The 288358-nt window shown below is 45.6% G+C and overlaps 6 protein-coding genes and 2 long non-coding RNA genes across 16 annotated transcripts in view; 5 read left to right on the forward strand and 3 right to left on the reverse strand.

The window, feature by feature from the left end:
- Positions 1–15626, forward strand: part of LOC114605910 (inverted formin-2-like) — a 21777-nt gene extending 6151 nt beyond the window's left edge. Inside the window, exons 6-13 of one of the 3 annotated variants that reach the window (XM_077923459.1) lie at positions 508–608; positions 2946–3016; positions 5241–5348; positions 6526–6596; positions 7788–7908; positions 11323–11487; positions 12984–13083; positions 15148–15284. In XM_077923459.1, the coding sequence (XP_077779585.1) occupies positions 508–608; positions 2946–3016; positions 5241–5348; positions 6526–6596; positions 7788–7908; positions 11323–11487; positions 12984–13079 (733 nt within the window). In that variant the 3' untranslated portion in view covers positions 13080–13083; positions 15148–15284. Of the gene's footprint in view, positions 1–507; positions 609–2945; positions 3017–5240; positions 5349–6525; positions 6597–7787; positions 7909–11322; positions 11488–12983; positions 13084–15147 lie in introns of all 3 variants that reach the window. The other 2 variants (XM_077923451.1, XM_077923445.1) reach the window with 2 other exon arrangements.
- A 4819-nt stretch (positions 15627–20445) lies between these two features.
- Positions 20446–47513, forward strand: ADSS1 (adenylosuccinate synthase 1). Its single transcript, XM_028747836.2, has 13 exons — positions 20446–20729; positions 29347–29449; positions 30401–30463; positions 31270–31320; positions 32361–32427; positions 35928–36035; positions 36410–36491; positions 37488–37614; positions 38820–38974; positions 40538–40662; positions 41586–41683; positions 42324–42473; positions 43439–47513. Exons 1-13 carry the CDS (start codon positions 20529–20531, stop codon positions 43489–43491), a joined length of 1383 nt encoding a protein of 460 aa, XP_028603669.1. The 5' UTR covers positions 20446–20528; the 3' UTR covers positions 43492–47513.
- On the reverse strand, positions 37515–38050 carry LOC144326707 (uncharacterized). The gene is made up of 2 exons (XR_013391690.1): positions 38004–38050; positions 37515–37838 (listed from the first exon to the last, which is right to left on the reverse strand). It is a non-coding gene; the product is annotated as an uncharacterized LOC144326707 (long non-coding RNA).
- LOC114606160 (uncharacterized) lies at positions 47035–49617 on the reverse strand. Its single transcript, XR_003708791.2, has 2 exons — positions 49516–49617; positions 47035–48445 (listed from the first exon to the last, which is right to left on the reverse strand). It is a non-coding gene; the product is annotated as an uncharacterized LOC114606160 (long non-coding RNA).
- SIVA1 (SIVA1 apoptosis inducing factor) lies at positions 49600–56591 on the forward strand. The gene is made up of 4 exons (XM_028747942.2): positions 49600–49854; positions 54425–54616; positions 55086–55242; positions 56353–56591. The coding sequence occupies exons 1-4, from the start codon at positions 49737–49739 to the stop codon at positions 56408–56410; spliced, it is 525 nt and encodes a 174-aa protein (XP_028603775.2). The 5' UTR covers positions 49600–49736; the 3' UTR covers positions 56411–56591.
- A 1521-nt stretch (positions 56592–58112) lies between these two features.
- AKT1 (AKT serine/threonine kinase 1) lies at positions 58113–182002 on the reverse strand. 2 transcript variants are annotated; one of them, XM_077923461.1, is made up of 14 exons: positions 181692–182002; positions 160959–161121; positions 95771–95899; positions 89539–89650; positions 86858–87005; positions 85832–85963; positions 85623–85688; positions 80963–81031; positions 79694–79819; positions 74918–75046; positions 66574–66788; positions 64603–64690; positions 62103–62205; positions 58113–60255 (listed from the first exon to the last, which is right to left on the reverse strand). In XM_077923461.1, exons 2-14 carry the CDS (start codon positions 161002–161004, stop codon positions 60176–60178), a joined length of 1443 nt encoding a protein of 480 aa, XP_077779587.1. In that variant the 5' UTR covers positions 161005–161121; positions 181692–182002; the 3' UTR covers positions 58113–60175. The 2 variants fall into 2 exon arrangements, with proteins under 2 accessions (XP_077779587.1, XP_028603555.1); XM_028747722.2 differs by having other exon boundaries at positions 181688–182002.
- Positions 182003–215815: 33813 nt separating this feature from the next.
- ZBTB42 (zinc finger and BTB domain containing 42) lies at positions 215816–225067 on the forward strand. Of its 2 annotated transcripts, none has more exons than XM_028748298.2 (2): positions 215816–216324; positions 218086–225067. In XM_028748298.2, the coding sequence occupies exon 2, from the start codon at positions 218100–218102 to the stop codon at positions 219537–219539; it is 1440 nt and encodes a 479-aa protein (XP_028604131.2). In that variant the 5' UTR covers positions 215816–216324; positions 218086–218099; the 3' UTR covers positions 219540–225067. The 2 variants fall into 2 exon arrangements, with proteins under 2 accessions (XP_028604131.2, XP_028604043.2); XM_028748210.2 differs by lacking the exon at positions 215816–216324 and adding an exon at positions 216905–217425.
- A 42387-nt stretch (positions 225068–267454) lies between these two features.
- The window catches only part of CEP170B (centrosomal protein 170B), an 87324-nt gene continuing 66420 nt past the window's right edge, over positions 267455–288358 (forward strand). For 2 of the 5 annotated variants that reach the window (XM_028748755.2, XM_028748991.2), the window contains exons 1-4: positions 267456–267733; positions 274055–274191; positions 281341–281430; positions 286734–286812. In XM_028748755.2, coding sequence (XP_028604588.2) covers positions 274087–274191; positions 281341–281430; positions 286734–286812 — 274 coding nt within the window. In that variant the 5' untranslated portion in view covers positions 267456–267733; positions 274055–274086. Of the gene's footprint in view, positions 267734–267849; positions 268082–274054; positions 274192–281340; positions 281431–286733; positions 286813–288358 lie in introns of those variants that run through there. The other 3 variants (XM_077923481.1, XM_028748829.2, XM_077923478.1) reach the window with 3 other exon arrangements.

A 288358-nucleotide genomic window follows, 5' to 3' on the forward strand; every position in this document is an offset into this window, starting at 1 on the left:
AGACAAATCTTATTTACTCCTTTTCACCAGCTTATCCGTGGATGCTAGACAGGGTCAAAGTCTGTTGTCTCCTGGAAATACAGCTAGAACAAAGGTGCATGTATGGTTCGTGCTAAATAAGGAATGCTCTGGCTTCTAGAGAAAGCACACATAGGTTAGAAATTACATTTTCAGCTGCTAAGGGTAAGAAAGTTCTGAAATGTGCTGGTCTTCAGAGATTGGGTGAAGCTGCAATGGAGGTTGGGGTAGTAATGCCAGTGGAAGAAGCAGAGTTTCAGAAAGGTCTTTTGGAGACGGTGGAGAACAAAATCAAATTGGGGAGCATTACTGAGATGGAAAAGTGACACACTGTTATGTTAATATTTTTGTGAACTATTCCATACTTTGAGCTGAATGTTCTAACGAGATCCTAGTGTGGTTTTTAATTGCCTCGTCCATGGCTCCATTTACTAGGTCTGATGATGATTATTATTTTTAAGTAAAAAAAATACTGATTTCTCTTCCTAGTTACAACTTGAGGATTGAAGGCATGCTGATATGTACGGAGACCAACATTATGCTGGATCTGCTTTGGCCCAAAGCAAAATTGGTCAGAGCAGCTGCTGAGAGTAAGTGGACTGCAAAATTTAGGAACAAATGAAAAAGATTCACACCATTGGTCTGTCTAATTTAGTATTGTTGTCATTGACTGGCAGCACCTTGTTGGTTATTTTGCAGACTAGTTGCGCTGCAGAAGGTGTGCTGGGGAGGCCACACATTCAAGAAACGCAAAACTAACTTTTGCTAACAAAAACAAAAACTCCTTTTACACTAAATTACAATAAATCAATGGGACACAGGTGGCGCTGTGGGTTAAACCACAGAGCCTAGGACTTGCCAATCAGAAGGTCGGCGGTTCAAATCCCAGCGATGGGGTCAGCTCCCGTTGCTCGGTCCTGGCTCCTGTCAACCTAGCAGTCTGAAAGCACGTCAAAATGCAAGTAGATAAATAGATACTGCTCCGGTGGGATGGTAAACGGCGTTTCCGTGCGCTGCTCTGGTTCGCCAGAAGCGGCTTAGTCATGCTGGCCACATGACCCAGAAGCTGTACGCAGGCTCCCTCGGCCAATAAAGCGAGATGAGCGCCACAACCCCAGAGTCTGTCACAACTGGACCTAATGGTCAGGGGTCCCTTTACCTTACAATATATCAATAAGCATGACCCATCCACCAGGGTACTGAGAGAGCTACATGCTGCTCTTTATATACCATACCCAACAGCTTAATTACCACAACTTAACAGCAACTTAAAAAGCAGAGACATCACCTTGCCAACAAAGGTCCGTATAGTTAAAGCTATGGTTTTCCCAGTAGTGATGTATGGAAGTGAGAGCTGGACCATAAAGAAGGCTGATCGCTGAAGAATTGATGCTTTTAAATTATGGTGCTGGAGGAGACTCTTGAGAGTCCCATGGACTGCAAGAAGATCAAACCTATCCATTCTTAAGGAAATCAGCCCTGAGTGCTCACCGGAAGGACAGATCCTGAAGCTGAGACTCCAATACTTTGGCCACCTCATGAGAAGAGAAGACTCCCTGGAAAAGACCCTAATGTTGGGAAAGATGGAGGGCACAAAGAGAAGGGGACAACAGAAGACAAGATGGTTGGATAGTGTTCTCGAAGCTACCAGCATGAGTTTGACCAAACTGCGGGAGGCAGTGGAAGACAGGAGTGCCTGGCGTGCTCTGGTCCATGGGGTCATGAAGAGTCGGACACAACTAAACGACTAAACAACAACAACAACAGCAGCACCTTCTATACTGCTTCACAGCTGTAAAACTAGGTCACGTTATTTGCTCTGGCCTTTAAAGAAATACACATCTTGTGGAACAATAATGAACCTTCAGATTTAAAGAGACCATTCAACACACCTTCCATCCACATGATCTGTAAATTCCCTTTAAAAACCACAGTCCCAAGCTTCCAATTTTATTTTGAGTTTTGCATCTAGTACCAAATGCTGCTCTTGCCCAGACTAAGGGTGGAATGGCAGCATGAGAACATAAGAAGAGCTGTGCTGGATCAGACCAAAGACCCATCTAATTCAGCATCCTCTTCTCATAGTGGCCAACAAGATGCTCTCAAAAGCCCACAAACAGGAGCACAGCAGGACCCTCAGCCTGCTTGTGATTCCCAGCATACTGCCTTCAGCAATGGAGGTAGAACTTAGCCATTGTGACCAGTAACCATTGAAGATCCAGATTAAATAAATTAATTTGCTCAAGTCACCCAAACAGGTGAAAATAATGCTAGCCGAAAACTCTAATGTCTTTTTGGAGATGTTTTGGTTTTTATTTGCATTTTTTTAAAGGACTCACACACTTCATAGTTCTGTGTAGCTTTATATTTTATCAGTGACTTAATTGGATACCCCCGGTTACTCATCATTTAAAGACAACTAACAATTCAGTTCTAAACCACTGAGCCTAGGGCTTGCCGATCAGAAGGTCAGCGGTTCAAATCCCCGCGATGGGGTGAGCTCCCGTTGCTCGGTCCCTGCTCCTGCCAACCTAGCAGTTCGAAAGCATGCCAAAGTGCAAGTAGATAAATAGGTACCACTGTGGCAGGAAGGTAAACGGTGTTTCCATGCTCTGCTCTGGTTCACCAGAAGTGGTTTAGTCATGCTGGCCACATGACCCAGAAGCTGTACGCCGGCTCCCTCGGCCAGTAAAGTGAGATGAGCGCCACAACCCCAGAGTCGTCCGCGACTGGACTTAACGGTCGGGGTCTCTTTACCTTTAACAATTCAATACAAGAGTACTTGAACTGCCCACTGAATTCAGTTTTCAATTGCAACCTAAATATTATTTTCTTCCTGAATTTAAATGCAAGATATGGAGCAGCAGGGCTGTTTTTTGTGTGCAAACTCCAAGTAAAAACGACATTTGCATTCTTCTCTTTTTCAGCGCTTCTTACAAACCGACGTCTGCCATTGTTCTGCCAGTTGATTCTGAAAGTTGGAAACTTCTTAAATTATGTAAGAAGGTGGGGAGAGTGGGGCAATACCGACCTGTCTCACCTTTTTATCTCTTCTTTCCTAACCCTTTCCTCCAGGGAACTTTAGACTGGTGTAAATGGTCCCCTTCTGTCCCTGGTTAATCTTTGCAACAACCCTGCAAAGTAGGTTAGGCTGAGACAGGGGTGGGGAACCTGTTTCACCCCGAGGGGCCACATTGCCTTCTAGGCGACCCTTGGGGGAGCCCTATGCCGGCAGTGGGTGGGGCCGGGGCAAAAGTGGGTGGAGCAATCAACGTAAACTTTTGCCTTTGTACGGTAGGCTAGTTTATACACACACCTGCTTAACCCCTTTCTATTGTCCATCCAGACAGGGAAGAAAGAGGCATTAGGGGAATTCAAGGATGCATTCTGGCCAGGCAAAAACGCCTGGGCCACTGAAAGTTGTAGGCTGGCAAAATATTGCTCAAAAAATGATAGGCTAATATGTCTAGATTAAAAGGTGAAGTACTGGATGGAAGAAAAATGAGTAAGGAAAGATAATAAGAATATATAGATGATTTGAGAAGATTGTAGAATGCAAAGATTATTGTAAATTGTATAATGTGAAGCAAATCAAGTGGGGGCAGAGGGAAGTGGGAGGAAGGAGAAAAGAATAATATGATGGATTGAGGAAATGTAAATGTATGGGGGAGAAATGGTGTTGGCTTTGGTACATCTGTATTGTAATGTAATAGGTGAAAACCAATAATACATAAATAAATGTCAGTAAAAGGGAGGAATCAATGGGGGGGGGGGAGAAATTTGTAGCTTGGAGTGGGTTCCATGGGCCACATAGAGAGGCTTGGAGGACTGCATTTTGTACACCCACCGCACCTCAGGCCTGATGTTCCCTGTCCCTGGGGTAAAAGGTGCTGATAGTGCCAAGGTCACCCAGGAAGTTTCATGGCTGAACAGGCATACCTTTTGTTGCTGTTCATGTACTAGACTCCTCAGCAACTATTATTATTATTATTATTATTATTATTATTATTATTATTATTATTAATTTATTTGTATACCGTCCTATACCCGCAGGTCTCAGGGCGGTTCATGGCATAAAATGGCCATTAAAAACCACAAAATACAGTCATACCTCGGGTTACAGATGCTTCAGGTTGCGCATTTTCGGGTTGCGCACCACACCGAACCCAAAAGTACCAGAACGGGTTACTTCCAGGTTTCGGCACTCACGCATGCGCAGAACCACTAAATCGCGCTATGCGCAGAAGCGGCGCTGTGAGTTACGAACGTGCCTCCCGCATGAATCACATTCACAACCCGAGTGTCCACTGTACATAATACAAACGAAGACAACCCAATAACCCCCTCTCCCCAACACATTTTAAAAGCGCATTGGATTCAATCAGCCAAAGGCCTGGTTGAAGAGGAATGTTTTTTTGCCCAGCGCCTTAATGGTGTATAATGAAGGTGCCAGACGAACTTCCCTGGGGAGAGCATTCCACAGATGGGGAGCCACTGCGGAAAGGGCCCGTTCTTGTGTTGCCACCCTCCGGACACAAAGAAGGGCCTCAGAAGGTGATCTCAGGGTCCAGGTAGGTTCATATGATAAGAGGCAGTCCTTGAGGTACAGTGGTACCTCAAGTTACATACGCTTCAGGTTACAGACTCTGCAAACCCAGAAATAGTACCTTGGGTTAAGAACTTTGCTTGAGGATGAGAACAGAAGAGTAAAGTGGTGCTTCAGGTTAAGAACAGTTTCAGGTTAAGAACGGACCTCTGGAACGAATTGAGTTCTTAACCCGAGGTACTACTGTATTGCAGTCCTGAGCTGTTTAATTAGCGTTGGAGATTAGTCCAAGGTGACCCAGTAAGCTTTGTGCATGGCTGGGTCTTCATTTTTGCTGTTGCTCAAGTACGATGAGATTCCTCACTGATATTTAATGGATTCTTTAGGGATCCTTTGTGGCTCTCCAGGTGCTTTTGGATCCTGTAATCCCTGAATACTGGTTAGGCCAGCCCAGGGCTGATGGGAACTGGAGTGGTCTGGTTCTCCGTACCATAATCTGTATTATTGGGCCCTTTCATCCCTTCGTCTTGCATGCTTGGTTTAGTGGCTTCTCAAGATATCTAAATGTCTGTGTGTCTATTACAGTTGCCATCCAGCTGTGATGACAAAGGGGCATGCTGGGTGTGCCTTTCTCTTGGAAGTGTGTGGTTGGCTCATATCACATCTGATCTTTCAGGGGCGTCACAGTGGGAATGCTGGAGGCTTCAGAATCAGCACGTTGCTGAAACTAACAGAGACAAGAGCAAATAAAAACAGCATTACTCTGCTCCATCACATCCTACAGGTACGGGTGCATTTCCTTCTTCTTTCTTGCACTTGACTTTGATTCTGAGACTACATTAGGAGCAGTATTGTTTTAAGACAAGACAAAACTTGAACCCCCTTATGAGAACTGATTGCACTTTTTAAAACATCAATTTTATGATTATAAATCTGCTGCTGACTTTCCTTGCTCTGCTCACCAACCTGGCCAGACCCTCCCTTTACACCTGAACCTCCCTCACCTGCTCCACTGAATTGAAATTTCAGCCTTCACGACATAGGAAAATGGCCAAGTAAACAGCTATTTTTGTGGAGGAGATATTAACTGATATGCATGAAATTTCAGATATAGCTATATAATCCCTAGTGTCGCAAGATAAGACCTTTGGAGCAGGCATTTTCAAAAAATAAGTATTTTATGAACCGCCCTACTGAACACCCAACGAAGAAAAAAGAAGAAAACTCCCTGGAAGCTGTTTGGTTTCTGAAAATTGTTCGAAAAACTGGATCAGTTACTGCTGGGTTTTCAGCATTCGGGACCAAAACGTACGATGCTTTCGGGAACCGAGGTTTGACTATACACACATTTTAATAAACAAATTCCCCTAATGAAGAAGGTCCCAGGTCCACACTCTAATATCTCCAGGTAGAGATAACACTTCCTCAAATACTGGAGAGCAGGCCATGACGATGTTGGGCTATGAACCCAATGGCCTGACTCAATATAAGGCTGCTTCCTGTTTTCTAGGGACGCGGGTGGCGCTGTGGGTTAAACCACAGAGCCTAGGACTTGTCGATCAGAAGGTCGGCAGTTCGAATCCCCGCGACGGGGTGAGCTCCCGTTGCTACCCCTGCTCCTGCCAACCTAGCAGTTCAAAAGCACGTCAAAGTGCAAGTAGATAAATAGGTACCGCTCCGTCGGGAAGGTAAACGGCGTTTCCATGTGCTGCTCTGGTTCGCCAGAAGCGGCTTAGTCATGCTGGCCACATGACCCGGAAGCTGTACACCGGCTCCCTTGGCCAATAAAGCGAGATGAGCGCCACAACCCCAGAGTCGATCATGACTGGACCTAATGGTCAGGGGTCCTTTTACCCTTTACTACCTGTTTTCTAGCACTTCTAATAATTGGTTGGTGCTTTCTACAGATGCAAATACATGATTATTACTTTTTTCCTGCTTTTTGTTTTGTTTTGTTCTAGGAGGTTGAAAAAAAACACAGAGACCTTTTACAGCTTCCCCATGACCTGGAGTGCGTTTCAAAGGCAGCTGGGTAAACTCTCCTCCCTTCTAACATTTGAAATAAAAAGGTTAATGTGTGTTTGTTAAAGCAGAATTAGAATACAGTCGTACCTCGGGTTACAGACGCTTCAGGTTGCGTGATTTCGGGTTGCGCACCGCGCAGAATCTGGAAGTACCGGAACGGGTTACTGCCAGGTTTTGGAGCTTGCACATGCACAGACGCAACGCTGCAGGTTGCGAGCACTGCAGGTTACGAACGTGTTTCCCGCATGGATCACGTTCGCAACCCGAGTGTCCACCGTATGAGCAAGTAGAGGATTCTGTGACATGGGGGCCGGGGGGTGGGGACACACAGAACTGGGCGAAGACACTGCCTTCCCCTCTTCTTCCTGTTACCCCAACACAATGTCTAACCAGTTGTGCAGTGGCAAAGTCAGAAGTTCAGGGTCCCTTCGTGATAGTCACAGCTCTGCCCCTCACAGCCGCACCCCTTCTAAGATTGCACAATAATATTATACAGTTGTGTAATAATAATAATAATAATAATAATAATAATAATAATATTAATGGATGCACTGCAACCATTAATGCAGGTGTTGCCTTTCAGACAGATCTGCTGTTTTCTGTGCACGTACATGAGCAAATGACTTGGAGTGCTCTGATTTCATCTGTGTTTTCCATGAAGCTCTGCTGTACGTTGCAGAACTTGCACACCGTTCCCTTGAAACGGAAGCCCCTTGTGCAGGCATAGGCAAACTCGGCCCTCCAGATGTTTGGGGACTACAATTCCCATCATCCCTGACCACTGGTTCTGTTAGCTAGGGATGATGGGAGTTGTAGTCCCAAAACATCTGGAGGGCGAGTTTGCCTATGCCTGCCCTTGTGTTTTCAGCATTCCTAAATGCTTAGCTTTGGAGCACCCTGTGGATGAAAAGCTCCCCTTTCGTGCTGGATGGGGTAGCTGTAGGGCACTGGGGACAAGGACTCTGCAGGGACCCTGCCGAAGAAATGTGATTCCTGTATCCACATTCCACTCAGGTAGAGGACCATTGATAAGGCTCCTTCCTTTGTCTTGCATGCATGATCTCTCTCACCACAAAGACTCTCCTTCTGTGTTTCCCGTTGAGAGATATGTGGGGGTGCTGAGGAAGGGAAGCTTCCACAATGGGTTTGCCTATAGATGCTGCTTGTCGGTTGTTGTTTTTTACTAAACCTCTTCCAGAATCAATGTAAAAGAGATGCAAGTGGAAGTGGAAGGCCTTCTAAAGAAATTGTTGGAAATCGAGCAAAAGATATTTTCATCCAAGGATGATGTGAAAGTCCAGTTTGGGAAATCTATTAAAGTAAGTTACGTGGATTTACTAATGGTACTCAAGCTTCCTTGAAACTAAGAATGTTTCTTAGTTGTGTCTGCTAAATGGGTTTCACAGCTCCTTGCTCTCTTTAAGAGTCATGGGTCACATCCACACATAAATGGGAACTGTAAAACACATAAATGGGAACTGTAGCTTACCCCTCATGGAGCTACAATTCCCAGCACCCTTAAACTACAGTTCCAAGGATTGTTTAAGGGAAGTTTAAATGTGAACATGCAATGTGGATGTGTGACCATGGTTTCCCACAAAGAATCCTGGGAATTGTAGTTTGTTACAGGTCTCCTAAGCCAGTGATGGCCAAACTTGGCCCTCCAGCTGTTTTGGGACTACAATTCCCATCATCCCTGATTACTGGTCCTGTTAGCTAGGGATGATGGGAGTTGTAGTCCCAAAACAGCTGGAGGGCCAAGTTTGGCCGTCACTGTCCTAAGCTCTCTGCACCATTGACAAACTACAGATCCCAGGGTTCTGTGGGGGAAGGCATGACTGATACAACTACTTTAAATGTATGGTGTGAATGTGAATCAGATCAATAGTCCATATAGCTCAGTATTGTACCCTCTCTCCATGACCCTCTGAAGGTCCCAGGGATCAATCCTGAGATCTTTTTGCATACAAGCCATGGAGCTATGGAGCTATGGGGACGCGGATGGCGCTGTGGGTTAAACCACAGAGTCTAGGACTTGCCGATCAGAAGGTTGGCGGTTCGAATCCCCGCAATGGGGTGAGCTCCCATTGCTCGGTCCCTACTCCTGCCAACCTAGAAGTTCGAAAGCACGTCAAAGTGCAAGTAGATAAATAGGTACCGCTCTGGCGGGAAGGTAAATGGCGTTTCCGTGCGCTGCTCTGGTTTGCCAGAAGCAGCTTAGTCATGCTGGCCACATGACCCGGAAGCTGTATGCCGGCTCCCTCAGCCAATAAAGCGAGATGAGCGCCACAACCCCAGTGATGGACCTAATGGTCAGGGGTCCCTTTAACTTTACCTTTACCATGGAGCTATGACCCCTCTGAAATGAAAGAAAATGGAGTGGCCCCTAACATGGCTCTGCATGCATGTGCTGGAGCACCTGTGGCTTTTCTTAGAATCATAGAACTGGAGAGTTGGAAGGGCCCTTGAGGATCAACTAGTACCACTCCCTGCAATGCAGGAATATGCAGCTGCCCCATACAGGGATCGAACCTGCAACCTTGGCGTTAACAGCACCCCTCTCTAACCAGCTGAGCTATCCAGTGGTGCAACGTGTGGAATAACGTTTAGGAGAGACCACTGGTGTGTGATTGTGCAGGGCGAGACTAGCCGTTTGTTTCTAATTTGTCACCCTACATTTATTTATATATTATCTTTCTTCCATCGTGGAACTGGCAGCATACATGTGGTTCTCAAGCAGTGGCTCATCCTGACACTGTCCAGACCCCGGGTGCCTTGGTTTTTGCAAAGTGGGGCCTCGTGCACCTGGGATGCAAACCATGCTGCTCCCCTCCACCCCATTAAGAGACGAGATGAATGCACTTTATCTTCTGGCTGAAAAGAACAAATAGACTTGCCTGGTTAATTTAGGCAGCCTGTCAAGCAAAATTCTGAAAGCAAGGCCCCTTGCTGCCAAGAGATTGTGTGCACGAGAGAGTGAGAGATTGACAAGATGTTTGCCCGCATTGTGCCTTAAAGCCAGTTGGTTCTGTCTGCAGTAGAGTCTTCTTCTCCTTCAGTTGATGGGTTTGCCATTTTGCACAAGCATATTCTGGACAGTCTTGGGAGAAAAGCAATGACAAACCTAGACAGCATCTTAAAAAGCAGAGACATCACCTTGCCAACAAAGGTCCGTATAGTTAAAGTCATGGTTTTCCCAGTAGTGATATATGGAAGTGAGAGCTGGACCATAAAGAAGGCTGATCGCTGAAGAATTGATGCTTTTGAATTATGGTGCTGGAGGAGACTCTTGAGGAGTGATCATGGACTGCAAGAAGATCAAACCTCTCCATTCTTAAGGAAATCAGCCCTGAATGCTCACTGGAAGGACAGATCCTGAAGCTGAGGCTCCAATACTTTGGCCACCTCATGAGAAGAGAAGACTCCCTGGAAAAACCCCTGATGTTGGGAAAGATGGAGGGCACAAGGAGAAGGGGACGACAGAGGACGAGGTGGTTGGATAGTGTTCTCGAAGCTATGAACATGAGTTTGACCAAACTGCCGGAGGCAGTGGAAGACAGGAGTGCCTGGCGTGCTCTGGTCCATGGGGTCACGAAGAGTCGGACACAACTAAACGACTAAACAACAACAACATTCTGGGCAGTACTGCAAATAGCAGGAGTCTGGCTAGCTGGAGAAAGATTCCTCGCAATAATGCATTGTGAACTGAATGGTGCGAAAGAGGAGATCCATCCAAAATAAAAAGTGCTTCCTTGAGGAAGAAGTTGGGATCCCAGGCAACAACTGAGAAAAGAAGCTTGTTTTCTCCTGCTCTGAAGGGTAGGGCTTGAACTGGTGGCTTCAAGTTACAAGAAAGGAGATTCCGACTAAACATCAGAAAGATCTTTATGACAGTAAGATCTGTTTGGCAGTGGAACGGACTCCCTTGGAAGGTTGTGGACTCTTTTTCCTTGGAGGTTTTTAAGCAGAGGTTGGGTGGCCATCTGTCATTGATGCTTTAGCTGAGATTCCTGTATTGCAGGGGGTTGACTAGATGACCCTTGGTTCTATGATTCTACGATTTACTAGACTAAAAGATGATTGGCTAGAAAGGGGTTTATTCTATTTATTTCAGAAAGTTGCTCACAAGCTGCTAGAGAGCTCTTTTGGACTATTTTCACAACCCCCCCCCCTTGATTCTGTTTTGTTTTTTAAAAAATGTATACCTTACCTTACAATTACTATTATTTTTTGTGGCTGCTTATGATAATATTAGTAAGTAATGGCGGCGCTGTGGGTTAAACCACAGAGCCTAGGGCTTGCTGATCAGAAGGTTGGCGGTTCGAATCCCCGCGATGGGGTGAGCTCCCATTGCTCGGTCCCAGCTCCTGCCCACCTAGCAGTTCGAAAGCATGTCAAAGTGCAAGTAGATAAATAGGTACTGCTCTGGCGGGAAGGTAAACGGCGTTTCCGTGTGCTGCTCTGGTTCTCCAGAAGCGGCTTAGTCATGCTGGCCACATGACCCGGAAGCTGTACGCCAGCTCCTTCAGCCAATAAAACGAGATGAGCGCCGCAACCCCAGAGTCGGTCATGACTGGACCTAATGGTCAGGGGTCCCTTTACCTTTAATGGTTAAGCAAAGCATTAAGACCAACAAAATACAGACTGTAAAAAACAGTCAAACAAACCCGCACCAGGTGCAATGTTATTTTGAACAATGTTTTCTAACATGCGCAAATTGTGTTTGCAAGTAGGATAGCATAAATGCTTCCAAGGAACTGGGTGAGGAAATGAATGCCCTTGTGGAAAAGAAAGCTGAGCTTGCTGATTATCTCTGTGAAGATCGAAACACACACTCATTAGATGATCTTTTTAACACTATGAAAACCTTCAGGGATCTCTTCATCAAAGCTCTCAAGGTTTGCAATAATAAACAAGGTTTGGTAATGACAAGTGGGACCTGCAACAAAATTTTGCTATGTGGAATGTTCCCATTTAGGGTTCCTGCCGGCCATGCTCTTTCTCAATATATTCCATTCCCACACCACCCGGTTTTAATTTCCTCTACCCCAGCAGCCAGCAATTTGGGGGGGGGGGGTGCACTCCGCATATATTGTTCTCATTGGGCTGTATATTGTGATTTCCCCCTCTTATCTCCCTGCCCCTGCGATCATTTTTCTATTGCTGCAAAACTTGGGGTTCCCCTGAACTTACTGGTTCTTCCCTCATGTTTGTGGGTGGATCTGTTTTGGCTACATAAATAATGGCACTCACAGCCTGAAAATCAGAAATAAGGGGAATGTATTAAAGCTACCAATTAATGGCAGAAATGCGTGAAACTACCATTGTGGGAATAAAAAATTATTGGACTTCACAAAACTGCATACTGGTAGAAGGAACCACCAGCTACTCCTTAGTCTTTGCTAGAACTGAATATAATCCTCAGATCTCTAGCTTGTATGCTTCTTGTGGGCATTTTGATATCAGGGAATTACGTGTACATACAGCAGTGTGTTTGATTTTCACACACTTGTGCATGCACAGAGGCACCAGTGCAAGCCCTCTCCCCTAGACTTGCTGATAGCAAGCCACTTCTGAAATTCAAAAGAGGGAGCTGCGAGAATAAGTTTCAGTGTTTTGTGAGGGGTTTTTGTTTGGAAGGAGGGCATAAATAACCCTGTTGAGAGAGTCTTTGCATCTACCCAGAACTCTGCTTTGTAGCCTTTGTCTGGTATGAGCAGCTAAAGTAGATAACATGGTTATAATAAAGCACACGCTACTTCTCTAGGCATGGGTTAAGATGCATGGAGCATGCAGCAAGCTGCCTTGACTCTTTTTAATAACAAATGAACAGGGAGCTGTACAATTGCTGCTGAATTTAGCAACTGGTTGTATGTTGTAATTACCGTATTTTTCCGTGTATAAGAATAGTTTTTTTTTTACCAAAAAAAGTAGTTTAAAATTGGGGCTCGTCTTATAGACGGGTAGTGCTGAGACGTGTTTTCTTAATTTGGAGACCCCCAAAATAAGGGGTGTCTTATACATGGGGGCGTCTTATACACAGAAAAATACGGTGTATCCCTGCACATTTTGTGGCTGTGAATCCCATACATTAATTCGTAGTTTCATGAAGCAGTATTTTCCTCCTTGCATGTCCTGAGCCCACCGCCAGTCAAATTAATTCAAATTGCATGCTGTTGACTGCCCTGGTCTCATACTACTTTTGCATGGTTTCCGCCCCAGTGCACAGTGACTTACTGTGGTGGTTTGTAAATTAATTCAAGGAATGTGTTGTTCTTTTGTTTAAAAAGTGGGCTGCAATTTTCAAACTAGGTGGGTTTATTATCCATGTGGATTTTTTTTTTCTTCCGTCAGGCTTCTATTGAATTTTATATTTTTGTGTGTTGGAATGTAGGAAAATCAGGACAGAAGGGAACAAGGGGTAAAGGCAGAAAAGAGGAAGAATTTGCTTGAAGAAGGAGAAGCAGCTAAGCGTCGGAAGCATTGTTAAAGAGGTATAACCTTTGGAAATAAGTTTTCCTCTGTTCCCCCACTTTTCATCACAACCAGTTTGTGTATTCCGTTTTAAATTTTGATTTTGTAACACTGGGTCCATGTACAAGTTTACCTAGATGCAGGGTCTAAACCACTGAGCCTCTTGAGTTTGCCGATCGGAAGGTTGGCAGTTCAAATCTGCTCAATGAGGTGAGCTCCTGTTGCTCTGTCCCAGCTCCTGCCAACCTAGCAGTTCGAAAGCACGCTAGTGCAAGTAGAAAAATAGGTACCACTGTGGCAGGAAGATGTCCCATTGTGCCAGAAGCGATTTAGTCATGCTGGCCACATGACCCGGAAAGCTGTCTGTGGACAAATGCCGGTTCCCTCAGCCTGGAAAGCGAGATGAGCGCCATACCCCATAGTCGCCTTTGACCAAACTTTACCTTTTTACCTACCTAGATGCCTTCTTGATTTTAACAGCTAACGGCAGTTATTAATTTATTTATTTACAGCGCCTTAAGTGTGTGACGCTGTGGCCTAAAATGCCCATCATTTCCCTTTTTATAGCAAATGTAGGACTTGGGGGGGGGGGGGAGAGAAATGGGGAGAGGCTGATCACAAAGGAGGAAGTTGAAAACAAATAAACCTAAAAATGGTTCCATGTTCCACATTGGGACTAGTGGTGGTTGGGTCCCGGGTTCCAAAAAGACTGAAGGTTTGGTAGATGCTGAACTTATGTTAAGATGGTTAAAGTAAAGGTAAAGGGACCTCCGACCATTAGGTCCAGTCGTGGCCGACTCTGGGGTTGCTGCGCTCATCTCATTTTATTGGCTGAGGGAGCCGGTGTACAGCTTCTGGGTCATGTGGCTAGCATGACTAAGCCGCTTCTTGCGAACCAGAGCAGTGCACGGAAACGTCATTTACCTTCCCGCGGGAGCGGTACCTATTTATCTACTTGCACTTTGACATGCTTTCGAACTGCTAGGTTGGCAGGAGCAGGGACTGAACAACAGGAGCTCACCCCGTTGCGGGGATTCGAACCGCCGACCTTCTGTGGTTTAACCCACAGCGCCACCCGCGTCCCTCAGTTAAGACGGGTTTATTTTCCTTTATTGTCTCAATTTGGCCTCCTTTTTTTAGTGAACATTGCCATATTAGGAGAAGTAGCTTGTTGAGCGGGGTGGGGTGGGGCAGGCAAGGGGATTGTGATGGAAGATGGGCCCTCCAAAGACCAGCTCCTGATGAGGAGCTCCCTGATGAGGAGCTCCCTGTACAGCCTTCATAACCCCATAGATCCCTTAGGAACCCTGACAGAGCCCCCACACTGGGTGACAACAGCAGATACCAGTTCCGACAGCTGCCACTGTCACCTGCAGAAATCCCCCCATCAGCATGACAGCTTGTTCCTGTTCACTTGATGTTTTGCTTACTGCTTCTTGATTAGGGGCTGTGGTTAAAGACACCTGAGTGAGCAGCATTGGGAAAGGAGCACTTTGGAACTTTCTGCAGTAACTTGGAGACTTCACCAAGACGTTTTAGGGCTCCTTCACTTTTCATATTTACAATCCTAATCTAGAGGTCGGGAACCTTTGGGGCCAGATCTTGATTTCTCCCTCACCACCCCAGTGGACCAACTTTGAGAGATGGGCAGGACTCTTCATCTGTCAGTGCATCCTGACATCATGATGATGCCAGGTGACTGATAAGCGAGCAGTCCTACCCACATGTCAGAGTTGACTGGCAGGGTGGGGTAGGCTGGTAAAACATGCTGAATAGTAAAGAAGTGCCCAGCAGGATTGAACCCTCTGCCTGCCAGCTAATGAACAGAAGATTTAGTCCTGCTGGCTGCAGGGGTCTGGTTAGGCAGTGTATTGTCTGCAGGGAACATGCTGGCAAAGCAACACCCAGCAGGACTGAACCCTCTGCTGATGTACATAGACTCGGGCTATTAGTCATTCTGCTTTTTAATTCAAAGGTGCTGGTATGTACTGGCATGATTTCACTGCATACAAATATGAGGCATGTTCTCTCTCTCTCTCTCTCTCTCTCTCTCTCTCTCTCTCTCTCTCTCTCTCTCTGCATAGCTTGAAAACGAGCAGCAACAAAGGAAGCTGGCATCTTTGATGCTTTGTCCAGGAAAGGCTTTCAGTTGTGAGAAAAACCATCAGTTCCTGGAAACTTTATGCAGGAGCTGTCTTAAAAGAAAGAAAGAAAGAAAGAAAGAAAGAAAGAAAGAAAGAAAGAAAGAAAGAAAGAAAGAATCCTGCTCTTTTTGGGGGGGGGGCTTGTACCTCAGTTTACTTTCTTAACTGGAAATAATAATACTTCATGTCCAAGCAGTTATTTCCCCCTCCCCAAATTATCAAGTGAGAAAATTGAATTATTATTATTTTATATAAAAAAGAGGAACTTGATAGTGGATGCTTGTTTAGATTTCTGTGCTTTACTTATTAACATATTTATTAATTTATTATTTCCATTGTGTCAGTTTTGGTAAGAACAATGCCTTTATTAATTACTAAGCTGAACAACATATGGAAGAAAATTAAAAGCTATAATATGACTCCTTGTGGAAATTTTGATGTAAATTACCTGTCTATTGCACATAAAAGGAGGAAAAGGAATGGAGTTAGGTAACAGAGTACAGAAATCCCACTTCTTATTGAAATTTCTTGAATTGCATGGGCACTGATTTAAACTGGTACAAAGCTTTCCCTGTTAGGGAAAAATGCAGGATATAAATGTGCAACAACAATTCAAATTGGCCTATTTAAAGTTACTGTAGGAAAATGTGTTGGTGCCCCCCCCCCATTTTTTATTGTAACTCTCTGCCCACCCCAAAACATTTTTTTTAAAGTTCCTGCTTAGTGTTTAAAACATAATATTGGGTACTCTTTAATTATAGGACTGGAGCACATATCTATTTGTTTTTTATTCAAACTTTATATAAAGTACAACTTTCACCCCTGCAGCACCCACGACTGGGGACACTGAATGTTGCACTATTCTGGCATTGGTTTGAGGCCAGCGGTATAATATTAAGATGCAGTCAATTTTATTTAAATAACTGAAAAGCCATAAATGAAATAACGTAATGGTTTGGGGCAAAGCAAATATTTGAGAGCCAGCATGCTGGGCTTGGAGTGGGTGGCCAAAAGGGTTCAAATCACTGCTCGGGCATAAGGCTGACCTTGAGCTGGTCATACTTTTGGGTTAACTGCTTCCGTGACAGGTTTGTTGCACATCAGATAAAATGGGACAACGCCTGTGTGCATTCTGAGTGCCTTGCTGGTTGCACAATATGTCATCTGTCCCTCCACCCCACAATGGCTCTATTTCTAAAGGAAAGGGATAGCAGTGTTGTGGCAAATGTCACCACCTCCGCTTCGGGGGGGGGGGGGAAATGTCAGCCAGCCACTCATTTCCCTATAAAGCATTCCTGCTCCTCCAGAGAGGGGAACATGCTCTGCTTAAGTAGCATGCCTGCCAGCTGCCTGCTGCTAAGTGAACTTCGCCTGCCTAGCCTTTTGCTTGTTATTCCTTCTATGCTGTCATCCCTGTGCTCTGTGGAGTGGGAAGGCAGAAATGGTCGTGAATTTGACGTGAAGATTTGCCTAATTCTTTCCAGTTTTTTTGCCTTGAAACTGTAGAGTGAGCATGGGGAATCTGGGCCCTCTTAGGTGGGTGCCGCTGAGTGGTTGTGCATCTGCTTTCCAAGGTACCAAGGTTCAGTCCCCAGGAGATCCAGGTAGGTCTAGGAGAGCCTGTCTGGAGCTGCCAATCAGTGTAGACAGTATTAAGCTAGGTGGACCAGTGGTCTGATTCTGTGTAAGGAAGCTTTCTGTGTTCTGTGGACTACAATACCCATCGTCCCTGACCAGCCTCGGACAGCATGGCCAATGGTGGGAATTGGTCAACAACAGCTGGAGGGCCACTGGATCTGATGCAGATGAAAGGACTTGCAAATTGTTGTTTCTTTAAAATCAAAAGCAACTTGTATACCTCAATGCAGGACTGTATATGCATTTATTTAAATATATATATAAAAGTGAAAAAATTATTTGCTTTCTTTCCTTAAACTCCTCTGTCTCACTACAGTTTTATGGTAAAGAAGGTATTCACAAAAGTACCCCCTCACCACTAAACCAAGTGATCTAATGCCATTAAATATGTTCATACCTGAAAGGATTGTTCCACAATTGTGATGGAAGGTCTAAAAATACTTAAAAACGAACTTATTTAAAAAGTAGAAGGATACTTGGGAGAAAATGGCATGTAGTTCTCTGGATTTTGGAAATGAATTATTGGCAAGAAACGATTGTTTGACATTTTGCCACATTGATGGACAAAGCAACTAGAAAAAAATTGTAGATATACGATATACTATTCCTTCCTTCCTTCCTTCCTTCCTTCCTTCCTTCCTTCCTTCCTTCCTTCCTTCATAAATTTTTCTGCTGTCTTCCCTCCCAAAGGAGCCCAGGGCGGCAAACAGCAAAGTGGTAAACCAATACAATTGATGTGTTTATTTTAAAACAGCTACATACCATCATATGTAACAATTTCAAGGTTACCAAGCACATTATCTTTCAGCCATTAAGTACCTGGGTAAATGAATATTTCTAAGTTGCTCCTGAATTATTATTTTTTTGGGGGGGAGGGTCCCTTTAAGTCTGGCACCAGCCCTACATGCCTGTACCATAAGATTAACCTTCTCTCAGTTGCCATTTACCTCTGTCATGCTTTGTCTCCCTCAACCTTCTCAAAATTGTCCATACCACAGACCATCTCTTGCATCTCTGGGTGTAAATGGGGTAGTTGAGGGAGTAGAGCTCTGGAACTTTTCTCAGGACAGAAGTGATGCAGTAGCATGTTCCACAGTTCCAGGCTAATTGATGGACCCTCCTTGTTTTGGCCAGTGAGGTGATAATGAGGCCTTCAAGTTTGGGGAAATTAGCATAAAGGAAGTCAGAGAATGAGGAAAATAAATCAAGCAGAGGCTGGATCCTTCTTTCCTTCCTAGACGGGAGTCCCTAAACTTTATAAACGGTAATGCTTCTTTGCAAGACTGCAATTTCCAATGAAAAGATAAAAGGTTGCATTTCGGTTGACTGCTGAGCAGTGGTTGGACTCTTGCAGTCAGAAATAAACACCACTGAATTCAGTAGACGCGGGTGGCGCTGTGGGTTAAAGCCTCAGCGCCTAGGACTTGCCGATCGAAAGGTCGGCGGTTCGAATCCCCGCGGCGGGGTGCGCTCCTGTCGCTCGGTCCCAGCGCCTGCCAACCTAGCAGTTCGAAAGCACCCCCGGGTGCAAGTAGATAAATAGGGACCGCTTACTAGCGGGAAGGTAAATGGCGTTCCGTGTGCGGCTCTGGCTCGCCAGATGCAGCTTGTCACGCTGGCCACGTGACCCGGAAGTGTCTGCGGACAGCGCTGGCCCCCGGCCTCTTGAGTGAGATGGGCGCACAACCCTAGAGTCTGTCAAGACTGGCCCGTATGGGCAGGGGTACCTTTACCTTTTAATTCAGTAGAGCTTACTCCGAGGGAACTGTGCATAGGAATGCAATCAAGCTGATGTTAATAAATTGGGTTTTATACAATACACCTTTGCTCTTTGGGGTACATGGCACAAAAATGCTGCTGGACTCTCCTTAGACACGTGGCTATGAAGGGCAAACCATGGTAGCTCCTGCCATTTATATGTCACCAGGGCAATCTAGTTTTCCTGCGATGCAGGCCAGTGTAGCTCTCTTCATATTGAGGCAGGGCAGGCCCAGAGATGAGGTGACCGCCTCAAGCCCTGGAAGCCCCAAAGGCAGCACCAGTGCTGCCCACCCCACCACCTCTCCAGCTGTACTGGTTTCCAGTGCTTTGAGGGTGCTGCCACGCCATGCAGGTAAAAGAGGTGAGGTGACAGGTTGCTGTTTCGAGCTGCACAGCACCTGGGTCAGAGAGTGTGTGCATGTGCACACATGTGACACTAACAAACTGGCTTCCCTTAGGCCACTTCCACACCACACATTCAAAGCAGACGACTTTCCCCAGAGAATCCTGGGAGCCAGTGTGGCGTAATGGTTAGTGTTGGATAATGACCAGTGCTATTTTTGTAGAAAATGAGGAACCAGGAACTTCTCCTTTGCTGTGTTAGAATGGCAATGGCGCCCACCTGAAAAAAAAAAAGCCCCGACTGTGACCTGGGAGACCAGGGTTCGAACCCCGACAACTCACTGGGTGACCCTGATCCGGTCACTGCCTTGTGGCCTAAGCTACCTCACAGGGTGGTTGTGAGGATGAAGTGGGGAGGAGAACCATGTGCCACCACTTTGAGCTCCTTGGAAGATAAAGGTGGTATTTAAATGAAACAAACAAACAAACAAACAGTCATTTAATCCTCACAGAACTGTGACTCCCAGCACCCTTAATAACCTACAGTTCACATCTGGGATTATTTTGGAGAATCCATGGTGTGTGGTTGTGTCCCATTGGCCTGAGGTAAAATTCAAGCCAGGACTGTCTTGACTTCAGTGTGTTATATGAACTTTCATACACAGAAATTTCTTTAAAAGTTTTCATCTGGGTTTATTTAACATTTGCAAGATACGTCTACATTCTTCAGGGGAGCGAACTCATAGGTAACAAAATGCTTGGTTTTAATAGTTCTTTCAAATGCGTAATGTGTTTAATTCCACATTTTGGTTTTTTGGTAGATTCATAAATATATAATATTTGCATTAACTGTTATTTGATAGGCATTCTATGCCCTTTTAAAGTACATGTGTGTGGGGTTTTGGGTTGTTGTTGTTTTTATTTTTATTATGTATTTTGTGGTTTTATATTCTGATTTTATTTTGTGAACCACCCCGGAGCCTGCAGGTATAGGGCAGTATATAAATTCTAATTCTTTAATAATAACAACAATAAACACCTTTCTATTTAAAAGTAAATAAATAATATTGATTTCAGTGTGCTATATTAACTTTCATACGCATATTTTTATTCCTTTTTATTTTTTAAGTTTTCGTCTTGGTTTATTTAACATTGGCACGATAGGGTTACATTCTTAAGGGGAGCGAACTCTTAGCTGACGGAATGCTCGGTTTGAATGGTTATTTCAAATGCGTAATTAATTTTATTTCGAAATTTGTTTTTTTGGGTGGGGGGTAACGGCTTCTAAAATCCCGCCGCCTGCTTCGTCTGAGGCGAACCGCCCTTTCCCCTCAGGAACGCTTCGCGCGCCCTTTGGCGACGCCCGTAGGCCCGCCCCCAACTGCTTCGCCCGCCCCACCTCCGGCTCGTAGATACCCAACCCCGCTCCTCCCCTTGTCTAACGTCAGTGCTCCGGCCGCCGCGATTGGCCGAGTGCCGGCACAAAAAGGCGAAGAGCGGGCGAACGGGCATTCGAGTTGGGCTCGTGCGAGCAGAAGGAATTTCTCTCAGGCCGCCGACAGAGCCGTCCAGCCAGCGTCATGTCGGGCACCCGGGCGGCGACGGCCGCGTCCAATGACCGCGCCCCTCACCCAGCCGGCGCCGGTGGCCTGAAGCGGCTGCGGAGCGAGCCGGGCGGCAACCGGGTGACGGTGGTGCTGGGCTCGCAGTGGGGGGACGAAGGCAAAGGCAAGGTGGTGGACCTGCTGGCCACGGAGGCCGACGTCGTCTGCAGGTGCCAGGTGGGTGGTGGCACTTCAGCCATGAAAGACTCGCTGCCGCTTTTTCTGTTGCTCTTGCATTTGTGACCTTTCTATCCTGTCCCGCTTATAAGTGGCTTATATGGTGGCGATGGTAGTTGCCGCCGTTTCAAATCCTTCCATTCTCCCTTTCAAGACTCTAGCCTTTCCCCGGGGTTTCCACCCTCTCTTTATCCCCACAGCAACCCTGCGGTGTAGGCTAGGCTGAGAGAAGCACGACTGGCCCAAGGTCACGGCCACTGACTGAGTTTCATGGCTGCGTTGAGATTTTAACCTGGGTCATATTCCTGCTCTCATTTCCTCTTCCTTTCCACTTATTTACAGTTACTAATATTATTAGCTGCTGTAACTCTCCAGTGGTTTGACCTTACCCCAGATGGTGCATTCTTCCATTGTCTCTTGAGACAGATGGATGCCAACAAAGAATTATTATTATTATTATTATTTTATTTTGGAGTTGGTTAGAGCGTGGTGATGTTCACGCCGAGGTTGCAGGTTTGTTCCCTGCATGGGGACAGCTGTCTATTCCTGCCTTGCAGGTGGTTGGAGGAGATGATCCTCAGGGTCCCTGCCAACTCTACAGTTCTATGATTTTGGTGCATTAACCCTTATTGTTCCCCCTCCTCTCCCCCCCCCCCCCACCATATTTCTCCTTCTTCACTTTCTTCCCACCCACCTTACTTTGCGTCCTCCCTGGCTGCTACAGCACAGAGGAGGGTGGCTTGCTGCAGACTGAATGCCGCTTGGGAAGAGGAAAGTAAGCCTGCACGCCTTGAGCTACAAATAGAAATAGCTGACCCTTGGCGATAAATGACATAAGATCCCGAGATCTAGACAAGCATGGTCTCAGTGCCAGAACCTGTGTGTCTGGACAGTAGTGAATCTGCTGGGGGCGGGTATTTGCAGCAGGTGTCAGGTGACGGCCTTCTGCAAGGGAAGGTTGCTGAAGGTGACTAGTGCAGCCCAACACTCACACATAGTATGCTATCCGTGCATTATCATGGGCCAAGCTAAATGTGACGAAGGTAGCAGTGTTTCTTTATTCTGCTTGCCTTCTCCAGTCACATATTAAGACTCTAAATGAGCCGGGCGAGGGTGGCAGCGGTAGTATAGATTTAGGATTGGGGAGATAGGGGTTCATAGCCATTATGCCAATTGGAGTAGTCACATTTTCTGTCTAGCCTACTTCACAGAGTGGTTGTGATGATAAAATGAGCTGTGTGTGTGTGTGCACTTGAGGAATGGTGAAATAAACCAGATATATGAAAGTTGTGTATTGTCCAGTTCTTTCCACTATCGGTCTTGTTGTGGGGTTTGTGAAAATGTCACTCTGGGACTTGGGAACATCTTTCAATTGCAGTTAGTAATCATCTAGTGGCTTCTCTCTGAACAGGAGCCTCATCCAGCCAGGTTCGAGGTGTTATCGTTGGCATATAAAACCCTTAACGGCTAGGAGCCAGTTTACTTGCGGGATCGCCTTACCCCATGTATGCACTCTTGACTGCTTTGGTCTGTGGAACTGTCACTGTTACAGGCACCACAAAATACATGTCTTGCAGTTGTAAGAAATCAATCTAATAAAATGTAGGCAGTGCCTGCACTTCAGAACTCACTGCCTGTTGACATCAGGTGCCTTTGCTGGACTCTTTTCAAGGTCTGCTCAAAACCTTTTTGTTGAAGGAAACCTATCCAGGTACGTCGCTGTTGAAATGTTTTACTTCCTTTTACTACTAATTTTATTTATTTTTAAATGCTTTGAATCATTTTGAAGTGGAATTTATTTATAATTTTAATATTTCATGTGAACCACTAAGAAGTTCTATAAATTTTGTTAAATGCAAATAAATCTGTATTTATTTATGGGTCCTCTCCATGGCACTAAAGAAATTATTCTGAGAAAATCATGTTGCTATCAGTTAATTGTTTTCTGCCTGGGCATACTTTCTAACTAACCAGAGCACTTCATCAGTTTATTTAAAATATCTGTCTAGTGCTTTTCATAACATATCACAAGGTGGTTCACAAAAACCATGAAGTACAAATAAAAGATAAGATCATCAACGTAACTGGTCAGGGAAAAGGCCTCAGAGAATAGATGGCTCTTTAGCAGGCATTGAAATGGCAGTCTTCCTTTCTTTTGGAGAGGAGGTTGTTCCACCACAATGGTAACATCTGCAAGTTGTGCCATGACCTGGGAAGGCTCAGTAGAAGAACTTAGTGATTGGGCAGGTCTGTATGGATAAGACATTCTGTTAGGTAACCTAAGAACAGGGTAGTTGGGTCAGACTACTTGCCCACCAAGTCTAGCACAGTGGCTGGACCTATGGGAAGCCCCACAAGCAGAAATTAGTGGAACAGCACTCTTCCCACTTGTGATTCCCAACAACTTTTATTCAAAGGCATATTTTCTTCCAACAGTGGAGCTAGTATATAGCTTTCATGGCTACTAACCATTGACAGCCTTATGCTCCATTAATTTATCTACCCCACTTTTAAAGCTGGTTTTGCCAACTATTTCATCTTGTGGCAGTGGATTTCTCTGAGCGCTGTGTTAAGAAATACTTCCTTCTGTCTGTCTAAAACCTTCCAACATTCAGGTTCATTGAATTCTAATAGTATGAGAAAGGGAGAAAAACATACCTGCTTTCTCCTCGCCACAAGTTATTTTATACACTTCTGTCATAACTGTCCTGTTCACCTCTTTTCTGAACTAAAAAGTTCCAAATGTTGTAACCTTTCTTATGGGGAAGTTGTTCCACTCCTGATAATTTTGGTTGCCTTTTTGCAGCATTGTGTGGCTACAGTAACCTTTATGACATGTGGCGACAGTTCAGACTCTGTATTACAGTATATAGGATTTATTTATTTTTTGTTTCAGTGTGCATCACTTTGCACTTGTTTACAGTGAATTGCAGTTGACATTTTAGTGCCCATTCACCTAGCTTTGGGAGATCCTATTGGAGGTGGTCCCAAGTTGTTTAGGTTTAGGGCTTTGTAGGTTAGTACCGAAACCTTAAACCTGGCCAAGAAGCTGATTGACAGCTAATGCCTTGCTTTTAAGAGCAGTGTTACAGGTTCGTGGTAAGAACCTTGGCACCTAGTGTTCACCACATCCTGTATCAGCTGGACCAAGAACAGTGCCATATAGAACACATCTGCAGTAGTTCACTCTTAAGTTTATCAACACATGTGTCACTGTGTCCAGAAAGTGTTGCAGCTGTCATACCACCTGAAGCTCTTAAAGGTGCTTCCAGCCACACAGCTGCTTGTGTCTTCAGCGACAAAGATGTATCAAGGAGCACCCCTAAACTACATGTCATCTGCTCCAGGGGAAGTGCAACTCTTCCCAAATTGCACAGCTCCTGGAATGGTGGACTGTCTAGCCACAAGACCTCCAACTTATCAAGATTCAGCCTCAGTATGTTGGGCATCATTCTGTAGCATCCAGACACTTATCTAGAATTTGCATGGCCACACCTGTTGCAAATGCAACTGAGAAATAATGCTGGGTATGAATACTTATTATACCGTGCTTGAAATCCCTTAGTGTCTACTCTCAGTGGCTTCATATTAAGGCTGGAGGGAAGCTGATACCATAGCAAGAACTCTCAGGTTATCTCTTTACATTTTTTAAAAGCTCAGGTTCTGCTTGCATGCTTCCTATAAACATCTGGTTGATCACTGTGAGAACAGGATGGGTCACTGGCCTGATCCAGCTTGCTCTTATGATCTCACTTTTAAATCTTATGATAGTTTTTCCATAGTAAAACTGTTAGTAATGATGTGGAATTTTTAAATAGTTTGTTTTCCGTCAGTGAATTTAAATTTCTCTGTGTTTTTCATAGTTCTCCCCCCCCCACTTTATTTTTACACATTTTTCAAATTACATAAAACATAATACAGTACATCCATTCATCATCTTATAGTAAGTAAACACTTCCCAACTTATCTTTCATTGGCATCCTAGTCTATATTCTTTAGTTTGCTACATCTCCTTACATTTTTATCCTGTCCCTTTCTCCATCCTTTCTAATCCCTTGTCTAGTCAACTACTGATCATAAGCTTATCCCACTCGCCAGTTAACCCTGATACCTCCTTTTAAAAAATATTCTCCCAAATATTCCCACTCCTTGTTTTCTTTTCATTGTTCTCAATTTGTTTAGAGCTTTTTTCAGTACAGTCAATGCTTTTATTGGGTCATCATCTGTTTAGCATACAGTATTAAATCCTCAGGAAGTTAAGGTACATTCTTAAACATTTCATCTCGAAAGAGGAAGTAGAAAATATATCTTCAGGATTCATGGAGGTTCTTTAAAACCACAATAGTAGAGGCTCAGATAGAATCTATACCACAGATTATGAAATTCAAGCGGATGCCAGCTGCTTTATGAGCAAAATCAAGGAAATAATGAAAGGCAAGAATACTTCCTTTAAAAAGAGAAAGTCTTGCCCAACTGAGAACAGAAGGAGCACAAACTGGGCTAAACAAGCAAAGCAACTGAACAATGTGTCCATTAACATGCATCTTGAATTCTTTTAAGCTGAACAATTAAAATTTCTTTGAATAAGAGGCACTTGGACAGTTAGATGGAAGGGCAAGGGAGAGAGAAGATGAATATATTATTGGTCTTCCCTGTGGAAGATGTTGAACACATCCTCATGTCAGAATGAGGTGTTGGGGTGGGGTGGGAAGGTAACTGAAGAATGAAGTCAAAGAGAAATGTTAAGAAATAAAAAATGAGAGGTCTCACTAATACACCCAAGCATTTTAACAGCACAGTTCTGAGTTGAGAAATATGTCCGAGTTCAGTAAATCTAAGTTCACTGGTGCTTACTCTCAAACAGGTTTGTGTCAGTTCGCCTCTCAAGAGTACTCAAATGTGAGTTGATAATTTTAACAAAAATCTTCATCTTGCCACATAAATACCTCTTTAACTACAGGTTTGAAAGGTAGTCAGCATTTAAAAACAAAAATACAAAACAGGATTAAGAGCAGAGCCAGATTTCTGGCTTTTAATACCACAGAGTTATCTATGAAAATGAAAGCTAGTATGCTGTCATACATTTTCTCAAGTGATGGGGAAAGCTTTAAATTAAGAATGAGGGCAAGTGTCTATACTTTATGTAGTGTTAAACAAAATCTGAACTCCCAAGTCTTATGGGTTAAATTATTTATATAGCCCAACACTGGTGTTTTACTGGGGTGATCTGATACATTTTGGTGCCAGAAAATCTAAGTAGCACCACCCATGGTGGTAAAAAAAATCTCTCTTTCTCTCTCTCTTTGGCGATCCCTCATAGCTGAGTAAGATTGTCTTCCATAAACACAGTTTCAACAATGAGTCTGTAAGTGACTGTGGAGGCCAATTCTGGACCCACACGTCCTTCCACAGTGGGGACCTTGGTTCCCAGGCAGGAGTTGATCACGGTGTGGATTTGCCAAGCATGCCTTCCTCTTAGCTCATTTCTCCCTTTTGTCCTGAGAGCGTCTTCAAAACACATGGCACCTTTGGTAAAGGCTGTTCTCCAAATGGAGCACCTGCAAGCCTGTGTTTCCTAGTTCTCAGTGTTTATACAACGCACTTTTTTTAAAAAAGATTTGTCTTGAGAGTCTTTGAACCTCTTTTGTTGACCACCAGCATTACACTTACCATTTTTAAGTTCGGAGTAGAGTAGTTGCTTTGGAAGACTATAATCAGGCATCCGCACAACATGACCAGTCCAACGAAGTTGATGTTGAAGAATCATTGCTTCAACACTGGTGATCTTTGCTTCATCCAGTACACTGATACTAATTCGCCTGTCTACTGTATGCTTGTGAAACATGGACCACTTACAAACACCATCTCCAACTTCTTGAAAGATTCCATCAACGGTGGTAAAAAATAATAAGCCAGTGGTGGGGTAGCTGTGCTCTCCTGGCTGCAGGTCAGTCACTGCTGCTCACTGGGAATTAGATGGGGAGAAATGTCATGTCCCCTTGCTCTTCTTCTTGCATCAGCTGGTAAGCAGCAGTGATGTGACTGATCGGAGGCCAGGTGAGTGTTTCTGTCCCACTGCACTGTTCCTAAGTGAAATAAGCTAAAGCCACAATCATGCATTTACCTGGACATAACCTTTTGTGAACACAGTGAGGCTGCCTTCTGAGTATGCGTGCATCCCCTTTGATACAAATAACAACCTTTATTGACATCCTTTTAATGATATCCCAATATCATTAAATGGTGGAACGGTCTCCCTCAGGAGGCTGTGGACTCTCCTTCCTTGGAAGATTTTAAGCAGAGTTGGATGACCGTCATGGATGCTTTAGCTGAGATTCCTGCATTGCGGCGGGGCGGGGCGGGGGGGGGGGGGGTTGGACCAGTCTGATTCTATGAATATCTGCCACTTTAAAACTGGCCCTTTCATTACCCAGAGTGAGGCAGCCTGTCTAGTAACATAAGCAAAGAAAAACAAAGCAAAAATCCAATGAGTCCTGAGGAAGCTTGCTTCTGACAGCATGAAAGTCAGAGAAAATAAAATGAGTAGTGAGGGGAGATGCAGATATGTAGAATCATAGAAGGGACCCTGAGGATCATCTAGTCCAACCCCCTGCAATGCAGGAATATGCAGCTGGCCCTTAATGGGGATTGAGCCTGCAACCTTGGTGTTATCAGCATCATGCTCTAACCAAGTGGAATATGATAGTTTCATGATTGGTTTTGTTTCAGTCTCTTTCTTAGGTTTTGAATGTGGGTATCTTAATTTATTTTTACATCTCAAAAGACTAGAATGGTTGTTCGTTAATACATTTCAGAGGCAACCTTGTTTATGCTTCTTTGTTTATGATATCTATCTCCTGGGCATCTGTTTGCATCTGAAGAAAGAGCCTCACTTATGGGAGTCCTTACATCTGTGGAGGATTTAAAACTACATGGTGACATTGCTATTTTAAACTTGGGCTTCTCCTTTGGGTACTGATAAAATCGCTCCAGGATCACCCGTATTATATGAGAAGGTCAAGTTTAAAGTTACCAAAGCTCTGTAAGAAAACAAGGCTGGCTTTCAGTGCCCACATCAAAATCTTAGGTTTATTATCCTGGGTAACAATCAAGTCAGTAACTGAAAATTAAGTTCAGATGATACTTGTTTAATCTTCTTTGTTGTTTGAATTTATGATACTTGCAGGCAAGTTAATAGCAAAGCTCACTTCCTTGTATAACTTGCCTGGGTGAGTGGGGTGTTAATACTGTATTTCTATATTTTGATGAAAGGGAACAGAGGCAATTTTACTGTCTAATGCCTTTTAATCTAGACTTTTAATCACTGCAGTCTTTTTTTATAATTGTAGACACAGAAAATATTAAGGCATCTTATGAAATTTGTCTACATAATCATAAAAAGACCTCTTGGGCTACTTGTGTACAAAGCACATGCTGCACAGCTCAGTAAATATGTTTTGCTCTTTTCCCTCTTAAAAGTCACATTTATTCCCACATCACCTTGATGATTGTGTGCATACGCATTGCAAGTGTTTCTAATTTGAAATGGAGAAGGCACCTTTAATTAGAATTAAGGTGTCTTGTGAAAAGGCTAACAGCTGTAAGAGAAGAGTAGGAAAAACAAACTTCGCATAGTTTTTTTGTATAGTTACTGAGTAAGAGTAAATAAATAAGAGAGATTCAGTAATAACAGCTGGACTCACTTCTACAGTAAGTGCATTCCAGATCCTAATGGTGTCAAAATGCAAAATGTCCATGGATATATTTCAGAGAGGAGAATCTTACAAGAAACTATATTTTGGTTACATTAATGTAATTTTGTTTTGCTTGGTAAGTAAAGTGTATGTAAAGTTGTGTGTGTGTGTGTATAGCACATTACCTGACATTTACAGAAGGTAAAATAAATATTCTTTGGTTTTCTAAAAGCAAGATTACGTAGACTTATCAATCTAAATGTTGCCCGGTAGTCACAAAAATAGCAGATTTGAATTTCTCACACCCAAGCATATATTTTTAGGACCCCCTCAATGAAGAAATTCGCGAAAATTAAGTTTCAATTAGCAGCTACAGCTGAAAGATTTCAAGGAGCAGAGGAGCCAAAAGTTAGTGTTCTTGCAGTAGAGTTGATGAAGCCATGTAGTCCAGTTTTTCTCTGATGGAATGGTTGATGTGGATAACAATTGTAGGAGGAGCCTGGCAGAGCTGGTCTTAACAACGCAGCAGATGGAAAAGCTCTGCAGTCTGTTTTATGTGACCTACCTTAGTACAGTAAAAGGCAACAAACGAATATTGAATTACAGTAAATCAGTTACAGAGTAATCCTAAGTGGTGGAAGTAAAGTGACTTGGGGGGCAGTGGTGCTGTTTTTCTTCTTTTTTTGTCTTAGCAGATCTCCATCATGTGACACCCTCCTCCCCACCCCCTCTGAAGCAGATGAACAGTGAATAACAATAGCAGTTCAAATCCTTAATATAATTAGGCTGAAATTCAGTTAATTATGAATGCGATTAAGAAACATGAACACATATTTTCAGTCCAAATCAATAGCATTCTTTGCTTATAGCAAAAACAGGTTAACATTATTTAAGTAATCATTTTTTTGTATTTGTTTTGGCAGGGTGGAAATAATGCAGGCCATACTGTGGTTGTTGATGGGAAGGAATATGATTTTCACCTCTTCCCTAGTGGTATAATTAATCCCAAGGCAATTTCTCTAATTGGTAAGTATAAATGTCTTGTTTGGAGACTTGAGATTCAAGTTGGGGAAATTCAGCTATAAATGGATTCTTTATTGCGTGAGCAATAACATTGTTTCCACTACTGCGGCTTGAATCAGGTTAAGTTTAAACAGTAAGACAAGATTAAACACTCAGCTTTTTCTTCCCTCCTTTGATATCACAGGTGACCTATTGACTGTCACTAGTATGGAAAATAAGAAATTTCCAGAAGATTCAAAGAGAAGCAATTGCATAGCGGGTTTTTTGGTCAGGGTGGGGGGTGGGGAGTGTTATTCGGAACAAAAGGAACAGCTGTTCCCATCCCTCCACATTTCTAATCCTCCTGTATCTTCAGCATGATTGCCATTGCTCCTGGAATTTAATTAGCAGCTTTATAAAAAGTAATAGGAATTCACGTATCAAAGCAGCTGCTTAGAGCTGAGTCTATAGAAGATCTACTAAGTTTGGACTTGTATGCTTGTTTGAATGGTCCATTCAGTAGCATTCCAAGTTAATGCATTGAATGGATACAGATCAGGCATAGGCAAACTCGGCCCTCCAGATGTTTTGGGACTACAACTCCCATCATCCCTAGCTAACAGGACCAGTGGTCAGGGATGACGGGAGTTGTAGTCCCAAAACATCTGGAGGGCCGAGTCTGCCTATGCCTGGATACAGATCTTCTGTTTTTATATGTGTTAAGCCACCCAGAGTGGCTGAGGCAACCCAGCCAGATGGGCAGAGTATTGTGGTGGTGGTGGTGATGATGATGACTGATTGATTGATTACTTCAGTTAATGGAGTTGGGAAAGCGTTTTTGACCCAGTCCATTGTCAGTTGGTCTGACTTAAGCATTAGGACAACTGCTAGTACCCTAATGCTTTGTGCATTACTTTGAAAGATGACTGTTTAATGGTTTGCTGTCACGATTACACATTTCTATGTCTTTTTTAGGGAATGGGGTAGTCATACATTTGCCAGGCTTATTTGAAGAAGCTGAAAAAAATGAGAAAAAAGGTTTGTATGTAATGTTTTGATTTTCTTTAAAAGCAGTGTATTTTTCTCATTGCAGGTAATTTCACATTTACCAGGGAAATTTACAGGTCATGGTTAAATAATAGTATGCCTAAGCCTACATGCATTCAAATAATAAGATGCTTTAGGCATACTATTATTTAAACATGACACCCAAATCACAAGTGAATAAACAAACTGTATGAAAGTTGCTGGAATGTTCACCTGGCAAGGAGCTCCTAAAATTTGTTCCACACATTGCCTGCCGCAGCAATATCCAGAGGAGGCTCCTCTTAATGTACCATATCCTCATTTGTAAATCACAATTGAGTAAATATGCTGTCACAAAATTGAGTTCCTTGAATGCAAGGAGGAGTAATTAATGTTTCAAACAAACAAACACAAAACTGCTTCCTTTCTTTGCATTTTACAACTCCTACTATGGAAGGAGGTAAAACTCACTCCTGGAAGCCAGAGCATGGCTGTATTTTTGCGCTATAGTTAGCTGAATATAGCTGTGGAGGGAGCTGTGTGTAAAAACAAACAACAACAACCCAACAATCTTGGGGGCTCCTTACTATGTGAACTTTGCCCTCTTAACAAAAACCACTCCATAAGGAGCACATATTGATTTTGTTTTGGTTTTGCTCACAATACATTACATGTGTATTTGCTGCATTTGATGTGTCTGCGTTTCTTTTCTTTAAATAAATAATTTTAAACTGATGGGACAACTGAATAAACTCGTATCTCAGTGTTGTAGCCTCTTGGGAGCAGAAACCTAACTGGCACCACATTTCTTCTGACAGGTTTAAGAGACTGGGAGAAAAGACTCATCATATCAGACAGGGCACACATTGGTAAGTGGCAGTCTGGTAGAGAAAGTCTTTATATACAAACAAATTATAGGCACTTTGCATTTCTAGGATCTTTGTTGGCCATCCAAACCCATTATTTGCACTGAGGAGAGGTTGTGTTTCATAACATAGATGGCGAGTAATCTCTATTTGAATATGCTCAGTGCAATAATTAAGAGTTAAAAAAAAACCCACCTCCCCCTGCTTAATATGTACGGGGTTGGATCAAAACTTCCCATGAGTTGAGTTCATTGACTGGAGGTGGGGAGGTGATTCTTGCCAATTACTCCTTGCTCCTGAAGCTCCCTGAAAACCTGTTACGGGTTTTTGAAGTAGGGGGGAAGCCCGAGAATAGCTGCAGGGGGGAGATGGGCTCTGCAAAATTTGCCTTCTCCTTCCCTTCCTCCAGCAGGCACCTCTATTGAACTAGTCCCTTATGTGAATGCCAATATTGTGATTAAGTTCATTATTCAACAAAATTAATACTAATAAATATATATATGTATATATTTAGCATAAGTTACTAACTGCTGGATATCAGTAGTACTATGTATTGAGAACAACATCCTTTTATATGCATCAATTTCTTGTTAATAACTTTCAGTATTAAAATGCCAAGTGTGGTGCAAAAGCCTATTAATTTTAATAGAACTAGGAGGGAGCATTTACCTGTACCTTCCAGTAGTAGAAATTATTTTTTATTAAGATACATTTAAAAGTTGCTGGCAGTTTAGTATTTAGCATTTAATGCTGCTGTTTCTGGAAAATAAACCCCAGATATCGTCCAAAATATAAATAGCTTACAATGTTAACAAGGTAACAAAACAAATGTAGACACAGAGACAGTTGGAGCAGGCACTCCATAAACATCACGGATCCAATGTCTGGATCCAATCCAGTTGCTTGACTCTCAGAAATGATGTTACTGAGAATCACAAAGGCTTATTTAACTTGGTCTCTTTGCTACTCAAATAATGTGTGTGTGATACTTGAAAGCCAAACTGTTTTTTTGTCTCCTTTGATTCTTCTCCTGTGCTGTACAGTGTTTGATTTTCACCAGGCAGTGGATGGACTTCAAGAAGTGCAGCGGCAAGCGCAAGAAGGGAAAAAGTAATTATGCATCTTGGTATACCTGAATTCTGCTACATAGATATGGCTTAAGTCTGTAAGAATAGGGTGCCCTGTATTTGATCTCCTCAGCATATTAATTAATAAATAAAAATGATAAATATTGACTTCCAAGAGAGCTCTGCATGACCAAACTCTGGATTTACAGGGACCACAGGCAATATGACAGCACCCTTTGAATTCCTGGATGGAGTAATAATTATGCTGTGGGATGTTGAAGAGAATAATAGGGGCCCAGACATAATGGAAGCTCCTGCTCAGAAAAGTCTTATCCAGCAAACTTTTAGTTTTAATTGCCCTTAAATAATTACCAAAATATCAAGGGTATAGTATATGTGGTGCTGATCTCACAAGAAGTCTGGTTGTTTCTGCTCTAGGCTACTTCAGTGCTGCCAAGGCAGTGGTCTTTCACAATCATCTGGAAGCAGAATTAAAACAGTAGTTCCACATGACAATATTGTGCTTTATTCCCCATAAAAATCCCACAAAGCCTGTTGCTCAGTATGTTTTAATTGAAAGTAAGTCTTGCTCAACAGTGATTCCACTTACTCACTCCTAGCCCTTTAATTGTTTTCACATCAGCCATGGTATTTCTGAATTGAACTTTCAGTTCTTGGTACCTACTGGCATATAATTGTGGTTTAAAAAACCCCAACAATTTATCTGGCTTAACAGAATAAATAAGTCAAAGATCAGTTCAGGAAATCGTAGAATCATAGTTGGGAAAGACTTCAAAGGCCATCTGCCATTGCATGAAATCCTCATCAATGATAGGTGCCCCAAAAGATTGGGGATATTGCCAAAAAACACTGGAACGAGGCATTTTGACATCAGTGTCATCTAGAGTCTATAAAAGAAGAACAAATTATTTCTGTTCTGGAGAAAATAGCTGGTTTGTTAGCAATGCTCATGAGCTCGGTTAGGCTGAGGATGGTGGCTGTCCCTGGGTCAATATCCACTCTTCTCATTAGCTCTTCCACCTCCATGCAAGATGTTCTGCTACAAGTCCTGCATCTTAGAACATGGTGGCTCTTCCTTCGTAACACTACACAGAAATGGCAACATGTTGCTTCCTAGTTATGAGAAATTTGGGCACTATTGATATCCTGTACAACTTGGACATTAAAAAGACATTAAGTTGTCCAGAGGCAGATATAATGGTGTTGGAATACCAGTCTGATTCTCTATGTAAGCTATATATTAGAGGTAACAAAATTGATGTATGGCAGTCTCTCCTTCTGCACTGCTCCTTTGTTCAAGAGGTTTCCCTTAATAATGAAGTTGACTAGACATAGCTGTCAAGCGTCCCTTATTTGGCGGGACAGTCCCTTATATCAGGGCCATGTCCCGCTGCTGTCCCTTATTGATGATGCCCCTTAAATAAGCTACTGAAGGTGATGGGGCCCTTTCTACGTCCAGCTGTGCTTTGTCAACAACAAATTGTTGCTGTTTTTTGTGTGTTGAATATATGCTATATGGTCATTTATGGACCTAATAGGTATCTAAAGCCATTTGCACGCAACAAAATATGTATTCAATCAAAGTAATTGTTGATCCCTTATTTTGGCTGCTGATCCCTTATTTTCGAGGCCGCTGGTCCCTTATTTTCAAATCTGTAAGTTGACAGCTATGTGACTAGACCAAAATATATTTGCAATCTGGTCTAGTCAAATTCATCGCTCTTTGATTGATTGGTTTAGGGCTTGGAGAAGCAACTGCAATTGGGAAAAAGAGCAGCTGGGATTTCCCCCTCTCCTCCATTATATTTGTAGAGTTACTGAAGCTACTGCTAATCCTGGATCAGATAAGGTGTAGCAATATGTGGGAATCTGCCCTCATGGTTCTATGGAAATAATGTTGCGTACACACCCTGAGACTTGATAAAAAATGCAGCAAGTAGTCCAGCTCATAGCTAGTCTCAACCCACCCAGGCAGGCCACAGAAGGAGATGCATTCTTTTCTGTAGTTGGAATCTGATCCAACAGTGTTCCCTAGGCATATCTCCTTCATGAAGCTTTGCAGCAGTTTATCTTCCAGATAGGTTGTATGTATGCCAGAATCCCACAGTGTCTGAACAGCATGTGGTAGGGAAAATTCAGCTTCAAGTAAAAGTGAATTCCTCATTATTAGGAGCAAAACCCGTCTTCCACTCATGATGGATGGCAAAGGTTTCCAGTATTTTACCAGGCTATGCTTGCAGTCATGCTTCTCTTCCTCCCAGCCCACCCCTGTCATGCCCCCGTAATGGCTGTTATAGTAGATAGGTCAGTGAGCTGGAAAGTGATACCTTGTCGACCTATTTAGAACAGCTCTGAAAGATTTGGCAGTGCAGTAATGAAAACAAGCAAACCTACTGGAGCGTAGGAAGTTGGCATATACAGTTCGGCATGAAAAGTCAGTTTTATGTACCCTGCTTTCTGGTCCTGTGCATTGTTTGTTGTGCAGTGGTGTAAACTTTGTTAATAATGCCCTTGCTGAAAGAAATCACACTTAACAGTATGTAACTGAAGCACAGACTCAAAGAAGGGTGACTGACCCCTAGTGGATGTGAAGTCCAGAGAAGGAAGATTGGGAGCAGATTGGAAATTAACTGTGAATTAACTGGGTTCCCCCACAGCACCACAAATCTGGTTAGCAAGTATGTGACGGAATAGCAACATAGAACTGAGGTCAGGGAACTTATTTATATCTTACCCATTATGCTTATCGTTTATATTTCTGTGCCACCTTTTGTCAAAAGGGCTCCAGAATAAGAGTGCCCTGTAAGAGAAAACAAGACAGGGTGATAGATAGAAAGGGCAGGGCTGCCATTTGGGTAATTTGAAAGCAGTGCCACTGCTCCCACCACTGTTTCATCCACGTAGTCAGGCTTCAGGAGTGCTTGGTCTCAGTTCAGTGTGCCATTGGCCTTCAACTAGTGAGTCAGGCGCTAACTTAAGAAGTGTGGGGTTGCATCTGTGGTACCGCCACTATTTTCTTCATTTGAAATGGAGAAACAAGCAAGAGAGTGTGATCAGACACAAAGGACAGCATTCATTTATCTTTAGTAATTGTAAAGAAGGTTGTATTTTTGTGTGTGTGCATGGCCAGCTTCTTTGGGAAAAATACTGTATTTTTCTGTGTATAAGACTACGTTTCCCCCTAAAAAAATAAGGTCAAAAATTAGGGGGCATCTTATACATGGATACATCTCCCCCCATTTTCTTAAATCTGAGTCTTATACATGGGGGCGTCTTATAGACAGAAAAATACAGTAACTCTTAATGACTATTAAAAATACAGGAGCCCCAGGAGCCAAAAGAACAGGAAGAAACGGGTAAATAAATGGAGGAGAGAGAAGGGTCTTTTTTAATGGTTTTGGTCGTCAAGCAGAAAGTATACTTTTAACCAATTTCTATTCTAATGCATTCTAAAAATGTATGTGTCTCCGTAAGACTTCTTAGTTCAAGACTTGATACCACTCATTTGTCTTCTTTCACTAGTATTGGCACAACAAAGAAAGGGATTGGACCAACCTATTCTTCCAAAGCGGCAAGGACAGGACTTCGGATATGTGATCTTCTTTCAGACTTTGATGAATTTTCTTCAAGGTATCCTACTGAAGCACACAGCAAGAAGTGGGCGGGGATTTTTGCTTAACGTGAAATCTTTTTCTTACTGCTTCTATACCCCTTAAACACAGGTAGGGGGGAATTGGGAAGCTATAAGGAATAATGGTATAAATATTGTCATTTGCGATTTCAGACAAACTGGTGCCTCGACAAGAGGTATATACCAGGTCTCTAGTTGGCTTTAACAGGGTACTGCTCAGTCCATCTTCACAGGTTGAAAATGCGTCTCCTGTATCTTTTTTAGAGAATCCTTTTGTTTTGTGGCATTCTTTGTGACCTATAGCCAAAGGTCGTTATATAATAAGACCCAACTTTAAAAATATGTGTACTAGTAAATTGTTGATATTTTACAGATTTAAGAATCTTGCTCACCAGTACAAGTCGATGTTTCCTTCTTTAGAAGTTGACACAGAAGGACAACTAAAAAAACTAAAGGTAAACTAGTAATACTTTAGTGTTTAAGACAATAAAGCAAGGTTATATAACTAAATTATATAACTGATTTTTATTTTCTATAAATAACAAAGACTATGAAATAGAAAAGAGTTTGAAATGGAAAGGGAAATTTGAAACTGATAGAGCATAGCATATGTGGAATGCAGTATATTGCTTTCCATGGATCTCAGAGTATTTAAATATTTTACCTATAAAAGATAGTACACTATAATGTAGAACAGTGATTGAAATCTTTCACTGTTAAAATACCCAGGACCAGCTTGCTTGTTGTACAATACCTGTGGTCACAATTCACTAGGAACCTTTCCTGCGCAACCCCACAATATGAATGGGAGTTGCGCAAAAACACTTTGGAGAGACTGTGAGCGGACACTTCCTAGACATTATGGTTTGGCTGATAGTTTGGTTTGGGGCCATTTGCCTCTGTAGCGATGTATGTGGCCTGAATTGTCCTGCCTATACTTGGGCTTGGGGATACTTGGCAGACGGCTTAACAGTGAATGAGAATTGTGGGCGTTCATGAGTCCAAGGAGCTTTCTGCATATGTGCCAATTAGGGTTTTAAGGCATAGTAGAAAGGAATATTCATCTGCTTGATGGATATGTGGGATTATGTCTGGCATGTTTAAATTTCAGAAGATGAAAGTACACTTGAGTTTCACCAGATATAATGTTGACAGTATGAGTTCCATTGAAAATGATTTGTGAACGCAGAAGACCACTTTCCATACTTGGGTTTTATCCCTTCTGTCTATATAGCAGTTTGGGTATTACCCTGAAAATGTGTGACTGTCCTGGGTAAAGTGAAACGTACAGGAAACTACCCTGATTTTATTCTTTATAGATCTCTCCACCTAGTTAACAGTTTAGAAATGGTTACTTTCCGGTTTGGCTTTTGGTATGCTTTTATTCTTGACTTGCAGCCAATCTTCTAGAAACGTTTGATTTAACCTTGTGTATGTTTTGGATCTTGCAGGGCTATGCTGAAAAAATAAGACCAATGGTCCGAGATGGTGTTTATTTTATGTATGAAGCGCTGCATGGCTCTCCAAAGAAAATTCTTGTAGAGGGTGCCAACGCAGCACTGCTCGACATTGATTTCGGTACGTCTCCCTGTACAACATAATACTTTTCCGCCTCCGTAAGATCTCCTGTGTGTGCAGAGGTAGGAAAGGTTATATATCTATTTCTCTGGTAAGGTATACACCTGGTGAGACAAAACTTTATATACCTTCACTGAAATCTGGCTGGCCAGTGTGGGAAACAAGATGCTTAACCGGATAGGCAGAGCTCTTCTTCCATACGCACGCCTGCTTATTTGTGACACCTGCACAGTGGCGTAGCGTGGGTTGTCAGCACCCGGGGCAAGGCAAGTAATTTGCGCCCCCTAACCCGTGGATTTGCGCCCCCTAACCTGTGGATTTGCCCTAACCCCAGATGTTGCGCCCGGTGTGGCCGCCCCCCCTGCACCCCCCACGCTACGCCACTGCACCTGCATGAATCTTCAGGCATATTAGAAGATGTCTGAGATGTGAAATACCGTATTGTTCGCTCTATAAGACGCACCAGACCACAAGACGCACCTAGTTTTTGGAGGAGGAAAACAAGAAAAAAATATCCTAATCTCAGAAGCCAGAACAGCAAGAGGGATCACTGCGCAGTGAAAGCAGCAATCCCTCTTGCTATTCTGGCTTCTGGGATAGCTGTGCAGCCTGCATTCGCTTCATAAGACACACATACATTTCTCCTTACTTTTTAGGAGGGAAAAAGTGAGTCTTATAGAGCAAAAAAATACGGTAATTTTTGTGTTGGCTTGAGAGGAGTGCACCAAGTCAGAACTTACTAAAATTTGAGCGAGTTAGGATACTTTACACTGCTAAAGGTACAGCTAGCTGTTCTTATCAGTCAACTAAACCACCTGTTCAGCCTCTCCCATTCTGTAACAGGGTATAGTGCAAGGGCAAGGGGAACCTGTGTCTCTCCAAATGTGTTAAGAATCTACCTTTCATCACTCCTTGCCAGCCTGGGCATTGGTCCAGAATGTTTGGAGTTGTAGTCCAACAGCATCTGGAGGGCCACAGGTTCTCCATCCCTGGTGTATGTCCTTTTCTGCCAGCGTATATATGTGGAATTTTGCTCGTGCTTCATCTTCTGTGCTGTGCATTCCTTCATCTTTCTTGATATCACCAGGGGTCCCTTATCCCCATATTTTAAAGCACCTTGAAGTAGCTAACAATGTACATGAGAAGCCATCTTGAAATAGAATAAGCAAAAGTCATTTGTTTTTCATCTTTCTTTCACTTGGCAGGCACATATCCCTTTGTGACGTCCTCCAACTGCACTGTGGGCGGTGTGTGCACCGGGCTTGGTATTCCTCCCCAGTATATTGGAGAAGTGTACGGTGTAGTGAAGGCCTACACAACAAGAGTGGGAATTGGAGCCTTTCCCACTGAACAGATAAATGTAGGTTTAGTGTTACCAAAGGCAAAGACATAAGGTCAGTGGGATAAAATGTCGTAACAGATGATGGTCTCCTGCTAATGCACACATGTCTAGACTATGCCAAGGGGCCGTATTTTATCTTGAGGCCGCAGTAGATTCAACACAAATCTCAAGCTTCGTTCCAAAGTAAGAAATGCGCCTATGTGATAACTTTACTCTTCTGGCTGCTTTAATTTTCTTATATATACTGCTTATGTACTCTCATAATTCTGCTGTTTTAGGTATCCCTGTTGCCAGGGTCATCCTTGATCTGAATCTAAAGTGATCTGTCAGTATCCTTGCAGAATCAGTATTTCTTTCAATTTGAATTTTTTGTTTTGTAGGATGTGTCTGCTTCTGCAGCTACTAGTTGGTGGATGCAATAGCGCTGGTGGGGGGGGAGAGCCCCCTCCCCCCAAAAAACCATATTTGGAGCCAACTGTATCAAAGGCAACTGATTAAAATGAGCTGCTAAAAACAGAATCATTACACAGTGGTACCTTGGTTCTTGAACTTAATTCGTTCTGGAAGTCTGTTCGAATCCTGAAACGTTCAAAAACCAAGGCGTGGCTTCTGATTCGCGCAGGCACCCAGGAAACAATAGCTGACAACCACATTGGACGTTTGGCTTCCGAAAAACATTCGAAAACTGTAACACTTCCGGGTTTTTGGCGTTTGGGAGCCAATTTGTTCATCAACTAAGCCAGTTGAGAACCAAGGTTCCACTGTATAAGCTCAGATACTCTCAAACTGGTGATTTGGTAGATGGTGAACAAGGGTTGACCTCTTTCCCATTCCTCTGCTCTTACATGCAGTGTTCCTCTGTTTCCTGTGATGTGCAAACTGGCAGAAACTGTACTTTCAAAAGCGTTTCTGACTCTGGTTTGGAGGGCAAATGCTAACTAAGGTTTGCCAAACTGAATGTTGGGGTAAACTCTGGTTACTGCAGAAGAGGATGCTCTTTTCTGATCCTCCAACTTTCATTTGGAGGCAAGGATTATCTGAATTGAGCATCCTTTATCCTATGACCTGCTCAAAGAATTTCTGTTAATGGTGTGGAAGACATATAATAAAAATAAATAAGAATAAGTGATTGATGAAAGAATATTTTTGAGGATCAGTTCCTTGTGTACTTCTGGCACTCAGAAAATAATTTTACATATCAATTCTTAATGTTGGCTTTCAATGCTGTATGTAGTGTTTCTCCATCTTTTCTGTTCACATTCTTGTGAAACCCTGGTAGGCAAACATGCAGTGATGTCCATCAGATTTCTCCTTCCTGGACCAAAATTCAGGCGCATCAGACAGTCCAACATCCTAATTTGTTCAGTTAAGCAGAAGTGCTTTTTCTGAGTTGGCGATAAAATACACAATTTATAATTCAGATTAAAAATGTGTAATTAGTATGGAAATTAGAATTCTACTTCTGGTTTTTAGTACATCACACACCTGTTGAGTTTTAAATAAAACAAATATGTTACATTGATCGCCTGATGCTTAGGATTAATGTTGCAGAAATCTCACCTAAATATTTGTCTCTGGCAGGAAATGGGAGATCTCTTACAGTCCCGAGGCCATGAATGGGGAGTGACCACAGGCAGAAAAAGGCGCTGTGGCTGGCTTGACCTTGTCATATTGAGATACGCCCATATGATCAACGGATTCACTGCGTAAGCATCACAGATTTTGAGCTACACTTGGAACTCATAACTTTTTATCCCGTGGAGTACAAATATGTAGGTAACATTAAAATAAGATTAGCTTAGCAAAGTGTTATGTTTTGTGCATTGATAAGAGCCAATTGTTCCAGGTGTCATAAGGATAATACTGTATCCGTCTATATGGAATTGCTGACAGGACTGCAATATACACTGCTCACAATGTTTAGGAGGAGTGAAGCAGTCGATAAGAGCCAGGCAAAAGGAAACCGTGTTCATGGCCAGGTCCTTTGTGGCTTGAACATGGAGTTGCTTGGCAGTTTGGCAAGATTAAGGGAGGGGATACAACACTCCGCACTGCACAGTTTAGCTAAGCTGGAACAGCGATTAGCATTAACCAAGGTTCATAGGCTGCTGACCTAACCGAAAAACATGGTGATGAGAATGCTTGCTTGAGAGAGGAGGGTTTTGAAGCAAGAGGGCATGCAGTTCCATGGTCTGCCCCTAACCCCTTAGCCCCAGGGTCAAGTTGCATTTGCATTGGCCCAATGAACATGTCCTAGAAGTGGTTTCCTAGTCCTCTCTTGAGGTTCCAAATTTGGGTTGGTTCCAGCAGATCAATAAGAAATTTAAAAAATCACCCCCACACTGCATTCAGGTTTTTAAAATGCATTTGATACTTACGAATCGTACCTAATCTTTAAAATACATGCATGTAACGCTTGACTTCATATTCTGCAAAGTTTCTGAACATGTTTATTAATGTACCTATAATATGCCTATTTATTATTTATTCCGTGATTACTCTTGTGTTCATATTTATTCATTCAGTTTTGCCGAATGAATTCAGATGAAGACAGATGGAGGGGATTAAAGAAGGTGTTGAGTGAGGATTTGTTTTACATGTAATTTTACCCCATGTTTCTTTTGGGCAGCCTGGCATTAACAAAACTGGATATTCTGGATGTATTTGATGAAATCAAAATTGGTGTAGCTTACAAGCTGGGTGGCAAAAGAATTCCATATTTTCCAGGTATGTATCGATGGCTTAAATAGTTTCTTAATATCAGGCTTCCTTACCTTCCTCCTTTTAACTGCTACATTACAAGTGTATGCACACAGCTCTGCTGGTAGAGCATGAGATTCTTAATCTCAGGGTTGTGGGTTTGAGCCCCACCTTGGGCAAAAAGATTCCTGCATTGCAGGGGGTTGGACTAGATGACCCTTGTGGTCCCTCCCAACTCTACAAATCTACGATTAGTGTTGTTGCTTGTGTCAACAGGTCTCTAGAGTTTACTTCATATTTGTTTTTTAAAGTGCCAGAATTTGGTAAGCAGAACCAAATGCCCTCTCCATTATTCCCTATGTACATAGGAAGTTGTCCTTATATAAAGACAGACCATTGGTCCATCTAGCTCAGCACAATTGACACTGACTGGCAGTTGCTCTCCAGGGTTTCATGTTGGAGTCTTTCCCAGCCCTCCTTAGAGACTTCAGAAATTGAACCTAGGAATCTTTTTGTTTGCAAAGCACATGCTGTACCTCTGAGCTGCCATACATGTGTCATGCAATCTAGTTTAAATTTAGCCAGTTACACTTTGAATTTTGTTCATGCCAGTTGATTGCAACCATTGAGCTCATAGAAACATCCTCACTTTGTCTCATTTTTGAAGCTAACCAGGAAATACTGCAGAAAGTGGAGGTGGAGTATGAAACGATGCCAGGGTGGAAAACCGACACAACAAGTGCCAGAAAATGGGAGGAACTTCCACCTAAGGCACAAAATTACATTCGGTTTGTGGAGAACCACGTTGGGGTGGCAGGTACATATCGTTTTGGCACTCTTCCTAGGAGGCATTCCATATGTCCACCAAACCATGCAAAATTATTTCCAGTTGGGCAGAAAAGTTGTTCTAGCTCTGGGGGGATTTGACTAGATCAGCAGTTCCCAAGCACTGTTTGCAGTACTCTAGAAAAACCTTGTAGTGATTGACCCCTCTCCTATGCTTCCCTATCCAATGTTTAGAGCCATCCATGCTGAAGTCCTGCATTGGACTGTGCCCCCCAATCCAAAAGGCACCTGACCCACAACATGTAAAAAGTAAATAAATCCCTGTGCCAGCTTCAAATGTTTACAGGATCTGAACTGGCAGTCACTGACCAGGAACAATATATATTCAAGGCACAGGGGATACCTCCATGAAGATGTCAACCCATTGTCCAACTGTGAAAAATGTGAATTCCATGTTAGGAGTCATTAGGAAGAAGACTGAAAACAAAACTACCAATATCGTAATGCTGTTGTGCAAATCTGTGGTATTGCCGCCTTTGAAATATTGTGTGTTGTTCTGGTACTCTCTCCTCAAGAAGGATATTGTAGAATTGGAGGGGGGGGGGGAGTTCAGAAAGGTAAACCAAAATAATCAACGGGAGGGAGCAACCCCATTTGAGGAAAGGTTACAGCATTTGGGGCTTTTTAGTTTAGAAAAGTGAGTAAGCAGGTAGCTGAGATGTATAACATTTGCATGGTGGGGGGGAAGTGGGCAGGGAGAAGCTTTTTGTGTGCCTTTTAAAAAATGAAGCAGGTCTGTATAACTTCAGAGGCAAAACACAAGAATAGATTGTTAAATGTTAAAATGTCTATTTGCTACTACACTGCAGTTCGGAGTTCATTTGCTCTTGAAGACTCTGGTCTACACATTAGGATTACATCATAAAATAGATTCCATTATGTTGTTTACTCCCCAAGTAATTGTTCTAATATTTTTTTTATTTCTCTCCTCTTCAGTGAAATGGGTTGGAGTTGGAAAATCAAGGGAATCAATGATCCAGCTCTTTTAAACACACAAAGAACATATGTGCCAAGAAGCAGTTTATTGTACATCTGTTCCTTTCTGTACCCAAACTGAGATGAAGATGCTGTTCTTCCTAGACTATGATTAGACATGCCTTGTACTTGTCATATTCTCAAGTAAATGTATCCAAAAATTAGGAACACAGAATAAGAACAGAAATTTTGGGGAGGGGAATCTTAAGGTCACATTTAAAAAGTGCCAAACCTGCACTGAATTATTTCTTCAACTTGCTACCAGTAGTGAAGTTTATTCCAGATTGCAGAAGGTGTAAGGAGGAAGTTCCAATTCCTATGTCAGGAAGCAATAATATGGCAGTGTTCAATGTATGTGGCATTTAAAATTGTGCTGGTTATGGAGCACTGCACTTGTGTAAAAGCCAGCACAATTCAGTAATTCTCTTTCAAGCCCAGCAGTCCAAATAAAAGCTCTTCAGATATAAAGGGAGAAGAGATGCAAAAGAAGTTATGTCATGGGAGGGAGGAAGGCAATAGCTTAAGTCCTTTTTTTTTTGGCAGTGGGTCAAACTGAAAATAGCCGACAGACCTAAGTGATAAAGAGCTTCCATTGAAATATTTCCCAATAGGCACTCCACATGAAGTCTTTCAGAGATGGTGCTCTCTTGTGCCATTGTGCAGTACAAAGGACAAAGAAACCACAGCAAAGTAAGAAAATGCCCTGGGAAGCCAATCTTTGCAACATCCTGAAGTGCGTCACTACATGGACCGGGTGTGGCTTCACTACATCCTTCATTACAGCCAAGGAGATCCCTGGTCTTGGACCCTATGTTGCCAAGCCATAGTGTGGATTCCCTTCCACTAACATTACTTGCCACTCCGCTGCTTGATCACCAACAGAATAAATAGATCAATGAAGGCTGTCTATCTATCGTCATCTACTAACCCTCATGGCAGTGTTCTGTCTCCACATCTGAATACCAGTTCTGGAGTGGAGAGTGTCTGTTGTACTTGGGTCCTGCTTGTGTGATTCCTGTAGGGACCTGGTTGGCTACTGTAAGAACAGGATGGGTCACTTGCTTCAGCCAGGGGGCTCTTCTTATGTTCTTAAAACAAGTTAACTAGAGCGGCTCCTCATCAGCCTTTCAAATAACGAGTACAGAATGGTAGTGCTTTTTTCTATGGAGCTGTGCTGTTATGGACTGTGGAGCAATTCTTTTAAATATAATGAATGTCTCCAATCCCAGCAAAATAAGCAGTGTATGAAGGAGGAATCCTTTTGGTTCATGCAGAATAGCAGTGTGGTTTTTTGATTTATTCTGTGTAGTTATCCATGTGAAGAAGAGGGCCTAGGGCTTGGATCTGTTGCTGCTTGCCTCCATTTTTTAAAAAAAAAATGATTAATTGTGCCATTGCAACCACATGTTCCCCATGAATATGAGTGTGTTGTGGGGCAATGAAGTGCCAAGCTAGAATGACATAATGGTGAATGTTGATCTGGATGCACTTTTAAGGTCACTGCTTCCAGTAGCAAAGGTTGCGTCAGCCTCTGTCCATCCATCCGTACCACGGAGGATGCTTGCCTTACAAGGTTGTTTGAAGGATTAAAACTAGATATTGCCTGTGAAGTGCCTTGAACCCTAGAAAGGGCTATACAAATCCTAAATATTGTGATTCTGACCTTATTGAGGCCAGAAGGTCTACCATTACGCAATGAACAAGTTTTAAAAGAAAGCAGCCAAGGTGTGTTGCAACTGGGTGCTCCTGTGTCGTTTTTATTGTGGGGGATTGTGGCCCCTGCCCCTTGCAATACCATTGCCTTGGACAGCTTGGAAATGGAGGTTATAGTTTAGTTATTCATAACTAATAGAAACTCAGGAACAGAGAGCACTGCATTGACTCTCACTGCCTTCTGTTTATTAGTTAATGGTTACAATTCAACACTGAACTTAAGCACGCCTAAGCCCAGTGAAAACCAATGAGCTTTGGTGGGTTGGACTGTCACCAATGCCTTTCCTGGGATCCAGAGTAGTGTGTGTGCTTGCACAAAGGTGTCTCTTAATTTTTCCTTTTGGTGGCATCCTCTCACGGAGGCTGCTGCCAGGAGAGCTGAAAAACCTTGTGGACAATCTTTTACAACTCTGGATCCTAGTCCTTATCTCTGCCTTAGTTTTGCCAGTTGTAACATGGCAGGTAATACTTGCTTACCTACCTCATGTCGACAAAGTAGGCTCTAGCCCGCACTCAGTGATACACTTTAAGTCTTTAAGGTGCCAAGGGGTTCTTTGTGTTTGCTGCAACAGACTGCTCTGGAATAATTTTTGTATGTTTTTATGAGAATCACGGTGGGCCTCACCCTTTTGAGAAGTCTAACTTTCTGATTCACAGATTATGTTGACTTCACTTTGAGACTTAAATGTTTTGTTAAATAATTTGTAAAAGCGCTTTTAATTGGCAGGAGGACCACTGCCAAGTCAGTTTTCGTTGCTGTCACAAATAGCCCAAGAATTCTTCCCTCAAGCCATGGTGCCTTGGCGTATATGCATTTGGACAAAGTCCACCAAAGTGGCCTTTTGCCTTGCAGTTATCAAGCTTTGCTCTATAATCACTTAGGAGTGACTGGCTTACTGCACCTTGTGGCTTGCTTCCTGCTTTGTAATTTGAAATGGCATTGTTGTCCATTATCTTTGCCCATTTGACATATTTTTTTACGCTACTAACAAGATGCATACAGAATTGTAAGAGGAGGAGGGGTCCTTGTAGGCCATCTTGTCCAATCTCCTGATTGCAATAGACTATCCAGAGCTAGTGCATCCTCAATAGATGATATTTGTTACAGTGGTACCTCGCAAGACGAATGCCTCGCAAGACAAAAAACTCGCTAGACGAAAGGGTTTTTTGTTTTTTGAGCTGCTTTGCAAGACGATTTTCCCTATGGGCTTGCTTCGCAAGACGGAAACGTCTTGCAAGTTTGTTTCCTTTTTCTTAACACCGTTAATGCAGTTGCGACTTGACTTCGAGGAGCAACTCATAGAACGCGGTGTGGTAGCCTTTTTTGAGGTTTTTAATCACTTTGGTGATTTTTGAAGCTTTTCCAAAACTTTCCCGACACCGTGCTTCGCAAGACGAAAAAAATCGCAAGACGACAAAACTTGCGGAACGAATTAATTTCGTCTTGTGAGGCACCACTGTATATGGAAAGCCGGCTGCAGAAGAAAGCTGCTGCATTCTTGCAATATAGGATGCTTAACCTCTTTCCAAAGTCTGTGTCAGTTGAGCAGCCTAACCTGGGGCAACATGAACCACAGCCTACTGGGAAGTGTTCCCATGCAACATCCAGTGAAATTAATGTGAGCTGTGCAAGAACTTTGCTTTGATAAATCACATTCACTTCAGTGGAGCTGGCATCGAAGAACTCACTAGCACATCATGCCCAATGACATCAGGCTTTTTAGTTTGCACTAAATCACAGTTGACCTTTTGTTCTGTAGCCTTATTCTGTTTTAACTAATCTATGAAGAATGTTATTAAGTTATTTTAATTGCAATCTGTTCTCAGTAAGTAATAGCACTGAATAAAATTCAATTTATTTTTATTTATTAGGGAATCATGTTACAGGCCACAGTGATTCAAACCAGGATAAGAAATGTGTTTCTGTACAATGCATGCTACTCTCTTGACGGTATCCTGTTAAATATTATATTGAACATTCACTTGAAATTTGTTTATAATTAGTTTCACAGGTTACATTTAATATTCATAACCTGAAGCAAATTGGTATGGTTGAATTAATAGGGTTGAGGACAGCGTGGCAAGACAGTGAAAATGTCTTAATTGTGCATCACAGCAAGGACTACAGTAAAAAGGTCAGGTTCCATGCATAACACTTTTATGATGCTCTATATCACACTTGCTGAAAGTAGCTGGGTGCACACAATTCAACAGATGCACTAGAAGTGTTCTCTTGATTTATTTTTGTATATGGTCAATAGGGCTGTACACTTTTATCTTACAGCTCTTTCCTTTGCTTTATAAAGCCTTACAAGAGTAAGAATTTGGTCTCTTGAGTCTTCTTTTGCATTCACAGAAAATCTTGATCAATATTCCACTGCTGTTCATGAGAATCTGTAGCAAATTAGCTAATGGTATGTCCAGGGGGCAGTTCTGGTTTTTACATCGACTTGGTTTGTGCGTGTGGTAGAAGAAAGAGGTCAGTGAAACTCTTTTAACCTGGTCCCAAAAGCTCAGCTGAAACCTCTTTGGGGAAAGGGTTCTACAGCTGGGGCAAATCCACAGCAAAGGCCCTTAATCTCTGAAGGAGCTCTTAATGACTGGGCAGGTCCATATTTTTTTACTCAAGTTTCTTAGATCCTGGCCTTCCTCCCATCTTGAGTTCAGGGTAGCTAGTAACCAATAAACAATCATGCAAAACAACAAATAATATAAATCACAATATTGTAACAGTAACAACTAAGCAGCATAAAATATCAGTAAAACCACACCTGAAAATAGTTTACCCCAGTATTCAAATGCCTCGCCAGTATAAAATATATGTGCTACAGCCTGTAATGTGGAGCAGATCGTCCTTGATCTAATCTACTACCTACTGTGTTTTAAAGAAAAAACAGTATCCTGAATTGTACCTTAAACAGATGGGAAATCTTTTAACAGTGGTTAACATTGGTAAAATGTATGTTCCATGTTGCTGGTTTCATTAAATAATCTTAGCGCCAGCCTTTTAGAACCCAAGGGCACATTTGGAAAACTAAGAATGTCATGGGGACCACCTCAAACTGTCTGCCATCAGGTTAGTAGTGATTGGCGTTTGTGGTAGACAGCCAAAAGAAGACAGCAGAGGAAGAGGATCTAGGAAGACAAAAAATAATGGGAAGGCAGAGCAGTGCAATCCTCCTACAGTCATTAGAGCAGCATATCCGGGGCTTCAGTCCTCAGCTCTCCCAAGTTCCTGCCAGGGTAATTCTGCTCCTGCAAAAATAAAGCCATTGAACTCCAGAAACTTCAGGAGCAGCAGGATGCCAGAGAATGTGAAGTGGCTGCCACCTGGCACACCTCCACCGCCCATCATAGGGAATGCTTTGCAGGTGAAGACCAACAACCTGACTCAATACCTGGTTATGCTGTGCTACCTACACCGCTCAAGCTCACCTGTCAGTACCCTTTCCAAGAGGAAGGCAAAGCACCAGCCTCAAGTCCCGTCCCACCCCTGGTTTCCTAAGAAATATGCCACTGGGCCCATGTGTTCCTTGCTGAGTTCCCCAAGATATAAGAAAAAAGCCCAACAAAATTTGTAAAATAAATGAAGATTGGGAGGGGCAAGGTGCTCCCCAGAACTGGCAGAGATTCCAGATTTAGCTACTGTGCCTTGCACCAGTTGGCGTTTCTGTATAGTTTTCAAAGGCGTACAATTTACTGGCCAGTTACCCCTGCCCTGGTATGCATGTTCAAGAAGGGGTTGCAAATGGAACATCAATCTAGGTTCTTAATTTGAAAGAAAGGAAGGGCAGTTAGAAACCACTCTGTGCCCGTGTGAGCTCATGAGCACGCAAAGAGATAAGTGCAGGGGAAGATGGTTTAAGAAAGGAGGAAGCCGCGTTTGGGAATAGTTACTTTCTTGCTGCAACATTTTGAAGAGCAAGCTCCTTGGGTGAGGTTCTCAGCTGTGCGCAGCTGCGCCCTTTAATTAACTGAACATCTCACGAAATCAGCAACGCAACAAGCCAAGCCCAAAGAAATAGAAATTTTTATTTTTTTATTTTATTTTTCATTTTATTAATGAAATAGAAATTTTTATTTCATAAGCATTTATTCAGCGTTTGATTGTAAGAAAAGCCAGAAAACAGTTTACAAATATATATATATATATATATATATATATATATATATATATATATGGCAACAGTACGACTTACCTACCCGGAAGAGCCTCGGCACCACCCCCTAGCGATGACATCAGGGCTACGGTTCCTGTGGTAGGAGGGCCCCTGCTTAGAGCCCCGCCCACACACCGTCAGAAATCCCGCCACTGCCCCGCCTACCTGTGCTTTCAACGCCGCTCTGCGTCCTTCCTTATTGGCTGACACGCCCCGTGACGTTAAAGTAGGCGGGGTGCGCGGCGGCGAGATCCGAAAGAAGTTTGTGTTGCGTTGCCGACGCCGCTATTTTCCCGCGCGGGAGGGCCCAGCCAGCTACATAAAAAGCAAGGCGTCGTCTTTTGGTTCCGCTGGTCTCCCTCGGCGCGTGGCGTGAGGGGAAGGGGATGCCGAAGCGCTCCTGCCCGTTCGGGGACTCTTCCCCGGTGCAGCTGAAGACCCGCGTGAGGCTGAGGGAGCTGAGCCAGGGCGTCCAGGGCGAGCGCTACCGGCGCGAGGTCTTCGGTGAGGAGGCGGCGGTTGGGCGCGAGGGAGGGTCTCGGAGCCGTGTTCTCGCGAGGACGAAAGTTTGGTCAAGGGCGCCGTTGCTTGACCAGTGTTTCACTCTCGCGAGAACTGAGTTTATTCTCTCGCGAGAACTGGACGCTTCAGCGGGGTGGGGGAAGGAGCAGAATGGAGCAAAGCCCCTTTTATTCTGGAAGGGGGAGATTCCTCCGTCTCCACATCTCCCAGCCTTTGCTAAGCACACAGCTCAAGCCTGCCTGGTGTTTGTTTCCTCTGAAGGGAAAACACTCTGCACATGCCCAGGGGCAGTGGATCTTTCCTGGAGGGCGTTGTTTGAAGAGATTTCCTCCCTCTCCTCCGCACCTCTCAGCCTTTCCCTGCTAAGCGCACAGCCTAACTAAGCATGCCTGGTCTTTATTTCTGCACATGTCCAGTGGGTTCTCCCTTGAAGCAGAGACCCCCCCCTCGCCCTGCCTCCCAGCATTTCTAAGCATAGAGGTGCTTGACCTCGAACCTGCCTGCTTTTTTCTTATGAAAGGAGAGCACTCTGCACGCGCCCAGGAATTAGTGGTAATAATAATAATAATAGTAATAATAATTTTTATTTATACCCCACCCTCTCCAGCCAAGGCCGGGCTCAGGACGGCTAACAATCAATAATAAAAACAAGTTGAATGAATACAACTTAAAAACAAGATTAAAATACAACATTAAAACAATTAAAATGCAGCCTCATCACAGGAGGAGAAAGGAAAAAGGGAGGGAGGGAATCAAATTGGCTCCAAGCCAAAGGCCAGGCGGAACAACTCTGTCTTACAGGCCCTGCGGTAAGAAATCAGATCCTGCAGGGCCCTGGTCTCATGAGGCAGAGCGTTCCACCAGGCCAGTGTTGAGAAGGCCCTGGCTCTGGTTGAGGCTAATCTAACTTCCTTAGGGCCCAGGACCTCTAGGGTGTTGCTATTTATGGACCTTAAGGTCCTCCATGGGGCATACCAGGAGAGGTGGTCCCATAGGTACAAGGGTCCTAGGCCGTGAAGGGCTTTAAAGGTCAAAACCAGCACCTTGAACCTGACCCTGTACTCCACCGGGAGCCAGTGCAGCTTGAAAAGCACTGGGTGAATATGCTCCCATGGCAGAGACCCCGTGAGGAGCCTCGCTGCAGCATTCTGCACCCACTGGAGTTTCTGGGACAGCTTCAAGGGCAGCCCCGCGTAGAGCGAATTACAGTAGTCAAGCCTGGAGGTGACTGTCGCATGGATCACTGTGGGCGGGTCGGGGTGGGAAAGGTAAGGGACCAACTGCTTGATGCGGCAACTGGTACAGTTCAGCGATTTTTACACTCCAGACTTCTCTTAACTGCCTTCGACTCTTTAGGACAGGAATGGGCATTGTGTGATGAAACACATGGCAGACCAGCTCTGTTGTGTTTTGGGAGGGAGATTCTTGATTCTGCTACCTTACTGCTCTGGACTTCTACCCCAAAATCCTCCCTTGGGGGCACTAGCGCTTAGGCAATGCTATTGTGCTGCTTGCATTGCATCTTCTGTGGATGCTGAATCAGGTTCTGAAAACAGGGCCTTTTTACAAGAGGGAAATAGGATTAAAGTACTACTGAGCAAAGGGGCAGAGATATATTTTCTCTCTCTTTAACCTGTCAAGGAAACACAAGCGGTTGCTGGGCAGGCTGTGACAGCCTAGTTCCCCTTGCTTTGGAAACCACATGCAAATTGAAAGGGATAGAAATAAACATTGCCGTAAAGCTGTGGTTGCCGCTCCACTTTGAAGTTAGGCTTGAAAGAAGCACTCTATTTTAACCAATAGAAGAAGTTGTGTACTTGATTGCAACTGTGTGTGTGTGTGTGTGTGTGTGTGTGTGTGTGTGTGGTGCCCAAGGTCCCCCCAAAGTTGGTGACTCCTGCTGCAGAGTCACTCTGCATTGCACTTTCTAACTTTAATCCTGGTCATATTCTGCAGTGTGATCTCTCCTGGTAGATTCTGCAATGTGATTTTAAGATTTCCAGCTCCTTGCTAATTAATTTGGTTTGATCTCCATTGTACCTCGCTTTCTTTTTATTTGCATGTTTATTCATGCGTCTTTATCTACATCGCACATTGGTGTGCTTTTGTGTGTGAAACCACACAGCTTTGCTTTTGTGCACATGAATGCATGGCCACTCATCTGGTGGAAGGTGCATATACCCTCCTGCCCTCCCTGTACACAAATATTCTGTCTCTCCCCCTCATTTTCACCCTACGCCGCATTTCCTATGCCCTAATTTTGCCACAGTGTTCTTTGTGCCACAACTAACACAGCTGCAGGGATCTGTGGAACATAAAAACCTTTAAATGTCAAACCTGGTATATCTATTACACATTTAAATCTTAAGAATGCAATGCATGTTGGGAAATCTGGTTCTTATTACTGTATAAGCTGTTGCTTGGACATAAAAAAACCCCTTGACTTTAAGTAACAACTGGTGGTCGTAAGAGTTTGTGGTATAATAAGTTGATAAAATACAAAGTGCAGATGAGTTGCATATGTTTGTTTTTGTTCCTGTGTGAGAGGAATCTGGGGTCATTGCTTTATCCTGTGAGTAATGAGCAGTGACTGAAATGTGGACTGGTGTTCTCATAATGGGGGATTGAATTCTGATGGGCATACAGTATTGGGAAAGTAGGGTCTGTTACCTGGGTTGTTGCCATCTGGGCAAGTTGTGAGCTACTTCACATTCTCGGAACCTAGCAAGGGATCTGTAGGTAGCATAAAGAAGCAGCCTTCCTTTCCTCCTCTGATGTGATCATAGAATTTTAAAGTTAGAAGGGACCACAAGGGTCATTTAGTCCTACCCCCTGGAATGCAGGACGCTTTTGCCCCATGTTGGGCTTGAACTTACGACCCTGAAAGTGCTCCAATTGGAGAACAGACTTTGCCAAATAATAATAATAGTAATAATATTTTTTATTTATACCCCGGCCAGAGCCGTGCTCAGGGCGGCTAGCACCAATAAAATTTCAGTAAAAACATAATAAGAAAAAAGAAAAAGAACAAATTAAAATACAGGTTAAAATGCAATTCAAAATGCAGCCTCATTTTAAAAGTCAAAAATCATAAAGGGGAGGGAAACATACGGGTCAGACTGAGTCCAAACCAAAGGCCAGGCGGAACAGCTCTGTCTTGCAGGCCCTGCGGAAAGATGTCAAGTCCCCCAGGGCCCTAGTCTCTTGTGACACAGCGTTCCACCAAGTCGGGGCCAGCACTGAAAAGGCCCTGGCCCTAGTTAAGGCCAACCTAACTGTAATGGGTATGAGTTACTCGTGCGTAAACTGCCGCCTCTCTAGGCTAAATTGCCTTGTTAAACTGTTCTGACTGCACAGCCCATCTCCGCGTGGCTACCTCAGTCGCTAGCAGAATCTGTCAGTGGGCGTTTCTTAAACCTCTTCCAGCATAAAAGCTGTTTGACTCCCAATCTCCTCCTCCTCTCACTGCGCGGGAGTCTTCTGCGCAGGGAGGGCGTGGGTAGTGGAGGACCTGTGCTCTCCTCACTGATGTCCAGTGAAGAGTCCTGGAGCTCTCTCTCCGCTTCCCCCATCTGCCCCCCTTTATCCCTGGTGTTGCGCTGATTTCCTTCCCCCTCTACCGAGCTGCTTCTCCCCCTGGTGCTGGGTCCTTCGCCAGCATCATCTGGGAGCCTCCCCTTCGCCTCTTGCTCTGATGTCAGTTCCCTGACACTAACCATCTTGTGACTTGGGCCCTCCAAAATGTTGTCATTTGTGGACCTTAAGGTCCTCCATGGGGCATACCAGGAGAGGCGGTCCCGTAGGTGAGTGGGTCCTAGGCCGCATAGACCTTTAAAGGTCAAAACCAAAGGTGTCATGGGCTTTGAAGACACTTAAACTCAGGACGAAAGGGAGAAATGTGCTGAGAGGAAGGCCTGCTTGGCAAACCCTCACCATGATCAATTCCCGCCCGGAAACCTATGTCCCCACTGTGGAAGAATGTGTGGATCCAGAACTGGCCTCCACGGTCACTTACGGACTCACTGCTAAAACCCTGCTTTGGAAGACAATCTTACTTGGCTGCGAGTGGCCGCCAAAGAAGAAGAATGCAGGACACTTTTGCCTAATGTTGAGCTCAAACCTACTACCCTGAGATCAAGAGTCTCAATGCTCTCCAAACAGAACTAAAAACTGTTGCTGAACTGCTTTGGGGGAGGGGATGGAAATGTTTAAGAAATTTGGGAGAAGATCCTTACTGCTGGTAGTTATTACTTGCTTGGATTGTCATCACTCATGACTGTGATATCTAAGAACATGCCAGGTTCTGGATTCAGTCCTTGGTGTCTGGGCAACTCCCAGAAACTTTGCTGAACTAGATGGGCTCCTCTGACTCTGCAAGGCAGCTTTGTTCTTTGCTTTCCTCTGAAAGGGAAGCCCATTTCTGGGTAGGAGAGCATGTCATAATTTGATACAGCAGACTTCTTTCTTTCTTGGGGAAGATAATATTCAGTGGAATGGGAAACCAGATCGAGATAGTTTTCCGTTACCATTCCCACCTTGTCCTTTTTTGCAGAGAAAACGAAACAGCTGCTCTTCAGGGGTGCCCAGGCATACATGGAGAACACATGGAACGGCAGCACAGTAGCAGCACAGTCTCCAGAGCTGCACGCAGGCAGACCAGAAGCTTGCTCTCGGCTTAGTTGCAGCGGACAAATGTTAATTGGGCAGGATGGGAAACTTCTACAGCCCTGTGCAAGAGAAACAGGTAAGTAAATTTAGCCGGCTGTCAAGTACCTGTGCAGTGGATTCTTTTTCCTGTTCGCTTTTCTTCTATTGGGTTGCAGTGTTAAGTTTGGTGTAACTGTGATATGCATGTATAGAGCAATTGACTTGCTCCAGTTGGGCTTCTCTGAAGGGAGGAACTGTAAGCCTTGATATTTGTGTGGTGTAGGGAGCAAACAGAGGCTCACAGGGCATATTCAGGGGGCATTTCTGTGAAGAACAGCAGGCACAATTCCTCCCTTCAGAGCAGCTCGATAGGATTCCATATGTATCATCTAGTTTAGATTTCGGCATCGCAGAACCTTGGACTTGATGATCCTCAGGGTCCCTTACAGCTTTACAATTCTATGTAGATGGCTTGAAGGTTGCGATCTGCTTTCTGAAATGGGTGCTTTTTCTGACACTTGATGCTGAAAACTAGTCTAACATACAATCTGTACATTTCTACACAGCTCTGCCAGAATGCGTTTCCACGGCCTGCTCCTCGTGCGTAAGAACAGTTGACGTCAAAGAAACCTGCTCTCAGTGCGATCGGCACATATGCCAGAATTGCAGCAAACTCTGCAGCGGTTGCCATGTAGTTGCTTGCTCCTTGTGTTCTGTTACAGAGTAAGTGTCCGTGCAGACTAGGCATGAGTTAAAACTTCCTTCAGTTGGTTTGGGACACTCCGCATGCTGAATGTAGCAAACTGGTTAGTAATAGCATTCCCTGCAAAATTGGTTTGGAGTGGGACATATGCCAAAAGCTGCAAGGAAGCATTGGCCCATTGTGTCATAAATGCAGTGGCCTTTGAACCTGGGATTGTAGTTTGAACCTAGGTAATTAAGAAAATTGAGGAGAGGGAAAGGTAGTCTAGCTTAGCAGAACTCCCTTCAAATATTGGCATCTGAAATTTTCTCATGCCCTGGAGCGGGGCTGGATGACCACTTCCAACCACCAGTATGCCAAGTCCTCAGCCCTTGCAGGCTATTTTAACAGTGTGGCAAATCAAACTTGCGAGCAAAGGCACAGGCCATTGCAAGCACTGACAACCAGTTGATTAGCACTGTGTGCAAAACCCACTTCTGCCAGGCAGCAAGCCTTTACCTGGCCCACAGGTAAAGGGCAGGCGATGGGCTTGGCTTTGGCACCAACAGCCTTGTGAGCAAAATAGGGAGGTTTCCCAGCCTGGGCTGCTTTGGGAGGAAAAGAATATACATAAATAAGCTCCCCTGCAGCCAACATGAAATTGAACCATGAGTAAGCATGAATGAGCTTGATTGATTTCCCCCCCTCCAAATACCCACACACTATCTGTTCCTGCTGTTGCTGATCTCCCTGGAACTAAGCAGGGGAGGAGTGAAGCAGGCTTATGATGATCCTATGAGTATCCACATACTTTGCTTAGTCATGCCTAGCCATTGTATGGCTTAGCATTGCATGAGAACTGTGCCATTGTTTTAATTTGTTGCAGGAGTTCACGGTTACACCTGCCCACCTACATCTCTTAAAGCAGTTTCCCACCATAGCTAAATACATCCTGTGTGTACAGGTTATTCTGGTGTGGGCCTCGATTTAATCCAGCAAGGTGATTCTTTGATTTTTCAGCTTCTTCCACAGCTTAATTTATTCAGCCTCACGACTTCCTTGCATGTGGTAGAGGTGGAGCCGGTGTTCTCTTCCTAAACTGTACAGAACCCAAAGGTGCACTGAATTGCCTGTTACCTTCTTTCTTCTAGGTCCAATGACATTGGCGAGCGAATACTTTGCAATGGCTGCTCCATGTTTGAGGACTAAAATGCTTGAAATGACATTACTACGTTTTAAGGACATAATTATCTCCAGGAACTTGTTTGTTTAAACAGCCGGACAATTCCCGCCCCACCCTCTGTCTTGCCACTGTGACATTGGGGTGCCGCTTTATAAATAGTGTATATTTCTATAACTGTAATTTTAATAGAATAAACTTTTTATATTATCTCTTGTGGAGGGTGCACTTGGCTAGCCTGGCTGGCATCTGTTCTGATGAGGCAGAAGAGTTTTATTCAATTCCTTAGAAAAGCAACGTAATAGAAGGCTGAAACTCGAGGGAGAGCTCATTCTTCAGATGCTAAGTCTGGTTCGATCCGTGGCTTCTTTAGATAGGGCTGAAACAAATGGACAACTGTTGCCAGACAGCGTAGACAAAAGTGAACTACAGGGGCCAGTAATCTGACTGAATAAAGCATCTTCCCATGGCCCGAAACTTTGATGTGGTCAGAATTTGATTCAAACTATTCACTGTAAAAAGCTCCTTTTTCAGTGGCTTGGATCATTTAAGCATCTTGTGTTTGCAGCATCCAATACTACTGCTAAACAGACTGTCCAGATTCTGTTTGTCTCCCCAGTTCTTAAGTAACACTTTGTTAGCAGTAAAAAAATGAGCCATCTAAATGTTTTAGATATATTTTTATAAACCCACTCATATGACTTATTTTAACTCTCTTCCTTCCAAGTAAGATTGTTTGGGTATGCATGAAAAGCTGAAACAACCCTGCTCACATAACCTTCAAAGAGACTCAACCACAAACTTGTAGACTCTCCTGATACTACACTAAGTGGTCACGAGTCATATCATAAATGATGCCAAGTGGTTGTTCATGACACCGGTTGCATTAAATAGGGAACAGGTAAGTAGGAAAGTTTAGGTACTCTGAACTTCTAAAGATCAGTTTCACATTGGACACCCATCAGGAAAAAGTCGAGACAGAAAATGCTAAGGGAGAGCAAGTTATAGCAGGCTGCATCATTTTGGGATTGGTTAATTATCAGAGAAGCTTTATTTCAAGCTAGAGCGGCCACATTTATGTCCAAGTAGTAAAAATCCACTTTTGTAAAGCAGGTTTTGGATCTGAAAGCTTGCCGTGTTGTGTGTGTGTTTAAAAAACCCCATATGCTGCTCTCAGCCAGATTTTATTGCACAAGTGAACCCTTTGTAGCAGCTTTTTCTTTGGAGAGACTTTTTTCTCAAGCTTCGGCCCCCTTTCCCCTGACCAGCTTTCCCCCTTCCCACCCTCCTCCTTTCACACTCACTCGCTTGAGCTCAGCAGCATGGCTTCTTGCGCATCTCTGTACGAAGACTGATGAGTCTCCTGGTCGTGGGGTCTTTGTGACAAAAGACCTGCTGCTAATGAGATGCTCCTTAAACACTTCCCATTTTGTATTTGCTGGAAGCGAAGTTCTCATTATGGTCGAGCTCTCGCCTCTCCCCCCGACTTTGATGGCAGGTATATATATTTTATGTATAATGTAAAATCAAACACACACCTCGGTCTGCTCCTTTTTCTACTGTAGCTCCTTGGCAACAGCTTGTGTGCCCCCACCTTCTTATAGCAGGCTGATGATTCAGCCTTTAGCAAGGCTCTCCCAAATCCATTGCACAGCAGTCAGGGAGAAAAAGGTGCATCCAGTTTTGCTCTTTCAAAAGTCTGCATCGTTCCACCAAAGGCAAGGCCCGAGCTAACTTGTTAAAGCACATTTTATTGAAGTATTTTGAGGGAAACTTTCATATCATAAGTAAAAATACTAGAGTTGAATGTTGTAAAAAACAAACCAAAAAAAAAAAAAAAAAAAACCACACACAAAATGATGGGATTTCATGTAGAGGGAAAACAGGGTACATTCCCTTTCAAATTAAAAAAAAAAAGGTGTTAAGGAACTGCAGTATATTCAATCAACTTTTTTGCACAGATAAGAGAACAGAAACAAAAGCATATCTAAAAAGAACATAAAGCCACAACTGAATAAACTCGTTCGCGGCACAAGCGAGCGTTCAGAAATCCTGGCCCGTGTCAAAAGGCAAAGAGACAATTTAGTTACAAACGTCCGGCAGATTCAAAATGAGGCGGCTTCTGTGAAAATGCAAAACAAAGTGATAATAAAGGGCAGGGCATGGGGGAAGAAAGAGCTCGCTTTTCGAACATGTGGAAGTTTCATCCAATTTTTCTTTTTTTATACCCATCTGCAACTGCAAAAGGCAGAAGAGCTTCCTCCTCACCAGGGATGGGGAACTTGCAGGCGCATGGATGTTGTTGGATCGCAATGCTCATCGGCCCCTGAGAGCGAGCACAGCAGTGCTCCAAAGGGCCACACATTCCCCACCCCTTGATCCAAGTGCTGGTGTCGCCACTGAGCTTTCCTCCCCACCCCCGTAAAAATAATCATTAAAAATGTACACTGAAGTGAGTGACGGAACACATGGATGTAGTAATATCAACGTGCATTTCACGTTCCCATTTTTAGAACTGCCTTTTATAAATATACGAACAAAGCTATGGCTTCGGTGCCTGAAATTTGACTTGTCAACTCGTTTGGCAAGATGTTTCGTCGCTTAAGAATATTGTGCGGTTGCTGTCGGTACCCCCCCCTTTTTTTCCTTTTGTCATTTAATATACAGGCATGCCTGCCCACGCCTCTCTCTGCTGGTCAATTCTGCAACTAAGAAGTGTTTGGGTTTTGGGTTTTTTCCCCAGCTGAAGTTGGTAAAACTGGCTCGTTTCTCCAAGGCACAACTAATAGGAAACTGGGATGAGAATATAGTCTGGGAAGATGAGTGCAGAAAGACCCTTGTACAACTTCTGCTGGTTTCAAAGTGGCCCATGGCAAGAGAAAATGCCCGTGGATATCTGCTGGTATTCAGCAAGATTAAACCTAGATAAATACACTCCGATGGAATAATTAAAACTCACTGCCTTTAGTAGACTACCTCCCAGTGCGCTGCAAAATGTAAAGTTCCATACAGCTCCATTTGATATGTAACTGTGTACTGTCTTTTAAGAAGGCGTGGTAGCATAACTATCGGTTCTGATTTTACCTCATTGAGGCTGTTAGTGCCATTCCTATCATTAGTATCTTAACTTTGCTGACATTTTTTTTGTTTCGTTTCTGTCCAAACAGCGGCTGAACCTATTGTTATCGCCAGAGTTTGTTCCGGCTATTTTTGCATTGTTGCTTGTATTGCACTACCTAAATCTGTCTCTCATCCTAAATATATCTAATTATTCAGAGTGCAGGTTCACTACTTACATAATGAAATGGTATGCAATAAATTAAAAAAAAGGAGGTTTTCTCAAATGGTCACTGCTGCTGCTGCTGCTAGGTTGAAAACCTTAAACTTCTTCTTTTTTTAACTTTTTAATAAAGTTTTCCACAAAAAAACCCCCAAAACCAAATAATAATGGAAAATCTGAAACTGCTAGAAAGAAAACAGTTTTGGTGCATATTCTTAAAAACCAAAAAAGGTCGTTTTTCAGAAGAAAAAGCCTTTTTCTTACATTTTTAATTGCGCTCTATGAGTGGATCCTTTGTCTTCCTTCCTCAAAATTGCTTCAGAGATTCCGATTCAAAAATGCACCAGGATTGTTTTAAATACACAACCTGTGAGGCTTCCTACAAATTCAACTAAACTGTAGTACAAACATAGTTTGCAAATCATGTATCGTAGAGAGATCTCTAGTGTCCGTCGAAATTATAAGGTCCCCAAAATGCAGTCTGATTGGTTCCTGTGAATGGATAAATGAAACACTAAGCCGTTCCGCTGGCCGAGTAAGAGAACTGAGGGAAGTGTGGTCGTCGCTCGCTATCGACGTAATCCATATTGTCATCTGGAAGCAGAAAGAAAGCATTCTGTTAATCTGTTGAGATACCAATGCGTGCAGTGCTTTATGAGCAAGGCTTTAAAGACTTCAGGCTTGTCGGGTCTACTTTGTTTTGGTTACCCAAGACCTACTAACCAGAGCTAGATGCAAAAAGATATGTTGTGTTACAATTAAAGAACAGGGTGCCTCTGAGCATATTCTGAGCTGGGAATCATTAAACTAAGCTGAGCTCCCCAGTCCTTTCACACAGGAGTTAGCTCCGGGTTAGAGGCTTTATGCAGAAAAGTCCCAGGTCCAATCTGTGCCATCCCCAGGAGACACCCCTTGCCTGAAACCTGAGAGAGATGCTGTCATTCAGTGTACACAACACTGAGGAAGATGGACCAATGTTTTGACTTGGTCCAAGGCTGCTTCCTATGTTCCTAACCTTTCTTTACCTTAGCAGCCTAAAAGAGTTGCAAAAAGGAGTTTTGTGGTTGCAATTGTTAGGATTCAGAAACACTTGTCCATCTACTTCAAACCTCCCAGTGATCTCCAAGTAGCTCTTGTTCTATCTTTTGTCCACTCCTAGTTTCCTGGGTAACTTCAGAACGCACACACTGTGGCTCCCTGTCTCAAGAAGCTAAGTCTACACAGGTTGTCTAACCAACGAAGTGGGAAGAGAGAGGCAAGTATAATGGAAGGAATGGGGAACTGGTGACCCTCGCAGGGCACTTCCATCATCCATGGCTCTTGGCCATGCTGGCTGGAGCAGATGGGAGTTGGGAACAGGCAGGTGAAGCCAAACGAAGGTTAAAGAAGGAAGCCTGCAGAACAACTTTCAACCAGCCCAGCATTCCTGTTTGGACTTCGTAAAATCAGAGGTTCAAACATGAGCTGGTTGAAAAACCTTTATTTTTGTAGGGGATTTCCATGCAATATCCTTCCTGAATCAGGAACAGGTTTGCATGGGATCCTGCTCAGCTAAGGAGGTGGGGGTTAAATCATGGCAGACTTGGTTGGGGAAAGGTGTGCATAATTTAGCATCCTCCTCCTCTCCTCCAGTTGCCATCTGAACCACTCTCAACCACTGGGCTGACGTTGAGACCTCATGGACCCCCTGGTGGGCTGAAATTGGCCTACAAGCCAGAGGTTCCCAACCCTCGGATCTGCAGTGCTTTCGATAAAACTACAGATAACCAGATTTACCGTATTTTTCGTTCTATAGGACGCACTTTCCCCCCTCCAAAAATTAAGGGGAAATGTGTGTGCGTCCTATAGAGCGAATGCAGGCTGCGCCGCTAAGCCCAAAGCCAGAACAGGGAGACGGAGCACTGCGGAGACCTCCGTCTCGCTGTTCTAGCTTGGGGATTTCTGCGCGCACAGCCTCTCCAGGGCAGCGGGGTGCCTTCACCCCGCTGTCCTGCAGAAGCTAGCAAGGCTGTTCCCAGGCCAGAACAGCGAGATGGAGGGCTCCGTCTCGCTGTTCTAGCTTGGGGATGGCTGTGCGCACAGCCTCTCCAGGGCAGCGGGCGCTGCGCTCCAAAGGCTTCAGGGATCTTTGAGGCTGGCGGTGGGGGAAAGCAGCGCTTCCCCCCACCACCAGCCCCACAAGCCTGGGTGAATGTACCTTGAACGCACCTTGTTTTAGAGGGGGAGAACAAGAAAAAAAATTCACCCCCTGTTCTCCCCCTCCTGTGGTCCGGTGCGTCCTATGGTTCGGTGCGTCCAATGGAGCGAAAAATACGGTAAGTCTTTTCTTTCTGGGAGATACTGGCTGAATCCCTGTCAGTGCAGGCAATCCTTTCATTAAGACAAAACTGGTGATATAGAGTGATGTAAGTCTTTATAATGACAACCGCAGCAGTTTTTACCTTGATCAGGAGGGGTGATAGTGATCATCTGTGCTGTGAATTCTTCATCAAAGTAGCGCGTGTCCGTTTCAGATGTCACCTGTGGTTTAAATGGTGGTATGAGCTGGAAGAAAGGAAGAGAAACAAAGGCATCAAAATTTACCACCCTACCATCGGCGGGTGGGTGTGTGGGTGGTTTCGCTCCTTTAAAAATGGCTAACTGCTGATTTCACTTAGCATAATGTCGTTCTGGCACCTGATCTGGCTTTTCACCCACTTTCTAAATGATTGCCTGGTGTACTGGACTTGAGAGAATGGGTGGGTCGTTTAGAGCTCAAGACCCCACAGAGCAGACAAATTGACCTTAAAGTGTGATGCTGACCCATTTAAATACAAAAAAAATTCCTTCCAGTAGCACCTTAAAGACCCAACTAAGTTAGTTCTTGGTATGAGCTTTTGTGTGCATGCACACTTCTTCAGATACACTGAAACAGAAGTTGCCAGATCCTTCTATATAGTATATCCTGTCTATATAGAAGGATCTGGCAACTTCTGTTTCAGTGTATCTGAAGAAGTGTGCATGCACACGAAAGCTCATACCAAGAACTAACTTAGTTGGTCTTTAAGGTGCTACTGGAAGGAATTTTTTTTGTTTTGACTATGGCAGACCAACACGGCTACCTATCTGTAACTGGATCCATTTAAATACGTCTGTGTTGTTTTAACTTTTTTGTTTTGTTTTAATTCACAATCCGAAGCGATGGGAAACAAGGTTACGATGCGCACAATTTAGGGTCAAAAAGCCAAGTGATTATACTGTCAGTTTTAGAAAACAGTGGAACTAGTTTATACATAACCACCTGCTCACATAACACTGCTGTGTCCCAGCGCAGGCCACACGGGTCCATTTATGACATAATGCTAAGCCAAAAGTAGCCAATGTGATGCCTTCCAGACTACAACTCCCATCATCCCTGACCACTGGCCATGTTGGCAGGGGCTGATGGGACTTGGAGTCAAACAACATTGTTTCTCACCAGTGGTAGTCCCGCCTACGGCTAGTGGGGGCTGGCAGGGATGGAGAACCTGCGGCCCTCCAACACTGCTGGACTGCAACCCCCATCCTCTCTTGAGCACTAGCCATGCTGGCTGGGGCTGATGGGAGTTTCAGTTCAGCGACGTCCGGAGGGCCACTGGTCAGCCACTCCAGGATCGAAACAGTATTGGCATCAGATGGGGAAAAAGAGAAGAAGCCTATGCAGAAGAAGATAAAGTTGAACCACCACTATTATGTGTTAAGAAAAGGTCAATAAGAAGGGGGGTTTCTTGGGGGGGGGGGAGGGAATTCTGCCATTATAATTCTGTTGATTGTGCATGCCTGCATGGAATAAGAGTACTTTCCGTACTCATAAAAATGCTGGACCACTTCCCAACGCAACCTGAGAGCCAGCAAGGCTTGATCTGAATTCATAATGACGAGGCATCAACCAGGAAGCAGAAAACAAGACAGCTGAAATTTTGGTTCCACGGTGCGTCGCAGGTTACCTACACGGGAGACTATTGGCGCCCAGGAAGTTGAGCAAAGGCCTTTCCAAAGTGCAAGCAATGGAGACACCCCCATATCTGCTTACACAATGCAGCTGAACTCCTAGGAGTTCTTGCGTGAACGTGGAGTCGGGGGTGGCGGCAGCGGAGAGAACAGTCCGTTGCAAAACTATTCTGGTCTGCTAGAATGGTCTGCTGCGAAAAATATTAAGGCTTCAACCTGAAGCATGCTATGTAAAGATGCACAAAGATTTAACTACAGCACAGCAGTGCGAAAACTCCTGCAGCGTAGCGACCAGGGGAAATGGTAGATAGACTTAAGCTATTAAAGTGTTTAAATTCCATGTGAAACATTCAAAAAATGCAACGAGCCAGTTTTTTAAAAAGAGATGCATAGCAGAAATGGAGGTAAATGATGGCATGTCTGGCACTAACCGAACCTGTCTCAACCCATCCATTTTTCTCTGCAAGAAGCTTGGAGACAAGGGGAGCAGGATAAGCTCTGGGAAGTTTTATGGGCTCTGAACAGGGACAGGAGGAAGATGCTGACACACAGGGGGCAAAGGCAACTGTAAACCATCTTTCCCATCTGATTGCACAAGGCCTTTTTAATTAACCTGAATGGCATGATACTTGGAAACGTCCATGCTGACAGCAACGTTCAGTGAAATGTTAATCAAGGAACCATCCTCAAGGCCGCTGAATCCAACAGCCGTCACTACGTGAGCCAAAAAAGCCCATTTGTGAGCCAAAAAAAGAGCCCATTTTGATCAGCTAACGGACAGCCACACCAGCTATAAACTTGTGTGGGTGTTGAACACTAGAGGGTGGCAGAGAGCCACACTAGCAAAGCCATGGGTAAGGGGGGGGGGGACCGTCCTGCAGTTCGCAATCCCTGGTTTACTGGTTTGCATTACTGCCTCCAGCTGTGAAGCACCAACAAATCACATCTTCCAACATGCAAAACTCTGAATACCTTTTTTTCATACACATCTTGCCATACGATGCCAGCAAAAAATTTGTGTTGCATAATCTCCTTGGCGTCATCCTGTCCACCGCCTAACCTGTGGGGAGAAAAATACCAGCGCCACTTTAGCACGGTGCAAACGTTTTGTGTTTATACGGGGTTTTATAATGGTTACTCATTTGGCCTTTGCGAAAATGACTCATTGCTAAGTGACGATGCAGAAGTGTGTGGACGGGGATGGTGCCTCTACCAAGTAGGCCCTGCGCAACCTTGCATGCTGATCGCGCCACTTATTTATTTAATAAAATTTATATACCACCTCTGAATAACCCTGTAGTAAACCTCTAATGAAAAAGCCTGTAATAAAAACTTCTAAACAGTTTAAACAATGTTATTAAAATTATCGGTTAAAAGCAATTCAAATGCATTTAAAAAGAATTAAAATGAACAGCGAGAAAAGGATAAAACACATCAATAACTAAATGCCTGGACAGGCTTGCCTAAACAAAAAATAATCTTAAGCATGCATTTCACATAAAAACATTCAACAGTTTTGAAACCAGGTCAAATAATCATCCTGAACTGCAGTGTAGTCTCCAGAGTGGAGATTTTTTTGTGGGTGGGTGGGTGGGTGGGGGAAAAGGAAGAAACGCTTTGTAATCTTTACTTGTTCTGTGATGTTCCATTTCCCCACATTCGGACACTGGGATGACACAGAGGCCGTTTCACTGCTCATTTTAGAGGATGCTCTAGGCACAAAGGGGAACTCTGACTTAAACAAGCCAGAAAATAACAGCACTAGAACCGACTCACACCAGGAGAGCACAGGAGAACAAAGAGCACAATGGCCCATCCAGTACGGCTGGGCGGTATCTGGTTTTCAGCATCACGACATATCAACAGCTAAACAGTGTGATCCACCCTGAAGTCTGAAATAAGGATGGAGCTATGAAGGGGCATCGGCTGGCTTCACGGTTTTCCCCGCACTGTGATTTTTGCCGGCGCCTGCTCTTGTGATTCGCTGCCCCCTGCATGAGGCCGGGGAGAGCTGGGCTGGCGGAGTTAACAGGGGCTACAGGAATCGAGAGAGGCATCGGCTGGCTTCACAGTTTTCCCCACACTGTGATTTTTGCATAGCACACACACCATGTGATTCGCAATACATCGCCATGTCAGAAATTACGATGCCGATATCACGATATGGACTTCAAACCAGTTTGGGATGATACCGTATTTTTTGCTCTATAAGACCCACCTAGTTTTTGGAGGAGGAAAACAAGAAAAACAATATTCTGAATCCCAGAAGCCGGAACAGCAAGAGGGATCTGGCTTGTGGGATAACCTCTTGCTGTCCTGGCTTATGTGATAGCCGCGCGCAGCCTCTCCCGGGCAGGGGGATGAAGGCTCCCCCAAGAGCCGCGCTCCCTTTAAAGAGCGTGTGGAGCGTGTGTGCGGCTCTTGGGGGCTTTCCCCTCTTTAAAGGGAGCGCTGAGCAGAGCCTCCCGTCTGCATTCACTCCATAAGACGCACACACATTTCCCCTTACTTTTTAGGAGGGGAAAGGTGCGTCTAATAGAGCAAAAAATATGGTATATTGACATATCGCCCAGCCCTACTAACTAGTTCAGCATTCTGTTCTCGCAGTGGCCAGCCAGTTGCCCATGGCAAATCCACAAGCAGGACTTGACTCTTCCTACCTGAGATTCCTAGCCACTGTCTTTCAAAGGTGTGCAAGGCTAGTAGCCATTAGATAGCCCTCTCCCCCTCTAATTTGTACCATCCTTTTCAAAAGCCATCCAAGTTGCCGGTTATCCTTGCCTCCTGTGGGGGGCAGTTTAACAATGGACTGTGTGTGTCCATCTTACTTTAACTACGCCTTCTGGGAAGAAGCACTTCCTTTGACCTGCCCTGAATCTGCCTCCGGGAATACGAGGTTTAGGAGCCGCCTGCATCGGAAGACCAGCAATGCCAAAGCCTCACCTTTGCTTCGGATCCTTCTTCAGCAAGCCCGACAGAAGCGACTTTGCTTCGGGCGATAACGTGCGTGGGAACCGGATCTCTTCGCTGAGAATGAGCTCGAAGAGCTTCTCGTGGTCCTGGTTGTAGAAAGGGAGCCGGCCGCACATCATTTCGTACATGACGACCCCTAAGCCCCACCAATCCACCGCACGGCCGTAGTCGTTGTCCTCCAGCACCTGCAAGAAGGCCAGAGCTTTATGTCAATGGCAAGTCTAACTCATCCATGGGTCAGATAAGCAGAAGGAAGGAATTCCTGTCCTGTAACAGCCTGCTGGCCTTTTGTTTCCTGCACAGCATCCATTCAGGCCAGGGATGAGGAACCTTCTCCCCACCTCCCATGGGGTCTTAGTAAGACACAAGCTTAACCTGAGCCCACAGGGTGAGGCAGCAGCAAAAAAGGGCTAGTGCTATTCTAGCATCAACAGAAGTCTAGTGTCCAGATCAAGGGAAGCAATAGTACCATTCTATTCTACCTTGGTCAGGTACCACACTTGGAATACTGTGTCCAATTCTGGGCACCACAATTTAAGAAGGATGTTGACAAGCAGAGGAGGGCAACCAAGATGACCGAGGGTCTGGAAACCAAGCCTTACAAGGATTGTTTGGGCATGTTTAGCATGGAAAAAGAGGAGACATGATAGCCATCTTCAAATATCTAAAGGGCTGTCACATGGAAGATAGAGCAGGCTTGTTTTTTCCTGCTCTGGAGGGTAGGATCCAAACCAATGGTTTCCAATGACAAGAAAGGAGATTCTGACTAAACATCAGGAAGAACTTTCTGATGGGGAAGAGCTGTTTGACAGTGGAAAGGTCTCCCTTGGGAGGTGGTGGACTCTCCTTCCTTGGAGGTTTTTAAGCAGAGGTTGGATGGCTATCTGTCATGGATGCTTTAGCTGAGATTCCTGCATTGCAGGAAGGTTGGACTAGATGACCCTTGGGACCCCTTCCAACTCTACAATTCTATGAGCTTCCATCATCCCTGATCTCTGGACATGCTGCCTGGGAGTAATGGGAGTTTGAGGCCAACAGCATCTAGAAGGGCATAACAGAAACCTGGTACCCAAGGCAGTCCATATGTTTACACATATGCAAAAAGAGGTTATTCTAATGGGACAAGAAATGGATGAAAGGATTTATCATGATGGGCAATGAAGCCAGTATTTAAAATATGGGTAGATGCACAGGAATACGTACAGAAATGCAGATTGTTTTGCATCAGATGAAGGGATTTACTATTGCCATCATACAAAAGAATTACTGAAGTACTTCAAAGCTTTGACAAATTCCTTCGTCACAATGGCACTTGAGAGCATTTTAACCCAACTGGCCAGAGATGTGAAAGCTCTCCAAAACTCCTCCAGACTTTTAACTATTCTGTTGACAGTTGTCCCCCCCCCCCTTCTCTCTCACACACACAACTGGGAACTCTTAACGGGTTTGTTTGTTTTTAAATGCAGGCTAAGAACTTTGTTAGAATTTGTCTTGCAAATTCCACCCATCTGAAACATAAAACAGAAATCTTATGAGGTTTCAACACTGGGGGTCAAATATAGTTACAATACCCAGCATAAAAAAATAATCTCACAACAGAGTTAGGAAAAGTACCCCTCTCCCCTACCCCACACAAAGAAAACAAACAAACAGAAGAGATCAATTGTTATGAAGAACAGTTTAAAAACTTTGCGTGTTTAGCTGGGGGAGGAATTACAGGGGCTGGGATGAGTGCATTGGGGTGTGCAATGAAACAACAGAGGGTGCAAACTCACAACATGCTCCCAACCCCCTAAGAACGACTGCCTTATTGTTATTACCGATATGCACTGTGCAATAAATTACGCAGCAGGACTGCTGTAGAGGTTTTTACAGTTCTAACACGCTTGCTGTTAAGGCAGTTCTTGTTCCTCTGTTTAAAAGGCTGGCCAAAAACAACCGCAATTTGGCCTCCCTCACCCAGAAGCGACTCTGCTGTGAGCCTTTCCACCGGGCTGCATCTCAAAAGAGAGACAGTGAGGATCACTCCATCGCCTCAGAGGAGGCTCAGCGCCACTTGGTTCGCCCTCCTCATACCTGGACATTTTAACCATCATGTAATATTGTGGAATACCTCTTTCTTTTAAACCACCTTGAGAGCACTGGCAGAAAGTGATTTATGAATGTAAAAAGCAAGTACAAATAGTCAGGAAGACGGATGGAATCAGTCATCTAGTCCAACCGCCCCACAACACGGGAATTACAAATAATGCAATATAAAAATAAAGGAAGCCTATCTTTTCAATGCCCTCTTCCTACTGGCGGTACAGTGGTACCTCTGGTTACGTACTTAATTTGTTCCGGAGGTCCGTTCTTAACCTGAAACTGTTCTTAACCTGAGGTACCACTTTAGCTAATGGGGCCTCCTGCTACCGCCACGCCGCCAGAGCACGATTTCTGTTCTCATCCTGAAGCAAAGTTCTTAACCCGAGGTACTATTTCTGGGTTAGCGGAGTCTGTAACCTGAAGCGTATATAACCCGAAGTGTATGTAACCCGAGGTACCACTGTAGTAGAATAGAGCCATTTTAAAATGTCTGGGGTGAGGAACCTTCGGTCCTCCAGATGTTGCTGAACTACAACTCCCACCAGCCGCAGCCGGCGGCCAGTAACAATGGGAGTTGTAGTTCAGCAATTTCTGGAGGGCGTCAGGTTCTCCTTCCCTGGGTTAAAGAGTGTCGGACCAGGACCTGTGAATTCAAATCTCGACTCGGCCATAATGCTCACTGGGTGAGACCCTGGATTGGCCACTGCCTCTCAGCTGGAGCCTACCTCTCAGGGTTGTTGTGGAGATAAAATGGGAAGGACCAACCACGCTGAGCTCCTAGGAGGAAAAGTCGGACAGGTGTGCAATAAACAAACCGACACACAGAACTACTTAAAAGCAAGAGGGTTAGAAGCCTTAAACCTCTGCAGCAATCCAAATTAGGGTTTATGGAACTAGGCTTACAACTCGGAAAGGCAAGCTGGTCATGCCTAAGGCATACTGAAGTGCCTTCCATAAGCACAGAGATTGTGGAGAGAGCTGAACGATGATGCAGAGAGAGAGAGAGAAAGAAAACCGAACATTAGAGAGTTTGCTCTTCTCCCTGCTTGCCCATCGCTCTAGACTCGCAGGCATGTCCCAAGTCCATTTCGGGGGTCTAATGTGGCCTGCTGGACGGTTCATCTTGGCCCCTGTGGCAGTTTATTTCCTGGGGTTAAATCCTTAAAAAAAAAATCTCAGCAACCGTGAGGGGAAAAGTCCCCTCCAAAAGCTCAACAATTTCAATCCTTAAAAAAAGCTCAGCAACTTTGAGGTAAACTCATTAAAAAAACCTCAATCCTAAAAAAAGTCTCAACAGCTTTGGTCGGCCCTCACGCACGTTCACTTCATCAAATCTGGCCCTCTTTGGAAAAAGTGTGGACACCCCTGTGAGTCTAGAGCCTGCTAACTGTTCAGTACTCTGCTCTGAGGGGGGGTGGGGGTAGGACACTGGAAGCTGGAAGTCGGCCTGCAGCGAAAAGCCAGAGGCTGCCAGGTATTGGATTACCCCACGCAGGTCTATTTCCAGCCTGTCTCTTGCCGTATGATTCGCACCAAGCGACAGCTGGCTCTGCAGCTGCCCCCATATATGTAGAAGACCAACACAGCTGCCTCGTCTGCCAGGATTCCAGGAGCCAGCCTCATCATCCTTTATGAGCAACCGGGACAAGGGCGGGGGCACGGGGGAGAGGCGCTTTGGGGAGGCTTCGCACGCGGGACTGTGTGACAATGCAGAGGTGCCCTTTCCTGACAGCACTTTCTGTTCCCACTTCTCAAGGCCCCCTTGGAGCAGCTGCAAACAAGAGCAGAGACTTTGCTATTGCGGGAGATTCAGAGAATCGTAAAGCTGGAAGGGACCACGAGGGTCATCTAGTCCAGCCCCGCACAAAGCAGGAATCTTTTCCCCAATGTGGGACTCGAACCCACAACCCTGAGATTAAGAGTCTCATTGCCTACCAACTGAGCTGTGCAGCGAGAGGAGAGGAGAGGAGAGGGAGGCTGCTCTCTTTTGGTGAGGCCCAAGAAGAGCTCTTGCAAGGCCTATGCCCAGGGTTCCCGAGATGCTGCCATTGCAGCAGGGACAAAAAGAATAATTGCACTGAGACCTCCCCTCCCATTGCTGTCAGGTTAAAAAGGTAAAGGGATTCCTGACCATTAGGTCCAGCCGACTCTGGGGTTGCGGCGTTCATCTCGCTTTATTGGCCAAGAGAGCCGGCGTACAGCTTCCAGGTCATGTGGCCAGCATGACTAAGCCGCTTCTGGTGAACCAGAGCAGTGTACGGAAATGCCGTTTACGTTCCCGCTGGAGCAGTACCTATTTATCTACTTGCACTTTGATGTGCTTTCGAACTGCTAGGTTGGCAGGAGCAGGGACCGAGCAATGGGAGCTCACCCCATCGTGGGGATTCGAACCACCGACCTTCTGATCGGCAAGTCCTAGGCTCTGTGGTTTAACCCACAGCGCCACCTGCGTCCCTGCTGTCGAGTTAGTGGGAAAGAAAAGAGAGGTTTGGAAGTGCATCTAGACCCTGCTGCACTCCCAGTGGCGTCCTCAGAAGTGTGTCAGGGCCACTACTGGACTCAGAAAGGAGAGGAAAAGCAATCAAGTTGTTGTTTTTAAAAAACAAGTGACGACAAAAATGGGCCCTCCAAGCTGCTATAATTGCAAAGAGACTTTGAGGTTGGAAGGACAAATGCCCATCTTTTGCTACTCAGTGGGTCTGAAGCTCTCACAACCCCTTTCTATGTTTGAATGCACAACTTGTAGTCATCAATCACATTTGTACTTGGGAAATATGGATCACCTACTTTAATATATACATTTAATGTTACAACTGCATTCTATTCTATTGCTAATGCGCGCTAACAATGCTGCTGTTTTCTTTTTGGCGCGTCTGCAAAATGAAGTTTTGAAATGCACAAAGTAGATTTCGTTGCCTTTATTTTTTACTTGTGCCCAAATTATACCGGCTAGGATATTTTACGGCAGCTTCTTCAGTTAGGAGGGTCAGAGTCTCTCTGGTAAAGCTGGTTTACTCGTAGAGCATTACAGTAGCCGGGTACAGGGAGAGAGCTATTGTCCTGCGTTCTGAAGAGAATCTGCAGGACCTCCAGGGTGGGGAAGGAATAAAAGACACCCCTAGAACTAAAGCCAGTGTGGTGTAGTGGTTAGAGGACCTGGGAAACCAGGGTTCAAGTCCCAGCCATGAAGTTCACAGGGGGAACTTGGGTCAGTCACTCACTCTCAGCCTAAGCTACCTCACAGAGCTGTTGTGAAGATACAAGGAGGAGGAGGAGAATTATATATACAACTTTAATGTTGTATTTTAATCTTGTTTTTAAGTTGTATTTTAATTAATTGTTTTTATACCTCGTGTTAGCCACCCTGAGCCCGGTCTTGGCTGGGGAGGGCGGGGTATAAATAAATTATTATTATTATTATTATTATTATTATTATTATTATTATTATTATTATTATTGGCCACCCTGAGCTCCTTGGAGGAAAGGTGATATATAAATGCAATAAATAACAACAACAACAGGAGGAGGAGGAGAAGGAAAGTTTCTGATCACAGAGATCACGCCATATAAAAATGCTATTCTACACATGTTTAAAAATTTGATGTTGAACCAAAGGTGAGATGTTAGGAAGCTCTGCAAACGCCATCTTGGTAGTCAAGAGAACCCTACAATTAGATGGTAGTTGTTGCAGCAGTGGCCTCTCATATGTCTACATTAATTTGCTTTGATGTAAGGAAATTGGCTTGAGTTGATGTTATACCCTTATCTGTGGGCTTTGGGTGCTGGGCTCTAAGCCCAGAAAAGGGAGCTATTTGTTAAGACTTGGGTATCTGCCACCTATGCCCTCATCTGGGCAGGTGAAGAGATGGGAAGTCTCAAGACAAATGGACGTGTGCTGCTTTGCGTATACAGGACAAGCCATCTCCTTGCTGTGGTCTCCGTCCCTGATCTGTAAAGGCTGGGAGACCAGGCAGGCTGCTTTGCTGCAAGTTTAATAAAGAGCTAGAACTGGCCCTTCTGATGTTTTTAACATCCTTCTTTGGTATCCCTGCGGTTCAGAACGTCTGTATTTGGAGTGCATCTGCAGCAGCACCACTGGGCGCTTCCATCTGCCCCTGCTGCAACAAAACATGTCTCCCCCCTAAAGGTAAAGGTACCCCTGCCCATACGGGCCAGTCTTGACAGACTCTAGGGTTGTGCGCCCATCTCACTCAAGAGGCCGGGGGCCAGCGCTGTCCGCAGACACTTCCGGGTCACGTGGCCAGCGTGACATCGCTGCTCTGGCGAGCCAGCGCAGCACACGGAAACGCCGTTTACCTTCCCGCTAGTAAGCGGTCCCTATTTATCTACTTGCACCCGGGGGTGCGTTCGAACTGCTAGGTTGGCAGGCGCTGGGACCGAGCAACGGGAGCGCACCCCGCCGCGGGGATTCGAACCGCCGACCTTTCGATCGGCAAGCCCTAGGCGCTGAGGCTTTTACCCACAGCGCCACCCGCGTCTCCCCCCTATCGGCCTCTAAATCCACAGCAGGCATTGCAACCATCCAACAGTTTGACTTCACCTGCAGAGGTGCACTCCTTTAATGTCTCCTGAGACCAGGGCTTTTTCCCCCAGCCGGAACTCACTGAAACTGAGTTCTGGCACCTCTGAATCATTGTGGGGCCATTCCCCGGAAGCCCTCATCTGCCCCACTGAAATGTGTCTCTCCCATAGCGGTCCCTGCAGCCACAGATGGCACTGCAACCCCACAATGGTATGAATTCCCCCCCCCCCCCAAGGCTCACTCCTCCATTGTCTCCAGAGACAGATGGATGCCACCACCATCAAAAACAACACCTTTATATTCATATTTAAGGAATTATTTTCCAGCCACGATTTATAATAGTAGGTGGGGGTGAGCAGAAGGCCAGAGGATAAAAAAGGTCATTTCACTTAAAATAAGTGGCTAGTCAGGTTGGGAGCCAACAGCTCTGAACAGCTGCAGGGGTGGAATTTACAAGAGAAGGCACAACAGCTGTAAACACCTCGGCGACCGACGCACCAGGCACATCAAAGCCGGCCGCTGCCATCTATGTCCCAAATTCCAGCGTGACCCTAAAACAACTATGCAGCAACTGTACAAACAGGCTCCGAGGCCGGGCTCCGATTACAAACAGATGACCGGGATGCCAGCAGCGCTGCTCCTTTTCTCTTTTAAGAAAGGGCGAGCGGCTTCACGGATGCAGGGAACTCGCTCACGCACGGACGCTCAAATGCTAAACCGCCCCGCTGGGTGGCAAAAAGGACCGCGCAGAACCGAACGAACATGCACACACTGCAAACCAGAGGACAAAGACTGTCCGAGATGGAAAGCAATAACCATCCTTAGCACTCTCAGCATAGCTCAAGTCACTTCCTGTACATCTCAGTCATTGTCTCAACATCCCCACGTTGTGATTCTGCCCTCATTGCAGGTTAAGAGAACCACTGATGTGGTCAGGGTGTTGGGTTATGGCAGGGGTAGGCAACCTAAGGCCCAGGGGCTGGATCCGGCCCAATCGCCTTCTCAATCCGGCCCGCGGACCGTCCGGGAATCAGCGTGTTTTTACACAAGTAGAATGTGTCCTTTTATTTAAAATGCATCTCTGGGTTATTTGTGGGGTATAGGAATTCGTTCATCTCTTTTTCCCCAAAATGTAGTCCGGCCCACGGCTGAAAAAGGTTGCTGACCCCTGAGTTATGGGGAACACACTGTGGGGAACAGTTTTGGCTTCGCAGGTCAGATCCTTATCAGGATCATTATGACACCCCATGATTGACAGGTGAGTGGCCTGCTAAAATTGGGGGGCGGGTGTGCTTCAGCAAGTGGTTCGCTAGCATTGGCCAACAGTCTCTTCTATTATTATTATTATTATTATTATTATTATTATTATTATTATTAACATTGCTATACAGCCCTTCATCCAAAGATCACAGGGCAGTTTACAATACAAAAACACATATCATAATAGCAAGCAAAAACAATACCCCCGCCCCTGTTTAAAAGGCCGCAGATTGTTTAATTAGCCAAAGACCTGGGGGAAGAGGAATTTTTTTAGCCTGTTGCCCCAAGATAGGCACCAGGAGAGCTTCCCTGGGAAGAGCATCCCATAAACGAGGAGCCCCCCCACAATGCCTTATGAACTGCTCTGTTTTCTGTTACAGGAAGCATTGCTTGTGATGATACAATCAAAGGCTGCATGAAGAGTACCTCTGGCGCAAGGTATTCCGGGGTGCCACAGAAAGTCTTCATCGTTGCTCCATCTTTGATCCCTTCTTTGCAGAGCCCAAAGTCTGTTATTTTTATGTGCCCGTCTTTATCCAGCATCAAGTTTTCCAACTTAAATGAAAAATCAAATTTAAAGAGAGAGAGAGAGGAACAAGTCAATCATTTGGATAGTCAGTGCAGAATCTTTTTTTTTTTTTTAACAAAATTGCCCATTTTAAAAAAAAGAAGTTTCTCCCTTCTCACTGCCTTCCCATTGTTGTTTATTTATTTGAAGCATGATCACCCTGCTCTTCAGCTGAAAAGGCTTCCAAAATGGCTTACACAACAAGATAGCTCCTGCCCTGAGGATTACAATCAAAAAGACACAACACAAAAGGAAAAAGGGATGGGGAGGGAGAAAGAAAACAAGCGGACCTGGGCATCTGTTATGGCTCCCTTTGAACTGAGCTGAATAGGCTTTTGAGCTATTCATAATAATAGTAATAATAAGGATTTCTGAAGTTATTTTTGAGTGTTCAGTGTGGTGCACAACACATTATTGAGAAAATCCATGTAATAGCCTTGTCAGGTAGCCTGTAAAATTCCTCATTACTGTTGACAGCTGGGAGCCCACGGCAGAGAGAATAGTGGAGGCATGGGGAAGGTCAGCTGAAGCCCGTGGGTGAGCCAGTCTGGACCAGGAGGCTCCCTAGCTTACACTTTTAGGGACAAACTTGACAGGCAAAGGGAATCCTTCAGGAGAAGACCTCTCCTCTCTCTGAATCTCTGCAAAAAGCAGACACAGAGTTACCCAGCTTAGTTTAGGACTAAAACAGAGAGAGGGGAAGGACTAATGTTTTGGCCCTACATCCTTTTCTCAACATAGATCGGTCTCCAAAACTGCTCTTTGCCCCATTGGAAAAATATACCGTATTCTGCGCCCCATAGGACGCACCGGCCCATAAGGCGCACCTAGTTTTTTGGGGGGGAAATAAAGAAAAAAAAATTATTTCCCCCCCAGGCGAGGGGCTGGGGCGGGGGAAGCCCGAGCTTCCCCCGACCCCAGAACAGGCTGCTCTGCCCAGCTCGCCGGGGCTTCGGGATAAGAGGCAGCTCTGCGCAAGCCGGGGGAGGGCTCCCGCGGCTTGCGCAGAGCTACCCGAAGCCCCGGCGCGACTGCAGAGCGCGCCGGGGCTTTGGGATAAGAGGTGGCTCTGCGGAAGGTACGGGAGCCCTTCCGCGGCTTGCGCGGAGCTACCCGAAGCCCCGGCACGACTGCTCAGCGCGCTGGGGCTTCGGGATAAGAGGCAGCTCTGCGCAAGCCAGGGGAGCCCTCCCGCAGCTTGCGCAGAGCTACCCGAAGCCCCGGCGCGACTGTCCAGTGCGCCAGGGCTTCCGGATAAGAGGCGGCTCTGCACAAGCCGGGGGAGGGCTCCCACGGCTTGCGCAGTGTTTCCTGAAGCCTGGAGAGCGAGAGGGGTCGGTGCGCACCAACCCCTCTCGCTCTCCAGTCTTCAGCGAAAGCCTGCATTCACCCCATAGGACGCACACACATTTCCCCTTCATTTTTGGAGTGGGAAAAGTGCGTCCTATAGGGCGAAAAATACGGTATATGACATACCATATTTTTCGCCCTATAAGATGCACCAGACCATAAAACGCACCTAGTTTTTGGAGGAGGAAAACAAGAAAAAAAATATTCTGAATCCCAAGAGCCAGAACAGCAAGAGGGATCGCTGCTTTCGCTGCGCAGCGATCCCTCTTGCTGTTCTGGCTTCTGGGATAGCTGCGCAGTCTGCATTCGTGCCATAAGACGCACACACATTTCCCCTTAGTTTTTAAGAGGGGAAAAGTGCATCTCATAGAGGGGGAAATATGGCACTTGTTTTCTCTGATGGGGAGAACGCCAGTGATCAGGAGGGAAAAGGGATTATCCACAGGAAAACAGTACGGGAGAGGCAAGAGTCACACCCAGACACCCAGATCAGGCCACAGGCTCATCTAGTCCACAGTGGCCAACCAGAAGCCCCAAGACAAAGCCCTAAAGGGCGGGTGGATCCTGGGCCTGGAACCTTCTGCATGCAGAATAGATGTCCTGCAACTGAGCTATGGATGCTTCTACCTGCTTCTTGATCATTCTGCCTGCAGGACAGGAGCTGGGGGTTTTCTGTATGCAAAGCAACGAGCTTCACCACTGAGCTCTGTCTGCTCCTGTGCAGCCGGCAGAGAGACCGTGTTGTGCGTTAAACCAAGGGAACTGCCACAGGGGTTGCTTGCACACCTCCATCCTCCTTGGCAGTCCCAGCACCTGAGAGTGGTTAGATGGCAGGGGTGCGGAGAAGGAAAAGTGGGGAGAACAGCAACAGAAGCAGAGCGGCGGGTGGGCCTGCCTCCTCTTCAGCGCTTATTTCCAAAGTGGGCAAAAGGTATCCATGGCAGCCACCAATGGCAATGCATGAATAACTCAGGTGCTGTCTGTCTTCCAGGAAAAAAATTTGCACAGCGTTACCAGGTGGGAAACAAACACACACACACACACACACACACACACACAGAAAAGGAAGGCAGCTGGGAGGGTGGGGAAGAGGAGAGAGGGACCCTTTTAATTCATTTATTTAAGTAGGCTCTATACACACACACACACACACACACACACATACACACACACACTCATGCCCCGAATTAGCACATGTTATTCAGGACTGTAAGGGACACGGGTGGCACTGTGGGTTAAACCACAGAGCCTAGGACTTGCCGATCAGAAGGTTGGCAGTTCGAATCCCCGCGACGGGGTGAGCTCCCGTTGCTCGGTCCCTGCTCCTGCCAACCTAGCAGTTTGAAAGCACGTCAAAGTACAAGTAGATAAATAGGTACCACTCCGGCGGGAAGGTAAACGGCGTTTCCGTGCGCTGCTCTGGTTTGCCAGAAACGGCTTAGTCATGCTAGCCACATGACCCGGAAGCTGTAGGCCGGCTCCCTCGGCCAATAAAGCGAGATGAGCACCGCAACCCCAGAGTCAGTCATGACTGGACCTAATGGTCAAGGGTCCTTTATTCAGGACTGTCAAGAGCAGCGGTGCTTCGGTTAAGTACTTTTTAAAATCCAACCTGAACCTTCCAATGTTTGCCCAGTGCAATTAAGTGCCCCGATTCAGCACAAGCATGAATGACTATCAACCATTTTGCCACGCAGCCCTGTTTGTCCATCTAGCTCAGAACTGCCTACTCTGCCTGGCAGTGGCTTCCCAGGGTCTCAGGCAAAGGAGCTCTCCATCATCACTTACTACCTGATGTTTTAAAGTGGAAATGCCAGGGGCTGAACTTGCTGCCTTCTGCATGCCAAGCAGGTGGTTGGCCACTGATTTATGACCCATCCCCACCTCTAATCCACGTGTCTGTTTTAACACGCTGCAGAGCACCTGATAAAAAAATAAGGGCCGCAAGCTTTTAAGCACGGGAGTGTGGAGCAAGCTACCAGGGGCTCATCCAGGAGCTTTAAGAGCACACCAGTTGATTTTATTCTGAGCCCAACTTTGAAACTGGTGTGTTACTGTAATACAAAGTGAAAAGGAAAAAAACATTGCCTTCTGCTACTGAATATATTTTTAAAAATTATTAAGCTATTACAACACCTTTCCTTCAAATGCAAGGAAAGGCGCCTCTATTTAAATATCACTGATCTTTAAATCAGTTAAAGAGAGAGCCAGGTAAAAAGAAATTATATAAGAAATATGTAACTGTGCAGTATAAAGTAATGGATAGATAAAGTACAGTGAGATTAATTGGAAGTCAGTTTTAAATTTCTTCTCTATAAGTTTTATAATTGTGTTCAGTATCAGGAGCATATATGATGATAATTATATTAATCCTCTTGTATCTTATAGTGTGGTGGTTTGTTTGATTTTTCTGTTATTTGCTTGACTGTATGTTTGTTTACTTGTATGTATGTCTGTTTTCTCATAAATGTATTTATTTTAAATTAATAAAGATATATTTAAAGAGAGAGAGAGAGGCCGGCGATTAAACAACTAAAAAATCTTTAACTGGTGAATTGCCTGAATGAAAACCAACAGGATTCCAAAGCGTCTCAGCCACCTAGCCTCTTCCTGTTTGCTACAGTGGGTGACTCTGCCCATGCAGAGAATTAACAGGGCTGCTGCTCATTTGCATATGTTAATTTGAGAAGCTATAAATTTTAAAAGCTGCTGCTTAACTAGAGGCAAGGTGAAGAAAAGAAGAAAACAAGTATATCCCCAACATCTGGAGGGATGAGGGAAGAGAGCAATCAACCCCCTCGCACACTGGATTGGATTTTACCACTGAATTGTGTTGCTGGGTGGGTTTTTACTGCTGAGCTGTTGCACCTGCCTGTTCTGATTCTGTTTAATGCCACCACCAAGTGCTATCTAGAAAATGTGTCTTTTCCCCCCAGCAGGGACTCAGTTCTGCCACCTCTCCAGTAGGCTCCAATGCCATTCTAAGAAAACAAGAGAGGCATTCACGGTGAGTTCCTGCACCTCTTTTTCTAGAAAAATGGCGCTGAATATGAGGCTGGGGGACCTCACGCCCATGAGGGCCGAATGCTGCCTTCGATTTTTGTGTCCGGATTTTCACTTCCTGAAATATGAAACCCCTAAGCAAGAGAAAGTTCAAAACGGATATACCCCGTCAATACTCCAAATGAGATTTACCACCACGAATCTGCTCCAGAAACGCCCTTTTCTTGAGATAAACAAGAAAAAGGCTGGCCTCCCAAACTCACCAGCTTCCGCTCACCTACCTTTAAATCTCTATAAACCACGTTCTTCTCCGAGTGCAGGTAGTCTAGAGCAGATACAATCTCAGCCCCATAGAACCGGGCCCGGTCTTCAGAAAAGACACGCTCTCTCGATAGATGGAAGAACAGCTGGGAGGGAAAAGCACTTGTTAGCCTAAATTGGCACACCACAGCATTTACTGGAGACCTGTAATTAGGGAGGGACCACGGCTCAGTGCCGGAGCACGTGGTTTGGATGCAGGTTCAATCCCGGACATTAGGAAGGTCTGGCAGCAGATAAGGTGGAAAGGAAATACTGGACTAGGCAGGCAAATAGTCTCACTGGTATTCCTCCGGATCAACAAATTTGGCCCACCAGGCCATTTTGATTTAGACTGAGAGGGCCATCTGTAGCCACTTCGGCAAGCCAGGAAAGCTTTGGTCTCTATGCTGCTTTCATAGCACCGGGGAGCAAGGAAGAGACCCAATGGGAACCAACAGCTACTTCCCCACCCCATTCAGAGGTCAATAGGACTTTCTTCCTGGCACGGACTACAACCTTTGTGATTCTTGAGCTGCATACCCCTTACCTCACCTGAAGTCACTTAATACAGAGTCAGGCTATCAGTCCACCTAACCAGCATTGTCCATCATCTAGGGCAGCCTTTCTCAACCTGTGGGTCCCCAGATGTTGAACTACAACTCCCATCACCCCTAGCTAGCAAGGCCAGAGCTCAGGGATGATGGGAGTTGTAGTCCAACAACATCTGGGGACCCACAGGTTGAGAACCGCTGATCTAGGGGATTAGCAGTCCTCCTGCACCTCATGTCTTTCCCTGCCCCACGGCCTGAGATACATGAAATTATTAATACTAGGGCTGGTTCTGAGAACTTCTACATGCCAACCATGCCCTCTACCACTGAGATATGCCATGTCCTTCAGCTGCTCTTAGAAGGTTGCTGTGATGAACTTTGAAGATTCTCAACGCACCAAATGTCAGACTCAAGGCCAAAGGTGTCTCTCCAAAGATGTCCACAACCCTCACCAAATTTACTTCGCACCCACTTTCAGCGCTTCCCCCTGGCTGAAGTTCATCACTGTAATGCTATAATGTCTGGATGGAGAGGTTTGTGTGAGTGCAGAACCCAGGGGCTCGTGTGCGGCTGAAACACAGCCCAGTGAAGTCATATCTATTCATCGTCTTCCTTTCCCCTCTAAACCCAGCCGCCACTGGAATGTGGCCCCCAGAAGGCACACCATTAACATTCGACCGAGGTGAACGCGATCCTTACCTCCCCTCCGTTAGCGTACTCCATAACAAAGCACAAGCGGTCATGCGTCTGGAAGGAATACTTCAAAGCCTACAAAAAGCGAATCACATCTGAGCAAAATGTGGTTTTATTTCACATGCAGTTCTTGAACCGCTTCCAAACTGACGTAGCAGAGCAAGTTACTAGCACAGTTTTTTTTTAGCTGCTATCGTTTCCACACTATGGTTGGGGTATTAAGGTGAAGCCAAGACCAATCTTTTATCACAGTGGTTTTAAAACACTCTGTCCCACCCACATTGACTTGTACTGTTTTAATCTGCTGTCAAATTGTCTTGGACACCACGTGATTTAAAGACAGCATCTACAATCTTTGAGACAGACAGACACACTGACACACACACACACACTTTGCAACCTAGAATCTGCCTTCTGAGGATAATCCACACCCTGCTTCCATCAGTGGGAGGTGTGATATGGATAGTACCGCAAGATGGGGCATTCTTGGTGGTGGCCCCACATTTATGGAACTCCATGCCCACCAGCTGAAATCAGGCCATGTTTAGGTGAACTCCTAAAACCTATTTGCCATTTAACAAAGTGTGTGCGCTGTTCCAGACTTGGCTGTGTTACAAGGGTTGGACTAGATGACTTCCCACTCTGCAATTCTGTGATTCTATGTATTTATATCGCCTTACGTTGTAAGCTGCTCTGCGCTTCCTTGTGAGAGGGAGGGAAACAAATGCGATAAAATAATAAAAGCCATGAAATAATCTTGGGACATCTCATCTCATCCCCTACCCTTACTCCTAACTCAAGCTTCAAAAAGATATTGGGTTTCATCTACAGAGGAATACTGACACCCAATTCCTGATCCAGAAGCCGGACGGAAAGGGGGCAAAGCCTGAGATGTAGCTGGCTGCATCTGCTACAGGAGAGGTGGGGAAATGGATCTGGATAGAAGAGCAGAGCCTGGGTAGGCCACGTTTCTGGGGAACTAAACCTAGCAGGCTTGTAGCCACTGCCTAATGGTTGATGGGCAGCAACACCAAGCCTCCCTTCCCAATCCACAATTGGGAGGACTTGTAGAACACAAGTCATCGTGCTAGCAGCCATGGACAGTCTTATCCTCCATTCATTTATCCAATCCTCTTTCGAAACTGTACAAGATGGCGGCCATTGCAAACATCTTGTGGGAGTTCTGCAGTTCCGCGCTATGCGCCGTGTGAACAACTGCTTTCTTTCGCCTGTCCTGAATCTTCCAAGGTTCAGATTTGTTGGGTTTCACCTCCAGAGAGCAGGAGTTAGAAATTAATGAATGTTAGAAGGATGCTGGAATGAAGCTACATGGTTTTAGCAGAAATGTTATAAAGAACTAAGTAAAAATAGATTGTCAATGGGCCAAAGTGTAAAATTTAAGGTCACAATGTGTTAAGATATATTATAGAACAAAAATTGAGAAAGATAAAAGGATTTGCTGAAATAGCTAATTGAACTAGAATACAAAAAAGGGAGGTGTGAGGAGGTCGATGAAACAAGTAAATGAAAGGTAAAGATACGGAAATATTGGATGTGTTTTTAAGTGTTTTTGTTTTTCTTATTGTTTTGCTGTATTGTTTTCTGTTTTTCTTTTTATTTTTGATGTATTGTAATTTTTTATTGTCTTTCTTTTTTTGTGTGTGTGTGTAACTATTAAACTTCTAATAAATATCATTTAAAAAAAACAAAAAAACAGAGAGCAGGAGTTAGGACCCAGGATGAGCTGAGAGATGTACCAGCCGCAACCCACAGTGAGGAAGATGGGTATTTTCAGCCTAAACAGCCAGGACAGAGATTTCCAATCTGAATGCCCATTGGCTTAGGAGGCTCAGAGGGGTGTTGGACCATGTGAATTTGCCCCCTACCTTAGGGATATTTAAAACTGATGCAGAGCCATGACTTAAGGCTGTTTTGAATCTGAACGGCCTGCAACTTAAGGGGATGAAGGACCCAGATTAAGCCGAGAGACAAAGTGCGTACAGTTCAGCCTGAGAAACAGGGGTCTTTCCATGGACAACCCTATGATGTGTGGTGGCACTTGGTCAATGCAGGAGATCCTCTGCGGCTCACTGTGAAATTTGCTGCTCTCATCCAGAAATTATCATCATTATCCAGCTCTTTGCTGCAGTTCCATGGATGGCAGCTGCCCAGCTGAGGCATTCCATCCACATAAATCCGCTCTCAAGTCACTAACTTGGAAGGTGAAAGAGGGACTGGGGAAGGGGAATCTCTCTCCCCCTCGTTCGTCCTCCCCCCCCCCACTCCACTCACAAGGGCTGGTGCCCTTCCCTCACGTCACACGCATTCCTACATCATGAGAACCGCCAGCTTGGTTTGACGTACAGTCCATTTTGTTTTGCTTGGGCTGCAGCCCAGAAGTTACAGCTGGGGTTTCAGAGCCAGAGAGGGAGTCACTGCTTTGGCTTTAGATAAAAATAAACATCTCCATAAATAATAACAGGTTTTACAGGCACCATTTTTTTGGGATACGTAACAAGACTTAAATATATCTATCATCTATCTCTCTATCTCTCATTTATCTATATCATCTATCTATCTATCTATCTATCTATCTATCTATCTATCTATCATCTATCTATCATCTATCTATATCTATCTGTCTGTCTATCTATCTATCTATATCTATCTATCTATCATCTATCTATCTATCATCATCATCTATCTATCTCTCTATCATCTATCTATCTATCATTATCTATCTATCATCTATCATCTATCTATCTATCTATCTATCTATCATCTATCTATCATCTATCTATCTATCTATCTCTATCTATCTATCAATCATCTATCTATCTATCTATCTATCTATCTATCTATCTATCTATCTATCTATCTATCTATCTATCTTCTATCTATCTATCATCTATGTATGTATGTATGTATGTATGTATGTATCATCTATCATCTATCTATCTATCTATCTATCTATCATCTATCTATCTATCTATCTATCTATCTATCTATCTATCTATCATCTATCTATCTATCTATCTATCTATCTATCATCTATCTCTCTCTCTCTCTCTCTCTCTCTATCTATCTATCTATCTATCTATATCATCTATCTATCTATCTATCTATCTATCTATCTATCTATCTATCTATCATCTATCTATCTATCTATCTATCATCTATCTATCTATCTATCATCTATCTATCTATCATCTATCTATCTATCTATCATCATCATCTATGTATCTCTGGTCCTGAGATCTGCTAGTTCAGGGGCTGTCAGTTTGTGGTGGGTCACATGTGGATCTTAGCGCATTTCATGTGACACTTGCCTTAACTTCATGCATGTGGCAAGGAGGAGGAACATCAAGGGGCAAGGGGGTGGTGGAGAGAGAGAGAGAGAGAGAGAGAGAGAGAGAGAGAGAGAGAGAGAGACGGAGAGAAAGGGTTTTGCTAAGTAGGTAAGTGGTGCCCTGTTGGATCAGGCCAGCATCCTGGTCTTACACTGGCCAACCAGACGCTTGTGGGAAGTAGGGATGGGCAATATCTGGTTTTCAACACTGCGATATATCACCAGCTAAACATCACAATATACTGATAAATCACAATGTCTGAAATAAGGATGGAGTGATGTTGAGCCACTGGCTAGCTTCACATTGTGATTTCTGCATCTCACAAACACACACACACACAAACACACACACACACACACACACACACACACTGATTTACAATAAAGGAGCAATAAAATGAGAATTAAAAATCATGCAGCGTCTAGCACAGTGCACCATAACAGGCTGTCACAGCAGGCAGAAAAAAACATTAAGGCAAAATCTCAATTTTCAAGTGGTCAATGGGGGGGGGGGGTTGAGTTTAGAAGCCGCTGTTCTACCATGTGCATGTGAAGTACAACAGGCAGACACACACTCTTAAAAATAAACAAGAGTGGTCAAAGTGCTGGTTGGCTGTAACCAACAGGACCGCCATGGCCATCTTTGGAAGATCCTATCTTGGCTTCATAAACTGAGATATAAACATGTTTTTCGGCCAGGCATGCAACCCATTCAGTGCCGCCATGAAGGGAGGCACGAGCAAGCCAGGAAATCCTACTTTAGCTCTACTTCCCCGTTTTGTACAAACTGGGAAACTACAGTAAACGAGTCTGAAACAAGCCGGAATATTTAGCTGCAATCTGAAGTCGACAATATCCTGACTTATTCTGAAGCAGTCATCCATCGTTTCCCAGTTCAGATGAAACGGGAAACTGTGGTTAATGTAAGGCTTCATGATTCACCTGTTCTTGCTATAAAGGGAGGAACAAAGGGGCTGAATGGTGGGGGGGGGGGGGCGCAAGATAATAACTCGAGATTCCTATGCCAAGATTTGGTTGCCTGAATGAGGCCTGTGTGTTTAAGAGGAGGCATCTTCCCCTTCACATTTGGGCGTTTAGTAGAGGGAAATATCCATGCAGCTGTGCTATGCGCAAAGCAGCTCTGAATCCCATTACAATCAATGGGGAAATGGCTGGCATGCCATCAAGTACTTAAATCTACCATTCTCTGATTTGGAAAAACATATGGCTCCAAGGTTCCTATTAATTAAAACGACCAAGGCACGCACGCACACCCATCTCACAGATTATGGGCTGCCCCTAAGAGAGAACACATACCGTTAAGAAAGGATGTCTAGAGTTCTGCAAAACACGGTTTTCTGTCAGCGTATGAGCCACTTCATCCTGAAGAAGAACCCAGTACGTCGTGAGTGAACAACAGCTATTGGACTGATATTACTTTGATGAATATATAGATGAAACCTGTTACTGTTAGCACTCCCCCCAAATCCTACAAAATTAAACATTTTTAAAAACAAAGCGCTTACCTTTGCGACAATGACTTCCTTCTTCAGAATTTTCATGGCGTAATATCGTCCAGTTGCTTTTTCTTTTACCAGGATCACCTTTCCAAAGGTACCTTTACCCAGAAGCTTAAGATACTCAAATTCAGTCATAGTCTGTTGAAGACACGTTTCAAAGGTGGTTAAGAGGCTTACAGGCCAACGTCCCGAAATAGTTGAACAAAGCAAAATGAATGACAACATTGAGGAATCCTTTATTTATATATGTATATGTGTGTATACAGGCAACTCCCCGTTTACGCTCATTTGAGCCGCTCGCAACCAGGCATGTGCGCACTGCCGCAAACCTAGATGTGGCACTTGAAGGGGCAAAAACGGCCCCCAAGAGTGTGAGAATGACAAAAATGGCATGAAAAAAGCGTCTGACAATCCCATGTGCCTTTGCTAGTGCAATCCCAGGAGAGCTGAAGGTTTTTTAAAGGGTTTATCAAGGGTTTCCCAGAGGTTTAGAAGGTGCTTGCAGGTTTTCCCAATAGTGCTCCCAATATAACCCTCATTTAAATGGGGAGTTGCCTGTATGTTTGTGTGGAGACTTAAAGGAGAGTCTTTGCCAACCACCATCGAGAAGACACAGATAAAGAATGGCCCTCTCACGAAACAGTGGGATCAGCTTGAGAAAGAACTCAATTCAGCGCTGCCCCGTTGAAAGCTGTGTGTGGCGCTGTCTCTGAAGATTGTTCACACACACACACACACACACACACACACACGTATTCCAGGCCCAATTCAAAGTGCTGGTTTTGACCTATAAAAATCCCTAAACAGCTCAGGACTGCAATACCTCAAGGACTACGTTCCCATATGAACTGATCTGCGCCCCCTCCACAAGAGAACGGGCCTTTTCTTCAGTTGTTCCCTGACCACTAGGCCATGCTAGCCAGGGATGATGAGAGCTGGGAGTCCAGCAACATTTGGCTACCTCTGGCTCTGTAGCAACACAGGCCATAGGGATGCTTGGGCGAGAAAACCCACCTCAACCCCAATACTTACTACTTTGTGTTTTGGCTTTGTCATAGAAATTTCCATTTCTTCGGCGCCTGAATTATCGCTGGGCGAACCGGATCGAAAATCCATTATTTCCTCCTCTTGTTTCTTAAGGCTGTCTGCTACGGTTTGGATGGCTTTTGTCCATTCATCCCTAAACAAACAAGCCGTCACAATTCAGATTCCCGCCCACCACAAGCATATCCCATCACTGCTTAAAAAGCTGCTAAAACACAGGTGGGCTCCAGGTATTTTGGAAAAGAATGCTGGCATAAACACAAACTCATGAAGCCGCAGTTCGGCAACATCTGGGGGGCCAAAGGTTCCCACACCTGGCTTAGATCTACACTGGGGCAACCCAGTTCTCCCTAGTTGGCTTGTGGGGCAGTTTTCATGCCCCATTCCTGACATGATGTCAGGAATGAGGCAGGTAAGGATGGAACTTAAAGCTCCTGGCTATTCCTTTATTTTTTACATTTATATAGCATCTTTTTTCTTCCAAGGATCTCAAAGTGGTATACATGGTTCTCCCAATTCCAATTTCATCCTCACAAGAACCCTGTGAGGTAGAGGTTGTTAGGCTATTGATGTTCGGTTTCACCTAAACAGATGTGTGCAGCTGTTGCATGTCACATGTCTGTTTACATTCCAGCACAGCTTGCTGGGAACTTCCGTTTGTGTATAGCTTTTGCTTATGCTTCTTCTCTTGGACATGAAAGAGAGCAGACATGTTTTCTTTGTCCTGATCTATGCCGAATAAACTGCTTGTAAATATGCTTTACATATGCCTCTGTCCGGCCTTCCGTCGCGAAGAGTTTGTTATCTCTGCTGGCTTGCGTGCTCAGCTTCTGAAAGGCTTCTGAATCTCTGAGTCGCACTTTTGATGCAGAACCGAGGACTGGAGTTCGACTGGCTGCCAGCCGGTGGGCTGGAGCCAGCTGGGGGTCTGCCAATTGCCGCCGTTCCCTTGGACGCATCGCAACAGAGGTTAGGTGAAGAGATGGTGACTGGCCCAGGGTCACCCACTGAGTTTCGCAGCTGAGTGGGGATTTGAACCCTGCTCTCCCAAGTCATTATGCCACGCAGGCTCTCCCACCCACCTGTCAGACAATGGGTGGTGAAGCACCCCTCACTCAAGGCTTTGAAATAACTTATGGTGCTTAAGTTAAAAACAGAAAGTATAAGGGATAATAAAAAACTAAAAAGGAGACAGTTTACCAAAAATTGAAAAGAGAACCGTGTTGAGGATGAAGGAAGTCAATTGGAAGAAAAGAAGAGTTGAAATATGGTGTGTATATATATTTCGTGGTCAAGTTGTTTTGTATAAGTTTCCGTACGTTGTTATGTTTTATTTGTATCTTTTTGTTTTTTTGTTCGTTTGTGTTTTTTTGATGGGACATTATTATTTTTTTGTTTAGTTTGAGAAGCGTGTATGTGTTGTAAAATAAACTAGAAATGAAATGAAATGAAAGGCATATCGCTCTCCTCTCTGCATTTCTCCTTCCAACCTCTGCAGAGGTACAGATGGGAAGAATTTGAAGAAGTGCTCCCACCTGCCCATTACCTGATAGAATCAGAGAACTGCAGAATTAGAAGGGGCCCCTGTGGGTTATCTAGTCCAGTGTTCCCCAACCTTGGGCCTCCAGCTGTTTTTGGACTACAACTCCCATCATCCCTCGCTAGCAAGACCAGTGGTCAAGGATGATGGGAATTGTAGTCCAAAAACAGCTGGAGGCCCAAGGTTGGGGAACACTGATCTAGTCTAACCCCCCTCCCACCAATGCAGGGAATATCACCTATGGCTCCCTGTTTGTGGCATGCTCTCTCCAGGAAGGCTCAGCTGGTGCCTCCATTCTATACCTTTAGGTGCCAGGTGAAATGTTCCTCTTTAGCCAGGCCTTTGGCTCGTGAACGTCTGATGCCCTTTTAAATGTGTTGTGGAAGAGGGGGTTATTGGTTTGCTTCTGTTCTTAATTTTAGCATGGATCCTGTGCTTTTTATATTGAGGTGTTAACGTTGTGAACCGCTCTGATATCTACGAGTATAGGGCGGTATAAAAATTTAATACAGTGGTACCTCGGGTTCAGACGTTTCAGGTTACAGACTCTGCTAACCCCGAAATATTACCTCAGGTTAAGAACTTTACTTCAGGATGTGAACAGAAATCGCACGCCAGCAGTGCGGCGGAAGCGGGAGGCCCCATTAGCTAAAGTGGTACCTCATTTTAAGAACAGTTTCAGGTTAAGAATGGACCTCCAGAACGAATTAAGTTCTTAACCCGAGGTACCACTGGATATAGTAATAATAATAAATAACTCAAGTGCCCACAACAGGTGGCCACCCAACCTCTGTTTAAAAACCTACAAGGAAGGAGAGTCCACCACCTTCTGAGGGAGCCAAACAGATGGGCCTGGAGGGGAGAGCATTTCTGGACTCCCTCCCCAGTTCATCTCCAAGTTTGTGTGCATGTGTGTACACACCCACCCACCCCCCAATCAGTCCCTTCTGCAAGAACCTCTAATCCGCCCCCACCCAAGTGGGAAATGAGACTCTTAAAACCCACAGCACCAGAGCTCGTCATAAACAAAGCAAAGCTCCGGAGAAGAAGGCGCGCTCTTAATAACGCTGAACGTTTACATCTGCTTTTTTGCAAGTTGCCTTTGTATTTAAGTCTGAACGAGACATACCGCTCCTCCGGAGTCTCCACATGAAACGTTCTTTCAATTACTGTAGTCCACTGCAGGCACCGGATGATGAATGTGTTTGGTTTGGGTCTCTCTGTCTTCATCAACTGGCACTCTAGCACAGATCGAGGGAGGGAAGTCATGGTACGTAAGCAGGTTTAAATAATCATTTGTCTTTATTCTTATCTAACAAACTGTTGCGATTAATCAGGCGTGGAAATCTCTGCAAGTAGCTCTTCGGGAGAGGGGCAGCCGCCGGCTGAGAAGAGCAAACAGAACAGGCGGGTGGATGGGATGCCTTCAAGATGCTGCACTTTTAACAGTGCAGAATACGGCCGCTGGAAATTCTGCCCGGACAAAGATTAAGGTCGGCCGGCGTCGTGCGTTTTCCGCAATCCGCAGGACAGAAGTTTAGCACGGCGCGGAGGAAGTGCCCCAGATTTCTGCGAAGATTTGGCGCCTGTACGCGTGACATGCTTTAACCTCAACACACACAAACACACACCCCGCCACCACAAAAAAAAGAATTCTGTGCTCACAAAACTGAAATTCTGCACCAAGAAAAACTGGATTCTGCGACTTGTATAAAATGAGCTGGCACAATTTATCCTGGGTCCACCCACCAGGAGGCAGGGATACAAAAAGTTACCGTTATTCACTAAATAACAATAATTTTATTATTTATACCCTGCACATCTGGCTGGGTTTCCCCAGCCCCTCTGGGAGGCTTCCAGCACATATAAAAACATAATAAAACATCGACCCTTAAAAATGTCTACCTCCAATGGACACTTTTTTCAAAGCCACCCATCCGGCGTCTGACGTTTCGGCCAGGCACTGCCCAGGCACTTTCTAACATACCCTTGGCATGTGGCCTTTGGAAGGCTGCCCAGCCGAGAATGTGGCCCTTGAGTTGACCCCCCCCATTGATCTATACTGTCTTTTGTGCCATTCCTTTTTCTTGCACCCCGCTTTGTGAGAGAGCGGCCCCCAAAAGCAGGTTTTAAAACATTTCTGAAGTTCCCTACCCTCTCTCTTGTAGTGTGCAGTGATTTTTTTTTTAAAGTGTGAGATCTCCAAGTTGTGCATTGTGCCTATGTCACTGGCAGCCAACAAGAGATTTGTTGTTGTTTTAAAAAAACTAAACAATTCCCCCACCCCTTTCATTTTAATACCACACGCTGAATTGACTTTTGCTCCAGCAAAGCACTCTTGCTTACACAGTATTGCTTGAAACCTCAGAGTACTCATGAAGATATGAACACAAATCCGCTATCAAGAGAATATAACTCACTCAACTTGCAAACCACTAGGATATGTGCCATGCAGCGCACATGCTGGCCAAGGGTGGTTCTATTAGTGCGGCAACTTAAAGAGCACGCCTGCTTTTAAAACTAAAAGCTTTTAATTTGCACACTTACAGCTAGATTAAATATTTATTGCCATTGGCTGAGTTTTCTCCACAACCCACCCCACCCTTTCATCCTCCTTTAAATGCTGCATTTTGGACCGTATAGTTTATGCCTCATTTGCTGCTGAAATTGTGAAGCTTCTCAACGAGTACTTTTTTTTAATGGCAAGATCATCTAGTTTTTCATTCACGGCACACCAAGGTTACACGGCGTCCTACTAAAGGGAGTGCAATTAGGTTTTAAAAGTGCATTAAATGAGTAATGAAGAATGAAAGGCGCGCTTTAGTGAGATCAGCACACAAATGCCCTAATTCTGCTAAATCTGGGAGTGTTAAAAACTGGAAATGCAGGAAGAGCCAGAGGCGCTGTCATCACCTGTGCTTTTTTCCAGTGTGTCAGAACCAGCACCTCTTAGGTGGGCGCCATTATAAGAGAATAAGGGAGGTGTTCCTAGTGAGTTCTGGCACCTCTTTTCCTAGAAAAATAGCATTGCATTTAACTGAACTGCACCAGAACCAGGGGCACCAGCATCTCTTCAGGGCTGCCCTGAGTTGTCCAGCGACTTACTGTAACCTTGTGGTGAGTTCCGGCACTTACCGTATTTTTTGCTCTATAAGACTCACTTTTTCCCTCCTAAAAAGTAAGGGGAAATGTGTGTGCATCTTATGGAGCAAATGCAGGCTGCGCAGCTATCCCAGAAGCCAGAACAGCAAGAGGGATCGCTGCTTTCGCTGCGCAGCGATCCCTCTTGATGTTCTGGCTTCTGGGATTCATAATTTTTTTTTTCTTGTTTTCCTCCTCCAAAAACTAGGTGCGTCTTATGGTCTGGTGCGTCTTATAGAGCAAAAAATACGGTGTTTTTCTTGGGGAAAAGCACTGGTCATCACAAGTCTGCAGTCGTGGGTGTCACCTCACCCACTCAACAGGGGCGCATACAAATCTCCTTCCAGGGTTTTCTTGACTCTGGGCCAGTGGTTTTCAACCAGAGTGCCGTGCCACCCTGGGGTGCCTTGAATGATGGTCAGGGGTGCCACGGGCAACACTGGCCTTTGTCCCTCTTTCCTTCCCTCCCTCCTCTGATGTCCTCTCACGTCTCTGCCTCCCAAAGGCTTGCACAGCTGTTTGTTGCAGCAGCCCTGGCTACAAGCTCTGCAGGCGAATGGTGCCTCTGGGAGGCAGCTCTCTTTGGGGCGGGGGCAGCTCAGAGACCAGGGGTGGCAGCAGCAGCTGCCCGGAGGACTCTCAAGGAGAGGGGAAAGGAGGGGAGGCTAAGGGAACACGCCACAAGGGTGTGTTTGAAAAGGGGTGAGAGGTTGCCTGCTCTGCAGGCAAGGGGTGGCATAACTGGGCATCCCTTGCGTTTGTTTTCTTCCTTGGCTTGATGGAGAAACAAGGCGGCCATTTTCCCAGGTGCAAAGACAGATGGCACCTGCTAGGGCAGCGTTCGGCAACTCTGGTTTGGACTACAACTCCCATCAGCCACAGGCAGAACAGCTATAGTCCAAAATATCCGAAGAGCACCAGAGCTAGCAAAGGCAACTGTGGAGACAAGACACTAGGCACTCCCACCCCCTGCTATTTGGCATTTGGGGGGGGGTGAAGACACAAAAGCCAAGATTAATCAGCCACTGCCGATCCCAGCTTGGACTAAAACATGCCTTGGCAAAAGTGTGGAGAGCAAGACAGGAGGAGGAAAATGCGGCAGCAGTCGAAATTATTCTGACCTCAAGTATGACACCCTATTATTGCTTTTCGATACAAGGAAAGGAATGAGGCCATTTAGAATCGACACGTTTCCTCTAAATCAGCGCTGCCCCGTTGATATTTGCTAAGCTTGCTGATCCAGCAGTCCTTAAAAGCACACAGCAAGATGAATAATAGAGATTTGTCAGTTAATAACCACTATAATTCAAGTATGTCACGCAGAAATGTTTTGTTTAGTGAACAATATGCTGTCTAATTACCCTGCTCAATCATTACAGAACGCATCAAGAAGGGGAGAAAGCTTCGTTTGAAAACTTGCACGGTACTTTAAAAGAAAAAAAAAAAGGGGGGGGGGGAATTATGCCACTTCGTTGTGCTTCCTGAACTACAGCCTCACCCCACCCAATTAAACAGCAATGGCAGTAAGGAAACTTGCAATGCATTGGGGATTCCGAAGGATGGCTGTGTTGTTTCTGGAAGTGTGAATTAAGGCCTGCGTTAAGACACCAAATGAACCTTCTCCTGGGCTACACATCCAGTTGGCCACAGTGAGAACAGGCTGCTGGATTAGATGGGCCCTTGGCCTGATCCAGCAGGGCTCTTTCCAATGTTCCTGGGACGATGCTACATCGGGCATTCTGAGACATGGTGTGATTTTATTTTTAAATAGCTAGCAGCTTTCCAGCTGCAGTTTCCAGGTAAGCCTACAGCTTGGCACACCAGGACAAGAAGGGGAAGGTTTCAATGCACCAACTACCTGAACCCCAACAGCCGCTAAGGATGGCGTATACTGATACCAGGATGTTCCCAACAAGCTCTTTGCAATGCAGTTGTGTTATGTTTCCAAGCGCAATTCAAAGTGTTGGTGCTGACCTTTAAAGCCCCAAACAGCCTCGGCCCTGTATACCTGAAAGAGCATCTCCACCCCCATCGTTCAGCCCGGACACTGAGGTCCAGTGTTGAGGGCCTTCTGGCGGTTCCCTCCCTGCGAGAAGTGAGGTTGCAGGGAGCCAGGCAGAGGGCCTTCTTGGTAGTGGCACCCGCCCTGTGGAATGCTCTCCCATCAGATGTCAAGGAAATAAACAACTATCTGCCTTTTAGAAGACATTTGAAAACAGCCCTGTATAGGATAGTTTTTAAAGCTTGGTGTTTTATTATGTTTTTCCTATTTGCTGGAATCCGCACAGAGTGGCTGAGGCACCCCAGTCATAAGGGCAGCATATACATAATTAATTATGATGACGGTGATGTTTTTTCAGTACATTTAGTACACACTTACGCCACTTTTCTTAAGGGACCAGTTTGGTCCCTAATTGCCTATTCTGAAAAAACAACCCTAGAAACCAAAAACAAAAAACCCCCAACCCAACCCCAACCCCACCCCTATTGCTACCTGCCATTTCCCCATGGAAAAGAGTTAAATGTTAAAACCATGACTTGTTTGTGTTGGTTGGATCTCTGAAGGGTAGGTTGGACGGTGCAAAGTGTTGCTGATGTGAACAGACAACTGGGCATTCATATGCAAATTGTTGTTGTGAAGGTAACAGGCACCAGGCATTATACAAGCGACTTCCTAGAATGTCAAAATATTTACTCTGCCTCCAAACACTTAAAATGAAAGGGAGAGGGAGAGGGAGAGAGAGAGAAACTTTTCATGCAGTGGAGGTGTCAAACTGGCTCCCCCTTTGATGACACTGAGATCAGCGAGAAAGGATCCTTCAATCTCCGATTTGTCACTAGAGGGTTTTCTAAGGCAACTGGAGGAGATGCAAGAGTGATGCAGAGAAGGCAGTTGGGATACCAGGCTGCTTTCAGAAGCACAAAATAATGGGCAAAATCCCAGGACTACCAGCCACGCTGCTTTATTAATTACATTTCCTTCTGGGTGCTCCAGAGAAGCGGTCACGGAGCAATGGATCCAAACTACAAGAAAGAAGATTCCACCTAAACATTAGGAAGAACTTCCTGACAGTAAGAGCTGTTCGACAGTGGAATTTGCTGCCAAGGAGTGTGGTGGAGTCTCCTTCTTTGGAGGTCTTTAAGCAGAGGCTTGACAACCATATGTCAGGAGTGCTCTGATGGTGTTTCCTGCTTGGCAGGGGGTTGGACTCGATGGCCCTTGTGGTCTATTCCAACTCTATGATTCTATGGGTTCAGGTGCAGTTTGGGTTGCCCTGATGGATGGCCTGTATCAAGAGCAGGACAGTGACTTCATATGGATCTTAAACAGCACTGGGGACAAGATGGCACCCTTTTCTAGTAGTCTGTTTGGTTTCTATGCTGAGCACACAGCGGTCCATTTCTCCACCACCGGCCAGTTCATACACATGCATGAAATACCTGGTCACCTATAGCTACCAGAAAAGCCCTATAGGCGACCAGGAATTCCATGTAGGAGGCTGAAATAAAAGGCAAGTTTTGTTGCAGCGAAACAAAGAGATTGATAGTCATATGATTCCTGGTCCTACGATCAATGAGTGGCCTTGTGGATTTTTTAATCAGATTTTATTTTTCAACAGGTCGTCTGGAAGGAGTTTTTGTTATGTCTCTCTTGACTTTTTGGTTTGTCAGCTGGAAAGAAGCCCTTGCTCACTGGTGTACATGTTGTTGTTTTTTTTTTAAAAAAAGAAATTAAAAATAATAATTCATAAAATTTATACACCACTTGATTGTGAAACAACAACAATCCTCAAAGCAGCAACGGAGAGATGACACAGTCCCATTTTGTGGGGTGACAAATACAGTGGTACCTTGGAAGTCAAACAGAATCCATTCCGGAAGTCCATTTGACTTCCAAAAAGTTCGGAAACCAGCACAGCTTCTGATTGGCTGCAGCAAGCTCCTGCAGCCAATCGGAAGCTGTGTCAGACGTTCCAAAGAACATTTGCAAACTGGAACACTCACTTCCGAGTTTGCGGCGTTTGGGAGCCAAGACGTTCCGACTCACAAGGCATTCGGGATCCAAGGTACGACTGTATAACTAAATAAAATAAATATGCCCATGGTACCAAGTCTGCTACAAACCCCACAGACCATCGAATCAGATAAATTACGCTTCAAATAAGTTTTAGTAAGCAAGCAAGAAACAGTAAAAGGATGGTTGTTGAGAAAATACTCACGAGCCACAGAAAAGTTATTTAAGGGGGATTCTCTCTGGTCCACATCTTGCGGCCGCTCCTTGTAGCCGATGAACGTTCCATCATTTTTCAACAGGAAATACCTTGGCCTCCATGTTTTAATGTACTCCCCTGCAAAGGTTGATGTGAAGAAAAACAAAACAGTGCCTGGTAAATGTGGATAATTGTATTCGTTCCAACCTTTTCTATGCCACTTGGCACCACAGTTTTTAAGCAGTGCATAAGGATGAGGTTGCAATGGAGACTTATAAGATAAAACTGGCTAAAATGAACAGTGGAAATCAGATAATCTAATTTAAAATGCCCAATGAAATAAATCAATACTGCGCAGAAACCAAAAGGCTTGCTGCAGGTGAACAGCGTGGTCTGCACCTACCAAAGTTCAATTCTGAGTAGACCTGTGAAATGAAACCAAGTTAGCCACAAGCAGAAATTTCAAATAGTCCACCCTACACAGGGACTAACAGTGGATGCAAACCAGCTGCCCTGTGTTGAAAAGCAGAATACAAATCTACTAAGAAAGGAAAACCAGCACCACCAACTCGACGGTGAACCCAGACTACGCCACGTAACTTAATAGTTAAATTATCCTTTAGTTCACTTATCCTGTTGTTTTGGAGCAAGTGCTATATTAAGGTTACCAGATTTTTTCCAATGAATCCAGGGACACTTTTCAACTTCAGTAGGAATGATAGAATTTTGTATGGGGACCGATTTGTAAATCCAGGGACTGTCCCTGGGAAATGGGGACATCTGGTAACCATATGCTATATTCCCAAATGCAGCAGGGAATTGCAGCGAAGGTGAAACATGTCCCCCAAGCTTACCTAGCACACTGAGTGACTGCTCATGCCAACAGGAAACCTGCAGTTGTGTGCAATGACACAGTGTGACCCATAGGGGGCCTCCCTCCACACAGTCACAGAGCGTTTTGCTAGAAAGCATTTTTGATGCATTACTGTATTTTAATATTTTGTTGGAAGCCGCCCAGAGTGGCTGGGGAAGCCCAGCCAGATGGGAGGGGTATAAATAAATTATTATTATTATTATTATTATTATTATTATTATTATTATTATTATTAAGGCAGGTACAGAACAAGGAAGAATCCTGCGGCACATTAAAAGGCCAACCCATTTTTATAATGGGATAAGCTTTCATTAACTTCTTCTGCAAGTTGCAAATGCACCTGCAGTTAGCTTTTCTTCTGCAGCTGCATAACTTGATGCCTGTTTCGTTTCTTATATTAACAATTATGGGATTGGGGAGATGGAGGACTTGTAAAGCAGCGAGAAAAACCAAAGATTTGTTGACAACTCCCCAAGTTTTCGGAATGCAGACCCGTTTCAACATCCCCCTCCCCTTAATATATATATTTTTAACTACTTCAGAGTAATAAATAAATAAGAATAAAAATGACTTTGGGAATCACAAATCACAGCAATCACAACTTGTCCTAAAACTGTTCAGAGCTTCTAGAGATTCACTTTCCAAGCAGAGAGGAAAGCTTTGTGCGCATTTCCCCCCACTCAGCATCACAGCCCATAATAATAAATGCAGTAAGTCACCTATTTGATCCCCTAATTGCGACGCCTGACTTGAAAGAGATGGCGTTCTCCCCACGGTCCTCTCATAACACCGAAAAGTAATCTTTACTCTCAGTGTTCTTGATCACAGGCCATGTTTATTTCCCAAAACTCAGATCTCTATTTAAAGCGGCTTATTTTTTAAAAAAGTACTACTGCTACAACTACCGTGAGTTATTGCAAAAAAAAACCACCTGTAAGCAGTGAGGCGCCGGACAAAGAGAAAAGAAATAAAACAGCTGCTATGTTTAAAGGTGTTTTTTTAATGCAATTTCAACAAAAATAGAAAGAAACGATGTTTACTTTGTGCATTTAAAAATGAAAGTATTTAACCACCTTGGAGTCCAGACAACTGGACTAGAAACTAGATTCCACGAGAAATTCTAACCATACACCAATTGTTGCTGGAATCTGTCTGTCTCGAGAGACAATGGAGCGCGCCTCTTGGGGGCGGGGCGGTTTAATAATAATAATAATAATAATAATTTATTATTTATACCCCGCCCATCTGGCTGGGTTTCCCCAGCCACTCTGGGCGGCTTCCAACAAAACACTAAACCACAATAACCTATTAAACATTAAAAGCTTCCCTAAAGTCAAACTGCTGCATAAAGTCAAACTGGTGCAAGCCCAGGCAGTATGTGTGTATGGAGGGTCCTGGGCTGCCCAGCCAACAAGACCCCCCTCTCGACCTCGCTGATGTGGTCCAAAGGAAAGCAGGGCAATACGTTTGGCGCCAGCTTGGCTGCAGGAGCTGCCGGAAGGAGACGTACAAGACACCATCCAACCGTCTTAGGAACTTCACTCTGGATTTGTGTAGGTTTTAGCCTTTTCTTCTCCCAAATATATCCTGCCAGGCAGCAGAGTTTTAGGACCAGGGTTTTCCTTCTCCTAGGCGGGCAACCTTCCCAGGTTGATGAGCCCAATCTGCCCCTCACTTCCCTCTACAGCATGTGCAGAAACCGCCTTCTTGACCGTTGGACCCACTATTGGTCTCGTCCGTTCAATCCCCTGGAGCCTGTCTTTGCACACAGAGGAAGTCCCTAACTCACCAAGAGTTTGAGTCACATTAGCCACCCTCACTTGGCTTAGTTGGTCAGTTGAAGACGACCCCAGGGTGTGGCCTCTGTCACACACCGATAACTTCTAGGAGCCACAAGTGAGAGCTGAGTGCAGAGTGGGGACAGGGCCATCTTAAGAATATCTGGCGCCATGGTGCAAAGCTCCCTCCGGCACCCCCACCCCTTTCCCATAATTTTTTAGGGAGCACGGCACTGCCGGTGGGGCTGGAGGAGGCGGGCAGCGGCTGGAGGGCAGCTCCTCTGGCGGGGAAGAGGCGGAAGCTGGACGTGGCGCCTCCCGGCTCAGGTGGCCGCCTCGTGCCGCAGTGGCCATGTCAGACAGAGGCTCTGGGTGCGGCGTTGCTTCGGCACAGCATGGTGGAGGCGGGTGAGGGCAGCGAGCTGATGCCGGAAGGTGCCGCATCCAGTCTCTGCCTCTTCCCTGGCGCCCTCCATAACTTGGCACCCCGGCACCCCGTGCCACTAGCCTCTATGGGTAAGACGCCCCTGGGTGGGGACCAAAGGTGGACAAACTACAGTTGTACTTCTGGATGCGAACAGGATCCGTTCCAGAGCCCTGTTCACATCTTGAGTAGAATGAAACCTGCGACGGCGCATCTGCATGTGCGTGGGTCGCACTTCGCCGTTTCTGTGCATGCGCGTGACATCATCTTGAGCATCTGCGCATGCGCGAGTGGCGAAACCCAAAAGTAACTTGTTCCGTTACTTATGGGTCGCTGCGCAGCGTAACCTGAAAACGCTCAACCTGAAGCATATTTAACCCGAGGTATGGTGGCGCCTTTTAATGAGGGTAAAAGAGGTGAGCGCAAAATATGGTCTGAAGCTCAACATCAAAAAAACGAAGATCATGGCCACTGGTCCCATCACCTCCTGGCAAATAGAAGGGGAAGAAATGGAGGCAGTGAGAGATTTTATTTTCTTGGGCTCCATGATCACTGCAGATGGTGACAGCAGTCACGAAATTAAAAGACGCCTGCTCCTTGGGAGAAAGGCGATGGCAAATCTAGACAACATCTTAAAAAGTAGAGACATCACCTTACCAACAAAGGTCCGTATAGTTAAAGCCATGGTTTTCCCAGTAGTGATGTATGGAAGTGAGAGCTGGACCATAAAGAAGGCTGATCGCCGAAGAATTGATGCTTTTGAATTATGGTGCTGGAGGAGACTCTTGAGAGTCCCATGGACTGCAAGAAGATCAAACGCATCCATTCTTAAGGAAATCAGACCTGAGTGCTCACTAGAAGGACAGATCGTGAAGTTGAGGCTCCAATACTTTGGCCACCTCATGAGAAGAGAAGACTCCCTAGAAAAGACCCTGATGTTGGGAAAGATGGAGGGCACAAGGAGAAGGGGACGACAGAGGATGAGATGGTTGGATAGTGTTCTCGAAGCTACAAACATGAGCCTGACCAAACTGCGGGAGGCGGTGGAAGACAGGAGTGCCTGGCGTGCTCTGGTCCATGGGGTCACGAAGAGTCGGACACGACTAAACGACTAAACAACAACAATGGTGGCGCTGTGGGTTAAACCACAGAGCCTAGGACTTGCCAATCAGAAGGTTGGTGGTTCGAATCCCCGCGACGGGGTGAGTTCCCGTTGCTCGGTCCATGCTCCTGCCAACCTAGCAGTTCGAAAGCACATCAAAGTGCAAGTAGATAGATAGGTACCGCTCTGGCGGGAAGGTAAACGGCGTTTTTGTGCGCTGCTCTGGTTCGCCAGAATCGGCTTAGTCATGCTGGCCACATGACCCGGAAGCTGTACACCGGCTCCCTCAGCCAATAAAGCGAGATGAGCGCCGCAAGCCCAGAGTCAGCCACGACTGGACCTAATGGTCAGGGGTCCCTTTACCTTTACTATGACTGTACTCCAAAAGGAGCATGATGTGCCCCCCACCAGAGGTACTACCCCTCCCATAACACCCCATATAATCCCCAAACCAGGGGTGGCCAACTTCCAGGAGACTGCGATCTACTCACAGAGTTAAAAACTGGAAGTGATCTACCCCCCTTTTATTGGGGTTCAGGTCAAAGTTGTTGAGCTTCTTTTTGAGAGAGGGGCAGTGCTCAATTTTATTGGGATCTGCCTCACAGCAGAAACTCCCGTATTCTGTTCCAGAGATCAGGAGAAAACGGCAGGGAGGGGCGATGGGCCTGGACCGGGCACTCTTAGGCAAAAGCAAAGGAAAAGGAGCGCACGATCGACCTGTTGGACATCCCTGCCCTATACCAATAGTGAACTCACATTCCAAGTACAGTGGTGCCTCGCAAGACGAAATTAATTCGTTCCGCAAGTCTCTTCGTCTTGCGAGTTTTTCGTCTTGCAATGCACGGTTTCCCATAGGAATGCATTGAAAATCAATTAATGCGTTCCTAGGGAAACCGCCTTCAGACCAGGTCCGGGGACAATCTGTCCCCGGACCTCTTCTGAAGGCTGGGGGGGGGGGACAAGGGCTTTTCTTCCCACCCCCAGCATTTTAAAAAACCCCGGGACAGCGGAGGACTTCTCCGCTGTCCGGGGCGATTTAAAAGCCCCTGGGAAGGCAGGCAGGGGGGACAAAGACTTTTGCCCCCCGCCAGCCTTCAGAGGAGGTCCTGGACCTCTTCTGAAGGCGGGCGGGGGGCGAAAGTCTTTGCTCCCCCCCGCCTGCCTTCGAAAGCCCTCTGGGACAGGCAGGCAGGGGGGAGCAAAGACTTTCGCCCCCCGCCCGCCTTCAGAAGGTGTTCCCTCCCCGCCGCCCGGCTTCGGAGCATCGTCCCGAAGCCGGGCGGGGGGGGCAGGAGTTCCCGCCCCGCCGCCCGGCTTCGGAGCATCGTCCCAAAGCCGGGCGGGGGGGGGCAGGTGTTCCCGCCCCGTCGCCCGGCTTCGGAGCATCGTCCCGAAGCCGGGCGGGGGGGGCAGGAGTTCCCGCCCCGCCGCCCGGCTTCGGAGCATCGTCCCGAAGCCGGGCGGGGGGGGGGCAGGTGTTCCCGCCCCGCCGCCCGGCTTCGGAGCATCGTCCCGAAGCCGGGCGGGGGGGGGGGGCAGGAGTTCCCGCCCCGCCGCCCGGCTTCGGAGCATCGTCCTGAAGTCGGGCGGGGGGGCAGGAGTTCCCGCCCCGCCGCCCGGCTTCGGAGCATCGTCCCGAAGCCGGGCGGGGGGGGGCAGGAGTTCCCGCCCCGCCGCCCGGCTTTGGAGCATCGTCCTGAAGTCGGGCGGGGGGGCAGGAGTTCCCGCCCCGCCGCCCGGCTTCGGAGCATCGTCCCGAAGCCGGGCGGGGGGGGGGGCAGGAGTTCCCGCCCCGCCGCCCAGCTTCGGAGCATCGTCCCGAAGCCGGGCGGCGGGGGCAGGTGTTCCCTCCCCGGCGGCGGCGGGAGGTGTTCCCGCCCCGCCGCCAGGCTTCGGAGGAGGTCCGAGGACAGTGGGGAAGACGCGCTGCGCTTCCCCGCTGTCCCTGATATTTCCCTATGGGCTGTCGTCTTGCGAAGCAAGCCCATAGGGAAATTCGTCTTGCGAAGCGCCTCCAAAACGGAAAACCCTTTCGTCTAGCGGGTTTTCCGTCTTGCGAGGCGTTCGTCTTGCAAGGTACCACTGTATATGTCCCTAATGGGGCCACCCTCACACAAGGGGCTGGGGGTGGTATCAGGTCTGGGGAAAACCTCAAAGTGCAGAAACTGATAGCGTGGAGAGTCTAAAAAGACCACATGTGGTGGGGTTGCAAAAAAATAAATAAAGAGCCTTTGGGAACTTATATACACTGAATTTTTAAAAACTGTTCAAAATGACGTTGAATAAAAAACTTGAAGCCTTCCTATTAGGCATAATGGCACCAGACATCCCAAGGGAGAAAAGAAGGATGTTTTTGTATGTAACAACGGCAGCAAGGATACTGATTGCCAGGGGATGAAAAGGAGATAGAACTCCATCAAAAAGAGGAATGGCAAGTAAAAATGCTTGAATACTTGGAACTAGCATATAGGATGGAAAAGATCAGAGATTATTCAACCCAAAAGTTCAAAAGGGAATGGGAAATCTATAGACAATATAAAAACTTTAGAATGCTTTGAATAACTCTCAGAACTGATTAAGGTATAATGAAGTCAGATAAGATTTAATAAGGATAAAGTTTACTGAAAAATAGAGGCAAGTAATTAAGAAAACAAAGAACTCATATCAAGGAAGTTGGAAGTTGATGGAACATTTTTGTGAATTTGTGACATATTGTTCTATTTTTTTTTTGTTTGTAAGAGATGTATTGTGCTTTTGTCTCATTTTTCTTTTCTCAAGCTTTTGTTGTGTGTGTAAGTGTTGATTTAAACCAATAAAGATTAATTAAAAAACAACAACAGCTCAGTGAGAACTGAGCATGCTCAGTGGTTGCAGAAAGCTCAGTGACTGTTTCGGGGAAATGAAACGTTTGGGGAAGAAGGGGTAATGGAACGGAGTATCCTGGGAAAAGGCAGAGCTCGCTAGCTGGAATCCTGAACAACGAACATTCCACATTGCCAACCTTTTGTTGCAAGTCCCACTAGTGTACCCTGAACCACAAGAATATAGGAATGAAAACAATGATCTCTGAACTGAAGGTGAGCAGCACCTGGAGAGCTTTTTCGTGCCTGTATTCCTCACCTGCCAACCTAGCAGTTCAAAAGCACGTCAAAGTGCAAGTAGATAAATAGGTACCACTCCGGCGGGAAGGTAAACGGCGTTTCCGTGCGCTGCTCTGGTTCGCCAGAAGCGGCTTAGTCATGCTGGCCACATGACCCGGAAGCTGTACGCCGGCTCCCTCGGCCACTAAAGCGAGATAAGCGCCGCAACCCCAGAGCCGGTCACGACTGGACCTAATGGTCAGGGGTCCCTTTACCTTTACCTATTCCTCACCCGGTAGAAAATTATTTATGCAAAGTGATGCAGCACATATCTTTTCTAGGTTGACCCAACTAGTGGGGCTCTTAGTGCTTGACCAGATAATCAATAACAGCAATAGTGCTGAACTGGGTTTGGAAGTGGGAGGAGGAACTACGGATTTTCTCCCCCTTACTACCTTCGCCAACAGGCGACCAGGACTTCGAGCAAGTATGCAACTGGCTTATGCACAATAGATATGGCCATAACAATAGCTGCAAACTCCCCTCGAAGCGGCGCCTGGTATGAACGCAGCAAACTAAAATCCAGAAATACCTGGCTTTTGCAATCTGCAATTTTGCACAGAATGTTCCCATCGAAACTAACAAGAGATTCTTTTTTTAAAAACTGTTCCCATATATCAGTAAGGTTTTAGACCTTTTACACATGGTGCTAACTACCAAAAAAAGATCTCATTTAAAAAAATGTTAAAACAGCTCCGTTTTTCTTCTTGACCGGCTTGCAATTTAACTTTCGAATTCTACCATCATTTGCCTGGAGTGCATTTTAAAACCCTGCCTTCAGAAGAAGAAAAAAGAAAAGGGGGGAAAAACCACAGCAGATGTCCTACATATTATTTTTCTGCTATTGTCATTTTTCATAGTGACAAGTGGAGGTTTTTTTTTTCCCCATTTACATTTTGCAGTGCAAGTGTTTTAAAACAATGGTTTATTTCACTAATTGGCCTGCTGTTTTCTCAAACTAACAGTCGGCTTTAAACAACACACCAACCTGACCTTCCAGGGCCTGGCTAACACACTATACTAAGCACCCTTTTTAAAAGAACGTGGTTTTAATAAGGGTAGTGCACTGCTTTTTGTAGAAGGAAGGTCCTTCCACGTCCCAGAATCAGCCCCTGGCTATGTGCTCCCCAAAGGTGTTATTTACTGTAAACAGCAGAAGCAGAAAGAACAGTTGAGGAAGCAGATGTTGAGCAGGAAGCCGCTGAAGGGAAGAAAGAGGTAAATCCACTCTCCCCATGAACCGGGCTCCAGGTCTGGATTATACTTTTTTTCCTTGAAGAAGATAGTGACTATGATTTTTCTTAATGTAATGTGCAGTTTGCCTCCTCCCCGCCACATTTCAGAGCATCACTGTTGCTCCGTAAAGCAATGCTCCTCAAACCTGGGTTGCAGCTGTGGTTGGACTACAACAGGCTTCCTCAAAATCGGCCCTCCAGATGTTTTTGAGACTACAATTCCCATCATCCCTGACCACTGGTCCTGCTAGCTAGGGATCATGGGAGTTGTAGGCCAAAACATCTGGAGGGCCGAGTTTGAGGAAGCCTGAACTACAACTTCCATCATCCCTAGCTAGCAGGACCAGTGGTCAGGGATGATGGGAACTGTAGTCCAACAACAACTACGGACCCAAGTTTGAGAAACGCTGCCTTAAATCAGGCATAGGCAAACTCGGCCCTCCAGATGTTTTGGGACTACAACTCCCATCATCCCTAGCTAACAGGACCAGTGGTCAGGGGTGATGGGAATTGTAGTCCCAAAACATCTGGAGGGCTGAGTTTGCCTATGCCTGCCTTAAATTATCTGATGGTGGAGCACAGGAGATCTTGCAAGACCTTGACAGAAGCTGCCGCTTCTCTGGCACTGGCAGGACGCTGCCTCTTGGTGTTCTGCCGCCTGAAGCAGCTGCCTCAGACTGCCTCATGGTCTGGCTGGCTCAGATGCTCAGGTCCCGCTTGCAGGTTTCCCATTGTTGCATCTGATTGGCCGCTGTGAGAATGGGATGGTGGACTTAAGACGGCCCCTGGCCTGATCCAGACCAAAGAAGCCAAGAAGAAGCAAAGCAAAACAAACCCCCCCCCAGAATTCTACAAATATTCAAAATATTAGGAACAGAATGAAGAAAACACACAAAATAGCAAACTTTGCATGCATATATATATATTATTCATTATCTTTATTTAACTTATTAAAAAGTAATTACTAGGACAGGAATTGGGGTTCATTTTCTGTACTCCTAGTATAAAACTTAGGACATTTTTAAGAAGTAAAGTCTGAGATCAGTTGTCATTTTTAGAATGCTTTCAGAATGTCCATTATTAGCTGTTGTTATTTTTGCTTAAGGCAATAAATAAATAAATAAATAAATAAATAAATAAATAAATAAATAAATATTTCAGCCAAAATATATCATCCACGTGCAATGCCAGCTGAACCATCATTTTGCCTCTCATTCCGTATTTTCTGACACTAACCGCACAGGAACAAATGAGCAGCAACCATGTATTCATCCATGGGCAAACGCTTCACACATGGATGAAACCAAGTGACAGCAACTTTGCTTTCTCGGGAGTTAAGTTGCCAGGGACTCTTCCGAGCCATTGGAAAGTCCCCCAAAGTTTACTTCCACACCCAAAACCTTTTCGATTCCTCTCTTGCCAACTCTGGGCGAGGTGGGTCCTTTCAGAGGGAACACCTTGGGAGAAAGAAGATATTTAGGTGCTTTCTGAAGAGCAACTTGTAAAGGAAGTAGAGCGACTCTTCTTACAGAGCGTCCTTTTCCCAAGAGTCCGTTCCCTTTCGCACTGGAAACAGGAAAGGGGAACACGCATGGAGAAAGGACATAAGAGCCTTGCTGGCTCAGGCCAGTGGGCCATCTAGATACAGAATTGTAGACTTGGAAGGGACCCCACGGGTCATCTAGTCCAACCCCCTGCAGTGCAGGAATAACTAGCCCAGCATCCTGTTTTCACAGTGACCAACTAGATCACAAGTGGGACCCAAGAACAAGCAAACTCTCTTCTCCTGTGGTTTCCAGCACCTGGCATCCAGAGGCATTTACTGGTACTGCCTCTGACACTGGAGGCTGAACATGGCCGTCCTGTTCCAGTAACTGTTGATAAGCTTTGTCCTCCATGAATTTGCCCATTTAAAGCCATCTAAATCGGTGGCCATCATTGCCTCCTGGGGAAGTGAGTTCCACAAATTAACCATGCACTGTGTGAAGAAGTGCTTTCTATTATCTTCTGAACGTCCAGGCGTTGCTGGATATCCACAAGTCCTGGCGTTAAAAGAACAGTGTTAGAAATTAGCCAGGTGTGTTTTGCGACTGGCATGGGTCCAACGGCGACCACGTGGAGATCTCTGGGTGCCAAGGTTGGTGACTAACATCTCCATCTGGCTGGCCACTCCTGCTTCTTAAGCAGGTAAGCATTAGAGATTATTTATTGCATTTATATTTCACCCTTTTCTTCAAGGAGGACTGTACAAGGAGTACTATTCTGGAGGTCCGTTCTTAACCTGAAACTGTTCTTAACCTGAGGTACCACTTTAGCTAATGGGGCCTCCCGCTGCTGCTGCACCACCGTCGCACGATTTCTGTTCTCATCCTGAGGTAAAGTTCTTAATCTGAGGTACTATTTCTGGGTTAGTGGAATCTGTAACCCGAAGAGTCTGTAACCTGAGGTATCACTGTACATGGTTTATCTCCCTCCTCAGTGAATCCCTACAATGGCCCTGTGCGGTAGGTTAAGGGGCTGCGACTGTCCCAAGGTCCCCCAGTGAGTTTCATGACTGAGTGGGGATTTGAACCCTGATCTCCCAGGTCCCAGGCAGACACGCTAACCACTACACCACACTGGCTTCCTAGATCACTTCTGCTATGGGGCAGCTCTATACATTAAGTGAGTAAATAAATAGGGGGAAAGTAGAATGTCACTTCGAGAAGGATCTGAAATATTTTCTGTGAAGCTTGAATTTGTTTAATTCTGGATTGCATTTTTAATGCCTTGTAAACCGCTTTGAGTTTTTTCTTTAAAAGACAGAGGTACAAAAATGAAAATAATAATAATAATAATTCCACCAATAATAAAAAGCACCGGCAGACCATAATCTAGGCTTAAGGCACCATTTGGCAATGAGCTTATATTTCTAGCACTGCTAGAGAAGAACTTTCCTCTATTCCCTTTCTGCATGCCCTATGTAATTTTATAAACTTCTGTCATGTCACTGTTCGCTTGCCTTCTCTCTATCTGCAACAAAACCCACAGAAGACATATAAATCCCGGGGAGGGGGGGATCAATCCCACGACACAGCCCAGGTGAGGTCTATCCTTTACTATCTTCCTTTAAAAACCAATAACAAAAAAGATGCTACAAAAAAATTAAAAAGAGGGGGAGCAACGTGTGTGGAACAGCTATCCATTAAAGGTATCCACACACAAATTCGAAAACGATGCCCTGTACTAAGCAGACAGAACTTCCAAAGCGCTTCTCTCCTCCCTTATGCCTTGCCCACTCCAGCTGTTCTATCCTCTTCCAAGAAATGTCTCCCTTGAGAACGTGGACCCTGCCCTGGACACTCCCCTACAGATGGTGCTCCTCCGTCCCCCCCCCCCACTTCCCACAGACCTCCCCTCCCTCTGTTGGAGCCGCCTGCCACCGATTCTCCCACCTGCCGAAAGGCTGTTTTGCTCCTCATCAGCGCTGACCCTCCTTCTCCCTGATCAACGCACGGAACCAGCTGGCTTCCCTAGGCTCACTCGGGTATCACAACATTAGTTTTGCTTCTGATTTTTTTTAAAAAAAGGAATAGCCACTGCAAGCGTTTCTCTTCCCCGTGTCTTTGGGGGAAAGGAGTGAACGGAGAACCAAAAATTGGGGGGGGGGGGCGGCGGCTGTAAACAAAAGAAGATACACCACATTTAGTTCTGGTTGCTTTTTATTTTTCTTAGTAAGTCCATCTTGCTGGTAAGAATACGAGAGACAGAAATCTCAAGATGTGCCAACACTCCTGTTTCAGTTCACTCCCACCACCAGTTTGGGAAGTGTTAGTCACAATCCAGATCTATTCTGGATCTATTCTGTCATTTCTGTCCTATAAAATATTGCTTTTTGATGCATCCTTCCCCAAACCAGGTTTGATCCGAATTGAGAAGAACACAGCTGCATTTTAAGCTCGCAGTGTGTGTATGTGGGGTCTTCAGGGAAGCAACATAATGATTCGCTGCATCTCAAGTGTTGTTGTTTTTAACTCCACACACCTCTCTCCCTCCCTCCCTCCCCCCCCCTCTCTCTCTCACACACACACACACATCCCAATGACAACCATGTTTGGCCAAGCCAGCTTCTGCTGGGAAAAGGGTGTCTTGGAAGGAAACGAAACAGAAGGTTGGGATGGGCAAATAGCAAATTTGGGCAGGGTAGGAAAGAATGAAGATAGAGGGGTGGTTCTTGCAAGGGGCAGGTGCTGCAAGGGGCATTTCCAAAAGTGCAATACAAAACATTTTCCTGTTAGTTTGCTGCAGCAAAAGCAACACAGTCTTATGGCAGCTTTTTTTTAAAAAAACACCACAAAGTTATTAAGGCATAAGGCACAGCAGCTTAATACCATAATAAAGCTGTTTGTTTTGAGTCTCACAAATTCTACACAGAGGTAAGTTCCACTGTATTCAATGGGGCTTGCTTCCAAGTAAGGGTGTTTAGAACTGCAGGGGAACAGATTGCAAACTTGTGTCTCTCTCAAGTAGATCCTAAGCAGTCCATGACTTTCACAGAACCCTAATTCAGAGGTTCCTCAAGTCCATAGACCACCAGTCTTCATTCAGGTGCCCTACGGCATGTCCACATTAAACATCCACTTTGATTGTAAACTGCATTTTAATTTGTACCTTAATGTACAGTACAGGCGGAAACCATTTTGCATGGGGGCTCCATTGCTGCAAATTTGTAATAACAAAATGCAAACTGTAATAACAAAATGCAAAATGCAAAAACAAAAAAGTACAAAGTAAGAGGTGGGGGGAAGCAATAATAATACAGCTAAAAATCATACAGCACCTAGCACAGTGTATGACAATTGCTAGCAAAAATCAAGCAGTCCACTAAGGCAATGAGCAATTTCCAAGTGGTCTGTGGGGGAAAGTTTGGGAACCACCGCCCTAGGCTTCTCCATCTGCTTGTGCTCTCCAGAGAAATAACCAGCCTTCCCAAACTTGATGCCTTCCAAATGCTTTGCACTACAAATCCCATCTGTCCCTGCCAGGACAATGGCTTGCGGCGCTTTTTTCTACCAACCCCTTTGGAGCGCAAGTTGGACGTGTAAAAGCTTCATCAAAATATCCAATGAAACCAACAGCCACACAATTCAGAGGGGCGAAATTCAAATCGAGATCGGAAATTATGACGGGAGCACAACTCAGTGGCGGAGTAACGAGTGCTGCATGTAAAAGGTCCCAGGTTCGAGTCCTGACATCTCTAACTAAAGTAGATCAGGTAGCCGGGGATACGGAACCACATTCTCCCTGAGCGTTTGTGGACAGCTGCTGCCAGTCAAGAGTAGGTAATTCTGAGCTAGGTGAACAAACAGGTGTACAGGATACAGGACAGCCTCTCTATCTTTCTAGATCTGTAGAATCATGAGCATCTTAACGCAATGAATATTCAAGACCTATTTATATCGCAGCATCACTTTTAAAGGGTTTTGAATGGGTGAACAGGAGCCTAACTTTGCCATCCTCATATACTAGCAATCTATGGGACATATCCTATTGAACAGAACTGCACGTGCAAGGACTTCCGTACATGCAATGGAACTTCTCCCTCTCCTCTCCCCACCGCAGCCTCCCCAAATCTGCTCTGGAGAGTTGGGGGGAACGGCTAGAGCAGATTTAGGGGTGTGCAAGAATAGGAAAGGGAGAAGTTCCACTGCACAAGCAGATATCTATGCGTTAGTTCAGGGGTCAGCAAACTTTTTCAGCACTGTCCACTGTCCCTCAGACCTTGGGGGGGATGAACGAATTCCTATGCCCCACAAATAACCCAGAGATGCATTTTAAATAAAAGCACACATTCTACCCAATGAAAAAACATGCTGATTCCCGGACCATCTACAGGCCGGATTTAGAAGGCGATTGGGCTGGATCCTATGTACCACAGGATAGTAAAAGGTAAAGGGACCCCTGACCATTAGGTCCAGTCGTGGCCGACTCTGGGGTTGCGGCACTCATCTTGCTTTATTGGCCGAGGGAGCCAGCGTACAGCTTCTGGGTCATGTGGCCAGCATGACTAAGCCGCTTCTGGCAAACCAGAGCAGCGCACGGAAACGCCGTTTACCTTCCTGCTGGAGCGGTACCTATTTCTCTACTTGCACTTTGACGTGCTTTCGAACTGCTAGGTTGGCAGGAGACCACAGGATAGACATACTGGTAAACTGCCAGAGCAAAGCTTGTAAGTACACTCCAAAATATCAAACTGGGCACCCAAAACCCTCCATAGGTAAAGCATTGGTGGTCTTCTTTAAATTAAACCTAAGTTATTTGCTTTATATTGCACTGTTCGGCTATGGAACTCAAGGCGGCACAGGAAGTCTTAAGTAAAGGTAAAACCTTGGTCAGATCATGCCCTGCTCAGCTGTGTCAATATCACAGGTCTTCGTGCACAAGTCTGTTCTGCACCCTTTCTGCATCAGTCTGTGAATTACGATTATTATTTAAATATCTCTACAAAATGTAGTATTTACATGTGTGGTGGGTTTTTGTTTGTTTTTTTACTTACCTCAACAGACATTTTCAACTCAACGCACACATTTCCAAATACAGATTATCCCCCCCCCCCCCACACAGAAGTGCATCATTAACTACTGTTTGGGCAGAGCGCTGTATTGGAAAATTTGGAGCAATGCAAAATGCAAAGGGAAACTGTGTCCTTGCCTGTCTAAAACTCCAGGTGGAGTGTATCAGGTTAGTTCCCTTAAAAATACAAAGCAAATGAAACTCATCCCTTCCTCCTACAGCTCCGTATCCCTTCAGATCATGCATGCCCAGAGACCCACCAATAATCTGTTTGGAGGGATGTGGAAAGACTTAGCGGCTAGAACTTTTTGGCTCTTTAAAAAAGCAAGACTGACTATTTAAAGCAGGAAAATCTCTGTACTAGAAAATAAATAGGCTACCAATAATAGGGGGGAACTGCTGCTTTTTGCTCATGCTCACTCCAGAAAGCACCTTCAACCAATGCTTATATTAGTGTGCTATACAGCCAAATCAGCAGTGCCTGCCATTGTACTTACAGAAGTTGATCAGTTTAGCCAACCTTGCAAAACAGAGTGCTTCCATCCAGTCAGCAGTGGTAGATAAAGATATATCATAGAATCATAGTATATTAGAGTTGGAATGGGCCACGAGGGTCATCAAGTCCAACCCTCTGCAATGCAGGAATGTTTTGCCCAACGTAGGGCTTGTATTTGTGTGTGCGTGTGTGTAACACATACGCATACGCACGCACACACATACCACACACAAAGGCAGCATAAAGGACTAACCCTGCTATCACTGTGCCCAGCCACAACACATCAAACTCTAATTTTATATTGCACTGACTTGCATCATCTTTTAAATCGATGTAGAAATTCCCTATAATATTCTCTACCCACACCTCCACAATCAGCTGGATGAACAACAGGCAAGGCTGCTTGGGAAATCTGGCCAAAAAAAAGGGGGGGGAGAGAAGAACAGCCCCATGCACATGACAAGATGGGGCAGCCGCCCAACCCCAACCCTAAGTTCTGACTCTACTTCTGCTTAAACCACATTACATAAGAGCCTCGGGCACAGGAGATTTAGAGAGCCGGTTGCAGACAGCAGAGAAAGGGCCAGGCAGTATTGAACAAAGACTGGAAGCATCCATGAGGTTTGAGACGAAAGGGAGGACCGAGAGCTGCGCTTCCAGTTACTGGGGTGCAGCGCAGGAGAATGGGGGTGGGAGAAGAGGGGAACGAACGGAATGGGAGAGTGGAGGGATTCATAATAAGGAAGGCCTCGTGCTTATATTTTATTTGCTTCCCTGTTGCCTTGCCTTCATGAGTGGTAGAAGCTTGCACACCAGGATTGGTAATAACACGCGAATGTGCATCCAGAATGCACATAGGCTATGATGAGCGTCAAACTGGCCACTCAAGGAAGGGCCCACAGCTCCAGCATCAAAAACACAAAAGCAAGGATGGTGTTCAGTTTTGGCAGTGTGGGAAGGACCAGGGCTGGACCACTGAGCAAACACGAAATGCAAACATAGCCATTAAGTTCCTCTTCTAGTTGTAAACAGGATCAGAGGGAGAAAGGGAAGTGGGAAACCCTCTTTAATAACTATCACGTTCACAAGAGAAAAAAAAGTTTTAAATTTGAATGTTAAGCAATCCACTTCTGCATTGTTGTGTAACCGTGCTGCTACGCTTCATGTTTTTTTGATGCAATCCATCATAAAGGAAGACTTATTGAAATCAATATTGCAATGTTACTTCCACAGCAGAAGCTGAAATTTAGCTCACGCCCTGGCAGGACAAAACAAACACAAAAAGTTTCTGAAGTCAAGGCCACAGCACAAAAGTCTTTCTTTCACGTGTTGCACTGAACACAGGTACAAGTCGTCTCTACACACACCCAAGTGTTTGTGTGAATGTTTATATACTTGCTGATTTGTACAGATCAGCTAATGTGCATTCAGACTGTACAGCTGTCAAATGTTATGTGTGAACAACTGTACAAATCTACAGCTCAACTCTTTGCGTACACAAGATTGTACACTTGCTGAGTGGAAATGTGTGAAGACACCTACAGTGTACTGTATCACACTCTATAAAATAACTGCCCAACCCACACCTGTGATGAAAGACTAGACAAATGTGAGAGTATCCCTTTCACAGAGGAAAGGATCTGCAATAGGTAGCCAGAACGGGTGGCGCTGTGGGTTAGGCTAGGGTTAGCCTAGGACTTGCCGATCAGAAGGTCGGTGGTTCGAAACCCCATGACGGGGTGAGCTCCCGTTGCTCGGTCCCTGCTCCTGCCAACCTAGCAGTTCGAAAGCACGTCAAAGTGCAAGTAGATAAATAGGTACCGCTCTGGCAGGAAGCTAAACGCCGTTTCCGTGTGCTGCTCTGGTTCGCCAGAAGCGGCTTAGTCATGCTGGCCACATGACCTGGAAGCTGTCTGCGCACAAATGCTGGCTCCCTCAGCCAATAAAGTGAGATGAGCACCACAACCCTAGAGTCGTCCACGACTGGACCTAATGGGCAGGGGTCTCTTTACCTTTAGCCAGAAATATACCTATGATTGTTTGAAATGTGCCACCTGAGTTTTCTATCTCAAGGCCGTATTTCTCCCTAGAACACATTGTACCACACTTTAAATAACAGAATCATAGAATTGTAGAGTTGGAAGGGATCCCAAGAGTCATCTAATCCAAACCCCTGCAATGTATGAATCTCAACCAAAGCATCCATGACAGATGGCCATCCAACCTCTGCTTAAGAACCTCCAAGGAAGGAGAGTCCACCACTTCCTGAGAGAGACCATTCCACTGTGGAGCAGCTCTTACCGTCAGAACGTTCTTCCTGATGTTTAGTCAGAATCTCCTTTCTTGTAACTTGAAGGCATTGGTTTTGAGTCCTACCCTCCAGAGCAGGAGAAAACAAGCTTGCTCCATCTTCCATGTGACAACCCTTGAGATATTTGAAGATGGCTATCATATCTCCTCCAAGTCTCCTCTTTTCCAGGTTAAACGTGCCCAACCAATCCTCATAAGGCTTAGTTTCCAGACCCTTGATCATCTTGGTTGCTTGTCAATATTTTCCAGGCTAAACATACCCACCTCCCTCAACCGTTCCTCGTAAGTCTTGGTTGCCCTCCTCTGCACATGTTCCAGCTTGCCAATATCCTTCTTGAATTGTGGTGCATGATTCAAAGACCCTGCATCTTCCCTTGGCAAAGCCTTCTCCTCTTTGCAAATTTATCCTATGGATCTGAGACAGAATGCCTAGAAGAGTTCGTTTCCAATATAATACTGGTATTACATACCCAGCTTGTATGTATGATAGGTGGGATTGATGAAAAGCTTTATGCCTGAGAACCTTAAGGACCATCTTCTTCCATATAAGAATGTACGAACCACTTGTTGGGACCAATCCAAAAGCTCATTTCGGCCAGCATCCTTGTCTCACAGTAGCCATCAGGGGAATGCCCACAAGCATGACCTGAGTGCAACATCACTTTCCCCGCTTGTGATCCCCACAACTGGTACTCAGATGCATACTTCCTCAAGCAGTGGAGGCAGAACACAGCCATTGTCGCTAGTGGTCACCGATAATCTTTCCCTCCATAAATTTGTGAAGCATGGCAGGCACCCATAAATAGGACTTTTTCTGGAGAGGCCCCCACTTACCCACCCTGTGGAACAGCCTCCCAACTGAGATCCATCAGCTCCCCACTTTTTAAAGAATTTAGATACTTGGATCTTAAAAATAAAAAAGAGCTTGTGTCGTAAGTCTTGATTTCCTGACTTTCTGGTTTGTTTAAATGCTGTTTCTGTTTTCACTGCTGTTCCCAGAAACTGGGAGAAGGGGCTGTGATGCTTAGCTTTTAAATACTGTGGGACAGCTCCTGTTTTCCTAGTCTCCCTCAGTTCCTTTTTGGGAAAATAAGGTGGGAATTGGATACAGTTCTCGAAATATATGAAGAAATGGCTTTTTGTGGAAAGCATAGGAGTTTGGAGGGTCCAATCCTGTGAATCAACTTCAGGAGACTCTTGCCTTAAGCAGGAACAGCTCATAAAGCAGAAATTGTGTAAAGTGAAAACACACTGGGTGCAATGGCAAATGGGATTGCCAAACCTGCCCCCCCCCGACACCACCCTGCTTTCTGCTCCCCTTATTTTTTATTTTTTCCAAGTACATTGGATGTGAATAAGTTAAATGTGCGTAAATTGCAAGTTACCTGTACTCCAGCATTGCTGACAGGTGGTTGCCCAGCCTGTTTCCACGCCTCAGTGAAGAAGACCCCACCATCTCCCAAGGCAAACAGTTCCACTTTCAAACAGTACTTAAAGTATTAAGAATCTCCTCCTAATGCTTAGGCTGAAATCTGCTTCCCTGCAATTTCCAGCTGCGCCCACGAGAGCAGCAGAAAATGTCTGTTCCGTATCTGAAGACCCCACTCCCTTTTCCTTTGTTGCTCTTCTCAGCAAAGTGCCTTACAGCGACTTACAATGTAAAAACAAAAAACCAACACCAAGAATAAGAACAAATAATAATAATACTAAACAGAGCAAGCCTGCCATCCCTAGGCCCACTTCCCTGGGAGAAGTCCCAGGCACTGCCCATAGCTGGAAGGGGTAGAATTTGGCTTTTCGTTTGCTTCCTCTTCTTTTAAAATGAGCGCTGAGGTTCTGGGAATGCTGGAACACGCACTGACCTGGCTCTTATGAGCTAGAACTCATATGGGGTTTTTTCCAATTTCTATTAAGATGTATGCTGAGATGGGTCAGGGTGCTGAAATCTGGGTGTCCCTTGCAAAATTGGCAATGCGACTCCTGAACCACAGAACTTCACCTACTGGGCTCCTCCCAACACTTTTATTACATCTTCCCTTAACCTCCTCTACTCCAAGCTAAATATACCCAACTGCTTCAACCGTTCTTCAGAGGGTTTGGTTTCCTTGCTGGTCCATTCTCCCTTCCTCCTTCATCTAATCTTCTTCCTCATCAGTTCTCGCCTTTGTATGCCAGCAAATGTCTTTATTTCCTGCCCCCCTCCCCAAATGTGCATCAGTTGCACCTATGGGCGCTGCTGCTTTAATGCACGTCACCAAAAGAGGCAACAACACAAACCAGAACCAGGTCATTTTGGCCGCAGCTGCACTGCAGGATAACTCAGTTCCATTTGATGCAGCACTGCGCCTGCTATAAGCCTGTACTCAGAGACACGACGGCGTTGCAGCAAAAGACATACATAAGCCTTCGCACTCTGCTTGCTGTTTTCGATACAAGCAGTCTCACTACTGAAGGGGGGGAGGGGAGAGACCGCAACATTACTTTTAAAGCCAACATTCTAATTGCACAAGTAATTTATCTTTTATTATATATTACTACTTTTTTTTTTAATCTCGTCTTTTTTCCAGGAAGTTCAAGAAGGGGTACCCGTTTCTCCTGTTCCCACCCAACCCGTTATAGCATCCAAACAAACTTGTGAGCGTGGTGTCTGCACCCCATGAACCACAATCCCATTTTTCATTTTTAAACCTCCTAGCATTAGAGATACCTGAGATATGAGACAAAATGTGCAGACACCATTGCTCCCACTAGTCAGAAACTAGCCTGCTCCTTGCTTTCAGTGTCTTCCTTTGCTGCCCCCCCCCCCAAAAAAAACCTGGGGAAAAGTTCTGCAGATGCCCATGTTTGTGCTGTGAGATAGTGACTTGTCCAAGGCCAACTCACGAGAGCGCCATGGTTGAGTGAGGATTTGGGTCCCAGTCCAACACTCTAACCACAACGCCACACTGGCCTTGCATGTGCCATCTCTGGATTGTGGCCACTGCATTGCAGCTGCTCCTGTGATTGTGGCAGTTTCAGGTCTGCCCACCCTCCATCCCTTCTGATAATCTCACAAGATGACGTCCCTTTTACAACGTTTATGAGTTGCTTTGTCATCTGAAGTGGAGTCTCAACATGGTACTTCTGACCTCTTTGAGAAATGGCTCAAAGCTGAGCTTGCATTATTAAACAAAAACACAACTCAGTGATGGAGGACACATATTTTTGGATGGAGAAGATTCCAGGTTTGACCCCTGGAATCTCTAGGAATATAAAAGGATCACAGAGCAAGCGATGCGGAAGACCCGCGGCTAAGATCCTGGAGAGCTGTCAGCTAGAGCAAACCAGGGTTGGGGGAACCTGTGAGAGTGCAGGTGCGGTGAACTCCAGTTCCAATCAGCTCCAAGCTTTCTGTGGAGAAAGGCCCTGCTCTCTCGTGTACCAAGAGATCACATGTACGAACTTCCTGAATCCACAAGCGCATGATAGGTTCTGTCTGGGAGGAAGACTGAGAAAACCCCGGTTTGAATTACCACCACTTCCCCCTGCCTACATCTTCCCAATTCCGGGAAAGGTGTCAAACTGGCCATTTAGCAAGCGTGGCCTGCATTCTGACTTTCTGGAGAAGTTCCAGCGAAGGACCAGTCACAATAGTTACGTTCTATGTCCACTATCACAGATGGACGCTGATGTCCAGCTTTCAGGCTACCGACAAGCATTTCATGGATCTATTCTTGGCTCATTTTCAGAATTAAAACACTAACAACCATGTAAAGGAAATTAACCGCCCACCCCCACCCCCAAAAAAACCCTACAAATGAGATGAGTGATAATTTTTAGGTTGTAAAATGCTTGTTTGAAATCTACTCCGCTTCCAACTTGCCTGCTTTTAAACAGAAGATTTAAAATCTCCACCGACAGCAGCAGTTGCCCCAAAGCAATTTTCACACCCCTGTTTCCATGAATGCACACCCATGCAAAGCACAAAAAAAGAGATTTAGCTTCCACTCTTTCTCCTACCCCATATGCACACAGCACATTAAAATTCACTGTACATGCTTACTGCCAGACTTGCTATGCCAAAAAGAGAATGTGCTACCCCCGTCAAATAAGCGTATACATGCACTTAAATATTTCAGAACAGGAAACTCTTTCTGTTTCATGAAAAGTTAATTCTGCAGAGAATTGGACAATAAAATCCAGGGCTGTGTTGTGTTCCCTTCCACCCAACTTTACACCACAGTGTATTAACCAAATTGGGGAGCTGTCTACAACTGATGGAGTGCTGAACATCAGAAACAGCTGCCACTCCCTGGGAAGTAAGTAGAGAATAATGAACAGCGAAGCACCAGCAGAACAAAAGGAAATCCATCTTTATTTACCAACTGCTGCAAAGCTTGTTGCTGCATCAAGCCGATTTCAAAGCCAAAACCGCGCCCTCCAATTCGCAGCAGAGCACATTTGAGCAAGAGTCACTTAACAACGATTTTACCATTATCTTGGATATAGGGTCCTTTTTTCTTTTCTTTTTTACTCTGCAGAAATATAGAGCAACCAATCAAATCACCAATTATTCCATTACTTCCATTACTGCACTGGTTTGACCCAGCACACTTCAGCAGAGCAGGTGGAAAATCAGTGGTGAAGAGCATTTGTTGTTGTTGTTGTTGCTGCTGCTGCTGCTGCTGCTGTTTTGCCTGTTACAATTTTAATACTGGCTGCCCTTGGTTAAAGGCATTTCTTCATTCCCAGCCTTGCCTTTTGGGTATCCTGGACAGAATATTTCGTTCTGTAATTGTTTGACTCCCACACGATCGAGATTTAGGCTAGAATTCAATATACACAGTTACCTGGCAGGAAATGCCACTGAACTCAACAGGATTTAACAGTTTGCGCTGTTCCACCTTATTCATCTCATTACAAGTGACATTTAAAAGTTCAGCTAATGTAAAGACCTATACACAAAGCTCACAAGGTTATGCTTTAAACATTTCCCTTATTAAATAAAAAACATCAACAATGTCCTTTGAGGTTTCAAATCGTCTAATGCAGTGGGACCTCAGTTTACGAACTTAATCCGTTCCGGAAGTCCGTTCTTAAACCGAAACCGTTCTTAAACTGAGGCATGCTTTCCCTAATGAGGCCTCCCGCTGCCGGTGCCCTTCCACCGTTTGGCTTCCATCCTTAGACCGAGGTAAAGGTCGCTAACCAGAACACTACTTCCGGTTTTGCAGAGTTCGTATACCAAATAGTTCGTAAACAGGGCTGTTCTTAAACCGAGGTACCACTAGATGTCCTGCATAGTTCACTAGGTTAGTCTACCAATCTTCTTTTATCTTCTTTGGCGGTGGCTTCTTCCTTCTATAGGGATGGGCTGGTCTTGGCCTGGCGTCCACTCTCAGCTGCAGGAACAAAGTCTTTCTCCCAGTACATCCATTAAGTCCTGCACCTTTCAAAATGATAGCTTCTATTTTTTGTTTTTACAAAAGTCATTTTCAACATTCTCTTCAAATCTTTATACAGTGGACGCTCGGGTTGCGAACGTGATCTGTGCAGGATGCACATTCGCAACCTGCAGCGTCGCGTCTGCGCACGCGTGGGATGCGATTCAGCGCTTCTGCGCATGCACAACCGCCAAAACCCGGAAGTAACCTGTTCCGGTACATCCGGGTTTTGGCGGTCCACAACCTGAAAAAACGCAACCTGAATCATCTGTAACCCAAGGTATGACTGTATGTTGCCTCCCAGGCCTTCTTAATAATTTTACATTGCCACCACATATGGTAACCTCTCATACTTTTTGCCCTCCCTTTCTGTTTCTTCTCTATCACAGTCAAGGCCTCCCAAATCGTTTCACACAGGGTACAATTTTTATCTGTCAAAGCCTCCCAGATCAATTCACATGTAGTGCCACTTTTACCATGAACCACCTTTACTTTCCCATGCATTTTCCTCACGCCTCCCACCTCTACCTTTCCCTCCTCAGTGTTTTGTATGTTCATCACTCTGAGTTATGCCACAGCCTCTGAAAGTAAATTAGTATTTTCCCAAATTTGGGAGGCTGCCTTATCAACATTTTCCTTTATCCCGGACAATTCTCTTTTAAATTCTGACAGAAAATCGCATAGTTTATCTTTTATATTCCTTTGATTTACAGCCTTGCTGGTTTGTTTCAACAGTGGGGTTTTTTTCTTCTACCATTTCTAATTTAAATTGGAAGAGCATGAGCTTTCACCAGGGAAGACCCCAGTTCAAACGTCAGTTCATCCAAGACGTTAATCAAATAGTCTTAAGCAAGCAACCCATCACCTCTCTTTAATACAAGCATGACAATACTGGTCTACCTTACAGGGCTGCTTTTAAGAATCACTTAGGGAACATCTGCAAAGCGCTTTCAGCACTTATGAAGATTGCTACATGAATGCTAAGTACAAATGCAGAGCTGAAAAACTGCTCTTTGCGGTGCCTGCTCTATGTATGCTCCCTCTCACAATACTATTAGCAAACTACTCCTTTGCTCACAGAGATACCGTATTTTTTGCTCTCTAAGACTCACTTTTTCCCTCCTAAAAAGTAAGGGGGAATGTGTGTGCGTCTTATGGAGCGAATGCAGGCTGCGCAGCTATCCCAGAAGCCAGAACAGCAAGAGGGATTGCTGCTTTCACTGCGCAGCGATCCCTCTTGCTGTTCTGGCTTCTGAGATTCAAAATATATTTATTTTCTTGTTTTCCTCCTCCAAAAATTAGGTGCGTCTTGTGGTCTGGTGCGTCTTATAGAGCGAAAAATACGGTATCTCTTAATGATAGTCTAATAGTTGACTTTGGTTGCAAAATCACTGCTTTTTCCCCCTTCTCCATTCCCCACCACCATCTAGGATCTGTGGGCTGATAATTATTTAAGCTTCTTAGCACCCCACACATATGTTTCTGCTACAGGCTAGCATAAAGTTGCATATATATATCTGAATCTGGACCCCATCTTTGCTATACACACGTCAACAGCGTGCTACATTCTGAGCCAATCCTCGGCTTATCGAAGCTGCACGTTGGGGATCTCCCAAAGAGGACTTCTCAGTCACTTTGTTCCTCCCTGGTCCTTTTCACTGCCATGACATGACAAAGGTCTGGCTTTGCATGTCATCCAAACCATCACCCGAGGTTAGGAACAAACCTTGGTTATGCACATAACAAGTGAGGAGAGAGCTTAACCACGAGCCCCACTTTGGACAGCGCACTACGCCAAACCCTGGTTTAGCTTGACGCAGCAGTGGAAAAGCACCAAAGAGTGCCAAAGTAGCTATGAACTCTTCTCCAAGAGCCATAGGCAGTCCTGTCTTACAATGTTGTGCAAACAAGGCAAACAGGTCTTGCTCATTTTGAGCTGTACAGTGGTACCTCGGGTTACATACACTTCAGGTTACAGACTCCGCTAACCCAGAAATAGTACCTCAGGTTAAGAACTTTGCTTCAGGATGAGAACAGAAATCGTGTGGCGGCGGCATTAGCTAAAGTGGTGCTTCAGGTTAAGAACAATTTCAGGTTAAGAACGGACCTCCGGAACGAATTAAGTACTTAACCCGAGGTACCACTGTACAGGAGTATCTGGAAGGAAAGGGAGAAATTTGCAGCACTATTTTGCTCAGGCAGCTGGAAACAGGGAGGGGGACGGGGGCGGGTGTGGGCTGGGGGGGGGAGGGAACGAGCAAAGCACTAAATATGCTAATGCTACTCCAAATATGCTGCCGGAAAAATGAAGAGTCCTGGGCTCACCTATTCACAGAGGCAGACACACACACAAAAAGTGACAGTTGTATGATTCCACCTCCCCCTTTCCTCCTCCTCCCCCCACTCACAACCCCCTTTTCGGGCCTGTTCACCCCCTCTGGATTCTCGCTGAGACTTTGCCTCCAGCGGACAGCTGCGGATGCCTGGGCTGTGCTCTGCATTTCAATGAGCCCACCGAGACTGCTGTGGAGGGCGCTCCCCAATAGAGGAGGTCAGGCTGGAGTCAGCAGACTGTCTGCACCCGGAGCCGGTCCTTCCCCAGGCTTAGACGGCCTCTTTTGCCTTTCTGGGAACCAAAAACAGGAGCCTGCTGTAATAACTTGGGGGGGCAAGGCCAAATTTATACATGTGTTTGTGTCTCTGTGTGTGTTGCTTTCCTTTCGTTTTATTTGATGCATTTTCCCATAATGCTGGAGAAGGGCTAGAGACGAACCACCCTGACCGCGTGCGCCTTAACTCCCCCCCCCCCCCCGATTCCAGCCCGCACAGCAATGATTGACAGGAACGGCAACAGGTTAAGAAGAATGGCCCTCCAACCTCACGGGCGGCACCGACTCTTCTTCTGAACCGACTGCTGTTTCTCACGGCCCGTGGAAAGCTAACAATATAGACGGCACCTGCTTCATTATCATATCTTCAGGGAATTTGCAGGCGGGGGCGAAGGGGGGTGTTAGGGGTAGGGGGTGATTAAAAGCAGGCTCCTGTTCAGAGCAACGTTGTTTATAAAGGGGGCAGATGGGGGCGGGCTTTTTACACTGTACTCAGAAGCAAGCTCATGAAGAAGAAGAGGAAGAAGAAGAGGAGGAGGACAAAACCCATCTGGCTTCAGCACACATCTGCATCTAAGAAGATGGTAATTACTCTGGCTGGGTCGGGCAAAAGAAAAGGAATGAATGAAAGATCCGTCTACTCCAGCATTCCGGTTTTCAATTGTTGACGCTAGGCATGGTCCGATTTGTCCCTTTCGCTTCTCTCAGTCTCTCATTTTTCCAGTCTTGAATTCGGTTCTCCACTTATACTGCAGCAATATTTCTTCGTGAAAATTCATTTGCGTTTAAGTGTGAATTTACGCATGCAGTTCTGACCAATGCACAAATTTTTGCAAGCAACTTCCCCAAACATAATGTATTTTTCTACACTACATTCAGTTTCTTCCCATTTTAGAAAGAGAAGGGGGGGTATAACCATTGATTGGAGTATGGAATCACAAAATTCAGAGGTGTGCAAATTTCAAAGGGTAGCTGTGTTTTGGTTCTCAAATTGTTTTGAAAAGTGTGGATTAAGTAGTTTCACCTTTAAATGTGATCTTAATCAAATTTCATCCTCATTCTTAGTTGCCACTTGGATGTTTCCACAAAAGGAAAAGGTCCCCTCTACTGTTGTTGGACCCAGCAGGTGGTATTCAGATATACTCTCTCTGAAAATGGAATCTCCATTTTAACTGACAAGGACAGCAAACCCAAATCCTCTGTGGATTTGTAGCCATCCAAATTAAGAGATCCTTGCTATACAAATCAAGAACGACCTAAATTCATCTTATGTCACCACTAACCAAACAGAAGCTTAACAGTCAAACAAGACAACAGCAAGAAAAAGTCAGAGATTTCAGTGGGAGTTTAAAATTATGGATTAAGTTTTGAACAATTAACAAGGGATGGATCTAATTTAATTAGCCTTTGGTTAATTAAACAAACTGTGGCCTTTTAAACTGGGGGGGGGGGGTATTGTTTTAGTTGGTTATCACATTGCGTATTTTTTTTTTCTATTTATACTGTAAACCACTCTGTGATCCTTGGATGAAGGGCGGTATAGAAATTTAATATTGTGAATTGTGGTGTTGGAGGAGACTCTTGAGAGTCCCATGGACTGCAAGAAGATCAAACCTATCCATTCTGAAGGAAATCAGCCCAGAGTGCTCACTGGAAGGACAGATCGTGAAGCTGAGGCTCCAATACTTTGGCCACCTTATGAGAAGAGAAGACTCCCTGGAAAAGACCCTGATGTAGGGAAAGATTGAGGACACAAGGAGAAGGGACGACAGAGGACGAGATGGTTGGACAGTGTTCTCAAAGCTACCAGCATGAGTTTCACCAAACTGCGGGAGGCAGTGGAAGACAGGAGTGCCTGGCGTGCTTTGGTCCATGGGGTCACAAAGAGTCGGACACGACTAAACGACTAAAGAACAACAACGAGGTAGTACTCAAGGGAGAGTGGCCAGGTGGTAGCCAAATTACTCCCACTCAGAGTAGACCTATTGAAACCAATAGACAAGTATTTTGTTTATATGCCACTATTCACACACAAAAATACCCAAGTGATTTATAGCAAATGCACGCAAAAATCACACAATAAAAGCAACCTTTTATTCCGGCTTGTTCTTATAACTATTGCATCTTGTTGTTATAATTATTGCATTTAAACTGGTGGTCCATGGCTGTAATAAAATGATTGATGGGTTGGCATTAAAATCAGAAATCAGCTAAGTATTACAGAAGGATGGCTGCATAGGTAATAGCAAAGTTTTCAGCAGGCATTGAAAAGTTGAAGCAGGGGCACCCATTGAATTCCAAACGGCTGGGCCAACAGCACTAAAGGCCCAGTTTCTTGCTGTTGCCCAAACAGGCCTCGCCAACAGTTTTAACGCCACTCATTTCATAGTGTTTTTGACTTTGAGCCTGGCTCTGTTGGATTCCGCCCTGTGCCTTTGGCAGACTGTGACTAAGCGACATCCTTCACCTCAGTTATCACCCCCAAACAATCCTTCCTGACGGGTGGAGGCAAAAACCATTTGGCCACTGTACCAAGGGCAACCCTGATGACTGGCGTTCCCTCGCCATGTCAGAAGGAAACAACTTGTCTTTCCCAACCACAAGTTAAGCACAGGCATGGGCTCTGTCCCCCAATAAAAGTGGTTTGCCTTGCAGAGTTTATGCCAGCAATTGGCAGCTGCCCTGTTGCCCCTCACGTTTGTGGTGGGGCGGTGGCAGGCTTGCCTGCGGCTATATCATCTTGCCCAGGCATGGGCAAACTCGGACCTCCAGATGTTTTGGGACTACAACTCCCATCACCCCTAGCTTACAGGACCAGTGGTCAGGGATGGTGGGAATTGTAGTCCCAAACATCTGCTCTTGCTTGAAGCACCACTGAAAGGAACCGTAAGCATCTACAGGAATATTTTTCGGGGTAGGGGAAAGTTGAGGGGAAGGTAAAAAACACTGAAAGGGGCGAGTGAGCTGGTTTCTGACCCAAAAATTAAAACGTAAGAATAGGGCCTGTACATTTTGCTGTGTTTTTACGGTTCTGCAAGGGCTAGAGAGGTGGGGTTTTAAAATAAAATAAAACAGAAGCTGTGGAGGATAGAGTTGATCAAGGGAAAGCAATTTATTGATCGATCGATTGTATTTATATCCTGTATTTTCCTCCAATGTGCTCAAGGGGGCATAAGTGGTTCTTCCCCCTCCTCATTTAATCCCCACAACCACCCTGTGAGGTAGGTTAGGCTGAGAGGCAGCGAGTGGTTTAAGGCCACCCAGGGAGCTTCAAGGCTGAGTGGGGATTTGAACCCTGGTCTCCCAGGTCCTAGTTCAAAGCTCTAACTGCTACCTCACACTAGCTCCCCCCCCTTTAAAAGCACCTGTGGAAGAAACACCACTCAGGTGATCTACTAATTACTGATCCAAAGTCATCTTTTGAAATCGGGCCAGCGCCTTCTGGGGCCAGAAATCAGCAGACTTGCCATTTCGTTATTTCAAAACACATGTGCGTACTGCATCACCCATAAGCATGGCATCTTAAGGAGTTGCACAGGCAGCATAAGGCAGATCTCTGTCCCCAAGCCTAAGAATGCAGATCTAAAATAGGCAGTGGTGAAGCAACAGAAAGGAAGGAACAGACAGATAAGCGAGCGGGGAGCGAGCGGGGAGGCGTGAAGGCAAGCAAATGCCCTTACGTGTTCTTAGAAGTTTCGTTACAGTTGGGAATGAGAATTAAGACAATAAACAGAATGCCAAACGCTCTGTGTGTGCGTGTGGTGCAATTGCTTTTGAAGGTGGCCTATCTTCTATAACAAAACAAAACAAATACTAGACTGCCATATATATTATGCGCTGCAGCATTATGAGCCAGCATTGATAGGCTTGTGAATGGCTCACCACTTGGTCATTTCTGGGGAGTAAGAATCGCTTCCTGGCAAGCAGGGTGAGAGTTGGTTCTTTATAACTTTGTTTAGTCCAGCCTTGCAAATAAGCCCATGGAAGTTACTAGCCTGCTGAGGGCTGGCAGAGAACGCAGTGATAGGTGGTCCCCCTCCTGAAGCAGCACACTGTCAGGCCGGGCGATATATTGAAATATTGTCCAAAATGGGTTTGAAGTCCATATCGTGATCTCGGTTTCAGGACTCTTGACCTGGCATTGTATCGCGAATCATGGTGTGTGTGTGTTATGCGAAAGTCACAATGTGGGAAAAACTGTGAAGCCAGCCAGATATACAGTAGTACCTCAGTTTAAGAACAGCCCTGTTTACGAACTATTCAGTTTACAAACTCCACAAAACCGGGTGTAGTGTCCCAGTTTGCGAGCTTTACCTCGGTCTAAGAACGGAATCCGAACGGTGGAAGGGCACCGGCAGCAGGAGGCCTCATTAGGGAATGCACGCCTTGGTTTAGGAACGGTTTCGGTTTAAGAACGGACTTCCAGAACAGATTAAGTTCGTAAACTGAGGTACCACTGAATCAGTATCCTGTACCATTTAGCTGGTGATACATCATGATGTTGAAAATCAGATATTGCCCAGCTCTAGCACACTGCTCCTTTCCTCTGGTGCGTATTCAGGGAGGAAACTGTGTGTGATCTAATGCCCTGTCCAGAACAAACAAGTAAAGTGAACAATCCAGTAGCTGCGGCAATTTCTGAGCAGGAAGAGTGGGACTGGGACATGAACCAAGGGTCTTTGGATCGATCCCTGCGCAAGAAAGGCCAACAGTTCATCTAGGCACTGCCATTTTTAAAACATGCCATTCTACATTTTTTTGTCTGTTGGTTTTGGTTCCATTGGATCTTATGTCGACAGTCTCCCTGGACACCCTTTGGGGAGGAAGGGTGGGGTATAAATTGTGATTCCCCACAAGTGTGTGTGTGTGTGTGTGTGTGTGTTTTCAGGAGGAGAGGGAAGAAACGCCGCCCAAAGCTGTGCCAATTCTTGCCATTCAATCCAGAGTCACCTTGTCTTAATAGAGTCTAATCACGCTGTTTCAAAAGCAAATAAAACAGATCTGAGGGCATGTACACGGGTTGCTGTGTCGTGTTGCTGTTTTCTGCAGTGCTTTGGTTTAGAAGGTCAAACAAACAACAACCGCTGCCATATTGCTTACAGCAATCAATTCTCACCAATGCGAGATATTCCCAAAGGGAGTGAAAGGGAATTAAATCAGCATATAGAACTCCTGACGTTTCCCTTTGGCAGAGCTTACTCAGACTAGTCCTTAACCTACAGCTGCCTCTGGTGGGAAAAAATGCAAATGAAGAAGCCTCATTAAGCACTAAGATCTTTACAAGTTGTTCTTCCCTTTTCCTTTTTTTTTACAGGATAGCTGTAGCTCTTAAAAACACCAACAAGTTTTCTCCTTTTTAAAAAGTAAGCCTGGGTGTCAGTTTCGCCTCTTAATAACATTGTGGCTGGAAGAATCACAAAAGACTACTATAATAACACAAACACACACAAGGAATCACCGCACAACCTGAGCCCCTGGGACCGACTCTACAAGTCTGTGCATAAATTAAAGTTTCCAAAAAACAACAAAACTTATCTCTTTCCTATCTAGTTTTTTTAATGGGTGGAATGCCGCTGAATGTGCGTTGTCTTTTAAGGTTATGCATTATTTTTTTGTTGCTGCTTTTACATGAAAATCACACGCGGAAGCGAGACCCTCTTTTTTCTCTCTGCACCCACGCACACAAATGCATCACGCAGGGTTTTGCACTAAATTTAGATGCGTGTCTTTAACCTTTGGTGGACCTGCATCCAAAATAGGCAGTCAGTGTAAGTAAATGTACTCCTACCCATGATTTTTTGCACATATTTATTAAGACATATGTAAGCACCCTCTTACAAACAAAGTGTTTCATCTTCTGTCCTTTTTTCCTTCTCGACAGACAGGGATGCCTGCTAATCTCTTTCTTGTCTCCTAGGGACTTATAATGCTATTCCTGCAGTTCTACCTGCCACCATATCTTCTTTAGAAAAAGGTGGTTGAACATATTCTTTTTCGGCAGCTTCCACGGCATACAATAATGTGGAATCTATGCAATTAGATGCGTGGTCAATCGTTGTTCAAATCTATCTCTACTGCGACTGTTGATTTTCATGAATGCACATCAAGAATGCAAAAAGCTTTCTTAGGCTGAGCCAATCCATTGGTGTGCCTAAGCTCAGTACTGTCTACACTGGCTGGCAGCAGCTCACCAGGAGTTCAGCAAGGGAACATTCTTGGATGCTGGGGAGCGAAACCTAGGAGCTTCTGCAATGCTTTGGCACTTCCAATCAGCGGGTGCTGAAAGTGGGGAGAAGGGAGCAGAAGCCATCTGTATTATTTTGCAAATATTCCTATCATTTTGATAAGACTCCACAGGTGTCTCTCCAAGGCAGTTTCAGTTTTGTTTTGTTTTTTAAGGAAAGTGGGGTGCCAAAAACTATTGGCGCTGCTTGCAATAAGTAACAGTACAGTGGTACCTCGGGTTACATACGCTTCAGGTTACATACGCTTCAGGTTACAGACTCCGCTAACCCAGAAATAGTGCTTCAGGTTAAGAACTTTGCTTCAGGGTTAAAACAGAAATCGTGCTCCAGTGGTGCAGCAGCAGGAGGAGGAGGCCCCATTAGCCAAAGTGGTGCTTCAGGTTAAGAACAGTTTCAGGTTAAGTATGGACCTCTGGAACGAATTAAGTACTGTAATTCCAAAAAGGGGTGCAAGAGAAGCTCACACGGCTATGACAACAAAAGAGGAAAAACTATCGTCTCCTTTGCCTGAACTACGTAGCATAGCTCAACCTTCGCCAACTTGGCACCTTACAGGGGTTTCAGGCTACAATGGAGGGACAAGGAAACACAGAATCATAGAATTGCAGAGTTGGACGGGATCACGAGGGTCCCTGTATTGCAGGTATCTTTCACCCTTGAACTCATGACCCTGAGATTTAAGAGGGCTCAGTTCTTCGGACACAAAACATTCCCTTCTTATTGCTCTGGGTCCATTTTCTCCCCATCTTTCTCTCCCCCCCCCCCACCTCCCGCTGCTGCAGATGCTCAAGGTTTTGATGCTGGCGCTGCATGGGTCAAGCTGACAGAGGCCACCCTGAATAATTCTGCTGGTGCCAGCGACTTCGAGGGAGGAAGGTAACACGCAACGAGAAAGAGTAAAATTTGCTTCTGCTGCTTCCCCAGCTGCAATCGGCTGCACCAGAATTCTTGCTTCCACTGCTGGAAAAAAACAAACAGGGGGCAGCTGTAAAGAGAAAACCAACCCCCACCCTCGCAGACAAATGGCTATTTCTGCTGCTCCCCTTGCAGGGATGATGCCTCAGCAGCAGCCGTTGCTATGAGTGGAAGCTGGGAATATGTTGTCTGGCCCTCCTAAGTCATCCACTTCCAATAACATGAAAGTCTAACCCTCTAGATTGGGGGTTGAGAAGTCTTTTTCCTATTTGAAGTCCACATCCTTTTCTTGGGGGCCACGTGCCAATGCTGGGGAAGGGCCAGAGGCGAAAGCGAGCAAATAATGCAAATTTTACCTAGGCTAGCTTCTACAAACACTAAAGCAGCCTCAAGAACGTAAGGGCACAAGAAGAGCCTGCGGGATCAGGCCAATGACCCATTGAGGCCAGCATCCTGCTCTCACGGTAGCCACCCAGGTGCCTGCGGGAAACACGCAAGCAACACGAGCACTCTTCTCTCCTGTAAAGGGACCCCTGACCATTAGGTCCAGTCGTGGCCGACTCTGGGGTTGCGGCACTCATCTCGCTTTATTGGCCGAGGGAGCCGGCGTACAGCTTCCGGGTCATGTGGCCATCATGACTAAGCCACTTCTGGCGAACCAGAGCAGCGCACAGAAACGCCGTTTACCTTCCCGCTGGAGCGGTACCTATTTATCTACTTGCACTTGAAGCTTTCAAACTGCTAGGTTGGCAGGAGCAGGGACCAAGCAATGGGAACTCACTCCGTCATGGGGATTCGAACCACTGACCTTCTGATCGGCAAGCCCAAGAGGTTCTGTGGTTTAACCCACAGCGCCACCCACATCCCTTCTTCTCTCCTGTGCTTTCCAGCAATTGGCACTCAGAAGCGCTGCTGCTTCCGATGATGGAGACAGACCACAGCCATCATGGCTGGTAGCCACTGCTAGACTCCCCCCCCCCCCAGGAATTTGTCCACCGAGCTGGTGGCCAGCGCAAGGAATTTTGGCTTTGCAACAGAAATCCCCCCCCCCCCCCGCCTGCACATACCCTGCACGCTTCCCCAATGTTCTCCAGAGGTCATGAACACCCCCCAAACAGAATTAAAGGACGCATGAGGAGAGGAGTTGGAGAAGTCCACTGCACACCCATACATCATTGCACTGGCAGAATGAGTGCACCAAGTACTGACCGTTGTCTTTACTGTGTTAGGAGACTTTGATCAGCAATGTGGGAGGGAAGCAAAGGAGCCCCAAAGGTTCATTTCACGCAAGCATGCAGTGTCGTACCTGAATTTATCCCTAAATGTTCCCGCAGCACAGGACCCCAGCCAATTGCAGCTCCCTAATAGATTTATGCACGCAGTACACAAGTTCCTGCAAACACAAGCTTATCCACACTTGACATTTCCCAGTGTGGGCTTAAGACATCTTAGGTGCACACCTAAAGGAGAGTGATCTGTAAAGCAGCTCTTAATTAGATTATAAACAGGCTACGCTGGTAAGCTTTCAACCAGCACAAAACTACACTGAGTCGGGAGGTGGGGAGAGAGTATTTGAAGAATGGAAGAAAATCTCCCACTGGAAGATTACCCCCAGAAACGTGGTAATGCTGGCATAATTTGAATCTCAAAAGGTTCCTTATAACAGGCACAGAACAGGGCAGAAGAAATACAAAAAAGCAGCCAGTTAATATACTAGCAAAGCTGGTGTTTACATCTGAAGGCAGGCAGGCCACAGGGCCCATCGGAAACGAGCTGGACACTATTGTCAAGGATTTAGACAGCTTGGTGTCACATAGTTTTGAGAATAAAATTTCCAAACTCATGCAAGGTGAATCATGCCAATCTACCTCTAGGCCAGGGATGGGGAAAACTGTGGCCCTCCATATGTTGTTAGACTACAACTCCCATCATCCTTGACCAGTGGCCATGCCAGTTGGCACCGAGGTGAGCTGGGAAGGCAACAACTCCAAAGAACGCAGGTTTCCCACCCTGGGACTAAGCCGAGACAAGGGCCACATCTGCACAAAACATTTTAAGCACGCTTGTGCCCAAAGGAACCTCGGAAGTGCAGTTTGTTATGGGTGCAGAGTTGCTAGGAGACCCTTACTTGTCTCACCGAGCTACACCTATCGGAGTTCTTTGTCGACCAATCTCTCCTCCCAAGGAGGCTCTAGCAATTGTAGCTCTGGGATCGTCCACACTTTTGCGTGTCCTGTGTTTTCTAAGCACAGATCCGACGAGCTTTTCGTTTGTCTCCTGCCTCCCGAGTGGTTTTCCCTTTGGTCCGCCACATTCCCTCTGAAAATCTACTGCTTACTCAATCGGAGCAGATGTCAACCTGAAGAAAACCGGATTAAAGTTAGTTCCGATTCAGGGGTAAATACCAGCTTTCCCAGGGCAAAAGGGCAAAAACAAGCGGAAGCACCGACAAGCCCTCTGCGAGACCTCCTAAGCAGCATTCAAAATTTGCAAGGCCCTAGGCACACCAGACCCCTGACCATTAGGTCCAGTCGCAGACGACTCTGGGGTTGCGATGCTCATCTCACTTTATTGGCCAAGGGAGCCGGCGTACAGCTTCCAGGTCATGTGGCCAGCATGACTAAGCTGGTGAACCAAAGCAGCGCACGGAAACGCCGTTTACCTTCCCGCCGGAGCGGTCCCTGTTTATCTACTTGCACTTTGATGTGCTTTTGAACTGCTAGGTTGGCAGGAGCAGGGACCGAGCAACGGGAGCTCACCCTGTTGCGGGGATTCGAACCGCGACTTTCTGATCGGCAAGTCCTAGGCTCTGTGGTTTAACCCACAGCGCCACCCATGTCCCATTTAAGTGTTATAGTGATGCTTTAAATGCATGGGGCAGACGTGGCCAAGGACCATGAGCAACTGCAGTCGATGGAGGTCACTTTTCCGACCAAATTGGAACCCAAATCACTGCCGTTTGCCCACAAAGGAGGATGAGAACAGGACAGCCTTCTGCTTTTTCCTGGCAAATATTACAATATTGGGACAATAAACCTGGGTGAGGAAAAGAGGAAGAGAGGAAGAGAGAGAGAGAAGGTTATGATCCATTTGAATGAAGGTTTGGCAATAAAAGAACAGCCAAAAAGAATGTGTGTGTGTGTGCTGTACTGCGACAAGAGTTTTTTGATGGCTCGTTTAAAAAACAGACAGGAGACACACAAATAAGCAAATAAAAAAACCTAGCAAACAACCATTGCTCCAATCCCTCCTTCTTCCTTATGGGAAGTTTAATACACATTATCACGGAGCTACCAGTGTTAAGAAAATTGCTGGGTGAACACTTGTGCTAAACCCGGCAGAATGGCTCCGCGCCAACCGTAATGCCAAACTTCCACAGTTGCGAAATGAGCTGTTTTTACACAGCAAAGTAACCACGCAGCAGGCCTGTGGAGTCTGAAGACAGCTGACAGAGATGACTGTGGCTGTCCCCCTGTCGAACAGACATCCATCCAAATATCAACATCTGCTGCACCACAATTTACTTTCTACACAACATTTAGCAAAACAGCGCCTCTCGACTGCAGCGTCGTTAAGAGGGAAGGAACAACAAATAAATCGCTAAGATGCGGGTCCCATCAGACAACCGCAAAATTAAAGAGTAGCTCTTCTTGTGTGAGCTGAGCTTTGGTTCCAGATTTATTTGACTTCTGAAGTCATGAGCAAAGGAATCTATTTTATTATTAAAAAGGGAAGAGACCTGAAGTGTTTGGGGTTGTGTTTTTTTGGGGGGGGGGTTGAGAGAGAGCAAAGCAGGAAGGAGAAACCGAACGCACAAGCCAGATTCCTCTCCACCATGACAAACATAATCCATCATTACAGTGAAAATTACAGTTTGGAAGAGAACAGGGTTGATGCAATAGGCAGCAAAAGCAGATGTCGCCGAGGCGCCCCAGCCGGCCCCAGCACCAAAACGATGAAAAAAAGATTACATTATGCCTTGAAGCATTTTTATTTTGGGAGGTGGGGTGGGGAGAGAGAGACAATAGCATTTAAATGTCTATCCTTCTTCTAAAGCAATCCAAATGTTCGTGCAGTAAGAAATCAGTATCTTAAGGCCAGAGAGAACTCTGAGCTTGTGCACATCCTCCGCACCTGCTCCAAGACATGCGCTCCTGTGTGCATTAGAGTCAGTTGTGTGTATATCCTTAGCATCAACGCCAAGCAGCCGCATTTTACTTTTTGAACGCATGGACTGGCAGAAGCAAATCAGGCATCCTTCCAGCACCTGAAGAGGAAAATCCAGCAAGGGGGTGTGCATGCATGTCCCTTCTTCTCCCCCATCCCCACCAAAAACAGAGATGTGGTGTGGGTCCACAAAAATTGTGGTGCACAGAAATATTGGGGGTTTGCAATTCTAACTTCAGATACACCCGAAATTAAAACCAAACAAGCAGTTCTGTGCAGGCTGATAAATCAACTTGGTCGCCCTGTGATGCCGGGACCCCATTTTTATCAGTATGTCATACCACTGGGACAATTAAGGGCATTGAAAAGTAAACTGGTTTGGGTGAAGACGGTGTGAGTGGACGTTCAGGCAAGTCCTTCTGTTCCCATCAATCCTCCACAGGCAGCCCTAGAACATGTCAGGGGGAAAGTTGACGCTGCCTCTGAATATTGTCTTTCCACATCCAGAATCCATTCCTTTGCATTTCTCTAGATTTATTTATTACTTTTTTTTTTTAATACAGTGGTGCCTCGCAAGACAAAAAGAATCCGTTCTGCGATTCTTTTCTTCTAGCGGTTTTTTCGTCTTGTGAAGCAACCCCATTGGCGGCTAAGCGGATTAGCGCTATTAGCGATTTAGCGCTATTAGCAGCTTAGCAGCTAAGCTGTTAAAAGGCTATTAACAGCTTAGCCGCTTTGAAAAAGGGGGGGGGGAGTGGGGGGGGAAATGGCGAGACTCGCAAGACGTTTTCATCTTGCGAAGCAAGCCCATAGGGAACTTCGTCTTGCGAAGCGCCTCCGCGACGGAAAACCCTTTCGTCTTGCGAGGCATTTGTCTTGCGGGGCACCACTGTACCCAATATCAGAACTTCCTGGCTTGCAGCAAGTCACATCTAAACTAGGAAACTATTGTTGGCAGGGCAAGCCAAAGTCACAGTCTATCTGCTGGTTTGGGTGTAGTAGCAAATTACGGTTTGCTGAAAACCAGGAAACAATGGTTCAGCATTCCATGTGAACCCAGCATCTCTCGTACTGTGCCCAAAGAAAAAACTGAACAATATTATTGAGGAAGACTCTAAAGGAGTCAAGAGAAGAAAGAGAAAGGAGCAGTTGATTTTGATACTCAAACCATCTTGGAAAATTATCTTCAAGTAATTTAGGGGGGGGGGGAATCAGGTTAGAAAACACATACGTTATGGGAGCTCGGACGATCATTTCTTGGTTTAGTTAGCTAAGATATGAATGAGCATTTAGGGCATATGCTCATCAGCTTTTGCTTCTCACTTTGCCCAAACAACAAACAACCCAGGAAGCCCTTTATTAGCTAGAGTTTCCCAGGGAACTATGGTTAACAGTTTCAGAACAAGCAAGAGTATTAACTCCACTTCAAGCCACAACTTCTTAACTTGCTCCGAAGGCGTTAACCAAAGTTTCTTGGTATGAATAAAAACAAGAAAACTGGTTAGTGGAAGACTTCCTGGTTTCCTAGCATGCTTGAGCAAAGGGGTTGCATATACCGTCAAAAGGCGCGCTCATAACTTGATTTAGTAAGACTTGACTTGGGGCTGCTCTCAGCCCCAGAGCCTATTTTCCCATAATATCTTGGGATATTACTACATGCAGGGAAGTTTGTTCTGATTTATCTGCTGCTGCAAATGGGATTATGAACCACACATTTCTGGTTTTAATGCATTTTGGTGATTCACCAAGGAAGGAGAGTCCACAACCTCCCCAGGGAGTCAGTTCCACAGTCACAAAGCTCTTAAAAAAAGGTAAAGGGACCCCTGACCATTAGGTCCAGTCGTGACCAACTCTGGGGTTGCGGTGCTCATCTCGCTTTATTGGCCGAGGGAGCCGGCGTTTGTCCGCAGACAGCTTCCAGGTCATGTGGCCAGCATGACTAAGCCGCTTCTAGTGAACCAGAGCAGCGCACGGAAACGCCGTTTACCTTTCTGCCGGAGCGGTACCTATTTATCTACTTGCACATGACGTGCTTTTGAACTGCTAGGTTGGCAGGAGCAGGGACCGAACAACAGGAGCTCACCCCGTCGCGGGGATTCGAACCACCGACCTTCTGATCGGCAACTCCTAGGCTCTGTGGTTTAACCCACAGCGCCACCCACAAAGCTCTTAAACTATCAGAAAGTTCTTCCTGGTATTTAATTTCAGGAAACTTGAAGGTCTTTCTTCTACAACCACCACACTGCTCTCTCACCAACTCCCAATCCAAATACAACCGTTTGAAATGAAATTGTTCATCCCTGTGCCGATGGGCTCAAAAACACTTACAGACTAACAGAGTTCTTCCCAAACTTTTGCTGCCCAGCCGTGGGCTGCTTGAAACTCACTGACGGTCATGGTGGACCACATGATGATTTATTTATTTATCTATTTATTTAGCCTTTTGCACTGTGCTGTGGTAGGTGCTGTGTATCTTTTAATCGCATTTCAATAGCTTCTTTTATTTCTCATATATGGTATTTCAACTCTATTTTAATTGCTTTTTTATTTATTATATATTGTACAGCCATTCAATTGTATTTGTATATGGAGTTCAATTTGTAATACAACTGTCCAGCATTCAGCTTACTTATAGATACACATGCATGCAAGTAGATTCCATCATAAGAATAAAAGCACTTTTTAAAAAATAATTTTAAAAAGCTTCTTTCAAGACATCGCCAGACTGCATCTCATGGCAGGAGGCAGGGGTCAGCATCCTGGGAAGAACAACAAACCCCCTCACCTGCCACTGTAAAGACTCCTCTCGCCAGACAAGAGTTTGAGCCAGGAGATCAGTAGAAGCTGTGTAGATACGGTCTACTTGGGTCTCATTCCAATCAGGAAGGGTGAGATCTTCTAGGAAAGGAAGACTCTCAAACCAGTGAAAAGAGGTGTGGTGAAACCCCAAGGTCTGTTATATTATTTGGAAATAGCTCAGGAGTGGGATTGTTAAGAGGCTGGGTACCTGACAAAAAGTGTCCCTTGCTCATGAAGCAAAGCTGTGAAGGAAACTGTGCTGTGTCAAAAGTATTTTAACTGTGACACCTATCATTAACTAAGTAAAGGAATTGAGAGCGAAGTGACAAAAACTGAGCTAAGCATTTTGCCACCTATTGTAGAAACCTGAACATCAACTTGAAGGGTAACGACCAATTTCCCCTTTCCTGCTGGGCTGCAGCTCCTGGAAAGTTGGCCCAGGAGGGAATGAAGACCATGGAACTAAAATTTTTGGAGAGCCCTGGTTTAGACAACTGCTGCTTATACAGTGGTACCTCGGGTTACAATCACCTTGGGTTACAAACGCTTCAGGTTACAAACTCTGCTAACCCGGAAGTAGTACCTCGGGTTGAGAACTTTACCTCAGGATGAGAACAAAAATCACACAGCGGCAGCGGGAGGCCCCATTAGCTAAAGTGGTACCTCAGGTTAAGAACAGTTTCAGGTTAAGAACGGACCTCCAGAACAAATTAAGTTCGTACCCAGAGGTACCACTGTACAGTGAATGAATGCAGAAGAGTGCAGCATCAAAGCAGAAAGCACAGCTACGTTGTGCATAGCTTACAAAGGACAGAGCCTTCTTTGCGATGGCTCCCTATCAGTAGGATTCTCTCCCCAGACGGTCATTTAGACACCAGCTGGAAACATTTATTTAGCAAAGCTTTTTGAGCTTTTAAATATAGCGTGGGGGGGCGTTGTTGACGATCTTATATAGCACGGGTGTCAAACACAAGGGCCGCGGGCCGAATCCGGCCCGCCAGACCTCGTCATGTGGCCCGTGTACATTTGAATATCTACTTATATTCTAGTTCCGGGCAAGCGGCTTCTCTGAAAGACAGGAACCGGCCGCAGCCCCGGGTTTTTATTCCCCTCCCTTCCTTTTGCTGCGGAGAGGAAGCGAGAACTGCAACGAGCCCTGGAGCTGGGAAGAGGGCACGTGGGTGGCTGAGTTGGAGGGTGAAGATTTGGGTTGGGCAAGAAGGATCAAGGGTCGGGAGCGAAAGCGCAAGTCAGGGCTCCCTCGCCACCCCCACCCCCCTCTTAGGACATCCGAGCAGACCCCGCAGCGCAGGCAGCCGTGAATGGGGTGGGGGAAGGCAGGCGAGAAAGACCACCGATCCGGGCCAGCTGTGCCCAAAGAGGGTCGGCGATCCAGCTGCGCCGCAGCCCGCCCGCCCCCCCTCCAACGCAAAGATCAGCCACACAAGCTCGCCAGCCGAGCTGCAGGACGCGGGTCTGACCGAGTCCCCGGCGCAGCCGCCGAAGCTAGCAAATACACGGGAGCGGCAGGGTGAGAAGAAGCCGGGCTCCGGTTAGGCTACGCCAAAAATGCTGTAGGTGTGAGGCTGCGCAGCACGCTTTTTATACGGCGCGCTGTATCCCTCCGCCGGAGCAGCGCCTTCTTTTTCCCTCTCCCTCCCGGGACTGGGGCATGTGGCAGCAGAGTGACTGCAGCAGGCAGCCCTGCCCCCTCCCCTCCCCACACCCGCCCCCTCCCCACTGCCAGCCCAGCTTGCAGGCGGCGAGGAGGAGGAGGAGAGGGGTCGCTGAGCGCGTGCTCCATCTCCCTCCAAGGTAACGGCGGGCAGCAGCCGGCGCATTGGCTTCGGAGCGCCTGCCAGGGGTTGCAGCAGATGCTGCTCATGGCTTAGGCGGCTTCCGTGTTCCTGCTTTGGTCCGAGAGGCCGAGCCGTTCCGCAGCAGGCCGGGAGAAGGGCAGGCTGTGTGTCTGCTGCTTCCCTCAGAAGCCCCGAGGTGCAGAAGCCTGGCAATAAAAACAAGAGCGAAGAGGGGCCTGGCGAGGATGCGTTTGGGGCCGGCCCTACTGTTAGGCAGAGTGAGGAGGAGAGATCTTGAGGCGACTGGTTTGGGGGTGGGGGGAGGGCAAGAAGAGGAAGCAAATTCTTGCCTAGTTCACTTATTGTTTCTGGAGTTTTGCTCCCAGGGAGAAGGAGAGGAACCTGTGGGAATTCGCAATATCCGCAATAGCCAGCCGTGTACATTTGAATATCTACTTGCCATTATTCTGACTATGTTTCTGCTTTTCAGAGCTAGTTATTAATTAAAAAGGTAAAGGTACCCCTGCCCGTTTGGGCCAGTCTTGCCAGACTCTAGGGTTGTGTGCTCATCTCACTCTATAGGCCGGGAGCCAGTGCTGTCCGCAGACACTTCCGGGTCACGTGGCCAGCGTGACAAGCTGCATCTGGCGAGCCAGCGCAGCACATGGAACGCCGTTTACCTTCCCGCTGGTAAGCGGTCCCTATTTATCTACTTGCACCCGGGGGTGCTTTCGAACTGCTAGGTTGGCAGGCGCTGGGACCGAACGACGGGAGCGCACCCCGCCGCGGGGATTCGAACCGCCGACCATGCGATCGGCAAGTCCTAGGCGCTGAGGTTTTACCCACAGCGCCACCCGCGTCCCTTAGTTATTACTTACATTATTACAAAAAACAGTAATAATTGAATGCAGTGACAATAATTTATGATAATAAAGAGTGGACACATAGTCCTACAGATACAACCGGCCCTTTGAGGGTGACCAAACTGCTGATGCGGCCCCCGATGAATTTGAGTTTGACACCCCTGTTATATAGTTTCTTTCTTATTAGCTCTGATTATTATTATTATTATTATTATTATTATTATTATTATTATTATTATTAGTGGTGACAAGAATGTGATAATCCTTATACTGATTTAAACAAACTGCGGTAAACTGCTTTGAGGACGAACCAGTCTGGAAGGCAGGATTTAAAGGTGCTAAGATTAAAACAAAACGACAGGCAGGGAAAGAATTACAGCGGTCAAAAGCGACAAGCTGCTCCGCTTCTTGCAGATGTTCGGCACAAAGGCAGCTGCTACCGGTGGAGCAAGTTGGAGCAGACTGCCCTTGCCCGTACCCGGAGAAACTACGGAACTTAGTTTCTGCATTTGTTCTTCAGCAAAGCTCCCCACCCAAGTTTCACAGGCCGACGCTTGCTCTGCTCTTCCAATGACAGCGGCAGCTCGCTTTCTGAAGGGTGCAGGAAGTCCAAAGGATTTACCCTGCAGGGCAAAGACCAACAACAGTATGTTTATGTCCAAACTAGCTGCGTCATGTGAATGGCCGGTTTCGTTTTAGACATGAATGTTTGCCTTGTCCGTTGGCTGGGTACTTTCTGTTTTTTTTAAAAAGAAAAGAAAAAGAAAAATAAGCTATTCTACTCTCGTGTGCTTTTAATGCTGGAAAAAGTTATAACAGAGGAAGGAACTGTTCCAGAAGCCAGAAAACCTACAGAATTCTTACCATAACTTTGGCACAGCACACTTTTCTAGTGTCACAAAAGACCATTATACTGCAGGGTTACTTCATTTCCCTGCTCCCAGTAAAAGGAGCACTTTTCCTTTCTCTTCCCACACCCCCCATCCCAAAGCCAGTAAGTTCTGCATTTAATTATTAAGTTAGAATGGGGGTGGGGGGAGAGAGAGAGAGAATGTGGAAGACCCACTTCTCACTGAGCAATAATGCTCATTTGCTTGCCAGTGGCAGGCTGCTATCTAAACAACTTTTAAAAAGTGGAACTGAATTATAAGACATTACTAGAAGCGGGAATACACAGAGGAACTATACCAGAAAGAAATGGATGCCTCGTACACCCCAGGTAGTATGGTTGCTGACCTTGAGCCAGACATCCTGGAAAGTGAAGTCAAATGGGCCTTAGAAAGCACTGCAAATAACAAGGCCAGTGGAAGTGATGGTATTCCAGCTGAACTATTTAAAATTTTAAAAGATGATGCTGTTAAGGTGCTACACTCAATATGCCAGCAAATTTGGAAAACTCAGCAGTGGCCAGAAGATTGGAGAAGATCAGTCTACATCCCAATCCCAAAGAAGGGCAGTGCCAAAGAATGCTCCAACTACCGCACAATTGCACTCATTTCACACGCTAGCAAGGTTATGCTTAAAATTCTACAAGGAAGGCTCAAGCAGTATGTGGATCGAGAACTCCCAGAAGTGCAAGCTGGATTTAGAAGAGGCAGAGGAACCAGAGACCAAATTGCAAACATGCGCTGGATTATGGAGAAAGCTAGAGAGTTCCAGAAAGACATCTACTTCTGCTTCATTGACTATGCAAAAGCCTTTGACTGTGTCGACCACAGCAAACTATGGCAAGTTCTTAAAGAAATGGGAGTGCCTGATCACCTCATCTGTCTCCTGAGAAATCTCTATGTGGGACAAGAAGCTACAGTTAGAACTGGATATGGAACAACTGATTGGTTCAAAATTGGGAAAGGAGTACGACAAGGCTGTATTTTGTCTCCCTGCTTATTTAATTTATATGCAGAATACATCATGCGAAAGGCTGGGCTGGATGAATCCCAAGCTGGAATTAAGATTGCCGGAAGAAATATCAACAACCTCAGATATGCAGATGACACAACCTTGATGGCAGAAAGTGAGGAGGAATTAAAGAACCTTTTAATGAGGGTGAAAGAGGAGAGCGCAAAATATGGTCTGAAGCTCAATATCAAAAAAACGAAGATCATGGCCACTGGTCCCATCACCTCCTGGCAAATAGAAGGGGAAGAAATGGAGGCAGTGAGAGATTTTACTTTCTTGGGCTCCATGATCACTGCAGATGGTGACAGCAGCCACGAAATTAAAAGACGCCTGCTTCTTGGGAGAAGGGCAATGACAGGCCTAGACAGCATCTTGAGAAGTAGAGATGTCACCTTGCCAACAAAGGTCCGTATAGTTAAAGCCATGGTCTTCCCAGTAGTGATGTATGGAAGTGAGAGCTGGACCATAAAGAAGGCTGATCGCCGAAGAATTGATGCTTTTGAATTATGGTGCTGGAGAAGACTCTTGAGAGTCCCATGGACGGCAAGAAGATCAAATGCATCCATTCTTAAGGAAATCAGACCTGAGTGCTCACTGGAAGGACAGATCGTGAAGCTGAGGCTCCAGTACTTTGGCCACCTCATGAGAAGAGAAGACTCCCTGGAGAAGACACTGATGCTGGGAAAGATGGAGGGCACAAGGAGAAGGGGGCGACAGAGGACGAGATGGTTGGATAGTGTTTTCGAGGTTACCAGCATGAGTTTGACCAAACTGCGGGAGGTAGTGGAGGACAGAGGTGCCTGGCGTGCTCTGGTCCATGGGGTCACGAAGAGTCGGACACGACTAAACGACTAAACAACAACAACAGAAGCGGGATCCTGGTTGAGGTTTATTTGCAGATAAAAGTGGCAATACTTGCTTCATTCCAAGAATCTGGAAAATATGAATACAACAGCAATTACAGAGCTAACTCCTAGGCTCTGGCAATTCAGCTTAGGAACGTTTTGTAGAATTCAGCTCTAAAACTGTATCGGGCCTAGATCCTTATTTGATGTTATTGTGTCACTGAACAGCCTCTTGACCTAGTGCAAGGTGATCCCCCGGTAAAGTCCCCAAATCTCCTTTGGAGGGAAACCCAGAACAGATTTAGGGATCTGTGGAAGGAGGAGGAGGTTTCATCTTGCAAGAAAAAAAGCATTGCACCAACAGATCCTTAGCACGACCAATGTTTTAGATCACTGGTTGTGCTTCATCCAATTAAAAAATCTACATTTACTGTTTCCTTCTCCACTTTAGCTCATATTTGGATATTTTTTCATAAAAGCTTTTTATCTTGGGGTGGGCTTAAGAGGGTCTGCAGCTGGGCCAAAGAGATAGAGTGGGGGTGCTACTGGTCTACTGACCACCCTTGTTGCCCAGCATGGCCCACTCTCAAGAGAGCAAAGGAACCTGACATGTTCCTGAATGCTCTGGAGGAATTTTCTAGTTACATAGTTCTCCTCATTTTGCCCTCACAACAACCCTGTGAGGTAGGTTAGGTTGACAGGCCGCGAATGGCCCAAGGTCACCCAGTGAGCTTCATCGCCAAGCGGGGATTTTCAAACAAGATGAAAACACACCTGTTGTTTAAAACATGGAAATCTGGTCAGCAAGAATGTTCAGTATTTTTGTTTTCCAATGCATTTCTCATCAATGCATTTCTGGCACAAGCAAATTTTTATTCTGAAAATGTCGCCCAGAGAAACGGCTGCTCTAACCACAGTTGACATGATTGCTCCTGAATGTCCTCTTGAATTCTGACTATGGAGCAAGTCAGATGAAGACTAGAAGTAGTTCAAATCTCACGCAGAAGCCAACTGACCACGGGTTAGCACATATATTTGTGCCTAAGATAGTTTACCCACCTGCAGCTATTTTCCACTGCAATACTCAGGAAAATAATACACTGACTTATACAGAGTCAGACCAATGGGCCTTCAAGCTCAGTACAGTGGTACCTCAGGTTACATACGCTTCAGTTTACAGACTCCGCTAACCCAGAAATAGTGCTTCAGGTTAAGAACTTTGCTTCAGGTTGAGAACAGAAATCGTGCTCCGGCGGCGCGGCAGCAGCAGGAGGCCCCATTAGCTAAGTGGTGCTTCAGGTTAAGAACAGTTTCAGGTTAAGTACGGACCTCCGGAACGAATTCAGTACTTAACCTGAGGTACCACTGTATTGTCTATGGTTATTAGCAACACCACCTCTCCAGAATTTCAGAAAGAGGACAAGTCCCATCCCCAAAACAAGCAGGGAATATGGAAATGTAGAAAGCTACTTTTATACAGAGTCCGATGACTGTTTAGACAGGGGCCATTCCCATCTCTACTGGTGACGCTGGAGATTGAACCATGGACCTTCAAACCCATGCAAATGCTCTTTGTTGCTCAGCTACAAAACACAAAAAAGTGTTGGAAGTGTTCTATGGTGCATGCATGGCAACAGCTAGGAGCAACAGGCAGAGCCAATTCCCCTAGGTGAACCTCAGGGGGTCCCCCCGGGGCATGCCACAGAAGCATCAGCAAAAGCACTGGGAAGGTGGAGTGGGTGGGGGCACTCTTTGGGCTCCATATGCCAAGGGGACTAGCTACCAATGGTGTAGGAGGTGGGAAACCAGGGTCTGAGTGCACACTTAGCCAAGATGCTTGCTGGGCCACATTGGACTAGTGAGACTAACCCACCTCACAAGGTAGTTGTGATGATAAAATGAGGAACCTAAAGGCCCCCCAAAAAGAGTTGTGGTCTGTCCTGCGATCTCTTTCTAATCTGAGAGAGAACTAACTGTGCATCTTCCCTGTACAGTAGATAAGAACTTTGTAGAACTAAGGACTAAGGGCTGCTGCTGAAGGATTTTCACGTTCCTTGCTGGCTAGGAAAAGCATGAGCCAAGACCTGTATCTGACTGTACAATGATGTTTTTAGTCAGGAAAAGAGAAAGGTCATGGTTATCCTGCTTTAAAAAAAGCAAAGAATAGAAAGCTGTACATTTGTCCCCCAATTCAGCGCTCACCAGTACCCAAACAATGATACCATATAATCTCAAAAACTGTCCCGTTGCCTCTGGGTTAGCAGCAGCCAGAACTGAAAATCTGTACTGCAGGCCCTACTGAACCAGTATCCCTAGGGTCTACTCCAATACATGGCCTTGTTTAGATATTTGTTTTCTCTTTTTATTTATTTAAAAACTGCATCTCTGCATTTATCAGAATTTTTTCTGCAGTGTCTGTGCATAAAAACCTCTTAGTATTTTCGTTTCTGATTTTGTTCAGTTGGTTATAGTCCCTTTTTTTTGCTTTTGTTACATTTTTGATTAGTTATGTTTGATATGCAACTTAGGAAAATGATAAAAAGTATTTTTAAAGAAATAGCAAATGAACCAGATTAAGCCACCCACTGAGTTGCAGATATGAGGCAATCCTTGTGAAAACTGGAGAAGCCCAGAGTTAGCTACAAGTGATTTGAACTTTGCCTAGTCAAAATAAGAAATACAGTGGTGAAGAAGAAGAAGAAGAGTTTGGATTTGATACCCCGCCTTTCACTCCCCTTCAGGAGTCTCAAAGCAGCTAACAATCTCCTTTCCCTTCCTCCCCCACAACAAACACTCTGTGAGGTGAGTGGGGCTGAGAGACTTCAAAGAAGTGTGACTGGCCCAAGGTCACCCAGCAGCTGCATGTGGAGGAGCGGAGACGCAAACCCGGTTCCCCAGATTACGAGACTACCGCTCTTAACCACTACACCACACTGGCTCTCTCTTAATTCGTTCCGCGAGTTTTTTCGTCTTGCGATTTTTTCGTCTTGCGAAGCACGGTTTCGGAAAAGTTTTGGAAAAGCTTAAAAAATCACCAAAGTCTTCAAAAACCTCAAAAAAAGGCTACCACACCGCGTGCTATGAGTTGCTCCTCGAAGTCAAGTCGCAACTGTATTAACGGTGTTAAGAAAAAGGAAAGAAACTTGCAAGACGTTTTCGTTTTGCGAAGCAAGTCCATAGGGAAAATCGTCTTGCGAAGCAACTCAAAAAACAAAAAACCCTTTCGTCTTGCGAGTTTTACGTCTTGCGAGGCATTCGTCTTGCGAGGTACCGCTGTAGTATCTTCACCTTTACAGGCTGCTAGTGATAAAATACCTGAAATGCAGAAATCCTCCTGAACGTAGGTCTTGCTTGGTCTCTGTCAGCACTAGCAGTGGTTCAGATCCAGATGGCAACAAGGATTTAGCAGAAAAACCAGACACAAAGACATTGTGCATTGGTGACAAGGGCCCAAAATGCACATACGATATAATCTTATCTGAAGTTTGGTTTCGTTCACGCTAGTCCAGAAGATCGAGCTAAAACACCCCAATGTGTACTTTGTTGAGAAGTGCTGGCTAAGGTTAGAAGGAAACCCTCAAAGCTGATACAACACCAGAAAACCAAGCGCAGTGAACCCAAAACAAAACCAACTAAATTTTCCCAGCAGACATGACCTAATGAAATGGCAGCAAGTGATCACTTGTGAAAATGGCTCCAATAAATTTTGCAGTACTGAAAGGATATTTGGAGGTAGCTACAGCAAAGGGACGCAGGTGGCGCTGTGGGTTAAACCACAGAGCCTAGGACTTGCCGATCAGAAGATTGGTGGTTCGAATCCCCGCGTCGGGGTGAGCTCCTGTTGCTCCGTCCCTGCTCCTGCCAACCTAGCAGTTCAAAAGCACATCAAAGTGCAAGTAGATAAATAGGTACCGCTCCGGCGGAAAGGTAAACGGCGTTTCCGTGCGCTGCTCTGGTTCGCCAGAAGCGGCTTAGTCATGCTGGCCACATGACCCGGAAGCTGTATGCCGGCTCCCTCGGCCAATAAAGCGAGATGAGCGCCGCAATCCCAGAGTCGGCCACAACTGGACCTAATGGTCAGGGGACCCTTTACCTTTTACTACTTACAGGAAGAGTGAAGAAGCCACACACTACAGCCAAAGAGCTTATTTTGCCATCTGCTGCAGTCACTGTTGAAAACAAGTGAGAATCCTGCACTGCAGGGAGTTAGACAAAATGACCCTTGGGATCCCTTCCAATTCTACTATTCTATGATTCTAAGTCTTAGGAGAGCACACGGTGAGCGAGATGCATGTCGTTCCTCTTTTGAATAACGCCAGCAGTCATCGAATTTCCGCAATGCCAGATACAGTCAAGCTCGGGTTACAGACACTTCAGGTTGCGTTTTTTTGGGTTGCGGACTGCCGAAACCCAGAAGTACCGGAAAGGGTTACTTCCGGGTTTCGGCGGTCACGCATGTACAGAAGCGCTAAATCACGCTTTGCGCATGCGCAGAAGCGCCGAATCGCAACCCGTGAGTGCGCAGATGTGGGTTGTGAACGCTGTGGGTTGTGAACGTGCATTCCGCACGGATCACGTTCCCAACCCGAGCATCCACTGTACTGTGAATGAACAGTTAATCAATATATGTTGAAACCTACTTTGCAATAGTGTTGAGATGACTCAGCTGATGTTGCAAATTGCCCAACACTTATGATTTAGGTACGCTTTGTTAATCCCGTCAATGCGGTTATTGAGGAAGCAAGTTTCAGAGGTGCCAACACAAACCACGGAAGAAAAATTCTCGATTGTTAGGAGACGTTTGCGACTGAAAGTGGTTTGGACTGGTTTAAGTGTGTTGGTGACACCACAGATGGAGTGGCAGCAATGGCAAGTCAACATTTACGGTTAGTACGGCGAGTTTTAAATGTAGATCCCGATGCTGTATCTTATCACTGCTTCATAAATTGCGAAGCATCGGCAGCCAAAGAGCTAGGTGCAGTACTTCATGCAGGACATAAAAAGGTGTTGGCAAGTATAAACTTTATCAAAGCCAGTTCGCTTCAATGCACTTTTATGTGACGTCTTATGTTCAGAGATGGGTTCCGAATGTGTATACTTATTGCTTCACACAGAGGTTTGCTGGCTGTCAGGGGGGTCAGAGACTCGTTCCAAGTCATTTGGTCAACACCAGTATACCTTGCCGACACGTTTGGTTAAGCTGAATCAGTTTATGAGGTAAGGATGAAAACCTCTTTACTCGTGTAGCAGAAGTTGGGAGTTTTCATGATTAAAATGGAGCTCTGGGCAGTTTGGGTTTGAAAGGGAACAACAGACAACTTTCCCATGCGTGACAGAACTTCATGTTTCACGGGAAGATAAACCGTATGAGATTAAAAGCTAGCATTAAGCAAACAAGCATTAGGCAAACAACCATCAGCCACTTGGGATTTACTACATGGGAAATTTGCCTACTGGTTTCTGAGCAAGTGCAAGCAAAACCCAATTGCAACTGATGTCATGAAGTTGTCTTTGTCTGCAAAAAAAAAGAAGGAACTCATTGAATTGCCGTGCGGTAAGACCTGCAAAGATAAATTTTTGGAAATGCGGTTACCAAATTTTAGCGGCTACCACTGAGTATCAGAAGCTTGCTGATGGAGCAGTATCTGTGCTGCTGAGGTTTGGTAGTACTGTACATAACTTTACAAAACAGGTTTTCCAGCATTGACTGCTACAAAGACAAAATATAACAGCAGCAGCAGCAGCAGCAGCAGCAGCAGCAGCAGCAGCAGCAGGAAGAAGAAGAAGAAGAAGAAGAAGAAGAAGAAGAAGAAGAAGAAGAAGAAGAACAACAACAACAACAACAACAACAGAGTGCATCTGACAACAATCTGCACTAAGGTACTCGTTGGCAAAATACAATCTCAGCCATTCAACTGACACTTGTCAAAATAGATTTTATCAATAATAAAGAGGTTTAAAATGTTAACAGCTCATTATATTTAACACTGCCTAAACGCATGTTTTTAGAATAAACCTGTAACTTATTTATTTATTGCATTTATATCAAACCTTTTCCTCCAAGGAGCTCAAGGTTGTTATATACATGGCTCTCCCCCTCCTCATTTAATCTCCACAACAACACAATTTATGAAGGAACATCCTGCATTCAGGTGGTTGCTGTTCTCACATTTTGAGAAACGGAACTGTGAATAATTTTGTAAGCGCATATTAACAGGGGCGCTAAGAAAGTTTTTGCTTTGGAGGCTCAAGTAACGGTTATAAAATAGGGCCAACTAGATGTGAAAACGCACCAAAACACAGCTGCCGAAGACCTAAGGTCCACAATTCACGCGGCAATAATCTGATGAGTCATCATAATAAGCAAATTTGGATTTGTAGATTGCCAGACCAAAAAGGTTGAGTAGCAGCACTTGCCTAGAGCACCTTCACTAACCTGGTGCCCTCTGGATGTTTTGAACTACAACTCCCAGCATCCCCAGTTCAAAACATCTGGAGAGAACCAGGTTGACAAAGACTACTCTGGAGTTTCTTCCAGAACTAATCTGTAATCCTGTCTTAAAGGAAGAGGTAAGACTACATAGAATCACATACAGTGGTACCTCAGGTTAAGTACTTAATTCGTTCCAGAGGTCCGTTCTTAACCTGAAACTGTTCTTAACCTGAAGCACCACTTTAGCTAATGGGGCCTCCTGCTGCCACTGTGCCTTTCCTGGGCACTGTCCTGGGGGTTTTATTGACTCCCAAGAGCCATATTCGGACCCCCATATTTATTGAGCCCCAAGAACAAATCCTGTCGGGGAGGTGCATGAAGGAAGGGAAATAGGGGGGAGCCCAGTTGCGCAGGCAGAAGCCCTTGCGCAGGGCTTCCACTGACAGAATTAGTTAGGTGAATCCCTCCCCAAGCATGTTTTCCCTATTAAATCTGCATTTCACTAGCTTAGCTCCCCATTACCTGCCTGCCTACCTAGTGATGTATGGAAGTGAGAGCTGGACCATACAGAAGGCTGATCATCGAAGAATTGATGCTTTTGAATTATGGTGTTGGAGGAGACTCTTGAGAGTCCCATGGACTGCAAGAAGATCAAACCTCTCCATTCTGAAGGAAATCAGCCCTGAGTGCTCACTGGAAGGACAGATCGTGAAGCTGAGACTCCAATACTTTGGCCACCTCATGAGAAGAGAAGACTCCCTGGAAAAGACCCTGATGTTGGGAAAGATGGAGGGCACAAGGAGAAGGGGACGACAGAGGACGAGATGGCTGGACAGTGTTCTCGAAGCTACAAACATGAGTTTGACCAAACTGCGGGAGGCAGTGGAAGACAGGAGTGCCTGGCGTGCTCTGGTCCATGGGGTCACGAAGAGTCGGACACGACTAAACAACAACAACCTGCCTGCCACTTTCTGACAGGGACTGTATCCTTTACCTTAAAAAGAAAACCCACGACAGTTTCACAGCATTTATATTCTGCCCATCCACCATGGAGTGTAGAGTTGAGTCCCAGTTGATCTGCCACCCAGATGCTAACATGACCCTGGCCTGCTTAGTTTCAGTAGGGCGGCTGCACTGTGTATCTTCAGAACATATTCTAGGGCCTTTTGACCACTGCTTCGCTCTCAAGCACAGGAAATGTTGCTGCTGCTGCTGCTGCTGCTGCTACCAACCAAATGTATACAGCTAAACTCATCCTTTGGTTTCCAAAACATGCTGGCCGCTCTTTATTTTCCTAGCGCAGTGATGGCCAAACTTGGCCCTCCAGCTGCTTTGGGACTACAGTTCCCATCATCCCTGACCACTGGTCCTGTTAGCTAGGGATGATGGGAGTTGCAGTCCCAAAACATATGGAGGGCCAAGTTTGGCCATCACTGCCCTAGTGACTGCCACTACCCAAACGTTTACCATTAAATACATTCTGCAAAAAACAAAACCCATTAGCATGTTAAAAAAACAACAAATTGGTAGCGCAACTACTACCATACTTGTAGTATAATTGTATAACAATCCTGTTTTCAGATTATGCAATGCATAGATACAAAGGAGTCCTATCACACAACGTGAGGTAGAAAGTTTACCACCAACTGCGAATAAAATATTAGGCAATACTAGCAATTTCAAAGTTGTACTTAATGTTTCTCAGGTAATCGTCCCTAGCATTGTCTTTAAATGTTCACAAGCATTCTAATAAAATTGTCTACGCAATTTAACATTTAAACCTTATTAAGCGTGCCTTCATTCCCCTGCCCCCCCCAAAAAATTCATATGCTTTGTGCCATATTGGTGCAAATAAAAGCAAATATAAATTAACATGGTGTGCTTTATTTTTAGCTTTGTTTACCAAATAAAAGTAAAAAAAACATGCTAAATTAGTTCACTCTCTAAGGCAGCAGAAAATTTTCCAATGCAAACAGAAAACCTTCCAATGCAAATTAGACTAATTTGCACAAGAAAATATTCCAGTCCCATTTTGTTTGTTTGTTTGTTTTAAAAAAACAAACCTCACTTGACTACACAGGCAAACAGAACTAGGCAATTCATTCCTTCTCTTCACAACCCCTGCCCCTTCCAGCTAAGGGCATGTGAGCAGGAAAGGGCTACCATGTTCATGTCTTGTCTGCAAGCTTTCTGCAAGTATCTGCTTGGCCACTAGAAACAGGATGCAGGGCTAGAAAGGCCTTGTGGTCCTGTCTTGCCATCAAGAGGTTTCTCCTTGCATTCAACCAAGATCTACCCCTCCTGAAGCTTAAGCCCATCAGATGTAGTCCTGCCCTCTGGAACAGCAAAGAAGACGTCTTTATCCTCTTCTATGTGAAAGTTCACTAGGTAGTCTCTGTGTTGCCATGCCCAATATGTCTAGTTCCTTAGGAAGCTGTCAGACCGTTGAACAATCTAGTTCCGTTTTGTCTACACTGATTGGCCAGTGGCTCTCCAGGACTTCAGACAGAGGTCTCTCCCAGCCCACTGAGCTACAGCTCTTCCAGTCTGTTAACTATTCACACAAAGCTCTTGACATTTGCTGCATTAAGTGAAGTGCAGTGTGCTAAGAGGAAGGCACACTTGGCAAATCCACACCGTGATCAACTCCTGCCCGGCAGCCAATGTCCCCACTGTGGAAGGACGTGTGGATCCAGAATTGGCCTCCACAGTCACTTACAGACTCAATGTTAAAACTGTGTTTATGGAATACAATTTTACTCGGCTACGAGTGATCGCCAAAGAAGATTACCTTAGTGCATAACCCTACCAATCAGCAAAGGTTTGATCAGTGTTGGAAACTCAGATATTATATAAGCTGGGCGCCAAATGGCTCCTTAAACCAAGGTTGCAGTCGCCAAAACAGAACGTCTAGTTGTCATTTTGGGGCAGGACAACTCTTAAGTCCTAATTTAAGACTGAGTGTGATTGGTTCTCAGTTAACCATCTGGCTAGTTCAGATGCCAACCTTGAGCTAGGTTAAGAGCTTTGAGAACTTAAAGAAGAAAAGTCACTTGATCCAGGGACAGTCCACATACTTATTGGCCTATTCCAACCGCTTTTTTCTTAATGGTGAAACAAGACCGTTCATAACATTAAGAATATTCTTCACAACTGTGAGCAGGGCAGTGGGGTGGGGGAAATTGAAGACAAGTGACAACAATTAACTATAATGTTGCTTACCGCTCTTGTTCAGGCTGCACAGGAAAAGCATTTTGGTACCTGAAATTCATTCCGATTGTGCAGATAAAATATAACTGATAGAAATCTACAGGATGTGGTATTAGGGTGTGAAAACAGTCCTGATCCAATGATCCCCAGACATGCACCTCCAGATGGTGGAGATGTCCTGGCACCCAGGAATCTTCACTTGGTCACAAGTGGCCAATAACCAGGCGCAAAATGCGCCTGGCTAATTTCGAACACTGAGTGAAGTGTAGTGCATTATGTTAGTGCATAACCCCACCAATCAGGTTAGGATAGGATGCGCTGGTAGATCTCTGGGTGGCTTGCATTCGATCAGCAAGGGTTTCTGACTCCAAAGCAAAATAACTCGCCCCTCTGAAAATTTGTTTATTACAATTACTCATCTACTGCCAGTCACGCAAGCGTCCCCAGATGGTGTACAATAACAAGATACACCAAACAAATAAAAAATACAGGACGATTAAAATCAGAGGACATCCAGCAGTCATAAGGACAAAGGAACATAGGAAGAGCCCTGCTGGATCAGACCAAAGGCCCACCTATTCCAGCATCCTGTTCTCACAGGGGCCCATTAGATGCCTATGGGAAGCCTGTAAGGAAGGGGACTTGAAACCATAAACCATTCTTAAAGACAAAAGCTAAGCTGGAACAGGCTTCTGTGAGAAAGGACAGCGAGCTGAATTCTCTTCTGACACTGAAAACAAAACCTTAGGATCAGAATGCATTCGGAGGCAACCTGTTCTTTACTTCTAACTCTGTGGCTTTTGTACCTGGGGTTGGTGAAACTTGGCGTTCCAGAAAAAGGCAGAGAAAACCCAACATATCTGAAGTGTACCCATCCCTGCCCTTAGTGCCTCAACATTGACTCCAAACCCTTTTGTCTCAGAATTGAGGTAGACTGTGTCTATTGATGGCTGTCCTTCATCTCCCTCTGCGTCCAGTATTAAATGTTACCCTCAGCATCAGATATTTCGTGACTTAACTTGCTCATTTAAGCCTTAACCTATCTGACTGTCTTCTTCTTCTTCTTCTTCTAAACTATTACTTAAATGCATTTGCAAAACACAAATGTTTACGTTGTGTGTGTTTTACATATGCTTTATTCACATGACTGTTTAGGAATAGTACTGTGCCTTTAAATGGTGGTCTTCATGATGTAGAGTCAGCTGTTTTTGAACTACAATTTCCATCATCCCTAGCCACTGGTCCTGCTAGCTAGGGATGATGGGAGTTGTAGTCCAAAAAACAGCAGGAAACCCAAGTTTGGGAAACCCTGATGTAGAGGGTGTATACATTCTTTGGCCCATGAGATGACACAGTACCAGCCAACTGGAGTTGGAAGGAATTACGGCAAAACAGATAAAAGAGAAAGATCCATTGGCTCAGGTCATAAGACAAGGATAGGGAACCAGATGTTGTTGGGAATCTAACTCCCAACATGCCTCAGCCTGCATGGCCAACAGTCAAGAGGTTATGGGATTTGCAGTTGAGGGCCAGAGGTTCCCCATCCCTGGTGCAGATATTACTGGCACCATATGATACTGCGGTCCTCCAGATGTTGTACAACTCTCACCACCCTGATCACTGGTTATGCTGAGTGGGGAGGGTGGGAGTTAAGAGTCTGGCAACATCTGGAGGGCCAATGGTTACCCACCCCTTCCATTAGGAGTATTCATAAAGACAGGTGTGTCCTTGCCAACATCGACTACCTCCAATGGTTAAGCAGAAGTTTTTGACAAGTTACCCTTCAGTACAAAACTTGATGCACCAAGCCAAGCCATGACCAGAGCATTCTGTGATCTGGCCCTCAGTTGATATCTCCCAGCATCCTGCCCACCACCAAAAGGTCGATTTGACGGTTGAAACAGAAGAGCAACAAAGCCACAAGATCAAAGTCTTCTACTGCATATAGCGCAACTCTTCTTCCACCCACACTGACAGGTTCTCTGCCCCACATACTGACTGAAGAATGACCTCCCCACCACCCCAAGCGTCCCACCCACCCGTGAGAGTCAGTGTTGCTACAAGGAGATCTTGGGGTGATTAAGTCAGCTTATCATGGTTCCCTTGCATTTCCCAAAAACCTGTTGCATTTCATTATATAATTCCCTACGTGAGCTGTTAATTCCAGGTCGTTGTTTTGTTAAAAGACGGCATGGGCATTTTCACTTAAACTCAACTTTGATGTCTCAGTGCCAGACTAGCACATGGTCGCCAATGGGCACATTTCTGGACCAATGGGCACATTTTGAATTTTGAAAGTGTTCTGGAAGTGCCGGTCATAAAAATAGCTGCTATGAGGCTGGGAGGGCAGGGGCAATAACACAAAATGACTGCCATTGGAAGTGTGTCATAACACAACATGAGACGTACAGCTACCCCATCAACCTTATGCTTACCACGGTAAGTCAACTATGTCCTGCTGGTTCTGCTTGTGGAGATCACACAATATTGATTTTGCACACTCTCACACACAAACATGTGGAGAGATGCTGTTGCTAATAGCAACAAGGAGAATTATTCAGCATCAGGATTAGACCCAGATTCTAACCACCACTCTAATGAAGGCCCAGCCACTATCACTCCGTCTTGCCTAGCCTACCTTGCAGGGGTGTTGTCAGAACAAAAATGGCCAGAGGGACCACATTCACCAGCTTGAGTTCCTTGGAGGAAAGGTGGGATATGATCTAATGAATGATGCTTTTGTTTTTGTTTTGTTTTGTCTTCTTACTATCACACAGTATAAAAATCTTATGAAATAAATAATGCATTCAGCCTCCCGTTACCACCTTTATAAACTTGTCCTCAAAAATGTTCTGCACCTAACATTCCCGACCATCAAGCATTTGCCTAATTTTTTACTGAACTATGTTTTGATTTGCAGAGAGTTTACATTCGAAGAGTGTGCCTTGTTCGTTAATTAAATTGTTTGTAGCCCACCTTTCAATACAGTGGTACCTCGGGTTACATACGCTTCAGGTTACAGACTCCGCTAACCCAGAAATAGCACCTCAGGTTAAGAACTTTGCTTCAGGATGAGAACAGAAATCATGCTCCAGTGGCGCAGCGGCAGCAGAAGGCCCCATTAGCTAAAGTGGTGCTTCAGGTTAAGAACAGTTTCAGGTTAAGAACAGACCTCCGGAACGAATTAAGTACTTAACCCGAGGTACCACTGTAAATGCTTCCAATGTGCTTTTTAAAATGCTTAAAACAAAAACCCAACTCTAATATGGAGTGAAGACTGTTGGTCGATCTAGTTCTGTACTGTTTACAGCGACTGCATTAGCTCTCCAGATTTTCATCCCTACTTGGCAATGCTGGGGACTGAACCAGCAGCTTCTGCCCACATAGCACCAGGGGCAACAGAAAAGGGAAGCCAAGAACTTATCCAGGGAAGATGTTCCAACATTTTGGTGCCATCTGAAAATATGACATTGGGATACACAGGACTGAAAAATCAAACGCAGCACCTCCAACCATCACCACACCTCCCTCTTACCGCAGGTAATATTTTAGGTAATATGCACACAGGGACACAGAGAAATGTTTTCCCCGCAACTTGTGGTCATGACAAGGAAGAGCTATTGCCCAATTGCAGAGCAGGCCCTTTGCACACAGAAGCTCACAGGCTTAATCCCTGGAGAGCGTCTGCCAGTCAGTGTAGGTAAATACTGAGCTAGATGGAGCAATGGTCTGGCCCTGTACAAGACAACATCCTAGGCTCCTGGCAATGCTGACCGTCCCTTCCCCTTGTCACAGCTTCTGCTATGCGCTCTGCATTCCCCAAGAGAAACAGAGGAAGTTATTGGTAATAGCTGCTGCTGTATTTGCAGATGACTAAACCCCGGGCTATTGCAATTAGGGTCACAGGGCTACTCAACACCCATTGAAAGCTGAAGAGTTCATTCATGAGATCTGCAAGCTTCTGGCTTGAGGTCAGGGAGATGACTGGTCTTTCCACAAACGAAACATCTGCTGTCCTGGAAGTAGCACTTCCTTTAAGTGACTGACTCATGCCTCTGCCAGGAACTACCAAGACAGACATAGAGGAAGGAGTCTCATTTCATTTCTCCATTTAGTGCAGGGGAAAAGCACATGGGAGGCCACAGTGGAAACCTCTTAATACGGCTGTGCTCCGAAATATAATTCTGCAATGTGCTTAGAGGTACACAGCCACTGCATTCCTGAACTCAGATATGAAATTCACATGGCCGATCAATCTTCTGGCAGATGGGGGCAAGCCAAGTTGTCCGATGAGTTTTCAACTTACTAACTTGAATAGACGGACCAATGGGTAGGAGCAGCCCCTTCTCATGAAAGCTTAGAAAATAAAAAAGTTAGATTTTACAGCACAAACAAATATCCTTCCAGCGTACCATCCTAGATTTTTGAAGTACATTAGATTTTGAAGGTTACATACGCTTCAGGTTACATACGCCGCTAACCCAGAAATAGTGCTCCGGCGGCACGGCGGCAGCAGGAGACCCCATTAGCTAAAGTGGTGCTTCAGGTTAAGAACAGTTTCAGGTTAAGTACGGACCTCAGGAACGAATTAAGTACTTAACCTGAGGTACCACTGTAACTTGCACAACAATGAGAACTAGAGACTTGATGAGGCTCCAGAGAGGAGATTGGGAAACATAGTTTGGTCCTGAAGCTTGTATGCCTTTGAGCCACATACTAAAAAGCATTTTTTTAAAAAAGTGAGTTCTGCATGCTAGGCCATTAAGTACCAACACTCATGTGGGGAACATTTCGCCCTCCAAATGTTACTGAACCAGAACACAGGTTGTACAATGACAATACAGTGGTACCTCGGGTTACATATGCTTTAGGTTACATACGCTTCAGGTTACAGACTCCGCTAACCCAGAAATAGTGCTTCAGGTTAAGAACTTTGCTTCAGGATGAGAACAGAAATTGTGTTCCGGCAGCGCAGCAGCAGCAGGAGGCCCCATTAGCTAAAGTGGTGCTTCAGGTTAAGAACAGTTTCAGGTTAAGTATGGACCTCCGGAACGAATTAGGTACTTAACCTGAGATACCACTGTAAAGATATTATTATTAACTGCCATCAATCCATGTTGGCAAAGCCAATGGCCAGGGATTATGGGAATTGTAGTTCTGCAACATCTGGAGGCCTCAAGGTTCCCCACATCTGCCCTATATACAAAAAGCTTAAGTGCCTCCCATTCACAAGAGTTCCAAAGAATTTTGCAACCTGAATTGTAAACCTTAGCAGCTCTCTAAATATAACTGTAACTGGATGAAGAACTCAATTAAAACAGCAAATACGCTATACTGTTCAGATGATTGCATCTTAAAAAATGAAACACAAGTGGCTCAGTTCACTGGTTTGTTTTCCTTTCAAAGGGAGATAATTTTAACAAACATGCAAAGCTGCAGCCAAGTAAGTTCTACCCATTAATTCTAATGGAACCGAGTTAGCCTTGTCCATTCATTTCAAGCGGTCTACTCTAAGCATGACTAACACTGAATACAACCCACAGTTCATAATCTGTATTTTCTTTCTGTAAGCTTTCCTTGTTGTAATTATAGCCTGAGCATGTTTCACAAGCTCAAAATATCAGACACTGGTTTTGGAAACATCCTGTGGTCGGTGCACTTGAAAACCTTGATGCTCTTTTCAAAAGCCAGCCAAGTTCTTGTTTTTGTTTCTTTGCACTCCAAGTATATTTTTACACAGCCATTGTTGTGAACGGAAAGCCGCTATTAAAAAGGCGCACTCAGAAACACAGCCAAAAAACAAAACAAAAGGTAAACACAGGCCACAACTCCTGGCGGTGTGAGCACAAAATTTAAAAACCGTATTGCAAGACAAGTTGTTGCTGAAACCAGGAACAAGAGTTAAGGGAGCATGTGCCGTCTCTGAGGCATAGTTTGGGGAAAAGCAGAAGAGCATAATACTGAGAGTGCGCTAGATCAGGACCTGGGAAAACTGGGTTCAAATCCCACCTTAAAGTTCATTAATTCTCAGAATAAGAGCTCACCACGGGGGTTGATAGCCTATCTATGACTTAATGCTGGGTTTTCCATAAACATGCGGTGTTAGAAACTCAGATATGTAAGCTAGGTGCCAAACAGCACCTTAAACGTGAGTTACGGTGACCACAACGGAATGCCTATTCACCAGAGGGTTAGACTAGATGACTGCTGGGGTCCTTTTTCCAACGCTACAATTCTACGATTCCATGATCTCAACTACACTGCTTGACTGTAGCTTGCTCCTACAACAATTCAGTATGCAAGGAGAAACACAGTGGAAATGGAAATGGTATTAACTACGGACTAAGGCAGAGGTTTTTAAACTGTGGCCACCAACCTGGTGCCCAGAAATCTCCACGTAGCCGCAGGTGGACCTGCGCCAGTAGCAAAACGTGCCTGGGGAATTTCGAACACTGGGTGTTCTGTGGGCAAGAGGTGGGCCGCTTTCTGAGACTGACGATGCTCCATAGAGCTAGTCAACCCCGCTATCTGAGGCCAACCAAGGCTCCTTGACACCCAAAACCGGATTAAAGCACATGTCAACATTCTACATGTCTGGATGGGCTTGCCTAAAACAAAAATGTTTTAGCAGGCACCATAAAGTGCACAGGGGGTGGTGTCTGCCTGATTTCAATAGGCATGGATCTCCAAAACATAGGCTTTACCACACTAAAAGATTGATTTCCTACAAGTTTGGAATGAGTATTATGTGGCTTCTGTTTACAGTGCCGGTTCTGCAGATCAAAGTGGTCACTCTTCCCCATGCTACTCATTTGTAAGTCTCTGACTACTGCTTGCTCTGTGTCTTGGGGCCATCCAAACTGTTCCCCTTCTGAACTTTCTTGTTCACCAATGGTTTCACATTAGACAACGGACAGGGAGCTAGTGGATTCTGATGGGACTACAATTCCCATCATCTGTGACCATTGGCCATGCTGGCTACGACTGATGGGATTTGTAGTCTAGCAACATATGGAGGGCCTCAGGTTCTCCACTCCTACTCTAGGAGTCAATTATCAAATTACAATTAACACCCCTAGTGTTTGTTCTCCCGGATCAAAAAGGCCAGGCTGAGACTTTAAAAAAACAAAAAACGGCACTAAGAGAGAAATATAGACACGAGGCACAAACCTCCTGTTATTCATCTGCGGTTGCCAGTACTTATAAATGTGCCTGAGTTACTGAAGGAAAAGTAATAAAGCTTCTCCAACATGTAAGAGGAAACTTTCCCTTTTCTTTCATTCCAGCTGCTTTTAGCTACCTAAAGGTGTCATTCATATGAACGACTTCAGCAATAAACAATTCAGGCTAATAAAGACTGACTTTTTGTTGGGTTTACTGGGTTAGTAGAATGTAGTTTGGCAATTTGATTTAATAGATTTTAGATAAAAACTTAAAAGATTTCACTCGTTTACTGATTCAAGACCCTACACATTCTGTAAAGTGTCTTGGGTATCATGTGATGGGAGGCGCAGGTTAAGAATTAACATTTTCATAAGAGATAAAATCGCTCACTTCCCTTAATCATCAGCACAAATTGTATCAGGAGTCAACCAATCGACAAAACTCATTTACAAACCTGAATTTTTAAAGCGTTTTCTCCTGTTAGAACATTCCTCATCAACTCAACAAAACTGTCTATTTTTCTTTCATCATCACAGGTATTATTTTGTACAAAAACCTACTAATCTGGGCTTTGGAGTGACCAAGACCCCCCCAACTGCACCTGCAAATGTTTGCAAGCATCCTGTGTTTTTCCTATAGCTTGTGGTCATTCTTAATCAAGGACCTTTACATGACTGCTTCTTCTCCCAGGAAGAACTTTGCAAAATGTGCTGCTGAAATGTGCCCTCAACACTTCCAGCACTAGATATGAGCTTCCTTCAAAAGAATCAACTAAGTCCTCATATTGGGTTATCGGCTGCAGCACGGAAGTACGGTATTTTTTGCTCTATAAGACTCACTTTTTCCCTCCTAAAAAGTAAGGGGAAATGTGTGTGCGTCTTATGGCGCGAATGCAGGCTGCGCAGCTATCCCAGAAGCCAGAACAGCAAGTGGGATTGCTGCTTTCACTGTGCAGCGATCCCTCGTGCTGTTCTGGCTTCTGAGATTCAGAATATTTTTTCCCTTGTTTTCTCCTCCCAAAACTAGGTGCGTCTTGTGGTCTGGTGCGTCTTATAGAGCGAAAAATACGGGTATGTATGTAACAGAGAAAAGCATTCGGAACCAGCGAGACCAGAGGTTTACCGAGGACTGGAATAAATTTACAGAGTATATTAAAAATTTATGTGAAGGTCAATTAACGTTTGTAGGTTTTCAAGAAGCTCTGTGATAACAATGGAAGGAAATATTGTTTTATAATAATTGCTAAGATTAATTTGGTTAAAAAACAACAAAAAACAACAACAATACAGATGCAAGAAATGTGAATAACTGTGAAAACATGAAAATTTCCAGATAGACTGAAGGAAGTCTGAAAGTGGAAAGATTAGAATTGGATGGAATGTTTTTCTTTTATTGTTATATTTGAAAACTTTATAAATAAAAATTATTAAAACAAAAAGAGAAAAGCATCTCTCCCGGAGCACCGTCTGTCAGATACGTTTACCAATGTTCCCCCACAATGCTTTGTGCCAAAGCATGTTACAACGCATGAACGATTAGAGCCGTTCAAAGGAAGGTGCTATTCAAACTCACAAATGCACAGCCTAAAATTCTGGGTGTGATGCATTTCACATATGTCAGTTTTCTATTAAAAAAAACAACAACAACAACCTGTAGCCATTACATACAGAACCAGAAACATCCTCCCTTGACACAAACATTTGGAAGCCTCGAAGGTAGGGCTGCCATATGTTTGGAATTCCCCGGACATAGCCGGAATACTGCAGTCGCAAGCAGAGTCCGGGCAGAAATCGCCAAAATCTCCGGGAAAATACGGATGCATGACAACCCATGTCAGAAGTCTAGAGCTCAATGAATGTTTATAAAAATAGCTCAAAAAGCTGCATTTTTTTTGCGCTTTTGCAGAAAAAGCCCAACAACTTTGTCCCCCCCAAAAGCTGCTAAATAACTTTTGTTGTCTGTTCCCCTTTTCTACTGTCTATTTCAGATTTTAACTTTTTGAAATATGGCAGCCCTACTCTATGGCCCCATCCACATTGTACATTTAAAGCAATATCATACCCCTTTAAACAGCCCCAAAGGATATTGGGAACCGCAGTTGGTTAAGGGAGTTACTAGGGGAGTGCTCACACAGCTACAATTCTCAGAGTGGTTTAACAATCGATCCTTCTTCCCAGGGAACTCTGGGAAATGGGTTCCCCATACAACTCACAGCACCCATAACAAACAGTACAACCAGAATTCTCTGGGGGGAGCCATGACTGTTTTAAATGCATAGTGGGGCCTACACTGGGTGGCTCAGATAGACCATGTTTCTCCCGATTTTATTAATTTACCGTATTTTTCGCTTTATAAGACACACTTTCCCCCTCCTAAAAAATAAGGGGGGATGTGTGTGCGTCTTATGGAGCAAATGCAGGCTGCGCAGCTATCCCAGAAGTCAGAAAAGCAAGAGGGATAGCTGCGCAACGCTCCCTCTCGCTGTTCTAGCTTCTGGCTTAGCCCCTCAGTCCCTTTAAAGAGCTGTGCGGAGTGTGTGCAGCTCTTGGGGGCTTTTCCCTCCTCAAGGAAAACCCTGCAAGCACAGCACACATGCTCCACGCAGCTCGTGAAAGGGAGCGCTGAGCAGAGCCTGGGATGCATACAGGCTCTGCTCAGCGCTCCCTTTAAATAATATTTTTTTCTTGCATTCCCCCTCTAAAAACTAGGTGCGTCTTATGGTCAGGTGCATCTTATGGGGTGAAAAATACAGTATTTCTTACACTGATGTCTCACTTTCCTATCATCACACACCTCAACCAAAGAACCCAAGGCAACTTACTTGCAACTTGCATAAGTTATAACACATCCAGGCACTGATCCCGAACTACTCGGCTTCAGCAAAGGTGGAGAAGGGGAGGAGGGACAGTACTTACCTCGTTTGTGGAGCCAGCCCTCTTTCACTATTGCAACTTCATTCATAATGGCAAATTCCCCCTCGACCTAGCGATGGAAGCCAGACAAGACGCTTGCCCACAGCGGTGCACAGAAATCGAGCTCTTTCTCCCCGTCTTCCTCTTTCCCCTTCCTCAGCTATTCCTGAAAGACAAGGTGGGGGGTGGGTGAAAAACAAGGCAACGTCGATTAACCCAAACAGGTTATAAAAGATGCAAAGACCATTATAAATACAGAGCCCGGACCAAATCTCTTTTGGTTAAACAAACACAAACACACACACACACACACACACACACACACGATGCAATGGAAAATACACACGAAGAAGAACCGCCCCAATGCAAACAGGGGAAGCTGACATAATTGTTTGAGGATTCCTGCGTGTTCAAGCGGTCAGGCAAAATACAGAAGCAGCCTCGATACGAGCACTGACCGTATCAGCCAGAGAGAGGAGAGACCTCTGGAATTAAGACCTTGTACTGGAAAAAGCCATGGTTTTCCCAGTAGTGATGTATGGAAGTGAGAGCTGGATCATAAAGAAGGCTGATTGCCGAAGAATGGATGCTTTTGAATTCTGGTGCTGGAGGAGACTCTTGAGAGTCCCATGGACTGCAAGAAGATCAAACCTATCCATTCTGAAGGAAATCAGCCCTGAGTGCTCACTGGAAGGACAGATCCTGAAGCTGAGGCTCCAATACTTTGGCCACCTCATGAGAAGAGAAGACTCCCTGGAAAAGAGCCTGATGTTGGGAAAGATGGAGGGCACAAGGAGAAGGGGACGACAGAGGGCGAGATGGTTGGACAGTGTTCTCGAAGCTACAAACATGAGTCTGACCAAACTGCGGGAGGCAGTGGAAGACAGAAGTGCCTGGCGTGCTCTGGTCCATGGGGTCACGAAGAGTCGGACACGACTAAACGACTAAACAATGACAACAACTGGAAAAGTGCATATTTCCCTAGGAACGAATTTTAACATTGGCCCAGCATTTAAACTTTGCCAAAGCAAACGAGAAATGGGCAGTAATGCTTGCTCAAGGCTAGACTCCTCACTCACCCAACAGGGCCATCAACCATCAACTGCCCTGCTGTGTTTTAAATCACAGAACCTTAAGAGTTGGAAGGGACCCAGGGGTCATCTAGTCCAACCCCCTGCAATGCAGGAATCTCAACTACTGGCGGGTGCCAACGAAGTGCCCTTTAGGCAGCACACTGTAGACCCATAGATTACAGAGTGGGGCAAATCAGGCAGAAGGGCGCTTGCCTAACCTTGCACCCACCAATTCTAGTCTTTCACAAAGCAAGGATTTGCAGGAAGAAGCATTCAGTCCTGACGCATTCCTCTCCCCTCCCCACCCTCATGGGTGAAACCACAGAGCCTAGGACTTGCCGATCAGAAGGTCGGCGGTTTGAATCCCCGCGACGGGGTGAGCTCCCTTTGCTCGGTCCCTGCTCCTGACAACCTAGCAGTTCGAAAGCACATCAAAGTGCAAGTAGATAAATAGGTACCACTCCGGCGGGAAGGTAAACGGCATTTCTGTGTGCTGCTCTGGTTCGCCAGAAGCGGCTTAGTCATGCTGGCCACATGACCCAGAAGCTGTACGCCGGCTCCCTCAGCCAATAAAGCGAGATGAGTGCTGCAACCCCAGAGTCGGTGACGACTGGACCTAATGATCAGGGGTCCCTTTACCTTTACTAAGTGGTTATCAACCAAATTTCTAAGTGGGTTAGGTAAAAATTAGAAAAACCCTCAGTGGATAAAATATTAAATTAGTCATAATAGCATATTAAATTTGTGCGAAGTATGCAAGCATATAGGAATCATTGCACATTCAAACAGGTTGCAGAGTCCCAGCTTTCCTAGTGTATTTTTAACGATGTGCAGTGCACGTTTGTACACAAATCTGGGTGTTCTTCAAAGTCTCCACTGTCCGCATCTTCCTCCCCACTCCGGCCCGTTCCCAGTGTCTGTGCTGTTTCATCTCTCCAGATCTGTTCCTCAATTCCATCCCAGGGTTAAAAAAGACAAATCATTTGACTTTGGAATCTCATTGGTGTGTGTGTGTGTGTGTGTGTGTGTGTGTGTGTGTTGCACTTGCCAATGTGCCGAAAGTAAACATATGCCAGTTTAATCTTCATGTTTCTGGGCTCTATTGGTACAGAGTCCAAGCAGTCCTGCTGTGCTTAAACATATGCTATCTAATGTGGCAAGTGACTCATTTGCTTGGTTTTTGTGTGGCTTTGAAAGGCAGGTGAGGGTTCTGGGTTTTGTTTTGTTTCTTAAGCCGATTTCTGAAAACAATTTTTTCGTGACCGTTGACAGCTTTGCAGCACCTAATGGATAAGATCACAAGCTGACAGTGGATGCTGAAACTTGAGTGGCATTGTTTTACCTCCCTATTTCCAAGTACAGAAAGAATAAAGTTGCATCGTAGTCATATTGGGACTGGGCCACTTCCCAGTAGATTACTGAAAGGGACCTGGCAGCTGAAACGCGTCAGGGAGATGGATTCTAACCTACCGTTTTTGCCAACAGGGTAGACGTGTTGTGTTTTCTTTTTTTGGGGGGGGGGGGTAAAAGGTAAAGGGACCCCTGACCATTAGGTCCAGTCGTGACTGACTCGGGTTGTGGCGCTCATCTCGCTTTACTGGCCAAGGGAGCCGGCGTACCTATTTTTCTACTTGCACTCTGACGTGCTTTCGAACTGCTAGGTTGGCAGGAGCAGGGACCGAGCAACGGGAGCTCACCCCATCGCAGGGATTCGAACCACCGACCTTCTGAGCGGCAAGTCCTAGGCTCTGTGGCTTAACCCACAGTGCCACTTGCGTCCCTGACTGATAACCACTTAGAAAGATGATAAAGCAGTATAAAGTTTGTGTGTGTGTAGGCGTGCACGCACACACACACACAGCATCTCCCTTGCAAGCAGAAGATCCAGAGTCCAACTCTGGCATCTCCAGGGAGAACCTGGATGGTGGTCTGTCTTAAATTCTGAAGAGCTGCTGCCAATTGGTGTGGACAGTACTAAGCTGGGACAGACCAAAGGTCTGACTCAATGTTAAGGTAGTTTCCTACGTTCCTATAAATAGTTGAAATAAATAATAAAAATAATAATTTTTTTCTACTGTGATTCATGGGGAAGGGCAGGAAGCTCTGGTAGCTCCCAAAACACCACACCCTGACCACCAGAGTCCCTGCTCAGCTGTTTCCCACCCCACTCTTTTTGGTTTCTGAGATTCCACTAAGAACTGTCCCCATAATTTTAAGTCTAAGTACAAAGTCTTAAAGCAGGCAAAGCCACATCCATCTCCTCTGATTTGCGAGAAAATCATTAATGTACTGAGAGAGTTGTTCTCTAAAACTGCTTAAGGCTATGCTCTTCTCCCATATATAAAAATGTGTGACATTTTAGTGTATTTTTGGTCTTTGTTGGAAGCCGCCCAGAGTGGCTGGGGAAACCCAGCCAGATGGGCGGGGTACAAATAATACATTATTATTACTATTATTATTATTATTATTATTATTATTATTATTATTAACCTTTACATTCACTGTTGTCCAACCCAGAAGCATTATGGGCACTAAATCCATCCTAGCTAGGATTGTCCTCAACATCTAACAGAGCCTTGCCAGTGGTGGCACCCTTATTCCCATACTGCTGATGGAGAGCAGAGGAAAAGGGGAGCTGGTTTGCCCTGGACAGAGATAGGGAACGTGTGGCACTCTGGATACTACAACTTCCCTAAGCCCCAGTCTGCATGGTCAGTGGTCAACTGCCAGAGATGATGGGAGCTGGACTTCAGCAACATCTGGAGGGCCACAGCTGACCATCGCTAGCCTACAGTCACTGATAAATTCAGAAGATTCAAACCCAGAGAGGTTGGATTCAGCCTTGTCAATTTAGGCTGGTATCCAATCAGTTCAATTATACCTTGGCTGAACATTTTCTGAAACAGAAACTTTTCGAGTGGTGCTTTATTTTTCCACTGCCAATTTCCCCATTTCGTAAGTTCATTGGTGACAATGCACGGATGCCACCCGCAAAGAAATATTAAGAGAGTTTGGCGGTTTCAAAAATTTTAAGTTTTGTTTAAGCTAAGTAAGATAGACATGCTAAATTACATCATTGTCTCGGATTCTGAGAGAATCCGAGACCAGGGAGAAGAGTCGGTGGAAGAAGACTGGAAAAAGTTTAAAGACTATCTACAGAAATATTGTAAAATTAATGAATGTTAGAAAAATGTTGGAATGAAGTTATATGGCTTTAGTAGAAATGTTATAAGGAATTAGGTATAAAATTAATAGAGCATTAAAGGAAAAAATAAGGTCAGAATGTGTTAAGATAATTATAGGATAGAAAACAGTGGAAGATGGAAAGGAATTGTTGAAACGATTAATAGAAGTGGAATACAAAAAGGGAGGTGTGAGGAGGTCGTTGAAATAAGTGAATGAAAGATAAGATATTGAAATTGTTTGATGTTGATTTGATGTTGTTTGATGTTGTTTGATGTGTTCTTTGTTTTGTTTTGTTAGTTTAATGTGTTAAGTGTTATGTAGTGGTTTGGTACTGTATTGTTTTTTCTTTTCTTTTTGTAGTGTTTAAATTGTTGGAAAAGTAATAAATATTATTTTTTTAAAAAAACACTAAATTACATCATTGTACGCCACCAGAAAGCTTTCCAATACACACAAAATAACTGTTTCTGCAGCAAACAGCTCTAATTCATACAGGAAAATTTCCCAAATCAAAATTTCCTAGGAAATCCCCATCACTGCTTAACAACCAGAAATGTGAAGAATCTTGTGTCTATGCATGCAGCCCCTTCCCCTTCCCTCAAGTGTGCTGCAATTAAACTAGAAAATTTACAATCAACCAGAGTTTCCCATTGTGTTAGAACTGAGAAACTGTGGTTACCAGATTCAGAAGCAAGAAGGATTTTTAACCAAATTTAAACACTGGTTTAAGATGTTCTGGGAAACTAGTTAAGACTTCCCGACTTTTTGCAGCACTCCAAAAAAGGGAAGGAGGAAATGGGTTGGAGGCAGATGAAGCACAGGACAGATGAAGCACCATGCCAAGGTACGATAATCAGAAACGGCCATAGTCTATAAAAGGTACTGGATTTTGCAGATGGTACTGGACTGGTTGCTTTCATTTTCTGCTGCAGGCTATTACAAACTGCTTGTTGTTATTACAGTGATACCTCTAGTTGCAGACTTAATCCGTTTTGGGGTGTCATTTTGCACCCCGAAAAGTCTGCAACTAGAGCACCTCTTCTGCACATGTGCATGGCGCGATCGGGCACTTCTGCGCGCGCGCAGATCACTTCCACGCACACTTCCAGGTCTGCCACATTCATAAGTTGAAAGTCCGTAACAAGAGCGGAACGCAACATGAGGTATGACTGTACTGGTGTTTTTAATGATTGGTTCCAATTTGTACGCAACATTTATGATTAAAAGTGAGTACAGTTTAGAGCACAGCCAGAACAGAGAAAGAGCATCCTTTCCCCATAGTTACTAAGTCAAGATGACGATTCAAAACAAAACAAAGCACACATAACATCACCTTAGCAACTCCCAATTCCTGGCTCCAGCTGTAGCTAATTTTCCTATAAGGAAAGTTGGCACAAGTGAATGCAAATGTATGCAAATTGATTGAGGAAGAAAAACAAAGTCTGTTAGGAAGGCAGAAAATGCACGCACACCCCTACAGAGAATTTCAAACTGCTTTTCACTCTTTCCAAGCTTATTCTAAGTATCATTCCCCCCCAATTTTTTTCATTGCACTGGTTCACCCACATGGCGATGTGTTCACCGTCTGAAGACCGCAACAACAGGTCCTATTTGCAAAAACAAGCAGTGACGTCCACCCAAGCTATATCAACCAAATCCACTCAGCTACAAGTGAATTCAAGTGATGCATTCAAACACTAGGGCTGGTAGCCATAGGCAAAAAGGAATTCCATGCAGGCCACTTAGCAAGCAAAACTCTTCATCCCGAGCCACTGAGGCTATCTGACCAAGATGGATTCAGGCACCCCAAAACCTGTTCTTTCAGAGGGAGACCAACGCCATCCAGAACAAGCAACTGGCCAATCTCCCAGGTGCAGGCATCCCAAACCCATAGTGCCTCCCCCTTTCGAAGGTTCAAGCTCAAGTTTATTGGTCCTCATCTAGCCCAACACTGTGCCCTAGTCTAGTAAAAACCCACAGCATTTTCGTGCCAGTCACAGTCCTTCCTGCAAAGCTAGAACCAGCAACCCGTCTCTCTTGTGCACGTGGCCATTCAAGCTACTCAGACCAAGGATGGGGAAACCTGGGGCCATAGCTGTCAACTTACAGATTTGAAAATAAGGGGCCAGCACCCTCGAAAATAAGGGATCAGCAGCCAAAATAAGGGATTTTCCAAGCACAGGTATGTTCGACTTCTGAGCCCCTCTGAGCCAAAGGCAGAAAGCCCAGCCAGCAGCCAAACAAAGCCTTAAGCGGTGGTTCCCACAGCGCAGCAACCTGGCAAAGGGAATGCAGCAAGGGAAACCACCGTCCCCTCTCCGCTGGGAAGCGCTGAGCAAAGGCGAGTCCCCAGGCAATGCAGCTGATTTGAATGGCACAAGGCATGCAAGCCCCACCCCCCAGTCGTTCTTAAGACTCCTTATTGGGTGAGCAACGCAGCCAAGCACCACAGTTGGAGCCTCCCTCCTCCCTGGCCGGCAGGGAAGGAGGGAGAGGAGCTGCTTCCTTTGAAACTCGAGAAATTTAAGGGACATCGTCAATAACGGACAGCAGCAGGACATGGCGCTGGGATAAGGGACTTTCCCACCAAATAAGGGACAGTTGACAGCTATGCCTGGGGCCTTACAGATGTTGCTGAACTACAGTCCATGCTGATAGGAAGGTGGAGTCCAGCAACATCAGGAGGGTGCCAGGTTGGAGGAAGCTGTCCCTAGTCCCTTTTATGGTCACCATCACATCCCAAAGGCCTGCGGGGCCAGAGCAAAGGCCTGCAAACCAAGTCCAACATCCTGTCCTCACACTGGCCAACCGGACTAAACACACCAGCAGGGTCAGCTCAGACACAAATGGCAGAGGTGTGGGGTACAAAAAGTTCCAGGGCTTTTATTTGGTGGGGGGTGATTGCCCCCCCAAATGTCATTAGCTAATTAGTAACTGTGAACCTATTGCCAATGCAGTATTAGGAAATCATTGCCGTTTCAAAGCTTTTGGCTTTACTAAATATAAGCTAAATAAACATGCTAAAATAGATTTCTTGCAAGGGCAGTAATCCACCTTTATAGACCCACCTTCAACCAAAACATACCTTTATTTTCTCGTGTATAAGACACCCACGTGTGTAAGACAACCTCTATTTTTTTGAAGCCAAAATTAAGAAAATAATATTTTTGCTGAGCTTTTTCGGGGGGGGGGGAGATATCCCTTGAGTTGTTGCGCTTTTTGGGGGGAGGTCGCCACCGCAATTGCTCACTCACCCCCCTCTGCATTCACTATCCATTTTTAAGACGACCCCCAATTTCTACCTACATTTTAAAAGCAAAAAACATGGAAAAATACGGTTACTTTGGGGGATCCACTTCTCTCTTCTTCTTTTTTTATCCCATATTTGTACACTGGTAGTGCTGCTGTTGCGACCCACCTCAAATCCTAACCCACCAGCCAAAGGCCAATCAAGGACACCAGAAGAATTTACAATGAAAGTTACTCTGATATGCGTGGGAAATCTTTCCTCCAGGAAATGTTTCAATTCAACATTTTCTGAGAAGCCCACATCACAGGGTTGGACCGTCACAGTGGTTGAGAGGCGGCGAGATTTGGAAAGCAAAAAGAGATAGAAAGCAGGAATGAGATGATAATAACCACCTGTTTCGAAGAAGCCAGGGCAAAGAGAAACCATCTCTTGAGTTCCACCTGACGTGTGAGTCCATGTCACGGCTGCAATTCGGAAGTGGGTGATCTGCTCAGAGAGGTGATTTAGTAGGACGGCTCTCTCCCACCAAGGGACCCTGAGACTCAGTCAAAGACGAGGCGGCCAATGAGGTATCCCTTGAGCCAAGACTGACTCTCATCCTGGGTTCTCCAAGAACCCTCGCAATGAAGCTACCCAAAAAAATCAAGGAAAATATTTACTTTGAGATAACATTGGCTTGTGTCTCCCGCCAAGATTCTGACTGTTCCCAAGAGAAAACAATGTGGTTTGAAAAGCAAGGAGGCAGGAAGTGTAAGCGGTCTAGCTAGGCTACAGAGCAGGCATAGGCAAACTCGGCCCTCCAGATGTTTTGGGACTACAACTCCCATCATCCCTAGCTAACAGGACCAGTGGTCAGGGCTGATGGGAATTGTAGTCTCAAAACATCTGGAGTTTGCCTATGCCTGCTACAGAGGAAACCTTGGTCCCACATCGTATCCATGGGGCTTGATGAACAAGGGACATGGGGTATTCCAGAGAGTCAAATAATAACCAAATGCCTGAACCAACTGGTGCCCAATTATAGGAAGTGGGCTTTCTGATGGGCTTTAGCTGTAATTCCAAAAGGTGACCTCGTTAAGGGCAGGGCTGGGCAGAAGAGACATTGAATGTTAGTTCACAGGCCGAGTCGTTACAAGTTTCAAGACTAGCTTCATAAAGCATTCAGTGGGCCTTGGGCCATTCAGAACTTACAGCCTGAGATGTCCTCTGTGCAGGGGGGGGGGGGAGGAAGGCGTTTCACAGGAATTGAAGATTCAGCCTTAGTCCAATTACTGGCAGAAGGTGACTGCCTTCTTGTTACAGCCCAGTTAGTCAATGCTAAACAAGGACATCTACTTGCATTAGGTTGTAGCACAGCTTCCAAGAATTAATTAGGCTGCACTCGCAGGATCCATCATTGCAGGGAAATCCCCCTATGCAACAGGTAGTATGGAAGGGCTACAGTGGTACCTAGGGTTACATACGCTTCAGGTTACAGACTCCGCTAACCCAGAAATAGTGCTTCAGGTTAAGAACTTTGCTTCAGGATGAGAACAGAAATTGTGCTCCGGCGGCGCGGCGGCAGTAGGAGGCCCCATTAGCTAAAGTGGTGCTTCAGGTTAAGAACAGTTTCAGGTTAAGTACGGACCTCCGGAACGAATTAAGTACTTAACCTGAGGTACCACTGTATTTGGCAAGAGCTTCCCAATGGGATAAAGCGAAATTAAGCTCACAGTCTGCAGAGTCCCATTTGCACCAGGATTTTTGGTGGCAAATGGTTAACTAGAATCTTACTTCATTGACTTCTATGGGACAGATTCTCTGGATGCCGAGTTCTGTGGCCACTGTCGAGTTTTACGCTACTGCAGGATTCACGCAGCCTAACCCAACCTTAAGGCTGCAATCTTGTACACACAACAAGTTTAACTGGGTGCAGCAGGTCTCAGTTCAGAGTACCACTGCTAATCTGTTTGCACCAGAAATCACAGTTCTAGGCTAGAAGGAGAAAACACATTTCTAAGAACCCCTGCTCCCAATAAAATAGTTTACGAGGGTCAAAGCAGTTCACAGTTGAGAATGAGCAGCTTCAGGGCAACAATGCTGGGGAATCAAAGCAGCGTGCCAGCCAAGAGCTATTCCTTATCCTGAAAAGACCACATAAAAGGACAGTATGTTAATGCAAAATCTAAGCCTGGCCTTGCAGCGCACGGTGCATTTCCCACACTGCTTGGGAAAAAAGTTCTCACCCCTACAGTCATTTATGTAGAAAGAAAGGCGAGCGCTCTTGCCGGACGAATGGAGGGGCAAATTATAAAAATAAAATGAACAAATAAAACCGGGCTGGAGAGTGACCTCACTTGGGAGCAGTTCCTAGAGTTACAGTGAATAGGGGTCACCCGAGGTGGCTGTGGCCTGCTCGTCTAGCCACTGGCCACGTGACTGAGCTGCGCCAAAGATATAGAAGTAAATCAAAATCAGAACGCGCAGATATAGAACTCCTCCTAGTTTACTCAGCACCAAAAAAATGCAACCACTGCCTCCCCTAGTCTCGCAGCTCAATAAAGAACAGTCAAGAAACTAAGCGGTGCTTATGCCTCACTGCAGTTTATACTGTGCTAATTTATTCATGCGCTGACCAAAGCATTCAAGCTGCGAATACACCACGGAGTGTTATTTTGAAGAGACAATCCGGGACTGCAGAATCTCAGTCTAACCATTTCAATGCAGAGAGAGAGTTTGCTTTACCACCACCAATCTGTTTACTCAAGCAGGGGTGCAGCTGGTTGCATTTCTGACACCAAAAGGTAGCAGTTTTTGTTTTTAAAGCTCTTTTTTGGGGGGTTCTCTCCAATATGCTGATATGCTCAGCAGCACACTTTCCCCACCTTTAGCAGAAATGCATGGCAGAGACACGGGAGGTGTAACAGGAAGAGAAAGGCCAGAAAATGCACTTGGCAAACTGCATCTGTAGGTGGAATTGTTCTTACGCAGTGGTCAGCAACCTAAGGCCCATGGGCCACAAGCGAACTGAGCCACCCACTTGCCAAGTCCCCGCACGCTGCGCTAAACCAGCGCAGCGCGGGGACTCTCTTCCGCGGCACCAGGAATCGCGTCTGTGCAGACACAGACGCCGGAAATTGCGTGTGCAAGATCCGGCCCACAGAGGGCTCTCCGCTGGAGTGAACTGGCCCAGGCGAGGTAAACCTTGTTGACCCCTGTTCTTACAGTTTTGTTCAATTTTGTCACCTTTTATTTTTGACACCCTGGTCTCCTTTGGGACAAAGCGCAGGATGCAAATTTAATAAACACACACACAACGCATTTTGAAAGGGTATGCGGAGCCCTCGCTATGTACATGCCAGGAATATTCATATACTGTATTGTGTGAATGCGAGAGTGAGCGCAACCAGGGGATGAGTTGGGAGGAGACTTGACTTTCACTGCTCAGCTTAGCAAATAATTAATAATATAATAATACTCCACCCATCTGACTAGGTTGCCCCAGCCACCCGAGGTTTCCAGGGTAGAACATTATGGAAGAAAAGGAAGCCCTTTCCTCTCCCCTCCTCAGCACTGTGGAATTTGGTTCCACGGCTGAGTAGGTATTAATCAACAGGCGCAGTAGCTCCTGTTCATGCATCATATATGAGCCTCAAGGGGCCTGCTTTCGAGAAAAAAACCACGCTTAATTGAAACCACCGGATTGTTCCTAGGCTCATTCCAGCTATCAAAATCCCATCAATTAAAACGTGGCAATTAATGTAATTTCCTAGCTGCCTAGCCACCACTGCCAAAATAAAGCCCACAGCCACCGCACTCTACACCTATGCCACTCTTGCTTCTGGTCTGGCAACGGATGAGGCCAGCTCCTGCTTACCCTATGGCCAGGTTTGGCTTTGGGGCCTCCAGTTGCTAATCAAGGACGGTAACCCAGCTCCCCCTTCTCATCAGCACAAGGGTTTTCGCTTGCACAACAGAACATGCTCCCTCTCCTTGCCTTGCACCCTCTCAAAATCTGCTCCAGAGAATTGGGAGAACCCCCACCCCAAGAACAGATTTGGGGGGGGGGGTTCACTGTGCAAGCAGAAAACCACATGCTGACAACACAAGAAAGTTAGCACTACACTGGATTCCACCCTTTGCGATCTGGGAAGACTTCAATAATTGAATTTGGGGAGGGGGGACATTAATGAAGCCCATTCCCTGAACTTCATTACTGTTTTATTTTATTTTATTATTATTATTATTGGTTTTCACATATTACATTACAATACCGATGTACCAAAGCCAACACCATTTCCTCCTCATCCCCCCATACATTTAATATGCCTAGATTAAAAGGTGAAGTACTGGATGGAAGAAAAATTAGTAAGGAAAGATAATACGAATATATACCGTGGTACCTCGCAAGACAAATGCCTTGCAAGACAAAAAACTCACTAGACGAAAGGGTTTTTTGTTTTTTGAGCTGCTTCGCAAGACGATTTTCCCTATGGGCTTGCTTCGCAAAACGGAAACGTCTTGCAAGTTTGTTTCCTTTTTCTTAACACCGTTAATACAGTTGCGACTTGACTTCGAGGAGCAACTCATAGAACGCGGTGCGGTAGCCTTTTTTGAGGTTTTTAAAGACTTTGGTATTTTTGAAGCTTTTCCAAAACTTTCCCGACACCGTGCTTCGCAAGATGAAAAAAATCGCAAGACGACAAAACTCGCAGAACGAATTAATTTCGTCTTGCGAGGCACCACTGTAGATGATTTGAGAAGATTGTAGAATGCAAAGATTATTGTATAATGTGGAGGAAATCAAGTGGGGGCAGAGGGAAGTGGGAGGAAGGAGAAAAGAATAATATGATGGACTGAACGTCACTACTGTTGTCTTTATTTCCCAAATTGTGCAGACTTCTAAGAACGGTGGCTATACGACAGATCACAAAGGTAGAGGGAGAGTGGATCCTGTGTTCACCTGCAATCTGAGCACTGGAAGACGTCGGATGCTTTCAAGGAGAAATCAAGCTCCCCAGATAGATCAAGAAGGAAGTTTGCATGTGGATTTGACACGAGTTCAGAATAGAAGACTCAGGTATGCATCAAAAGCTCCTGTTCGCCTCCTCTCCTCTCCCTGCAGCCCCATGTGCACTCTCAAGGCTGAGGGACCCTCCAGAGCAGATATGGGGGAGGGAAGGGGCGCAGAGCAAGGAGAGGATGTCCCATGGCACAAGCAAAGCTCTGCTGATCTGGACGCAACTCTATGAAATGGAGCTGTTTCCGAAAGCCAGAGATACTTTGCAGGGTTAGGAGGTGCCTGTATTGTGCAAGCCTGCCAGGCCAGCAAAAGCCAGACTCCCTTGCATATTTTTTGCTGCTGCTGCTACTACTACTTAAGAGCCAATTCACAAGACCTGGTTTAGATACCACGTTGGACCAAACAAAGAAAGTCTCATCCATATGGGGCACCACACTTGCTAGCATGATCAATCAGATGGGGAACTGCCTCAGCTCAGAGGTACAGCGTTTGCTTTGCTTGCAAAAGGTCCTGGGTTGTGTAATCCGCAGCATTTCCAGGTAAAGCTGAAACCCTGGAGAGCGTCCGCCATTCAGCACAGACAGTTCTGAGGCAGATGGACCAAGGGCCTGACTCTGCGTTCAAGGCAGCTTCCTGTGTTCTTCCTTTAATGTTAACAAACTCGGGGATGGGCAGCCAAGGACGATGCTACATGCACAGGCTTCTACACCCTGGCTGAAACAACCAGGACACTTATTTATTTGTATTTATCCAGCAATATTTATAAACTGGTTAATTAAAGAGCTCGCAAAAAATCGGGCGTAATAGGATGGAGAAAGCAAGCTAAAATCCATTAAGCGACTAAAAACCAAACCATCATCAATGAGACACAGATACAAAATCAATACACCTCTAAAAATGAATCCAGGTAATTCAATAAATGGTGAATAAGGGGCCCAAGAAGAGAAAGGCCACAGTTAGGGCTGGGAGTGTTGAAACCCTGGAAAGCCTCTGCCAAACAGTGCAGACAATACAACTAGAGGGACCTAATGGTTTGACTCAGTGTACGTCAGCTTCCTATCAGTGTTAGAAATTCCCCAGGCTCCAGGTGTGTCTTGCGACTGGCATGGGTCCAATTGCGGCCATGTGGAGATATCTGGATGCCAGGTTGATGACTGACATCTCCACCTGGCTGGCCCCTCCAGCTTTCTTAAGCAGATAAGCGGAAGAGCTAATTTATTGCATTTATATCCCACCTTTTTCTCCCAGGGAGTCCATGGTTTAGCTGCCTCCCTACGACGACCCTGTGAGGTAGGTTAAGAGACTACGACTGGCCCAAGGTTACCCACTGAACGTCATGACTGAGTGGGGATTTGAACCCTGATCTCCCATGTCTTAGTCCGACACTCTAACCACTATACCATATGGGTTTCCTAGAGCACTTCTGCTATGGGGTAGCTATATAAATTAAGTAAGTAAATAAATAGGGGGAAAGCAAAATGTCCCTTAGAGAAGGATCTGAAATATTTTCTGTGAAGCTCGAATTTGTTTTATTCTGCATTGCTTTACAGTGGTACCTCGCAAGACGAATGCCTCGCAAGACAAAAAACTCGCTAGACAAAAGGGTTTTTTGTTTTTTGAGCTGCTTCGCAAGACGATTTTCCCTATGGGCTTGCTTCGCAAGACGGAAACGTCTTGCAAGTTTGTTTCCTTTTTCTTAACACCGTTAATACAGTTGCGACTTGACTTCGAGGAGCAACTCATAGAACGCGGTGTGTTAGCCTTTTTTGAGGTTTTTAAAGACTTTGGTGATTTTTGAAGCTTTTCCAAAACTTTCCCGACACCGTGCTTCGCAAGACGAAAAAAATCGCAAGACGACAAAACTCGCGGAACGAATTAATTTCGTCTTGCGAGGCACCACTGTATTTGATGTTTTAATACGTTGCAAACCGCTTTGAGATTTGTTCTTTAAAATATAAAGCAGTACAGAAATGAAATGCATAATAATAAATTTCACTGGAAAATAAAAAAGGCGCCCAGACAATCCGTTGTGATGACAGCAATCTAGGTTTAATGCACCATTGGCGATTAGTTTGTATATCCAAGTTTCTAACACTGCTTCCTATGTTCCTAGTAAAATATGATGATTAGTAAGAATGTAGAAGGATTCTGGACTTGCCATCAGGATTTATTCTGAACGCTTTTGCTGGTAAGGAAAAATCTCCCCGCATATAGAAAAGTAGCACATCAGGAAGGAAGTTTGAGCACTGGTCTCTCCCCTATATGCTAGATTACCACAAGCAGGGGGCTTTTTTATATGCAATGTGTTTGTATTTACAGACAGGATGGCCCTCTATGCCTGTTGTTTGATAGAACAGCCTCCGCTGTATAAACAGCCTTTCTGCTGCCTGCATAGGTTGAGTCTTGCAGAACAAGCCTTCACACGGCCCCAGATAGCCAAGCATGAAGAAAAGGTTACAGACCAACAATGAACAGTAAAGACAGCAACAGACAAGTCAGAAGAGCAGAGATGGTGCAAGGGTACAGCCAGAATGGCCTAGGAATAAGAAGAGGGACTTGGATGCGAAAAACTGTTCTGACAATAATAAAGGGAGAACGGGTCCCAGACACAGAAGGCAAAATAGGCAGCGCATGCACCCATGGGCAAGAATATTCTGTTGACTTCGCTGGTGCTATCTTGTGCCGTCAGGATTCCCCCTGCATCCACAGCATGCGCATGCAAAGCACTGAGCATAGCAAGTGCTGCTCTAGCACATCACAAATCACGGCACCATGCCAGCACTGCAGTGGCCCAGTGGAGGTGTCGCAGATACACACCAGGGCAGATTTTCAGAAAACCGCTGTTGTAGGTCTGCTCTCTCAAAAACACACACATTTGAGCGGTGGAAGTTAAGCCTAAAGGAGCTTCCGGGAAGTTGTGTTGAGTGGGACCACTGGCCTGCCTAGCTCAATACTGTCTACACGGACTGGCAGCAGCTCTCCTGGGTTTCAGGTGGAAGGAGCCTTTCCCAGCCCCCTGCCTGGAGTCGCGGGGGACTGAGACTGGGATCTTGTGCATGCACAGAAGGTAGAGAGAGACTCACATCTGGTGCTCCAGGCTAGGGCTGGAAGATTTTTCCAGCCTGAGGGCCACCTTCTGCTTCTGGGCAAGCTTTTGGGGGCCACATGCCAGTGCTGGGCTGGTCCAAGGGCAAAGGTGGATGGAGTAAAATGTGAATTTTGCAAATGTGCATTTTCTGCACATACCTCTCTCTACCCTCCACCCAGGCAAGCAAAGAGGCACTGTGAGAATTTAAGGGTGCATTCCAGCCAGACCAAAAACACACAGAATGCAAACCAGAGTCCAGTGAGGGTGTGTGGCTTAGGGACAAGAAAGGATATTCCGGCTACACATCAGGAAGACCTTTCTGGTGGTAAGAGCTGTTCGACAGTGGAACGGTCTCCCTCGGGAGGTGGTGGACTCTCCTTCCTCAGAAGTTTTGAAGCAGAGGTTAGATGGCCATCTGTCCTGGATGCTTTAGCTGAGATTGCTGCACAGTGGGGGGGGGGGGGGGTTTGACTACGTAACACTTGGAGTCCCTTCCAACTCTATGATTTTCTTAAAGTTCCAAGGGCCAGGTAGAAAGGCTTGGAGGGCTATATTTGGTGGCCAGGCCTGAAGCTTCCCCTGAAGCTCTAAGTTGTGGGGCTTTATTTTTTTGAAAAAGACACGTGATGCTGGAATAGCAAAGAGGTGTTTTTGCTCAATTTTCCAGCTGGAAGGAGGGGGAAATAACTTTCCCAAACTCTGCAAAACTTCTTGTATAGATGAGTTGCAGTAATACAAACATAGGAATTCCAGTACACGTAGTGAGGCCATTCAGAGCCCAATAACAGCTACTCCCACCAGCTGTAGCTCTTAAAACAGTGATGGCCAAACTTGGCCCTCCAGCTGTTTTTTGGGACTACAATTCCCATCATCCCTGACCACTGGTCCTGTTAGCTAGGGATGATGGGAGTTGTAGTCCCAAAACAGCGGGAGGGCCAAGTTTGGCCATCACTGTTTTAAGAGGTCCCAGGCAAAAGTCTTGATCTGTGCTAGCAGGTAATTTTTTAACTGAAGGTGCAAGGGATTTAACTTGGCATCTTCTACAGAGCAAGCATATGCTTTACCACCAAGTTGTGGTGCCTTTCCTAAGAACTGAGCACTTCCTGTGGGCATTGAGTCTTCCCTAAATCTCCTCCATGTGTTGGGGAAGACTTGTTGCTCACCTAATGCGAAATCCCCACACGGTCTTCCTTGACCATTCTCCTTCACCGAGGAGGGTAGGCTAGCCTATGTGTACATGGGGCTTTTGAGTCACACGGGCGGCATGCAGAACTATTTAATTAAAATCATATGCTTTTTATTTACTCGGGCAGGATGAAAGACAAATCTTTTTAATCCCAAAATTACTCCTAGAGAAAGTAATTAGTCCTAGTAAAACCATACTCTCCCTAGCCTGAGAAGAAAACGTAGAGGGCTGGGTTCGCACTTTTAATTTTGTGAACTCATGTTAAGTATGCAACTTTTAAAGAACAAGGCAGGTTGCAAACGGCACATTACATTGCTGGCTCTCCCCAGCATGTTTTGTAGCTTCCGCGCATATGGCTGTGAAGTTTGGGGCTCTTAAAGCGTCCCGTTCACAAGCGACGGTGCCATGCTTCTATTTTACCACTTAAAACTCTGGTTTTTCCTCGCACACCAGCTGAATATGTATGCTATAAAATAAACCAACACTTAAAGAGATTTAGCTGCCACAACCTGGGTAAGTGAGGTGGCTCATTCAGCGGGGAGGTTTTTTGCACATTCCCAAACAAATAAAGGGAGAAAGCTTAATCATGCCAGGTAAACCATCTGCGTGTGAGACAGCAATGTGGTACAATGGATAACGCACTGGACTTGGACTATGGGAAAACTCAGGATCAAGCCCCTGCTCACTTTGGGACCTTGAGCCAATTACACGGTTTCTTCCTGCCCAAAATCGCATCTAGATAGATCAGACAGACTTGACCTCCTTAGAGTTAATATGCCTTTGCCCCCACCTTACACCTAACTCCTTATACAGTGGTATAATTCGTTCTGGAGGTCCGTTCTTAACCTGAAACTGTACTTAAGCTGAAGCACCACTTTAGCTAATGGGGCCTCCGCTGCCACCGCGTCACGATTTCTGTTCTCATCCTGAAGCAAAGTTCTTAACTCGAGGTACTATTTCTGGGTTAAGGGACGCGGGTGGCGCTGTGGGTAAAACCTCAGTGCCTAGGATTTGCCGATCGTATGGTCGGCAGTTCGAATCCCCACGGCGGGGTGAGCTACCGTCGTTCAGTCCCAGCTCCTGCCCACCTAGCAGTTCGAAAGCACTCTTAAGTGCAAGTAGATAAATAGGTACCGCTTTATAGAGGGAAGGTAAACGGCGTTTCCGTGTGCTGCGCTGGTGCTGGCTCGCCAGCTGCAGCTTCGTCACGCTGGTCACGTGACCCGGAAGTGTCTTCGGACGGCGCCAGCTCACAGCCTCTAGAGCGAGATGAGCACGCAACCCTAGAGTCGGACATGACTGGCCTGTACGGGCAGGGGTACCTTTACCTTTACCTATTTCTGGGTTAGCGGAGTCTGTAACCTGAAGCGTATGTAACCTGAAGCATATGTAACCCGGGGTACCACTGTATTGCCACTGCAGCAATTCACCTACTCCAAAAGCAGTAATTCCTGGCACAAAGGTTTTTATACATTCAAAGGCCCGAGATAATTAAATGAAACTATTGTGGGTTTGAAGATGGAAGTTAAACAGCTACATTCTACTGGCAACACAGCCTATTGAGCACATTTACCTGTAAACAAATGCAATGGCGATAATTAACCTGGCCAGCCCTTTAAAAAAAAAAAGAAGAAGGGAAAAGATCCTGACTTTTAAATACTACATGATTACACAAACACGCAGAATGCAATAAGGGATCCATCCTTTTGTTTTCTCATGCCAGAGAAAAGACAAAGGGGGGGACTACATAAACGTATTAACAATGCTACCCTAGACAAAACGACCTAAAAGTGTTAACAGTGCTACCCTACCCTCAGTGGGAAGTGGGTCCCATCGAGTTCTGAAGGGCTTACTCTCCTAAGTAAGTGGGTAAAGGATTCCCACTTACAAAAAGTCTAGGAACAATCATAGTCTGTTCACACAGCAAGGTTTTTCTCCAGATAAGTAGAGGCCTGTCCCTGGCCTTTCTTTGGAGTATGCATTTGCATGGGAAAATGTAACTTTATTACTTATTTTTTTCATTCAGCCCTTCCTCCAAGAAACTTGGGGCAGAACTGACAGTCCATCACACCAACGCATTAGGCAGGTATTATCAGGCCACAAGCCTCAAAGCCGGCAAGCAGGACCTGAATACAACTAACGCTCTCCCTTTCCTGCAGTTTCCAGCAACTGGTACTCAAGAGGCATTGATCTCTGCCTAATTCTCCTTGAAAAGCCATCCAGGTCAGTGGGCATCCCTGCCTCTTTGGGGAGCAATTTCCAATTTATCCTCATTAACAACACTGCGAAGGAGGTTAGCTTGAGAGAGGCACCCAGCATTGCTGTCCCATGCCAAGTGAGAATTTGAACCCGTGTCTCTCTGCTGCTACTCCAACACCACTCTATCCCACAACACTTCAGGTTTTCTCATGTCCAACAGGCAGCTCCATGGAAATGGAGCAGTATTCCCTGCTACGACTGTTGCGCTTCAGCCACATTCATGAGGGACCGCCAAGTCTGCGCATTACGTTTGTGCGCACAAAGTAGTACCTAGAAGCTGTCAGGACTGCCTGAGTGGACAGAAGAACACAAGACTATGAACAAGCTCTAGAAACAAAACCACAGATCTTACACAGAGTTACACCCAAGTGGATTGTGTGAAACTCACTTAGGCCTATTAGTACCTTGGGTATAACGTGCCCAGGGCAGATATTATGAAGCTTTTAGATATTGCAGAAGAATAGTAAACAAAACCTATATAGCATCTGCTGCAAGCAATCCAGCTTAAGCGAAACTCCATTTAGAACAAGTTAGCCAAAAATCTAAAGTCCTTCATACTTTTTGTTTTGTTTTAAGAGAGAAAACCAGCTATTTTCATTACCTCCAAAAGCTAATTAGGAGGCTACAGTGGTCCAAAGACCTGGGGGTCTGCAACCGAATTGCGCACCTCACGAGGAGCCACAGCCAAGTGGGGGTGCGGGTGGGATTCTTCTGTCAAGCGCCCCCCCCAAGTGATTCGCTCTTTTGACTCATTGGCTCGTTCCTTTTTTTAGGTGTACAGTAAAAATAAAGTAATGTGTGAATCAGCCCTGCCTGTCTCACATCAAAGATTCAGTTGGCGAATGAGAAGGTGGGGGTGGCAAAGGCCTGGTTTTTATGGTACTGGGTTTGTGAGGATGTGGGGGGGGGGGTGTTATAAGAAATATGAAATAATCCAACGCCTGGAAAGCGTATACATTGTTGGTGGGTAGGGCAGGAGACCCAGTTATCTCAGAAGTGGAAGGAGGAGGGACATGAAAACCTCCTTCCTCCTCCAACAGCTGCGGGCAGCAATGGAGAAGCCTGAGGTAAACAAACACCGCATAGAGGAAAGAAGGGGGGGGCGGGTTAGAGAGAGTAAAGCAAATGGAGGGTGCAAACCCAGGACCCACAAGACCCCTCACCCACCTGACACCCCGCAACGCAGCGGTCCCAAAAGGAAAAAAGAAGGTTGGGAAAGGTGCAAGTTTTTTTCCCCCCAGCGCGCACCCCACCCCAAAGGCGCGCACAAAGAGCCCCTTCCCCTCCTCTCCCACCCCTCTCGCTTTTGGGGAGCAGGCGTTTCCAAAGCCCGGGCGCATCTGCAGGCAGGAGCAAAAGGGAGCCGCCGCCGCCGCCACTGCAATGCACAAAAAAAGGATATTTCAAGATATTATTTGAGGAAACAGCACACACATCTCATCTAAGGCCTGCAAAGGAGGGTCACTTTTGCAGCGGGAGGTTTGCAAGCAAACAAGCCGCCTCGGAGAAAGGGCGAGAGCGCCGCGCCGCTCGGAACAGGCGCTCCAGACAATGCACCAAAAAAAAAGGGGGCGCCCCCCCCCAAAAAAAACCCCACGCGCGCGCGCACCCAAGCCAAAGGGGGCTGAGCAAGGCCCCACGGCTGCTCCCTCCCCATCCGAGGCCCGGGGACGCCGGCGGCCACTTACATGCCTGGGAGGGTGCAAGCGGAGCGGCTGGCTGGAGCCGAGGCCTAGGCGGGCTGCTGCTGCGGCTGCCGGGCGCCGCCGCCGCCGCCTCCTTGCTGGTCTCGCAGGGAATCAGCCCATTGAGCTCCCGCCTGCGAGGGCTATGAATGGGGAGGCGGCCGGCGGCTCCTGGTCTCTCCTGCGGGGCTTCCTCGGAGCAGCGCGGCTGCCCGGGCGTCGCGAGCTCGACGCGTTGCCGTTGCGGCCGCCGCCGCCGCCGCCGCTGCTGCTTCTGCTGCTTCTGCTGCTGCTCCCAGTTCCTCCAGCCTCCCTTCCTTTCCCCTCTTTGAGTCACTCGCGCGCACACTCACACTCACACGCTCACGCGCACAAACACACACACGCCGGCTCTCGCCCGCGGGGTCCTACTGCCCGGCATGCTCCACTCCCAGTTTCCATGCAATGTTTTTTTCTTTTCTTCCCAGGACGCTGGAAAGACACCCGCGCGTTGCATGCATGCGCTTCCTCGGGCAATTCAGCGCACGCGACACAACAGCGCGCGCACCCGCTCAGCGCTCTCTCAACCCACCCACCCCCAACATGCACACGCGACACACGCATGCACTTAGCACACTGCCGCATCCAGCACACGCTGAACACTTCACACGTGCCTCCAAACTCAGACGCTTGCTCAGCAAAACCAGCTCTCAAAACGTGCACTCTCTCGCGCGCAACACTCCCAAAGCACACGCGTGCACCTATTCAGCACACTGACACATTCAACACACACACATGCGCTTACTCAGCATTCTCATGCACTCAAAACAGGCGCAGCGCTCGCATACTCAAAATACATAGGCTTTACTCAGCAGCTTCACACACAGCACACTCAAGACATACACATGCGCTTGTTCTGAGCTCTCACATGCACAGAGCACTCGATGCACTCGCATGCATTTACTCAGAGCACACACACACACAATCCTCCTTCATTCAAAAGGAAATTGAGGGGAGAAGAGTCTGGACTTCATCTTAAGAGGCGCCCAGCACTTGGTTAGAGATGTAAAGTGTTGCTGGCCTCACTGGGGACACTGAGCACAGCTGTAAATTGTAATTCTACATACATGTTAAATGGGCTGCGGCTAAGAAAGACCCCCGCACAGTCATACTGGACTTGAAAAAAGTAAAGTTCCCCAAAATGAGCAGGGCTGGTGAAAAGGAAGCTGAAAGATGGGAAAGTCAAGGGCAGCAGGATGAGGGAACTGGACCAAGTTTGACAGATGGGAGGGGCTGCCCGCCTGTCAATCATTTCATGTCAACAATGATGTCAGCTGACCCTTTTCGCCCAGCAGTGTGAAATCGGGAGATGATCAGTATTTGCATAACCCAGTACATGGGACTTCTCAGGCGAAACACCATTAGGCCCAGCTAGGTCTTTACCTGCTGCATATACTGTATGAGGTCCGGTGTAGTAGTAGTAGTAATAATAATTTATTTATACTCTGCCCATCTGGCTGGGTTTCCCCAGTCGCTCTGGGCAGCTTACAACATATAGAAAAACAATAAAAACATCAATCCTTAAAAACGTTCCTAAACAGGGCTGCCTTCAGATGTCTTCTAAAAGTCAAATAGTTGTTTTTTCCACAAGGAGGGCACCACTACCAAGAAGACCCTCTGCCTGGTTCCCTGTAATTCTGCTTCTCACAGTGAGGGAACCAGCAGAAGACCCTCGGCACTGGACCTCAGTGTCTGGGCTGAACGATGAGGGTGGAGCCGCTCCTTCAGGTATACTGGGGTGAGGCCTTTAGGGCTTTAAAGGTCAGCACCAACACTTTGAATTGTGCTCGGAAACGTACTGGGAGCCAATGTAGGTCTTTCAAGACCGGTGTTATATGGTCCCGGCAGCCACTCCCAGTCACCAGTCTAGTTGCCGCATTCTGGATTAGTTGTAGTTTCCAAGTCCATAGAGTACATTGCAGTAGTCCAAGCAGGAGATAACTAGGGCATGCACCACTCTGGCAAGACAGTCTGCTGGCAGGTAGGGTCTCAGCCTGCGTACAAGATGGAGCTGGTAAACAGCTGCCCTGAACATAGAATTGACCTGCATCTCCATGGACAGCTGTAAGTCAAGAATGATTCCCAGGCTGTGCGCCTGCTCTAGGTGGGCACAGTTTGACTTGACTGAAACAGCCATTTGGCCTAATTAGGCCCACCAGCCAGAGCTTCCCCTTACTGATCAAAATGGTCAAATCTTTCTTAAATGCTTGGGGAAGCTGTTCAAAATTACACTAACAGAAGCCCAGTGAGAATGTATAGTACTACAGGCCAGGGAAGTTACTGCCAAGAGGATGCTGGCGTGGTTAACAAGTAGAGCCAAGGAAGTTTATCTCAGAATGGTTTTCTTCAGAAAACAGAAGTCTTGCCCATACAAGGAGAACCAAAAGAAACACACACCTTTGCAAAAGAAATGAGGCAAATAGAAAGGTTTCAGGAAGCACACTACAAAAAACAAGAAGACCACCAGCAACAACAGATTGAAATATATTAGAAATTGACTAGGGAGGTGACTAGATGTTTGGATGACAGGGGGGGGGGTATTGGTTTGCTTTTGCTTTCTTGTGTATTTTGTGTTCTGATTTTGTATTTTTATGTTGTGAACTACCCTGCGATCTGCGGATGAAGGGCGCTATACAAATTCAATAAATAATAATAATAATGATAACGAGCCAAAAGAGAAATAGGAGACTGAAGAAAAGCTGATCAGGGAAAGATCCGTGTGCCTAAACTGATTTTCCCAGGAAAGGAATTTGAGGAACTGAGGCAAATAGTGGTGACAAGGCACAAAGTTCTAGTCCTTAGTGACAAATTAAAAATGAACAACTCACAGGGTCTGGATGGCACCTACCAAGAGCTTTTAAAGAACTCAGATATTAAATTGAACTTCTTCTAACAAAACCATGTACTGTAATGCGACCTTACGCTCGGCGTCCATACCTGAGGACCAGCAAGTGGCCAAGGAAACACCAGTTTTTAAAAACATTGAGAGGGAGGGAAAAGCAGCCCTGTTTAGGGAAGCTTTTAATGTTTGATGTATTACGGTATTTTAATATTTTGTTGGAAGCCACCCAGAGTGGCTGGGGAAGCCCAGCCAAATGGGCGGGGTATAAATAAATTATTATTATTATTATTATTATTATTATTATTATTATTATTATTATTATTATTATTGAAATTGCAGATTGGTTAGCTTTATGTCTTTCCTGGGAAACCTGGTAGAAATAATTATTCAAATTAGAATTGTCAACCATTTAAAAGAACAACTGTTGCTGAAGCATAGCCAACATGGCTTCTGCAATAGTAAGTCTGGTCTAACCTACTGTTTTAGAGTTCTTTTAGAGTACCAATGAGCATAGGAATGGGGGTGATGCTGTAGAGGATTATAGCATTATGCAGAATGTACATAAGCTGAAATCTGTATGGAGAGAAGGAGCTGGTGTCAACGGCATATTGGTGACACCTCACTGCATATCTCCAAATGATCTCCCCCACTGGCTTCATATAGATCAGTGGTTCTCAAAACTTTTTTCCCTGGGCCACACTTTCCGAAATTTTCTCATGCTATGCTGTACAGATTATTGATAAGAAATAAATTGGAAAACAAAAAGAAGCAATTCCTAGCAGTGCTTGATTTATAACACAGAACACATCTACCTTATAATATGATCATGGGACATTCAGGAAGTGTACAACAATGCATCTTCATAAGCACATTAATCATTCCCAAAATATAAACGAGCCTCTTATATGTATCTTAAGTATGTCTACAAAATCAATGAGAGGTATGAGCTTGCCTTTGCCAGGGAATTGCATTTATATTAGGCTGAATTTGAGACAAACCCTCATCTCCTCATCAACACAACGAAGCCTTTATCTTTTCCGATCTTTTATGTTTGTCAGAGTTGAAAATCCCTGTTCCGTATCTATCCATATTCTGCAAAAAACAACAACAAAACTTTAATACTCTACTATACCACACTGAAATGTTCAAATGTTTCATTGCCCATGAACCTTCCTGCCACGCTTGCCGTCCTCTCCTGCCACACCTGTGTGGAGCGCCAAACCCTTTAAGAACCACTGAACAGATGTTAACAAGCATGGGCAACAAGGTGAGACCATGGGGCACCCCACAGCACAAACACTGTGGGGAAAAGCAGAACTCCCCAAATGCTACTCTATGCAAACGGTCTTGAGTGTTGCCATCTCCCACTTTGCAAAGCCACACTAGGAGGTAGATGGTATCCAAAGCCCTCAAGACATGTAGGAGAATCTAGAGTCATACTCCCTCTCTCTTGGTGTAGGTGATCGACCAGGATGACAAAGGTTGCTTCAGTGCTGAACTTAGGCCTATCGCCCAATTGAAACCGGTCTAGATAATTAATTTCTTCCAAGCATGACCGAAGCTGTCCAAGCCACCACACTCTTCACTACTTTAGGCAAAAAGTGATATTTGCCACTGGGCTGCAGTTGTCATTAGGGATGGGTAACTCTGTCAATTCCTATTTCTTTCAGTTCCTCGTTTTTCCAATCGGAAGTTGAGTTCTCCACATCGACGTGTGGCTATTTCCCCCATGAAAGTTTACAGACATTTTAATGTTAGTTGTCATTTATCTCAGGCAACCTCTCAAGGTCCTGGCCACCTCCTAGACTATAGAATATTTCCCCACAATGCTGGGGGGAGGGAGTGAATCTTCTCCATTGCTTCTCTGTGAAAATATTCCTTGTTGCTAATGTTCAAGGATGCAGTGCCCCAGTTTTCCTTCCTTCCTTCCCTCCTTCCTTCCTTCTTTGTATTCCTTTTTATAGTTTTGTAGCTGCCTCGCTGCTGTTTCCTTCATTACTTTATTGCTGCAGTATTGTCTTGTTGCTGGGCCCTTTCTAGACCCTGTCATGAAATGTTTATTTATTTGATTTATTGTCCCCAAGGAGCTCAAGGTGGCATACATAGTTCTCCTCCTCACAACAACAGGTCTTTAAGCTGAGGCTTGACAACCATATGTCAGGAGTGCTCTGATGGTTTTTCCTGCTTGGCAGGGGGTTGGACTCGATGGCCCTTGTGGTCTATTCCAACTCTATGATTCTATGATTCTATGAACAACAACCCTATGAGGTAGGATAGGCTGAGAGTTAGTGACTAGCCCAAGGTCAGCCAGTGAGATTTATGGCTGAGTGTGGATTTGAACCCTGGTCTCCCAGGTCCTAGTCTGACACTTTAATCCCTACACCACACTGATGTATATTTCCCCACAGTAGTACGGTTATACCAAGCCCAGATGATCCCTAGATGCACAACTGCTGTTCCTTGCGTAATGAACAGCAGAGGACAGACAAGCAACTTTTGTTTTCTTTCCTCGTATGGCTCCAATGATTTAAAAAGCCGAGCAAACAGCAGAAATTTATCAAATGGCACTTTTCTCTTGACTTGCATTGGCAAAACGCTGACAAAAGCATCACCTGATGAAAAGTACAGTAGTCCTACTAGCAAAAAATGTCTGGTAATTCTAGGTAACTTGCCTGTAGCAGAAGGAGACAATATATTCTGCTCCTTTCTAAAAGGTCAGGCTAAAATGTGTACACCTGTGTAGGGCAGAGGGAGCACACATTGCTCAAAGAACAGAAGCAAACAAAAAATGTTATGCGAAAGATTAATAACAATCTTATTGGCGTTTGCCATTCGTTCACCAAGTGTGCGGTTCAGTGTATCTCTATTCAGAAGCGAGCACCACTGAGTTCATTGGGTGTTATTAAAAACACAAAGCAGTATTCAGCTAAATAATTGAACAAGCAGAACGGCTTTCACTTGCACAATGGGACTTTCCCTTCCTTCCCCCCACCCTTGCATTCCACAGTGTCCCCAGATCTGCTCCAGAGTTGGGGGGACCCCTTGAACAGATTTAGGGGACTGCAGGGGAAAGAGATGAGGAGGGAAAGTCCCTTTGTGCAAGCAGAAGCCATTATGTTTGTGCAAGTTACCGCTTAGTGCTACTTGGAATGCAAGCGATAAGAAGCATTTGAGATGACCTGCTGACTGAGCATTCATCCTGATTTGTTTGCAGGGATATTATATGATGGTGGTTAATTAAGGAGTGTTTGTCATGAGTCCCATGGAGGTGTCCTGGAGGAGATGATCAGACGCTCGGGGAAGGGATGGAAGGAGTTGCTCAGAGAGTTGGAGCTGGAGGACTCTAAGAAGGGCCCTAGGCAGGGTGTGGGAGGTGGAATCAGTACCCCTAAAAGTGTCTGATTCCAAGGAGGGAACAAGCGGCCTGTAGGGGATGGAGATCTGGATCCAGGAAAGGAACCAAGACGGTTTTCAGAAGAGTGCCTCACTCCTACGACATCGGACACTCCTTACGTCAACAAGGAACCTCCCTATTCCAAGGAGGTGACTGAGAATAAGTCAGATGCTTAGCAGATTTCGACTCCACCGCAGTCTCTTTAAAAAAAAAACGATTTAAAAAAATATAAACATACAACAAAAACATTTCAAAATCCATGTTTTAACCTGCTTACCGTGGTCTCATATATAATTTTTTTCCATTTTTAAAAAAAGTTTTAAAGTTCTTGTCTTCTTGATTTCTGAGTTTCCCAGTTAGTTTTGCCATTTTGGCATAGTTCATTAACTTGGTTTGCTATTCTTTGGTCAGGGTTGTCTCTTCCTTTCATCTCTGGGCTAATAGTATCCATGTGACTGTTGTCGCATACATATAAACAATATTTTCTGGTCCTTTGGTATCTCGGTACCTATAATTCCTAATAAGGAAGCTTCTGGTTTTTTAACAAAAGTTATTTTAAACATTTTTTTCATTTCATTATATATCATCTCCCCCCCCCCTTTTTTTTTGTTATTTACACATCCACCACATATGATAAAAGGTACCTTCTTTTTCTTTACATTTCCAGCAAGTATTTGTGCTCGTTCTGTACATTTTTGCTAACTTCACAGGAGTCAAATACCACCGGTGCGATTCCACCTCTGTCTCCAAAGACACGGTGACCCCAGCAGGAACAAATCTCACAGAGCCAACTCGCTTGAAGGAGTGCCCGTTTTGCTTGCCCAGGCCTGAGACTCCAGCCACTTGCTGCACAAATACCTGTGCCAACCCCGCTCTTCAAAAATAAGGTGTATGGAGTCTGATACTTCTTGGATTGACAACTCAAGTTACACTTAGTCATGCATCCAAACTTCTTGTGTACCTGCTGAATTTTGTAACCCATAGTTTGCTCTATGTACTAGTCTGATTTGAGCATTAAAGACTTTAGCAGAACTAGAGCTGGAAGTTTGAGTTCTTCAGCAGGCAGTGAGGGCCAGAACAGGACTCATCCTGTTTTGTTTGTGGGGAAGTTAGATGACGTTGCCTCAAAACAAATGTTGTCCTACACTTTCTGGCGCGTTCCCTCCTGACTTTCCTCTCCGATCTTTTGGAGAAGTGGGCTTGCTGCAGAAGACCTTCCAATCAACTTTAATTGTGCAATCACCTGTTTGTGATTGAATCCCACCCAAAATAGCTACAAGCTGGGAGTGCCCCTAGACCTGTGTCCTGCTCTCAACAGCAGCCAACCAAATGTTTATGGGAAGCCTGCGAGCAGGACCTGAGTAAAACATTGCTCTCCCCACCTGAGATCCTCAGGTAAGTACACCCTAAGGGTCAAACTGGACATGATGCACTTTTGTTTTTTTGGTTATTTAAATAACAGCTAAGGGAAAACCTAATTAGCCAGAGGAATCTGGCAGGGATATAAAGCTTAACTCTTTATCTCCCTGCCATGGTCCTGACTAAAAATGCCCACTTGGAATTTGCTATTTACAGTTCTGAGGAAGTTACCATTAGAGAAGGCCTTCAAAGCTCAAAGCAACTTTGGGCACGAATCAAAGCACACGTGAGGGATCATGGCTGAGTCAAGCGTCCTTACACTCTTCTCTCTTAATAATCTTTTGGATGTCCAAAGCTGTACCCTGGCATCTGTTGGAGGTTCATGTCTGTGGAGATAATAACTGCCTTTATGGTGTGTTCGCTCCCTTTCATCATTGAAAGATTTATTTCCCTGCATTTTTTTAAAAAAACACCCCTTGATTTGTTTGCCAGAGAAGGATCTGAAGCCTGCACCTGCGTTCAAGGTCAGCTGCATTTGGCAGGGCCTTCTCTGCCGCAACAAGCTCAGCCCAGGAGAAAAGTTCAGTGCACTTTGCCCTATTAAAATAAGCTTTCCCTGTATGCAGCCCAACGTCTCCAGTCCAAAGCTCTGTATGACTTCCAGCCTGTTGGCAGAGGTCGGCTCCACTCCTCATTTAAGCTGGCTTTACGCAGCGGGATTAGCCTTTAACGCACACTTTTAAGTAAATACAGGTAACTGGTCAGCCGAAAGATGAAAGACTATATGACAGAGGTGGCAAACTCCCAGATCGAGTAGGCGGCTTAACCCACCAGTGTCCCCCAAGATATCCCCCCCCCCATGCCCCTCCACGTCACTGTAAATGAAGGAGCAAACTGCAGCATGTTCCTTGCCCTCCACTAAAGTAAAAGCTTAGCTGCTGCCTTTGGTCAAAGCACAAGCCCTTGCTAAGTAATACAAGGTTTCTTTAACTCTCCCCTGACTCATCTTTCACTCCCAACATTTTTACTACATGCACAAATGCAGACCTTATACATTCCTCTTGGAAATAATAACCGTGTGGTTCTGGGAATGTAGCGGCTGTCATCAAACTGCAGAGTCAGGGCGGGGGGGGGGGGGAGAGACTTGCGGGGTGGGGAGATACCAAAGATCTTAGATCACTGTGCTGAGTCACTGCTTAGCTAAAACTTTCAAATTTCTCCAGTGATTGTGCAAAATGGCCAGTCACTACAGCTCTGCAATAATAGAAAACGCTGAAGTTTTCTTTCTTTGTTTAAAAACAACAATTTTTGCAGGCAGGCACGCACACATGCCCAATCCCCCCTCCCCTTCTTTCTCTTTTGTGTGGGATTCCAACTGCATCTCTTCCATCATTGCGGAATCATTTCACTGAATTAGCCTCCCTGAATTATGGGATGCCTGGGAATTCCCCACCCCCACCCCACTTCATACATTGCCTTGGAAAGCTCATCAACATTCTGGTCCTGCTCTTCCAAGTGCTGAGAAAGGCAGATTTCACAACACCACAACTCCCCAGCAAGGCTATATCTAACTGTCAGTAACTAATGGAAGCAGCCCACTCTAAAGGCTTGCAGAGAAAATGGCAGGCATTGGAGTTGCCTAGATTTTGAAACACAAAGCACAGAATAACTACTGAAATTCAACAGGTCAATCCTTCCCTGCCATGCTGGTTAAAGCTGCACAGCTTGGGGTTTCTGCATGTCCAGCAGCTGTCAAAAGCAATGGAGTGTAGTCGGATATTATTTTTCTTCACAGAGAAGAATTTTGGGATTAAGATGGGTGGATGCAGAATCAGGCGGGGCTCTGGCATTTTTTTAAGTAGTTGTTGTTTAGTCGTTTAGTCGTGTCCGACTCTTCGTGACCCCATGGACCAGACCACGCCAGGCACTCCTGTCTTCCACTGCCTCCCGCAGTTTGGTCAAACTCATGCTGGTAGCTTCGAGAACACTATCCAACCATCTCGTCCTCTGTCGTCCCCTTCTCCTTGTGCCCTCCATCTTTCCCAACATCAGGCTCTTTTCCAGGGAGTCTTCTCTTCTCATGAGGTGGCCAAAGTATTGGAGCCTCAGCTTCAGGATCTGTCCTTCCAGTGAGAATTCAGAGCTGATTTCCTTTAGAATGGATAGGTTTGATCTTCTTGTAGTCCATGGGACTCTCAAGAGTCTCCTCCAACACCATAATTCAAAAGCATCAATTCTTCGAATAGTTGTGCGGAAGGGGAAATTTTGCATTCATTAAAAAGCCAAAGGCGATCACAGGCAGACCTTACAATTGCCTCTATTTTCCAGGGACATCCCTGATTTAGAGAACCTATCCTGGTTTCTGATTTGATCCCAGAATGTCCCGCTTTTCCTTAGGATGTCCCTATTTTCATTGGAGAAATGATGGAGGGTATGGAGTTATCCGACCCCCCAAGCTGCCTGAAGGCAATCCTGTATAGGGAAGTGTTGTTGTTGTTTTTTATGTTTAATGTTTTCTTATGTTTTTTATATATGTTGGAAGCTGCCCAGAGTGGCTGGGGCAACCCAGTAAGATGCGTGGGGGATAAATAGGTGGTCTGAATTATCAATGACTGACCAGGAAAAGAAATATTGGTGCTGAGGTGAATAGCTCAGTGAAGATGTTACCTCAGCCTGTGGAAGCTGTGAAGAAAAAAAAAGAGGCAGATTGCATGTTAGGAATCATTAGGATACGGGACTGCTAGCCTCATAAATTCACATCTATGGTGTGTGGCCAAACATGAGAGTACTGTGTTTAGTTGCTTTATCTTTACCCCACACCTCAAAAGAGATATTGTTAGACCTGGAAAAGAGAAACTAAAATGAACATGGGGATGAAATAACTCCCTTATGTAAAATTAGGAATGTTTCAGTAACTTGCTTTAGAGAAAGCGGAGGGACATGATAGAGGCATATAAAATTTTGCATGCTACGAAGAAAGTCGACAGAGATAAGATGTGTTCTTCTTGTCATACTAGAACTCACGGTCATGTGAGAAAGCTAAATGTTCAGGACAGGCAGAAGGAAGTATTTCTCCACAAAGTGTGTGTAGTTAAACTATGAGATTCACTGCCGCAATATGCAGTCATGGCCCCTGAGGAAAAACCAACATTTTATGAGGTAAACTTTAAGTAAGAACACTGTTGTCAGGTAAACAGTGTTTAGTATGTAAATATAGCAAACTGTGGAAAGCAGGAAATCCTTGTCTTTTACTCTTGCCTAGAGCCAGAGAAGAGATACATGGCATATGAGTTCTGCTGGCATTCTGCCACACGACTGTCTAAACTCCCCCAGTTGCTCACAGTTGCTTAGTAGTTGATGGTGAGGCACATATGAGATTTGAGCTTTTATGTTCAGGGCATACAAAATGGTTGGTTTATTCCAGGGGTCTGCAACCTTTAAGACAAAAAGAGCCACTTGGACCCGTTTCCGAAGAAAAAAACACCTGGGAGCCGCAAAACCATTGCGACATTTAAAGCATGCGCGCCGCTGCCCTCCGATCTGACAGCGGGTGGGAAGGTGACGTCAGGACAGTGCGTGACTAACGCACGCACCGCCCCCATGCGACGTCACAGCCAGTACAGCGCCCGCCACAGTGGGGAGTGTCGGGGCGCACAATGTGCCTCCTCCCCTCGCTAGTATCCGCCCCGGAGCCGCGGCAAAGGTGTAAAAGAGCCACATGCGGCTCCGGAGCCGCGGGTGCAGACCCCTGGTTTATTCAGTGGTCATTTAGTAGACGTTACATTGAAACCTACTGGTCCATAATAATTACTAGTCTCCCTCAGTGCTATTTTTTTTCTAGAAAAAGAGGTTTGGGAGAAAACAACTCCCACGTTCTCTTACAATGGCAATGGCGCCCACCTGAGAGGTTCCGGCAAGTTCCGGTTGGGGAAGAAAAAAAACCCCTGGTCTGCCTCACGATTAATTTTAAATATAAATTTTAAGACCATCGCATCTGGCAAATATTTCCCTGTTGTCATGGGCAGATCCATCTGTGGTGAGGTTTGGATTGACTAGGACTGATTCCCTACCCCCACCCCGTACTGCAGGGGTAATACTAATACTAATAATACTAATAATACTAATAATACTAATAATACTAATAATAATACTAATACTAATAATAATAATAATAATAATAATAATTTATTTATGCCCCGCCCTCTCCAGCCAAGACCAGGCTCAGGGCGGCTAACAACCAATAATAAAAACAAGTTGATTAAAATACAATTTAAAAGATTAAGATACAATATTAAAACAATTAGGGAGCAATCTCATCATAGGAGGACCGATTAGATCAGTTGTTGTCCCCCCCACCCCGCCGAGGCTGATGGATTCTGAGGGATTTCCAAACACTCTGGGGGATTTTCCAGTTGGCGTGGCTGGTGCTCCTGTTGAAGCTCTAGCTCAGGGGTCGGCAAGGTTTACTAGCCATGGACCCGATCACTCCCACACAGATCGTCTGTGGGCCAGACTGGCGCAGCGCGACGCCGGAAATTGCCTCTGTGCATGTCCGTGGCGCCAAAAATCGCTTCTGCGCATGCCCAGATGCCAAAAATCACGCCTGCGGAGAAGCGATTTTCGGCGTCCGGACATGCACAGATGTCATTTCTGGTATCTGCACGTGTGCAGATGCGATTTCCGGCACCGCTCGGCAAGTCACTGCGCCGTGCTGCGCCGATTTAGCACAGTGCGCGGGGGACCCGCTGAGTGGGCACCTCGGTTCAGGGGCAGCTCATGAGCCAGTAAAACGGTCTTTGTGGGCCACATCTGGCCCACGGGCCGCACGTTGCCAACCCCTGATCTAGCTTCATTGTGGAACAGTGAGATGGAAAGGCCTATTGACGGGATCTCTCACAAGTGCTCTCTTATGGTCGCAGGGAATCTGGGAGGCTCTAAGGAGCTCTTGGGCAACAAAGCAAGCTGGCACATGCCCCCCATGCAGTTTAGCTACGATGTCAGCTAAGATAAGGAATCATGATGAGAAACTGGTGAGGGAAGAGCATACCCTCCAATATTTATCCAATGAAAATAGGGACATCCTATTCCATAATGAATTTTTTTTTTACTATTTATACCCCACACATCTTACTGGATTGCCCCAGCCACTCTGGGCAGCTTTCAATATATATAAAAACATAATAAAACATTAAACTTTTAACTTCCCTACACAGGATTGTCTTCAGGAGGCTCAAGGGGTTGGATAACTCCATACCCTCCAACATTTCTCCAATGACAATAGGGGCATCCTAAGGAAAAAGTGGGGACACCCCAGGATCAAATCAGAAACCGGGACGACTTCTTAAAATCAGGGACGTCCCTGGAAAATAGGGACACTTGGAGGAGCTGGAAGGGTGGAAGTACTTTGGATAATATTTAAAGAGGAACAACAACCAGCTAAATTTTCAAGTAGGGATGGATAACATGAGAAGCAGTAAATAACACTTAGGATATTGTGTAGAATCAAAATGGGTGGTATAAACGGATATGCAGCATAACAAGGATCAAGTAGAAAGCCATGGAGGGTTAGGCGGGGAAGTCTGGAGAAATGTGACAAACTAAGAGAATTTAAAGTTGTATGTATTAAAATTTGGGAAATGCATATATATATCTATATATATAGATACATCCCAGTGGTGATGTATGGAAGTGAGAGCTGGAGCATAAAGAAGGCTGATCACCGAAGAATTTATGCTTTTGAATTCTGGTGCTGGAGGAGACTCTTGAGAGTCCCATGGACTGCAAGAAGATCAAACCTCTCCATTCTTAAGGAAATCAGCCCAGAGTGCTCACTGGAAGGACAGATAGTGAAGCTGAGGCTCCAATACTTGGGCCACCTCATGAGAAGAGAAGGCTCCCTGGAAAAGACCCTGATGTTGGGAAAGATGGAGGGCACAAGGAGAAGGGGACGACAGAGGACGAGATGGTTGGACAGTGTTCTCGAAGCTACGAACATGAGTTTGACCAAACTGCGGGAGGCAGTGGAAGACAGGAGGGCCTGGCGTGCTCTGGTCCATGGGGTCACGAAGAGTCGGACACGACTAAATGACTAAACAACAACAACATCTATCTATCTAATCTATCTATCATAAAAGTGTAACGTACTTCAGAGTAATCCAGCATAGGCTTGTACTGCCAATCACCTTTAGCATGCAATGTTTTGTATTTTTATGGGTTGTTTCCTTTCAGTTTTTAGCAATTCACTGTCATGAAGTGTTGCTGCCTGTTCAGGATGGAAACAGTTAAAAATACTACATTAATAACGATATATTAACTATAAATAAAGGGTTACAACTTCCCCCTAGCCCTCCCCTTTTATTACTGACAGATGTTTTGACTCGATTCTGGCGGAGCTGGAACTGCATCCATCAGATGTTTCGCCAGATGTTTGTATGGAGTCTGAAAACATAAACGAAGCTACTCTGAATGCGGTCAGACCTTCTCGAACCATGGGTGATCGTAGCAAAGGTCTATTCCTTCCTCGTTGCTGATGAGCCAGAGAGCGTTTTAAATCACTGCGTTATACCCCTGGCTGCGAACACTATTTTCAGAACAAAAAATGGCAACTGGAGCCACTCGGTTCACAGCAGAGGCCGTGGAATGACCCCATGGCGGTTACAGGATGGATGGAGAGCTATATTCCCACAGGCAGTCACAGGACTCTGTCCATCTGGCAATTGCACTCGCTGGAATATTGCCCTGGTTCTGCAACAAGGTCACAACTTGTGTCTGTTTCTGACATTAATTTTAACGTCAGATAAATCATTCAGTGACCCGAAGATATCTCCCTGGGGGTGACCAGATGAGAACACCTCTAGTACTTATATTGAGGAAAGCAGCTGGGCGAAAACATCTGGGCAGGTACATCTTGCCACACAGAGCTGAAAAAAAGAAGCACCTAGATAATAAAAAAGTTTTCAGAAGAAGAAGAAGAAGAAGAAGAAGCATCTATAAAAATTTGTCCTACTATTACAGGTACCACTGCCCCTGCCTTGTACACTTCCAACACTTACCATCGGAAGGTGGGATCTCATTCTTTGATGGTACGTTTCCTCCAACTGCTAGGCAAAACTACCCAATATGGCTTTGTTCTTTCTTTCTTTCTTTGTCAATTTATTTTTTTACTGAATTTGTGATTTTATACAGATTGCAGAAATAACTAATAGAACAATGCAAAGAAAATTTGCAACAGTCACAACTGGGGAACAATTAACAAATTAAAATAAATGTGAAACTTGCTGAGTCAACGTCCGTACACTTTGTTATGAGTTTTAGAGAGGAGGAAGCAGGCTGTGTGCAAGATCCTTCTATATAAGGCAGGCTAGCTTCCCGTGTTGAGGTGATCGCATGGGTGATGGGCCATTAAGAGAGCAAAGGAAAGGGGGCTCTGTGCCAGATGACAAATGGGTAGGGCTCCTCCTTCAACTCAGAAATGGTTAGAAGGACTAAGCCTAAGTTGAGAGTTGAGTTGCAGTGATATGGCCTTAGAAGCAAAGCAGGAAGCTGGAGAGTCAGAGCAAAGTTTGAGAACACTGTTCGATTTCTGCGGCTATGGGAGAAACAAGATGTGAACCCCTCCATTGTAGGCTCAGGTTGTATATATGTGTGAATAAACCGTATACTATAAAGACACCACAATCTCCACTGTGCATCATTCCCAAAGGAAACACGAACCCCGAGTAAACTCCCGGAAACACTTCTGTCGACTCCCCTCTCCCAGTGCACCACCAAAAATTTAAGATCCAGCTGTGTTCATATAAAAACTGCTCTCTCCCACTGTGGTTTCCAGGAACCTGTACAGTGGTACCTCGGGTTAAGAACGTAATTCGTTTCGGAGGTCCGTTCTTAACCTGAAACTGTTCTTAACCTGAAGCACCACTTTAGCTAATGGGGCCTCTTGCTGCCGCCGCGCCACCGCCGCCCAATTTCTGTTCTCATCCTGAATCAAAGGTCTTAACCCAAGGTACTATTTCTGGGTTAGCGGAGTCTGTAACCTGAAGCGTATGTAACCTGAAGCGTATGTAACCCTAGGTACCACTGTATTCAGAAGTATTCCTGCCTCTGTAGAAGTGTTCCTAGGGTCCCCACACCCAAGGAGCTATATCAGCAGTGGTGCCCCCACAGCTGAAAAAAACCACTTTACCGCAATAGCCACATTATAAATTACCGTATTTTTCGCTCTATAAGACGCACCAGACCATAAAACGCACCTAGTTTTTGGAGGAGGAAAATAAGGGGGGGGAAATTCTGAATCCCAGAAGCCAGAACAGCAAGAGGGATCACTGTGCAGTGAAAGCAGTGATCCCTCTTGCTGTTCCTGGCTTCTGGGATAGCTGCACAGCCTGCATTCTCTCCATAACACACACACACATTTCCCCTTACTTTTTAGGAGAGAAAAAGTGAGTCTTATAGAGCAAAAAATACAGTACTACATTTTATGCCACCCAAGTACTCGAGGTGTCTGGAGAAAAGGGCAAGGTGAATAGGAAGGGTGAAAAAAATTGCATGCCTTTGTGCCATGGGGTGAGAAGGACGGGAATCTTCTCCTGCCTTGGATCTCACTGTGACAGTGGCAGCACATCCCCCCACCCCAAACACATATATGTCACACGCTTCACAGCCTGATAGATTATTTCTGCACCTCTCCTAGGCCTGCACCCCCAATGGAAGCTCATTTTGCCAACCCCTTTGTACCGTCTAATAAAATTCGTTTATTGTGCATAGCAAATCTTAACAGTTTGGTCCTGTGCATGTCCACTTTGTAGTAATTTCCTTTGAATTCGGTGGGGTTTACTTCTAGATTATTATCACACTTGCCTGGGTGTCAGTCCCTCTGACCTCAGTGGAATTTACCTCAGATTAGGCCTGAAGTGAGCCTGGTCTGTGAATGGTCTGTTTTGAAGCGTTCTTATTTCTTGAAGGTAAGCTCCTTTGATTGTCATGAAAACCAAACCCTGAAAAGAGATTGCTGATTTGTTCAGCCCTTGGCAATGTATTCCAGTTTTTGCCTGTGATGGTCAAAGTACAAAAATGGTCCATGTCGTCTGCAGAGATCAGCCTTCTGCTGAGCTATCTTTTCTATATCGTCTGAAATAATTGCTTTTGAAGCCTTCTGAATAATTACAGTCCAAAGGCGTCCCTTCTGGTTGGTCTTCGCTCTCCTTGGTTTTGTTTCTTTACAATGCCATGGGAAAGGTTAATGGGTCTCCGATGTTTCCCATCTCCTTGAGTCCTGTTTTAAACTACAGCATTAATTTCTAGCTCATCAGCCATCCTCTGGTCGATTTAGCAAGACACTTGGACTCTTTGTCTTTAACCCTAATAAAGAAGATTGAAAATAAGGTCAAATGGTCTCCAACTGCTTGACTTTAGGGTTCGGTTCTCAGAGCTCATTATCTTCATTTAACTTAATTTCAGGAATGTCTTGCATGGCATCTGTCATTTAGGAAGTCAAACGGCATGCTTCAGCAATGTAATATCCAGCAGTTTTACACTCACCTAATGAACTCTACTCAGCCAATTATGCCATTCTAACCTTTATTTGCCTTTCTCTTAATTAATCCATCATATTTGTTTAAAGGCCTCTTCCCTTCATATTTTTTCAAATAATATTATTATAAGCAAGCCAACCCCTCTTCAGACAAAAGCTTTTCCAAACATTGCGGCCGTCCTTTGAGTGGAATTTTAGGAGGATATTTGTACACTCAGGGTTTCGAAAACCAGAAAGGGGATTTCCTGGGATACTCAGTGGGCTTGAAACTTCAAATGCAAATTTTGGTGAAAGACCAGTTAATCATAATTTTCCAGGTTGTTGATACGACTTTTGTTTTTCATATTTGCCCAATAGCTAGAAGATACATTTAGGTATTTGAAGGCACAAGCCTATATTCAATATCCACTGGATGAGGGACTCTAGAGAGCCAGCATGGTGTAGTGGTTAAGAGGACTCGTAATCTGGTGAACCGGGTTCGCTTCCCCGCTCCTCCACAAGCAGCTGCTGGGTGACCTTGGGCTAGTCACACTTCTCTGAAGTCTCTCAGCCTCACTCACCTCACAGAGTGTTTGTTGTGGGGGAGGAAAGGAAAGGAGAACACAAAATGAGAGCCAGCGTGGTGTAGTGGTTAAGAGTGGTAGACTCGTAATCTGGTGAACCGGGTTCGCTTCCCCACTCCTCCACAAGCAGCTGCTGGGTGACCTTGGGCTAGTCACACTTCTCTGAAGTCTCTCAGCCCCACTCACCTCACAGAGTGTTTGTTGTGGGGGAGGAAGGGAAAGGAGATTGTTAGCTGCTTTGAGACTCCTTCGGGTAGTGATAAAGCAGGATATCAAATCCAAATCCAAACTCTTCTAGGAAGTGGAGGAAGTCCTGCATTAATTCACAGAAATTTATACATGAATTATACAGGTCATATTATAATGGCCATTGATCAACAACAACAGCTACTACTACAGCAAACTTTGCAATTTTAAGCTGATTGTTTTTCATGGCTGTATAAAACTGTCACCTCAAAAGGTACAACGAAGGAAGAGTGGCTTTCGAAAGTAATGGACTACACGGAAATGGCAAAGCTGACAGCGAAATTAAGAGATAAAAATGATGGACTTTTCATAGAATAATAGAAGCCTGTTGTGGGTTTTTTTAAACAAAAATACTATAGCCAAATGATAAAATAACTGTAATAGATAAACTTTTTTGTAATAGATAAAGATACAATGCAGTAGAAAAGGTTTGAGTAAAAACACTATGAAAGTGGAGGTGAGAAGTCAGTTTATGAAACAATGTAATTATTTGATATTAAGATTATTGTAAACATGTTTGGAAAATGTAATAAACAATTTATGCTATAAAAAGGTGCAATATCTCTGGTGGAAATTATCATTCAAAAATGATCATAAAATTTCAATTTGATGCCATTAACCTGTTCCCAGCTTTCTCAAACCTAGCAGTCGTTTTCCATACCTGTCCAGGATTAAAAGGCATGGAGTCAGTGCAGATTTGAGCAGCAGAACATCTCATCTGACATCTACTCTCTCCCTCTCTATTTGGTGGTTTCTAAATATTATCATAAATTAAATAAATGAAGCATTGTAGAACAGTTCCACATTTTCCGGGAAGGAAGCCACATTAGGTCTGTCTTACGATTTCCAAAACAACCTAAATTAGGGAATTAAGCTTGGTTTAATTATCATCCCTTCTCTTTTGAGATCCTAAAATGGTCATGTGGGGTTGGAGGCAAAGAATCCCTAACAGGATTCTCTGCATCCTCACAAAACCACAATTTCCTGAGATTCTTTTGGGAGAAATCATGAATGCTAAATTCACGGCTTTTTTCAGCCAGAACTCACCAGAACTCAGTTCTGGCACCTTATAATGAATTGATTTTAGAATGCTGTATTATTTTACTGTTGTTAGCCGCTCTGAGCCCGGCTTCGGCTGGGGCGGGCGGGATATAAATAAAATTTTACTATTATAATAATAAATTATTAGGTAAATCTTAGGTGGGTGCAATTAGGAGGCATTCATGGCAAGTTCTGGCACCTCTTTTTCTAGACAAATAGCACTAGCTAAACTGTTGTAAGACTATTATAAGTGTTTAGTGCAGACACAACCTTAGCATTAGTGATCATTTCTGTGAAAACCTCCGCACTTCTCACACACACAGACTTTGTTGCTCCCTCTGTTAAGTTGTGGGTGAACATATCAGACGACACAGCGATTCTTCAAGCAGCTCTTGTTTATTCACAGGCCAGAACAGAACTGAACTGAAGGGTTCAGCCAGCCTGCTTATATAGAGCTCCACTACAACGCAACAGTAACAACTTTCTGTAACTATCCATTCACTGAACGTCACTTTCAATTCCTTATTTGCAGCCCTGTTCAGGGAAGTTTTTAACGTGTGATATTTTAGTGTATTTTTGGTTTCTATGGAAGCCGCCCAGAGTGGCTGGGGAGGCCCAGCCAGATGGGTGGGGTATAAATAATAAATTATTATGATTATTATGATGATGATTATTATTATTATGATTATTATTATATGTGGACCTAAGAGAAAACTATCTACAGTATCCCCCTGCTGGCCCAGGGTGAGAACTTCAGTACATAACACCCTCCATCATTCACACCTTGGCATGTGCAACTGGTTCTTGCATCCTTCGAAGGAGACCTGTGGAGAAAAACACTTTTGCCCAGCTCTGTTTTAAAACTGCCTTCTTGATGGCTTCCTCCTTTTGTTAATTTCCATTATTGGTGCTCAGTTCTCCTCACAGCTGCCTCCTGTGCCCTTTTCATGAAGTGTCCTGCCAATTTTTTTGGGGGGGAAAACTAAGTAGTTTTAAAATATTTGCCAGCATAGCTCTTTTGGATAACACCAGTGGAAGGACAAGCAGGAAGGTGGGGACATAATCACTGATTTTTTTTTCTTCCCGTGTATAAAAGTGAAAACCCCACTTTCTCCTGAGCTTAGCTCAGTCAGGGAAATGATGGCCCAGTGCTAACCCTAGGCTAGTCGCCAAAACAACTCGTAGGAGTTTGCCATGGTAATTGTTTTCTTAGGAAAAGAGACTTCCCTCTGCTGACAGAGAAAATACATTTCCCTCCTGGCCCAAACAGTTATTTATTAATAGTCTTCATGAATTGCCTTTCTGCTCATGAGGCAATATAAAAACAACTGCAATTTTAAAATAAAAATATAAAAATAAAACACCAACTGTGTCCAAACTTGACGGAAAAAGGTTGTTCCGTGATCTCAGGAACCTTCAAGGAAAATTTGGTTAAGTGGTGTCCAAATGCATTGCAAACAATTTGTATATACTGTTTGACTATAGGGCTGTCATATGCCCAGAATTTCCCTGACATATTCGAAATTTGTCCGTCGAAAATGGAGTCTGGGTGGAATTTTCTAAAATCCATTAAAATGTCCGGGAAAATCTGGGTGTATGGCTGCCCATATCAGAAGTGTTGTTGCTTTTTTGACGAATTTCCTAAAAAATAGAATTAAAAGTTCATTTTGGGGGGAGATTTTGCAAGAAAAAGCTCAACAACTTTGCCCCCCCTCCAAAACTTTTGTGTCCAGATTTTCACTTTTTGAAATATGGCAATCCTATTTAACTATAAGAAGAAAACCTCTATGTGGTTTACAAAATATATAACAGATACAGGTAGGGACCGTGTCTTCTTTCACATCATTCATATATATATATATGTTACTCTGTTCCAGTAACAAGAAGCCGAAAGCACCAGCCTGAAGATGACGAGTGAGACCTCGTCGAAACGTCGCCTAGACACCCCAACTTTTACACGGGAAGACACCCGAGGACACCAAAACCTGCATATATATATATATATATATATCACACATTTGTATTTATTATTTTGTATTTTATAATCAAGTTATTTGTTACGGTAATATAAATGTTGTAAGCTGTATTGAATCTTGGGAGAAAGGAGGGATATACATCAATTTAAGAAGAAGAAGAAGAAGAAGAAGAAGAAGAAGAAGAAGAAGAAGAAGAAGAAGAAGAAGAAGGATGATGATGATGATGTAGTAAGATCAACTACATCCACAAGTTGTCCATGAAAGACAAAATTGTGAATTAGTAACTGATGCCACCTTCTCAATTATGGCATGATTCCTCAACAGGCTCCTCTGGGCAATCTCAAAGAGGATTCAGTCTAAGTTATGCTCTGAATCAGCATATCCGGTCCCCTAAAACATTTGCTTCTGTACTGCAGCCTTGTTCACGCTGATCTCCCCAAGAAGCTGTTGGACTCTAACTCCCATCAGCCCCTGCCAATATGGCTAATGGCCAGGGATTATGGAAGGTATAGTCCAACAACTTCTGGAGGATGCCAGGTTGGGCAAGACAGATGCAATGGACTCATAGAACTGACCCTCCAAGCATCCCTATTTTCTAGGGACATCCCTGATTTAGAGAAGCCGTCCCGGTTTCTGATTTGATCCTGGGATGACCCACTTTCCCTTAAAGGTAAAGGTAAAAGTATCCCTAACCGTTAGGTCCAGTCGCGGACGACTCTGTGGTTGCAACACTCATCTCGCTTTACTGGTTGAGGGAGCCAGCGTACAGTTTCCGGGTCATGTGGCCAGCATGACAAAGCCACTTCTTGCAAACTAGAGCAATGCACGGAAACGCTGTTTACATTCCCGCCAGAGGAATGTATTTATCTACTTTTACTTTGACGTGCTTTCGAACTGCTAGGTTGGCAGGAGCAGGGACCGAGCAATGGGAGCTCACCCCATCGCGAGGATTCGAACCGCCGACCTTCTGATCGGCAAGCCCTAGGCTCTGTGGTTTAGACCACAGCGCCACCTGTGTCCCCACTTTTCCTTAGGATGTCTCTATTTTCATTGGAGAAATGTTGGAGGGTATGGAGTTATCTGACCCCTGAGCCATCTGAAGGCAATCCTGTATAGGAGAGGTTTTTTTTTAAAAAAAATGCCTAATGTTTCATTATGTTTTATTATATTTTGGAAGCTGGGGCAACCCAGAAAGATATGTGGGGCATAAATAGTAAAATTATCATTATGGAATGGGACGTCCCCATTTTCACCAGATAAATGTTGGAGGGGGTGATAGAACTGGGGGAACCTTGGGGAAATCTTGCTTTGTTTTGTTTTGAAAAGCGTTTATACTAACTTTATTGTCAGCTACTTTGCAGAGGCTGTTTGCCTCGAAAAGTAAATAGCCAAATAAACAAACAACAGTTAAAGTCACAGTGACATTGCAGGTCATTTCTATCCGGGCCAGTCATTTGACTACCTTGCCCTCTGCTTTGTCTTCATGCCAGGAAAAACTTCCCCCGATAAATAACTGCAGCTGCTGTTTGAAAACCACAGAAACAGGGTGTTTTTTTTAAAAAAACACAAATGAAAGGAATAACAAGCAGGAGACCTCTAATTGGTTCCTTGGTGTCATTTTTGACCTTGGAAAATCTGACACCTGCCCTTGTAACTACTGTTTACGTCTCTGTTGTAGCCGGTGCTTTTTAATCTTTGAAACCCAAATGACTAAATAACGAAAACAGAGGTCTCATTTTCCAACCTGGGGTGGGCAGGAGGAAGACGCAACACCCAATGAAAGCACAGCATAGAATAAATCAATAAGCAAAGAAAAAGAATAACAAGGAAGAAAGTTTCTTTCTTGGCAGGTGGTTCCCAAGTGAAAAAAGTTATAAGGAGCCCTGCTTTCGTTTCCAGAACTTTGAATGCAGTGCCTGGATGGGTTTACCTGAACAGGAAGGGAGCATACATGCAGAAAGTCCCAGGTTCAGTTCCTGGCAGCTGCAGTTAAAAGGATCAGGGAGATTTGAGACATTTATATTAATACAGTGGTACCTCGGGTTAAGTACTTAATTCATTCCGGAGGTCCGTTTTTAACCTGAAACTGTTCTTAACCTGAAGCACCAATTTAGCTAATGGGGCCTCCTGCCGCCGCCGCCGCACCGCAGGAGCACAATTTCTGTTCTCATCCTGAAGCAAAGTTCTTAACCTGAAGCACTATTTCTGGGTTAGCAGAGTGTGTAACCTGAAGTGAATGTAACCTGAAGCGTATGTAACCCGAAGTACCACTGTAGTTATATTTCCGAAGACTGGATATTATATATTTGAACTTTTCAATCTTGGGTGTAGGGGTGGGACCATTCAAAGGTTTCCAAAGGAACAGAGAACCCAAAAACATTTTATGCTACACGGTAGGACTTTATACCCTACAATTCTGCACCTTATCCGTGCCAGTGTATGAAATTTGGTTGTCTTAATGGTTCCTTCTGAGGAAAGTCTATTATACTGTACAGCCTTTATATTGTGATGTAACTCTTGTGTTCTTTACTTGAAATGTTTTGTTTGATGGTTCAATTCTTTTGTTGCAATCTAAATACTAAAAAATAAGTTTGTTCAAGGTAGGTGTTGGGGGAAATGTCTGCCTGAGACCCTAGAGAACTTCTGCCAGTCAGAGTAGACATTATTGGCACAGATGGACAGATAGTCTGTGGGTTCATGGCAGCTTCCTATACTGAAGGTCCGTAGCTCAGTGGGTAGAGCACATGCTCTGAAGGTCCCATGATCCAGCCTTGGCCATCACTTTAAAAATCAAATCAAAGATGATAGGAGGTGTTTCTGTGGAGAGCTGCTGTCAGATATGACTGGAGAGGCACAGTAATCAACAACAACAACAACAACAACAACAACAATTTATTATTTATACCCCGCCCATCTGGCTGGGTTTACCCAGCCACTCTGGGTGGCTTCCAACAAAGTATTAAAATACAGTGGTCTGTTAAAGCTTCCCTAAACAGGGTTTAGGTGACAGCAGTCACGAAATTAAAAGACGCCTGCTCCTTGGGAGAAAGGCGATGGCAAATCTAGACAACATCTTAAAAAGTAGAGACATCACCTTACCAACAATGGTCCGTATAGTTAAAGCCATGGTTTTCCCAGTAGTGATGTATGGAAGTGAGAGCTGGACCATAAAGAAGGCTGATCGCAGAAGAATTGATGCTTTTGAATTATGGTGCTGGAGAAGACTCTTGAGAGTCCCATGGACTGCAAGAAGATCAAATGCATCCATTCTTAAGGAAATCAGACCTGAGTGCTCACTGGAAGGACAGATCGTGAAGTTGAGGCTCCAATACTTTGGCCACCTCATGAGAAGAGAAGACTCCCTGGAAAAGACCCTGATGTTAGGAAAGATGGAGGGCACAAGGAGAAGGGGACGACAGAGGATGAGATGGTTGGATAGTGTTCTCGAAGCTACAAACATGAGCCTGACCAAACTGCGGGAGGCGGTGGAAGACAGGAGTGCCTGGCATGCTCTGGTCCATGGGGTCACGAAGAGTCGGACACGACTAAACGACTAAACAACAACAAACAGGGTTGCCTTCAGATGTCTTCTAAAAGTCTGGTAGTTGTTTATCTCTTTGACATCTGGTGGGAGGGCATTCCACAGGATGGGTGCCACTACCGAGAAGGCCCTCTGCCTGGTTCCCTGTAACTTGGCTTCTTGCAGTGAGGGAACCACCAGAAGGCCCTCGGCGCTGGACCTCAGTGTCTGGGAAGAACAATGGGGATGGAGACGCTCCTTCAGATATACTGGACTGAGGCTGTTTAGGGCTTTAAAGGTCAGCACCAACACTTTGAATTGTGCTCGGAAATGTACTGGGAGCCAATGTACATCTTTCAAGACCGGTGTTATGTGGTCTCGGCGGCCGCTCCCAGTCACCAGTCTAGCTGCCACATTCTGGATTAGTTGTAGTTTCCAGGTCACCTTCAAAGGTAGCCCACATAGAGCACATTGCAGTCATCCAAGCGAGAGATAACTAAAGCATGCACCACTCTGGCGAGACAGTCCGTGGGCAGGTAGGGTCTCAGCCTGAGTACCAGATGGAGCTGGCAAACAGCTGCTCTGGACACAGAATTGACCTGTGCCTCCATGGACAGCTGTGAGTCCAAAATGACTCCCAGGCTGCACACCTGGTCCTTCAGGGGCACAGTTACCCCATTCAGGACCAGGGAATCCTCCACACCTGCCCGCCTCCTGTCCCCCCAAAACAGTACTTCTGTCTTGTCAGGATTCAACCTCAATTTGTTAGCCGCCATCCATCCTCCAACTGCCTCCAGGCACTCACACAGGACCTTCACTGGTTCTGATTTGAAAGAGAGGTACTGTAGAGCTGGGTATCTTCTGCATATTGATGAACACCCAGCCCAAATCCCCTGATGATCTCTCTGCACTAAGGGCTTGATGCAGTGGAAGGCCACTTCCTATGCTCCTGTACTGTGAAGACGAAAACAGGAATTGGTAGATATCATTGTGTAAGTTGCACCACCATTAACCCCCCCCCCACTACATTTACTGATCCTTAGCAGGTTTTAACTCCGGGAAGCATTTAAAAAAATGGGATTTTGCCCTTGCAGTTTAAATGTCACAGTACATTTGACTCTGCTGCCTTATGTATAATAGATCCAGGCTGAGCCTACGAGAGGGTTTTCAAAGGGCAGTGCGGTCTCAGCATCCGCACCAGGCGACTTCAAAGCATGCACCTCTCAAAAGATCATGTCATTCTCCAACGGCAAAACACTTACTGACAGCTGAACTGCTTTGCGTACACCTTCACATATTCCATCCAGCCTGATTCTTAAAGAACGCCTCCCGGGAATTGTTAACTTGGTGCATTATGCAATTCTTTTAAATATAGCAACACCGGTTTAAGAGCTTGTCTTTCAACAGAATGCGCTCCTCGTGTCTGTTTTTATTACATAGCTGATCCGCACATGTTATGGCTGTATAACGTAAAGAGGCCTTTGATTGCAATGTGTCTGGCTTGAGATGGCAAGCGTTACTGGAAGCTTCAGCCGCTGCAGAATGTGGCCGCCTGCTTGGTAGCAGCTACTGCTGCGTTGTGGCTAATAGCACAATCTTATTGTTATGTACCACCCCAATATATCTGACCAAACTGCGGGGGGCAGTGGAAGACAGGAGTGCCTGGTGTGCTCTGGTCCATGGGGTCACGAAGAGTCAGACATGACTAAACAACAACCCCAATATATGCATGGTAAAGGGACTACAGGGGTTCCTGGAGCTTATCCAGAGTTTGGTTTCCGTGGAATGAAGGTCAGAGAGGACCATGGTGTCTTCAGGATATATGGTTTTGTTTGCACATATATACAACCTGAGCAAAGGGATGCGGGTGGCACTGTGGGTTAAACCACAGAGCCTAGGACTTGCCGATCAGAAGGTCGGCGGTTCGAATCCCCACGACGGGGTGAGTTCCTGTTGTTCAGTCCCAGCTCCTGCCAACCTAGCAGTTCGAAAGCACAAAGTGCAAGTAGATAAATAGGTACCGCTCCAGCGGGAAGGTAAATGGCGTTTCCGTGTGCTGCTCTGGTTCGCCAGAAGTGGCTTAGTCATGCTGGCCACATGACCCGGAAGCTGTCTGAGGACAAACGCCGGCTCCCTCGGCCGATAAAGCGAGATGAGCGCCCAGAGTCGGTCATGACTGGACCTAATGGTCAGGGGTCCCTTTACCTTTACAACCTGAGCATAAGATGTAGACACTCACAGCATTCACACCCTGACAGATATTGCTTCTCCTTCAGCCATGGTTTTGGATCCAGCACAGGGCAAGCATGCCTGTCTCCAGCTTCCAGGCTGCTTTCAGCTCAGCTCTCACATACTACCCTGGCTATTGTTCTCCTACCAAGAGGCTTGGGGGAGCCCCAGTGGTTGCAGACGTAAAAACAACAACAATACAGTACAGGGGATCCTTAGGTAGGAACAGCCCAATGAGATCTGAACTTGCAAAGCTATACAGTGGTACCTTGGTTCTCAAAGGCCTTGGTACTCAAAACAACTTGGAACCCAAACACTGCAAACCTGGAAGTATGTATTCCAGTTTGCGAACTTTTTTTGGAAGCCGAACATGCTCCATTTTGAGTGTTACGCTTTCAATTTGAGTGCCACACTTCCGTTTTGAGTGTTATGCTGAGGTCTGTCTGTTTTTGCTATTTATTTTGAGTTTTTGTGGCTCTTTTTGTTTTGTTTTTGTGGCTTTGTGGAGCCCGGTTCAGCTACTGATTGATTGATTGATTGATTGATTGATTGTGACTGCAGTACATTGTTTATTGCTTTCATTTTATGGATCAATGGTCTCGTTAGATAGTAAAATTCATGTGAAACTGATGTTTTAGGGGTGTTTTTTTTTAAAAGCCTGGAACAGATTAATGCATTTTGCATTACTTTCTATGGGAAAGCGTGCCTTGGTTTTGGAACGCTTTGGTTTTGGAATGGAGTTCCGGAACAGATTAAGTTTGAGAACAAAGGTACCACTGTATGGGGGGGAGGGGAGAATGGAATCCTGAGTGGCTGCAGTCCATGCTGCAACTTTTTACTGCAGATATCCCTTGCCAACAGTAAAGACCTAAGCAGCCCTGGGTCCTGTAGATGTCCACTCTGCCATTGTCTGCTTCATGAAATAGCGCTGGGAGAGCAGCCTGCACAGGGTCCCAGCCAGGGCTGGTGTTGGGGTTCGGTTTCACTGAGCATCTGCTGCCAAGCCCCGCAACCCCCAAAAGCTGCTCCCGCCTGCTCCCCTCCCCAAGTGAGCAAGCTGCAAAAACAGCAAGGGGGGAGCAGCAGCCTCTGCTTTGCCTTGCCCTTCCCCTCTCGACAGTGGAGCAGACCAGGACCCAGAGGAACAGGACAGTTGTATGAGCAGCAGCAACAGAAACAAGGTGGGGCTACTCAGAGAGGACTCTGCAAAAGAAGTATTTTGCAGTATTTTTTTGCTCCTTGGTTGAATGGTGCCCTAAGATTGCTTTGCCCTGCCGTGCATCACTTCTTTACATTTAATTGCATTTCTCATTTGGCTGGCCATTCACTTGGTTTGGAGATATCCCTTTTGGAGCTCTTCAAAATCTCTACATTTGTGCTCTGAGGCTATTGGCCGGGAATGCAATTACCATAATAAATAAAAATGAGGGAAGGAGGCAACCCTGTTTAGTTCCTCGATATAACGTGAGATGCGTGGAAATTTAGATTTTTTCTTATGTTGGATGTAGAAGGGGAATAACGGTAAAGGACCCTTGGACAAAGGCGACTATGGGGTTGTGGTGCTCATCTCACACTCAGGCCAAGGGAGCTGGTGTTTATCCACAGACAGCTTTCCGGGTCAAGTGGCCAGCATGACTAAACCGCTTCTGGCACAATGGAACACTATGACGGAAACCACAGCACACGAAAACGCCATTTACCTTCCCGCCGCAGTGGTACCTATTTATCTACTTGCACTGGTGTGCTTTCGAACTGCTATGTAGGCAGGAGCTGGGACAGAGCAACAGGAGCTCTTCCTGTCGTGCAGATTCGAACCGCCAACCTTCTGATCGGCAAGCCCAAGAGGCTCAGTGGTTTAGACCACAGCACCACCCACATCCCTTAGAACGGGAATACGTAGCTCTCAAGGCGTTTATAAATTTAGGGTCAAATTCGCAAAGTGAATGAGTTTTAGTAAAAACTGCCAACTGGCATAATCAAAAGCCTTAAATAAAACTGGAGAAAGTTAGGGAAGACCTTGTCACTCTGCTGCATTTCTGTGTAACACAGCGGTGTGTGTATTACAACAGTGTAATGCGTTCTTGTTTACTTCCACTTTTGCTTTCTATTTATACACACCCATGAAGCGGTTCCACAGAAGGGCGGAGCGGGTCCCCAGGCAACAACATGTTTATGTATTTAGTACTAATTAACATGGTTGCAATGCATTAAGGAAGACAACTGTTTTCTTTTAAGTAATATCTGTGGTTTGACCAGTAAATTATGTGCAGTGTAGCAATTTCTTGCTTAGTTCCACTTCAGTTTTCTCTTTATATATTCATGTAGTTATACAGAAATGAATGGAATAGAGCCTCAAAAACATGTTTATGGATTTCAGATTCTGGAAGTTATCGATATTACATCTCTACAGAAACGTCAAGTGCCACCATACTATTTTTTTTCTAATTTAGAAATATCCCCCCCCCCCAGTTTAGAAATCCAGTGGAAATTTGTCCAGAATTCTCATTTTTGACCAAAAATAAAATAAAATAAAACCATAGGATTATTCCCCCCCCCAACAATAACACTTCCTCCTTCGGATGTCTAAAGGAAGTCTTATATGAAATGCACATTTAAAACAGCATAAGTACAGAACATATCAGCTGCTGTTGCTGCCAATACTGCCAGCTGTGGTTCATTGTGAGCAGTGGCTGTGGAAGATCAGGCTCCGGGACCTAGCACTGAACTAAGAGATCTCTGAACTCTTCAGCAGCTTTTGTTTTTGTAGCTGGAGTCAGTCACAGTCCAGCCCTCCCTGGCCAGGTGGGGAAAGGTCTGCAAGGCAGGGAGCAGGTCTTCCAGGTTATCATAGCCAAGATCAGGATTATCAAATTTTTACGCCAGGGCTAGTAATAGAATCATAGAATTCTAGAGTTAGAAGGGACCCCCAGTCATCTAGTCCATCCCCTTACAATGCAGGGATCTCAGCTAAAGCAGCAATGACAGATGGCCATCCAACCTCTGCTTGACAGCCTTCAAGGAAGGAGAGTCCACCACCTTCGGAGGGAGTCCGTTCCACTGTCAAACAGCTCTTGCCATCAGAAAATTCTTCCAGATGTTTAGTAGGAATCTCCGCTCCTAAAAAATAGGAATAAAATGTTTTATACACTAACTTATAGCCCCAGACCCATTTCCTTTACCATACTTACCTGTAAACTGAAGCTCCAGAGAGACCTCCCCAGAACAATCCTGAAATGCATTTTAATTTTATAAAAAAAATTGAATTTGCAACTTTCTGGATTTTCAGCTCAAATTGGATGGAGTCCCAGCCTTGTGTGTTTGCTTCCCTCCTCTCCCCAGCTCTAAGAAACAGATGTTTATTATTCACTTATTGGTTCATTATTGCTGTTTGTTCACGTTATCTATGCACTTCATTAGCTATTCACTTGAGCCGTTCCCTGGTGTTAAATCAGCAAAATGTTGGTTGCTTAATCCGAGTTGCATGGTGAAGGGTAAGGTAAAGGTAAAAGGACCCTTGACCATTAGGTCCAGTCGTGACCAACTCTGGGGTTGCTGCGCTCATCTCACTTTATTGACCGAGGGAGCCGGTGTACAGCTCATGACTAAGCCGCTTCTGGTGAACCAGAGCAGCGCATGGAAACGCCGTTTACCTTCCCGCCGGAGCAGTACCTATTTATCTACTTGTACTTGACGTGCTTTCGAACTGCTAGGTTGGCAGGAGCAGGGACCGAGGAACGGAAGCTCACCCCGTCGCAGGGATTTGAACCGTCAACCTTCTGATCGGTAAGTCCTAGGCTCTGTGGTTTAACCCACAGCACCACCCGCGTCCCTTATGGTGAAGGGTAAATAAGCCAAAAGCCCAGGTCTCAACAGGTGGAGTTTTAAAAGGCCCACTCCTTTTAATTTTTAATCATTCCTTTTAAAAAAGGAAAAGGCTGTTCATCGGACTTCCAGTTCTATATGCTAACTTTACCAAAAGAGACAGCAGCCTTTATCTCTCCTTTCAGCCCTCCCATTCACTGGAGCTGCCCTAATTTTATGGTCTCTTGGGAATTTCACTGCAGGATTAGCTGAAACTTGATGCTTGGAAACACGGAGGAGTTTCCCCAACTTTCTGATTCAAGGAAGTTATCAGCTGATAAATGCCAGGTGCCTAGGGAATTTGTGCAGACAACATGACCTTTTTGAAGATAATTTGACTTTCAGATCCACTGTAGTCCTGTCAAAAGCATGGACTCATTCACACATTCGTTTGGGGTTTTTTTTTTGAGTTCTCATTATGCATCTAAGTGAATGTGTGAAACACTATTTTTTCTACTGTGCTTCCAACTTCATGCAACAAGTACGGCAGTCTACAGGGGGTCTGCATGGAAGGTATTCAACCTGAATTTCTCCAGGTGTAGCATTTACCATAAGGTGCAGTGTGGTTCTCCAAACGGTCAGAATTTTGTCAGGAGGATTCAATTGAATACCAGACATTCAGTGCAATTAATGTGCTCTGTGGCCCTGGCACAATACAGCCACTTTGGGGGGGGGGGGGAGGAATCGTAACTTTTTGCAGTTAGGAAAGTGATGCAGAAAATGTGGGATGAACAGGAGGTTAAAGGGAAGGTATCTAACCACTTTGCAAGCCGATCAGGATGACTGTTCCATATAACCCCTTTGCAAGCCAAACAGAACACACCAGCTACACCTGTTGAATTTCCAGTTTTAAAAACACTCTTAAAAGGGGCTGCTTTTGCATCTGTCCAGCTGCAGTACGATCAAATGCACCTAGCTTCATTATGCGGCAAATGCATAAATACGCAGGCAAAGGAAACCCACCGCGATGATCTCATCCTTGCGTCATGCTTATTCTCGGGCGCACATGCTGGCGAGCTGGCCCTAGTCCCAGCCACGTGGCCCGTTACAGATTTGAGGGCCGGCTGGGGCGCGTCTTCGTTCCCAGCCGAGGCGCCTGCACGGTTTAGCCTCGCCGGGGCCAAAAAAAGCACGGCTCTCCTGGTTCCTGACGAACATCCACGAGGGAGACGAAGGAGGGGAAACGCGAGCAGGGCTGGGCGGGCCAATGGCGCTTGCTTGGCAGTCTCGCTCCTGTTTCCTCGGCAGGAGGGCACAATGGAAGTGGCCCAACTTGGCACGGTGCAAAGTTGTTGCGTCTCGCAGATCTGCGCGCGCCGGGTGGAGAGACCCTTGCTGAGCTCTCGCTATCCGGCTGCATAACGTGCGCGTTTGTGTATGTGACACTTTAACACTCTGCAGCGGGATCCGAAGAATTGCTTACTCGAGAGTAAGCCCCGATGAAGTGACTGGCGATGACTCTTTGAGCAAATGAGCATTAGGATTGCAGCGGGCGCAGCAAGACGCAACGCGTGTTTCGTTGAGAAGCAAATCGTGCCCCATTGAAGCGACAAGCACACCTAACCTCACTATTCTGGGGTGCGGAAGAATCTCGTGGGGGTTTACTCCCGAGTAAATGTTCCTAGGATCGTGCTGTAGGCATAACGATTGCAGTCTAGCCGCGATTTCACACACGTTTCCTAGGAAACAATAGTCAAACCCCTGAAAAAATAATCACCGAACAGGAGTGCCAACTTGGCTCCGCAACTGGGTGTCCCGTGGCCATGGGTGCCATGTAGCGAAATTTGTGGGTGCCTGGCCCCTTCATGGGGAATTTTTGTGAGTGTTCGGGCACCAAGGAAGTTGGCACCTATGCCACCAAGTGAACGGGCGATTCAAATTCAGACGAGTTGTCGGAAGTATTTACAAATAATTATTTTTGTGGGAAATTATTGAACCATAAAGCTAATCTCTTATTAACTAACATTCTCTCTATTAACAAGCAAGAAAGTCCGTAAACTGGTTTATCTCTTATTGCTAGCTTTCGCAGTTTGTCTACTCGAAAGTAAACCCCATTTTCAGTGGAACTTACTCCCAAGAAAGCGCGTTCCAGGTCACAGCTTAACACAACTTTTCACCAACGCAAACCGGATCGGGCATTACACAAGGCTTTTATATACGTATTCCGGAATACTTCCAAGCAGGCACGCATTGGATCGGGTCCCCGCCTCACATAAGCTCCCATCGTTGCAGCACGACCCGATGTATGTTTACTCGGAAGTAAGTCCCATTGTGTCGGATGGGGCGGGGCTTGCTGCTCAGCTAAGTGTGCACAGAATCGGGACCTCGTAGTGCAATCGTAGCAAGCAGCTCCCGCCGTGATCAACGAGGCGTGTTTCCAGGTAAGTACACACAGGGATGTAGTCATTAAAAAACCTTAATTTTGCAGCATGCCTGATTTCGGTAAAGTTTACTTGTCCAAGCAAGCAAAGTCCGTCCCCGGACTCGTTGGCAAAGACCATCCTTCTCGTTTGTTTAGTGGCCACTTGAAAAGGAGAAAAACCAACAGAAACCAGAAAAGTGCATTTCTGGGCAAGGCGACCCCTCGAGCATCTTTACCCAGAGGCAAGTCCCATACTGATTTCCCGGAGACTGCCTGCAGGATCACAGCCCTGGAGCCAATAGGCACCTCCCTTGCATGAGAAGCCGACTCGCGAGTAAGCGCACTCAACGCCAAAACACAACAAAACACAGCCTCCCGCGCGCAACGGCTCCGCAACTGGTTCCCCAAGAAGCGAAAAACCGATGGAAAGCAACGCGCCCAAGGAGAATCCCAAGGCTCAAATTCATATCGCCGGCCTGTGTTATTTCGCCGCACGTTTTCTTGCGGTTGCTTGCTAACGCGGGAGCGTGTAGGAGTCGTCTTAGCAGTTGTCCCCCTTCATTCGCGCTTGCAAACAGGCTGCGCCCGCTTTCTTCCAAAGTCCCTGCAAACGCAGTCCAGTCCCGCCCCACTTTTTTTTAAAGTCCGGACAGTGTTGCAAAAACAAATAATTTGCATACTGCAAAAAAATCTTTTTTGCATGCTTAAAGAGGCCTCCTCGCTGTTTTTTCTTTCCAAAACATTGCCGAGGGACTCCTCGCTGTATTTTCTTTCCAACCCTCTCCACCTCCTTTTCTTCAACCCCCCCCCTTTTTTTTTTTGCTAAGCTATAGCAGAGAGTTTGCATTAAGAGAGAGCGCCACTGGATGTCTGGACGCGCCGTAGCCGCAAGGACACAGCAAGCACTTTCCTCCTCCAAGCCTCTGCTGCAGCAGCTGGAGAGTTGGGATCGGGACGCGGGCGGGGGGGGGAAGGGTAAAGGGAAGGAAAAACAAGGGAGGGGGGAGAGAGAGAGAAGCGAGAGAGGAGGATTTACAAATGCAAAGCAGCAGCTGAGGACGCAACAGCAGCTGCTGTTGCCGCTGCCCAGAACAGAAGCCCTGGCAGTCTGGCGACTAAGGCGGGGGGAGGGAGGGAGTGGAGCGGCTGGGTGGGGGTTGGATTTTTTTTTTAATGTATTTTTTTCCGGGTTGCGAGCAGCAGACAGCGGCGTCCACGGGGCGCGGAGGCGTCAGTCGCTGTAGCCGCCGCCGCCAGAGTGCTATTGTGTGTGAACTGGGGGGAAGAGAGAGAGAACAAGAAAGAGCGCACAGAACTAAAGGGGAAAATAGAGAGAGACATATGCACACACCAGCATGCACACAGACACACACACTCCCCCATATGCAGGGAAAGTATCGCGAGAGCGCTCTGGCTAACAACCTGCTTCGCAACACACACAGGAGCGCTGCACCGCTGCTGGGTTGCCAGCAACAAGAAACAGCGCGCGGAGCAACCCGGACGGTGGGGAGGCGAGGCGCGCGCACACATACACGCGCGCGCGCATGCACACACACATCTGGGGGGGAGAGGCTCGGAGTTTGGGGAGCGGAGTTGTCGGGGTGGGGAAGAGCAAGAGGGAGAGAGCGGCGCACATGCAGATCTCCAGCGGCACCCCTGAGCAACACCCAGCCAGGCTGGTGAGTAAAACGCTTAGTCTGCTCTGCGCGTGTGTTGTGTTGTGGTTGCTGCACTTTCTCCATTGCTTTTAAAGGCCGGGTGGGGGGGGGGGAGCCTGCGGCGGTGCTGGTGGGTAGCTCGAGATTTCTCTCTTCCCCCCTTCCTCCGCGCACTCCACCTTTCCAAAGCTAAGCAGCCCCCACCCCGCTCTTCCTGGCTGCTTGGATTGCACGCGGATCCGTGCGCTTTGGGGCTGCGCTTCGGAGCACAAAGGGGGCCGAGAGCTCAGCGGGTTGGCTTCAAAAAGTTGTAAAGAAGTCTGGCGGCGGCGGCGGCTGTGGGGAGAGCAGCCGAAGGAAGGATCTAAGATATATGTGTGTGTGTGGTTTGCCCCCCCCCTTGAACACCCCCCCCCCCGGAAAAAGTTTTCAAACTGCAAGTGCCGAACTTTCAGCTCCTCCGGCTGCTGCGCCCCGCACCTCTCCAAAGGTCAAGCGGTTATGTCCTCCATTTCGAGTAATACGATTTGTTATTTAAGTAACTTTTCCCGGGGTGGTGGTGGTGGTGGAGGAGGAGGGTAGTGGCGGCGGCAGGATTTTGAAGGAGGGAAGGACTCGCTCAGTTTAAGTTTGAGATTTAATAGATGGCTATAATTGGGGGGGGGGGGCGGTTGTTGGAACTTTAAAAGGCAGCAAGCTGTGGTTGGCTGGTAGTTAGATTTGAAGTAACATATGGCATTAAAAGGGGCACAGCTGGAGGTTGCATTTCCATCGCAGTGAAGTCAGAGCAGCTGACTTTCCAGCTTGCGGTGTAATTAGCAAACGGAGCACTCCCTCCCATTCGCTCCTCGCTCCTCTCTTCTCTCCCCCCCCCCACTCTTTTTTCACACACATACAAGCTTTCTTCCGTTACTGGCTAGCAGAAAACCCCTGATCTTCCCAGTCCCTTGGGTGATCACCCACTTGGAAAGGCAAGGAGGGGGGAAAACAAAACAGAAACCCAAACGAGCTTGAGTTCTTCCATAACTCTTTTGTGGGGGGACGTGGGGGGGGGGGAGAAAGGAGACTGTATTTTCTTTCTCCAAATGAGCCCTTCAACCCCCTGCTCAGCAGCTGTTCAAGGTAAGGTGTCTTAAGAAACTACCTACCAACTTAAAGGAGTCTTATTGCAGTTTGTTTGGGGTGTGTGTAGGTGCCTTTTTTTTTTTTGAATAACTTCCAGGGCAATCTATAGATAGATATGAAATGCTGGTTTTCTTTTTTAAGTGGGAAGATTATCTTTTTGTTAAAAAAAAGACTGTGTGTGTATGATTATTCACGAATGAAGGTATTTGCAGGGGGGTGGAGGGTGCAAAATGCACTTGTTTTTGTAAAACTGTGTGTACACTTTTAATATATAAAATAGCTACGGGGGGGGGGGGCGGTGTCCCAAAGTTAAGATTTCCAGGAATGCACAAAAAAGCAAAGTCTCCTCTCCCTTCCTCTAAAGCTGATTGCTGTTAAGACAAAGGTTGGGGGCGTTACTTCCTTTAGAAGCTTTGGTTTACTTAAGAGTCAAGTTTTTCCTGTTTTTGAAGCAGGTGTTCTGGTGTGGGAGGCATCTCACTCTCTCTTTTTAAGCAATTCAAACAGAAATGATAGACGATGAACAGTTGAACTGTTATCTCCAAGGCTCTAGTTTAACCCCCCCCCCTCCAGCCACTCTTGTTTGTTTGTTAACAGCTGCTTCAGGAGGCCTGTGGCTTTTATAGTAGCATTCAAGTTTTTCCTGTTTTTGAACAGGTTATGAAGGAAGAATGGAGTTTCCAGACCATAGCCGGCAGTTGCTGCAGTGTCTGAGTCAGCAGCGTCACCAGGGCTTCCTGTGTGACTGCACTGTTTTAGTTGGAGACGCTCAGTTCCGAGCCCACAGAGCGGTCCTCGCCTCTTGCAGCATGTACTTCCATCTTTTCTACAGGGACCAGCTAGACAAAAGGGACATTGTGCATCTGAACAGTGACATCGTCACCGCCCCGGCCTTCGGCTTGCTCCTCGAATTCATGTACCAAGGCAAGCTGGAGTTCAGCAGCCTCCCGGTCGAGGATGTGCTCGCCGCAGCCAGCTATCTACACATGTACGACATTGTGAAAGTCTGCAAGGGCAAGCTGAAAGATAAGGAATTGTGCGTGGACGAGAAGACGAACGGCAGCGGCGGGGCCCATTTGGAGAAGGACGCCCGGGTCCTGGATGACGGAGTACCCTTGGGGCACGGCGAGTTCAGCCCCGGAGAGAAATACAAAATGATTGCTGCAGAATATGAACGTTCTGCTGGAAAGGATAAGGGCAGCAGTTACCCAGGCTGGTCTCCCGATCTCGCCGGCTCCGTGTTAGGCGAGGCAGAATTGGACACCGTGGCAGCTGAAAAAGCAAGGGCGAATGTCAGCAGTTTGGCGGGACCTGCGTCCCAAAGACCTCCTCGCCACCCCTTGGCTTTGAGGGAGGCCGAGTGTGCTTTAGACCTGTCTTTCAAGCCCCTGTCAGGGCGAGATGGCTTCCAGCCTTCCTACATCTTTGGGCAGCTGGCTGCCGACGGGCCACCGCGGCAGGGGAGCGAGCCCTTTGTCAAAGACGAAGAAGAGTCTCTGTCGGACGGGGAAGACGGTGAGGAGAGGGGCCTAGAAAGCCAGGGCTTTGGGAATTCTGGCCAGAGCCTGGCCCTAGGGCTGGGGACCATGTTTGTTGCCAGCAACGGGGACGCTCCCGTGACGCCGGAGGAAGACGTCGACCAGGAGCGGGAGGCGAGCGAGGACGACATGGCCTCTTCCGACGTCTCATCCTCGGGGGTCGTGGTGCCAACTGGGCACATTTGCATCTGCCCGCTCTGCAGCAAAGTCTTCCCCAGCCCGCACGTCCTGCAGCTCCACCTCAGCTCCCACTTCCGAGACAAGGACGGCTCTCGGACCAGGCTCTCTCCGGACGGGTCGGTGCCCACCTGTACTCTGTGCGGCAAGACCTTCTCCTGCATGTACACGCTGAAGAGGCACGAGAGGACTCACTCCGGGGAGAAGCCGTACACCTGCGGCCAGTGCGGCAAGAGCTTCCAGTACTCCCATAACCTCAGCCGCCACGCAGTGGTGCACACCAGAGAGAAGCCGCACGGCTGCAAGTGGTGCGAGAGACGCTTCACGCAGTCCGGGGATTTGTACAGACACATCCGCAAATTTCATTGTGGCCTTGTAAAGTCACTGGTGGTTTGAGGGAGGTTGTTGTCGTTTCAAAAGACACCCGTCTGCTCTTCATGCCGGTTCGCTTGGGCAAATGATACGGGGAAGGAGGGTGGAAAATAATGTAGGTCTACATTTCATTGCCGGGGGGGGGGAGAGGCAACATTGGTTCTACCCCTCCCACCCTGGCCCACCTTAGGCCAGCAGCGGTGGTGACACTTAACGTTCTGTTGTTGTTTTTCTGTGTGTGGCAGGTAAAATGAATCTTAATCTGTAGATAGCTTAATCCAAAATCCTTTGGATAGAAGCTGATTTAATCCAGTTGATTGGCCTAATTGGTCTGTGCCAAGTGGGTTGTTCTGATGCTACAGGTATGTTTTGCCCTGCTGGTTTTGAGGGTGTTCTCTTGCACCCTCTGCAAGTTTAAAAGGAATTGGAGAGAGAATGAGAGAGGTGTGAACTTTGATCCCAAACGGCAGTTTAGGTAGGACAGAGTGTGCTGCCTATATAGGAGCCGCCTCCCCCCCCCCCCAAAAAAAAAAATTATCGTTCATCTCTCTGTTGCAGGTGCATCAAGTAGGCAGTTTTGGAACGCATTGGCCTGAGTTTCTCTCCCACTCTGGATGTAACTTTTTTGATTCAACCTTTTTAATATGTTCCAGACAAATAGAACTTCAGGCAGTGTGAAAGTGATGGCTGGGACAAAGGCTTGTGCTTCATGGGGACTATCTAGAATCTTAGACTAACTTGGGTCTGGAATAATAATAATAATAACAACAACAACAATTTTATTACTTACATGCCACCTATCCGACTGGGTAGCAGAAGCCACTCTGGGCGGCTCCCAACGTACTAAAAACACAGTAGAACAACAGTGGAAATCAATGTAGGGCCATCCTGCAAAATCTCTTGACTATTACAGAAAAAGTGTTCTGTATTTGGAAACTGGTCCTACTAACTTAAGCTCTCACTTTGCTGCTCTTTCCCCCCCTTCCATTTTTTTTTTTTTAGGGGGGGAGGTTTGCAATTCTAGTGAATGGTGCTGAAATATTTCAACCTGTGGGGCGTCATCTCTCAGGCCTGGTTCACAAATGACCCCAGCGTGGAGTGGGTGTGCCCTATGGCTAGGTGGTCAGCGGGGAAAGGATTTGGAGCTCTTGTGCCTTTAATAGTTGCATGCCTCTGGAATTCCCCCTTCTACCCAACTATTAAAGGTGCAGGAGACCCTCTGCTCCTTTGCATCTTGTTAACCCTACCTGTCGCTCACCTTGTGCAGAACTGTGAATGTAAACCTGGCCTCCATGCAGAGAAGCCATTTTGTGCTACAAAAAAGGAGCAGGCAGGTGTTTGGCTGAGGCCTGCCTGCAAAGGCCTCAATTCATGAAGTTTTGATGTGCCATGAGAAAAGATACTTAGTGAGGTGCAGACATCCTAACTGTGCCACCTTAGTAAAAACCGCATCCCTCTATTAATAAGAGCTCTCCAGTTTTTGCTTCTAACAAAAGCCGCTTTCTTGCAAGTAAATGCCCTCTTGGATCTGGCCTTGAGAAGGCCTTGTTCCCCTTCCTGGGTGCCCATTGGTCAGAGGCACCAATCCACCAAAAGATTCCATCATCTCCATTCCTTGGTGAATAGCAGGCATGGTTTGTGTAAGGGAGAAAGATGGGGAGCTATTGAGCTTTCCCCATTCTGTGATGGTGGCATCTTCTTGTGAAAGTAGGTAGGGATACCTGAATCTCCACCCATTCCTCTTGCAGTTGCACCTGCCTTCCCTTGGGGCATAAGTTGGGGGTGCTACCTGTGAACCATGCCTCCCCATGTAGCTGCCTCATACACCTGTAGTTTCTCCTACAGCTGTTAGCACATCCTCAGCCAACCTGGCACCCTCCAGGTGTTTAGGCCTGCAGTTTCCATCAGCCCCAGACAGGAGCGGTGGTCCGAAACATAGGTGTGCCAGTTTAGCCAAGAGTGCATTATGAGCTGGTACCATTTAACTCCTGCCACGAAAGATGAATTAGCAGTTGCTAATGTTTAGCCCATGCATTTCAGACTTACGGTTAAAGGCATAGGAACAGAACCGGTTGTTCTGTTTTTAATTATTATTATTATTATTATTATTTTTGTGGCTCACCTGCCCCTTTTCCAGTTTTGAGCAGCAAGCTAAGCTGGTGAATGTACTGCCATGCACACTGAATTGTTTGTGTGCGTGCAAATGCTCCTGTTGAGTGCACAGAGGCATGTATATTCTTGCGTGCGCGCTCTCTCTCTCTCTCTCTCTCTCTCTCTCTCTCTCTCTGCTTTCTCCCTCTCTCTTAGCATGGGGGGTTGGCTCCTTTAAGAGCATCTGCAAGTCAGAAATAGGACACTAATCAGGAAACAGAGCGCCGCTTTTTATTTCTTGCTTTTCTTTTCATCCCTCCACCCTGCGCCCTTGAACTCACCGGGCCTCGCTTGACCCTTGTAGAGAACACATCTGGTCGGAACAGCTGGTGGGGGGAAGCGTGGGGAGAGAGGGTGGGCTCAGATGGGGCCCAGAGGAAGTTGGAATCAGGGGGTCGGAGTAAGGGAAGGTGCCATCACTATCATTTCTTCAAGGGGGGTGGGAATGCTATTTAAGGGTGGTTGGTTTTTTTTGCAGTGTGCAGGCAGTTTGAAGGGCCGTTTCTTGAAAAAGAAACATTCAGCATTTCAAAACTACTAGGATGTCTGCCGTGTTCTGGAGAAGTCTTTTTGTGTGATGCACGTTCTTGTTCCATAGAGTTGGAAATGGCTTACACTCAATTGAGGATTTACACTATGTTAAAAGTTTTAAATTTCCCCAATGTTTTTTTCTTACATTGCTTTTTGTTTTGCTCCTGGTGATATTAACTGTTTGTTATCCGTAGGGTCAGATTTAGCCAAGTTCCACTTGGCCATTCACATGGTTCACTCCAGACAAGCAAAGCTTTGTCGCATTGTTTTGGGAGTGCGGGTTCCTTTTTCCTTTGGTTAAGAGAGATTGAAACGCTGTAGAGTTGGAACAAATCTGGGGTGTTACTTCAACATATTTCTGCCTAATTCCAGAATGTCTTTCTAGTAACGTCATTACGTATCAGGTTATGCCTTCTTAAATCCATTCAATGTATATTTTTGCATACGCGAAACTTTGAAAAAAGAAAGAAAAAAGATTGCACTTGAATGTAATTCTGTGGCATTGGCATCTAGTGAATGGGACTGTAGAAGGATTGCCAAGTCAAATTTACGGATGTTTTCGGATTCTCTTAAAGTGAAAACCATCTCATTTGGAATTTTCATGGGTTTTCTTTAATATTATGGAAGCACTGAAATAATTTGCCCTAAAGGGCATGTTATGTTATCCTGCAGAATAAGACAACATAGTCCTGCATTTCTAATTAATGGGAAACCACCACCCCTGCCCAGAGGGGACATGACGCCACGGGAGGGGATGAGGTGCTCACTCAAAGCCTTCTTTGATTTTTGCCACAAAAGTTCTCACTACTGAAGAGACAACCCTCTGAGATTTAAAAAGAGACTTGCCTCTTCAACTACCAGAACAAATGCATAGCTCTGTGCATGTGGTTTTCTTTCTCCTGTACACATGTCTTCCCTGTTAGTTCCTATCCAATGTATTTAGGAAGTTATGCTATGAAGGAGCAATATTAATATCATTATAGAAACACTATTTGAGGTAGTGTGGTGGTGGAATTGTGAGGGAAGCAACTCCCTTTTCTGCAGATAAAAACTGACGGGTTGCAGTTCCTTTCCTATTCCTCTCTTAAATTACGAGCGCACATATAATGTGAATTTTTACTTCTATTTATAAAACGTCTAAATGGAATTCATTTGTTACTGTACAAATATTCTTGCTAACGTATGTGAGGCATGTCAGAGCAGTACATGCCTGAGATATGTGACTATGGTACTGTGGTCTTACTTCATGTTCCCCCTTCCCCCACCCCCCACCCCCAAAAAAACCTTGGATTGGAAATAGCACTGAACAAAACTTTCAAAAATTAAGTTATTTCTTTTCTGTTTTAAACTTTTAAGTTATATAAATATATTTTTCTTCCTCCTGATGATACTTGATACGGTATTTATTAGATTTTTTTTTTTAATGGAATGCTTACTTTGAGCTTTTTTTTTTCCAGAATAACAGGCTTGAAATCTCTGTGTAAATTTAATTTTATTTCTTTACATGTTTAAGAAGCGAGAACGTGTGAATCGGTGCGTAGAATGTAGGGCTGTTCATTTCCTCATCCCAGTGAGAATTCCAGTGTGCACATGGAATCTTTGTTAACTGCAATAGCCAGCCTGGTGCTTTGCAAAAGTTTTGGACCAGTTGCAGTCCTAAAACACCTGTCGGCAGAGGTGAGATGCTTCTTCCAAGTGGATCTCCACCTCCTGTTGTAATGAACAGGACAGTGAATGTGCCTAGGTCTCTGGATTGGGGTACATGTTTGCTTCTTCCTCCTCCTGGTATTTTTGTAGAAGGATTTTAATTTTAATTTTTTTTAGAAGTGCCATATGACACCATTGGAGTCTGCTGGTGTATTAGAGGGTTGAAAAGAGTTTGCATCTGAGTGTTGTCTAGGAATCTTGAACTTTTTAGCAAGGGGCATGCATTGGGCTGCAGTGGGGAGGGGATGAAGGTGACAGGTGTGCCCACCTTAAATGAATTGTCGAAGCATTGTCTTTTTTATTGTTCTCTCTCCCAACTTTTCTGGGTTGGTGTTTTATTTGTTTTGTTTTTTTTTAAAAAAAGAAGTTTGCACTTTTGAGATTACTTCTGTTTGTTCTTTGGGTTGTGTTTTTTTTTTTTTTAAGGTTGCAATAGTTCTGAGCATGTTTGTTTGTTTGAAAAAAAGGTTCCTTACTCTACAGGAAAGTACTAAAACCTTGCACATTGAGGTGTCTTCATTATTATGCAGCAGCTGTTCTGCCTTGCAAAGAGCATAATTGGAAAGTCCTTTTCGACTCTCATTCTCGGTTTTGATTTCATCCCGAGTCAGGATTTTACCGCGATAAACTGCTTTACTTAAACAAAACACTGGATTTGTCTTATGCTCCAAACCGATACTGTGAAGAAGAAAAAAAACGTTTTGAAAGAAGAAGGATAAGAGAGAAAGATAAATCAGTTATTTTTAATTGCTTTTAATTTTGATGCAGTTCAGAGTCAAATATGTATATTTAAAGACACTAATTTTTTGTGGGAGAGTTTTTTATAGTATACAGTATGTAGAAAAGCTATTGGAATGAGCTATATTTTATATATAAAAAAGTTCTTTCACTGTTTTATAGTGAACTATTTCCCCCACCCTACCCCCAGTGTTAGGTCTATGCTGTGTTTAGCTTAGTGTCGACAATCGCATATATATACAAAAAAAGGCGTTGACAGTTTTCCCTTCATGTTTAGTTTCCGTGTGGAGTTTTTCTCTCAAGTTTTTTTTTGCAATTGTGTGTTGATATGTGCTGTTTTAAGAAAAGGAAAAAAAGAAACTGTGACAATCGTGATTAGAACTGCTGTCTTTATTAAATAAAACATGTTAGAGTTACAAAAGAAATCCTTTTCTTCTTGTTCTAAAAATTCATGGCGGAGGAGAAATTAAGTTGGAAGGCACTTGGGATTTAACCATTATTCCCCCCCCCCCCTTACTTTCCCCACTGAGGATCTATTTCAACTTTGGGTCCCCGGATACTCTCGGACTACAACTCCCATCATCCCTGACCACTGATCCTCCTAAGCAAGGGATGATGGGAGTTGTAGTCCAACAATATCTGGGGACCCTAAGGTTGAAAGAGGCTAATCTATGTGTTTAACCTCCCCTCAAACAATATGTAAAGATGGAGCATTTCACGTATTATGCAGAGGCAAGGCTAGGTTTGTTCCTGAATATGCACTTTCAAGAACTGAGATGGTTCATTCAGTAGAGCATGAGACTCTTGAATTGCAGGGTTGTGGATTCGAGTCCCATGTTGGGCAAAAGATTCTTGCACTGCACAGGGTTGAACTAAATGACCCTCATGGTCCCTTCCAACTCTGATTCTAAGAAGCTAGAGCCACCTGTAGCTCCCTGAATGATACATGTGATTGCAAAATTGCCCCCTCTCTTTCTTGATGCATGTGTACAGCTAAAGAGATGGGTGAAGCGATGCCCTTTATCTTGTTCCTGCCTGCAAACAAAACAAACCTTGAACCTTTTGAGTCTGCCTTATTCCTCCATTAAAAAAATTTCACAGTTGGTGGTGCCGTTGGTATGAAATCCATCCTGGGTCACATCTGGGGTTGTAATAATCATTTGAAGGCCAATGGCCTTTTGTGTCTCATGGCAGACTTTCCCTCTGTTTACCTGTCTGGTTCAATAGAACGATGCCCTAAATTCCTCCCCTTTGTCAAACGAAATTCCAGCCACAAGTTACATAGCTTCAGTTTCGTTACCTTCAGTGAGTGATTTAATACTGTGGTTACTTTCCTCGGGGCCAGAAGTTTTCACAATAATAAAATTAATATGTAAAGTACAGTGGTACCTCTGGTTACGTACTTAATTCGTTCCGGAGGTCTGTTCTTAACCTGAAACTGTTCTTAACCTGAAGCACCCCTTTAGCTAATGGGGCCTTCCGCTGCTGCCGTGCTGCCGGAGCATAATTTCTGTTCTCATCCTGAAGCAAAGTTCTTAACCTGAAGCACTATTTCTGGATTAGCGGAGTCTGTAACCTGAAGCGTATTTAACCTGAGGTACCACTGTAAAATACCACTACTGACGCAACAGGACACCGTGACGGAAATCAGAGCGCACAGAAACACTGTTTACCTTCCCACCGCAGCGGTGCCTATTTATCTACCTGCACTGGCATGCTTTCAAACTGCTTGGTTGGCAAGAACCGGGACAGAGCAACGGGAGCTCACCCCATCGCGGAGATTTGAACCGCCGGCCTTCCGATCGGCAAGCCCAAGAGGCTCAGTGGTTTAGACCCCAGCGCCACCCGCGTCCCTGCACGTAACACCCCATGCCATGCACACACAAACAGGAGTGACCCGATGCCAAACCCACAGCTGGTTATGCTGCAAAGATGTGTAACTGTTGAGAGTTATACCCTGCTATAATAAGTTCCATATTGTTTGTACTGCTGCACATTGAGTGGCCTTTGGATACAGTTTGTTAGAAGCTACCATTAACATAAAACACAAGGGCGAGGCTCCCAATTTGGCAGTGACCTATAAAGCCCTACCCAACATGGAAGCGGGCTACCTTTCTCCGGTTGAGCCTGTTCATGCACTTGAGATAATCTTCTAAGGCCCCTCTGGCAACACTTTCTGCAGTAGGGAGTTACAGGTAGGTCGCCGTGTTGGTCTGCCATAGTCGAAACAAAATCCTTCCAGTAGCATCTTAGAGACTAACGAAGTTTGTTATTGGTATGAGCTCTCGTGTGCATGCACACTTCTTCAGAAGAAGTGTGCATGCACACGAAAGCTCATACCAATAACAAACTTTGTTGGTCTCTAAGTTGCTACTGGAAGGAATTTTTTTATTTTGCAGTACTTCACTGGTGAAGTACTCTCCACAAGCCACCTTTCCTACTGCCCTCTGTGATGTCAGTTCCACGTTTTAAAAGATGCCTCCGGAAACACTTTACAGTCATTTGCTTTTATTTCCTGCTTTGACACCTTATTGTCACCTATTGGGAATGTGCATTGGCCACAAACTTCATCTTGGACCCAGGTTTACCACCTCAGAAAACAACCTGATTCGCTTTGGGCAGCTTGGGGGAGGGGGCTGCACGGTCCACGGAAAAGCTTTGTGCTTCCCTGTTGACTATCGTGGAAATCAAGTGGCTATAACATTGTTTTAAATAACGGTCTTTATAATGTTTCTTCTTCTTGGCAGGATTGGATGAAATTTGCAGGCATGGTATCACTTTGAAGAGGAAGAATACTGCCAAAGCTCAAAAGGGCAGCTACAGTGGTTCTCCTTTTCCATTTGGGGGTGATTAAAAAAGTATTCATTTTATCTGCCATGTTTTGTGTGCAACATGTATGAAAATAACATACGGCACGTGGGTGACCCTTGATAAGAAAGTTGCCACATTTCAGAAGATGCAAGGTATATGTTTGCTGCACATTTTGAAAGTTTATTGCAGGGGGTGAGTCTGAAAAGGATTGGCTTCTCTCCCTGTAATTTTGTGGGCAATAATTTCAGTAAAAAAATAAAAAGTGTAAGTTGTAGAGTTTCTCCTAGCGAAGTAACTTGCAGAATTTCAGGAGAATAGTTGCAAGGGCTACGGAGTTACAATGAATGAGATGGGGGCTGCTTCAGGCTTACGTCCTGCTGAATTGGTGCCAAAAGTCACAGAAACTTGAGCGCAAAGCTGACTTGACAAAGGGTAGATGTTTGGGCACGTGGTACGGAGACAGAAGGAAGTGGATGCCCTGCATTTTCTAAGCAAGCATCACTAACTGAACTAGCACAAAATCAGACAAGAACAAGGGGATAAATTACTTCAGTGTCCCTCCTCCAAAACACTGTGATTGGAGAGCCCTGATGCTCTTGTTTCTTCTGCAAAAGAAAAGAGAGCGCTATTGGTTACAAAACGGAATATGCACACAAAACCCAGCTACCCTCCCCTCTCCTCTCCTCCAACCTTGGTATTTTCCTCACAACCTTGGGGGAAAATGTTTCAATATTTTGCAGCCGAACTCTGCAATGATTGATTTGTTTTGGTCCTCACCGCACCCCCTGCCATTCCAAACCGCTCACAATGTTTTGGAAGGCCTCAGGCTCAGTTTGGGGCGATTCAGAGAGAGGCCAGTTTGGCTCGGACAAGACCCAAACCTCTCTGAATCAGTCAGGGATTCATTTGTATCTAATGCACCCCCCTAATCTTCACTGCTTCTGTTCTTGTAAGCAGCCCCTGGGAAGCCACTCTGAGGGGCAGGGATAAATGTTTAAAATAAACGATGCCTTCGTTCACTCAGTTCCTTCTTTTTCTTCTCCCACGGGTCTTTCCTGCACATTGTCTTTCCCCTCAGCATTTTTGGCTTCCCCTCAACTGTCACCACAATTTCCCTCCCTCCTTCCCCCCATTCATCTTTCCCGCCATTTTGAGCATCTTCCTTTCTGAGCCACGTTCTCACAGACTTATGCCCAGGGATGGGCAGATCAAGATCTACTGACAATCTGGAGTTGGTCTGCAAGGATTTCCAACTTCCATTTCTTTCTTTTTTTATCAAGGAAAATAGCAAAATGAGTCCCCCTGCCCCTGAGAGTTGTTAAGACACCCAACTGTTTCCCACAGAGAGCCACAATTCCCACAGTTTGCTGGGAAGGAAATTAATTGTTCAACCACTCTGAAAACTGTAGCTCTGTGAGGGGAATCTCCTAACATCTCTCAGCACCCTTAAACTACAGTTTCTTCGCAGGAAGCACAATTCAAAGTGCTTTAAGCATATAGCAAGGGTGAGGCCTAAGTCTTTCTCTAGCTGGTGGATTGTGGGGTTTTATTAAATAAACCGAAAACTAAAGCAGACCCCACGATCCTGACGTCTCCTCATCCCTGTCAGAGGCACTAGGAATAATTAAATATGGTTTGACTGGGGTCCATTTATAGGGAGATGGGGAAAGGTAGCTAGTAACTTCCTCCACCTGTTCATCCCTCATTCCCTTGGCTTAAACATGAAGTTAAGAACTGTGTCTTTTCCTTGCAGTAGTGAAGGCAGATGGGGCACATAGACCTCTAAAGAAAATAAATAAAAGGGAACTGGGCAATGTGCAAACGGTTTTTTGCCACCGCCGTGAGGCAAGCACCACTTATGTGGTCTGTTGGTTGAGTCTGAGAAACCAGCAGGAAGCTGTGATTCAGTAGTGAGAAAAGCAGCACTCTGCACATGTTCAGAGCACCCCTGTCCCCTGCTTTCACTGCGTCTTCCAGAACTTACCCTTGCCTTTACAAATGGGCTCAGAGCTAAACCCCAGAGAAGCTTTGCCTGGATTTGTCGAAGCCCCGGAGGCCTAAAAGCCACCTTTTATTATCTCAGAATATCGGGGTGGTTCGGCACTGCCCCCCAAATCCTCAGCACTCCACCGCTCACCGCCCTGCAGCCAGACAAAGGTCTCCTCAAGCGACTGACTGGCTTCTTTCATCCCACATTAAAAATATTTGCTAACCCGGTTTTAATTGAGGCGCGCAAAACAATTTGCTTATTGTAATCTTTTCCCCTCCCTGTTTGGCTGTTCCACCCCTCCTGTAGCACAGCTGCACACTTCTGCACACACAGCTGGCGCTTGTGTCCTTTCAGAGTGATTTGCCCTAGAAAATTAAGACTTGCCAACCTGGTTTGAACAAAACAACAACAAAGAAACCCATTAATATTCTCCGGGCCTTTTGTGTGCTTGCATGTGACAGCTTCTGCAATATCTCCATAAGAGGAGGCTGGCACAGTCCGGAGGAGGAGGAGGAGGAGGAAAATCTGAGGCCGGGCCAGATTCCAGCCAAAAACAATTTCTGCTCGCCAGAGCTGACAACACTTGCAAAGGGTAAGGGGGTCACTTGCGACAAAGTTAACATTCAGCCACCTGCTTGAATTCACAGTGGGCCTCTTCTCTTGCCCGGCTCTGTGTGGCTACTTTTTTCTTCTTCCACTGCTCGGTTGTTCTTGTTCCTCCGCAGTCTCTGGTTTGTGAAGCAAAGTTTGAGCAGCATTCCTCCCCTTATTTCTTCCTCCTTTCCATTACAGACTTTCCACCTTTCTTTGCACTTGGGTTGTTAGCACGTTAATGAAATTTAAACAAACTTTGTGCAAGCCATATGTATCGGAATGCCTTGGGAGACATCAGAAATGGCTCGTCGCAGATGCCAAGTCGCTTTCTCTTTTTTTCTTCAATTTTTAATTATTTTTCCAAAAACAAACAAACAAACACAAACAAACAAACAAACAAACAAACAAACAAACAAACAAACAAACATCTTAACTTCATTTAAACCAATCTTAGTAACATTGTTAAGTGGTTATCTGAAGAAGTGTGCATGCACACGAAAGCTCATACCAAGAACTAACTTAGTTGGTCTTTAAGGTGCTACTGGAAGGAATTTTTTTTGTTTTGACTATGGCAGACCAACACGGCTACCTATCTGTAATTGTTAAGTGGCTTCCTCGAATCCCCCTAGTTGAATTTCAGTGTATATCATTATAACAGTTTTCCAAAACCGTTTTTCTCATAAAATTAAGTTAATCACTTAACATCTTTCTCTTTCTCTCTTTCTTTCTTTCTTCCTTCCTTTCTTTCTTTCTTTCTTTCTTTCTTTCTTTCTTTCTATTTTAACTTTAAACATATTAATCTCTAACATTACATATTTAAATCCTAAGCCTATCTGGAATTTGCAAGTTTTTCCAATTAAATTATCTTAACATATTTAACTAAATAGTCCTTGAATTTCATCCATTCCTCCTGGTATTCCTCCTCCTGGTCGCGGACTCTTCCAGTCTGGTCGGCTAGCTCCAAAAAATCCATCATCTTCATCTGCCATTCCTCCACTGTAGGGACTTCTTGTGTTTTACAATTCTTCGCTAACAAATTTTTTGCTGCAGTTGTGGCATACAAAAACAGTTTAACATCTTTCTTGGGCAATTCCAAACCTGTTATTCCAAGAAGAAAGGCCTCTGGTTTCTTAATAAATGTATATTTCAACATTTTTTTTTCATTTCATTATAAATCTTCTCCCAGAAATCTTTCACCTTGGGGCAGGTCCACCACATATGATAAAAGGTACCCTCCTTTTCTTTACATTTCCAACATAGATTATCACCGTTATGATAAATCTTTGCTAATTTTACAGGGGCTAAGTACCATCTATACATCATTTTCATAATATTTTCCTTTAACACCGTACATGCAGTGAACTTGACCCCTTTTCTCCACAATCTTTCCCAGTCTTCAAACATTATATTGTGTTCCACATCTTTTGCCCAATCTATCATCACTGATTTAATTTGCTCATCTTTTGTATGCCATTCCAACAATAAATTATACATTTTGGACAGATTTTTAACTTTAGAGCCCAACAACTCCTGTTTCCAACTTTACAAGTTTTCTGAAGGTCTTTACAAGTTTTCTGAAGGTTGAAAAGGGCGGAGATCAGATACAGATACCCCCTCCTCCAAGGTGGATTTCGGGCAATGTGACCTGTTCTGCCACACTGGGCCCTGAGCCTGGGGTGGGGGCGCTACAGGGGAGCCCAACTATGAGGTAGCAAGTTGAGCAGAACAAAAGGCAAGAGGTTGGGGGCAGGTGATGAATTTTGGCCTCTGAAATTTGAAAGACCAAAATCTGCTCCTGCACCCGCCCCCCTTTCAGGGAAGAAAGGAAGTTTCAGAGCTTAAGCCCTGTTCAATGAACCCACCAATCTAGCCTAATATGTTTGTGGGAAACAAAGGAGAGCTGCCTCAGGTGTCTTCCTATCCCTTGACCACCTTCCCTTTAAAACTTCCACAGAAAGCCGAACCTGAAGCCCTCTCCGTTTTGTTGAACTACCACCCTCCCATCGTCCCCAAGAGTCCTGCCATTGGCCAGGTGGGAGCTGGGAGTCCCAACAACAGCAAAAAAAGAACCCTAGGTTCTTTGTCCCTCTGGTGGGAGTGAGTTCCCCGTCCCTGGTGTAGGCAGTAGCCTTGAGGCAAAGGACTGCTGTTCTTAAGAGTCCATGCTTCTCCTGAAGACGTCTGCAGGTTTGATTGCCATTTTGTTTATAAACCGCACGTTCCACAAGTAAATCTGTGCTCAAGGGGGTTTACAGAAAAATCAAAAGCAATATGCAATAAAAATGCACAATCCATTTATATAAATGAAATGTAAAAAAAGTAAATATAAAATCAGCAATTAACAATGCGTTAATACCTGGTGCTTATAATTAAATGGTTTGGGGAGCAGGTGATGGCAGACCCTTCCAAATCCACAATACTATGATTCTTTGAGCTCTTGGTCTGTCTGATGATGCTACAAATCAGAGAAGCCAATGTTGAGCTACATACGCTCACAAACCGGCCTGGTGGAGGGCAGCTTCCCATTTCTCTCTCCCCCTGTGATCCTGTTGACTACTAAACTGGCCGTAAGGATGTACTGTGTGTTTCCTTGGCCTTCCCTGGTTCTCCTTTATGAATAAGCCCTTTAAACCACAGAGCTGCTCTATTCCAGTTCCCTAAGAAGTGCTGGCATCTGGACAGATTGCATTCCTTTGGACCCTGTGATGGAAAGAATGAGGCTCAGGAACAAAGAGTCAAATGCTTAGATCTGTACCCAGAAATCGGATATTCAAGAAAGGGTTAGCCGGGTACTTGGGTCTGCTTTGAATAGGCAGGCCTTAACTTTTAAAAGCTAAGGATGACATATACGACACCAACATCCTTCTCCAAACAGTCTGTGTGGTGCCCAGATCCTTTGGACAGTATCGGACAAGCCAGTTTGTTGATTCTGTTATTTTCCTTTAAATGAGAAAAGGGCTGAATATTCTCCAGTTTTGATTTTAGGGTAGAGGTTGTTAAATCACACTATGAATTCTAGCTTAGTGTGGGGAACAGGGGTTCCTGTGGGTAAAACCTCAGCGCCTAGGATTTGCCGATCGCATGGTCGGCGGTTCGAATCCCCGTGTGTGTGGGGGGTTTCGCTCCCGTCATTCGGTCCCAGCGCCTGCCAACCTAGCAGTTCGAAAGCGCCCCCGGGTGCAAGTAGATAAATAGGGACCGCTTACCAGCGGGAAGGTAAACGGCGTTCCGTGTGCTGCTGCGCTGGCTCGCCAGATGCAGCTTGTCACGCTGGCCACGTGACCCGGAAGTGTCTGCGGACAGCGCTGGCTCCCGGCCTATAGAGTGAGATGAGCGCACAACCCTAGAGTCTGGCAAGACTGGCCCGTACGGGCAGGGGTACCTTTACCTTTAATAACAACACTCTATACCGTTAACCAACAACAGCTCCCAGGATTCTTAAAGTGGTATGATGCAGATTTAAATGTTTAGTGCCTAAGTTTGGTTACTGCATCTCCTCTTTTTATATATATATATGAAAAATTGCAGCTTTTACATTTCCTTAGGCTCTGGAATCCCTTTTGTCATCACAGATTCTGATCTGCCTTGTATTTATGCAGGTGGAGGATTAAGGAGTCACCTGTAACACTTGTTTGTCCTTAAACAAAGCCATGCCTGGGAATGGCATCCTGCCATTGATTTCCTTTGCACAGCCATCCCTTTATGTTCCAGCTGGGCTCTTAATTTTTGTTTCCCCGCCCAGTGGCTGCAGTTACTATCATGGCAGTTTAATGGGTTCAAACACCAGAGAAAGTCTCGTGAGATAGCATGTCTTTTTTATACTTTCCTGGGTTAACAAATGCAGTGTGCGAGTTTTGCAACGTGCATGTGATGTCAAAAACAAAGTGGACTTCTTTGACTCCAGCTCAGTTCTAACAACTGCAGAGAAGCCTAATTGGAAGATTGAAAGGGGCCTGCTTGGGCTGCACAGTTTTCCTCTTTACTCCCCATTCCCTTTTCCTTTTGTGTCTTCTTGGATTGTAAGCCTGAGGGCAGGGGCTGTCATTTTAATTGATTTGTAAGCCACTTGGGGAGCTTTTGCAGCTGATGAGTGGGGCTTAAATACTTTGAATAATAAAGAAAAACACAATGATGGCTTTGAATAGGCCCATATCTAGCTATCTGTCATCCATCCATCCATCCATCCATTTATTTATTCATCCTTTGTATTAGTTGCATTCTTTATACAGTGGAACCTTGGTTGCCGAACATAATCTGTTCTGGAAGACCGTTCGACTTCCGAAACATTCGACAACTGAGGCGCAAAGGGAGAATCTCAATTTTGATGGTGGAAATAAAAAAAACATGCAGTGGAAGCCGTTTGACTTCTGAGGCGCATTCGAAAACAGAAGCATTTACTTCCGGGTTTTCAGCATTTGGATTCCGAAACGTTTGTCAACGGAGACATTCAAGAACCGAATTCTGTATACAGAATTCCTGAAGTGATGCAAAACCTATAACACTGAAACCATAACATCATTCTTCAATAAATCATTCAACTGGAAAATAAGATCAGAATTCAGCGAATGTAACGAAAGATCCATCTCCGCACAAACCCCTTTCCCTCTCCTCTTAAGAAACTTTCAGTGCCCAGAAGCACAGCATAATCTAGGAGAGAACAAGTTTGTATCCAGCGCTTGGCATCAAACCATGCAAAGGAATGTTTTCCTCCTGTTTGGCCAAGCAAAATAAAAGCAGGTGTTTTGTTTTGGGTTCTTTTAAAAAAACACAACTAGCTTTTTTAACATTAAGAACATATGAAGAGCCTGCTAGATCAGACTGAAGGCCTATCTAGTTCACTGCCCTGTTCTTACACAGGTCAACCAGATGTCGCTGGCCAGCTCACCTGAGCGCAATAGCCTTGTCTTCATGAATGCCGAAACTGATGAGCTATACTGCCTGTGAAAGTGGACACAACACACAGGCATCATAGGTAGTAGGTAGCAGAAGAGCGGTTGATAAAGATGATGGACTATGGTGGCCAAAATTATGAAAGTGACCGGGAAGATTAGAAATCAAGAAGACAGAAACTTTAATTGGGAATTTTTTTGTAAGTTACTGTAAACAACTAAAAACTTTGGCAGGAATGTAAAAACACTTGTAATGTAACAAGAACTATGGTAAAAAATGGGAATTTTAAGAAAGAATAGAGAATATTATAAGATGCAGTTGAAAAACAGATTAACAGCTGAACCCGTGGATGGGTGGAGGGAAATTTAAGGATTCAGAGAATCCTATATGTGCATGATTATGATTTGAATACAAATGTAAACTGGAAAACTGAATAATTGGGGTGTTTTTTTTAAAGAAAGGGGTAACGATAACAAGCCCCCTTCCCAATCCAGATTGTGTGATCCCAATCCAAACTGCCTTCCCATAGCTGTTGCTCTTATGGAAAGGGGGGAAGGTCTGGGGAAATCCAGGCATGGGTGTCTGATGACATGATTTGTTTTGGTTCTCGTGTCCACATCTGCTCCTGCCCCCCAATGTTCTTTTTATTGATGATTTGTGCTCATGACAGTATGGGAGCATAGTATCGAGAGCGTGCTGCATTAGGACCCAGAAAACATGGGTTCAAATCATTCCTCAGCCATGAAGTCTGTCAACTCTCAGCATAGCCAGATGCCATGGATTGGAAGTGGGGGGAGGCACCACCTCTCTGAGCCAGGGGATTGGTGGTGGGACAACGATGAGTCGATGAGTCGTTGGAGGGAGAAGAGGGAGCAGACTGGGAGGAGGAGGTGTCGGAAGCTGAAGAGGCAACAGGGTTTAGTGAGCTGGAAGAAGCTGTGGCAGAGGGCAGTCCAGAATCAGAGGCAGGAGAGGAGGGGAGCCAGGAGTCAGAGAAGTAGCAGGCTGTAGAAGAACCCAGGGAGTCTCCCCCTCCTGTTGCATCCAGCTCCCCTTCCCCTGGTCTCCCAGAACAAAAAGAGGAATGAAGAAGGCAGAGCAAAGAGAGACAAGGCGAAGGAGCCTCAGTTTACTGGGGAAGGACGTGGGCAAGGAGCCTTAGAGAGAGGTGGGAAGGTGCTTGCAACAGCCTCGTTGGCACAAGACCTGGGAAGAATCACGGTGACCCCTATGCTTTGATTTCCTTGAATAAAGAGTTAACTTCACTGACACTGGATGTTTTATAGCTGACTCCAACTCCTGACACTTATCCCATGGGGTAGTGGGGTGGTTGGGAAAGATAAAAGGAGATAAGTCCATAAGCACCACCAGTTTGAGCAACTTAGAGGAAGAACAGGAAATGTATTACAAAGAGCCCCTCCAAGCTTCTTTGTTAATGTGCGTTGGTGATGCTTTGTGCTCACTATGGCATCAGGGCGGTTATACAAATCCCACTGTTTGCACCTGTGAAAGGTTTGGGGCAAACATACCATACTGCTTTGCTTTCAGCCAGTGCTTGTCCCTTAACTTCCTGCTGGAAGCCTGTAACATTTCAAACCACACAGGTTCCGGGAAGGGGTATGCGTGTCCATGGTTCGCCTTTATTGCGCTGTACCTACAGAGTGCCCCTCCAGATGGCAATAAGGCAGCAATATTTGGGAAGCATCTCATAACAAACTAAAGCAGTACGATGTGTGGATGGTCCAGTATAAATCTACCTTGCCAACAAAGGTCCGTAGAGTTAAAGCCATGGTTTACCCAGTAGCGATGTATGGAAGTGAGAGCTGGACCATAAAGAAGGCTGATCTCCGAAGAATTGATGCTTTTGAATTATGGTGCTGGAGGAGACCCTTGAGAGTCCCGTGGACTGCAAGAAGATCAAACCTATCCATTCTGAAGGAAATCAGCCCTGAGTGCTCACTAGAAGGACAAATAGTGAAGCTGAGGCTCCAATACTTTGGCCACCGCATGAGAAGAGAAGACTCCCTGGAAAAGACCCCGATGTTGGGAAAGATGGAGGGCACAAAGAGAAGGGGACGACAGAGGACGAGGTGGTTGGATAGTGTTCTCGAAGCTACGAACATAAGTTTAACCAAATTGCGGGAGGCAGTGGAAGACAGGAGTGCCTGGCGTGGTCTGGTCCATGGGGTCACGAAGAGTCGGACATGACTAAACGACTAAACAACAACAGCAATGCGCTATGACTGCATCCATGTCATGCTGCAAATTTCACCCGCAAAACCCCCCAACCACCCACCAGTCTGCTGGGGGCCCTCCATCGCTTGGTGTCTTTATCCTGGCTGGCTGACATAAGACAAGATCTGAAGTCATTTAACCTTGAGTATAACCATTAGTTAAAGCAATTAAAAGAAGCAAAGGGTGAGTTAATGGGCAGTGTCAAGCATCCTGAGAAACATCTGGCATAATAAAAGTCTGCATTTTCACTTAATGAATAATTGATTCCCCCTTTCTTTGAAGAGAGGTTAGTGCACAAGTGGAGACAGGTGGACACGGAGTGCCCCCCCCCCGCTCTCTCTGCTGTCATTGTTCTCCTAAGGGATGTAAATTCTGCTTGAATCAGGCAGAAAACGTAACTTACTGAGCTACATACTCCCAGTACTATTTTTCTAGAAAAAGAGGTGCCTGAGTTCATCATGAACACCTCCCTTATTCTCTTAGAATGGCAATGGTGCCGACCCAAGTGGTGCCAGAACTGAGTTCCCAAAAGTTCTCGCTGGGGAAAAAAGCCCTGGTTGCTCCTGTTTGTTCTGTTTCCAGTGTCTTCCTGGTTTGCGAAGCTGCGTACATGCAATGGCTTCATCCGCACTGTCATTTAATGTGGATTATATGCTTCCTGTGTCTCCATCAATTCTCCACCGCCCGTATGATGTCCTCATCTACACCACCGCATTCCCACACTCTCCCCTTCCTCTGTTCTGATTTTCTGGTGAGATTTTTCTTTTCTTTTTTGGTCTCCTCACTTCCAGCAGCAGGAAAGGGAATCCAACGAAGAGCAGGCAAAAGGACGGTGCGTCTCGGAAAGGTGAAATGGTAAGGTAAGGGAAAAGGTTAAGGATCGCCCTGGACAGTTGAGTCTAGTCAAAGGCAACAATGGGGTTGTGGCACTCATCTCGCTTTCAGGCCGAGGGGGCCGGCGTTTGTCCACAGACAGCCAGGGCTGGATTTAGGTTTGAAGAGGCCCTAAGCTACTGAATGTAATGGGGCCCTTTATATGTCCGGCTGTCCTTTGTCAACAACAAATTGTCACTGTTTTTTGTGTTGAATATATGCTATATGGTAATTTGTGGGCCTAATAGGTATCTAAAGCCATTTGCACATAACAAATAGGAGCCTACACAACACAAAACACTGTTTTATTTTATTTGTTTTCTCTCTTATATTTTGGAAATGAACATCCAGGTTTTTTTCCTTTAAAATTTTTTGGAGGCCCCCAAGAGAATGGGGCCTTAAGCTATGGCTAGTTTAGCTTATACATAAATCCGGCACTGCAGACAGCTTTCGGGGTCATGTGGCCAGCATGACTAAACAGCTTCTGGCACAACGGAACACTGTGACGGAAACCAGAGCGCACGGAAACGCCGTTTACCTTCCCGCAGCAGCGGTACCTATTTATCTACTCACACTGGTATGCTTTTGAACTGCTAGGTTGGCAGGAGCTGGGACAGAGAAACGGGAGCTCACTCCATCATGGGGATTCGAACCACCAACCTTATGCTCAGCAAGCCCAAGAGGCGCTCTCTCTCTCTCTCTCTCTCTCTCTCTCTCTCTCTCTCTCACACACACACACACACACACCTTCACCTTCATACACACAGCAGTCCTAACTGTATTGAGAAGCAAGTCCCATTCACCCATCAGAAGCAGTGTCCAGGTGGAAATTGCTTCATTTGTTTGAGATTTTTCAACCCTACCCAAAATGGGATGTAGCCCTTGGTTTCCCCTGTAATGGAGAATACTAAAACCCAGGGAGGGGTTGGGTTGTTTATGAACTCCATGTGGGCAAGTCCTGTTAACTCTTTTTATTTGCATAGCATTAGGAACTGGTTTTTCTTTCTTTTTTGCTTTAAAAAAAAAAAAAAGCTGAGTCACTCTCCTGGCTGCTGCGCATTATAACGTATTGGAGTGCCGAATGCCAAATCATGCTCATGACTCAAATTAAATCACTGAGCAGAATGAACTGAGTGGAAAGTTTGGCTGCCGGTACGTGATGCCGACAAACAGCTTCCGTAATGCATTGAAAGGAACTCTGTAAATATCGACAGGAAGTGAGTCACGGAGATGATTTGAGAGACCATTTGTCCGAGGACTGCAAAACGCAGTAAGAGTCAAGCTTACACAGTCTGCTTTCTTTCTTTCTTTCTTTCTTTCTTTCTTTCTTTCTTTCTTTCTTTCTTTCTTTCTTTCTTTCTTCAAAATTTCTGCATCGGTAGTAGTGCAGAAGCCGGTTGATTATGCAACCTTCTAAGAATGTATTATAATTTTATAATTATGCAATAATAATTAGGGATGCAACGATCAGTGCAGATCTCTGCGTGTTGCCTTTCAGCTAGATCTACTATTTTCTGTGCACGTGATTGGATCAAGTTGAATATTCACCGTGTCAAACTGGGGACTTGAGCATCTCACACCTGGAAAGTTCAGACACTCATATCGTGGCAGAATAAACAGTTCCCTGACTGTAAGAGGTGAGGTAACAGGGAACCAGGCAGAGGGCCTTCCCATCAGATGTCAAGGAGATAAGCAACTATACAACCTTAAGAAGACATATGAAGACAGCCCTGTATAGGGAAGTTTTTTTGAATGTTTAATGTTTTATTATGTTTTTGTTTTTGCTGCAAGCCTTCCGGAGTGGCTGGGGCAACCCAGTCAGATGGGCGGGGTATGATGATGATGATGATGATGATGATGAATGAGCTTGTTGGACATTCCTTCAGTAAGTTCCTCCCTGCACAAAGAACAATAGCAAAATACTCCAAGACCTCTTCTCAGAGCCGTCTTTCCCATAGGGCTTAGTGGTTTCGTTGCGCCAGGGCGCCGGCCTCTCGGGCGCAACAGCAAGTGAGGGTGCTGTGCGGCTTTGCCAGCGGCCTCCGCTTTCCTTGCACGCCCGCCAGCTGCGCCCCGCCAACCATATGGCTGGCGGACATACAGCTTGCCTCCCAAGCCTCCGCGGGAGGTGAGTGATCCCCGCAGAGGTTAGTGTATATCACCCGTGCTCAGAGATCTGCTCTGTTTGCCAATTTGCTGCTGGGGCCAGGTTCAAGGTGTCACTATTAGTATACAAAGCTATTAAAAACTTAGGGCCAGTTTACCCATGAGATAACAATCCTATATGCACCCACACAACCGCAGCGATCGGCAGAACCGGCACTCCTGCAGGTGCCACATAATACCTGTTCTGCATTTCTAAGAACCCGATCGTTTAATTCGGCTGTGACGCAGGATGCAGGACACCCGCTGGGACATGGGTGGCACTGTGGTCTAAACCACTGAGCCTCTTTGGGCTTGCCGGTTCAAATCTCCATGACGGGGTGAGCTCCCTAATGCTGTCAGTAGATGCCCCCCCCCATTAGACGCAAGAATTTCACATTTTGAGGAAAGTGAAGAGAAGGAACAGGGAGAATGCAGGAGAAGCAACACGCGAGGCTGAAATCTTACAGCTGCTTACTTGGGAGGTTGACAACTATGGGAAACGGGGGGCGGGGGATCTTTGCACCACAGCGCCGGATATGCTTAAGACAGCCCTGCCTCTTCTAATGTACAGTGGTACCTCGGGTTACAGACACTTCAGGTTACAGACACTTCAGGTTACAGACTCTGCTAACCCAGAAATAGTACTTGGGTTAAGAACTTTGCTTCAGGATGAGAACAGAAATTGTGCTCTTGCGGCGTGGCGGCAGCTGGAGGCCCCATTAGCTAAAGTGGTGCTTCAGGTTAAGAACAGTTTCAGATTAAGAACGGACCTCCAGAACCAATTAAGTACTTAACCCGAGGTACCACTGTATAAGCAGCAGCAATCGACATTTACAAGTGTGGCCCATGGAAGTTAATGACCATCACCGCTATATTAAATATGTTCATAGCCTTCTTTTCTCCCAAGCTGGAATTTGAGGTGGCTTGCAACATTTTAAAAAAATGATAAAATGCAAAGTAATAAAAACAAACTAGTGAAAAACAATAATTAAAATGCATCAGAACACATTTAGAACCGGCCATTAAAATACAGTTTGCCTTGACAGGAAGCTAGTGGTCACCACTGTCTGCTCCTTCGTTTTCAAATGCCTGTCTGAACAGGAAGCTTTGGACCTGCTGGCAGAAGAATAACAAAAAGGAGCCCGTCTAACTTCTCTTGGGAGGGAATTCCACAATATAAGCAAAACTCTGGAATAGAAATGTCTTTAAGGTCCTTTTGAAGACTTAGCAATGATGGAGCCATGTAGATCTTCCTACATGGTGTGCCTGGGTTTTTGTTATTTTATATTTTTATTGCATTTATTTATTCTGCTCTGGTATTTGTATTTACTGTAAGGTTGGTTTTTTGTATTTTCTTTTGCCTTAATCCAGTGGTTCTCAAACTTTTTCCCCTGGGCACCTCAAACATGTGGTCACCAATGCTGGACTACAAGACCTGGACTGCAGCTTTTTTCAGTTACAACTACCATTTATTATGGTGTGGACAGACCATTCTCTTATGTGAAGGAATGGGGCAACAAATTGCACAGTCAAGAGAAGATGGGGGGTTCTGAAAACGTCCTCAGAGCCAAAGGCCAAAGAGATAAAGGAGAGCCTCTTCAGCCCAAGAGGGAATGTACATAATGAAGTTGTCAGAGGTACCCATGTGGGGCGGGAATTCTACAGCTCACTCCCAGACTGCCATTGCCCCAAACCTCTGAGGGCAATAGACCACCAAGAGGGCCCTCTCTGCCAATCTTAACAACCGAAAAGGCTTGCAGGCAAGAAGATGGAATTTCTCAGACCTAAGTCATTGAGCGCAGTTGGTGCTGTGGGTTAAACCACAGAACCTAGGGCTTGCCGATCAGAAGGTCGGTGGTTCGAATCCCCGCGACGGGGTGAGCTCCCATTGCTCGGTCCCTGCTCCTGCCAACCTAGCAGTTCAAAAGCACGTCAAAGTGCAAGTAGATATTGCTATTCGGAATATCTTCCTATTCGGAATAAGGGAATTTCCCTTAAAAAAACGGAAATGTTGACAGCTATGGTCCTATAACCTTCTGCCAACCTAGCAGTTCGAAAGCACGTCAAAGTGCAAGTAGATAAATAGGTACTGCTCCGGCAGGAAGGTAAATGGTGTTTCCGTGCGCTGTTCTGGTTCGCCAGAAGTGGCATAGTCATGCTGGCCACATGACCCGGAAGCTGTACGCTGGCTCCCTCGGCCAATAAAGCGAGATGAGTGCCCTAGAGTCATCCGTGACTGGACCTAATGGTCAGGGGTCCCTTTACCTTTAAGTCATAGGGGGCTTTAGACATTAGAATTGAACCCAGAATATACACCAGTGTTGCTGGTTTGGGGCAACCCTGCCCAACTTTAATATCAAAGAAATGCTCAACAGTACATCCAGAAATATTTTGTTCAATTCTTTTTGTATAATCCCAATCAACCATAAGCCTAGGCATTTGCAGAGGAATATCCCACAAAGACCAAAGATTCCCTCATCTCATATTTATATCAGATTTGATACGGCGCAGGTAACTGCAACCTAAGCCGTCTACATCGTCCAGACCCTGCAGTGTTAACATTTTAAAGGCAGACTCTAGAGCAGCTTCCCTGAGTTAACCTGGTGACCCCCAGATGTTTCGGATTCCAAATCCCGTCAGTCCCAGCCGGCACAGGCTGGTGTTTATGGGGGTTAGAATTCAAAACATCTGGAAGGCACCAGGATGGGGGAAGACTGCAAAAACGTAGCTGGATTTTGTTGGCAAACATCAAACTAATAGCGTTTAAGCTGCAAGGATGTGCTTGTCGGAACCCTTCATTATTTTCACATTACGCATTTGCTTGACTGTAAATGCATCTGATTCTGTTAATCTCTCGCTTGGAAGCTTGTTAAAGGCACGTGCAATTTGAGCAGCCTGAACAGGAACTTTGTGGCTTAATGGCGACTCAAGAGCACCCTCTTGTGTCTTTTTGTTGCCATTAAAAAATATCCTCAACCTTGTCAAAACTGATCACATTTTGCACGTATGCTCAAAAACTCCTGATATGTCAGAGAAAACGTTTAGGAAATCAGACTGGTTTTGTCTGGGGCAGGGGTAAACAACATGGTTTTCTCCAGATGTTGTTGGAGCAGCAACATCTGGAGGTAACTTGGCTATTCCTGGATAGCTGCAATCTCTCCAGGGTCTCAGGCAGAGCAGAGCTCTTGCTTTTACCTGATCCTGTTGACTGGAGGTGCCAGCAGAAACCAAACTGGTGTCCTTCTGTATACATAGTATGCACATGGATAGTCTTGTCCCCCATGAATTTCTCTAATAGTCTTTAAAAACCATCCAAGTTGGTGGCCATCACTGCGTCCTGTGGAAGTGAGTTCCATCATGGGTGGCACTGTGGGTTAAACAACAGAGCCTAGGACTTGCTGATCAGAAGGTCGGCGGTTCGAATCCCCATGACCGGGTGAGCTTCTGTTGCTCAGTCCCTGTTCCTGCCAACCTAGCAGTTCGAAAGCACATCAAAGTGCAAGTAGATAAATACTGCTCCGGCGGGAAGGTAAACAACGTTTCCGTGCGCTGCTCTGGTTTGCCAGAAGTGGCTTAGTCATGCTGGCCACATGACCCGGAAGCTGTACGCCGTATTCCCTCGGCCAATAAAGCGAGATGAGCGCCGCAACCCCAGAGTCGGCCACGACTGGACCTAATGGTCAGGGGTCCTTTTACCCTTTACCTTTTTACATGAAGAAGGACGTTATTTCATCTCTCCCGAATCTTCCAATATTCAGCTTCACTGGATGTTCATGAGTTCTAGTCTTGCGTTAAAAGGCTGCATCTAAACATTACAGCATGGATAGCTCAGTTGGTTAGAGCGTGGTGTCGATAATGCCAAGGTTGCGGCTGCAGGTTTCTGCATTGCAGAGGGTTGGACTAGATGATCCCCAGGGTTCCTTCCAACTCTGTGATTCCATGAGCTGTCTCTTGGCCCCTGCATCCAGGGAAGCTCCTCTCCAGTTCACAACTGAAGAATGGTTCCCACCATATGTATTTATCAGCTGATGATTTCACGGTATTGAACAATGACTTGTGTGTTTGTGAATGGTTCATCCTGAGCAGAACTTTCCTTTGACCTCAGGCCACCCAGAGTTTAACCGAAGGCTCCTCCAGATGTCAGGATTATTCAGCATTCGTCCTGATTCACTTGCACAGTGCTTACATGAAAGCTAGATTATACAGTGGTACCTCAGGTTAAGTACTTAATTCGTTCCGGAGGTCCGTTCTTAACCTGAAGCACGATTCCTGTTCTCATCCTGAAGCAAAGTTCTTAACCTGAGGTAATATTTCTGGGTTAGGGGAGTCTGTAACCTGAAGCATATGTAACCTGAAGCATATGTAACCTGAGGTACCACTGTATTGCGGTTTCGTTTCATTTGCGGAGCGGTTATATGACAACAAACATCCACTCTGATTTGTTTCTGGGGTGTTCCACGTCTTCCCAGGAACAATTTGTTCATCTCACGCTTTGCAATGCAATTCCTCATCACTTTCCAAATCTCAAAATCCCGTGGTGATTTTATTCAAAAAAAGTGGATTTGTTGTTCTAGGTCATGGGTAAGGCCCGGGGGCCAGATCCAGCCGGGATCCATAAATATATGCCCTAGGGAATCGATAAATATATGCTCTAGAACATAGGTAGGCAAACTAAGGCTTGGGGGCCAGATCCGGCCCAATCGCCTTCTCAGTCCAGCCCACGGACAGTCCGGGAATCAGCATGTTTTTACATGGGTAGAATGTGTCCTTTTATTTAAAATGTATCTCTGGGTTATTTGTGGGGCATAGGAATTTGTTCATTTCCCACCCCAAAATATAGTCCGGCCCCCCGCAAGGTCTGAGGGACAGTGGACCGGCCCCCTGCTGAAAAGGTTTGCTGACCCCTGCAGTAGGTTCTCTTCGCTGCCACCCAGTGGTGACTGGCACTCATTGGCACAGCTGGCTGGAAGGCAGAGAAGGGGAGGGGGAGCCAATGGCAGGTCAAGCCAACTAATTTTAAGTTAGAATCTGTGGGAAATTTCGAAAAATCGGCGAAATGTCCGGGTTTTTGCCAATAGAACCGGAAAGTGTTTGTTTGAGTATCAACAACTTTTGTGTCTGGATTTTTTACTTCCTGAAAAATATGGCAACCCTACCTGCAATGCACAAACCCAGTGCTCTCCCCCCCTCCCCCAAAAATATTTGAGGCTACTCTCTTTTTCCTACTCATATTGAAATACTGCCCCTCAATGAGGCCAAACTTAGATTCACAAAATGTTTAGGGGTATGTGTACCCCTGCGTCCCACCAGAAAAAAGCACTTCATGAATCTTTGCACAACTTGGGTCTCGAACCCACAACCCTGAGAGTAGGAATCTCCTGCTCTACGGACTGAGCTATCCCAGCTATAATCCTGATGGGTCATGCAGATTTCATTAGAGATACTACTACTACTACTACTACTACTACTACTACTACTCCTACTAATTTATTTATACCCTGCCCATCTGGCTGGGTTTCCCCAGCTACTCTGGGTGGCTCCCAAAAGAATATTAAAAACACGATAAAACATCAAACATTAAAAACTTCCCTAAACAGGGCTGCCTTCAGGTGTCTTCTAAAAGTCAGATAATTGTTTATTTCTTTGACATCTGATGGGAGGGCTTTCCACAGGGTGGGCGCCACCACTGAGAAGGCCCTCTGCCTGGTTCCCTGTAACCTCACTTCTCGCAGTGAGGGAACCACCAGAAGACCCTCGGCACTGGACCTCAGTGTCTGGGCTGAACGATGGGGGTGGAGACGCTCCTTCAGGTATACTGGGCCGAGGCCGTTTAGAGCTTTAAAGGTCAGCCCCAACACTTTGAAATGTGCTCGGAAACGTACTGGGAGCCAATGTAGGTCTTTCAAGGACTGGAGTCATGGAACTTTGGAGTGTCAGGCATAGCCCTACTGGCTTTAGCCCAAACGTAGCAGAGTTTTCCTGCACAGCGAAGAAGCTAGTTGCGGCAGTAATGACAAGTCAGCTAGACTCAGAATAACTATTTACAGGATTTATTAAAAGGAGAAAATAAAACAGCAGAGTTTCTGCATACAAGTAAAAGTAAAATAAACCCTCTCTTTCTCTCTCTCAAAACCATACACAGCACTTCTACTCCTAACAACACCTCACCTCAAACTGAGCTAGCAATCCCTTGATAACAGAGCAGAGTGCTGGTCGTTAACCAATCAGAGTAGTTTCTAGGTCAGGCAGACCTGGGCTTTCTGCCAAGAGTAAATTGACACCAGCTTGAGTTAATTGTGTGAAGCTAGAATCTGCAAGTTTCCCACGAGAACCAATTAACAGAAACTGAAACAGAAACTGAACACCCCCTCACAGATTCTGCTGAACAATTAACATCAAATACACCTATGTAGAAGATCATTTTTCCAGCAAACCTAAACCCTTGCACATTCGCTTGTTCTTTATCTTTGCCAATGGTTTAGTTAACACATCTGCTACATTTTCTTCACTTGATACATAAGTACAGGTGATTACATTGTCTTGTACACAGCAACGTACATTTTGGTATTTTACAGAGATATGTTTGGAACGCGATTTGAAACCCTCTGTTTTACTTAAGGTTATACAAGCTTGATTATCAATGTAAACTTGTACTGGTTCTCCACAATTTACATTTAAATCTGCCAACAAATGCTTGAAATAAATCACCTCGTTGCACAATTCACTCAATGCGGCGTACTCTGATTCTGTTGATGACACACTTACAACGTCTTGCTTGCGTGACCGCCAGCTGATTAAAGCTCCACCGACCATTATGACTAGTCCTGTGACAGATTTTCTATCTGGCAAATTTCCCCAGTCACTATCACAGTAGCAACTCAACATTTCATCCTCTGAAGAATTTAATTGTAACATATAGCCAATTGTCTGTTTGAGATACCTCAGAACTTGTTTTACCCCTTTCCAGGCATTTAGTGTGGGTTTTGAGACTAATCTACTTAATATGCCTACTGCGTAGCTAATATCAGGTCTGGACCACTGTGCTAGATACAATAAACTTCCAATTACAGAGTGATATACATCAGGATGTTCAAATTCAGGACTCTCATCTACATGAAGTGTTTTTATGAAACCTGGATCCATAGGCACCACTGCCCCTTTGCAATCCTGCATCCTGTATGTAGTCAGTAGTTGTTTAACTTTGTTCTGCTGACTAATTAGGCAGCTGCCATCTTGGGCCCAGCACACTTCCAACCCTAGATATGTCCTAACCGGGCCTAAGTCTTTCACTTTGAACTTACTGGACAATTGCTTGGCAAACCTTTTAGTTTGTTTATCTGTTTTGCAGGCGTACAAAACATCATCTACATAAATCAGACAAAACTCTTGATCACTGCCTGTACCACGTACATAAACACAATTGTCAGCTGTACTCTGCTTGAAACCAAATGACACTAAGGCCTCATGGAAACACTTGTTCCAAGATCTTGCAGCCTGTTTGAGACCATATAGAGCTTTGTTTAATTTTAACACTCTATTGGAACCTGTCTCATAACCAGGCGGTTCAGCTAGATACAGGTCTTCTGATATTGATGCATGTAAATATGCAGTCTGAATATCAAAATGGTTTAACAGGAGTTTTCTCTTTGCTCCAAGAGTTAAAATCAGCCTTACACTGTCCCCCTTGGCAGTAGGGGAAAAAGTCTCGTCATAATCTTTTCCAGGCCTCTGAGAGTATCCTTGAGCCACTAAACGAGCTTTGTATTTGTACTCTCCTGTCACCAGAGGTTTAAGTTTGTACACCCACCTGCAGCCTACAATCTTTGCCCCCTCAGGCGCTGCTACTGGTGTAAAAACCTTGTGCTCATTCAGAGAGGACATCTCTTCCTCCATTGCCTGTTTCCAGCGCTCTGCCTCCTCTTTTGGTAACTTTAACACCTCCTGAAAACTCTTGGGTTCTGCAATTACACTAAACACATTTGCAGTATCTGGAGAAAAACGCACCGGAGGCACTCCTTTGTTTTGTCTTTTAGATCTTCTGGGAGAAAATTTTTCTTCTGACCCACTTTCCTCCTCAGAACTACGACCTCTCTTTTGTTGCATAGCAACTGGTCTTTGGCTAACTCCACTTTCTTGAGAGCTCTTATCTGAACTTTCCTCCCCCTCAGACTCTGATTCTCTGTGTCTACCTTCAGAGTCATGAAGCTCCTGGGAAGGTTCAAACCAAACCTCAGTATTGGCATGTAGTCTCTCCCAGCCACTATGTTCACAAAAACTGGCATTCCTGGAGATCACAATGCCATTTGTCCCTTCAGCAAAGCGGAAACCTTTTCCCAGCTCCTGGTAACCCACAAACACTAACTGTTTGGTCTTAGGATCTCCCTTCTTTCTCATATGTTTCGGAATTAATACCCAGGCCTTTGATCCAAACACATGCAAATGGTCAATTTTGGTTTTTTTCTGAAACAATTTAAAGTATGGGGTTGTACCTATTGTTTGATGAAAGAGCCTATTTTGGAGATAACACGCGGTGAGCATGCTCTCCCCCCAATAAGACATGGGCAAATCAGCATCGTCAAGCATGGCAAACATCATATCTTGTAAAGATCTGTTTTTCCGTTCTGCCACGCCATTCTCCTCTGGGGAAAAAACGTTCGTTTTTCTATGCCCAATGCCACGCTTTTGTAACCAATCTTTAAAGGCATTTGACATAAATTCGCCACCTCTGTCCGTCTGAATCCTTTTGAGTTTAATGGACAGAAATCTTTCCACAGATGCCACCCAGCCTTTAAACTTAGTGAACACGTCACCCTTATTCTTCATGGGAAAAACCCAGGAGTAACGCGTGGCGTCATCCACAATTGTTAGTGAAAAGCGCGATCCACCCCTACTTACAGCAAATGGACCAATTACGTCCATGTGAACCAGCTGTAGCGGTGACTCACTAACTCTGTCACTTCTGGGGTAAGAGACTCTGTGGGTTTTGACCTTTTTACAAACATTACAATCAAAGGTACTTGTTACAACTCTTTAAATTACCCCCATCAGCCAATTCAGACATTTTTAGTACACTTTTCCAGCAAGCATGCCCCATTTTCCTATGCAATAAGTGCACACAGTTGTCATGTATAGCTTTGTTATTCACTGCAGGCTGAGATTTACTGACTACTGCTGCAACTTGAGATCCTGCTTTAAGCCAAAACAAGCCTCCCTCTGACTTAGCAGTGCCTAAAATCTCACCAGCCTTCTTAATAATGCAACTGTCTCCTTCAAAATACACTTTAAACCCAGCTTTTAGCAAACAATCTACAGACATCAGATTGCTCCTTAATGACGGCACACAAAGTACATTTTGCAGGCATTCACGAAGACAAGGAACAAAAACTGCACCCCCCGAAATCACTTCGGAAGTACTTCCGTCTGCTAGAGCCACCTGGCTGCGCTGTGCTGAGTTCTTGGAAACAAACAATTCATCTGAATTCATGATGTGGCGAGATGCTCCCGAATCGACCACCCAGACCGCTTGTTTCTCATCAGCAATCTTGACCTCGCCGGCCACCAACTGAGCCGACTGTTTTCGTTTGAAGAATTTCTTTTTATGCTGCTGCTGCTGCTGATCTCGTCTCTGCTCCTGCACCGGCAACTGAGACTTGACCAACTTCGGACATTGTCGTTTTAGATGCGCTGAAGACCCACATCGGAAACAACGCCTAACAGCAAACGCTGACTCCTCACCGGTACGCTGCTTTTGCGTCACCTCTGGCACGGCATGAGAACTCCTCCCAAACCGCCCACCTGTAGAAGCCTCTGCAGCCAACGACCTTTCTTGCCTCTTCTGCCATTCTTCAATCAAACGCCCAGTAACGTAACTGACTGATAAATCATGCTCCTGCATGCCTTCTAGAGACAAAACTAAATTATCCCAGCTTTCCGGGAGAGAACTCAAAATAATAGCCACCTTCTCCTGCTGGTCTAACGCACAGTCTCTTTCCTGTAGCGCAACAAACTTTAACTGTAAACTGTGTAGGTGTTCCTGCATTGTAACCCCAGGCTGTAACATTGCCTTGTACAATGCCTTGCGAATGAACAGTTTGGAAACCGCTGTCTCACGCACATGGAGTTCTTTAAGTGCTTGCCACACACCTCTAGCTGTCTTGATTCCCCTCACATACGGCAACTGGGAATCTTCCAGCCCCAAGACAATTGTGGCCCTTGCTCTTTGGTCTTTATCGAGGTCTTCATCATCAGGCTTCGCAGGAAACTTACTCACCACTTGCCAGAGACGATCCCTCTGCAGCACTGCCTGCATGCGTTCCGACCACAGCAAGTAATTGGAGTCATTCAGATGCTCAAAAGCCATCTGAACTGGTTGTGAGGCCATCTTGAGAGCGATGTCCCTGGAACCCGGAACCAGCTACTCACGACCACCGAGAGAGAAAACAGGAACCACAGCACCCAGCACTCACACGCTGCAGCTGTTGTCCTTGTGTCCACTGTGTCACCAGCTCACCACAGTCAGGAACCAGCCAGAGTCCATCTGCTGCACCAGCAGGAACAACAACTTCTGGAACTACTGGAACCAACGCCGTTGATGCTGACACCACCGCAACTCAGGCTGGCAGCACAATGCCCATAACCTCATGGAACTTTGGAGTGTCAGGCATAGCCCTACTGGCTTTAGCCCAAACGTAGCAGAGTTTTCCTGCACAGCGAAGAAGCTAGTTGCGGCAGTAATGACAAGTCAGCTAGACTCAGAATAACTATTTACAGGATTTATTAAAAGGAGAAAATAAAACAGCAGAGTTTCTGCATACAAGTAAAAGTAAAATAAACCCTCTCTTTCTCTCTCTCAAAACCATACACAGCACTTCTACTCCTAACAACACCTCACCTCAAACTGAGCTAGCAATCCCTTGATAACAGAGCAGAGTGCTGGTCGTTAACCAATCAGAGTAGTTTCTAGGTCAGGCAGACCTGGGCTTTCTGCCAAGAGTAAATTGACACCAGCTTGAGTTAATTGTGTGAAGCTAGAATCTGCAAGTTTCCCACGAGAACCAATTAACAGAAACTGAAACAGAAACTGAACATGGAGTTATATGCTCTTGGAGGCCACTCCCAGTCACCAGTTTAGTTGTCTCATTCTGGATTAGTTGTAGTTTCCAAGTCACCTTCAAAAGTAGCCCCACGAAGAGCAGGTTGCAGTAGTCCAAGCGGGAGATAGCAAGAGCATGCACCACTCTGGCGAGACAGTCTGCGGGCAGGTGGGGTCTCAGCCTGCATACCTTTCAAAACCACCTCCTGCCAATTTATTTATTTATTAGTGTCAATAAATTTTTAAATCCCTAAAAGGCACACACACACAAAACAACAGAGAACAGTACGTTAGGAACAGTAAAACAGCATTATAAAACCAAAAACTGGTAAAACTAGGAATTCTGAAATAATGGGGTCTTTATAGGTCAGGGAACTCCAGGGCAAAAAGCTAGTACTTCCTTTCACAGCTGAGATGGAGTGAGGACAAAAGAAAGAAATATACAGTGGTACCTCGGGTTAAGAACTTAATTCGTTCTGGAGGTCCGTTCATAACCTGAAACTGTTTTTAACCTGAAGCACCACTTTAGCTAATGAGGCCTCCTGCTGGAGCACGATTTCTGTTCTCATCCTGAAGCAAAGTTCTTAACCCGAGGTAATATTTCTGGGTTAGCGGAGTCTGTAACTTGAAGCGTATGCAACCTGAAGTGTATGTAACCTGAGGTACCACTGTAGTGCAGAACTCTGCACTCAAACCAGCCAGAAGGTTTTAAATGCTAGGAGGACCCCTGTTGTCTGTCATCATATTTATATTAAAACAGTACCAGTTTTTAAGCAGAGGTTGGATGGCCATCTGTCATGGATGCTTTAGCTGAGATTCCTGCATTGCAGGGGGTTGGACTAGATGGCCCTTGGGGTCCCTTCCAACTCTACAATTCTACGATTCAATTACTCATTCTGCCATAAACTTGTCTGTGATTTCCCCCCCCCCTCCCTTGCCATTTTTAGCTTATTTGTAAATTGTCCATTTAAAGAAATCTGCCACGTCATTTGCTGTCACCATGTTGTGAGAGTTGCCCCTTCCAAAAACTGCCAACCACCAACCTGGCCACAACCAGCAAATATCCAATTAATGGTTTAAAGTGAACATGCAGGTTTTCACCTTGAAATAAATTCAACAGGGCTAGTTCATTGGTTTTCTGTAGGTGTTGGGCTTTGATTTCACAAATCTCTACAAAGATGAAATCCCCAGGAGACTTTGTCGCATTGCCACCACATGTGGAGGAAAGTTCCCTTAATTTTGCTCCCGCTGCAACACAGTGGGGCATTGGATTAATATGCTGCAGGCATAAGATGCCATTTCTGAATAGTTTTCAGAGCAATTTCTTCGCATGAAACTGAGATTGCTTTGTAGGCGGGGTTTTGTCCACATGCACACACAGCATTATTCTAATAATCTAACGGTGCTTTGACTTGGGCAGGGGGCAGAAGAAATGTTGGTTGCTGCTCTGCTTCAGGCAGCAAAATGTCTTGGGCTGTTCCTAGCTACTGGCCTATTCATCCTGTGTCTACTCTACCTCTATGGCTGCTTGACACCCATGTTTAAACTGGAGGATGCCAAGAATCAAACCTAGGATCTTTTACATGCCGAGTACGCACTCCTCGTCCTCTCAACGACTGCCTTTCCCCCATTACATCGCAAATGGTAAATTATAAGCAGTGACTTCAGGCTGCATTTGCATCCATCTTTCCAAGCTATCTTTTCGTTCTAGGCACTAAATAAGCAACTAAATTGCATACCGATGGCTTTTTCAGCGGAATGGATTCTGCTTTTGCTGGCTTCAGCAGCAATCAAAAGTGCTTCGGCTTCCTGAGCTGTCTGCATGGCTGCATAAGTAACTTGTCTTATACAAGGTCAGGCAAGTTGCCCCCTCCCCAAGCAAATTGCTGGGGAATCTGCGGCCCTCCAGAGCCGGCTCCCAAGACCCCCAGCAGCCAGCTTGGCCAAAGGTGATGGGTGTGGCAGGGCACATTCAAATCATACATTCAAAGCACTATGATGTACTCCATAAACAGTCAAAGTTTCCCCCAAAGAATTATGGGAGCTGTAGTTTGTTAAGGATGCTGAGAATTGGCCAGAGACTCCTGTTCCTTACTCAGAATTTCCTGAGCAGCTTAACAATCCATCTCTCTTCCCAGGGAACTCTGGGAATTGTAGTTCTGTGAGAGGAATAAAAAGGTAAAGGGACCCCTGACTGTTAGGTCCATTCGTGACCAACTCTGGGGTCTCATCTCACTTTATTGGCCGAGGGAGCCGGCGTACAGCTTCCGGGTCATGTGGCCAGCATGACTAAGCCGCTTCTGGCAAACCAGAGCAGCGCATGGAAACGCCGTTTACCTTCCCGCTGGAGCGGTACCTATTTATCTGCTCACACTTTGACGTGCTTTCGAACTGCTAGGTTGGCAGGAGCAGGGACCGAGCAACGGGAGCCCACCCCATCGCAGGGATTCGAACCGCTGACCTTCTGATTGGCAAGCCCTAGGCTCTGTGGTTTAACCAACAGCGCCACCCGCGTCCCAGTGTGAGAGGAATTGGAACCTTTTAAAAGGTTCCAATTGGTAGCCATCACTCTTTCCAGTGGGAGTGAGTTCCATAGTTTAACTATGTGTTGTGTAGGTCTGAGCTATTTCTGATTTTCAACATTGCAATATACTGTATCACCAGTTAAACATCACAATATACTGAGAAAGTATATGACCATGTCTGAAATAAGGATAGAGCTCTGTAGAGGCATTGGCTGGCTTCACGGTTTTTCCTGCATCGTGATTTTTTGCCGGTGCCTGCTCTTGTGATTCACTGCCCCCCGCAGGAGGCAGGGGAGAGCTGAGGTGGCAGAGTTAACACGGAGCTGCAGGAATCGAGAGGAGCATTGACTGGCTTCACAGTTTCCCCTACATTGTGATTTTTGCATAGCACACCCACCCACCCACTGTCATGGGCGATTGAAGTCCCAGCAGGGGACATCAGGACCGGGGGCAAGATGGCGGGGTGGGAGCAGGAACGGGGGTCCAGAAGCCAGGAAGCCAAGAGTCCGAGGGTCAGAGAGCCAGGACTCAAGAAGCCAAGGGTCCGAGGGTCAGGAAGCAAGGAGTCATGAGGTCAAGGGTCCGAGGATCAAGAAGCAAGGAGTCAAGAAGCCGAGGTTCAAGAATCAGGAAGCAAGAAGCCAAATGCAGCAAGGTAGAAAGCGTGTTGCTGTGGCAAAGAGCCGAAGGGAAATGCTGACCTTATACCCTTCCCAGCTCTTGCCACCAGGTGCTGTGAGTTACCAATCGGCCTCACCTATGAAGCCGTGCCTTGCCTCTTCAGAACAAACTTAGGAAAGCCCCAGTCCTGCAAAGTCCTATTGGTCACAGGGCCTGGCTCCTGCATGCACTCCTGACACCCACCAAGATTCGCGATATATCACCAGGTCAAAAATTATGAAACCAATACCACTATATGGACTGCAAACTGGTTTTGGGTGTTATATCAGTATATTGCCCAGCCCCAGGGTTCTGTGTAGAAGTACTTTAGCTGTCCTGCATGAGTTTGACCAAACTGTGGGAGGCAGTGGAAGACAGGAGTGCCTGGCGTGCTCTGGTCCATGGGGTCACGAAGAGTCGGACACGACTAAACTACTAAAGAACAACAACATACACTTTCTGCATGCCACGCATAATTATATATACTTCTAGCATGTCACCTTTTACCTGCCTTCCCTCTAAAGTCCCAAACACTGCAAGCTTTCCTTATAGGAAAGTTTAAAGCTCGTCCAGGGGCTCCACTTGTCTTTGGCTCTGGTGCCACCTACTGTTGGCCTCCTTGATTTTTGTCCCGCTAGCTCCAAAGAGCAGCGGCCGTCGTCACCTGCGGGTTGGGCAAGATGCGCCCTGGATTTGAAACAAGCTTGGACTTACGACCAAGGTTGCCCAGAATCCTGCCAGCAAGTGAACCAGGGTTCTCAGATGCTCGACGTCTTTGCAAGGCAGCTTGGGAGAGGCGGATGGGTCCTGACAGATAGCGGAAGAGCGTATGTCGAGCATGACCTATTTTCCAAAGACGCCTGCGCTGGGTATCTATGGTACGATGAGCGACTGATGGAACAGAGAGTGACACGGACCTTTAGCAGCTAGGAGCTCAAGCTCTCACTCGAGGGCAGAGCGTATGCAAAATGAAACACTGTCAGAAAGAGTAGCAGAAGAAGGGAGAGAGAAAAAGATTCACGGAACAGGATTTAGAGAGGAAAGCCTTGCCTGCCTGCCTGCCTGCCTGCCTGCTACTCCAGCAAAAGTGCTTAGCTCTTTATGGTGTCACCCTAGAAAAGTCTGTATGAGACTCTTAATCTCAGGGTTGTGGGTTCGAGACCCACGTTGGGCAAAAGGTTCCTGCATTGCACGGGGTTGGACTAGATGACCCTCGTGGTCACTTCCAGCTCTACAATTCTTAACTGCTATCTCAAGGCAATTGATTTATACATTCATTTCATAAAACTATATACCGTATTGCTTGATTGTAAGAAACCTCAAATGCCGTCATTCTAGATATCTGAGTAGGATAAGGCAATCTCTCTCTCTCTCTCTCTCTCTCTCTCTCTCTCTCTCTCTCTCTCTCTCTTTTAAGGCAATCTCATGTAAGAGAATAAAAAACTTAAAAGCAACTCTGTGCCACAGAGAACCAATAGGCTCCTTACTGACCGTGGCACCATTAGCGATCTCTCAGCAATGGAAGAACCGGACTGAAATGCCCCTGGGAAAATGATATTTGGGATACAGCAATGTCTGAGCATCTCACCAGACACAGGAGAGCAATTAAAGGCATAATGAATACAGACACCTTTCTGAGAAACGTGGACCCCTTTCTTTAACTATGTTAATGGCCAAAATCAAGACCTCACTATTCCAACCGCTCAGTATTCTCAGTGGAGCGGTTACATTAAGTAATATGTTTGAATGTTGACTGTGTAAGTGTATGTCTAGAGACAATGGATAAAACAAACACCATTATTGGTGCTGCTGGATAAGTGTTTAATGGGCTTCTGAGATTTTTGGATGACGGCCACCACGTTGTGGGGTTCTCCTATGCCCCAACATGACTTCATTTGGGGGAACCCTTTTCGTGCTAAAGTGCCAAAGTTGTGGTTAAAGCCTTCCTGGGAACTTCTGAGCCACAGGGAAGAAATATCAGCCGATTTTCTTCCTGGGCTTGGCTACCTGGTTCCCTGCAGCCCAGTGGGTGGACCAGGACTGCATGATTCTCCCAGCTGTGTTTTTCCACGACACAAACCAGCCTGCTTGCTTCTGTTATGTAAATGAGGCTGTTGTACTTACAGAGGCCTGGTCTTTGGTCTCCTCCCAGCTTCTCACAAAGTATGAGTCATCTTCCAGCTGAGGACACGGTTACTTGTTCCCAGCCAAAGTTCAAGGTGCTCTTTTTGATCTTCGTGAAGTTGGGGGTGGGGAACCTTTTTCAGACTGAGGGCCGCATTTTCTCCTGGGCAGCTTCTGAGGGCCACATACCAGTGGTGGACAGGGCCAAAGTGGGATTACATTTTACCTTTTGTACAGTGAGCTACTTGGTACTAGCACTGAAATTTTTCACACATCACTTGGGAAGATAGGCGAACTAATGCCAGTGTACTGGAAGAAGCAAAGATCACCAGTGTTGAAGCAATGATTCTTCAACATCAGCTTCGTTGGACTGGTCATGTTGTTCGGATGGCTGATTATTGTCTTCCAAAGTAGTAGTAGTAGTAGTGGTAATAATAATAATAATAATAATAATAATAATAATAATAATAATATTAATAATAATATTTTATTATTTATACCCTGCCCATCTGGCTGGGTTTCCCCAGCTACTCTGGACGGCTTCCAGCAGAATATTAAAATACAATGATTCATCTAGTATTAAAAGCTTCACTAAACAGGGCTGCCTTCAGATGTCTTCTAAAAGTCCAATAGTTGTTTATTTCTCTGGCATCTGATGGGAGGGTGTTCCACAGGGCGGGCGCCACTACCGCAACTACTCTATTCTCAACTTAAGAATGGAAGGCGAAATACTGGTGGACAACAAAAGAGGCTTAATCTTATAAAATGTAGTATAAGCAGTGATAACTGGGAAACACTGGTCTGCGAGTGCTCCAGTTGGAGAACAGCCTTTACCAAAGGTGTTGGGGTCTTTGAAGAAGTACGAACTCAGGGCAAAAAGGAGAAGCAAGCTAAGAGGAAGGCACGTTTGGCAAACCCTCACCGTGATCAGCTCCTGCCCAGAAACCAATGTCCCCACTGTGGAAGGACGTGTGGATCCAGAACTGGCCTCCACAGTCACTTACGGACTCACTGTTAAAACCGTTTTCACGGAAGACAATCTTACTTGGCTATGAGTGATTGCCATAGAAGAAAGAAGAACTAGGACCATGCAACCAATCTGTCTGAAGGGGCTGGTGTCTGGGGATGGAAGGTGGCTGAAATTCACCTTCAGAAGCCGGTTGACAGAAGCTGGTAGAAATTTGTGGGTAGAAGCCTGGGAATAAATGTGAATGAATGGAGGTTTTGAATGTGGCAGAGGCAAAATGTGTGTGCCTGAGCGTGGAAGGGATATGCGAAGCGAAATTGGTTGATATTCCTGAATAGATCACCATCTTTGATTAATTTATGTACCACTCACATGCCCTAATGGTTTTTAAGTGGGTTATATGAATAATCAAAGGGACACGGGTGGCGCTGTGGGTAAAGGCCTCAGCGCCTAGGGCTTGCCGATCGAAAGGTTGGCAGTTCGAATCCCCGCGGCAGGGTGCGCTCCCGTTGCTCGGTCCCAGCGCCTGCCAACCTAGCAGTTCGAAAGCACCCTTAAGTGCAAGTAGATAAATAGGGACCGCTTTCTAGCGGGAAGGTAAACGGCGTTCTGTGTGCGGCTCTGGCTCGCCAGAGCAGCGATGTCACGCTGGCCACGTGAACTGGAAGTGTCTCCGGACAGCGCTGGCCCCCGGCCTCTTGAGTGAGATGGGCGCACAACCCCAGAGTCTGTCAAGACTGGCCCGTACGGGCAGGGGTACCTTTACCTTTACCTTTTTATGAATAATATCAGTTGTATGTGTGAGCTCTTGGGGTTCTTTTCTTCCTCTCAGAAGAGTTACTCAGAAAGTCTTCCTACATCTTCACAGCAGCAGCAGCAGCAGTCCACCCCTCTCTTGGTGGATTCCCGTGACAGGAATAACCACCTCACTCATCCAATTTTTTCTCTAAAGTCTTTATTATTTACATTACAAGTTGCATAACAGTACTGGCCTGCGGAACTATGTACAGATCTCTGCTCCCTTCAGCCATCTGGCCAGAGAGAGACAGACTCACAGGCTTATTATGACACACACTGACCAACCCTGACTGCCTCACAATTCATGGTATCTCCTCCAGATATGCCCTGATAAAGACGTCTGTGGCTGGGGAGAATTCTCATGGCTAAGCGGATGTTTTAGGCGTGCTTCAAGGCTCGTTTCAAGTTTATTTTGGCAATACACCAACAGTATGAAACCCTGTGGAAGTTGGCTGGCAGAAGTTAGTGGGTGAAACCACTGGGCAGAAGGTGAGGTTATCTGAAGACCACCCGAGAAAGCAATTAAGACAGCTGTGCTGGTTAAGAAAGGCAGCTTATATTTCTCAATAAATGTATCTCCATAGACATCCACCTTTGGTATCCTGGTATCCATTATTTTTCTTCAAAAATAGGTAATAGAAAGGTAATAGAAGCTAGCATCAGTACATAGGGCTGCCAAACATTTGGATTTTCCTGGACATTACCATGATTTCAAATGTGGACTTTTGGGGTGTATTTGTAAAAAAACAAACCTTTCTGGGTGTCCCAGTTTTTACTTTTTGAAATATGGCAACCCTATAATTATATAAAATGTACATACCACTTGATTGTAGGGTGGGGAGTCAAAGCAGGTTACAAAATGATATGCCACCTCTTTTGCTAAATTCATGCCCTTCTCTTCCACTTGGAACAGCTTTTACATGCTTTATCGTTGGAATTAAAGGTAAAGGTACCCCTGCCCATACGGGCCAGTCTTGACAGACTCTAGGGTTGTGCGCCCATCTCACTCTATAGGCCGGGGGCCAGCGCTGTCCGGAGACACTTCCGGGTCACGTGGCCAGCGTGACAAGCTGCATCTGGCGAGCCAGCGCAGCACACGGAACGCCGTTTACCTTCCCGCTGGTAAGCGGTCCCTATTTATCTACTTGCACCCGGGGGTGCTTTCGAACTGCTAGGTTGGCAGGCGCTGGGACTGAGCGACAGGAGCGCACCCCGCTGCGGGGATTCGAACCGCCAACCTTTCGATCGGCAAGTCCTAGGCACTGAGGCTTTAACCCACAGCGCCACCCGCGTCCCCATCGTTGGAATTATCAATGCATAAAATAAATAAATAATGCAGTTTTACAAGCAGGCCACAAGAGGCCAGGACGACCCCAGGGAGTGTGCTCAGGAACACCAGATGACTGTCAAACACCGGTCTACTGCTCCTTGAAAAGGAAAGAAAAAGCAACTATGATAAACCCTCAGCATCCTCCAGCTGCCTCCAAAATGATGCATGCAAAAGCAGAATGCATTTTTAAAATCAGGCTCTCCCATGCATGAACTTTTGATATTGTAAATCCCACTCATTATCCTCAAGAAAAGTAAGTAAATAAATAAAAAAGTATGTGTGTGTTGGGGTGGAGCTGTTGTTTCTTGGGTGTGTGTGTGTGTGTGTGTGTGTGTGTGGAATTACCCTAGGGAAGGGAGGAGATACCTGTATTGAAGGGCTAGACAATAAATAATGAATGTTACTCAGTAGCCGCATCCTGGTTTGCACAGACTGCCTTGTCCTGAGTGATTATGACCTTCGGATGTACATGCATGATTAATGATCTCGTTCCCTACAGGCAACCATAACAGGAGGAGGACTATGTCAAACCTGTTTTAAACAAAAGCCAGGCGTCACTCTGCAGCAGATTCTAGGATTACCGCCCACAAAATGACTATCCTTCCAGCTGGGTTTTTACACGGCAAGTGGGATCTGCAACAAAATGCTGCAGCGTGGAGGGTTCCCCAATCAGAATTGCTGTCTCTCCATCCCATCCCCTGCTTTTTAATTTCCTTTTCCTTGCTGACATTCCATGCCCACTGAAGCTGGTCCAAAGGCTCAGGACCAGGTGACTTTAACTTCAGGGATAGCTCAGTTGGTAGAGCACGAGACTCTTAATGTCAGGGTGTTGGGTTCGAATCCCACATTTGGCAGAAGAATCCTGCACTGCAAGGGGCAGGGCTAGATGACCCTCGTGGTCCCTTCCAACTCTACAATTCTATGATTCTGGCAGCATCTTCACCTCCTTTGCTTCAGAGGAATACCACAAAATAGCCCTCATTGTTCAGGTTGCACCTGAAGCAGATACACACTTTATGCTAAAAATATTTATTGGTGCTGAAACTTCTACACTGGCCAGAGTTGTATTATTACACTTATTGTAATAATGCAAATTTATTCTTGGAAATGACAAACCTAGAGAGCATCTTAAAAAGCAGAGACATCACCTTGCCAACAAAGGTCCGTATAGTAAAAGCTATGGTTTTCCCAGTAGTGATGTATGGAAGTGAGAGCTGGAGCATGAAGAAGGCTGATCGCCGAAGCATTGATGCTTTTGAATGATGGTACTGGAGGAGACTCTTGAGAGTCCCATGGACTGCAAGAAGATCAAACCTCTCCATTCTGAAGGAAATCAGCCCTGAGTGCTCACTGGAAGGACAGATCGTGAAGCTGAGGCTCCAATACTTTGGCCACCTCATGAGAAGAGAAGACTCCCTGGAAAAGACCCTGATGTTGGGAAAGATGGAGGGCACAAGGAGAAGGGGATGACAGAGGGCGAGATGGTTGGATAGTGTTCTCGAAGCTACCAGGATGAGTTTGACCAAACTGCGGGAGGCAGTGGAGGACAGAGGTGCCTGGCGTGCTCTGGTCCATGGGGTCACGAAGAGTCGGACACGACCAAACGACTAAACAACAACAACATTCTTGGAAAATTTATTTTACTGGGGGGCGGGGCGGGTATGAAGAAACAAAAACAATAAATAGATCAAAATAAACAAACCCCTCTGGTGCTTTTCCAGTTTCTATTCTATCCATCAATTCCAATTTGAAACTGCCCATTGCTGAGTGAGAAGACTAAATTAAGCTCAGCTGGGTGGCAAAGCCTGTTTAAATCCAGTTAAGCGGCAAGCAAAGTGGCTCCAGCATTGGATAAAAGGAAACTGCAATGGACGTCCATAGAAAACGATGCAGTTCGTGGTGTGCTAATGTAATAGCGAGTTACTACAACATCATCATCATGGCTCACAGGGAACTGGGTGGTTAATGAAAGGTCTGAGAAATGGAGAGTGTGACAGGCAGGTCAGTGACTCAGGACAGAGGTGGTAGTCAGCGGTATCTTGGGAGATCTGGAGGAAGCGTTAAGGCCAATGAAAGATGTTTGGGAGGCTGGAGCAGCAAAAAGCAGGGCAGGCTCTATTAGGCCGAGTGAGGTTGGTGCCACAGGTCTTGGGCAACTGGCAGGGACGGCACTGCTGAGTCTACAAACTTAGCCTTCTCTCCCTAGAGAGACTTGCCTGGCTCCCACACTGCAATCCTTCAATGCCAGGTGAAAACATTTTTGTCCTTCACATTCAAAGCACATTTCTCCTCTCAAAGAATTCCAGGCACTGTAGTGCATTAAGGTTTGCGGGGAACTATAACTGCAAGTCAACTGCAATGCCCAGAATTCTTTGAGGGGAAGAGGAATGTGTTTTGAATGTGCTGTAAAAGTATAGTGTGCGCACTGCCTTAGCTTGTCAGCCAGGTATCTCTTTTCTGAATGTAGAGGAATTTTTTAGGCTGGAAAAAACCAAAACCTTGGTTCATGAATGTTAGGAGCAAGCCAGCAATAAATCACACAGAGTACGAAAAGTACATTCTTTATTAGAAGAAACAAGGTCTGTTCAGGAGTGCCTAATGAGCAACTCTTCTCTGGTAGGTCCCGCCCCTGTGAGGCAGTTGTGGAGGCTGAAGGTCCCCACCTTCACACAGGTGCCTAAATCTGCTCCCCCCAGGTCCTTCCCAAGTAATCTGAGACTATGCTGGCACCCCTGCCTTTGCTCCTCCCACTTCACACCTCTCCTGGTCCTGGGAGACCAGGCATGAGGGTAGCTGGTCGCAGCAGGAGGGGGAGACACCCATCCTTCTTCACCAGCCTGACTCATCTCTGCCTTTTGGCTTCCCTCCTTCAGCTTCTGCCTCTGATTCTTGACTTCTCTCTGCCACAGGGGCGTAGGAAGGGGGGACGGGGGGTATTCAGCCCCGGGGGCCATCATGGTTGTTTTTTGGTGACAAATTATCAAGGAACAATTACTGCCCTACTAGGGCGGTTCATAAAAAACGTTTTTTTTTTAAATACCTGCTCCAAAGGTCTTATCTTACTACACTAGGGATTATATAGCTATATCTGAAATCTCATGCATATCAGTTAATATCTTGACCCTCCTCCACGAAAATAACGGTTTACTTGGCCGTTTTCATATGTCACAAAGGCTGAAATTTCAATTCAGTGGAGCCAAAACACAATCCATCCTGTAGATTTAAGTATCTGTCCACAGACGCCTACTTGTTATCAGGGGCCCAGAATCCACATCCTTTTGTAAGAAAATATGAAGTGACGTAAAACCATTTTTGCAGGCCAAAACCCCCCACAAAAAAACCCCACAATGTGTGTGTGTGTGTGGGGGGGGCTGACAAGAAATTTTCCACACCGGGTACCACCTGACCTTCCTACCCCTCTGCTCTGCCATAGACTCTTCCGGCTCACTAAACCCTGTTACCTCTTCAGCTTTCAATACCTCCTTCCTGGGTTCTAAGCCTTTCCCCCCCTCTGTATCCAGCCAGTCCATGACAATGAAGCAGAATTTCTTTTCAAATGTATGCCACCCCAAGGACAGAAAATTACAACTCTTGTTTATGTAGTGGTGTTAATGAACGCCAGTGATGCTGTCATGCATATCATAGGGAATGAATAGAAAAGGTGGTCCTTTTTTGGGGGGGGGGGGAGACCAGATTTCAGTCACCTTTAGCACTTCTCTGAACTTCCCTGACAAACTGCACTACATGACAGTGAGAGATTTGGTAGGTCAATTTTGCCATCCACAGACCTGAGATCTTCTGGTATCAAATTACCATCTTCTCTACCCTTCACCTCCCATCAGCCAACACAATCTCCTCAACATGCAATCTCCTCAACAAAGGATTTATTGACTAGCCACTTAAACAGCATTAAGGAAGCAATAATTTGATGATACGCCTTGATGTTCAATGGGGTTTGGCAAACCAGAAAACTGCAGAAGACTGCTCTAGTGACTGCCTGTTCATTCTTAAAGCAGGGGTGCTAAACCTAGACCCTGAGAGACATTCTCTAGTATGAAGGGTGCTTCCAGACAGGTATTTATTATGGGATTATTGGGACGCGGGTGGCGCTGTGATCTAAACCACCAAGCCTCTTGTGCTTGCCAATCGGAAGGTCGGCAGTTCAAGTCCGTGCGACGGGGTCTTGCTCTGTCCCAGCTCCTGCCAACCTAGCAGTTCGAAAGCACACCAGTGCAAGTAGATAAATAGGTACCGCTGAGGCAGGAATTTAAAACGGTGCTTCCATACACTCTGGCTTCCATCATGGTGTTCCGTTGCGCCAGAAGTGGTTTAGTCATGCTGACCACATGATCCAGAAAGCTGTTTGTGGACAAACACTGGCTCCCTTGGCCTGAAAGCAAGATGAGTGTTGCACCCCATAGTTGCCTTTGACTGAACTTAACTGTCCAGAGGTCCTTTACTTTTACCTATGGGATCAGTGCTCATCATGACTGCATGGTTTGCAGCATTTATATGACCGTGTTGTCTTCAAAATGGCAGCACATGTTTTCCTCCCATTTAATCCAGATTTACCCTGGGGGCAGGAATCATATATATATGACCTAACCGTTGTTAGGTCATATATATATATATATATAAAACCTGCATATATATATATATATATATATATATATATATAACCTAACAACGGTTGCTAAGAACCCACTTGTGATATCTCAGTGACCCCTCGGCAAATTAAGCCCCTGTCTAGAAACTCCCTAAGGGAGAAGGACAATGCACAGTGCAAGCCAATGCGTGTTTATGAGGAAATGAGTCCCACTGTGTTTTAATGAGGTTTACTCATTAAACCTCATTAGGAAAGTCTGCAGAGAGTCACTGTTGCAAAGAACTCTTGACTGTGTTGGCTTCATCTTTACCACTAGGAAGCAGGATATAAACAGCCATCTCAAGGAGGACCACCAAAGGAGGACATTTGCCAACACTGCAGTTCATTTTAGGGCTTACTGAGTGACCTTGGCAGAGTCCCTGCCCCTCAACCTAGCCTACCTCATAGGGTTGTTGTGGGGATCAAATGAGGAGGAGGACAACCATGTGTGCCACTTTGAGCTCCTTGGAGAAAACAGTGGGATATAATTGCAATCAACAATTTTTCAACAAATGCCATCAGAGACTAAAAATAATAATAATACACACAAACATATGAGTTACTTACAACTATTCCCTTTGTTATAAACATGGCATCTTTTGTTAACAAAGTGTTTGCATAGATTTGCAAACCCCAAAGATTAGCCCAATCCCTCCTTGATCGCTGTTAAATACATTCCGTCAAGGAGTATCATTCCAAGTGATTCTGTCACAGGGCTCGGCTAAGTAACTTGATTTGAGAGGAATTCCAACCTGCTCAGCTAATCCCTGCACCAGATCACTGGGCCCAAAAATATTCTCCTAATTAGCTGGATGGCAGCAACATCAAGGCGCCTACCTGGTAGCACTATGGCACTAAAGGAGATCAAGGCGCTGCGATAGTCAGGAAAGCCCCTCTGAATGGAAAGGTGATGTGAAAGCAAAGTGCACAAGCCCCAATAGAAAAGTCAATTATCTAAGCTATCTGATTTGGCTGTGGCTCATATGAAGCTGGAACTGAAGATGCCAGGGTGTTAAAGGTAAAGGTAAAGGTACCTCTGCCCATTCGGGCCAGTCTTGCCAGACTCTAGGGTTGTGCGCTCATCTCACTCTAGAGGCCGTGAGCCAGCGCTGTCCGCAGACACTTCCGGGTCACGTGGCCAGTGTGACAAGCTGCATCTGGCGAGCCAGCGCAGCACACAGAACGCCATTTACCTTCCCGCTGGTAAGCGGTCCCTATTTATCTACTTGAACTTAAGGGTGCTTTCGAACTGCTAGGTTGGCAGGCGCTGGGACCGAGCAACGGGAGCTCACCCCGCCGCGGGGATTCGAACCGCCGACCATGCGATCGGCAAGTCCTAGGCGCTGAGGTTTTACCCACAGCGCCACCCGCGTCCCCTGCCAGGGTGTTAGGCGCATGGAAATGCTTGACACCACTTTTCTTCAATTTCTTCAGAGACCCTAAAAAGCTCACTGGGTAACCTTGGGCTATTCACTACCTCTCAGCCTCAACTACTTCACACGGTTGTTGCAGAGTTCCAATGAGGAAGAGGAAAGCCGTCTACGCCACCTTGAGCTCCTTGGGTCTCCCTCGGGAGGTGGTGGACTCTCCTTCATTGGAGGTTTCTAAGCAGAGGTGGGATGGCCACCTGCCATGGATGCTTTAGCTGTGATACCTGCATTGCAGGGGGCTGGACTAGATGACCCTCAGGGTCCCTTCCAACTCTGTGATTCCACGTGGATGGATGCCAAGCATGCATTTTAAGGAATGATTAACCACCCCAGCTGATCCATAGATCTTTTGGCGCCAACTTTTTCTAGGTCACAATACCAACTGCAACGGTACGGAGCAGGTGGCGCTGTGGTCTAAACCACCAAGCCTCTTGGGTTTGCTGATCAGAAGGTCGGCAGTTCGAATCCCTGCGACGGGGTGAGCTCCTGTTGCTCTGTCCCAGCTTCTGCCAATCTAGCAGTTCGAAAGCACACCAGTGCAAGTAGATAAATAGGTACCGCTGTGGTGGGAAAGTAAACAGCATTAACATGCGCTCTGGCTTCTGTCATGGTGTTCTGTTGCGCCAGAAGTGGTTTAGTCCTGCTGGCCACATGACCCGGAAAGCTGTCTGTGGACAAACACAGGCTCCCTCAGCCTGAAAAGCAAGATGAGCGCCTCAAGTCGCCTTTGACTGGACTTAACCGTCCAGAGGTCTTTTACCTTTACTTTACACAAAGTGGTGTGTAGAATTATTAACAGGTGGAAAGGTTTGCTTACCCAGCCAAGACAAGAGAAAATGCTTAGCAGTGTTCAAAGGTGAGAACTACACCAGCCCTATTTATGATGGTGACCCACCACAACCGATGCATGTATGGGGAACAGAAAAAACTTAAGATGAACTGCTGGATTATTCCCGCACACCCTTTCACTGACCTGGATCATCCTCCAGTTTTCTGGCGACTAGCAAAGGGGTTTTCATAACAGATAGATAGAGTGCCAACTTGACCCCACGATCGTGGGTACCCAGCCCCTTCATGGGGAATTTTGTGGGTACCCAGAGCCCCTGCACCTATGATAGATAGATGGATAGGAGCCAACGACTAGGGGCTGAGGTCCCTTCGCGCTCACCCCACCCAATAAAATATTTGAGGGGCTGGGCTCCCCCAAAGTTAATGGCCAGGCCTATTGCCATTCAAATAGTGTGGGAGTGCGGTGACATGTGGTTGCTTATGCGCGGGAGGGGGGGGCAGAGTAATATTTTATTCAAGTTGGCGCTCCTGGAAAGCAAGAAATGGCACCTCTCCTCTCCCCCCCAGCTTCCAGTCTCGCCGCTTAGGGCTCAAAGAAGCAAAAGCAACGCGGCCGCGTGCTCCTCCTCGCCGAGCCCGCCCCCGGGGCGCTCGGCTCCGCTCCGCCCGCCCTGCCGTCGCAACCAAACTCCTCACCAGCCAAGGGAGGGAGAGGGAGAGACGGGGAAGCCGCCGCCGCCGCCGCCGCCACCCGCGCTAAGCCGCCGAGGGCGCACGGGCGCGCACGACGCTTGTGCCACGGAGAAGCCTCGACGGCGTCACCTGATCTAACCTGGCGGCTTGGCTGTCGGAGGAGGCAGCCCGAGAGGGAAGGGCTGGGCTGGGCTGGGAGTACCGGGAGGGGTGGAGGGAAGGGAGAGAGAGAGAGAGGAGGAGGGCGAGGGCGAGGGAAGCGAAGAGCCGCCTCCTGACGTCTGGAACCTGCTGTGCAAGTGAGCGCAGGCGGCGGTGGCGCTCCTTGTGTCCTCCTCCCCGGGGCGAGAGAAAGGACGATCCCTCGGTGCGCGGCCATGGCAGAAGCCCAGCAGCGCCGGATCCGGAGAGGCTAGGGGAGGCTGACCCTGGGGCTTGGATCGAGCGCCCCGCACCTGGCGCAGCGCTGGAGGGCGGAGAGCCGGGGGCCGCCACGCCGGGTAAGGCTGCGCCGAGTCAGGGGCGGCGGTGGTGGTCGGGGCAGGCGGAGCCCACCCTCGGGGAAGGCGGGCAGGCCGGCGCGCAGGTCCGCCCCGCAGACAGGAAACAGCTGATCGCGCCTGCTGGGCTTTGGCCTGCGGCCTCCGGAGGCGCAGGGAGCACCTGGCCGCGTTGCGATGCGCCTTGCCAGCCCGGCCGGGTCAAGGGCCTGCCTGTCTGCGGGGTTGGAGAGCCGGGCATGCGGGGACTGCACAGGAGGAGGAGGAGGAGGGAAAGGCGCGCTTCCCCCTGCTGCAGGATCGGGGCTGGGGAGAGGAGGTGGGGATGGAGAGCAGACCTCTTGGAAGGTGATTGTTATTATTATTATTATTATTATTTTATTATTTTGAGGGGGGTGTATAGAATTGGTGGAGCTTGGCCAGGCCCTCCCTCCCCATCTTTCTCAGACACAAAAGGAGGTGGGCTAGCTGCTGCTGCTACTAAGGCCAGATTTTGAATGGGAGCGGGTGCATCTATGGGGACAGAGGAGGGGGAGCATCTGAGATGGGGGAGGTGTCATTGAGAGATGGCCGCTGGTGCAGCATGTACAGAGCCCAGCCCAGGTAAGGGAAGGGGAGGCCAAGCGAGGAGCTTGTGCGTCGATTGTGGCCAAGTCCTCTCCCAAATTGGGTCCCCGGAGCCTTGGAGGGGGGGGTCTCAGCTGTTGGATAATGGGGGGGGGGATGTCAGTGCATCCAGCGTGGCAGGTAGGAGGTTCCCTTTATCTCTCAACGACGAGAGAGGTATATAAAAGAGCAGAAGGCCACTTTGGCTAGGGACTGGCGGCTACAAATCAATACAGCTGGAGGTTTCCTCTTCCTCCTCCCGGATTCTGCGGCTCCCTGCTAGCTTCCTACCAAAATAATACCACCCCCCTTCCCAGGGATTCACACAGCTTGGATTCCTGCTGCAGCCCCAGACTTCTTCCTAAACAAAGAGACGAAGGGTCCCTCCAGTCGACTTATCTATCCACAACCCCCTGGAGGTTTGAATGCTCCCCTACCCCTCGAAAGAGAGACAGATTTATCCGGCTGGCTGGCTGGCGGCTTTATTGTTGCACCTTGGGTACGGCTGGTGGCGAAGCTTCGGATTCCCCCCCCCCCAATCCTTTCCTTGGGTGTGGATAGCTGCTGGCAGTCGCTTTGTAATGGTGGCAAGATCTGGGAGGAATCGCCTGGCTCAGCCAGTTGAACTGGCATCTGGTAGCACCAGGCAACCCAAATGCTAACCATCTCTTGGAGCTGGTTTTTCTCCCTCTTGCTTGTTATGTGTGCTGGCTTCTCTTGTTCTCCTCCTCTTGCAATGCTTTTCCCCCAATCAGGTGCTTCATTTACTAACCCCTTTCCTCTTCTCACCCCTTCCTCCTCCTCCTCCTTATTTCTCCTCTTCTTTTTTTAAAGCCTGCAACAAAAAGAAAACGAAAAAAAGAATCAGGTGGCTTATGGTGGGCTCAATCTGTGGGCCTGGCTTGTGTGTTTCCCTTTAAATCTTCCCCTCCTGCTGGCAAAATGTCCATAATAAGCATTAGTTGTGGCAGAATCTGCTGCTAAGGGTTAGGGCGAGCTGATTAAAGCTACAGCCGCGGAGCAAAAGAAAAATGAAAAACGTTGGGGGGGGGGGGGAGAGAGAGAGAATAGAGTTGCAGGCTTCAGTCGCTGCTCTGACTTGTGTCTGCTTTTGTGGGCCAATGGGGGCTTTTGCCCAGAGTGTTTATTCCCTTCCTCCTAGCAACAGATGCCAACATGCCCCTGCAGCTCCTAGCATGCACTGGAAGAGGGAGTGGGGAAATGCAGCGTGTGAGGCCTGGGTTTCAGCAGTTTCCCAGGAAAGGACTATATAGCTCAGGGGCAGTGCATCTGACTGGCATGCAGAAGGACCCAGGACCCATCCCTCGCATCTTCAGGTGAGGCTAGGAGAGACCCTGCCAGTCAATTTAGGCAGTGAGTTAGATGGACCAGTGGCATAAGGGAGCTTCTTAGGTTCATACTTAGCTTTCGCATAGTGCTTTGTGAATGTTCAAAGCACTTGCATGAAAAATCCAGCATTGCAGGGGGTTGGGCTAGGTGTCCCTTCCAACTCTACATTTCTATGAAAATGTAGTGCTAAGGCTAACCTTGCATCAGTGCAAGCATTTGGCCTTGTGCAACAGGATGGCCCCCCTCTCTCTCTCTCTCTCTCTCTCTCTCTCTCTCTCTCTCTCTCTCCCTCCCTCCCCCCTGTGTGCCCCATAAATTTGCTCTGGTGGTTCCCCGTGATTTTGCAACAGTGTGGGGTGTGAAAGTCCTGTTCTGCAGGTGCAATAATTTAGTTCACTTCAGCCCTTGATTCGTAGTGTCTTGCGAATCCACCTAACAGGAAGGGACGTTAGCAGATAGATCCAGCACCTTAAGACAGCAATAGCTGGATAGCCTACGAACAAGAGTACTTATTCAAAAGTGTACTTACTTCAGTCATTGAACATTGCATGGTATGCAGATGGAGGCATGGGAGGGGAGCTGCTTTGAATTAAGTGAGGCGCAAAGGGAGCAAATTTACAAGTGAAATCTTCCATGCAGGAGAACCTTCCTTCCTCTGTCAGCTCAGTGGTGAGGCAGCCTTTCCCCTTGATATGTTAAATTTCCTGCCCCACCTCTTACAGGGGGGATTTATAAAAACTAGGAAGTTGGAACATAATAGGCTTGACACTTATTTCCCCGCCCCCCCCCCCCACTTTCACAGCAGCCTAACACACAGAAACATCTATTTATTACCTTTTAAAATAAGCATCACCCGTCAATTGCTTTGGACATCTTGCACGTAAAATATATATTTGCTTTCCCCTGACCCATAAGATTGGACCAGATGTCTGTCTTTCATCTCTGTTTTTATGACACTTTAGAAATTGCTTTCGTATGTTTGGGTTTTGGTGCGTACTTAGAGGTTTTGAATATTCCACAGTTTATAAGTGCTTTGAAATAAACAAATGGGGTTTATTTTAAGCCTTGAACTCTGCACCCCAAGTTGCTCAGGACAGCACACAGGGTCTCTCTTCCCCCAGTCATAGAATCTGAAGGGACCATGAGGATCATCTAGTCCAACCCTCTGCAACGCAGGAATCTTTTGCCCAACATGGAGATTAAGAGGAGTCTCATGCTCTACCATGCTCTACTTATGCTCTACTCATGCTCTACAGCTGAGCCATCATTTATAAGCCAGAACATTGGAAGCTGATTTATAGTGAGTCAGAACACTGGTCCACACTGGTCCCACACTGTCACCAGCTCTCTGGGGTTTCAGACTGAGACCATTCCTACCTGGAGATGCCAGGGATTGAACCTTCAACCTTCTGGATGGAAAGCAGATGCTCAGCCACTGAGCCACGGCACTAGGCTAAGAGCTAGTGACAACTCCAGGCCACCTAATGAGCTCCATGACTGAGTGGGGGTTTGAGCCCAGCTCCCTCCAGTCAGTCCAACAGTCTTCACCGAGAACGAGATGGGTTGGCCCTCCAGAGATCAGACTACAGCTCGCATTACCCCGACCTGTTGGCTGTGCTGGCTGGGGCTGGTAGGACATGCAGCCCAACAACAGCAGCTGGAGATCACAGGTGCTCCATCCTTGCTCTAACCACAGGTGTGGAGATAAGGAGTGGGAAGAGTGCTGAATTCCTGTGTGTTAGTCTGCGGTTAAAGGTGTAGGATCGGGTTATAGGTCAAAACTTGAAATGCCTCTCTGTACTTTGGTTTCCCCTAGAGCATCAAGTGGGCCTTCCAGGTGAGGCGTAGGTGGTAACCAGGAAGGAAGGCACTCAACTCTAATCTATCCCAGAGACATAGACTGGCTTGTTCCGTATGACCTGCTCTGCCTGTTTCCGTGTGTGGATGTTGTGCACAGAATTCTGTGAGCATTCTGTGGTTTCCTTGTCTCCTTTCTCCTTTTGTGTTCAGCTTCTTGAATGCTTTGTGCATGTAAATCCTCCTAGCACTGAAAGTTCAGCGTGACCAAGAGAAAGGCTGCTTTTAAAAAAGTCTATAAGGCAGAGTGGGGACGCGGGTGGCGCTGTGGGTTAAAGCCTCAGTGCCTAGGACTTGCCGATCATCAGGTCGGCGGTTCGAATCCCCGCGGCGGGGTGCGCTCCCGTCGTTCGGTCCCAGCGCCTGCCAACCTAGCAGTTCGAAAGCACCTCCGGGTGCAAGTAGATAAATAGGGACCGCTTACTAGCGGGAAGGTAAACGGCGTTCCGTGTGTGCTGCGCTGGCTCGCCAGATGCAGCTTGTCACGCTGGCCACGTGACCCGGAAGTGTCTCCAGACAGCGCTGGCTCCCGGCCTATAGAGTGAGATGAGCGCACAACCCTCGAGTCTGGCAAGACTGGCCCGTACGGGCAGGGGTACCTTTACCTTTACCTTTACCTTTATAAGGCAGAGGTTTTCAACCTTTTTGAGTCCATGGCTCCCTTGACTAACTACATTTTTTCTGTGGTACCCCTGCGGGGCTCAGGAGCCCAGTTATGTCGTTCCTTGCCTGGGGAGTCAGCAGCCCTTTGCCCCTTTTCGAACACCCTGCCTTGGGGAGTGTTCCCTCGGCCTCCTCCCTTCTCCTTGGGAGTCCTCTGGGCAGCCGCAGCTGCCGCCCCTGGTCTCTGAGCTGCTCCCGCTGCCCCAAAGAGAGGTGCCTCCTCAAATTTCCCCACAGGGGCCTGGGAAGGCACCATTCGCCTGTGGAGCTTGTAGCCAGGGCTGATGCAACAAACAGCTGTGCAAGCCTTTGGGAGGCAGAGATGCGAGGGGGCATCAGAGGAGGGAGGGAAGGAAAGAGGGACAGAGGCCCGTGTTGCCCGTGGCACCCCTGACCATCATTCAAGGCACACTGGTTGAAAACTACTGCTATAAGGTGTTCAAGACCCAAGCTCAAGGGCTTTTAAGTATGATTCCAGGCTTGATGTCTGGTGGGCTTTGGCTCATACTGAACTTCCTGGGCTTTGAGATTGTCATCGGAAGCCCTTTTTCATTTGTCACCTCTGAGGATGGTGATGAAAGAAGGGGCCGTTTCTGCCCACCCCTGATACTCTCCTTGGAGAGGCCCTCCTGGTGCCAACTTTGCCATGTTTCAGTGCCAGGCAAAGCCTGTTTTTGTTTTCCTCGGCAATCGGACATCACCAGTGGGTGGATCTTTTTGTTCTGTGTTTTTAATAGGCTTTTTATTCTTGCTGTAAAAAGTCTTGCTTTTCAGGACTTTTTGTTGTGGGAAGTGGTTTATAAATTCAGCAAACCTTTGTTTGTCTTCCTGGTTGGCTTTGGGTGGATATTTTCTCCATTTCGCTTTTATAATAACTCTGTGAACTACCAGTTGGGAGGCTCCCTGGCTCAGTGGTAGAACATTTGCTTTGCCCACAGAAAGTCCCAGGTTCCTTCTCGAGCATTTCCAGGTTGGGAAACTCCCTGGTCTGAAACCCTGGAGGGCTGGAGAATATATGGATCTCCAAATGTTGCCAAACTGCAGCTCCAAATTTCTGCACAACTGCACCTGGGGGACCAGAGGTGGGCAAAGGATGCATTAGGATCTGTACTGTTGGTGCATCTCTGGGTGATTTTGAAGTAGATCCGCAGGGATTTCTGACTCCCAGTTATTTAACAACGGCAATATCAAAATATCTAAGCAGGAGCGGGTTTTTGTGACTGTGAGCTCGGTTCAGTTTTGGTACCCAGAACAAATTCCTGGGCTCAGGATGCTTTACAGTGGTGCCTCGCAAGACGAAATTAATTTGTTCCGCGAGTTTTGTCGTCTTGCGATTTTTTTCGTCTTGCGAAGCACGGTGTCGGGAAAGTTTTGGAAAAGCTTCAAAAACCACCAAAGTCTTTAAAAACCTCAAAAAAGGCTACCACACCGCGTTCTATGAGTTGCTCCTCGAAGTCAAGTCGCAACTGTATTAACGGTGTTAAGAAAAAGGAAACAAACTTGCAAGACGTTTCCGTCTTGCGAAGCAAGCCCATAGGGAAAATCGTCTTGCGAAGCAGCTCAAAAAACAAAAACCCCTTTCGTCTAGCGAGTTTTTTGTCTTGCGAGGCATTCGTCTTGCGAGGTACCACTGTAATCCTAAATGCATGCTGTTAGCTCCTGACTCCTTAGTTGATAGATATTTGCGTATTAGTAAAAAGCAAAGTAGATCTTGAAATCTGCTCTCATATGCTGTGGTAAAGGAATTAGTGGTCATGCTTTTTGTGCTCCTAACAGTTGACGTGGTTTGTTTGCCTTTGTTGGCCCACATTTTTTTCCTGGAACTTTTTTTTCTCTCTCATCTAGGATGGTGAAAAGTTGAAGTGCCAAACACCAAAATGAGTGTGACGTCATGGTTTCTGGTGAGCAGTGCAGGCATTCGCCACCGGCTCCCTCGGGAGATGATATTTGTTGGCAGAGAAGACTGTGAGCTGATGCTCCAGGTAAGTGATTATGCCTTCGTTCTCATAATTAGCACAACTTGGGTTTCATCTCTGAAAAAGAGCAAGGACACACAACCCCCCCCCTCATACATTTAGAACACTTGTAGTACACACTTTTTAACAGTTCTGGAGACCTCGGGAACTTTAGTTTGCTAAGGGTCCTGACTTTACTGTTGAAGTAGTGTGAGTGCTTCAAATACGGATTTTTCTTCAGACTCCAAATGCAATAGTAGAACTTAGCATGTGCCCCCAAACTGAAAATGTTATGGGTCTATGTACAGAGCGTATCTGAGTGCTCAAAATTTGGTGGTATTTGTAGTTGCTCTATTTCTATACGGACAAAGACTTTTAGCATGGTGACACCAGTGATTTGTTCCTGTTGGAATTAGCTTGGCACTTACAATCCTGGTATTTTATCACCTGCTGAAAATGTTTTTTTCTTTCTTTTCATTTTTTTGAGAGTTTTTACAGAATTGATCCAGGAGTGGTTGTTTGCTCTGTATTTTTTAAATTTTATTTAACTTTTTTATTTTGATGGTTGTTTTGTATAGCACCACAATATACCGTATTTTTCGCTCTATAAGACACACCAGACCATAAGGCACACCTAGTTTTTGGAGGAGGAAAACAAGAAAAAAAATATTCTGAATCTCAGAAGCCAGAACAGCAAGAGGGATCGCTGCGCAGTGAAAGAAGCAATCCCTCTTGCTGTTCTGGCTTCTGGGATAGCCGCGCAGCCTGCATTCACTCCATAAGACGCACACACATTTCCCCTTACTTTTTAGGAGGGAAAAAGTGAGTCTTATAGAACAAAAAATACGGTATACATATATACATACATACATATACGTGTGTGTGTGTGTGAGAGAGAGAGAGAGAGAGAGAGAGAGAGAGAGAGAGAGAGACAGAGACAGAGAGCGAGCGAGCGCTGGAGGTTTATAAATTTTCTTACAATATAAATAATTAAACATTATCCCCGTATTTCAGCAGGGGATAAATAGTAAGACTGACTGACTAGGAATCTGCCTGAGGCGCCTTAGTAAAACTCATGAGTTAGATTAGCGAAAGGTAGATTAGGATTTATGGGTAGATCTCTGGGCAACCGGAAGTAGATCGGCAAGGATTTGTGACTTGATGGTTCTACAGTGGTAGCAAAATACACCCCCCCCCCGCAAGCGAAGGTTCTTCATATGAATATTTCAGTTCTGTATTTGTTTAAATCACTGGTTCTTTATCTTTTTTCATACCCTGCCCCTGGGCTCTGTTGGAGGAAGGGTGAGATTCATAAATACAATAAATAATAAATTAGGATAAATTATGCTGAGCACCAGGAAGAACCAACTAGATCAGGCCGATGGCATATCATCCAATTCTCGCGTGGCCAACCAGGTGCCTATATAAGAAGCTCAAAATAAAGGAAGCTGCGTGGAAGGCAGAGAGTGTAACCAGACATGGATTTTTGTGCAGCAGGACTGGGGCTGGGCGATAGCTGGTTTTCAGCTTCACGATATATCACCAACTAATGTATTTTCCCAGTGATCAAAACTGCTAGAAAGAAAACCTTGAGGGAAACCTTGTATGAATCAGCAGCGAAAGAGTACAGAAATTGTGATTTCTGGCGTGATGTGGTGGTTTGAGTGTTGCACTTCGAATGGGGGCAGCCAAGTTCAAATCCCCTCTCAGATGCTCAGCTTATTATGTGATGTTGGGCTGCTTGCTGTCATTCAGCCTAATCTACCCTATAGGTTTGTTAGGATAAATTCTCTGTGTGTGTTGAAGGAGGGCCTTTGATGAGCTCCTTTGGAAGAAGGGACAGTATAAGAATGAATGGATTAACACCATTCAGTTGATTCAGCACTTCTTCGTTCATCTTTATAACTGTTCCATTCATCCAAGCAAGCATCCCAACTTGCATGTGTAGCTTAAAAAGAAAAGCATTTGTAAGTGGGTGCTCAGCATCGTTCTTCTGCACGCATTCTGTACTTAACCCTTGTTTGCTTTGATTTCATCCATGAATTTAGATAGGTCGCTGGGGGAAATATGGAACCTGGAGAAGGTGGTAGTCTCGAAGGTTGGGGTATTTAAATAAATTTTGCTGTTGGGGGAAAAAAGGTTTAATCTTTCAGGAAACCTTCTGGGCCTACTTTACGGCTTGGAAATACTTAAAATATTTGTGAGGATTAAGAAGCATGTATTGCTGAATTTCAGGTTGTGATTAGAATATTTAGGGGAAAACTGAGCATGCATTTGCTCTTTTCCTGGGGGAGGGGAGTTAAGTTAGGTGCTTAGCGCCTGTTGCAGGCTGAATTCTGCCACTCTTTGTGTGCCAGAAATGCAGTGGGGTGTCTGCTTTGAGTGTTGTATTTAGATTTGGAAATGCTCCCAGACTTGCAGAGATCGCACATGTCCACTCAGTGTTCCGGGCTTGTGTGCTTGCGCCAAAAGATCAAGTCATGGGTGCCAGAAGTTCTGTGGAGGGGATAGGCAGGTCTCCCTCAAATTGTCTGTAGGTGCCGTAGGCTTACCCTAAACAGGCTTACTAGGGAGTAAGCCTCATTGAAACCAATGGAACTGCACAGGACTGGAGCTGCATGTCTTGCATTTATTAGGGATCCAGTGAACAAGAGTATAATGATGCCCAAAGAGTGTGTGTGTGGAAAGTTTGTATGCTGCAAGAGGAATTGAAGGTTAGGTGCATGTTCGAAGCCGCTTAACAAATGGGTTGTTTTACGTCCTGCTTCTGTTTTTGTGTTTTCGTTTTGCAAATTTGTTTTAATGGCTATTTGGATTTTGAAATTGGTGAGCTGCCTTTGCTGTTGTTCCAAAGGCAGGATAGGAATATTCTGATGCAGAAGTTAAGTATTCTGGTAAGGACTTTATACTGTGTCCTCATACTTTGTCCATATAGCTTAGTGTTGTCTGCACTGACTGGCAGCGGCTCTCCAGAGTTTCAGGCAATGAATATTTCCCAGCCCTACCTGGCGAAATTGAACCTGGCACCTTTTGCATAGAATGCTAAGCAGAAGCTCTTCTCCCAGAGATTAAAGATTAAAAGATTCCAAAGATTAAAATTACCCAAATGCACTAGGATGCTTTGGTGCCACCTGTGCTGCAGCTGACAGGTATGGGAGCATCCCAGGATCATTGGTTAGGGCATCAGACTGGAAGACCAGGGTTCAAATCCCCCACTTGGCCATTGTGCTTGCTGAGTGACCTCGGGGCAGTCACTGCCTCTCAGCCGAACCAACCTGTCAGGGTTGTTGTGGAGGATTAAATGAGGAAGTGGAAGGCGAACCATGTGAACCACCTGGAACTCCTTGGAGTAAAAGGTGGGATAGAAATGACATGACATGGCATGAAATGAATAAATTAATAAAATTGCCCCCAAAGCCCTTATCCTATCCGTGAGCCATGATTGACAGCACAAAGGGGGAAAAGGAGCGATATGTCTGCATATATGCATATTTTTTTGAGCACAAGGGAACTGTGTGCCCCCCCACTTTTCATCCAGAAAAACGATCTGTGCCATTGTACGTAAAAAACACATTTATTTCAAATTATTACCTATCATTCTCACTCTAAAGTCTGAAGGCAGGTTGCAGCAGTTGGAGACTCTACATCCACCTCCTCGCTTTGCTTCCTTGTTTATGTTTGGAATAGCACATACCATGCAATTAATTGCCCAATGAAATATAGATAACTTACCCTTTAAGCAGTAGATTTGGAGGGGATGCAATTCATCAAATGCCACATCCATTCCTAAACGACTGCAGCGCCTTTTTGAGAAGCGCCAGCTGGCTTGAAATGATAGCTTTGTATTTGATTTTATATATTTTGTCAAGTGTTAGTGCTCTTACAGCACAGTCCTAACCAGGCCTACTCAGAAGTAAGTCCCCCGTTGAAGGACCGTGGAGCATGTGAAAGACATCTCCCTGTGACCTTTGAGAACCAGGATGCAATACTGAGGGATCCTGGCCTGGAGGGGCAAATAGTATTTCCTGGAGTAAGGCAACTCCTTCCGTTTCTATGAATTGCACAAGAAACCAAGGCTACGAGTCAGTGTAAAATCATATTCATTCATGTCGGCACATTCCCCTTAGCTTCTCTGGGAAACATCGTAGGGTTTTGACACCCACTGCCCATAACGCACACTTTCTGCCTTCAAGGTGTAGTTTTTTCAGCTGATAGTAGCTTCCTTTTGATGGTGAAGATAACTCATGACAATTACAGAAGGGTGTAAAATGTGTGTAGAGAAAGAGGACAGAGGGAAGTTTCTCTCCCTCTCTCGTAATTCCACAGCTCGCAGCCGTCCGGTGAAACTGAATGGCGGAGCAATGGATCCAAACTACAAGAAAGAAGATTCCACCTAAACATTAGGAAGAACTTCCTGACAGTAAGAGCTGTTCGACAGTGGAATTTGCTGCCAAGGAGTGTGGTGGAGTCTCCTTCGTTGGAGGTCTTTAAGCAGAGACTTGACAACCATATGTCAGGAGTGCTCTGATGGTGTTTCCTGCTTGGCAGGGGGTTGGACTCGATGGCCCTTGTGGTCTATTCCAATTCTATGATTCTAGGTTCAGAACAACAAACCCCTGTGTTGCAAACTTGACAGAACAAACAATACAAGTAACACGAAGACCAGTATACTAGATAGCACTGCAATTCTTATTGCATGATATGCATGATTTAGTACAACCAAAACACAATGTGTACACTTGTAAATTCTCTAATATATTTGAAAAAAATGAACACACGTTCATTTTTCACACGTGTGAAAGTCCGTAGAAGTATAATAAGTCTATGGTTGAAACAAAATAATAGATGCTGTCCTGTGGGCTAAGCGGTAAAACTTTTTAAAGGCGTTCATGGTGCTGAAGTGAATAACAACGTAGGACACTGATCCCGGATAATCTGACTGTTTCGCTGGAATCTTCTTCAGCACAACCCATAGATTAGAAAAATGCACATAGAGCAGTGTTCATGAGGATATTTACAAGTTTGCACATTGTGTTTTTGTTGTACTAAATCATGTATATCATGCAATAAGAATTTCAGTGGTATCTAGTATACTGGTCTTCGTGTTGCTTGTATTGTTTGTTGTGGTGGAGGTTCAGGACAGGTGAGGAACGGCCTCTTCACACAGCGAATAGTTAAACTGTGGAGTTTGCTACCACCATAGGCACCAACTTGAACAAAATAGGTCACCCCTTGCCTGCAGGGCTGGTAGCTCTTCACCCCTTTTCGAACACCCTCCCTTGGGAGTCCTCTGGGCAGCAGCAGCGGCTGTTGCCCCTGGTCTCTGAGCTCCACCCTCCTTCCCCCAAAGAGAGGTGCCTCCACTTACTGCCCCACAGGGGCCTGGGAAGCACCCCCCAGCCAGCCCCACAGGACCATTCGCCTGGGGAACTTGTAGCCAGGGCTGCTGCAACAAACAGCTGTGCAAGCCTTGGGGAGGCAGAGATGCTAGAGGGCATCAGAGGAGGGAGGGAAGGAAAGAGGAACAGAGGCTAGTGTTGCCCGCAGTGCCCCTGACCATCATTCAAGGCACCCCAGGGTGGCACGGCACACTGGTCAAAAACCACTGTCAATGTGGTTGACAACACATTAAAACATCAAATATAACAGTCCAGAATAAAACAAATTCAAACTTCAAGGAAAATAATTCAGATCCTCCTCTACGTGACATTTTGCTTTCCCCAGTTGCCAGCCTGGCATCCAGAGATCTCCACTTGGTCGCAATTGGACCTGTGCCTGCCGCAAAAACGCGCCTGGCACCTAGCTAATTTCTAACGCTGGCCAAATAGGGGCCTGGAGGGACACAGTTGGCAGCTAAACCTGTGCTTCCCATGCCACTGTAGCAGCATGCTGGGTGAGACAGATAGCTAGGCTAGAGGGCAGACAGTGTCCCATAATGTTTATGGAAAGGAGCTCTCCATCACTTAACAACTTCTGTTCCTTTGGCTATCTCCACTGTCGGAGGCATTGTGGCTCCGAATACCAGTTTCTGGGAATCGCAAGTGGGGAGAGCGCGGTTGTGTTAATGTCTACCTTGCAGGCTTTTCACAGGCACCTGCTTGGCTGTTGTGAGAACAGGATCCTGGCAGACCAGATGGGCCATTGGCCTGATCCATCAGGCTCTTATGTTCCTGTATTCAGGGCTTTTGCATTCCTAACAAACCTTCCTTGCATCCATTTTCCCCCATCCTGTCAGTTTCCTGAGTGGTGCTGGTGCTGGGGCCTTGGTCCTGCTTCTGGGTTGCGGCAGAGAAATAGAAACACTTGCTCAGCATCTGCGAAGCTTTAATTGCACATTCAAGGAGTGCCCTATTAGAAGAAAACATGCATAGCGGCTTTGACTAACTTCCTGTTTCTGTCCATTTATTTAGAAAAGGGTCGGCAGGGTGCAGATTGTGTCAATGTTTACCCTGCGCAAATTAGAAGCTGCAAGTTCTCATGTTAGGAATTTATACAAAGTCCTTTGTGTGCACCGGGGGCTGCTATGTGCTGTGAAGTGCGAAGTCCCCCTAAAACACACAGTTAAGTAACATGGCTCTGCTTTTTGACATTTGCTTTGTTTTGATGTAGCCTTGTTCTTAGACAGATGCAGATGAGGTGTTAAAACTCTGGACTAGGGATGTTGTCAATGGGAGCAGAAATTACCTGTGCTCTCTTATTTGCCCTTTGTCCGGAATGGATTCAGCGAATACGATTGGCATTTGCTACTGTTGTTTTCCAGTCTGAAAATGATATGCAATTGATGATGTACCCCCTTCCGCTAGGGGTGAACCAATGGAGGAAAAAATTGAAAAATATTATAATCTTAGAATATCTAACTGTGAAGATACATAAAATGAAAGGGTTTAAGGTCAGTGAGAAGGAGGAGGATTGGTTTGAGAAGATATTGAATTATTTGGGTAGGTTTGAACAATTTGGGGCAATTAAAATGTTAAAAGTTAAAATAAACCTTGTGGAGGGAGGAGTGTTAAAGGTATATAGAATTGTACATTTGGTTGATTTGAATATGTTATTATTGATTATGTATACCCAGTGTATCAGACACCTGGGGGGGGGTTTCACTGTTTGTGTTTTGGTTGTTGGTAAAAAAATAAAATTAAATATTATTAAAACAAAACTCTGCCTTCCTTCCCCCAGTCTCGCAGTGTGGATAAGCAACATGCCGTCATCAACTACGACAAGGAGAAAGATGAGCACTGGGTGAAGGATTTGGGAAGCTTAAATGGGGTAAGTAAGGAAGTCAGCTGCTGGATGGCATGGCTTCATTCCTGCGGGAGTTTGGCTGTGCGTTTCCATTTTGCTTTGCTGGGAGCGCTTCAGAGACCTATGTGCTGAAGGCTATTGAAGCATCTCAGCGCGAAGTCCGTAGGGTTGGTGCTAATCATGGAAGGATAGTGAGCCTATTTTGGTGGAACCCCTGGGTATAATGGATAGGCCAGCCCCAGCTATACCTCCATAGATGCTTCATAGTGTTTGGCTAGATCTGCCAGACGTTCAGTTTTTCTCCTCTTCCTCCTCCTGTTATGGACGGTCCTCAAAGGCCTGAAAGACATTTTGACTGGTAGCAATGCTGGTTGTTCTGCTTTCTCGTGGATTGAAACAAGACTTCCGAGTTGCGTCTTCTGCTGTAGAACTTAAGAAGAGCTTGCTGGATCAGGTCGGAGGACCATCTGCATGCAGGCTTCTTATAGGCATCTAGTTGACCACAGTGAAAACAGGATTCTGCCCTTCAACTGATCCAGCAGAGCTCTTCTTCTTATGTTCCCAATTCATGTATTTCAGATATTTCTGTTGTCCAAATTAAATTCTATCTATCTGTATTACGACTCGCCTTGTATTAAGGTATTTGGCCTTACCGGCAACTTCATTTGTAATTTTAGTAGAAAGTTTTGGGTTGCATTCAATGTGCTGCTAAGGTGAATGTTCTGCTGGCACAAGGATTTCTCCTTATGCGATGTGGTTCCCTCCATCTGTTCCCCTTGTATGCAGCCTAAATATGTCCTAGGTTTACTCACAACCCTCTGGAGCAAATGCCATTGCACAAGCCCTAATAGTAGCAAAATAGGTTTGTTGAATACTGCTTATTCCTCTCTATGTGCATAGTTTTCTATGGAGCATCTGCGCCTGCTGGTAAGCAATAAAACAGGCATAGGCAAACTCCGGCCCTCCAGATGTTTGGGACTACAATTCCCATCATCCCTAGCTAACAGGACCAGTGGTCAGGGATGATGGGAATCGTAGTCCCAAACATCTGGAGGGCCGGAGTTTGCCTGCAATAAAATAAACAGCAGCATTTTTTAAAAAAATGGGCTGTTAGAAAGGGAGTAATTCCATCAGAAAACATTTGGAAGTTTTTATCACTAAAGAAATAAGACCTGACCTCTGAAATAAAAGAAGACAACTTTTCAGAGAAACCATGGATAAATCAGAGGTATTGTTGGTGGTAAAGTATATAAACTTTTGAAAACTAAATAAACACTTTTTTTAAAAAAAAGCTTTTCGGAGAAATGAGCTTTGAAAATTTTTCAATGGCATGAAATGAAAGAACTGAGGGCTGAGCTTCTTGCTGAGAAGGAATGTGACTTTACAGATCCTGTAAGGAAGAGGAACTCAGTCAATGTGGCTGTGTACTGGAAATACAAGTATTTCATATAGAGAGATACATGCAGAACCACTGACTCATGCATGACTATCTCCCAGGTTGACAATCTCCCAGCTACTCTGCCCCTGTATTCTACCGCATGTACAGATCTGGACATCAACGCCATCTCCCATAATCGGTTGGGGTCCAACAACATCTGGAAGGCTAGAAGTTCCCCATCCCTGGGGTAGACCTTGTTGCTGGGGCTAGAGGAATATGGCAGCTCTTTAACTTAGGTCTCCAGCTTTTTTTTTGGACTACAACTCCCATCATCCCTAGCTGGCAGGACCTGCGGTCAGGAATGATGGGAGTTGTAGTCCAATAACAGCTGGAGCCCCGAGTTTGGGAAACCCTGGCCCTAACACTTCTAAAGCAGAAATCCACTTCCGAAGCATTGTTTCAAATTGAGATTGGGAGCACAACCGTGGTTATAGCAAAACCACGCTGCACCATGGTTAGCTTCAAGAATGAAAGGGGATGGGGTAGAAAGTAGAGAGGAAGGAAGCAGCTCAGAGTGTTTGAGCCCATGAGATCTCCTAGCTGTAGGTAAGGGATCCACCCAGCAGAGTTCTTGATGTCTGCAACAGGCCTTAGCTTGCATAAAAGATGTACCTTGCACAAGGCGCATAGTGAAATGATTTTAAATGATTTCAGATATGTCCTGGTGCACAGAGATCCTCCTCCTCTGCTTTGCATAGCTTGTAAAATCTCTCTTGTAAAAGATCTCTTGTAAAAGATCTCTTTTGGCTCCCCAAACCCCCTTCTTCACCTTGTGCGTGCCCCACTGTTTTACATCTGTGCTGTCGCTGTGGCAACATACGGCGGCACATAATTTCCTGTCTCTGTTTGCTGTGCGAGTCCCATCTGCAAAAGATTGCCTGTGCTCTGGATTTCCAAATCCAAGTGCAGCTGTACGTGGCTTGGCTTTTCCAGCGTGCCTGCACATGTTTGCAACGTACTTGCATTTTAAGGGTGGAGAGAAGGCATTTGTTTCTTTGCACATGCACACCCTTGAACGAGCAGAGCGGCTTTGTAGTTTAGGCTCAGGGCAGGGGCTCGGAAGCTGTCTTTGCAGCAGACCTCCAGCAGTGCCTTGGGTGAAAAACCTCAGGGGTCAAATGTGGCTCCCTAGGCTTCTCTTTCTGGCCCTTGGGATGGGAGACAAAACCAGAGCAACTCAGACCTGTCTCTGTGCCCTCTTTGCACCCCCAACTAATCCAGCAGCCACAAGCTGCGTGAAAATGGCAAGGGAAAGAAATCTGAATTCCGCAAGCTTTTACAAGCTATGCAAAGCAGAGGAGGAGGAGGATCTTATCCAGCCCAAGGAACTACCCAGCTTCCTCTGTGTTGTCCTTCAAAAGTGCAGGCCATAACTTTCTCTCTACAAGACATTTGCACAACGGAGCTTAGGTACCCCTGGGAATTTGGCACCCCGGGCGGTTGCCAGGCTTGCTCCAATTAGTTGGCCTTGGCTAGCAGCAGATCCATTTGGCTGGCCTAATTGGAAAGGGCTATGTCGAGGATACAAAACAGAGCTGCATGTCTGGTCCCCAGAATGCAGTCTGTGTGATTTCATTCTGGTCCACACAGCGGGCAGGGACCACGGTTAGACCAGTGCCAATGGCTGAATTTGCACAGTGAGCTTTCCACCTTGAATACCCTGCAGTGGAACACAGCCTGTTCCACCAAGAGACAGCTTCCCTCCCTGCAGGTTGACCTTTCCTTCCCTAAACTCCCCTAGCGGATGGCTTGAGGGCATCTCATTCAATGGGGCTACAGTTGCAAGGGGACCCTCCTCTTTTAATGGCAGGGAAGTCATTGCCCATCCTGGCATCCTTGGCTCCTAGATCTCAAGATGCTTGCAGTGCTGCCTGTATTGTTGTACTCTTGTCATTTTAGGAACATGGCAACCTGCCTTATACACCTAGCTCAGTGTGACACTCCAATCGCTACCTGGAGATGGCTGGGATTGAACCTAAAGCGATCTGTATGCAGTGCAGATAGAATCATAGAATTGTAGGATCATCTAGTGCCACCCCATGCAATGCAGCCTTGAACCCCTGACCGTGAGATTAAAGAGTCTCATGCTCTACTGACTGAGCTATGCTCTATTACAGGTATACAGGACCTTTAAAGCCCTAAACGGCCTCGGTCCTGTATACCTGAAGGAGCGTCTCCACCCCCATCGTTCAGCCCGGACACTGAGGTCCAGCTCTGAGGGCCTTCTGGCAGTTCCCTCATTGCGAGAAGTGAGGTTACAGGGAACCAGACAGAGGGCGTTCTCGGTAGTGGCGCCCACCCTGTGGAACACCCTCCCATCAGATGTGAAGGAAATAAGGAGCTATCTTCTCTTTAACAGACATCTGAAGGCAGCCCTGTTTAGGGAAGTTTTTAATATTTAATGCTGTACTGTTTTTAACATTTGATTGGGAGCCGCCCAGAGTGGCTGGGGAAACTCAGCCAGATGGGCGGGGTAAAAAAATAAATTATTATTATTATTATTATTATTATTATTATTATTATTAATTAATTATTACAGATCTTATGGCCTTTCCCCATTTTCCTGTGCTGCCCACCTTTGGGCTTAGAACGAACATAGCTCTTCCCAGCTGAACTGTCTGTGTTAGCTGCTTTGTCGTTGTTATCTTCGAGGGGCCTCAAATAGGTTTTATTTCAAAAGCCCGAGGTCTTGACTTATGAAAGCTCGCCAGGCCGACGTCTGAGAACACTCTGCTCTAAAGTTCAGAGCAAACACATTTACTAGACGGCGGCTGCTCTCTAGCATCGCCCGCTTATCAAATTTCAGAGTCTCTTCCTTGCTGTGATGCCAAACCACTTTGAGATTCCGTGGGCTGCCTGCAGATGTGTAGAATTCGTACTCTGCTTGGGTGAATAGTCCGAAAGCCTCTCCTCACATGGATTGTTCAATAAATACGGCAAAAACCAATTGCATCTCTCTGAATCTCTCTCAAGGCGGATAAAGTGTGTGTGTGTGTCACTGTAGGAATCACAGTAAAGGGTGTCTATTGCATTGCCTGGGCAGGGTTAGTCAGTGTGGTGTTCGGTTAGCCAGGTATTGTTCAGTTCCAGCCAGCACAGCCAGTGGTCAGGGATGATGGGATTTGTAGTCCATAACATCCGAAGGATGCCTCGTTGGCTGCCAGTTAATTTCCAGGCCCAATCCAAAGGGCTGCTGTTGACCTATAAAGTCTTAAATGGCTCAGAATGGCAATACCCCAAGGATCGCCTCTCCGCAATTGAACTGACCCAAACCCTGCAATCATCATCTGAGGCCTTTCTTCATGTGCCGCCTCCATGAGAGGTCTGGAGGATGGCAACATGAGAAAGGGCCTTTTCTGCAGTGGCTCCCCATTTTTGGAATGATCTCCCCAAAGAGGGCTCGCCTGGCACCTTCATTGCATATATTTAGATGCTAGGTGAAAACGTTTGTCTGCCCCCACGCATTCAACTCATTAGCATTTTATGGATTTTTAAATACCGTATTGGCCCGGATATAAGCCGCACCTGAATATAAGACGTTCCCTTAAAATTCCGCAGGCACTGACACCCATTTCGTTTTACCGTGGGTCGGTTTCAGCAGCGATAGCGTAAAAGCCAATTTTTGTAAGGTCACGAATTTAAGCCACACTTTAACTTTTCACAGTTGGAATTTGCGGGGGGGGGGAGTGAGGCTTATATTCAGGCCCACAAATGGTATGTTTGTGGGAGGGAGGTTATTGGTTTGTTACTGGTTTTGTTTTATGTATTTTGTATTCTCATTTTGTATTTTTCTGTTGTGAACTGCCCTGTGATGAAGGGTGGCATACAAATTTTAACAACAACAACAACAACAGTCTTTTAAATGACGTTTTGCCCTTCTTCTCCACAGACTTTTGTGAATGATGTGCGGATTCCAGACCAGAAGTACATCACGCTAAGACTGAATGATGTGATCCGTTTCGGCTATGATATCCTTTTTGGGCAGGATTTTGTGGGTCCCTTAGCAACGTCCTTCCTTTCCACTGTGAGCCAATCCTGACTTCATGGAGCACCGTCCACTCCTGAAAGTCCACCTGAATAATAATAATAATAATAATAATAATAATAATAAATAATAATAATACCTTTATTGTCAATGTACAACCTGTGTACAATGAAATTAATGCACTCCTTAATGAAATTTATGGTTATTGCACTCTCTTGCAGCCTCATTTTGGAGAGGCAGTGTGGTATAGTGGTTAACATGTTGGACTAGGACTGAGAAGACCCAGGTTCAGACATCCATTCATCTGTGAAACTCATGGGGTGACCTTGAGGCCTATTGCTAGCACTCAGTCTAACCTACCGTACTTTTCCATGTATAAGACGCCCCATGTATAAGACGCCCCCTATTTTTGGTGACCCAAATTTGAGAAAATGGGGGGAGAGTTGTTGAACTTTTTTGGGGGGAGGGTTGCCCAGAGTTGTTGAGCTTTTTTTTGTGGAGGATTGCTCAGGGGGGATTGCCAAAATTCCCACTCCCACGCATTGCAACATCTGCCTCTCGTTTGTTCCCTCACTGACAAAAGCTGCCAATCGCCCGCTCAATTACTGCAGTGTCAGCCAATCAACACCCCCCCATTGATGCAGCAACCAATAACACGCCCAATAGCCACTGACAGCCGTGGCAGCAACCAATCAAACGTGCACCCTATGCAAAATCCATGTATAAGACCACCCAAACTTCTTAGCATAATTTTTAAAGAAAAAAAACTAGTCTTATACACCGAAAAGTACGGTACTTCACAGGGTTGCTGTGAGCAACTTGCTCGTTTATGTATTTGCGGCATTTATAACTTGCCTTTTTAATTTTCAGAATTTGTAACTTGGTTCATTTATTAATTTGCAGCATTTGTAGCCAGTAAGTAGTAGCTTGCAAATGTCTGTCCTAAGACGGTCCCTGCCCTCAGCCTCATGATCTGAAACATCGGTTCTCAACCTGTGGGTCCCCAGATGATGTTGGACTACAACTCCCATCATCCCTAGCTAGCATGGTCAGAGCTCAGGAATGATGGGAGTTGTAGTCGAACAACATCTGGGGACCCACAGGTTGAGAACTGCTGATCTAAAAGGACACAACACACAAGGAAAAGGAAATGGGAGGGAGGAGGGGATACTAAGGCGGTTTGAATCCTCATGGTGGTGTGTGTGTGTGCGCGCGTGCGTGCATGCCTTGAGGGAGTTATCCTGCCCCCTCGCCAATGCCTGTGGTGGTTTGTATTTGGACAGTGAGTTAATATAGGTCACTCTGAGGATATGAAATGCAGGATATGAAAGCAAAGTTCTTTCCCTGAGACTCTCGTGGAAGAGCTTGCTTTAGATTTCACCCTCCATCTCTTGGAGGTTTTTGGACATTTGGCACATGAAAAAATGTTTGCATCCTGGCCTTGAGCAAAGCCAAACAGTGGATTTTGTTGGCTTCAGTGGGGAATTCCCTCTGGATCCCCCTAAATTGGCAACAACAGCACTCTTGCT

Source organism: Podarcis muralis, chromosome 1 (genome assembly GCF_964188315.1).
Source record: "Podarcis muralis chromosome 1, rPodMur119.hap1.1, whole genome shotgun sequence".
NCBI classification, from domain to species: domain Eukaryota; kingdom Metazoa; phylum Chordata; class Lepidosauria; order Squamata; family Lacertidae; genus Podarcis; species Podarcis muralis.

Bases quoted from the DNA above. Each gene is read 5' to 3' on its own strand.
- AKT1 (XM_077923461.1), bottom strand. From the start codon at position 161,004: ATGAATGAAGTTGCAATAGTGAAAGAGGGCTGGCTCCACAAACGAG. The intron at 89,651-95,770 runs GTGAGTATTTTC...GATCTGTGCTAG, and splicing joins AAATAACTTTTCTGTGGCTC to AGTGCCAGTTGATGAAGACA. The intron at 79,820-80,962 runs GTAAGGATCGCG...TTTCCCTCCCAG, and splicing joins AGTACGCTAACGGAGGGGAG to CTGTTCTTCCATCTATCGAG.
- SIVA1 (XM_028747942.2), top strand. From the start codon at position 49,737: ATGCCGAAGCGCTCCTGCCCGTTCGGGGACTCTTCCCCGGTGCAGCTG. The intron at 49,855-54,424 runs GTGAGGAGGCGG...CCTTTTTTGCAG, and splicing joins CTACCGGCGCGAGGTCTTCG to AGAAAACGAAACAGCTGCTC. The intron at 55,243-56,352 runs GTAAGTGTCCGT...TCTTTCTTCTAG, and splicing joins TCCTTGTGTTCTGTTACAGA to GTCCAATGACATTGGCGAGC.
- ZBTB42 (XM_028748210.2), top strand. From the start codon at position 217,389: ATGAGCCCTTCAACCCCCTGCTCAGCAGCTGTTCAAG. The intron at 217,426-218,085 runs GTAAGGTGTCTT...GTTTTTGAACAG, and splicing joins CTGCTCAGCAGCTGTTCAAG to GTTATGAAGGAAGAATGGAG.
- ADSS1 (XM_028747836.2), top strand. From the start codon at position 20,529: ATGTCGGGCACCCGGGCGGCGACGGCCGCGTCCAATGACCGCGCCCCT. The intron at 20,730-29,346 runs GTGGGTGGTGGC...TTGTTTTGGCAG, and splicing joins ACGTCGTCTGCAGGTGCCAG to GGTGGAAATAATGCAGGCCA. The intron at 38,975-40,537 runs GTAGGTTTAGTG...TGTCTCTGGCAG, and splicing joins TTCCCACTGAACAGATAAAT to GAAATGGGAGATCTCTTACA.